The sequence below is a fragment of the Heloderma suspectum genome, chromosome 2, assembly GCF_057233095.1.
Source record: "Heloderma suspectum isolate Gila_16-S chromosome 2, 16-S_ref, whole genome shotgun sequence".
Lineage (NCBI taxonomy): Eukaryota > Metazoa > Chordata > Lepidosauria > Squamata > Helodermatidae > Heloderma > Heloderma suspectum.
The window spans coordinates 220,841,231-221,079,737 of record NC_139459.1 but is presented as its reverse complement, the minus strand read 5'-3'; the positions used below and the strand labels follow the sequence as shown (position 1 = coordinate 221,079,737).

The 238,507-nt window shown below is 45.0% G+C and overlaps 7 protein-coding genes across 29 annotated transcripts; 6 read left to right on the top strand and 1 right to left on the bottom strand.

Annotated features, from left to right (window-relative positions):
- The first annotated feature begins 1,140 nt into the window (after positions 1-1,140).
- Positions 1,141-40,443, top strand: FBF1 (Fas binding factor 1). Of its 8 annotated transcripts, none has more exons than XM_084838145.1 (29): positions 1,141-1,221; positions 2,278-2,383; positions 5,911-5,938; positions 7,153-7,194; positions 8,419-8,506; positions 9,343-9,403; positions 9,796-9,846; positions 9,955-10,099; positions 13,295-13,414; positions 15,901-16,036; positions 17,273-17,406; positions 18,992-19,091; positions 19,189-19,626; positions 19,939-20,016; positions 21,781-21,878; positions 23,598-23,656; positions 25,896-26,051; positions 27,340-27,440; positions 29,747-29,953; positions 30,195-30,302; positions 31,396-31,535; positions 33,201-33,319; positions 34,919-35,041; positions 35,936-36,121; positions 36,701-36,877; positions 38,609-38,746; positions 39,254-39,392; positions 39,701-39,831; positions 40,156-40,443. In XM_084838145.1, the coding sequence occupies exons 2-29, from the start codon at positions 2,381-2,383 to the stop codon at positions 40,237-40,239; spliced, it is 3,390 nt and encodes a 1,129-aa protein (XP_084694271.1). In that variant the 5' UTR covers positions 1,141-1,221; positions 2,278-2,380; the 3' UTR covers positions 40,240-40,443. The 8 variants fall into 8 exon arrangements, with proteins under 8 accessions (XP_084694271.1, XP_084694270.1, XP_084694272.1 ...); XM_084838144.1 differs by having other exon boundaries at positions 23,598-23,671; XM_084838146.1 differs by having other exon boundaries at positions 23,598-23,671; positions 39,728-39,831; positions 40,156-40,417.
- An 11,493-nt stretch (positions 40,444-51,936) lies between these two features.
- On the top strand, positions 51,937-62,153 carry MRPL38 (mitochondrial ribosomal protein L38). Its single transcript, XM_084838140.1, has 9 exons — positions 51,937-52,040; positions 52,704-52,883; positions 53,491-53,625; positions 53,718-53,926; positions 56,507-56,579; positions 57,394-57,439; positions 58,481-58,639; positions 59,889-60,025; positions 61,531-62,153. Exons 1-9 carry the CDS (start codon positions 51,974-51,976, stop codon positions 61,665-61,667), a joined length of 1,143 nt encoding a protein of 380 aa, XP_084694266.1. The 5' UTR covers positions 51,937-51,973; the 3' UTR covers positions 61,668-62,153.
- Positions 62,154-69,589: 7,436 nt separating this feature from the next.
- Positions 69,590-87,236, top strand: TRIM65 (tripartite motif containing 65). Its single transcript, XM_084838129.1, has 6 exons — positions 69,590-70,108; positions 71,529-71,624; positions 72,294-72,527; positions 75,353-75,518; positions 76,263-76,343; positions 85,571-87,236. Exons 1-6 carry the CDS (start codon positions 69,662-69,664, stop codon positions 86,173-86,175), a joined length of 1,629 nt encoding a protein of 542 aa, XP_084694255.1. The 5' UTR covers positions 69,590-69,661; the 3' UTR covers positions 86,176-87,236.
- A 1,699-nt stretch (positions 87,237-88,935) lies between these two features.
- Positions 88,936-119,318, top strand: TRIM47 (tripartite motif containing 47). Of its 2 annotated transcripts, none has more exons than XM_084838128.1 (6): positions 88,936-90,505; positions 105,267-105,356; positions 106,497-106,727; positions 108,624-108,819; positions 110,770-110,841; positions 113,733-119,318. In XM_084838128.1, the coding sequence occupies exons 1-6, from the start codon at positions 89,798-89,800 to the stop codon at positions 114,356-114,358; spliced, it is 1,923 nt and encodes a 640-aa protein (XP_084694254.1). In that variant the 5' UTR covers positions 88,936-89,797; the 3' UTR covers positions 114,359-119,318. The 2 variants fall into 2 exon arrangements, with proteins under 2 accessions (XP_084694254.1, XP_084694253.1); XM_084838127.1 differs by having other exon boundaries at positions 105,261-105,356.
- EVPLL (envoplakin like) lies at positions 112,526-133,446 on the bottom strand. 9 transcript variants are annotated; one of them, XM_084838137.1, is made up of 5 exons: positions 132,782-132,965; positions 125,810-125,971; positions 124,913-125,020; positions 119,425-119,473; positions 112,533-114,391 (listed from the first exon to the last, which is right to left on the bottom strand). In XM_084838137.1, exons 2-5 carry the CDS (start codon positions 125,843-125,845, stop codon positions 114,360-114,362), a joined length of 225 nt encoding a protein of 74 aa, XP_084694263.1. In that variant the 5' UTR covers positions 125,846-125,971; positions 132,782-132,965; the 3' UTR covers positions 112,533-114,359. The 9 variants fall into 9 exon arrangements, 7 of the variants coding, with proteins under 7 accessions (XP_084694263.1, XP_084694259.1, XP_084694258.1 ...); XR_014788298.1 differs by lacking the exons at positions 125,810-125,971; positions 132,782-132,965 and adding an exon at positions 133,077-133,425 and having other exon boundaries at positions 112,526-114,391; XM_084838133.1 differs by lacking the exon at positions 112,533-114,391 and having other exon boundaries at positions 118,364-119,473.
- WBP2 (WW domain binding protein 2) lies at positions 133,196-152,081 on the top strand. 4 transcript variants are annotated; one of them, XR_014788296.1, is made up of 8 exons: positions 133,196-133,296; positions 137,235-137,343; positions 138,388-138,523; positions 143,086-143,178; positions 144,244-144,381; positions 144,940-145,059; positions 148,210-148,485; positions 149,499-151,778. XR_014788296.1 is itself a non-coding variant. In XM_084838131.1 (8 exons), the coding sequence occupies exons 1-8, from the start codon at positions 133,238-133,240 to the stop codon at positions 149,550-149,552; spliced, it is 786 nt and encodes a 261-aa protein (XP_084694257.1). In that variant the 5' UTR covers positions 133,196-133,237; the 3' UTR covers positions 149,553-152,081. The 4 variants fall into 4 exon arrangements, 2 of the variants coding, with proteins under 2 accessions (XP_084694257.1, XP_084694256.1); XR_014788295.1 differs by having other exon boundaries at positions 144,937-145,059; XM_084838131.1 differs by having other exon boundaries at positions 148,210-148,286; positions 149,499-152,081.
- Positions 152,082-169,088: 17,007 nt separating this feature from the next.
- On the top strand, positions 169,089-235,921 carry UNC13D (unc-13 homolog D). 4 transcript variants are annotated; one of them, XM_084838108.1, is made up of 32 exons: positions 169,089-169,194; positions 186,610-186,642; positions 191,375-191,482; positions 193,451-193,510; positions 196,047-196,113; positions 196,996-197,188; positions 198,209-198,253; positions 199,552-199,620; positions 199,797-199,866; positions 200,016-200,120; positions 201,154-201,246; positions 202,431-202,534; positions 203,612-203,729; positions 204,424-204,548; positions 207,007-207,097; positions 207,574-207,630; positions 208,912-209,009; positions 210,163-210,214; positions 211,538-211,668; positions 211,984-212,104; positions 213,468-213,611; positions 216,488-216,586; positions 217,139-217,345; positions 218,998-219,066; positions 221,466-221,545; positions 223,224-223,329; positions 223,428-223,499; positions 227,724-227,807; positions 228,102-228,222; positions 230,769-230,892; positions 231,160-231,365; positions 233,721-235,921. In XM_084838108.1, exons 2-32 carry the CDS (start codon positions 186,610-186,612, stop codon positions 233,825-233,827), a joined length of 3,159 nt encoding a protein of 1,052 aa, XP_084694234.1. In that variant the 5' UTR covers positions 169,089-169,194; the 3' UTR covers positions 233,828-235,921. The 4 variants fall into 4 exon arrangements, with proteins under 4 accessions (XP_084694234.1, XP_084694233.1, XP_084694236.1 ...); XM_084838107.1 differs by lacking the exon at positions 169,089-169,194 and adding an exon at positions 178,776-179,021; XM_084838109.1 differs by lacking the exon at positions 169,089-169,194 and adding an exon at positions 185,336-185,399.
- Positions 235,922-238,507: the final 2,586 nt, after the last annotated feature.

Sequence of the window (238,507 nt, the reverse complement as noted above, 5' to 3'; positions counted from 1 at the left end):
CTGAGTAGGGCTGCCATGATATGGATGTGGAAGATATTTACTTAACATTTGTATACTGCTCCACATCTAAACAGATTCTGGAATGTGAACAAGAGATAAAATGATAAAAATTAAAAGATTGAAACAAGATAATTTTTAAAAAACAAAGGGTGCCAAAAAAACAGTGGCTGGGCAACCAAGGAAGGCTTGGGAAAGAGCTGTTTTCAGGAGGCACTGAAAACAACCCAGTGCTGGCGCCTGCTGCCTGGCCTCCAGCGGCAGGGTGTTCCATAGGAAGGGAGCCACCACACTGAAAGCACTTCTCCAGCTGGACTCCAACTGGGTCCATGTGGAGCCACCAGGAACATGCCCCCCGATGACCTTGGTGACTGGGCAGGTTGGTAAGGGAGAAGGCGCTCTCTTGGGTATCCTGTTCCCAAGTTGTTTAGGGCTTTGTACACTAGCACTACCTTAAACCTGGCCCGGTAGCAGATAGGCAGCCAGTACAGTTCCCTCAGCAAAGGAGTTACATGCTGAAAAGGGGCAGCTCCTGACAACAACGGAGCTGCTGCATTCTGCAGTAGCTCCAGCTTCCAGAGCAGCTTTAAGGGCAGCCCCACAGAGAGTGCACTGCCGTAGATCAGCAATTCCCGGTTGTTTAACAATAGCAGCAACAAGGTTTAAGGAAGCCCCATGCAACTAGAAATTTTATGAATGGGAACAGCATAGTCGGCAGCTTTCATCCCCGGGTTCGTATCAGGCAAGGAGTAGTCCGTAGGTCCTCAGGCTTAGGGGGGAGATTTTCCCTAGGGGTCTCCCGGTGCTCTTCCCTAGTGTGTAACGCCCTCTTTTGAGAATGGACCTCAGATTTCAGAAAATATGTCGCTGTTAGTTCTATCAGTGCCATAAAGCACAATTGCAGTTTAACGAACCGCATATATTTCCGCTGCATTCTCCCGGTATAACTCAATTATTCACGAAATGCCCTTAATGACGGGTTCGCCTTGCGGACGGTCCCGCTTGAATTTATACAGCAGGGACATTCTCACAAAACACGACATCCCCTCTAGACTGGGAGCACACCACTTCCGCCTTGGTAGGCATAAAAAGCATGCTGGGAAATGTAGTTCTGGGCGCGTATTGTATTGGCAGATGCATTATAAGCACTGCATCTCCCAAGATGCTTTGCGGCTGACCTGCTGGGAGAATCTCTTTGGCTTGGATAGTACCTGATCGTCGAGGGTGAGATCTTGTTGCTTTTTTCTTCAAAGGAGGAGGAGGGGTGCAGTGCCCCGTAAGCCCCGGAGGCTCTGGGCTGCCCCTAAGCAGGCGGATGGCGCAGTTGTGCGGGAGTTTATTCAATTTGCTTATGCAGCGGACGTTGGCTGCTATGGTAACTGAGGGCGCAATCCTGTGCACGTTTAGAGAGAGAAAAGGGTTGGCTGGGGAGTGCTAGGAGCTGTAGGGCTTTTTTCATCCTAAACATGCATAGCATTATGCCCTAAGTGATATTCCCGTGGAGTTGATAGAAAAAAGTCACGCATGCGGTACTAGCTACACTCACAACAGAAAGCGCCACAGATTGGGCATGTTCACACGTACAAGAGTTGCCTGCATCATTTTGAGTTTGGCTGCGGCGGGATACGAGGCACATTTAACTGGCATGACTGGATTGCCTGCCCACACAGCTAGCAGCAGTGTTGTTGTTCAGTCGGTCAGTCGCGTCCGACTCTTCGTGACCCCGTGGACCATAGCATGCCAGGCCTTCCCGTCCTCCACTCTCTCCCGGAGTGTGCTCAAGACCATATTCACTGCAGCATTGCCTAACTGCAGAAATTTTCAGGGACTTCTGTTTTATATCTACTTCTTTGCAGGAGCTAGAAGAGATACCCAGTTGAGAGTTGGGTGTGGCAGATTGCTGCTGTGCCCCAACCTCCTGCCCAGTTGGTGATAGGTTTAGTTTTACATTCGATTATATAAGGTGACTGTACCCTTTGTAATTAGCTGCTCCCCCTCCCGCCAAAAACAGCATAGTAGTAAGGGAAAAGAGAATATTTAAGCTGACAATCCTATTGGATTTGGATATAAGAAACTTGGGTTCAAATCCATACCAGCAGGGTGGCATTGGGTAACTCACAAAGCCCCAGCTTAAAATCTTCATGTAGCCTTATTGTGAGACTGAAATGCAAATCCAAGCTGCTTGATTCCCTATATTAGCCAATAAAATGAATTTATTATTTTCAAACCCTCAATAAAATATTTATAAAACTAAGTTAGGAATTTTTACTGTTTCTTTAGTGTCCACTATACTAGCATCCTTGGTATAGATGTAAAGATGAAGAACATATGAGAGGATCACAAGAGAAAGAAAGAGACAGAGTATGCAGTTGGAAGCTACGATATGGTAAGGAAGGCCCCATTAGGCAATTTATTCAACAGAATCATGGTCACAATGGAAATGGCCCTATCCCACATTCCAGCCAACCTAATGACCCAGAAGAGAGGGTTTCTAAGTATGGCCCTTTAAGGGAGAGGTGAGCAGGAAGGTTCTCCTAGGTATACAGTTCTCTCTCTAGAACTCCAAGACTGCATCTACAGTTCCTGCTGTCCCCTCTCCCCACATGAAATTCCTTATGAGTGAAACCCCAAGTTGGTAAAGTCCATAGTGAAATTGCCCATCCATGCCACCTATTTTAATTAATGCAATTAGTAAACAGTACACTCTACTCAGAGCATAGTTGGCCATGCCATACGTTTATGGTGATGCCTATGGAGAATTCATGCAAAGGAGGAACAAATTCCCTTGGTTGCTTCTGCACCCACTATTGTTGACATCATACTGGTGCATCTTGTTTGCACAACTGTCTTGGCTTCCAGCTGTCATTGTCCTCTCGCTTGCTAATTCACAACAGGTTTCAGTGAATTTCAGTGCAGGGCTGAAATTCATGTAGCACTGAGGTCTTCAGCATGGTGCCCATGGATACCAATATGCCTACAGACACCTCTCTTGACACCTGCCTGTCTCCCTGCCCCTCCTGATTTTTATTTTATTTATTCAGATCTTTAAAAATTAAAACATGTTTAACATGCTGGAAAGTGAAAGCCTGCCCCCCAGCACCATCTTTATTTGGGTTCAAAAGTGTGGTGTTGTGTTCTGGAGCTCAGACCCCACCTTTGACTTGTACTTAGATTCTTGGGCAAGTTACCATTTTTTTAGTCCCACCAGTTTTCCTTCTGATGAATTGGTGTTTTATGACCAGCCGTGGCAGCCGTTATATGAATGGGGAGCTCCCCACCTATGGCAGCCATTTTGGAGAGCACTCACAACACTCTTATCAACATTCCAAATGTGCCCACTGACCCAAAAAGATTGGAGACCCTTGGTGTAGCATATAATCACAAATTGAAACTAAATAACCATTTACTTTGACAGCTGCCTGCTTTTCTGCCACGGAGAACTTGGAAATCTGAAGTTGACTTAATTCAAATGCTAGGGTCCTCTTCAATATTTTCCTCAGCATTTGAATACAGATTGTTTTTTATCTGATGAGATCCCACACATTGATTGTTGGAACTGAAGATAAACAAGAACAGAGCTGAAAAGCATTTTTTCAGATCAAGGGGATTAATATCTCACTACTTCCGCACTATGTTATATCAGTATGAATAAAATATAATTTATACTAGTAAAGCCGGTGTCGCCACAGGCGCTAGTAGGCTGAGAATTATTGATGAAAATACGTTTGGCCGTTCTGCTTCTGTCTGGAACAACTTGCAAGGGCATTTCCTTCTTTCCCTCCCTCTCCCTCTCTCAACTGTCCAATTATGCCCCACATCAGCTTCCCTTCAATGAGCACCCCAATCTCTTACTACATTAAAGCAAGCCTCCCCCTGCCATAGCAAAGGGGCTCTTTCAACCCACCTCCCTCCCTCACATTCACCCACACAGTTAGCCTCCCTTCTTCCAATAAGGACTCCCTCCCATTACATGAAAGCACAGACAGACCCACCCCTCCTCTGTTGCAGGGAAAGGGGGTGTTCCAAGCCCCCAGCCCAGAAGCCCCACCCCCACCTGGGCGTGAAAAACAAAAGGTGAGATGGGGGAGGGGGGAGAAGAAAAAAGGCCCCCTTTCTCTCACCTGCTGTGAGCCAGAGCCATCCAATATGGCACTGGTCTTGCACTCCGCCCACTCCTGTTGCACCGCCTCGCCCACTACCCCCATCTCTCTCACACACACATACACAAACCCCACCAGTGCACAGGGTATCACAGGAGGAGGAGCACCAGCTCCTCCTTCCTCAGTCTCTGATTCGTCCAGTTTGAAACAATACAATCAGGGGCTAGGAGCATGGCTGTTGCCACTAGCAACCAAGCCTAGCAGGGCCCCATGAAGCCTGCCCGTGAAGCAAAATGAATAAAAAGAATCCCAAACAGAAATAGAAGAATGGAAAGCAGGAGGATGCAAGTAATGGACGTTGAAAACACATGATGTCAGATCAGGCACTGTTTGGTGTGGAGGAGCAAATAAAATTGCACTGAACCGTAGATCCATAGGAGACTGTTTGGCTCAGAGTAAATAAACATACTATTTGGCTATTAAAGCTTGAGATTTGAACTTTTTCAAAGTTTCAAAATTTTGTGCACATCTACACTACTCAAGCTTCAGTTAAAAAAAAAAAGAGAGCAAAATCAGTCAGGTAGATCTCCAGTAATAAGTGTTGTTGTTGTTCAGTCGTTCAATCATGTCCGACTCTTCGTGACCCCATGGACCATAGCACGCCAGGCCTTCCTGTCCTGCGCTCTCTCCCGGAGTGTGCTCAAGTTCATATTCATTGCATCGGTGATACTATCGAGCCATCTCATCCTCTGCCGTCCCCTTCTCCTTTTGCCTTCAGTCTTTCCCAGCATCAGGGTCTTTTCCAGAGAGTTTTCTCTTCGCATTAGGTGGCCAAAATATTTCAGCTTCAGCTTCAGGATCTGTCCTTCCAATGAGCACTCAGGGTTGATTTCCTTTAGGATTGACTGATTTGACCTCCTTACAGTCCAGGGGACTCGTAACAGTCTTCTTCAGCACCACAGTTCGAAAGCATCAGTTCTTCGGCGCTCAGCCTTCCTTATCGTCCAGCTCTCACAGCCATACATTACTACTGGGAAAACCATAGCTTTGATTAGACGGACCTTTGTCGGCAAGGTGATGTCTCTGCTTCTTACTATGCTGTCTAGATTTGCCATAGCTTTCCTCCCAAGGAGCAAGCGTCTTTTAATTTCATGGCTACAGTCACCGTCTGCGGTGATCTTGGAGCCCAAGAAAGTAAAATCTGTCACTGCTTCCATTTCTTCCCCTTCTATATGCCAGGAAGTGATGGGGCCAGATGCCATGATCTTCGTTTTTTTAATGTTGAGTTTCAAACCAGCTTTTGCACTCTCCACTTTCACCCTCAACAAGAGACTCTTTAGATCCTCTTCGCTTTCTGCCATTAGGGTGGTATTGTCTGCATATCAGAGGTTGTTGATAATTCTCCCGGCAATCTTAATTCCGACCTGCGATTCATCCAACCCGGCATTTCTCATGATGTACTCTGCATATAAGTTAAATAAGCATTCTGCTGAAGCCTAGCTTGTAGGAAGTAATAAGCGTTACACTAATGTATTCTTATATAGAGTTGGATAAATTGACCTGAACATATTCCAAGTTTTCTACAGCTCCTTTAAGCTATCTTGATTTTACAATAGCTTTTAATGTATTAAGAGTTAATTTTAAATTAGCAACTAATCAGCACAAGTCTTATAAATAATAACCTATGGCTACCAGCTCCTGGTTCCTGGAGTTCGTTATGCATCAGACTACATCCAGAAAGTTAGTCCAGAATAGGTGAGTTTTTGTCTTTGCTTTCATTTTTGTAATGAAGTATCTGTCCTTTTCCCTTTAGGCAGTGAAACCTAAGAAAGGACTAAAAAGTATGTATGTTTGTGTTTCCTTTTTCTTATGACCCTTTGGATATTGGCTTGGGATGGGGAGATCAAGTGGATACAGTAGTCCAATGGGAGCCAACCTAAGGAGTGTATATGTTAAGATCAGCTTTGGAGGTTCTGCTCATATGCCCACCAATAAGCTCAGGTAAGCTGGTGGGCACAAGAGATAGGGCATTCTCAGTGGTCACCCCATAATTATGAAACTCCCTTCCAAATTAATTTCGCTTGGCCACTGCAGGGCAGCCTCACACCTGGGCCTTCAAAATATATCTGTTCCAGGATGCCTTTCCCTGTCAATGTTTTTGTGCTGCTGGCTTTTTGTGATTCTGAGCAGTTTTAATGTATTTAATTAAAATCCTTTTAGTATGATCTATAATACCAAAGTGCTGTGTCATGCTAATGCAGGCTTCCCCAACCTGGTGCCCTCCAGACATATTGCATTACAACTTCCATCATCCCTGACTGGCATGCTCCATTGGCATGCTGGCTGGGGTGATGGGAGTTGTAGTCCAATACATCTGGAGGGCTTCAGGTCAGGGAAGGCTGTACTAATGTATACCGATTTGATATGTCTAATTTATCTATATGTCTTTTTCTTTCGTATATGCCACTTTGTGAGGGCTCTGACCTTAAATAAATAAAAGTGCAATCCTATGCATATTTAGACAGAAAAAAAAGGCTGGGGCATGTTGGGAGTTTTAGGCCTTTTTTCTGTCTGAAGATGCATAGGATTGCACCCTAAGCAGCTTAAGGCAGACAGCAGCAGAACAAAGGAAGCGATGGCCCCAGGTAGACATAACTCTGGCTCACTGCAAATCATGCTTTGCCAACTGGGAGGGCAACCCCCACCTCCCTTCTCCAGTTTGAGTTGCTCCTCCCTTCCCTTGTCAGCCTTCGCCCTAGTTCAGCATTATGTCTGCATCAGTGTTACTCATACTTGGTGCTAACCAGATTCCATCTTAACTGGGGGTTGCTGACCCATTTCAGACCCTTGTTAAGAGGGACAAGCTTGGTTAACAGGAAACCAAGATTACATTACACAGGACCCATGAAGTATGTTAATTGGTCGATATATTTCTCATCTCTGGAGTCCTTGTCATATTATGGCAGCTATAGACCTCTCCTGTTATGGTAACCTCTCTGCCAAATTTATGTTGGGCAGTCTTCTGAGGCTGTAAATTCATTCTGTCTTATTCCAGGCTCCATTGATGATGTCCTCAATGATCTCCTTGGTGATGATGGTAAATAATAATTGAAATGGAATAAGAACTTATAAAGCCTAGCAGAAAGTGCCATCAAGTAATATCTTTAAATGAGGCCCTGCTCCATATGCCACCCCCCGCCCCACTTCAGAGATTAGATAGGAGGTTACTGAAGAGAGGGCCTTTTCTGTCATGGTGCCCTAGTTATGGAATTCCCTCACCTGATAAAATCACTTGGTGCGATCCTGACCATTCTTCTAGGTGCCAGGTAAAATCATGCCATTCTTCTGTGCTGCCAACAGTATATGCTTTTATTCCTGCTGTCACTGTTTCATTTTGTTTTTTGGTGGTGTTTTTTAGTATGTTCTTATCTTGTGTTGTTGGCTTTAATTTTGTAAGCTGCATTGGGTGCTCTTTGAGGGGAAATATGGGGTATACATTTTCCTAAATAAGTTTTTAATTTCACCTACTTTATGGCTGGTGAGCAGTGGGGGGGGATATTGAGGACTTGCTTCATTTCAGAGGGGCAAGGGCAGTGATTATTTTCACCATGCTGTTCTGCTCACATTCTTCACCCTCCTGTATTGGCCCCAGGAGTGTAACCAAGTCACCCGTAGTGTGAGAGGGGCCTAGAGATCCATAATGCTTACTTAAGTTCATTATTGGTGCACTTCCCTTGCTAGTAGGCCTCTGAGCATGTGAGATGAGTCAAAGGCTGATACATTCCACACTAACAAGCTAGAAGATCTTACCAAGACAGGCCTGGGAAATGAAGTTTGTTTGTCTTAAAGCTGCAGGTGGCTGTGGTGCTGTGCTGGGAATGAACGCTAGGGGGCGCCTGCTGCTGTCATGCTGCCTCACTGCTAACATGTATGGTATAAAACCCATTGTACCTCATAGCTCTGGGTTCAGAGAAGGTGTGTGATCCAACCATTGGGTATGCCTGTGTGCTGTAAGTTACTCAATAAAGTATTCCTTATAAGTAAACCTGGGTCTGATTTATCACTATCTTGGCACCTCTAACTTAAAGAGGTCGAAGCCCACGGCCGGGGCAATACCCCCCCCCCCCGATCTGTCAGGGGCTCAAACATGTTACGTTTACGCACAATATGCTCAACCCTGGCTTGCTTGCTTGAGACTACTAACATGAGGAGACTGCTAAGATCTTAAGAGTTGAAATGCAATGGTTAGAGCAAAGGCCCTACACGTGTAGAGCAAAGGTCCTACACGTCAATCTCCTAAGTCTCCATCTCTCATTCCTAGATGACATTCCCCTTAAATCTAACAAACCTGCTTCATTTGGTAGCAGTAGAGGGAGAGCCAGAGGAATCACCTCACAGACCAACAAAAAGTAAGTAGTGGCATTACGACTTCTTTCTGTAGCACTTTCAGTGTACAAAATGATGGCGGTAATGTGGGAGCTTCTTGAGCAGGGATGGGGAACACATAGCTTTCCAGGTGTTGTTGGACTGCAACTCCCATCATTCCTTACAATTGGCTATGCTGACTAGGGCTAATGGGAGTTGCAATCCAGCAACATCTGGAGGCCCACATGTTCATAGAATCATAGAATAGTAGGGTTGGAAGGGGCCTATAAGACCATCAAGTCCAACCCCCTGCTCAGTGCAGGAATCCAAGTCAAAGTATCCCTGACATGTGGCTGTTCAGCTTCATCTTGAATGCCTGCAGTGTTGGAGAGCCCACCACCTACCTAGGGAATTGGTTCCATTGTCGTATTGCTCTAACTGTCAGGAAGTTTTTCCTGATGTTCAGCCAGAATCTGGCTTCCTGTAACTTGAGCCCATGATTCCGTGTCCTGCACTCTAGGATGATGGAGAAGAGATTCTGGCCTCCCTCTCTGTGACAACCTTTCAAGTACTTAAAGAGTGCTGTTGTATCTCCCCTCAGTCTTCTCAAGGCTAACATCTCTGTTCTTGAGCATCACCCAATTATTATTTCCCCCGCCCCTGACCTTATCTCTCTCAATTTGGCCTTCCTGTTTCAGGGATCTTTCCTAAGTAGCATGGCTACTGAAATTTCTTCTACGCTGAAGTGAATTTGGAGATTCCTCCTCAGTCAAAGCACCTGAGCAATTTTGAAAGAGTTTTTATAACAGGGTTTTTAAAATGTGGGTTTTTAAAAAAAACGTTTTGCACATTCTAAGCTTGTTGCTTGTTTGTTTTTCAGGAGCCTTCTGGATGATGACTTCTTCAGCAAAATAGCTCTTGAGGAAGGGGCAAATGCAGAGGTGAGAATAAATAAGATTTCACATCTTCGGTGCATGGTAAATGAAGGCAGCTTCCAGTGGTACAGCTGAACAAACCACAGGAATTTTCTGGCAGTTTACTCCTGTGTCTGAAAATGGGACGTGGAAAGGAGTACGTACATACAGTTCAGGAAAAGAATGGGTTCTCCTGTATTGTCAGATTATCATATCATAAGGTCCTGCTGCAGAAGGTTCTAACATTTTTGCACTGGGGCCCAGTATTTGTATGCCTGGATTAATGGATGTGCATGTTGGTATTACTGGGCGTAACTGCCTTGGTTTTACTTACTTATTTTTTACTAAAGGGTGATATACAAACAGTATAAGAAAGTAAGTAAAGATGTCTTTGTTTTTGTAATTCATTCACTCTTAAGGATCCTGATATCTCAGATGTAGACCCAGATGCTCTTCTAGAGACCTTGAAGGTAAATGGAGAACACTTCTTCCAATGTGAAAATAAACTGAGCTTGCTGTTCTCTTCTGAGGGTGGAAATGTTGCTCTTCTCAAAATATATGCATTTTCCCATGCCCAGGATATGAATGACATGGAAGACGATCTTCTGGGCATAAAGAAAGCAAGCTCTGGGCCTGTTCAGAAACACATGAAGAATGTGGCAAAAACTCAACCTTTAATGGAGCCAGCAAGATCTGCCAAGAAAGCAACTGTCGCTGAGAAAGGTGAGGCTCCTTTATTTCCTCTGCGCAGCTTTTCAAAGGGATTTGGGGAAACTACGTCTCAGGACCCGACTATTCACATGCAGTGGCTCCTATTCCTGTAAAAAACTATTATAATGGCAATGATATTCCAGTGGCGTCCACTCTGTCATCTCTGTGTACCTGTTATGGAGCCTTTACCCTTATTGGCTCAGGGCTAATTCACAACAACCAAAGTGGCATGGTGAGAATGTGATGGGAAAGTCTGGAGGCACACTGCTTCGAGATCACTGGAGGAAGGGCAGGAAGATTTGTTGTTGTTGTTTTTAAAGCGAATTCAGTGTACTTGAGTGGAGTTATGCTTGTGGTTTGTTTTGGGAGTTTTTTAATTTTTCAGAATTTTATCATCATATTAAACAAGAACCATAGCCGTGGCTACGTGGTTGTGTGTCGGCTTCATCACAACCACTGACTTCTGTGACACTACTCAGGCTAAATTTAGCATGGCTAAATGTGGCCTGGCTTACAAGTGTTTGTGATGAAGGGATTGGACTCAGCCCAGATACACTCAGCTGACACTCTTGCCAGGCCAGTTTGGGGAAATGTCCCTGACTTTTCTGCTTCACTCTTCTCTTTTGGAAAAGGATAAATTTTCAAATTAAAATCAGTGGAGAGTATCCAATGTTAGTCCTACATAGAGCAAACCTATTGGAATGAATGAAACTGAAGTTAGTCATCACTAATGGAAGTCCCATTCATTTCAATGGGTCTATTCCACATAGGACTAACATTGGATACTACCTAGTGGGCCCAGGCCAGCACCTGGCTTTCACTCATGGAAGGTGGGGGTGTGGAGGCCTCTGCATGAGCAAAGAGGCCTCAGAGAGCCTTAAGGCTTTGGTATGCATTCTTTCTGTACCCACAACCAGCCCTTGGTGCCTGCATATTTTCAAAAAGCTTGCTGTGCTGCTGTCACCTCCCAGCCCAATAACTAACGTGTTTGAGAATGTGGAGCAGTAACGAGAGATCTTATATATCTTATACCAAGACATCCAGCCCTACAAATCCCAAGTGGTACAGGCACGTCGCTCGCTCGTTGTCAGATTGTGCAAGTGCTCCAGAAGGAACAAGGTGCTGGCACCTAGGTGGGGAGTGGAGAGGTCTCTACATCTTTCTCCCAGGCAGAGGAAGATTAAGAAGGAAGCAGAAGGTTCCCTCTAGATTGGAATGACCGGTCCCCCAGGTCCTGCAATGGCTGGGTGACAAGGCCAGCTCCTTCCCCCTGGCCTAGCAAAGGGGTCTCTTGTGATGTCCTCTCCTTTCATGCTCAAGTCTGAAATGGGGGCTAGTACACTCCCTGGCTGTCAGAAAAGGGCAGGTTGTGTTCTTGAACTGCTGTTGGAAGAGAAGTTACTCCTACAGAATCATCTCTGAACCATGAATTCTTTAGAGAGTTGCATCCCATCTTCATGATCTTGGTGCTCACTACACTTGAGCCAGTTTTTTTTTTTTAACCAGAAGCATTCAGCATTACACTGACTTGGGACAGAAGTTTCCTTGTTACATAAGAACTGGATATTAGTGAACATATCTACCATGTCTTTAAAATCATCTATCTGTACAGGAGATTCTGTAGGTGGAATAAATAAGGCTCCTAGCTCTACCCCCACCACCTCCAGACATCTGAAACAGAAGTTCTGATTGCTGGCATGGGACATAGTGCTGTGTGTGTGTGTGTGTGTGTGAGAGAGAGAGAGAGAGAGAGAGAGAGAGAGAGACATGAAAAGAAAATCTAAGTTTGAACACAAAGTAGATCTGGAGTGTGTATGTAATACGTTACAAAAAGTCTAGGTTTCAGCGCAAAGTAAATCTGGTGTGAGTGTTTGTGTATGTAATTTAAAACATTTAAAGTGTGTATGTACTACATTTAAAAAATCTGGGTTTTGACTGAAATCTGCAGGGGAAGGGTTAGGATGTGACCATAGTTATACTCAACCATCAAACAAGAACATGTTTTTAAAAATGCAAATAAAATAGAGGAAAAAATCCAATAAAACAGCATAGCAGCAGGATAAAACAGGAGCAGGTTAAAAACATTTAACTGAGGTTTTAAAAGGCCTGAGGAAATGAAAAGGTCTTTGCTTGACACTGATGACATGTTGGGATAGACCCATGGTGGCCATGAAATCCTGAGCTGTACCAGACAAGGTAGCCTTGACATGAATGTTGAGGTCTCCTAGGATGGGTTGGTAGTCCTCAGCACCAGGTCTGAGACCATCTCTGTCAGGTCAGGTAGGAAGACCATGGAGCAGTGTGGTGGTTGGTGCATTATCATAATTGCCAGGCCATCCCAAGTGGCCACATCCAGGTACAAACACTCACAATTGGTACTTAGCTGGTCAGGTACTCTGGCAAGGGAGATAGAAACCAGTGGTGGGCAACCTTTTTTCCATTAAGGACCATATTCCCTCACATTTCTCTGGAACCACATGCTGGTGGTGGCCAGAGTCACCTCACATTTAACAACATCACCACCCCACACTTCTTCTCTTTCAATGATTTCAGTGTGGGGCAGCAATGATCTTAAGAGAGAGGGAATTAGTGTGTGGGCAGGGTGATGATTTTAAGAAGATCCTCACTGTCATCTTTCTTTCTCTCCCTGTCTCTCATACCATCCATCCATTTCCTCTGTTGTCCTTAGACCAAGGAGATCTGGATTCAGAACCCTGCTCATCCACAAAACTTACTAGCTGACCTTAGGCCATTCTAACCTTGAGTTCAGCCTTGCCAATCTCACTGTCAGTTGGGAAGATAAATGGTGTGGGACGGACATGTACACACTAAGCTCTTTGGCAGAAAGGCAGGATAAACATGTAATAAAATGTTTAAAACTCTGGATCTCTGATAAAGTAGGGAAACAATTGCCTATTTATTGTGCCCAAAAAGGGGCCTTGGAAACTTGGTTAGTCTTGACCCAACTGAGGCCAACTTGGGTTATGTAAAAGTATCCTAAGAATACTGGGCCGTCTTGGGACATCATTATGGTAGTGGGTTTGAACCTGGGCCCTACTAGGTTGATGTCCTAACTATTAAGTCTTCTTTTGTCCTAGTTCTTGACATGATCAGCAGATCTTTGTTATACTCTTTGTTTTGAAACAATTGTCCACTCTCCTAATGACCATTCATTTTCTAGAGGTATCTTTTCTTTTCTTCTTTGAGATATGGATGACCCTTTGGCTGGTCTTTTGTCTGATGAAGAAGAGAGCATGGTGAAGAAAGTACATTCCTCTGCCACCAAAAATACTCCAGAAACAAATGCTGGAACCTCTAAAGAGAAAGGTCAGTGAAGTTACCAAAATTGCATCACTTCTGGCTTGTTTGGCTTCTTTGGAATTTGTTGTTAAGACTAATTAAAATGTATTGCTTTCATTTGTGCAAATGAAATGGTTATGGATGCCCATAGTAACGTTTTTGGTAGCCTATGCGAGCATAAGAAAAACTGTGCTGGATCAGATGAAAGGCCTGTGTAGTCCAGCATTTTGTTTGCACAGTGGCCAAGCAGCTGCCTCTGGGAATCCCACAAGCAGGACATGAGTGCAGTGGCACTCTCCCACTCATGTTTCCTAGCAACTGGTATTGAGAGGCCTGCTGTCTCTGATCCTGGAGATAGCATATAGCCACCATGACAATTGGTAGTCATCGCTAGCCTTATCCTCCATACATTTGTCTAATACCCTTTTAAAGTTGTCCAAGTTGGTGGCCATCACTATATCTTGTGGTAGTAAATCACATAATTTAACTATGTGCTGTCTGAAGAAGTACTTATTTTTGTCTGTCCTGAATCTCCCACCAGTCAGCTTTATTGGATGACCCTGGGATCTAGTGATACATGGGAGGGAGAAAAACAACTCTCTATCAATTTACTTCAGCCCTTCCTCCCCCTTCCCTCAGCTCCTGTTGCTAATCCAGCTGTTTCCCACCCCCAGGACTGTGCTCAAAGTCCTAGCACAGATTATAGTTACTCCATTTTATAAGCAGTCTTTGGAGAAAAATGGATAAGGGTGTCACTAGATATGAGATCTAGATATGCCAAAAAGCAGTGTGCCATGGCAAGATCATATCTCCCCACCTGACCTAATTCACAGGTTTGTGGTGAGGATAAATGGGATAAGAATTGTAAAGCATTAATATATTTGGCATAAGATGAGTCAATATAATCAACAGTGGGATTCAACCAATAGAACTCTTATGTAGCAGGGGTTTTATCAGGCCAGCATTAGGATGTGTTAGCAGAGCCAAGAGTGGATTTGTATTTGGAAGAGCATTCTGAATAAGACAGGATTAAATACTCTGTGTTCTGTCCAGGTCTTTCAAGTACCAAATGGTTGTTGCTCTTCTAATTGTCACACCCTCGCAACCTAGCCCAGGGATGTAGGAACTGGAATAGTTGTGATCATAGTTGTGATTGCATGTGAATCCTTGGCTGTTTCCTTTTCCTCCTGTGCTGTAAAAATGGTTCCTATGTAGGTTTTAATTTTTGTTATTACATTTGTTGTAAGCCACCATGAGGGTCTGGAGGGCTGAAGCACAAGGCAGGAAATTGGAAATATACAAGTCATGCCACGTAGTTTAAGATATAATTCTTCAGCACAGTCTGTAGTGGCTTGGGTGTCTTTTGCCATCTCAGCAATCCGCCATTAGCTTCAAATCTAATCCAAAGTCATGCTTCTGCAGTCAGCCTCCTGGTTAGATTATCACAATGATAGAGTCATTATTTACTAGGCATATATTCTGCTACGGAATGGTAGTCTGGTTTGTCTGCCTGAAAGGATGTTTGGTTAGAATGGGTAATATCCAAGGTTAGTCCTATGTAGAGTAGACACACTGATAGGAATCCCATTCAATTCAGTGGGTCTACTCTACATAGGACTGGCAGTGGATACCATCCAATGATACCCTGGGCAGATCTTCTTATATCTGAAAACAAGTCACAAGCTTGCAAAAGATCCTTCCACTTTAGAACCGCTTAGCACTGCATGGGTAGCGCTCTTCCACAATTAGCTGAAAGCAGAACTAAAATAATACAGCACTTAATATAGTGTATATAACCCAGTCACTGCTCATTTCTGTGGCTAAGATCCTGTTCAGCAAAGCCCCCTTGGAATGTTTAGTGCTGTTTTGATATAGAAAAATATAAGGAAACAAATAATGAAAGGAAACCAGTAATTAAAGCTTCTGCAGGGAACAGAAACTGAGTCTTAAAGCAGCAATTCATCAGGAATCTCCCAGTTGTGCTGAACAGGAAGTAATAAATCTGGCAGGACCTTCAAACAGCAAGCTATAGATTAAAGGCACAATAGCCCACAAAAAAATCTTCAGCAGTGTTTTGCCAATCCACATTGGATAGCCCACACTGGTGCTATAACTGCATTTTTGTTTAAATAAAAAAATAAATAAAACAACACTTCAAATTGAATCTGAGAAAATACAGGAGGACAAGACATAAAACACTCAGATGCAACAGTTTGGCAATGATATCATTAACAAGTGTTGGCAATAAAGTGATGAATAAAGGACAACAATTCCTAAGAAAAGAGCCAATGTAGAAGTGAGAAAAGAGCAAGCCATGCCACAAAACTTTTAGCATAAAAATGATAGCTAACTGTAATAAAATATTTTAATGGAGAAGACTCATTAGTCTGCTTACTTGAAGCATTTTCTGAAGGGGGCAGGAGACCCATAACACTTTGACTAATGCTGTAAATTTAGAACTCACTGTCACAAAGCCTTTCAGTTGGATTTATCAGGAACTTTTCTGTCTGCAGCTCCTGGCCATGCTGTTGCCTCTAATCGAAAAAAGGAGGAGTTAACATTTGAGGATGATGGGGATGATCTCATGGATGCCCTGGGGTTTGGCAAGAACTTGAAGGCAGAACTACCATCTGACAAAACGGGTGAAGTGTAAGCAGTCTCTGTTCACTCACATGCAGTGAGTTATGTGACTCTTTCTGCTGGAGGGTGAATAAATGGCATTACTGGATATGCAAAACAGAAGAATAATTTCACATTTGGGATAAACTAAGGTGAACCAATGCATGTTAAAATTTGCATTATACGCATTGGTTTAGTTGCAGTATATTATAGCAGGGGTGGGCAACTTGTATTCCTCCAGATGTTTTGGCCTACAATTCCCATCAGCCCTAGCCAGCATAGCCAACAATGAGGGATCATAGACCGAAACATCTACAGTACCACAAGTTTCCTACCCCTGATACATAGGATAGGGCAGGAATGACCAACATCCTAAGTCTGAGAAGTTGGACCTCCTTGAACAACCTGCTCAAGAGTCCATCATCCCCAGCAATGATGGCATTGCTAGCCTCAGAGTTGAGCAGGGGTGGGGAACCTGTGGCCCTCCAGATGTTGAGGGATTACAACGCCCAATATCCCTGACTATTGGCCAGGCTGGTTTAGGATGATAGGAGTTGAAGTCCACTAACATCTGTAGGGCCACAGGTTATCCACGAACAGTTTAGAGAGGACAGCGCGTGGACCAAAACGCATGGTCCTCTGCTTCTGACCAGCTTCAGCAAGAATAAAATTGCCTCCTTGCCACTTTCACTTTTCTTCTATCCTGCATACATTCAGTTAGCGGTAGAAGAGTTATGTTCACCTTTGCTGAAGCTGGTTGGTGTAGAAAGCCAAGGCATTCTGCCTTCATGTCAACCTCCCCTATATTCTGAGCACCCAAGAACCAGTACAGTAATGGTTTCCAAGGGCCATACAGAAATCTGATTGCAGGCTGATGCTGCCTGCAGATTCCATCTAAACTATCCCGGGCATAGAGTTAAGATGTACTTCTGCTAATTTCTGGAAACAGTAACCAAACATCCTAGATTCCAAGCATTTTGCAGAAACAGCCTGTGTCTATTTTCTTGCCAGCCATGAAGGATGGAGCTGAAGTAAGGATGCTGAAGAAGCCACAAGATTCTCCCCGTGATCTCCAGATTCTCTGATTTAAAATATGGGCTGGTTGATGGTGTAGCTTCTCTGTAGATCAACCTCAGGAACGGCAATTTCACTGGAGGGGGTTGGGGAAAGGGGTAGCCTGTGGTGGATTCTGGAGGTGGGAAATTGGCCCCTGGACCCTCTGAAGTTGCCCATCTGTGGAGTTGAATTTGTATTTCTTTCTGGCAGAGGGGAGCCTCGTCCTGCCCGATCCATGCTTGATGAATTGCTGGGACGAGGAACAGCAAAAAAACTCCTAGAGCGACCAAACACAGGAGAACACAAGGAGTTCAAACTGGATAAGAAATATCAAAAGCAGGCAGGCAAGTGCGGTAGGGATGATTGATCCTGTCATCATTTCCTCCATACATACAGTAATTTGCGGAGTTTCCTTGGCCTTCTTTTGAAGCATCAGAGATGGCCACAGCTGGAGTTAGAACCGTGAGAGAATGTTTGGTGCTTGAAAGGATATAGAGGATATTATCTGATATGCTTGATCGTTGTCTCTTGCTTATAGATTAGTGACTATTCACAAGACATGTAACTCTGGTTGCTCTGACAGGGATATTCCCCCCAAACCAGATTGTCAAGGGATCCTGGTTTTCTCCCCCCACACACATCTTCATATAGTTTTGTTAAGGAAGCCTCCCCCAACCTGATGCCCCCCAGATGTTTTGGACTCCCATCAGCCCCAGTCACCATGGCCAATGGTCAGGAATCCTAAGAGTTGTCGTCCAAAACATCTGGAGGGCACCAGGTTGGAGGAGGCTACCTTTCTTTCAAGGTGATCTCTCCTTCATGTGTGAAATAAATGTGCAGCTCTTACTCATGTCTAGCGCATCTGTTACAGTAATATTTTCCTAGTCCTCAATATTTTGTAATTAGGGAAACGCGATTCCTTCCTCAACTAGCTCTTGCAATTGCCAAGTGGAACATGGTTTGAATGACTTTCATAGGTGCCTGTTGCATAGTGCCTACGATGTCACTGAAGTGAAAAGTGACTCATGTCCAATGCACTTTTAAGAGTGTTTTAAACTCATTTAGGGTGCAATCCTATGCATGTTTAGACAGAAAAAGGCCTACAACTCCCAGCATGACCCAGCCAGCCATGCTGGGAGTTGTAGGCCTTTTTCTGTCTCAACATGCATAGGATTGCACCTTTAAATTCTGAACATTCCTCTGCTATACCACTCAAGGCAGCCCTTTGAAAAGGAATAAAAATGGCAATCGCTAGCCAGGCTACCCATTTTATCCACACAGTTTCTTGTCATGAATCGGCCCTTTGAAATCACTAGAAACCCTACGGTTAAAGCAGCCTTTCCCAACCTGGTATGCTCTACGTGTGTTGAACTACACCTCCCATCATCCCCACCCAACATGGCCAACAGGTGCCAGGTTGGGGAGGGCAGGTTTAAAGTGTAGTAAATGTAAGTGAGTTTTATTTCCCTTGTGCCTTCTGAGCCTTCAAGACTCATGCCTATCACATTTATGGGCAGTTTTCCACAGCTACTAGTTCAAAGAAAAGGTTCATATGAATCTTCCTTATACTGAATCAGACCATTGGCCCATCTAGCTGAAAACAGTCTACACTGACTGGCAGTGACTTCCCAGGGTTTCAGACAGGAGTCTTTCCCAGCCCTACCGCGTGATGCCAGGGATTGAACCTGCGGCCTTTTGCATGCGACACTTGTGCTCTTCCACTGAGCTACAGCTTCATCTCCTCGTTTCTTTAAGAAATGAAGACTAATATCCCCTGGAAGCTGCTTACAGTTTGCATGCTACATTCTGCCTACCTTTTAGACCTGCTAGTCTCCTCTGACTTCACTTTGGAGGCTCTAAAGTCTATCATGAAAGCAAGAGTTCACTTGATGGTTCAGCTTGACTCTCATGGCTGTTAACCATATACAGATAAGGAAGATACTCTGGGAGACGAGTTCACTTTTGGGGCCTACCAACCAACCATGGCCTCAACTCCAGAGGGACGGCAGTCAAGACGACAGTCTGTCAGGTAATGACAACTGTACTAGCTACAAAATGTGGTGTGTGTTTTTTCTCCCACAAGGCAACCTGTGAAATCTTACACATCTCATTCTTTCCTGTCACAGGTTTTCCTCCGAGAACCTCAGTGAACTGAAAACAGACCAGAGGTCGAAGCCGCCCACCCCAGCATCTGGCAGCCCCATAGGCAGCAAGACTGGAGCTGATTGGCTGGGGCTGAAAGATGAAGACTTTGACGTGCCGCCTGCATCTCCGCTAAAGGAATCCAGCAGGAGCAGCCTAAGAGGCGCTGCACTGGATATGCTACCCAGCCCTTCTGATGCTGAGCACCCTACACCTACTAGCCAGCTCCCTTCTACATCCAAGCTATCTACTGAAGCAGTGGCACTGAAGCCTGAACCAAGTGAGGATGATGGTGACAGCTGGCTGAGTAATGTCTTATCTCAGAAGAAATCTCGAGCTCAGGAGAAAGGGAAGGAGAAGAGGCCTGGGCCCTCAGACTCTCGGATACAGGGAGAGGAGGTGGCTCCCATCACTCTCACCACGTAAGACCAGAGGGTTCTCCATTTGTGCACGTAACGTTTTTCCGATTCTGCAAACAACAAACTGGATATGGTTTACCAGTCCCTTATGTATTCCAAATATATGCCATATATGGATATGTAAATTCTCTGTAGGAACCCAAGTCACAACACACAAGAACCCAAGTCACAACACACATGAAAAGCCACCATCTTTGCTGCAGATGTTGTTCTCCCCTACAGTAAATCTTGTAGGCTGATGAGGGGAGGGTATTCTTTAATGAACTATTTCCATACAATAGTTTTACTTAACATTTTTTGTTTTTGTTTTATCAGCCAACGTGCTACCTCCGCACAAAGACATCAGCGGCCTGTGGTCCCAATAGATAGATCTGCCAGACTGGAAGAACCTGAGTAAGAAACTGCTTATGGGCATCCGATCAGCATCTGGTTGGCCACTGTGGGAAACAGCATGCTGGACTAGTTAGGCCTTTGGTCCGATCCAGCAGGGCTCTTCTTATTCAGACAAGCTGGAGAGGGTTCAGAGGAGGGCAACGAAGATGATCAGGGGACTGGAAACAAATCCCTATGAGGAGGGACTGAAAGAACTGGGCATGTTTAGCCTTGAGAAGAGAAGACTGAGGGGAGATAGATAGCACTCTTCAAGTACTTGAAAGGCTGTCCCAGAGAGGAAGGCCAGGATCCCTTCTCGATCATCCCAGAGTGCAGGACACGAAATAATGGGCTCAAGTGACAGGAAGCCAGATTCCGGCTGAACATCAGGAAAAACTTCCTGACTGTTAGAGCAATACAACAGTGGAACCAATTCCCTAGGGAGGTTGTGGGCTCTCCCACACTGGAGGCATTCAGGCTGGACAGCCATCTGTCAGGGATGCTTTGACTTGGATTCCTGCATTGAGAGGGGGTTGGACTCCATGGTCTTATAGGCCCCTTCCAACCCTACTATTCTATGATTCTATGATAAGTCCTCCTGGTTATTGATGGGTTGCTCTTCTTGTTGTATAGCAGAGATGGGCAACTTTGGGAGGTCCAGGGACCATTCCCCCACCTCAGACATGGTCCATACTCTGCAGGGCACCACTCCATAGTGCTAAAAGGATTAAGCACTATTAAGCACTAACAAATTTAGCTTTGTTCTCAAGCTAAATTTGATCCTTATAGTGCTGTGTAGAGCTAATACCACCAATGGGGGGGGGGGCATAAAAATACCCTTTTTTCTGCCACCGCCAGATTTGGGGGTGGTGTGGTGTTGGTGGCAGGGGTTCCATGCAGGCCATGGGCCACATGTTCTGCGGTATAGGTATATGTGAGCATATGAAAGCAGAAGGGGAGGGAGAGGACTCTTTCCATGCTTCCGAAGTGCATCTGAAGGGGCAGGAAATGTGAGTGATTCTAAGCCACATGGTGAATGAGGGTGCAATCCTAAACAAGAGAAAGTGGATCCCATAGAAAACACTGGGATTTACTTCTGAGTAAACATGGTTAGAAGTGTGCTGTGTAACCAAAGATTGCTTAATGCAGAATAAAATACAGGCATTAGCACAGAGTTGTGAGGATATTCCCATATACTCAGTGTTCAAAAACAAGGGGGAAATTGGCTCATTAGCTCTTTTTTAAACACTCTGATTAGATTAACGAAAGATAGGCTAAAGGGTCCCTGATCTACGTGGGCCAAGTAATCCTACCAGAGGAGGGGGAAGTCAGGGATGAGGGGATGGCAAGAAGGACAATATGTACAGCAGCTCTAGGGCTGATGTACTTTCTCCACTGTTCTGGGGCCATGTCAGGGGAACAGGAGGACTTGGATCCAAATATTTCCCCAGCATTCCCTCTTTTCGCTCTTACTGTCATCAGAGCACTCTTGGTGGAGCAGCAAGGGCAGTGGAGGTTTCTGTGCCCACCGCCAGGAGGCTTGCAAAGGGCAGATCTCCCTCTCCACACACAGACCTTCTTCTCCACAGACAGGAGGGGAGATCAGCGCTCTCCTATGGCCCCTGGGCTGCCCTCCAAGGGTCCATAGGACTGTGGCCTAAATGATTTTCATTACATGCAATGAAATGTAGAGTAATGCAATGGGTTGCACTTATTCCAGAATAAAAGACTATTATTTGGATGCCCATCTATCTCTGAATTTCTCTCTTTCTCTGCTTACTACAGGTCTTCCATACCTTGGTTAAAATCTCAGGAACAAGCCACTCCTGCTTTTCCATTGGATCCCAGGAAAGGGACTCCCTTTGGAGACACAAGTACGACAGGTAAGAGTCACATTCCAGCTGAACTGCCAAAGGAATGAACATTCCCCAAGGACCTCCATCACTGATTACTTTCATGCCTTCTAATTCAGGGGTTTCCAATATGGTGCCTAGGAGGCCAGCTTGAGGTGCCTGCTTTTTCTTCCTTCTGCAGGTGAATGGAATGATTCCTTCATTCACTTCCACGGGGGGGCGGGGTGTGTGCCAAAAAATGGCTGTAGTGGGGGTGAAGCCCCCCCCGACCAAGGACTGTTGGGGCAACAGGGTCCTTGGTGGAGGGTGGCTGCCACCCCCTCAGCAGTTTTCCATGGGGGAGGGCTTTTCCTCTCTCTTCTAAAACCAATGGACTAATTGCTCCGTTGGCTTTAATAGGGAGGGAAAAGAGAGAGGAGGGGGGAAGGAAGGAAGGAAGGAAGGAAGGAAGGAAGGAAGGAAGGAAGGAGAGCCAGAGTGAAGGAAGGAAGGAGAGCCAGAGAGAGGGGGGAGGGGGGAGGGGAGGGGAGGGGAGGGGGGAGAGGAAGGAAGGAAGGAACGGGGGGGGGGGGAGAAGAGCCAGAGAGGAGCCAGAATGAGTCAGTCACACACATGCACACACACACAGATAAGGGGTCATTTCCAACATTTTTGTGATTGGCTTCCCACCCCCCTAGAGCAGCCAATTTGTGATGGTGCCCAGGACACTTTTTCAAAATGCCAGATGTGCCCATGGGCCCAAAAAGGTTGGAGACCCTTGCTCTAATTAATTGTATGAATTAACATGTCATACAAAATTGTTTTCAAAGGAAGTTGCTTAATAATTGCTGCCCTTACAGCTAAAGTAACCTATGGTAGCAACACTTCAAGGGCTCCCAGGTGCATCACACTAAAATGCACTGACTCTGATAAGAACATAAGAGCCATCCTGGATCAGACCAGAGGCCCATCTAATCCAGCGTCTGTTCACACAGTGGACAACCAGCTATCTGTGGGAAACCCACAAGCAGGGCATGAGTGCAATAGCACCCTACCACTCATGTTCCCCTCAATTGGTGCACATGTAAGCATACTACCTCTGATACCGGAGGAATAAAATACCATCAGGACTAGTAGCCATTGATAGCCTTTTCCTCCATGAATTTGCCCAGTCCCTTTTTAAAGCTATCCAAAGTGATGGCCCTCACTACATCTTGTGGAAGTGATGTCTGAGAAGACTGTTGGATGCTGTTGCAAAGGGCAGCATAGCTCGTTTCATGCAGCTTGTTTTGTCTTCTAGCCAGTGTCCCTTAGCCTGCCTCAGCCTCCTTCCTGGCTATACTTGTTGAGCTGGAGCAGAATCCCCTATGCAAATCTGATGCGTCCTTTTGCTCAGTGCTGAAGTATCCGTCTGCCAGTGTTTGTTTCTTTCTGCTGTTGAGATTGTTGTGGAAGAAATATGGTTGAAGCTACACTTGTCCCAATACAAGTATAAGGGACTAACAGTCCTCAGTCACCTCTCTCCATCCTTCCTCCTGTGCACTCTCTTCCCACTTGCATGCATCTACAAGGCTCGTTGCAAGATAAATTCCTCTAGCCCCTTCCCTCTTGTGTCTGATGAGCAGCTTAGGGTAGAGTGTTCTTCATGGCTATTCTGCCTCCTTTTTACCATGGAAGTTAAACCATGGGGGGCCTTACCCATGTTTCTCGGTGTAGGAAAGTGCCTAAACTAATGGTTATATCTGATTTCTACATATATTGGATCCCCAGCACCTGCAGCTTTTTTGCAAGGACATCAAGAAGCCCTCAGGATTCCTGTGCACTCCCAAGTAGGTGCATCCCAGGTAGAACACTGTTTTTTTTAATTGGAGAAGGGAAGTGGGAGGATTAAATATATTTCGTTAGCAAACACTTCTGTCATGTAGTTTATAATGTTTTCAGAACACCGCTTTCATTTTCTATTCTCATTGTGCAGAGATTTAAAGAGAAACTGCAGTTAGTCTGGAAAGGCTGCGCAGTCCAACAGTCAGAGTTGTTTTGGCTTCTGGAGTGGCCACATACTCTCTAAAGATGGCCTTGGAGCACTTTCTGTGTCTGATCTCCCCTTTCCAGCAATGGGCTCAATCGGAGCCTCCCAGACTTGCATATACTCATAGCATTGGGATCTCAAGTATTATCTAGCCCAATGCCCAGTACTCACAGAATTTTCTGATTTGAAGCATCCCCAACAGGTACTAAGCAATTCTCCTTATGTAAACATCCCGGATGTTTATATAAGGATGTATATCCAGGAAAGGAGATTCCAGTTCTCTTGGGTAACCCATGACATCTGCAACCCTCAACCAGTTTTCCATAAACACATGCTTTTTCCTTCTGTGCTTGTAGGCTTCTACAACAGGAGCTTCTCTCCACCAAGTTGTTCTATTTTACTTACTTACTGAATTTATACAGCTATGAATACAAGTTAGCTGTGTGGCTCACAGAACAAATACAGCATTAAAATCAGATAACCTCTCTTGTCAACTGTGGGAATGCTGTGGACATAATACATCTCCATTTCAGCAAAGCTTTCAACAAAGTGGCCTATGATATCCTGATTAGCAAACTAGCTAAAAGTGGGCTAGATGAAACAACTATCAGGTAGATCCACAGTTGGCTACATGATCGGATTCAAAGAGTGCTTATCAATGGGATCTTCTCAAACTGGGAAGAGGTAATGAGCGGGGTACCGCAGGGCTCGGTTCTGGGCCCAGTGCTCTTCAATGTTTTTATGAATGATTTGGAGGAGGAGGTGCAGGGAATGCTGATCAGATTTGCAGATGACACAAAATTGGGCGGGTTAGCTAATACCCTGGAAGACAGAAACAAAATTCAAAGTGATCTCGATAGACTGGAGCGCTGGGCAGAAAACAACAGAATGACATTTAACAGGCATAAATGCCAAGTTCTGCACCTAGGAAAAAGAAACAAAATGCATGGTTACAAGAAGAGCAATACTTGGCTCAACAACACTACAAGCAGGAAGGATCTTGGAATTGTTGTAGATCACAAGCTGAATATGAGCCAACAATGTGATGTGGCTGCAAAAAAGGCAAATGCTCTTTTGGGCTGCATTAATAGAAGTATAGCTTCCTAATCCCAGGAAGTACTAGTTTCCTTCTACTCAGCACTGGTTAGGCCTCGTCTGGAGTACTGTGTCCAGTTCTGGGCACCACACTTTAAGAAGGATGCAGACAAGCTGGAGAGGGTTCAGAGGAGGGCAGCGACGATGATCAGGGGACTGGAAATAAAGCCCTATGAAGAGAGACTGAAAGAACTGGGCATGTTTAGCCTTGAGAAGAGAAGACTGAGGGGAGATATGATAGCGCTCTTCAAATACTTGAAAGGCTGTCACAGAGAGGAAGGCCAGGATCTCTTCTCGATCATCCCAGAGTGCAGGACACGGAATAATGGACTCAAGTTACAGGAAGCCAGATTCCGGCTGGACATCAGGAAAAACTTCCTGACTGTTAGAGCAATACGACAATGGAACTAGGGAGGTGGTGGGCTCTCCCACACTGGAGGCATTCAAGACGCGGCTGGACAGCCACCTGTCAGGGATGCTCTGACTTGGATTCCTTCACTGAGCAGGGGGTTGGACTCGATGGTCTTGTAGGCCCCTTCCAACCCTATTATTCAATGATTCTATGAAATACAAGACAAGACAATGAAAACTAAAACAAAATTAAAACACAGGCAAGCTGTGTAAACTATAGTAGATAAGGCTAATGCATAGAAGCAGGACCTGTGTGTTTTCACAGTCAATGCTAAGAACCATATTTGAATGCCTCCATGTTTGCAGATTTAAATAATAGAGCTATGTTGGTCAGAATGTACATTCCATATTGCAGCAGCCCTCCCCTGCTCTCTTGACCACACTCACCGTACTCCGTAGAGATGTGTTGAGGGCTACTAAACATTCGGCACCTTACCTGGGAAAATGGCCTCCGTCCTTCTCAGCCCGTGTTTTCCGTACTAACAGTGCTTTTCGTTTGCATCTCTCCGCCTATCTCCTCCCCCCTTTGTCAGCTCCTGCCCTCGGAGCCCCACGCGCTGAGCTCACCAAATATCAGTGGATATGAAAAAAGGCTGGCAGGCGTGCAAGCGCAGCTGCAGGAGAGCCTGGCAAGCTACCAGGCCGAGCTGCTGAGTGCCCAGACTCACCTCTCTGAGCGGGAAGGTCAGGTGAGTTCACCATGCCAAGGGCTGAGGTAGAAGTAGGTCTGCCTAATTTTCTTTTTATCCCAGATACTAATAGCAAACGCATTCTCCAAGTGTGGATCCCTATGTAGCTAAAATGGCACCATCCACGCCCAAGTGCGAGGCGTATCAGCAGGCTTGGGGAAACTCAAGGTTTGCAGAAGTACAAACACACTTTAGAAATTAAGAACAATCCACAATGGTTTGTTTTTGTGGCGGAACCCCAAAACAACCCACTGTGGAGGGAGCAGGCTCAGTGGGCACGGAATGCGGACTGACTGTTGCGGGGAGGAAACGGAGAACCAGGCAGGGCCATGGACTGGAGTATCCTGGAAGAGGGCTTGGCTGACCGGCGAGCTGGGTGGTGCCCCGAACCAGAGCACTCCACACTGCAGTGCTGTGTTGAAGGCCCTGCTTGTACTATCATAAATGGGTGTGGATAATGAGTGTTTGTGGCCTAGCTCCTCCGTAGAGACTAAGCATGTGGATATGGCCAAGGGCACATGAGCCACAGAGATGTGATCACTGCTTAACCACATTTGTCAGAAACAGACTTCCTCACGCTTGTCAAGTCCCTGGGTCGTTGCTCAAATTGTATTGTTATAGCCAATGGCCATTACAATATAAACACAAGAAAACATATTTATAAAACATTGAACAATCAATCCAATAAAACACAAATAGGGCCTTGGAAATAGAAATAAAAAGTTTTAAGCATATGGTTGGAAAATGAAGCTCCCATTAGCTTTTGTCACTGATGTGATTCAGAAAGGCCGCTCTTAGCTTTGTTGCAGCTAGCACAAACAGAACTACTTTGTAACTAGCAAATTTGTCTGTGTCCGTCAGCAGGGTCTCTTGTCCAGCCCCCCTCCCCCAGGTTTCCCTGCACCAAAGCCAGTTGGAGAGATGAGTCCTGTTCTCAAGTCAGAGCTGTATGTGCGAAGGCTTCCTCACTGCAAACATCTGTGCTGTACGTGTGGATGTTGGGGGCAGGACCAGCTGACGTGGGCCATGGTGAGGCTAGTCAGCGAGACCCGCTCGTGTGTCGAATTGGTGCATGAGCGTTACTTCAGAAGAGGGCTAACGTCTGTGCGTAGCGGCTCTTCCATGGAGGCCAAGTAGAGCATTACAAGGTCATTTCCGTTCCCCTAGCATCATCTGGTGATTTTTGTGACTCTCCACATTCATGCTATGTTCCACCTGATTTTTTACATTTTTTAAAGTGAAGATTAAACATCAAAACCAAATATAATTTGTTTTAAAATACATTCAGGTGAGGCGGCTGGAGCTGGAGAAGAATCAGCAGAAACTGTTGCTGGAAAGTCTGCAACAGCGTCATCAGGAGGACTTGGAACTTATTGAGAACGCGCACAGGTATTGGTGGCTCCCAATGCGCACACTCATCACGGGGTCCCCACCATGAGGATCCATATAAACAGGAACTGTGGGAAGCTTTTCCATAGGCACCATCTGCCCACCAGAACTTGCATGCATACTTATTTCTGCAGAGAGCAGGAGCACTTGCTCTTGCTTATCTCTGGGGCTTACAGTGAAGTGTGCCGCCATTGCTGGGCACGCATGCCGTGGGGGGAATGCTATGTTCCTTCCCAATCACAGCCTATTTGAGTAAGAGGGCTGGAAGATTTTGCTAAAAATGCAGTTCCGCCATCAGAAAAATCCACATGAAATTATGATGAACACAAATACTACAAATTTAAATGTCTCTAACATCCGTGTTTTGCTCCAAGCTATAAAGTGTGTGTTTTGCAGAATTTTGAAGGTTTTTCATTTGTTTTTTAAATGTATCAGGGACATAAGGACCATTAGGGATTATGAAAGGATGACTTAAGAGGGGACATGATAAAATACATTTCTAGAATTATGTGTACAAGGAGGGAGATTATGGATTTGAAGTCACATGAAGAATTGGAAGCAGTGCTGACAAATGTCTGACCAGTGCAAGCCCCACAAGTTAGAAGTCTTGTGGTTCCTATACTTTCAGAGTCTTGTGGGCTTGTTGTGAAGGTGATTTTTCTGGAATCTTTTAATTGTTTTAATTGACAGGTGAGATTCATAGGATTGTGTTAGAAGAGGCCATATTCTGCAATTAGTTTTAGATCCCTGGTATATGATGAGCAGGCATTCTGGAAAGGTTATATGTTCAGCAAGATGTCCTCAGCTACAGTTTTGTCCAACTCCTGGCCAAGGTTATTTTAGCAATTTGGAGTTCTGCTTCCAGTTTCCCAGAGGTGTGTTAAGAAAGTTTGCCTGATCCAGTCTCCTGGGCCCAGTTTCCAATACATTATATATAAGAAATATTAATATCTTGTCCTTCCATCATAATACCAACACACAAGGCAGCTTAAAGTGTTTCAAAGCCACTGGACAACCTGTCGTGAAAGATTTAAAAAAACATACAGCATAAGAGGCAAAGAACAGCAGAGAAAAGCTACCTTAAAAGGAGGACGTATTGCTGCTTCAGCCTACAAGAGCCTTCCTCAACCTGGTGCCTGCCAGATGCGTTGGACTATAACTCCCATTATCCCAAGCCAGTATGACCAATGCTGGGTGGGGATGATGGAAATTACAGTTTAACACATCTGGAGGGCACCAGGTCAAGGCAGGCTGATATACAAGTTTGTGATGACCATGGAAAACAGAAGAGACAGACAGAATGAAAACTGAATGCCTCAGTCTAAGTCAACAGCGTACGGAACTGGAATAGGGAACTGGATTGTCCCATTTTGCCTAATCAATAGATCACTGCCTTGGCATCTGTATTTGAATGGTCTGTTTTATTTATTTATTTATTTGTTTGTTTATTACATTTCTGTACTGCCCAATAGCTGAAGCTCTCTATGGATCTCAGGTTTATTTTATTTTATTTTATTTATTTACAATATTTATTTGTAATAGGTTGCATCTTATTCAGCAAAAACATTGGTTGCGTGTCTGTTGGATGCTGCAATATCTCTTTAATAAGAGTCAGCTACTTGTTGGAGGTGTAATGCAGCTGATGCTTCTTTTAAGCATATGTTTTGGCAATAGTTGCCCAGTAGTTGCCCCTCTTGGGGAGGAGGTCTTTACACAGATAAACTTTGTATTGGAATGCTCCTTAATATTTACTGACCTACATGCTCTTTTAAATTATCTACCTGCTTCCTGGAACTAACGCACAGTCAGTGCAAATGGATTCTCCATGCCCTTCACAGTTACAAGACTGATATTATAACACTAGAAGAATAAACACTCACCTCCTATAATGCAATGGATTGAAGACCTTACAATGCTTTCGACATTTGAACAGATGGTGTATAGGCACCACCTTCAAAATTATCTGGATATTTGGTCCGCTTTTGTTGAAGTGTATGTATAGTTCTTAGAAACCTCTATTTTTACATACACACACACACACATTTCATATGTATGCATTGAAACATGTATTCAAATCTATATAGCCACATTTTTTCTTTTCTTTTTTCTTTTGTTGAAGTTTTACAATAAAAAATAAATTTGAAAAAGGCTAGGCATTGTGGAAAAAAAGTCTATGCCAATGGCTAAACATGTTTGTTAATTACAAGTATATAATAATAATAGTTCTAATTGGATAAGAGAGTTTTGCATCCTTTTTTCAACCCAAACATACTTGGCAACTCCTGTGGGGTTTGCGGGGGAGCTAGGAACCGTGTGAAGGTGATTGAGGACTCGTACCGCCAGCGTGAGGAGCGTCTCCGGCAAGAGAACCAAGAGCTCGCAGAACAATACCTGTCTCGCTGCCAGACTGCAGAACAGGCAAAATCGGAGATGCTAGCCCAGCACCAGCACCGACTCACCGAGCTGGAGGAGGAGAAGGCTAAGGAGATTGATCGGCTACAGGAACTTCAGCGGTAAGCGAGGGGCAGGGAAGAGAATCCATTGGACTTTGGTGCTCTTCAGAAGCACAAATCAGACACACTAGTCTGTTTCCTTTGACCAGTGTTTGAATTTTAATTCTTCAAAACCTGGCCAAGCTTTCTGTGTGGCCTCAGAGTGTGCATTACGTACTTATACATACTGAAGAACCTGCTCTTTTTATTCCAGTTCCTGAGTAGGGATGTGCTGTTGTTATTTTTCCTTTGGGGCCCCCAGGATGTCCATCCTCCAAATGCGCAAAGACCATGAAGAGCAACTTCAGCGGCTGAAACGACTAAAGACTCAGGAGATCGACGCAGTGACCAGTGCCACCTCTTACACCAGGTAATAGCTGCTGCTCACCTGTGATCCCAAGGGATTGGAAAGCCAGAGCTAAGAAATAAGGAAGTACGGATGGGGGAAATGAAAAATTGTATCCAGTGCTCCACTGGCAAGCTAGGCCAGATTAAGTTTGTCTACTGGAAATCTTTGGAACTGTTTTCAGCTGCAGTAACCAGTAGGGAATTAGCTGGATGCAGCTAGTCAGAGGCAGAGTTTTGAGGTGTGCAAGAATTCTTGGATATGTATGAAAATTGAGAGCCTCTCTCTGTGCAAGGAGTGAGATCTTCTGCTGCCTGGAGCACAAAGCTAAACATTCGGGGTTAGCAGGAGAACGTGACAAATGGCTGGAGAGAGGGAGCGGCTCTTCTCTGCTGCCGGCCCATTTGGGAGTGGCATACAGCGTGGAGGAGGATTACGTCAGGATCAGCAGCAGAGTGTGTAGTGGAGGCCTCCTTCCCTTTGTGTTGGTCAGCCTCCCCCAACCTGGTGCCCTCCAGATGTTTTGGACTACAACACCCAGCATTCTTGACCATTGGCCATGCTGGCTGGGGCTGATGGGATTTGAAATCCACAACGTCTGGAGTGCACCAGGTTCAGAAGGCTGTTGTAGGTAAACTGCAGGCTGCTTTGCTCTGTCAATGCCACTGGGGAGGTGAAGTGAGAAAGTTTGAGGAGTTTCGCAAAATAGAACAGAGCAGGGGAGAATCTTCCACTGTCTTACACTAGGTTAGATATGTATGGGACAGTGGGTCTGTCTGTATAAGAGTCCTAAGCAAAACCAGGGGATGTTGAGCCTTTGGCATGACGATTTCAAATTGGTGATTTTGTAACACTGGCTAAAAATGCCACATTAGCAACCTGGTCCAATAGGGAGTAAAAGTAAAAAAAAGTAAAAGAATACTTTTATCTCTAAAATGGAGCCCTGTATTTGTCCAAGGAGCCAGCAAGGTTCCAGCTCACATCTAGCGGAGCTAACGTTTAAATCTCACTACCGCCTAGGAAGCTTTCTGGCTCATGCTCTTTTTGTAAAGAAGCCAATGGGAAACAAATGGATGCATCTTTCTAGGCAATGAGGTGCTCTTCTGGCTTTTTGCAGGTCTTTGAATGGCATCATAGACCAGATGGAGAAGTTCTCCAGCAACCTGAATGATATTGCCAACAAAGTGGAGGCCACTCACCACACCACACACCAAGGACTTGAAATTGGGGCTCGCCAGAGGGATGAACAGCTCAGGGGTACATGTCTTTTTGACACTTGGAACCAAGTACTACTTCTTCCAGGTCTTTCTTATTATCTGGGGCACTTCCAGCTTAGCTTATGTCTGAGAAACATTGATGTGGTCTACATTTTCCTGCCATACTGTCCCAAATTTCTCTCAGTAGGTCAGTAAAATACTAAATGAATACAAGCTTGACCAGGCCTGGACATGAGTAAGAAACAAAGCCAAGTGGATGCCACACCTTGTTGCAGTCTGGACTAGCCTAAACTTAGCCTTTCCACTGCCAGTGGGGGGGCAGGGAGAACAACTAAACCAGACACCTTCTAGAAAGCCAAGCCTTCCAGATGATGCCTGACATGCACACTGTCTGCAGGTTTCCTGGGGTGGTTGCTCCATGAAGCACAACGTGCCTGCTTGATGCCATCTTGGAATTGCTTCTCTGTCACCCCACCACAGGAGACCAATCAGAGACAGAGAAGCAGCTCCAAGATGGCACCAAGCAGGCACGTTGTGCTTCATGGAGCAACCACCCCAGGAAACCTGTGTCTAGTTCCTGTGTCAGGCATCATTTAGAAAGCACACATACTCCTCTCTTGCTGTAAGATCTAGAAAGCCTGGTCAAACTTTGTCCAAACTGTTGCTGCTTCTATAATGCACCTCAGATTTGCCACTGGGGATAGATCCTTCAGACTGTCTTCAGACAGGCAGGCCTTAAGCAGAAGATAATACACTTCAGTTCTGTCTGAGAGATTCTGTTTTTTCTAGCTGAAAGTGAAACTAAAGGTATAAAGCAAGAGCTGTGGGAAATATAAAGCAACAACAAACTCTTTGAGGCCAAACCAATACTCCAGTCATGGTCAAATGCGTCCCTCAAGAAGGTTATGCGGGAAGTTCTCCTTGGCTAAGAACTGGATGTGGGGTCCAGAACCTTTTGAAAGGGGAGGGCCTACTGGTGTGTGTACCTTGCAATGTTCCCCTCACTGTGTCGATGATTTTCAGCGGTTCGCCAAACTGTAATCAGCCCTATGTGGGCCTGGTTTTGTTTCTTGGCGATTAATTAATATGCTTTCTTCATATTGTTTTTAAAAAAAGAATTATCTGACTGACTGCTCCTTAGGACCGTGAGCACAATTAGGCCTTGGTTTGGATAATTCATGAACTGAATGGAAACTTAGCCCGTAACATAATCTCATGTATGGTGCAATAATGTCATGTATGGTGCAATATGGCCAAGATACCGCTGCATCGTAAACATTCTCACCCTATCTACCTGCCTTTTTTGAGCTGAGACTGAGGGCACAAATCAAGGTGGTGCTAATTTCAGAGATTAGAGATCCTGAATCAGTTTTAACTGATTCTCTTGCTGAGCCAAAGAGCTGGCAAAGACTAGCACAAGAGCGGTGCATGGTGGTTCCCAGATCTTTTCTGCACCTCTGGTTGTAAACCAAGGGTAAACCAGGTGTGCACGAGGCTGCTGTCTGGGAATGCCTCATCTTCCACTTCACCTACATTAGATATAATAACAAATTTATTGGAAATCAGTGGAAAGATGCACTTGGTAGTAGCACTCTGTCAGCACCTGTGCAATGGAGGGGTTTGACTTGGACAAAAAATTGGCCTGTATGCCCTTAGAGACTGCAAAGAGGTGGTAATTCTCTCTTTCTCCCCGCCCCGCCCAAAGTTCTGCAAGATCGTCTGACTCGGCAGCAGAGAGACATGGAAGATGAGCGAGGCCGGCTGCAGGAAGTCATCTCTAAAATGGAGGCCAGGCTAAACGAGCAGACCCGCCTTCTGGAGCAGGTGAGCCGATGCTAGACTGGAAGCACTTCATGGCAGATATCTGCCAGCAGGAATGTGAGAACTGGGATTCAGGACCTAAATAAAGGTGGCCTATTCTCCCTGTCCCACTCTGCTCCGCCCAAATAACATTAATACTGAAGGCAACTGCTGGCTTTAGGACTGCTTAAGCTGTTGAAGATGGAAAGCAAATGCGTTTCTGAGTCCTTTTCAAGTTTTGACTGTATTTACTAGCTTTGCAGAAATGAGAGCTTAATGGTCAATCAGATGCTGCCTCATAGCCTAACTTAGGTCACTTCCAGGTAAGACCCTGAGTGAAGTGATGTGAAGTTAAATTTATCTCGGGGGGGGGGGGCAGTTTTTCTTTAGCATGGAGTCTGAATATTCCAAGGAAGAATCTATACAGCACAGGCGCAGAACCTTTCAGCCCAAGGGCCAAATTCCATTTTGGAGAAGATTTTGGGGCCGCGTTCCAGTGGCGGGTGAGGCCAAAGGCAAAAGGGGCAGGGCCAAAATACCAAAAATGCCAGCCTATTTTAGTTTAAAGCTCTTACTGCTAGTAACTCAGCCTTAAGAAAGGCTTTTCGGACTTTTAGAATGGAGAAAAAGCTGTACAAAAGCCAGGAAAACACCAAACAATCGGTGGCTGGGGAGAAGAGGATGGGGCCAGGGGAAGTGCTCATGGCCCTCTAGGAAACCCTGCAGGTTTGGATTTGACTACTGGGCCTGAGGTTCTGCACCCCTGCTATATAGGGACGGGGCATATAAATACTGGGGTGGGAGTGACATCTAGGGAGGTGACATCTAGGGAGGCAGTATGTGAAGCCAGCAGAGGGCTGAGAAGCTGCATGGGGGGGCGGGGAGTGAATATCAGACTTGACAAGTAGAACTTTTGCGGGAGGGGGCATTCATGGGTTCACAACACAGATGACTTAAGTTTGTAACCATATATAAAGTGGTAAGGGGTGGACATTTTTCTTGAAGTGAAAGGGTATTTAAAGATCAGAGTAATGGTTCTGTATCATGATAGTGGTTGCAAAAAAGCTCCTGGTAAACTAATTCAGAATACAATACTCGTATTAACAGAATTGGGAGGAAATCTCACAAATATGCATTTTTTTACTCACTCACCCACCCTAATTATTTTAGCAGAAGGAAATGGAAATCTTTATAATGGTTCTTTAAAGAACATGTCTAAAGTATCTAGCATGTTTTTAAATTATGCTTGTTTTTCTGGAAGAGATTGGGGTGAGAGGGGACTAGAGTGTTTCTAGTTTAATTAATAATAAAGTAAGAACAAGCAAATAGAACACTGATCTGTTTTGGTTTTGTTTGCATGCATTTTTTCCCTACCTGTATAGTATGGAATTGCACTGTCCATGTCCCAGCTATGATGAGATGGCCTTCAGCTGGGCAGCACCTTCTAACGAATGTGTTTGCCCTTCTGGCTTGCCTCACCCAACTAAGGGTGCATGCTGGCTGGGGCATGCTGGGAGTTGTACGACGTTGTTTCTGTCTAAACATGCATAGGATTGCACTCTAAATTGCTTTCTTATCTACCAGCATGATAAATCTGAGCTGACTTGTGTCTCTCTACCATAGGAACGCTGGAGGGTGACAACAGAACAATCCAAAGTGGACTCCTTACAGCATTCACTAGAGGAACAGAGAAGGGTCATGACCCAGCAGCTGACCATGGAAAGGGAAGAGTTAGACAGGGCAAAGGTTAGAGGTGTCCATGTTGTTTGAGTGGTGCTAGCCACTGTAAAGCAGGGATGTTGAACCTCTTTCAGACTGAGGGCCAAATTCAATTTCAGAGAAACTCTCAGGGGCCGCATTCCAGTGGTGGGGGGGGCAAGGGCAGAAGGGGCAGGGCCAAAATACCAAAAATATCAGCATATTTTAGCTTAAAATTCTTACTGCCAGTAATTAAGCTTTGGGAGAAGCATTTCAATCTTTTAGAATGGGGAAAAAACTGTGCAATAGCCAGAAAACCACCAAATGGTTGGGGGAAAGGGGGTGGGGCCAGGGGAGGAGACATGGCCATATGAGGAACCCTGGAGGGCTGGAGTGGGACCCCAGGTGAGCTAGATTTGGCCCATAGGCTTGAAGTTCAAAACCCCTGCTGTAAGTTGTAAACATGTCATGGTCTGTACAGAACTGAAAGTTGGGAGGAAAAAATCAGTACAACTCTTGTATTTCCTTGTACTTCCATTTATATTGCCTGCTTCTCTTGCTTTATGCAGCTATTCTTTCATGCAAGCAACAAGAGATTTAAAGCAGACACAAATCCTGTTCCCAAGAAAAAATACAAAGTGTTGGAGTTTTATTTTTCCAGTGCAGCTGACTATAAGGGGAAGTTCATGACAAAACATCAAGCAGAACAAAACTGTCTTAGGGCGCAATCCTATGCATGTTTAGACAAAAGAAAGTCCTACAACTCCCAGCATTGCCCAGCCAGCATGTAGGACTTTGGTCTGTCTAAACATGCATAGGATTGCACCCTTAACCTTTAAAAATAGCATTAGGTTATGCAGTTTGTGTAACTACATAACCTTCATTTTGGTGCTTCAAGAACCACACTAGCTTCTCTGTCCTCTTTATGTTCATTGCTCCCAGAATTCTCTGCTTGACGAACAGAAGTCAGTAATGCAGAAATGTGCTGAGGAGCGCCGAAAACTTGCTGCAGAGTGGTCAGAGCTCCACACCCAACAGAGGCTGAGCAAAGAGCGCACAGAGCGGGAGGTTGACCGGGCTCTGCAGATCGACTGTCAGAGAGAAGGGGCAATCATGAGCCTTGCAAAGGTAAAAGGGGCTTAACCTGAGCTCGCTTAGTATGGCAACTTCCTTTCAGTTCCACAGCTCAACCCTGGAACGCATGGAGTAAAACGCTGCGGGAGAGTCTAAGAGGATATTTGGGTAATGGAGCATTGGCTTATAGAGACTTGTCTTTTAGAAGCTAATAGAAACAACACCGCATGAATGGCTTAAGGCAGGTGTGGAACATCTGGCCCTCCAGCTATTGTTGGACTTTAAGTCCCATCAGCCCCAGCCAGGATAGCCAGTGGTAAGGGATGATGGGAGTTGCAGTCCAACAACATCGGGAGGGCTGCATGTTTCCCATCCCTTGCTTAAGGGTATAACTGATGATGATGATAATTATAAGAATTTGTTATTTCTACTTCACCAATGTGTCTAGAGCAGCTTACAACGTGAAAAAATGCAGTATAGACATAAAACACAATAATCAAGTTAACTAAATTTAATTTTGTCTGAGCATGTGGTAGGTACCTGGCTAGATGGAGCTGATTCAGCGTAAGGAGCTTCCTTCTATCCTATTCACAGAAATACAAAATAGAAAATTTCTGGGGCTCTTTTTATTAGGAACAAGCAGACCTGAAAATCAAAGCCAATGAGCTGAGATCCAAGGAGGAACAATTGGCTAGAGACCGGGAGATTCTGGAGCAAGAGAAACAGGAGCTGAGACTGGAAAAGGAAAGAGTGAATGCAGCAGCTTTGCACATTAAGCAGAGGGTGGGCGAAATCAACAGTATGAGCAAGGTAGGAAAACCACCTTTCTCCCTTTATGCATCTGTTGTATTCTTGCTAGGAAAGGCAGGAGAGGAAGTTGAGTCAGTATAGCACAGGAGCCAAAGAATAGATTTTGTTCTGAAGGTCTAGTTTCTAGTTTAGTCTAGTTTCTAAATCATAGAAATATTGAGGCCCACTTCACTTGCTTTTGGAAGGAGAAAAGTTATATGGAAAACATTTGTGGTGTGATCTTAATTCGGCTTTCCAAAAAGTAGGTGACATCTTTTGTTGTTCAAAAGTATTGTTATTGTGGTAAAGAACAAGGCCATGGAATGTACTTTGCCTAACACATGACACTCATTGAATATCCTTTTTGTTGTAGTATAGAGGTTCTTGGGAGAGAGGCAGCTAACAAAGACACAAATAAAAAAAATCTTTAACATGCACTTTTAAAAGCTAGAGAATGAAAGCGTTGTAAGCTATGGGGCGGGGAGGTTAAAACAGTAAGCTGGGGAAAAGGGGACAAGGTGTTTGAAAAATAAATCAGAGGGAAGGAGCAAGTGGAGAACAATATAATGGGAAAAGGGGGGAGTAATAGCAGTAGTGAAATTAGGAAAACTGTTGATGTTTGGGTTACAAGGCCAGACACTAGGTAGGTGCTATAAAACCTCTGACTTCAGATAAGTGTCGCTAAGGCATTGCTCTACCATGGTCAGCAGTAAGCAGAATTAAAATGGTGGTTCCACACAGCACTTTATATAGCATTATATTCCCTGTTTAAAAAATAATAATCCAGCAATGCCCTCCTATAACCTCGTTTTATAGTCTGGTTTGGAGAGGACCCTTAAACCACAGTTTCCAAATTCATACGTCAAAGGAAACTGTGGCTTAAGAAACCAGAGTATCTTTATTGAAGTTGGACATGTGAGGGATGAAATGCTGGGTTAATGGGCACAATATTCATTCCTGGTCTGATAAACCATGGCTTATTAGACCAAGATTGTGATGTCTGAATCAGGCCATGGTGCAAACCAAAAATTTAAAACCAGCAAGGAAATTTCTCCGCAATATGTGCAGGATGAAATACGTTTTACCACACTCAGCAGTGAGGGAGAGGCACTCTGCTGGTGCTTAAAAGCACTTGCTTCTTGACTTACTGGGTGCGTTCGGATGATCACAGGGGCCAATGGCGGTGTGGAGCTACACTGCAGGGAGGGGGAGTGGAACCATGGGCCACCCTCCCTGCACACAACTGCCTAACCATGCCAGGCAGCATGGTTTACTTACCCCCAGTAGCCATCCCCCCTCTGATGTCCTCCCCCCAATGGCCACTATGACGGAAATGCGCTTGTGCCAGCTGGGCCTGTATGGCAGATCTTGGCCATAGAGATCTCCCAAGCAGGGCAGAGCATTGGTGGGGATTCCATCCACTCTAGGCAGCCATCTCTCTGGCCGCTTGTGTTAGTCCATGGGAGCTCCCCACATGACACGGTAAGCCACCGCGGGGCCCTTTACCCCTACTGCATAGCATGGGTTCCGAGGGTGGTAACTAACCCTTTGTGGGTGGGGAGAATGCCCCCCACATGACATGCTAACTCCTCGTGGGTTGCTCTCAGTATTTACCTACTGTGGCTTAGCGTGTTGTGTGAACCCAGCCATTATGTCAAGTTGAACCTTGGTGCGGAATATGGGTTCTAGGGCAGTGCCCTGGTGGGCTCTAGCTCAGCTTACATCCTCGTTCTTTCTCCTTGTGCTGCACAGCTATCCTCCCAGAAGTATGAAGAAGGGGAGAGAGCCCTCCTGGAGGCAAGGAAGGTGGAGTCTGAGCATCAGGCAAGGCTGCATGCTGTGCAGCAGCAGATGGAACGGCTCAAGCAGCAGGAGGAGCATCTGCACCAGGTAATCTCTCTGGAGTTTCGAAACAACATTGTTCCTTGGGTGCCACCATCTTTGTCAGCCTCAGAATCTGGCTGGGCTGATTATAATGTTATAACCTGCCACATGCTGTGGGCTCAAGATGGGCAACATTCCCAAAGATAAGATAGATAAGAAGTAGAAATAATAGAAAGGATGGGCAGATGGATAGTTAGAAAGGATATATGGATAGATAGGAAAGACACACACACACATACACACACACAGCTAGTGTATCAGAAGCTTCGGCTTAAACAAAAAATGCCCCTGGACACAGCTACCACTTGCTTTTTTGAAGCAGCAGAACTGGATTCAGGACCGCTTCCTGTTGGTAAATGACAGACTACCTGGTAATCTGGAGGCATATAGCAAGTTTAAAAATGGAGTCCATACACAGCATGTTTGTTGAGCATGAGGGCGTTGCAAGGTAAAGGTGCCACAGAGCCTCCTACTAGAATGTTTCTCTTTCTTTTTCCCCTCGGACTGGGTCAGGAGCGTCTCAGTTTGTCTCATCAGAGGAGGCAGCTTGAACAGCTGCGGGTGCGACTTCCAAGCAATCTACCGCTATTCCAGACCATGCCCCAAGTGCCATTGTCAGGTGCTCAAGCCAATGTAATCTCCAGCGCACACTGTAAGTAGCTACACAGACGCCAATAATCCCCTCAGGGAGTGTTTTTGATGAAAAGAATAAGGGTAAAAGTGCAAGATGCTAATTCCATGTATCTGCGAGGGCCTTGGTGTGTAAATGTTTGTAACGTTTATGAGAACAGTGGCCTCATAACATTTGGGGAAGGCAGATTGATTGGCTCTCACGTGATAGTTCTGATGTCCTCAGTGAAATGACTAACCTCGTTCTCTTTCCAGAAGAAACCCCATGTGAAGTATCTGTATATGTAACACATATGTCTCATTACTGTACTTAAGTTTATTTTTCCCCAGATTTGCCTCTTCCTGTTCCTGATCTAGCTAAAGTCAACCCTGGCAACACTGGAACCTCCCAGGGCCTCCCAAGATCAGGACCAGCAGACCTCTATGCCAAACTTGTGCTGCATAAACTAACAGCAGAAAGAGTAAGCCTACCTTCTCCAGCATTTGATCTACTGTGGACTGGGAACATTACATCTGCACTGGGCTTGTATATCTGTCCGCATAGTTTCATTCAACTTTTATTTAACCTGTTTGCATTTACCTCAGTTTCAGCTCTTAATTGTTGCATACTTGTTTGAATAAGAGCTCTGTTTAGCTCACAAAGTGGTAAATGGAAACAGAAAGGTAGCACCATGACTAATGGAGACCCAAGCATACAGCCTCTGCATGCTTCCACCAAGAAACTCGTGGTTCACTGATGTTGTCTTCCTCCTTTTTTCTTCCTGAGCATGTGTGTGTTTTAACAGGATCATGATTTCTTGGAAGAAGAGCAGTTCTTCTTAGAAACCTTGAAGAAAGCTTCCTACAAGACTTCGTTCCAGTCAGTATGAGAGAAGATGAATCCTGGAAACAGCCCTGCCTGGATTTGCGCTCTGTCCTAATAAAATTGGATCTTATCACTTTGAATGGTTAAAAATGCTTTCGTGGGGAATTAAGTATGTAAATATCAGTCAAACCCTACTTTGGACGAAATTACATAATGTAAAATAAATGTTTCTTTTAAATTTCCTGTAAACCCTTCCTTTTGCCAAACTTATAGGTTGTTTTTGTTTTGTTGTTTTGCTGAAGCTCTTTGCTATTAGCTGGCTTTGGAACTTGGTCCTTTTGGGGCAGTAGTGTACCCCTGGTCATATCACATCCCCTGACCCCATAACCATCTTGCATTCCTTTAATGGGACCTTTCCCACCATCTGTGGGCTGAAACAGGTCACTGTGTGATCCTATACATGTCTACTCGGAAGTAAGCTCCATTGAGTTCAATGTGACTTCCTTCCAGGTAAATGGGTATATAGTCCTGAGTCTACAATCTTAAGAGTACTAACTTCTGACTCCTGTGTTCCTTGTACATGATCCTACCCCTCTGATTTGGTTTCTACTATCTTATGTTACTGGAGCAATATGGTACGCAGCAACAAGGAAGCATCAGCCACATTATTTTATAATGTAAGAACTGGGCTTTACTCTGTTTTAACACTCTATCAGAAACTAGTGTGTCAGTATAGCAGAACATTATCCAATAGGCCCAATGGCTCCATCAGCTCTAGTTTAATATCTACCACGTCTGTGCAAATGCTGTACATTTAAAAACATTATTATTTGAATCTGTAATTTGTTTCCAGTACAAAACTTTAGGCTTAACATGTTACCTTTCCCATCTGCTAAATATTCCAGTGTATTACTGGGGATGGTAGAGAGCTCTCTAGTTTCTAAATGGTTAGTTTTTCTGTTTTGGTGGCAGAAACTACTGCTGTGGTCAGAGTGAATGATTGTGAAAAGATGACTTAAACAGGTAGCCAAGCTGTCACCTGTCAGATTAGCCTCCATGCTATTAGGCTGTGAAATGGAGTGACTGACTAATCAACAGAAAGCTTATATAATATTAATGGATAGGAAGGGCAGAATGAACTTTACTATATATTTTTTGATAATGTTCTGTCACTTCTATTTTCATTATTTCTTTGTAGGAGCCTCATGTTCTCAGCAATTGCACTGATCTATACTTGCATTGTGCCTGCAGTTTGTTGTTTATCCTATTAACCTGGCACATCCCATTAAGGCCTTAAAGCTTAATAAAATCTATAGGCACAGAAAAACAATCTCCTTAGGGAATCAGTGTGGTGGCTCCACCTCACCCCCTTCGACTGCCTTAGATAATATAATTTAGCAGGAGGAGCTGGGTGTTTAATCCCTACGTGTCACTCTCTGCTCTTTTTCATTAGAGCTTTCATCAAGGAGACAAATGCTGTTTATTTGGGCTGCTGCCTGCATAGTAAGAAACTAATAAAAGCAGAGGAGACCATTGATTTCATCAGGCAGTATAGAAAATCACAGGACTTAGTTACGCATATAAACCTCGAACAGATGAGGTGGACAGCAGGAGAATAATTCTCCAATTATCCCAGTGTGTGACAGTTAAGGAAGTAGTCCTTGAATTCTCCTAATGAAGCACAGTAGTACTGGGAAGCGGGACGCAACTGAGCATGTACAACTGTATTGAGTCTGATCTTACCTCTGCAGCAATCAGCCAGTGTTTTTCTGGTCAGTTGGCAACCCTACTCTCAGTTTGCTTCTGCTTTGTGTATTTTGGTGTCACTGTGCTGACAGAATGCAGGCAACTTTGGTGGAGCCTTTTAAAAAGGCAGGTGTATCTATCCCTATCATGGAGCTGTAAAAGAAACAAGAAGGGTTGCCATCTAAAAAGGGCCCACTTTAAATAGCACAAGCGCACATGACTGAATGCTGGTCCTTATGTAGCCAAGACGGCACCATCCATGTACAATAGGGAGATATTAGCAGACTTGGGAAACTCTGAAGTTTGCAGAAGTACAAAAAAACTTTAGGGGAAAAAACCTTGGATGGGGGAAATGCCCCCAAACAGCCCAATGAGGACTGAACATGATCAGTAGCCATGGAATGTCACTGTTTGGGAGAAGCGGACAGAAAGAACCTGTCTATCGAGGCATTTATTGTGCACTTGTGATTCGTCATTCATGATAGTTTGTGGGTGCTTTAAACAATATTGTCATCCTCCAGGGCCTCTCCCATACTTTGCAACCATCTTAGCGCATGTGTTTCTTCTAATCAGGAAAGTCTGGTATATCAGTGAATGGTAGCATGAAACCCTAGTGTATTTGCACAATTCCACTGTACCACAGCATCATTTAGTGGTTGTGTAATGGAACATATAGAAAGGCAGAGAAAGAAAAACACAGGAAAATGGAGCCGATGTTAATCCCACAACGTACCTAGAAGCAGCAGTCTTGGTAAAGTAGCAGGTTAAAAGCCTCATGTAGGAAAGCCAAACACAGGGGGAGTGAATGGAGTGGCTGGAATCCTGAACAGCAGCGCTCCACGCTGCAACCCTTTGTTGCAGGTCACACTCATTAGTTTTGATTATGCCTGCAGATTTTTTTTTCTTGTGGTGCTCATGCAGGGCCCATTATATTTAAAGCAACCCTAACTCAATCTGACGGACAATCCATTGGTGGTAGATTTAATAAGCAGCATTTTTTGTGATTCAAAGTATTTCTTGTACATTATCACAGTAATCTTTATAACAACCATCCTCCATTGCAAGTGCCAGACTGAGGGCCCAAGTAAACATGTGAGCAATCTATGATTGGCTCTCCTGCCATTTTTTCTGGGTTAAAAGAACTTGAATTGGAAGAGATTAACCCCTTTCCTCAACCCTTTTTCACTACTTAAATCACCTCCCTGCCCAGCTGCTATTTATGAGGGGGGAATGACAGGTACAATATGAGTGACATGAACCCTCACCAATTACAGTGGTCCTGATCCAGATTCACACACGCCCCCTGCTCCCCCTGCCCTTTTGAAAGAAAAATACAGGCCTCGTTTAGCCCTTAGACTGCCATCTTTAATACAGATTATTGTAAACTCTTCTGAGAATAATGTACATGAATTACTTTGAACACAACAAACATGCCATTAATTGTTCTGTGATACTGGCTTGACCTGGCTTCTTAGTGAATTCATGGCTAAGTCTTGATTTGAAGCAAGGCTGCCTCAGCTCAGTCTCAGACACACTATGCCATATTTACTTACATTTTGTTCCCCTTGTTTGAAGTTGAAAAAATTGAGTTACATTTTATGTAACAAACCAAGTCACAAGCAACCTGCTTTACAGACTCTAGTTTCACACTAACCAAACTGGATCCATTCTCGCTGTACTACTGGCCTCTGGTGGTAAACAGCAGCCAGAACCTAATGTATTTGAATGAAAAACACCTGCCCCTTTGTAAATAAAATCTCCTCCTACCTGTCCTAAGCCACTTTCCCAGCCGCATCTTCCCCCCACCTCCACTTGCTAGCATTATTGAAATAGTAGACTTCTACTACAGTTATAGAGTTATTGCAAACCACTCTTAGCCTCAGCACCCAGACCTGCAGTATGGAGATAATAACACAATATTGCAGATTGTCATAATCCAAAGTCTCTTGGTGTCAGTCCCTTCTCCCACCTGCAGTATGAAGGTAACACTAGACAGCAACGCAAGTTGTAAACCACTCGCACCATTAGCCTTCCAACCTGCAGTGTGGTAATAATAACGCTGGACTATATTGTAAGGTAAGCAACTCTCAGCCTCAGCCCCCTTGCCCAGTGTGGACTTATTTCTGAGCTTCCTGCCTTCTCAGTGATAGTGCCCCGTTTGTGGAATTTCCTTCTCAATGGTAGTCATAGAATTATAGAATAGTAGGGTTCGAAGGGGCTTATAAGTCTGTCAAGTCCAACCCTCTGCTCAACCCCCAGAGTTTCCAGCAACAGTTTCTGCTGATTTTTCTCCAGCTCCAGCCGCCTCACCTGAATGTATTTTAAAACAAATTATATTTGGTTTTGATGTTTAATCTTCACTTTAAAAAATGTAAAAAATCAGGTGGAACATAGCATGAATGTGGAGAGTCACAAAAATCACCAGATGATGCTAGGGGAACGGAAATGACCTTGTAATGCTCTACTTGGCCTCCATGGAAGAGCCGCTACGCACAGACGTTAGCCCTCTTCTGAAGTAACGCTCATGCACCGATTCGACACACGAGCGGGTCTCGCTGACTAGCCTCACCATGGCCCACGTCAGCTGGTCCTGCCCCCAACATCCACATGTACAGCACAGATGTTTGCAGTGAGGAAGCCTTCGCACATACAGCTCTGACTTGAGAACAGGACTCATCTCTTCAACTGGCTTTGGTGCAGGGAAACCTGGGGGAGGGAGGCTGGACAAGAGACCCTGCTGGCAGACACAGACAAATTTGCTAGTTACAAAGTAGTTCTGTTTGTGCTAGCTGCAACAAAGCTAAGAGCGGCCTTTCTGAATCACATCAGTGACAAAAGCTAATGGGAGCTTCATTTTCCAACCGTATGCTTAAAACTTTTTATTTGTATTTCCAAGGCCCTATTTGTGTTTTATTGGATTGATTGTTCAATGTTTTATAAATATGTTTTCTTGTGTTTATATTGTAATGGCCATTGGCTGTAACAATACAATTTGAGCGACGACCCAGGGACTTGACAAGCGTGAGGAAGTCTGTTTCTGACAAATGTGGTTAAGCAGTGATCACATCTCTGTGGCTCATGTGCCCTTGGCCATATCCACATGCTTAGTCTCTACGGAGGAGCTAGGCCACAAACACTCATTATCCACACCCATTTATGATAGTACAAGCAGGGCCTTCAACACAGCACTGCAGTGTGGAGTGCTCTGGTTCGGGGCACCACCCAGCTCGCCGGTCAGCCAAGCCCTCTTCCAGGATACTCCAGTCCATGGCCCTGCCTGGTTCTCCGTTTCCTCCCCGCAACAGTCAGTCCGCATTCCGTGCCCACTGAGCCTGCTCCCTCCACAGTGTGTTGTTTTGGGGTTCCGCCACAAAAACAAACCATTGTGGATTGTTCTTAATTTCTAAAGTGTGTTTGTACTTCTGCAAACCTTGAGTTTCCCCAAGCCTGCTGATACGCCTCGCACTTGGGCGTGGATGGTGCCATTTTAGCTACATAGGGATCCACACTTGGAGAATGCGTTTGCTATTAGTATCTGGGATAAAAAGAAAATTAGGCAGACCTACTTCTACCTCGGCCCTTGGCATGGTGAACTCACCTGACCTTCCCGCTCAGTGAGGTGAGTCTGGGCACTCAGCAGCTCGGCCTGGTAGCTTGCCAGGCTCTCCTGCAGTCGCGCTTGCACGCCTGCCAGCCTTTTTTCATATCCACTGATATTTGGTGAGCTCAGCGCGTGGGGTTCCGAGGGCAGGAGCTGACAAAGGGGGGAGGAGATAGGCGGAGAGATGCAAACGAAAAGCACTGTTAGTACGGAAAACACGGGCTGAGAAGGACGGAGGCCATTTTCCCAGGTAAGTTGCCGAATGTTTAGTAGCCCTCAACACATCTCTACGGAGTACGGTGAGTGTGGTCAAGAGAGCAGGGGGGACCGCAGTGGCTTAGTGGTTAAGACACTGAACTGCAGACCGGAAGGTCGGCAGGACAGCAGTTCGAGACCCGAGTGCCACATGACAGAGTGAGCTCCCGTCTTTAGTCCCAGCTCCTGCCAACCTAGCAGTTCAAAAGCAAGAAATTGCAAGTGCTGCATTCAATATGCCAACAAATCTGGAACACTCAACAGTGGCCACAAGACTGGAAAAGGTCAGTTTACATTCCAATTCCAAAGAAGGGCAACGCCAAAGAGTGTTCAAACTACCGCACAATTACGCTCATTTCACATGCCAGCAAGGTGATGCTCAAAATCCTACAAGCTAGGCTTCAGCAGTATGCGAACCGAGAACTACCGGAAGTACAAGCTGGGTTTCGAAGAGGCAGAGGAACTAGAGATCAAATCGCCAACATTCGCTGCATCATGGAGAAAGCAAGAGAATTCCAGAAAAACGTCTATTTCTGCTTCATTGACTACGCTAAAGCCTTTGATTGTGTGGATCACAACAAACTGTGGCAAATTCTTAAAGTGATGGGAGTACCAGACCACCTTACCCGTCTCCTGAGAAACCTGTACGAGGGTCAAGAAGCAACAGTAAGAACCAGACATGGAACAACCGATTGGTTCAAAATTGGGAAAGGAGTACGACAAGGCTGCATATTGTCACCCTGCTTATTTAACTTATATGCAGAGTACATCATGAGAAATGCCGGGTTGGATGAATCACAGGTCGGAATTAAGATTGCCGGGAGAATTATCAACAACCTCCGATATGCAGACGATACCACCCTAATGGCAGAAAGCGAAGAGGATCTCAAGAGCCTCTTGTTGAGGGTGAAAGAGGAGAGTGCAAAAGCTGGTTTGAAACTCAACATTAAAAAAACTAAGATCATGTCATCTGGCCCTATCACTTCCTGGCATATAGAAGGGGAAGAAATGGAAGCAGTGACAGATTTTACTTTCTTGGGCTCCAAGATCACCGCAGACGGTGACTGTAGCCATGAAATTAAAAGACGCTTGCTCCTTGGGAGGAAAGCTATGGCAAACCTAGACAGCATAGTAAGAAGCAGAGACATCACCTTGCCGACAAAGGTCCGTCTAATCAAAGCTATGGTTTTCCCAGTAGTAATGTATGGCTGTGAGAGCTGGACTATAAGGAAGGCTGAGCGCCGAAGAATTGATGCTTTCGAACTGTGGTGCTGGAGAAGACTCTTACGAGTCCCCTGGACTGCAAGGAGGTCAAATCAGTCCATCCTAAAGGAAATCAACCCTGAGTGCTCATTGGAAGGACAGATACTGAAGCTGAAGCTCAAATATTTTGGCCACCTAATGCGAAGAGAAAACTCCCTGGAAAAGACCCTGATGCTGGGAAAGACTGAAGGCAAAAGGAGAAGGGGACGGCAGAGGATGAGATGGCTAGATAGCATCACGGATGCAATGAATATGAACTTGAGCACGCTCCGGAAGAGAGTGCAGGACAGGAAGGCCTGGCGTGCTATGGTCCATGGGGTCACGAAGAGTCGGACACGACTGAACGACTGAACAACAACAACAACAAATAGGTATCGCTTTGGCGGGAAAGGTAACAGCATTCCATGCACCTCGGTGTTTAGTTATGCCGGCCACATGACCACGGAAGCATCTTCAGACAGCGCTGGCTCTTCGGCTTAGAAATGGGGATGAGCACCACACCCTGGAGTCAGACACGACTGGCTGGGGACACCTTTACCTTTACTATAGTTTACGCAGCTTGCCTGTGTTTTAATTTTGTTTTAGTTTTCATTGTCTTGTCTTGTATTTCATAGAATCATTGAATAATAGGGTTGGAAGGGGCCTACAAGACCATCGAGTCCAACCCCCTGCTCAGTGCAGGAATCCAAGTCAGAGCATCCCTGACAGGTGGCTGTCCAGCCACGTCTCAAATGCCTCCAGTGTGGGAGAGCCCACCACCTCCCTGGGTAATTGGTTCCATTGTCGTATTGCTCTAACAGTCAGGAAGTTTTTCCTGATGTCCAGCCGGAATCTGGCTTCCTGTAACTTGAGCCCATTATTCCATGTCCTGCACTCTGGGATGATCGAGAAGAGATCCTGGCCTTCCTCTCTGTGACAGCCTTTCAAGTACTTGAAGAGCGCTATCATATCTCCCCTCAGTCTTCTCTTCTCAAGGCTAAACATGCTCAGTTCTTTCAGTCTCTCTTCATAGGGCTTTATTTCCAGTCCCCGGATCATCGTCGTTGCCCTCCTCTGAACCCTCTCCAGCTTGTCTGCATCCTTCCTAAAGTGTGGTGCCCAGAACTGAACACAGTACTCCAGATGAGGCCTAACTAGTGCTGAGTAGAGGTGAACTAGTACTTCCCGGGATTAGGAAGCTATATTTCTATTAATGCAGCCCAAAAGAACATTTGCCTTTTTTGTAGCCACATCACATTGTTGGCTCATATTCAGCTTGTGATCAACAACAATTCCAAGATCCTTCTTGCTTGTAGTGTTGTTGAGCCACGTATCCCCCATCTTGTAACTGTGCATTTTGTTTCTTTTTCCTAGGTGCAGAACTTGGCATTTATCCCTATTAAATGCCATTGTGTTGTTTTCTGCCCAGCGCTCCAGCCTGTCAAGATAACTTTGAATTTTGTTTCTGTCTTCCAAGATATTAGCTATCACACCCAGTTTTGTGTCATCTGCAAATTTGATCAGCATTCCCTGCACCTCCTCCTCCAAGTCATTAATACAAATGTTGAAGAGCACTGGGCCCAGGAATGAGGCCGGCGGTACCCCATTTGTTACCTCTTCCCAGTTTGAGAAGATCCCATTCATAAGCAGTCTTTGAGTCCGTTCCTGTAGCCAACTGTGGATCTACCTGATAGTTGTTTCATCTAGCGCACTTTTAGCTAGTTTGCTCATCAGGATATCATGGGGCACTTTGTCGAAAGTTTTGCTGAAGACGAGGTATACTGTGTCCACAGCATTCCCACAGTCCATTAGGGAAGATACCTGATCAAAAAATGAGATCAGATTAGTCTGGCAGGATTTGTTCTTGACAAATCCATATTGGCTTTCAGTAATCACTGCATTGTTTTCAAGGTGCTTACAGATGGATTGCTTTATAATCTGCTCCAGAATTTTCCCAGGGATTGATGTCAGACTGTCTGGTCTGTAGTTCCCATGTTCCTCCTTTTTACCCTTTTTAAAGATAGGGACAACATTAGCCCTCCTCCAGTCATCTGGCACTTCCCCCGTCCTCCATGATTGCTCAAAGATAATAGTAGTGGTTCAGAGAGTTCTTCTGCCAGTTCCTTTATTACTCTAGGGTGCAGTTCATCTGGCCCTGGAGATTTGAACTCATTCAAAGTAATTAGGTGTTCTTTGACCATATGTCTATCGATCCCAGGCTGCAATCCTGCCCCTACAGCCTGTACTTCGCCTTTGCCAGGGGGCTCATAGACCCTCTTTTGGGAGAAGACTGAGCCAAAGTAGGAATTGAGCATTTCTGCCTTTTCCTTGTCATCTGTTATCATTTTGCCATCCTTATTTAATAGCTGAACAACCATTTCTTTCTTCTGTCTTTTACTATGCATGTATCTGAAGAAAGCCTTTTTGTTACTTTTAGCATCCCTCGCTAACCTCAGCTCGTTCTCAGCCAGATGCCATCCCTACAATTCTGTGCTACCTGCCTGTACTCTTCCTTTGTTGCTTGGCCTTCCTTCCACTTCCTGTATGTGTCCTTCTTTGTTTTCAGGTCATCTCTAAGCTTTTTGTGAAGCCACATTGGCTTCTTCTGTTGTCTTCCATCCTTTTTCTTGTTGGAATTGTTTGTAATTGTGCCTTTAGAATTTCCTTTTTTAAAAACTCCCACCCATCTTGGATTCCTTTTCTCGTTAGAGTCGCTTGCCATGGGACCTTACTGACCATTGTTCTGAGTTTATTAAAATCAGCTTTCCTAAAACCCAGGGTACGCGTTTGGCTACACTTGGCTTTTGCTTCCTTTAGAACCAAGAACTGAAGTTCAACATGGTCACTTTCCCCCAGAGTTCCTGTAACTGCTACTTTATCCACTAAGTCATCTCTGTTGGTTAGGATCAAGTCAAGGATAGCCGATCCTCTAGTTCCTTCCTCTACTTTATGTAGGAGGAAGTTATCAGCAACACAAGTCAGGAATCTCTTGGAGGGGCCATGTTTTGCAGAATTTGTCTCCCAACAAATATTGGGGAAATTGAAGCCCCCCATTACTACTACATCATGCTTCCTTGAAACCTTGGCAATTTGCTTTTCAAAAGTTTCATCCTCACCTTCTCCTTGATTGAGTGGCCGGTAGTAGACTCCGACCACCATGTTCCTTTTATTATTTGCTCCATTTATTTCAACCCAGATGCTCTCGATGAGGCTACCAAGCTCATCCTGCTGTATTTCTGTGCAGAGATATGTATTTTTAACATATAATACAACTCCACCTCCCTTTCTGTTCCTCCTGTTCTTTTTGAACAAGTTATATCCTTCAATTGCTGTATTCCAGTCATGGGAGTCATCCCACTGTTACAAAAATTGTGTTCTTTTCCCTGGTAGACTTTCCAATTTGTTTACCAAGAACGAGGGGAGGCAGAGATCTGGTCCAACACGATTTTATTCTGCAGAATAAGGCAACCCTTGGGGCTAACACTCCAACAAAGGTCACAATCAAGTGATGTGATCCAAAAGTTTATATAGGCAAGACCTTTGGGGGCTGTCTTATGCTTGCGCTGTACTAATCTCTTTGTTTAGCTTAGAGGGAAACAGAAGACAGGCAGCGCCTTTTACATATCTAGGCATGCGCAGAGAGGTAGCCTTGTACTCTAACGTAAATACATTCCTGGCATTCCTGAGTCTCTGATAAGGCACTGTGTCTTTGTTTGGCATGACAATTTCACACATAGACATAGCCTAGCTTATAAAATTATGGGATAACAGACATATTACAACTGAAATTTCTATAACACCACCAAGCTTCAGTTACACCTATCAAGTCATAATTTCCCTCCTGTATTAAGAGTTCGTTCTTTTGTTTCCCATACTCTAGGCATTAGTGTATAGACATTGTAGACCATGTGCTTCATAGTCTGGCTTTCTTCCTACATGTTTCTGAAGACTATTATTGGGCGCTATTAGAGCTGTTCTCTCCGTTGCAGTGCATGCGCCTGCGTCCGTTGTTACCCCCAACTTTACATCTCCCTCCCCTGTAGGATTCAGTTTAAAGCCCTCCTGATGAAGTTCTTCATGCTGTGGCCACATTCTTCCCATCCTTTGTGAGGTGCAACCCGTCCCTTGCCAACAGTCCATCTTCCAGGAAGTATAGCCTGGTGTTTAAATTCCTTTTGGTGCTGGGCAAAGGAATTTTTATTCTTCCAGGAAGTTTTATGTACTTTAACAATGTTTAAAATGTCAACATGCTGATATTTATTATAATTTAGTTATGCATTTTATCTTGTTTGCAAACTGCTCCAGAAGCTCTGATGAATGTAACTAGAGATAGGCACTCTCCCAGCCTCCAGATGTTTTGTATCACAAGTCCCATAATCCCTTATCATTAGCCAAGCTGGCTTGGGTTTATGTGAGTTGTAGTCTAAAACATGGTTATCAAATCTTCCTTGCGAAATAAAACAAGCATAAATACGAGTTGTCAGTTGGGTACAGATGTATCCCCCCCCCCTTTCAATTTCTCTGCTATCCTTATGAAGAAGACTTTTTTTTAAAATGCCAGGGAATTATTAGTGTATTTTGCAGCAAAACGAACAAAGAGTCTTGTGGTACTTTAAAGAGGAAGGCTGCCATTCTAACTCATCTGGGGCTAGGCGTAATCCCCATTGAACTCAATGGGGCTCACTTCTGAGTAAGCATGCACAGGATTGCGCTGTAAACTTTCTGATGAAGTGGACTCCAGTCCAGGAAAGCTTATATCATCATAAATGTGTTCGTCTTTAAGGCGCCACAACGCTCTTCATCGTTTTAAACGGCCAGCGTTATTAACACGGATTTTTTTGGCGGCGAGGTACTAAGCAGGCGCTCGGGTGGACAGTCCCGCCCGGGCAACGTCATCCAACGTGAGCCAAGTGCAGAGGGGCTTTCTAGGAGGAGCGACGCAGGAGCCGGCGAAATGGCGGCGCTTACGTTAAGCGCTCTGCTGCATGGAGTACGAAGGGGCAGAAGTTTTAGCACTACCGGTGAGTGGTCTCTAGAGAAGGGGTGGAACAAGAAGAAACTCCGATGGAATTTAGCTTCTGCTGGTGCATGGCTAAAGTTGCCTTAGTAAGCATGCATAGGGACTGCCCGTTGTACCTGTACCTGAATGTCCACTGGAACAATCCACTGCTGTGCAAACTTATCTGAGAGGATGTTTAGAGGCAATCAGCTTTTTAAAAAACAACAACAGCATACTAATCTTTTTGGAAATAGCTCTTCCACCTTTGGAAATATATGAATGCATCAAAGAAATGATGGTATACGGTTCAGTAACGTGATAACGTTTTAATTTTACACAATTCAGAAGTGGAGCTACAAATATAGCAGTGAGTGTATTGGCCCAAGTCTGATTCATTCACTTTTCTTCCTGTATTATTAAGCCGCTGCTAGAACAGTAACTTTGAGGTTTTAGAATACAACTGTTCTAAAAATTGTAAGTGTAAAACATGTCTCAGTTTTAATATCATGATTGCTTCTGCATCTGCTGTGTGTTTGCCAGTGCCTCTTTTCCCCCTTCTTGCTTCCGTTTCTACCTGGCATGATTTCATTTCAAGGGGAGAGGCCAAAGCGTAGACCAAGCCTACTGTGTTTCTGATTACGCAGTTGAATTTGTAAAACAAAGCAAAAACATTATTTGTGTTTAGCTGTTCTCTGCAAGTTGGGGGTACCTCTGGGACCAATGCCTAATGAAGATATTGATGTCAGTAACTTGGAGGCATTGGAAAAGTACCGCGTCTTCACTCGCTACTTCAAAGTAGCAGAAAAAGAGAATAAGAAGCCTCATTGGTGGTCAACCTACAAGAAACGCATCACTCCTCCAGAAGGTACTCAGGCACAAAAGCCTGGTCCAGTTTCCTTTCCCCCACTCCCTTTGTACCAATAGCCAGTTTTCTTCATGTGGAGAGTGCAATCCTATATGTATGTAATTGGGAGTTAGTCCTATTCTGTGGAGTGGAACTTAGTAAACATGCATAGGATTGGGCTGTGAAGATTGAATTTTTTACTTGAACTTGGTTGAGGGGTTTTGCAGGAAAAATAAAAGGAAATAAACACTGATAGGGTACCTTTTGCAGATAGCCTTTAAAGAGAAACAGAACTGCCATTGCTGTTTAAAATGCAAAGCAACCAGCAGCTTTGTATTGAGACTTTGCATTTTTTCCCATCCATTTTAAAGAGTTGTGCATGTATGCACACGCATATGTACTAGGGCCCTTGCTGCAAATCAGAGACTCTGGGTAAATGCCAGGTCTATTGGGAATACTTTCTACTTACTCCAGGATAGCAGGTGAAAGGTTTGCAGGCCTGAGGTATACCATAAAATAAGACATTAGGCTTGTTCAACTTCTCAGGGATTTATGGTTTGTCCATAGCAATGCTGAAGGTAGAAAGAGTATTGTGAGATTTATTTTGTGTCTTCTTTTTTAACCCTAGATGAAGAGGCAAAGATAGACATTGGTCTACCTTATCATATGCCATCATGGAGAAAAAAACGTAAGGAGAGAAAAGCTATATTGAAACAAAATTTCAACAGCGTGGAACTGGAAAGAACATCCCGCCTCAGGACTCGTATGTTGGTCACAGCTCCCTCCACACTTAATTCTTTTGCATTTGCAAGTGCTTATCCACTCAGTATTTCTCAGTGCTGTTTCTGCTTGCAGTGCTGGTTCCACTTGATGACATCAAAGCTGAATGGGAGAAAACCAGTGGCCCATATCACAAGCAGCGAGTAGCACAACACTATGGACTATACCGGGACTTGTTTGATGATGCTACGTTTGTTCCCCGAGTTCTTCTAAGAGTGGAATACAACCAAGATGAAGACTATGTTATGCCAGTTTATCATGGGAATGTGGTTACACCAACAGAGGTATTGTACCAATTTTACAAATTTGAAGAAAGGGTATATCCTTGGTTTATATTTCTGTGCTTCTTTTGGCCATGGCCAATCCAGTAATTGTTCTGAGAAAAATAGATTATCTTGAGCACCTCTCAAACTGATTTATTTTCCCCCAACCCAATGGTATGTAATGCATATCATACTTAGAGTAATGAAGTGTTCATCTATAAATATCATATGCAGTACCTGCCTTTAATGCGGGTAGATACTCTAGGTGACAGTTTATGTCAAATAATATTTACCTTATTAACTCTAAAATGTAATATATTGTTAATAGGAGTAATGAAAACTAACATTCCTTGTGATGAGGGTCTTCTACCATTAGGTCTATTGAATGTAATTTTACCTTTTATTATTTCTTGATGAGTTCAATAGCACTTATAAAAATATTTATATAACAATTTTCTATTAAAATAGCCAAAGTGTTTTGCAACCACTTTGAACATGAAAAACCCAAATCAGTCTGAAATTATATAAAAAACAGTGTCACAACCAATCCTATACATGTGTACTCAGAAGGAAGTCACATTGAGTTCAATAGAGCTTACTCCCAAGTAAGTGTGTATAGGATTGCAGAATGTTAATAAAAGCAGCAGCCACCATTGCCCATTGTAGTGAGTTGGTTAGTCAGCAAAAATGTGGACTTCACAGAGCTCTTATATACTGTTGGCAGCCACATAGAAGCCTGTGTTAATCTAGAATAGAGAACAGCTTTTAGATAATTAAGTAGGCTGCCTCACACAGGGAAGTTGGTACCAGGCAAGGCCAGTTCTGAAGGCATGAAGCTGTTCGAGTCTTACCCGGTCCCTCTCAGATAAGAGCATAGTGTTATGTCTCCATGAAAAGCTGGGAAGCTTCCGAGCCCAGACTGGAATGTTGGGGCCTCTTTCTCTTGAAAAGGGTAATTTATTGCCTTGACTGTGATGCTTTATGCATCCACTAGAGCATGGAAGAAAAGGTATATAAGCATTGTTTAAAGCATGTTAAGTTGGTCTCACTCCAGGGGCAATGTGCACTGCCAGCCTGGAGAAACTTGTGGCTCAAGGGACGGCTTCTATTTATCTTGGGAACTCCAATAGACACCCAGCTATTACAACTTGATTAGCTGGAAAGAGGTGTGAGCTTTCTTTGCATATTTATTCTGCATCCATTTTCTATCGGTAGTAATCTTTGTGCACAGGTGGCTCTGTTTCATCTTGGTAATCCAAGGATCTACTTTGCCTGAGACCTGACAGAATCAGACCTGCAGATCAGTACACCCATTAAAAACCTTGAAGGATGAAAAGGTTTTAACCTGTCATCTGAATGATGGAGTTGGTGCCAGCCAAGCCTGTTGCATACCATTCATGGTATAACAGAGGTAGAGGCTTCAGCCCCTTACCTCTCAGCTATGCCTGTCATTGTTGCACTGGCAGGCATAATCTTATCTATTTATTTAAATATGTTTGTCCTCCCTTCAGCCAAAAAGGTTCCTGGAGCAGTTTACATATAATCAGTAAAGCAAGAGAGTCCCTGCCTGCAGGCTTACAATCTCAAAAGACACAACATACAAGGAAAAAGGAATGTGGAGGGAAGAGGGAAAAAAATTAAGGGTGCAATCCTATTGGGATAGTCGGCTGCCTCCAAACTTGGAGGCAGCCGACTACCCCATGCAGGGCGGGCAGAGCATGGAGGGGATCCTCTCCTTCATGCTCTGGCTGCCCTGCATTTGCAGCTAGGTTGCTGATTTTGGCTGTCAAGCTGGGGACATCAGAGCGGGAGTGCGGGAGGCCGGACGGCACATGGGAAGCATTGTAACAGCACTTCTGCAGTCTCCCCCCTCCCCTGAGAACGCCCCCTTTTCTCCCGCTCTGTGCTGTGCTTATGAGCACGGATATGGGGAAGAACCCTGCCACCTATGAGGCAGCAGGGGAGGGGGCAGGGACCGCGGTTCCCAGAAACCGAACAATCTTATGGCCATCTATACATTGTCTAGCAGCCACAGGACTGCTCTCTAAGTAGTATTTCAGCAGGGCTGCTGGAATAACCCTACTTCCCACTGTCATCTCCCTCAGTACAGCCTGCTGAAATGGCTGTTGGTGGTGCCATTTGAGGGAAGAGGAACCCTCATGAAGGTGGTCTTCCGCAGGGCTGATGGGAGGGCACAATGTCTCCTCTTACACTATTCCTCCCCCTCCCTTCCCTTCTGGAACTGGACATGGTTTTCCATATACCTTATTGGTGAGACATCTGTTGAAGTTGCTTCTGTCTATAACTATGTGTCTATTAACGAATCCTGCTCTTTGGTCTACTTTTTAAACTTTTTAATTTTTAAAGAAGTCAGAGGTCCCTCCTTGGCCGCTTTATAGTATATGTCACTTTATTGTTAAGGCACAACAATTTCTATTATTTTTACTGCAAGGAAGGAGTAAACTGAATTGTCTGATGCTGGCTGGACTGAAAGTAGTTGGCAAGCAAGAGAGTAGGTGAAACTTAAAGTCATAACGTTGCCTTAGGCAAATGTCTTAACCATTTGACTACCCTACAATCACTGTTGTATTTTCTCCTTAGGCTTTTAACCCTCCCAGTATCTCATTTGAAGCAGATGAAGGATCTTTATGGACCCTGCTTCTCACTAACCTGGGTGAGTGCAAAAATATTTAAGGATACTTTCTGAGCAGGTTGCCCTGTCTTACAAATAGAGCAGGATTTATTTAATTTTTTCTGGGGGACTTCTAGTTAAAGTACAGGTTCTACAGGGACAGAAGAAACCCAGACTGCAAAACGCTATAGAGAAGTTGGGTTTTCTCTTGACGAATAACAATATCTTTCAGTTCTGAAGAGCAGTTAAACTGAAGTCAAATAGACTTTGACAGAGGCTGAAGTTAGCAGGTCTTGGTCAACTTGGCTTTGGTCATTCCTGCTTTTGTAGTGCAAACTGAGTCATTTTGAGAAGGATTCTGCAAGCCCCAACAAATGCATTGTGGTTTTAATATTACTATGGCATGATTTAATCATGGCCTTAAAATCTCTGTCAGTAGAACCACCATTGCCACAAGTAGGTGAAGAGAGGTAAAAATGTTGCTTGTTGAATCAGTGTTGGGGCAGGGATTACTGCATGGGATTTTTCCTTCCACTCTTTAATACAGTCCTTGCTGAGGGCAGGGGCATGTTCCAAAGAAGAATAGTTACTTGTCAGTAGAAGCACTACTGCCACAAAAGGTTTTTTTAAAACTGTGGTGAAATCATGCCATAGTGATATGGCAAAATTAAGTGACGCAGGAAAAAACAAAGGTGCTGAGAGACCTAGAGCTTTTAAAGCCTGATCATGCTAGGGCAGGCAAAAGGAATCATTTATGCAAACTGAGAGAACAGCAAAGAAGCACTACATAATTATACAGGAGTAATGGTTACTTAATTGATTAATTACTTCATTTCTGTACATGTTGTACACACAGATGGGCACCTGCGTGATACCAATTTGGAGTATGTCCACTGGTTGGTGTGAGTATTGACTGCTAATCCATCTTTGCATTGGTATCAATTTCAAAGCTGCTGGTCAGCTTGGAGCTGAATCACAATATTCAGCTACCACCATGCTATCGTGCAGACTTTCTTGGTCCATGCAGCAAATGTCAGCCTCGTAATGCGATGCTCACAAAAAGAGGCAATAAGCCCTGGCTTGGCTTGGCTGTTACTTCTCTTGATTAGCTATGTACTTGTTAAACGAGGAAACGAATCTGAAAGCAACCAGGCTGTTATGTTCAAAATAACCTACATTTATGCATGGCCTCTAGAGTAATATTTCAAGGAAGGTCCAAATAGAAAGGTGACACTGAACACTGCTTCTTGGATACAAAATAGATCCTATTTTTGGTTATTGTTTTAAAGAAAAGGCCAGCCCTCCCATCTGAGGTCTAAATAACTTCTTTAACAAAAAAGTCATGCATGTTTCTCAGTCCTTGATCAGTCAAGAATTGTTTAGGTGAAGGGCCATAGCGTAGTGGTACAGTTCATATTCTACATGCAAAGGTCCCAGATTCTATCCCCAGCATCTCCAGTTTAGAGGACCACTGACAGCAGGAATTGGAGGGTTGCTGCCAGCCAGAGTAGACCATACTGGGCTACATTGATCAAGGATCTAATTTAGTAAAACACAGCTTCATATGTTTAAATGTACATGAAAGTAACACCAAGGAGATCAATCAATCAAAGAAGATTATGTTACACAGAAGTGCCTATTTTTTTCCTCATCAAGCTGGGGAAAGTAATGGGACAAGAGTATATGGAACAAGAAAGAAAAGCTAAGAGGATGGTTTATGCAGCACAGATAAGGTAGGAAGAACAGTAAAGAATATAGGGCAGTGGGCTCCAAGTTTGAAAAGCACTGATTTAGAGCCTTGGCTTCAATGTATCGAGCCACTTTCATTGCCATTTTTACTGTGGTGGCATTGCGGTGTTCCATTTAGAAGAGGGTAATTCTGTGCCTCTTCAGATGAGTAATGCCAGGCAAAGTTGCTTTTGAATCATATGTGACATCAACAGGACAAACATTCCAGGCAACCAAATAGAGGCAGGCAAGGAGATTTGCCACTACTTCCCGGCATTCCCTGCCAAAGGAACTGGATACCATCGCTACGTTTTCCTTCTCTTCAAACAACTCCAGCCAATTGATTTCACTGAAGATGCACGGCCAACACCATGGTAACTCTTTGCACTTTGCATAGTTATGGTAGAATCATCGGGAGTGTTTCTCTTCTTTTGGCAAAGCAGCCTATGGCTGATTTCTTAAGGAAGGATTGTGAATGGTCCAGTATTCTCTGGATCTTAAAAGTTAGATTAAACAGCAGTACAGCAAGAATGTTAGGCATAGCACAACCTGAAAAAGGAAAAACTAAGCAAAATGTGTCCCAAACTATTAAATGTTGAAACCCCTCTATCAGGGAGTACTCTGTAAAATCTCATCTGTTGAGAACAATTGACCCTGTGCTTGTTCCTTCAGAAATCAGAATACTAGCTGCTGTTGTGTGTGTCGGTTTGATTAGCTGCCTTCAAAGCCTTTATTACCTGCCATCAAAGTAACCTTCACACAAAGGATTCTGCTGCTGCTAAAATAAATAAATACATTACTGCTTTTTTGCCTTAGTTTAAGGAGCCATGTAAATTGCTGTTCCCCCTCATCCCTAGAATCTTAGTGCTAACATGCTGACAATTAGTACTGGTTGTTTGCTAGAACAGGCAGTGCGTTAATTTATATAGAATAATGTATTACAGATAACTGTCATGCAAGGTGGGAAATCCCTAAGCATCCATTGTTTGCCTCCCCATTCCTTCCCATGCTTACTCAAAGCTGAGCAACACGTTACATTACTCATGTATATAGCTCTCCTTTGTATAGTACACTAAAGGCTGCTACCTACATGCTGTCCCTAAGGGGGACAGCATGGGGGTTGGACTCGATGGCCTTGTAGGCCCTTCCAACCCTACTATTCTATGAAGGGCAGGAATATCTGGAGGAGTATGAAATTCTGGCTTTCCCTTTGCAGTTCCTGTGTTTCTGGGAAGCAGGGAGCTATATCAGACTCTCCCCAGGTGAGCAGCCAACCAGCATCACGTTCCCCTATCAATAAGCTGCTCAGCCAAGGGCAAGTCTCATACAGCTTCCTCCTTCCCAGGAATTTTTGCTACATTGATACTTCAAGTTTAAACTGCTTTCTCCCCAAAGACAGCAGGACAAAAAACCCTTAGCTCCTTCAGACTTGTAATTTGAGGGAGCATTTATTACTTAACTGATGGGGCATGTCCATGTCGCAAACCTATGAATGTAATCTTGTTTACATGCCCTGTTGTGGGTCTCTTTTCTGTACTGAATAAAACTGGTGATGGCTTGACGAGAATGGCCATGGTAACAACAGCAGAGATCCATTGCATCTGTGTTCTCTCATCTTTTCAGCCACAGCCTCAAGATGAGAACCTTCAAAACGTTTGACTTCTACAAGAAGCATCAGAATGACATGACACCAGCAGGGCTGGCATTTTTCCAATGCCAGTGGGATGATTCTGTTACACAGGTTTTTCACCAGCTTCTCAGTAAGTAATTTATTTATTTATTTATTTATTTATTGCATTTATACCCCGCCTTTCTCCCTCTCGCAAGGAACTCAAGGCGGCTTACATTATCCTCCTCCTCACCGTTGTATCCTCACAACAACAACCCTGTGAGGTAGGTTGGGCTGAGAATATCTATGATTCTGCATTAAAACTCAGTGGTCAGAACTCAACAATTGGGTGACTGGACAAGCGTGAAATATTGTTGGTATGCTAAATGTAAAACTTGAGAGAGTTTACAGAATCCCCCAACCAGGGACAGGAAGAGGACTAGAATCCATAAAACTAACAATGGAGCTTTGTAAACAATTTGCTATGTCACTCTGCTTCAGAGCCCAGTTCATAAAACCAGTGGTGAAATAGCATGGAGGAGAAGCATTACAAACTCCTCTAATCCAGCTCACAGATAACCACAAGCAGAACTGAAACTGCAAGTGGGAACAGTTCCATGAAAATTTCCAAAGTCAAGTGGACTTTCTGTGGGGGCAGGTTGCTGAGAGAGTCAGATTGCTAGAATCACCATGTGACTAGTACAGGAAGCATTGCCCTCACTCTCAATTGGCTTCACTTGCACTTGCTTTCAGAAACACATAACTAAACCTGGCTACATAATGTTATAATGTCATCATATCTGGTGCATAATCCCTGATTGGCTGGAATTACTAGAGAAGGGATAGAAGAAGAAGAAATGTCACCAATACAGCAGCATAAAGGGGAAACAGTGGTTCTGAATAGCCACAGAATGGTAAAATTAAAGGGGTTCTGGAATGGGGGACACTCCTTAACTTGCTACTTCTGACATGAACAGAAAGTTTGGCTGTGCCCTACAAATAGCCTCCCATGTGAAAAATCCCCTCCACACAATCAGACATTTGCTTGAGTTCCCCTAGCCAAACCTGAAAGACTCTCTGGCTGTTGGCTAGGAGGAAGTGTTTGTGCATTTTCAGGTTTTCAGCTCTGATCATATCATTTTGGAACTTGGTTGTTTTGAAACACCAAAGCTAATCTCATGGTTCTAGCAGAACTACTGGATCTTATATTTGGGCTGTATTCTGTGACTGGTGCTGCTATTTTAGACACCACTTGGCTTTATCTAGTGAATGTTCTTGTGTAGATATGATATTAGAATGATTTAGTCCAGTTAGTCCAGAACGTTTCTAGAGTTCATTTCAAGCTGTCTGACCCAGAACAGATGGAAACGTACAAAATGTGGGTGTGGACCAACATCAGCCTATGGACAACTGGTTTGGAACTACTGGATGGACCTATTTGCAATTTATTAGGCAGGGTATTTGCATTCTGTACTGGCATCTGCACCAGAAAAACTAGAAATCCCTAAAGACAGAAGACAGGGAAATTATGTGCAGTTAATGGGTCATGTTTTCCATTACAAATAAGTGGTGTGAGAAATGGAGGATGCTTAAGGTTAGTTGTTTGCTGTGTTTGTAAATTTTGAGATGTGCTAACATGCTATCTGCTTCATGTAGACATGAAGGAGCCAGTGTTTGACTTCATGCGGCCTCCCAAATATCACCCCCCACAGAAGAAGTTTCCATACCGTCAGCCTGTGAGGTATCTGGACAGGTACAGGGACAGTAATGAGCCCACTTATGGCATTTACTGAGGTACCTGACATTTGCCCTGGACAGAGAAGACACTGTGCAGCAAAGAGTCCTTCTGAAGAACAGCTCATGTGTTGGAACAGGAAATGGAAGTGTAAGAGCCATATGGGATTTGATTAAAATCATCACTCTTATTCACCTCTTGGAAGAAAGATGCAGCTTAAACTATCTTGTGAATGTCAGGAGACCTGTGAAAGTGTTATGCATATATCCATCCTTGCAGTGAAGCAACAGCATAGCTGTGCAAAGAGGTCTAGGACTATTCGGAAGTTGAGCTTCTCCCCTGTTTTCTCAGGAGCCAGTTGTTCCAAGCAAGGCAGTTTGCTTTTTTGCTCAATCATTGCACCATCTTGGCAAACTACTCTCACCTGAATTGGATTGGATAATATATAAAATGGTGCCAGGCATTCAGTTGCTACTGAATGCTGGATTATGTATTGTCTTTAATCTTTAAAGTAAGAATAAACATGCTTTTAAAACCATCCTGGAAAGTAGAGTTGTGTTTGAGGGCTTGGGAAGAAGCACGTGGGATATCTGTCTGCTGATACTATCTAGTATATTCTTATAACTTTAGGGGTTAAGCAGGATGATACTTTTTCTGCTGTTGGGGGGTGTTAGTGATGAACTGGTTTGATAGGCCATAGTTAACAAATGGTGTCATGAACCAATCATGAGATGCATGAAATAGGCTGCAGAGCTGGCAGGTGTATCTTTACATTGTTTGAAGGACACCGGAGGATAATCATAGAATCATAGAATAGTAGGGTTGGAAGGGGCCTACAAGGCCATCGAGTCCAACCCCCTGCCCAATGCAGGAATCCAAGTCAGAGCATCCCCGACAGATGGCTGTCCAGCCTCGCCTTGAACGCCTCCAGTGTGGGAGAGCCCACCACCTCCCTAGGTAATTGGTTCCATTGTCGTATTGCTCTAACAGTCAGGAAGTTTTTCCTGATGTTCAGCCGGAATCTGGCTTCCTGCAACTTGAGCCCATTATTCCGTGTCCTGCACTCTGGGATGATCAAGAAGAGATCCTGGCCTTCTCTGTGACAACCTTTCAAGTACTTGAAGAGTGCTATCATATCTCCCCTCAGTCTTCTCTTCTCAAAGCGAAACATGCCCAGTTCTTTCAGTCTCTCTTCATAGGGCTTTGTTTCCAGTCCTCTGATCATCTTTGTTGCCCTCCTCTGAACCCTCTCCAGTTTGTCTGCATCCTTCTTAAAGTGTGGTGCCCAGAACTGGACACAGGACTCCAGATGAGGCCTAACCAGTGCTGAGTAGAGGGGAACTAGTACTTCCCGGGATTTGGAAGCTATGCTTCTATTAATGGAGCCCAAAATAGCATTTGCCTTTTTTGCAGCCACATCACATTGTTGGCTCATATTCAGCTTGTGATCTGCAACAATTCCAAGATCCTTCTCGCTTGTAGTGTTGTTGAGCCACGTATCCCCCATCTTGTAACTGTGCATTTGGTTTCTTTTTCCTAGGTGCAGAACTTGGCATTTATCCTTATTAAATGTCATTCTGTTGTTTTCTGCCCAGCGCTCCAGTCTATCAAGATCACTTTGTATTTTGTTTCTGTCTTCCAAAGTATTAGCTATCCCGCCCAATTTGGTGTCATCTGCAAATTTGATCAGCATTCCCTGCACCTCCTCCTCCAAGTCATTAATACAAATGTTGAAGAGCACTGGGCCCAGGACTGAGCCCTGCGGTACCCCACTCGTTACTTCTCCACAGTTGGAGAAGGTCCCATTGATAAGCACTCTTTGAGTCCAATTCTGTAGCCAACTGTGGATCCACCGGATCGTTGTTTCATCTAGCCCACTTTGAGCTAGTTTGCTCATCAGGATATCATGGGGCACTTCGTCAAAAGCTTTGCTGAAGTCGAGGTATATGATGTCTACAGCATTCCCACGGTCTACAAGGGAGGTTACTTGATCAAAAACTGAGATCAGATTTGTCTGGCAGGACTTGTTCTTGACAAATCCATGTTGGCTTCAAGTAATCACGGCATTGTTTTCAAGGTGCTTCCAGATGGATCGCTTTATCATCTGCTCCAGAATTTTCCCAGGGATTGATGTCTGTAGTTCCCAGGTTCCTCCTTTATACCCTTTCTGAAGATAGGGACAACATTAGCCCTCCTCCAGTCATCTGGCACTTCCCCCGTCCTCCATGATTTCTCAAAGAGAATAGACAGCGGTTCTGAGAGTCCTTCTGCCAGTTCCTTTATTACTCTAGGATGCAGTTCATCTGGCCCTGGAGATTTGAACTCATTCAAAGTCATTAGGTGTTCCTTGACCGTGTGCCTATCAATCTCAAGCAGCAATCCTGCCCCTTCAGCCTGCACTTCGACTTTGCCAGGTGGGTCATAGACCCTCTTTTGGGAGAAGACTGAGCCAAAGTAGGAATTGAGCACCTCTGCCTTTTCTTTGTCATCTGTTATCGTTTTGCCATCCTTATTTAATAGCTGAACAACCATTTCTTTCCTCTGCCTTTTACTATGCACGTAGCTGAAGAAAGCCTTTTTGTTGTTTTTAGCATCCCTCGCTAACCTCAGCTCGTTCTCAGCTTTAGCTCGTTCCTGACACCATCCCTGCAATTCTGTGCTACCTGCCTGTACTCTTCCTTTGTTACTTGGCCTTCTTTCCACTTCCTATATGTGTGCTTTTTTGTTTTCAGGTCATCCCTAAGCTTTTTGTGAAGCCACATTGGCTTCTTCTGTTGTCTTCCACCTTTTCTTCTTGTTGGAATTGTTTGTGATTGTGCCTTGAGAATTTCCTTTTTTAAAAGCTCCCACCCATCTTGGACTTCTTTTCTCGTTAGCGTCGCTTGCCATGGGACCTTACTGATCATTGTTCTGAGTTTATTAAAATCAGCTTTCCTAAAATCCAGGGTACGCGTTTGACAACACTCGGCTTTTGCTTCCCTTAGAACCAAGAACTCAAGTGCAACACGGTCGCTTTCCCCCAAAGTTCCTGTAACTGCTCCTTTATCCACTAAGTCATCTCTGTTGGTTAGGATCAAGTCAAGGATAGCCAATCCTCTAGTTCCTTCCTCTACCTTCTGTAGGAGGAAGTTATCCACCACACAAGTCAGGAATTTCCTGGAGGGGCCATGTTTTGCAGAATTTGTCTCCCAACAAATATCGGGGAAATTGAAGCCCCCCATTACTACTACATCATGCTTCCTTGAAACATTGGCTATTTGCTTTTCAAACGTTTCATCCTCGTCTTCTCCTTGATTGGGTGGCCAGTAGTAGACTCCAACCACCAGGTTCCTTTTATTCTTTGCTCCATTTATTTTGATCCAGATGCTCTCGATGGGGCTACCAAGCTCCTCCTCCTGTATTTCTGTGCAGAGATATGTATTTTTCATATACAGTGCAACCCCACCTCCCTTTCTGTTCCTCCTGTTCTTTTTGAACAAGTTATATCCTTCAATTGCTGTATTCCAGTCATGAGAGTCATCCCACCAAGTCTCACAGTCATACCTATCAAGTCATAATTTCCCGCCTGTATTAAGAGTTTAAGTTGGTTCTGTTTGTTTTCCATACTCTGGCCATTAGTATATAGACATCGAAGACTATGTGCTTCATAGTCTGGCTTTCTTCCTACATGTGTCTGAAGACTATTATTGGGCGCTATCAGAGCTGTTCTCTCTGTTGCAGTGCATGCGCCTACGTCCATTGTTACCCCCAACAATACATCTCCCTTCCCCGTAGGATTCAGTTTAAAGCCCTCATGAAGTTCTTCATGCTGTGGCCAAACACATTCTTCCCATCTTTTGTGAGGTGCAACCCGTCCCTTGCCAACAGCCCATCTTCCAGGAAGTATAGCCTGTGGTCCCAGAATCCAAATTTCTCTCATCGGCACCACCTTCGTAGCCAGTCATTCACCCGGAGTATTTTTTGTTCCCTTTCTATCCCTCTTCTAACTACTGGAAGGATGGATGAGAAAACTATCTGGGCCCCAAAGTTCTTGAGTTTCCTTCCCAGAGCTTCAAAGTCTGACGTGATTTCTTCGTAGCTTCGCTTGGAGGTATCATTTGTTCCCACATGGATGAGAAGAAAGGGATACCTGTCAGTGGGCTTTATGAGTGCAGGCAACATTTCAGTCACATCTCTAATTCGTCCTCCCGGGCAGACAACATACCTGGCGAGTCCACGGGTCTTCGCAACATACTTGGGTCTCGATCCCACGCAGCAAGGAGTCTCCCACTACTACCACTCTTCTCTTCTTCTTGTTGTAGGTCTGGGTTTCATTGCCTCTGTTTGACTGACCTTCAGCCTCTTGCTCACTCTCATGTAGGTTCCCCTGTAATTCTTCCTCTGCAGGCTGTCCTCCAGTCTCATCCGCAAGTACCTGGAATCGGTTCCACAGCTCCACTGCTTCCACTGGTGCAGAGTGGCGTCTAGTTCTTCTTCTCCTAACTGTCACCCTTTTCCAAGGAGTATCCTCTACTCCATTTTTCTTCACCTCAGCATTTCCCACTGCCACATCTTGCTGTTGCTCTTCAAGCTTCTGGTCTTCCCTTTGCTGCTGAAGTTCCTCCATTCTGTCCAAGAACTCTTCGTGTTCTCTTATTCCCCGGAGGGTCAACAGTCACCACTCCAGTCCACTTACTTTTTCTTCCAGCAGCGTAATCAACTTGCACTTGTTGCAGGTGTAGGCCATGTTTTTCTCAGGCAAAAAAACAAACATTGCACACACCTTGCAGGTCACCACCACTGGAGAGTCTTGTCCTTCCATAGCCTCTTTTCCCTTTTTGTGTCTAGCTTTGTGATTGTTCTAGACTAGACTAGCCTGTGCCTGTTCCTGTACTTAGTAGAGGTTAAAAGCAGAGTACCACTTGTGTGAAAGTGTGTGTTACAAGACAAATAAATGGAAAAAAGTTAGTTAAAAATAAAATGGAAAAAAAACGGGGAAAAAAAACAAACGTTAGGGGCCTCCCCCTTGACCTCCCCTGCCGAACTCCCCTGGCCAACTCCTTTTTGCTCCCCCTGTTTGCTCGCTCTGGTCGCTCGCTCTCTGGGAGCTTGCTTGCTTCTGTAGTCCCTGGAGCAGCTTGCTGTGCTGTGCTCTGCTCTGCTCAGCTGGGAGGCAGGAATAAAACCAAATGAAACTTACAGTAAAGCTCTGGATGTATGTCTTGCATTGCCATTAATTTAGTTCTCATGTTTGTTTCTCAGAGAGCTTCGGCTATTGGGCGGTATAGAAATGGAATGGAATGAATGAATGAATGAATGAATAAATAAATAAATAAATCAGTGTGAAGAGCCCATTTTCCATAATGTAACTTCAACAGTTGGGTATTTCTTTACCTTTTGGGAGCATAAGATCATCTGTGAGGGAGTAAAAAGGTTCTTGCTGGATATGGAAAGCAAGATAAGGGAATGAACTGTTCACCTGCTTTTGTGTATATGATACTCTGATTACAATGCTTAGATTAACCAGTGTGCTTGTTTCTTATTCCAAAACACTGACCTACCACATAACATAATAGGTGTTCCATAGCTCTTCTTTGTAATGAACTCTGCAACTCAAATGCCTCATAGCTTAAAAATATTTATTAGGCAAAGTATTCCTCCAGACGTCATGAATGTCAAATACTGGTACTTCATGTTTGTTTTTAAGGGAAAGGACTGTGAAATCTCCAGGAAAGCAGAGTATAGAAATAAGTTTGTTTTCATAATGGAGGGAAGTAAACAGTGGGGCCCATGGATCTAGTGCTATTTAACATTTGTAAACTTCTTGAGTCAGGATAGGTAGTGAGGTAGACAAATTTGCAAATGACAGAATGGTTAAGGATGATAAAATCCCAAGCAGACTGTGAAGAACTTGAAGAGATTCCTTTAGACTACATGGCTTGGATGACAGGCTGGCTGGAAAATTCTGTGTAAGTATGAGCAAAAACATACGCATTGGCACACAAAAAAAATCCCTAACCTTGCACAAAGACTTGATAAGGTCTAAATTATCCCAGAGTCACCCAAGAATAAAGAGCTGACGATCATAATGGAAAACTCACTGAAAGTTTTGGCAAAACGGGCTCTACAGTGAGAGGCAATTTCAAATGAGGAATTAGGAAAGGAATGGAAAAAGAACAAGTAGCATAAGATTACAGTACTCTTACATTTGGTCTAATGTCTAGGTGTAAGCATTCTATCACAAAAGTAATGCTATAAATTTGGAAAAACCGTAGGAAAAGGGAAACTAATTGGGAATGGGATCTGATTTACCAGAGGACAACTGTTGCAATCATGCCTTGTGAGCTCTTCAGGAATGGCTGGCTGGTTGGCCATTGCAGAACAGATCTTATCTAGCAAGACAATTATGTTGTGGAAGAGTGTGTGCTGGGGCTTTCATAGCAAATCTGAGTATCTTCTGATTTGTTGGAGTTTATGGTTAGTCTGCTTCTTGGCTGGAATGATGTGGAATAACAAGTGCACCCAGAAGAGCGCATCATAGAGCAAAAAGTTCAATAAGTATGGAGAGAAGAGTTAAGAACATCTAATGAGTCTGCAAAAGACTTTATGCCCTTGGAGAAAACAAGTCTGTTTTGGTTTATTGTGTTGGTTTATTGTTTTGTTTCGGCATATCAATTTGTTCTATTTATGTGCTGCTCAATAATTTGTCCTCTGGGCAGCTTACAATAAAAGTTTAAAACAGTGAAATGCAAGAATAAGGGCATATAACAAACAGTTAAAAAGTCACAAAACCAGTATCAGCAGATGGCAAACAGACAACATATTGTCAAAGGCTCTATCTAAAAATACCCCCTGGAATAAAACATTTAAAAGCGGGCAAGGATGGGACCAGACAAACATTTGATAACTTTCCATTATTCCTTAGTTTAGGCACAATTGAAAAGTGTCCCCTGCCCTGCCCCAAATCTCTGCTCACAGTTTGAGGCCCTTCAGCAACCATCTTGAGTAGGTTCATCTGGGAGGAGGCAGTTGCTGAGATATGCTTAACCCAGGCCATTTGAAAGGACCCGTGTCCTCTTCCAAAATAGGCAGCAATGCTTTATAAGGTTGCCTTTTAATGTATGGGGTGAGATGCGCAAAGAAGTTCCTTCCCCATTTCCTTGTATAATCTCAACAGTTAGGGTTCAGAGGCTTGACCATATAAGGTTAGAACTGTTGTTATTAGCTTGACCAAAGTGACTCCATCTTTGTTCGTTATGTAACCTTAGCTAAGGCTGATGGGATTGTTATGCTGTTTATATACTTTTAGCTGTCACAGTAGCAAGAAATGTTCCAAGAAATGAACTGTTTGAGTGAGAACATGTAACCACAACGCCCCCCCCCCCCCAGTGTGCATCAGATAAGAACATGTCTTGACTGTATGGCCAAGTTGAGAAAAGTCTGCCTAACAGTTTGTAATGCCTGCTAAGTGCTAAAGTAACAGTTTTGTCTACTGCCCAGTACATCAACTATAGTCTGTGCAGCAATGTGGAAAATTACTGACGCTTGCGTTCTTTCGCCTATGTAACTCCAGCTAGCTATAAAAGACCAGCCTGAGGTTTCCTCGGGGCTGGAGTATATTTTCTTGTACTCAGCCTTGCTGCAGCAATAAAATGCATTGGACCTTTACCCGGTGTCTATGGCTTCATTGGACCAGCACTAGACATGACCTGGGGGGGCCATTCTGCCCTCTTACCACAGGGGGTAGGGGAGAAATTTCAGTCAGAACCCCACAGCTCTTTCTCCCCTCCCCCCATTAATTAATTACATTTGTAATCTACCCAGAAAGCAGTTACTGGGCAGATTATAGGCAGTTAAAAAACTAAAATGCCACATAACAGTTAAACATATAAAATACAAAACTGTATGGAAAGGAGATGTTCTTCATGCCACCAAAGCTGTTGTGGTTGTCTCTTTAAAAGCCTGCTTGGCTGTATGCCATTCTTTCTTTGCCCAGCCCTCCCTCATGTGAGCTCTTCTTTTTGGCTGTCTGGCTTTCGTTTTCCCCTCGGCTGTAGTTGCTCAGCAGACAGAATGGCTTCTCGAGGCTCACAGAAACTGGAGGAGAAACTGGCCTGCTGTATTTGTTTGGAGACGTTTACCACCCCAGTGACTGTGCCCTGTGGGCACAGTTTCTGTGAGAAGTGCATCAACAGCTATTGGGACGGTGAGAAAGGGCCTGCGGGCCAGCAGAAGCTGTACACTTGCCCCGAATGCCGGAAAAGCTTTGCAGAGAAGCCTGAGCTCAGCAAGACAGTGAAACTGGACAGTCTGATAGAGTTTCTTAAATTAGAAGACGTGCAGGGGGCAGCGGTGGCTGAGGGGACCCCGGCTGCTCAAGGAAGGAAGTGCCCGAGCCACGGTTGGCCATTGGAGCTCTACTGTAAGACAGAGAAGCGGGGCATCTGCTGCGTGTGCACCATGAAGCAGTGCCAGAACCACCAGAAGGTCCTCTTTGAAGACGAGAGGAAGACAAAAGAGGTATGGAGAGTGGGAGGAGGGATGAACACCTCCTTCACAAGGGCTTTTTGCACACAAAACGTTGCCAGAACTGGCCATGAAGCAACATAACCCATAACATACAACCCAGCCCTATGCAGGTTTAGGCACTTCTAACACTGTATCGCCAGGACGCAGAACCTCAGGCCCTGGGTCCTAATCTGGCTCTCTTTCCCCTGGCCACGCCCCCTCCCCTACCACCACCGCTGAGCATTTGGTTGTTTCTCCATCTTTGTGCAGGCTTCCCCCTCCCCCACATTTTAAAAGGTTGAAATGCCTCTCCTAAGTCTTAGTTACTAGCAAGAAGAAATAAAAGCTGAAATATGCTGGTGTTTTTGGCTATACCTCATTTGACTTGGGCTCCAGCCACCACTGGGATGCAGGCCCCAGGAGCTTCTCTGACATGGAATTTGGCCCTCAGGCTGAGAGAGGTTCTGCATCCCTGCTGTATAGGATTAGGCCAGTCTTCCCTCACCTGGAGCCCTTCAGATGTGTTGGACCACAACTGCAAGCATCCCCAGTCAGTGCAGATTATGGGAATTGCAGTCTTGCACATCAGGACAGCTCTAGGTTGGGGAAGACTGCATTAGGCTTTTGGTTTCCCAGCACGTGCTTGTTTCTCTTGCCTAGGACATGCTGACAAACTGATCTTCAGGGCTCCCATTTTAAAATTAAGTATTCACCCTGCACACTGTTCATTACTCCAGTTCCTTGCGACTGTTCAGTACTCCCATGCCTTAGCACATCTAGGCCTAAAACTGGGGCATGTCCACAAATATCCAATTACCATAAGATGCATGCACCCTGCTCTTAGTAGGTTCCCTTCTTTTTTGTCCAGCCAAAGAGGCTGTGTGATTCACCTTCCCCCATCATGGAGAAATGGCTTCTGCTGAATGATGCAATTACACCAAATGCAAAATGGCAAATGTATCTACAGTGCAACAAGTAGACGGCAAAAATAGGCCTTGACAGAAATGGCAACATGTTTGGCCAATTTACATTAAGTGTATATCTACACTGCAGCTTTAGATTTAACCATCATTCCTTGCTCTGCCAGGGGTGCCAGGGCATTCTAGCAAAACTCTCAGCCAGTGCCTTGCCAAACTACACCTCCTGGGATTTGCAGGAGAAGCCTTGGAAATTATAAAATAGATATAGGTTTGCAGTATAGATGTGTCCTAACAGGTGTTTAAGGGCGCAATCCTAACTAGATAGGTGGCCACTTCCGACCTATAGCAGGGTGAGATTGACAGAACTGGATCCTTCCAAAGGAATAAATGCAAAACACATTTGGACAAATTTGCCAGCTTCCTTGTGAAGGTGAAACAGAGGGGCTGGAGGAGGTGTACCTGAGTCAGAATGAAGTGCTTGTGTATTTAAACCTTTTTGAATCCTTTGGCAGGAGTCTATAAAAGAAACACTGGAGAAAACTCAAAAGGAGGCAGAAAGGATTGCTGAAGAAATCCAGAAACTGGAGCAGCAGATAGCCAGCATTAAGGTAGAGTCCACAGACCGCACCACAATGAGGCCAGGCAGTGCCTCTGGTAGAAAAAACTTGCTTTTTGTCTGCGCCCCGTCTGGCAGCAGTCGCAGTTAAAATTGCGGCTCCTGCATGAGCAAGTGGGCTTTCTGCATTTCCCTTCCTTTAACACAGGGGTGCAGAATCTCAGGTCCACAGGCCAATTCTGGCCCTCCAAGGTTCCCCAGAAGGCCACGCCTCTTCCCCCAGCCATTGATTGTTTGCTGATTTCCTGGCTTTTGTGCAGTTTGTTCCCTGTTCTAGACAGTTGGGATGCCTCTCCTAAGGGTTAGTTACTAGCAGTAAGAGCTTTAAGCTACAATATGCTGGTGGTTTTGGCCCCACCGCTTTTGCTTTCAGACCCCACCCACCACTGTAACACACACACACACACACCCTGAGTTTATCTGAAATGGAATTTGGCCCTCAGGCTCCAAGAGGTTCTGTACCCCAGTTTTAACAGCTTAAGGTAAAGATCACCCCTTTTTCCTTTGCCTCCCCCTGCCCCATTTTCCTTTTCTTCTTGTCACTGAGAGGGACTTATGGAGCCCTAAGGAATGCAGAATGGTGAGGGAAATGGCTGCAGCTGCTGCTTCAGTGGAAATATCCCCCTGCTTTGAATTTGCTGTTTCCTTCCTTTTCATCCAGGATTCCTCAGAGAAGTTCAAATCAGGGGTTTTGCAAAAGTTTGGCCATCTCATGGAAGCCCTGAAGGAATGTCAGCGGAAGGCCGTGGAGAGGATCGAAAGTGAGCAGGCTGCTGCCCTAGGCCAAATGGAAGAGAACTGGAATCGGCTGCGGAACCAGCTGGATGCTGTTAGTCAACACAACAAGAAGGCAGAAGGGCTGCTGACCTATGCTGATGATATGCAGTTTCTGGAGGTACGTAATATATATATACCTGGTGCCTATGTAGTGAGAGCTGTTGCCGTTGGTTAGCATGCACATGGAAAGCAGCTCCTTCACTGGGCTAGGCTTCAGGGATGAGGATATCTAAAACAAGCTACCCAGTCCTCAGGGATGTTCCAAGACATTTGCTGCCCATAGCAGCATGAAGCATGATCTTCATCTGAGGCCCTCCTCCAAGTGCCTCCTGTGAAGGAGGTTTGAAGAATGGCAACAAGGGCCCTCTCAGTGGTAGACCCCCTCCATTATGGAACACTCTCTCCAGTGAGGCTCGCCTGGCACCAACATGGTCATCTTTCCGGTGCCAGGTTAAGACATTCTTCTACTCCCAGGCATTTGACAGCATATTATAAGATTTTTAACGGGTCCTGGGATTTTAATTGTGCAAAATTGTTTTATATTTTTGTATGCAAATGGTTTTATATTATGTTAATATATTGTATTTTTAAGGTTTTAATCAGAGAACTTAGGCTATTGGGCAGTATAGAAATGCCATAAATGAAATTAAATGAAACTGTAAATGGCACCCCCACTCCCAGGGTCACGATGCATAGCAGCCAGGGCTGGTCATATTATTTTGGCACCTGAGGCAGAAAATCTTGTGAGCACCTCTTTCCCTTCCCTAGCAATAAAAATCCCATAATCTAAATCGCTACTAGTTTGCTGTGCTTTCAAGACAGCCAAAATCAGCTGCCTGAGACAGCTTCCTCACTCTGCCTAATGGCAGGGCTGGCCCTGCCAATCCCCCTTCCTAGTCATATTTGCTCAACCCAAGTCAACTGGAGAAGGGCTGTATAGGAATAATGCTTGGATCAACATACCACCTACTTACAGAAGGGCATGGCCATCACCCAAACACCCTCCGTCTGAGAGAGAAGACAGAATCCTTTCCATTCTTCTCCATGTATAGGCACATTTTTAAAACTGGTCTGACTGGGTAGCCTGGAAGATTCTGTGGTGAGGACTAACAGGTGACAACCAGATTGCCATCATGTTCTGCTTGTGAACTTCCAGGGGCATTTGGCTGGCTACCATTGGATGCTGATCCCTGATCCTGCCAGGCAGTGCTTACATTCTTGGATTTTCCACTTGGCCAGTGTTGGCAAGCTTAGCCTCAATGCTTGGTAATAGGAAACTTTTTACACTAGTGCATATTTTGGCCATTGTTGTGCAAACGAACAATGGAACGTGCTCCTAAACAAGAGTTTTATTTTATTTTAAATGTTTTTATCCTGCCTTTCAGCCAAAAATGTTGCCAGAGCAGCTTACATGCAATTAGTAAAACAAGACTGTCCCTGCCTGCAGCCTTACAGTCCAAAAGGACATGACAAACAAAGAAAGGGAAGAAGAAAAAATTAAGTCTTTCAGCAGGGCTGGTGGAATTGGCCTGCTTCCCTCTCATCTCCCTCTATTACAGCCTGCTGGAATGGACCACATGTTCTGGATTTGAGTTGCTGGCTGCCCATTCTGTTCCTCACTTCCTGAAGCACAGTCACCTTTTTCTGACACATAACAGAACAATATTTGAAATAATGTAACTCGCGGTCTGAACCTTGGTGACTATTAGCAGGCTGGACTATGTGTTTATTTAATATGTAACAATGATGCAACTGGAATATTGTGAAGAGACGACCTTGGATCCTCAGAGCTTTCTGCTGAGTGCCAAGCTCCAGAGACTCTTTCATATAAGGGTGGGACGGGGAACTTTTCTTCCATCAAGGGCCACATTACTTCAGCAGTCATCTGTCAGGGTCCATAGGCTGGCCGGGCGCATGGCTGAAGCCAGCAGTGGCTAGGGCCAGAGCCAAAAGTGGCCAGGGCCACCCCTTTATTCTTTCTGCCACCCCGTTGTCCGCCCCTCTGGAGGCGGGCGGGGGGGGGGGACAGTGGCAGTTGTTAAGGTAATGGTCATTGTTTTGCTTTATGTGAAATTTCAACAACAACAAATTATAAAAAGAGAGGGAAATTGTCCGTACTTTCTGCACTTCACGTGCATCTCCCTTTGACCTCACTGTTTACAATTCACCGCCACCACTGCCCCAGCGTGTGTATATAAATCTGCAAATTTGAGGTTAACAGTTCATGCATCGGACGAAGTGGACACAAGAGTTTATGCCATAATGAATATGTTCATCTTTAAGGTGAACCAGCTGCAGTCCTTCCTGAACCATTCAACAGTCTGAGTGCTTGATCAATTCTGGTTCTCTTGATATGAATGTTACCAGTGCAGGGTCCTCCACATACCTTTCCAGGGTGCTTCTGTCCACCGCTGAGACAAGGCCAACTCTCTGTAGAAGGCAGAGCAGAGGAACATGCAGATGTTCTTATTGGGAAATCAGGGAGGAATTGTCTAATGTTGTGCTAGATACTGCACAAGTTAGAAATAGCAAGGAACCAAAAAAACAAGTCCCTGCCAACCCCTTGCAGTCTGACAATGAAGATCGCACCCTTAAAGTGGAGGTATATGGGTATGGGGATAAAAGAGGAAGCGTTAAATACGGCAGCCCTCCTGAACGACTGCTAAACATACCCCTGCTTAGTTGTTTTTTTCACACTTGGGAAGGCACAGTTTGTGAGGCATAGAGGAGGAGAAGCTACCAGGTGAGTGGTGACTGACTGGAGAGCGGGTGGGGGGATGGGTGAAGGAGAACCCAGCAAAGCTGGGCAGGAGGAGGAGAATGTGGAGACGCCTAGCTTGAGACTTTCAGGATCCATTACATATTAACAGGCCAGAAATCAGCTCTGCTCTCATAGGGTAATCAAGCTTTGTGATTCCTATGTATATTTCCAATTCCTTGTAGGAACTGTATCTCCTTCCTCCTCCTGGCACCTTGGAAGCGCCTCCAGCTGTTGTATTCAACTTGGCCAGCAGTGTGGATGCCATCACGCAGTTCTTCAATGAAGCCTCCAGCTTTTTGCAAAAGTGTCTGTCAAATTCCATGAATACACAAGTGCCTGACGCACCAAGTAATGATGAACCTGTTTTATGAGCTGTGGGAAATTCAGGGTTGCCTCTGGGGGATCAGTTAATTCAGTTTCCTTTGTAGTAAAGGCCACTGGAGGTTTAGGCATTACTATAAAAGAAAATTATTTTGTTGATAAATTATCCCCTACAACAAATAGTTAGCAAACCTACAAATGGGGTATCCTGTTGCATAATATAGGACTGGGTGGGCAACATTGTCTTCCAGATGTTTTGGCCTACAATTCCCATCGGCCCTAGCCACCATAGCCAATGGTGAGAGTTCATGGAGTTGTAGGCCAAAACATGTGGAGTGCCACAAGTTGTCCCTCCTGGTATACGATGTGAATTGCAAAGCATGTTGGTATAGAAACTATAATTATATGACATTTCACCAGAGACAGTGGCGGGAGCTTTGTTTCAGACCACAATTGATTATTCCATGAGATCACTTGTATATCTGGTTATTATGAAGTAAAAAATAACTGTGTGGAATTGTCTTTTAAGTTCACTGCTTTTTTAAAGCAAAAATTGATCTTGCTGTTTTTGAACCTTGTTGTGGATTTTGTCTCTCCCTCCAAGAAATTGCTTTCCTCTCCCTACTAAAACCTATAATGATGCATCTGTAACAGGCTTCCACAACCCATTGCTGGGTCTTGACTTGTCTCCTATTTGGAAATCACTGCTTTAAGAGAACTTTTCCTTTCTTCCTGCTATTGAGGTTTCCTTTTTTCTTTCTCACTTTGCAGTCTCACCAGAGTCGAAGGTAATTGTGAGGAGGGCTGGATTGCGTCTTCCAGAGAACGAGTTAAGAACACACCTTCTAAAGGGTATGAAACTTCCTGGCTCTTACACACAGCTACTAAAGCAGGGAAGTAGAGTCAGAAGTGCACTAGTATATGCAAAGGTGTTTCCCTCTGGTCCTAACATTTGGATGATGAATTCTGTCTCTCAGCTCTCAGTTGGCTACCACAATATGTCTGGTGGCTGATTTGAGAGGGAAGAAATGCTTGCAGGGCAGTCTGTTCATATCAGCAGCACGACACGGAAGCTGCAAAGTCACACAAGATGCAGCTCCTCTTCCATTAAAAGAAGGAAACACAACTTGTGATTGTTTTACTCGTCATGGAAGGGGAGCCATCACGTTGCATGAATGTGCAGCTCCCACATCACACTGCTCATGAAAGTAGACTACTCTGTGACTCATGCCCACCCACACACCATTGGAGGAGGCAGCAGCCAGGTGGCTAGTCCAAGTCAAGGTGAACTGAAGGTACGGTGGGGCTGAGAGCCAAACTACATATTAATCTACTTGTGCTTTTAAAAACAAACAAAAAACCTGTGCTTAAACTGGCCACGCTTTAAAGAAAAAGAGCCATAGGTGTGGGCCCCACACTGGTTTCTTGCCCAAAATATCCCCCCCCCGCCTTCTCAAGCTGCTGTTTGTCCCCAAAGGTACTGAGACAACAAGCTAAGCTAAGGGAAAACTGAAGTGAAGGCAAAGGGAATAAGAGAAGGCAACAATCAGGTCCTACAAATCCCAACACTCATGAGAAGGGTAGGAGAATCCAATACCAAGTTCCAGCCCCCAATCTTTTTTATGCCAATGGCTTATAGGCACCTGGGGATTTTTTTTTTATGTGTGTGTGTCGTTCCCCCCCCCCCCCAAAAGCTGGAATATACTCTCCCTGCTTCTGCATGTATTTGCATGACGGGGTGAAGTGAATTCTGTAGAGTGTCTGTAAAACCTATACTTCTAAAAAAAAAGAAAAAAAGCATTGAATTATCTTTGCCATCTTCATTAACAACATTCCCATGTGACATAAACAGCACTTCAGAGGTACTTAAGAGTGACCTATGAAAACTCCCAAGGATGGCATTTTTACCCTCTGCAGCTCCTTCTGCCCTCCTTCCTCTCCAGAGAAGGGCCCGAAACCAGGGTCTGGAAGAGATTCACCCCCCCCCAATATATCCTTAATTATATTGTCCCTTTGTAGGTTTTAATTGTTGGTTGCTTCGAGAGTCCATCTTGGCTGAAAAGCCCCAGAAAAAAAATATTTATACATGGGATACTCCTTCCCATATGAATACGACAATTGCCAATTTTGTAATTAGTGAAAGAGTGAAAGCACTTCAGATACTGACAGCTTGATCCTATGCATGTATGCTTGGAAGTAAGTCAAACTGTTTTAAGTGGAACTTCCAAGAAAGTGAGCATTTGGTTGTAAGCTCAAAAGTGCAATAGAAATGTCTTTTTGTTAGAAATATATTCTGAAAGGGTTGGATGGATGTTGTTTCAGCAAACTGTTCTGTTACTGGCTTTCTGACACACCCTTCCTTTATCTAAAAAGAAACACATTCTACCTTTTTTGCCATTTCAGTTGACTGGAATGTAGTAAAGGACAAACCAGAGCAGTCCCTAAAATGTCCAAATTCTGCATCAAAAAAACCCAGTTCCACCATCTACAATAAAATGATACAAAGAAATGTGTGTCAACCGGCATAATCTTTATGACCACTTTTGAATTCAGTATTTTGGAATATACAGAGTTCAGGAATTTGGGGGGAGTGTGAGGATATTTTAGAAGGGAAGAGAGGATGTGACTCTGGACAGAGGCTGCAAAAAGCACCTTGAGGACTGAGAGGGAGGGAAAGAGCTGCAGAAGAGCAGCAGGGCAACTAGACAAGCTAGAGAATTCCCTAGGCTTGTTTTCAAAGATCTTCTTGCAGAAGTAGAAGGCAATTCGGGGTGGGCTGCTGGTTTTTCTTGCTCTCTCCTGCACCCTCTGATAAACTGCTCTGGAGTATTCCTTGCCACTCTGAAGCTACTTTTCAGGTGTGTTATGGGGCTAGAGGTTGTGGGGAGAAAAAGCAGCCTCCTGCATGTTCTTTCCGCTGATCTACCAGCATTTTAAAATTCAAGCCTTAGTCCTGAAACACTGGAATCCTCTGTGTCTTTTTAACTTCTGACTCTTTAAAGATGATAATCTAATTCAGGGATGCAGAAACTTGGGCCTGTGGGCCAAATCCAGCTCTTCTGTGGTCCCAAACTGGCCCTCTGAGGTTTCCCAGAGGGCTACACCCCCATCCCATGGCCACACCCCTTCCCCAAATCGCCTGCTGTTTGGTGGTTTTGCCAGCAACTGTGAAGTTTCTTCCCCATTCTAAAATGTTGAAATGCTTCTCCTAATGCTTAGTTTGTTGTTGTTGTTGTTGTTGTTCAGTCGTGTCCGACTCTTCGTGACCCCATGGACCATAGCACGCCAGGCCTTCCTGTCCTGTGCTCTCTCCCGGAGTGTACTCAAGTTCATATTCATTGCATCGGTGATGCTATCTAGCCATCTCATCCTCTGTCGTCCCCTTCTCCTTTTGCCTTCAGTCTTTCCCAGCATCAGGGTCTTTTCCAGAGAGTTTTCTCTTCGCATTAGGTGGCCAAAATATTTGAGTTTCAGCTTCAGTATCTGTCCTTCCAATGAGCACTCAGGGTTGATTTCCTTTAGGATTGACTGATTTGACCTCCTTGCAGTCCAGGGGACTCATAAGAGTCTTCTCCAGCACCACAGTTCGAAAGCATCAATTCTTTGGCGCTCAGCCTTCCTTATAGTCCAGCTCTCACAGCCATACATTACTACTGGGAAAACCATAGTTTTGATTAGATGGACCTTTGTCGGCAAGGTGATGTCTCTGCTTCTTACTATGCTGTCTAGGTTTGCCATAGCTTTCCTCCCAAGGAGTCTTTTAATTTCATGGCTACAGTCACCATCTGCGGTGATCTTGGAGCCCAAGAAAGTAAAATCTGTCACTGCTTCCATTTCTTCCCCTTCTATATGCCAGGAAGTGATGGGGCCAGATGCCATGATCTTCGTTTTTTTAATGTTGAGTTTCAAACCAGCTTTTGCACTCTCCTCTTTCACCCTCAACAAGAGGCTCTTGAGATCCTCTTCACTTTCTACCATTAGGGTGGTATCATCTGTATATCGGAGGTTGTTGATAATTCTCCCGGCAATCTTAATTCCGACCCGTGATTCATCCAACCCGGCGTTTCCCAATATGTACTCTTCATATGAGTTAAATAAGCAGGGTGACAATATGCAGCCTTGTCGTACTCCTTTCCCAATTTTGAACCACTCGGTTGTTCCATGTCTGGTTCTTACTGTTGCTTCTTGACCCTCGTACAGGTTTCTCAGGAGACAGGTAAGGTGGTCTGGTACTCCCATCACTTTAAGAATTTGCCACAGTTTGTTGTGATCCACACAATCAAAGGCTTTAGCATAGTCAATGAAGCAGAAATAGAAGTTTTTCTGGAATTCTCTTGCTTTCTCCATGATCCAGCGAACGTTGGCGATTTGATCTCTAGTTCCTCTGCCTCTTCGAAACCCCGCTTGTACTTCCGGTAGTTCTCGGATCGCATACTGCTGAAGCCTAGCTTGTAGGATTTTGAGCATCACCTTGCTGGCATGTGAAATGAGCGCAATTGTGCAGTAGTTTGAACACTCTTTGGCGTTGCCCTTCTTTGGAATTGGAATGTAAACTGACTTTTTCAAGTCTTGCGGCCATTGTTGAGTGTTCCAAATTTGTTGGCATATTGAGTGCAGCACTTTAACATCATCATCTTTTAGGATTTTAAATAGCTCAGCTGGAATACTGTCATCTCCGCCAGCTTTGTTGTTAGTAATGCTTCCTAAGGCCCACTTGACTTCTCTCTCGAGGATGTCCGGCTCAAGTTCAGTGGCCGCACTATCATGGCTATGAGGGACATTCAGATCTTTCCTGTATAGTTCTTCTGTGTATTCTTGCCACCTCTTCTTAATTTCATCTGCTTCTGTTAGGTCCCTGCCTTCTTTGTCCTTTATCATGCCCGTCTTTGCACAGAACGTTCCCTTGAGATTTCCGATGTTCTTGAAGAGATCTCTAGTCTTTCCCATTCTGTTGTTTTCCTCGATTTCTCTGCATTGTTCATTTAAGAAGGCCTTCTTGTCTCTCCTTGCTATTCTCTGGAACTCTGCATTCAGTTGGATCTATCTTCCCCTTTCTCCCTTGCTTTTCGCTTCCCTTCTTTCTTCAGCTACTTGTAAAGCCTCATCAGACAGCCACTTGGCTTTCTTGCATTTCTTTTTCTTTGGGATGGATTGAGTTGCTGCCTCCTGAACAATGTTACGAACCTCCGTCCATAGTTCCTCAGGCACTCTGTCTATCAGGTCTAATCCCTGAAATCGATTCCTCACCTCCACTGTTTATTCATCAGGGATATGATTTAGGTCATACCTGAATGGTTTAGTGGTTTTCCCTACGTTCTTCAATTTAAGCTGAAATTTTGCAACAAGAAGCTCATGATCTGAGCCACAGTCAGCTCCAGGTCTTGCTTTTACTGACTGTATAGAGCTTCTCCATGTTTGACTGCAAAGGACATAATCAATCTGATTTCGATATTGACCATCTGGTGATGTCCATGTGTAGAGTCGCCTCTTGTGCTGTTGGAAAAGAGTGTTTGCTATGATCAGCGTGTTCTCTTGGCAAAACTCTATTAGCTTTTGTCCTGCTTCATTTTGTGCACCAAGGCCATGCCTGCCTGTTATCCTAGTGATTTCTTCACTTCCTACTTTAGCATTCCAATCCCCTATGATGAAGAGGACATCTTTTTTTGGTGTTAGTTCTAGAAGGTGTTGTAGGTCTTTATAGAACCGATCAACCTCAGCTTCTTCAGCCTCAGTGGTTGGGGCATAGACTTGAATTACTGTGATGTTGAATGGTTTGCCTTGGATTTGTACTGAGATCATTCTGTCGTTTTTAAGATTGTACCCCAGTACTGCTTTTCCCACCCTTTTGTTGACTATGAGTGCTACTCCATTTCTTCTAAGGGATTCTTGCCCACAATAGTAGATATGATGGTCACCTGAATTAGATTCGCTCATGCCTGTCCATTTTAGTTCGCTGATTCGCAAGATGTCGATGTTCAATCTTGCCATCTCATGTTTGACCACCTCTAGCTTACCTTGATTCATTGATCTGACATTCCAGGTTCCTAAACAATATTGTTCTTTACAGCATCGGATTTTCTTTTCACCACCAGACACATCCACAGGTGAGTGTCCTTTCGGCTTTGGCCCAGCCGCTTCACTCTTTCTGGCGCTGCTTGGAAATACCCTCTACTTTTCCCCAGTAGTATATTGGACACCTTCTGACCTGAGGGGCTCATCTTCCGGCATCATCTCTTTTAGCCCTGTGATACGTTCCATGGGGTTTTCTTGGCAAGAATACTGGAGTGGGTTGCCATTTCCTTCTCCAGTGGACCACATTTTGTCTGAACTCTCTGCCATGACCTGTCCGACTTGGGTGGCCCTGCACGGCATAGCTTATGGCTTCACTGAGTTACGCAAGCCCCTTCGCCACAACAAGGCAGTGATCCATGAAGGGGATGCTTAGTAACTAATGCTTAGTAACTAATGCTTAGTTACTTACTGGCAATAAGAGAGTTAAGCTACAATAGGCTGATTTTTGGCCCCGCCCTTTTGCCTTGGGTCTTGCCCCTTTTGGGTTCAACTCCACCCACCACTGGAATCTAGCACCCCCCGCCCCCCGCAATCTCCTCTGAAATGGAATTCAACCTTTGGGTTAAAAGAGGTTCTGCTCCCCTGATCTAATTGTTGTTTTCATGTGTGGAAAACCTCTGATGCTCACGAGAGCTTCAGCATTCACATCAGAGGAGGGGGGTAGTCATGAATGCATCCTTCTGGATGCAGGAGGCTTTCTTTCCTTTCAAAATGAATGGGAAGTCCACTTGTGGAAGATCTCAGTGGGCTCATAGGAATACGCTGGGCCTGGAGGTATTGTTGCACGCTTTCCAGATTTTCTTTGAACACATGTAGATTAGTCATTCAGTTTATTCTCTTGGTTTTTAAAATCAAGACTCCAAATTGTTTGCCAGATTCCAGCTCATGGAATGCAAAGATAATGAATGTCACAGTTTTACCTCTGTTTGTGGTTTTGTATTCATTACATGCCTCAGTAGAATTTGAGTATATTGCATGCCTTGTAGATGAAGAACAGGCTTTTATGATACATCTTTTTATTTCACATTCTTTGAGATTGCAGCCAGTGTTTGGGGAGGGGGCTTTACCTCTTCCCCCTTTGTTTTCCTAATAGCAGCTTTTTTGCAAGGGAACTATTTAGATACGGAAAACAGCAAGGGGGAGGGGGAAAACACTCCCTGCTCCAATGCTCCTACTGTGATACAATTTTGAATCCCTTGTGCCTGTTTTAAAGTTTGTTAAGCTGGGAGAATTGATGACAGATCTTTTGCATTCTGTGTGGCTTGGACTTTGCATATTGATCATATGCCTCACAGAGGGAGGGAGGGAAGAAACCATAAACTTAGGAGAAAGAGTAGTACAGGGGCTGAGGAATTCCTGATCTGAGGTGTTGAAAAAGAAGGGAGAGAAGGCATGTGCATTCTTTGCAGACATTCGCTCCCTTGATTGCCTAGTGTCTCACTGCATGAAGGGCAAACTCCTATGCATGTTTAGACATTAAAAAGTCCTACAACTCCCAGCATTCCCCAGCCACTATGGACGTTTTTCTGTCTAAACATGTATAGGATTGCACCCTAAGGGGCTTACTATCACTAGTCCCACGTTACTATCACTATCACTGATCGTGATAATTGTGGCATCAGTGTAGGCCAAGTAGCCTCCAGAAGTCTGTTTTTGGGGTTGATGGGCAGGTTTAACCTGGGTTTTTTTTAAGGTTCCTGAGCTTTCCAAGGCGGCTTCTTGGTCTTAGATTAGCACAAAATCAGGAAGTTGTTAAGTAGATGTTCACTCCTTTTTTTCCTTTAAAGTAAATGGAGCAGCTCCTGTTTGCCTCTGGCAAGGGTGGAACAAGATCAAAAGGGGAAATACTTAGTTCTGGTTACTCCTGGCAACTGTAGAAACTGTTTTCAGTAACTGTGGAGCAGCCGTGCACTTGTCTGTATATACTTGCCTATATGCCTGTACCCTTTCCCTGCTTGGGTTTCTGGTATGTATCCCTGAGGGAAATAATGACCTCATTAAGGCAGAAAGCTGAGCAAAGGAATGCTGAATTGCTGGCAAAGAGAGACACACTTTATAGTCTCCATGGCAAAGGAGTGGGGATTTCCCACAGGCAATTGTGAGCTATGCAGCTACAAGTGATGTTATACAAGGCAAGACCTGCAGCTCTCATGGGCTCGCTCCAAAGGAAATGGAGGGCACCCACTTTCCCCAGCTTTTATTTGATGACTCTGAAGCCAATTTCCAGTCTTCCACAAGTGTGCTGTGAACCTTTCTCACTTATTCTTTGATTGAATATCCTGCAATTCTAACATGTTAATCTTTCAGAATGCCGCCTCACAGGATTGGCAGAATAATTGATACTCACGGAAGGCAATAGTAGAAGAAATGCTAGAATGCAACTTCAGTAAATCCACAGCATGCCCAGTATGCTGGAAATGGTGTTCTGGCAAGTCCTGGTTCCTTCCTGCCCCCCTAATACCAGTTCTGGTAACCGCCAACCCACAGGGGATTCCCCATCCACCCAGCCAACTTCTTTTCCAGACCCTGCCCCCCCCCTCCCCAGGAAGAAGGTCTTGTATCTGATTGGCAGCTGATTGGACATAAGACCTTTTCCCTACCCCAGTGCTGAGAGAGGGGCGAGGGCCTATCTCTAATCTGCTGCAGGGGTATTTCCCACCTCCGCCTTACACACACACACAATCTGTAGGATGCGGAAGGACTTGAGATTCTAGAAACAAATGTGGTGCAACACTGAAACAAGTAAGCAAAAGCACCTTACAGAATTATGTGCTGTGGAAAGAACAATGACGACTAGGGACCTGTTGTAGCAGCCCTACAATGGGAGAAATGCCTTCCATATGCAGGGTGTGGTGTGGCCTTCTGAGCCGGCTACACTCTGTATGTGGATGGCAATGCCAATATCTAGTGTCATTAGGACTATTGATATAGTGTCTCGCATAGGCTGGTACTCGTAGATCCATCACTGTTGCTGGAGACCCAATTGGCCACTGTGGCTCAGAGTGCGTTTTACCTGATTCGGCTGGTTCGCCAGCTTCGGCCTCTCCTGGACAGGGATAGCTTGGCCATGATGGTACAAGCATTAATAACCTCAAGAGTGGATTACTGCAATGTGCTCTATGTGGGGCTGCCCTTAAGGCTGGTCTGGAAGCTGGAGGTAGTGCAGAATGCAGGAGCTCAGCTGTTATTGGGAGCTACCCCTTTTCAACATGCAAGTCTTTTGCTGAGGGAACTGCACTGGCTACCTATTTGCTACCAGGCCAGGTTTAAGGTATTAGTACTAGTGTACAAAGCCCTAAACTTGGTACCAGGATAACTGAGAGAGCTCCTTCTCCCTTACCAGCCTGCCTAGTCACTGAGGTGATCGGAGGGCATGCTCCTGGTGGCTCCACATGGACCCATGGCCAGACTGGAGTCCACCAGGAAAAAGAGACTTCAGTGTGGTGGCCCCTTTCCTATAGAATTCCCTGGCTTTGGAGGTCAGGCAGGCACCAGCATTGTGCTGCTTCCAGTGCCTCCTGAAGACATTGTTATTTTGGGAGGCTTTCCTTGAGTGACCAGCTGCAGTTTATCAAAACTCGGGTTTATCAGAACTCTGTTTCCTTTACAAATATTATTTACTTTAACGTGGTGTTTTTTATTATTCTACCCTGTCTGCTGTTCACTGCTCTGAAATCTTTGGATGTGGAGAGGTATACAAATATTGCAAATAAATAATAAATTAATTGAGGATTGAAACAAAAATACATTTTTTCTTATCAAAGTAATGGGTCCTCCAATTGCAGTTTGTAAGATAAGGTACAGTGAAGCAGAGGCTGCCCAATAATATGCTAACCTCCTGTTTTGGGGATCACTAAATACTGAATCTCAGTATCACAGTTCTGTCCTGCCACTCCTCTTCAGTGGACTTGCTGCATGGAATGTATCCCAGGGAGAATTGGTGAAGAGATAGCAAAAGGCTATTCTCTCTCTTTTGACCTAACCTGGTATTCTTGTCTCTTCCACAGATCATCAGAATTTGACTTTTGATACAACTACAGCTAATAAATATCTGCAATTTTCTGCTCACAACCGGAAGGCTACCCATTCTCAAGGTTTTCACAGCACGAGAACAAATGATCCACAGAGGTTTGAGCCATGGCAGGTCATGTGCCTCCAGAACTTCAGCCAAGGCAGTAGCTACTGGGAAGTCAAGATATCTGGCCACTCGGCCATAGTTGGTGTAGCTTATAAAAGGAGCACGAGGAAGAAACAGGATGGTCATATGTTCACTATTGGGCTGGATAAGCTTTCCTGGGGCCTGCATATCCAAGAAGACTGCTACGTGGCTTGGTACGACAGGAAGTCCACAAAGATCAAAGAACCCTTGTGTAAATTCATTGGTGTGCTGTTGGACTATGACCAAGGACGCCTGTCCTTTTATGGCATAGATGACAATATGAAGCCCCTCCACGCTTTCAACACAATCTTCACAGAGCCCTTGATACCAATTTTCTGGCTTTGTGAAGGTGTATCTGTGACTCTTTGCCAAAAGCCACAAGCCCAAGCCATTATAATGGATGGGATGTCTCCCGACCTGCAAACAGCTGCTGCCACAGTAGAAAAATCATGAGAGGTGCAGATCGCTCTGAAACAATGAAGATCAATCTGTTGAGTTCTCAAGAGACTTGTCTGTGGAGGACTGAGAGTGTATTCCTGTCCTTCATTCCAAGGGTGCCAAACCTCAGGCCTGGGGACCAAATCCAGCTCTCTGGGGTTCCCCAGACAGCAATGCCCCCTTTCCCCCAAGCACAGATCATTTGGTGATTTCCCACCTTTTGTGAATGTTTTACCCCATTCTAAACGGTTGAAACGCCTCTGCTAAAGATTAGTTGCTGGCAATTAGAGCATGAAGCTAAAATATGTTAGTATTCTGGCCTTGTCCCTTTGGCCTCAACTGCCACTGAGATGTGCCCCCCCCCCCCGAGCTTCTGCGAAATGGAATTCTGCCCTCGGGCTGAAAGAGGTTCAACATTCCTGCCTCATACCCACCTTCCTCAGTGGGTTCCATGCCCCCATCTCTCCCTGCCTCTCCCAACAAGAGGTACAGCTCATGTCCAAGAGGATTAATTCTTAGAAGATGCTAATTATATAAATTACCTAGCCAGGCACTGAACTTTGCCTATCCTATTAACCCACTTCTTGGTGCAGAAAATGGCTTTCTGAGAATCTCAGCTCCCGTTAAGAAACTAAGCAAGAAATGAAGAGGGAGCAGGGAAGCGGAGTGAACGTGTTTTTATTTTTTTCCAGCCTACTTAAGCATCTACTGTAGCAAAGACTTGAGGTGCTTGACAGAGAACCAGAGTGGTAGCAGTTGGCACAGTAGTGGCCGAGAGCTGACCACAAGACAGTGGTTCAGGTAGGTAATGGGATGGCTCTATCCTGAAATCCAAATTTTATACTGCATGTGTACTGAATGTCTGTAGTTTTCCATACCGAAAACTCTTTTGAGTTGCAGATTCCAGAGAGGAACTATTTTCCTGTGTATGTGTGTGTAAATTTGCTGGGAAATAATGTGATTTTTAACTTTTCTCTATAGATGACATGTCTAAGGCAGGCACTGTAAACTCTATTCTTGTTTGTTTCCGTTTTCTCATCAAAGGATTTGAGGTGGAAATTAAACTTGCCAAGTGGATTCCTGTTTTGTTTTCCAATTTTATTTTATTTTTAGTTTGCTAACTAAAGTTCTTCCTTTTACTGTACTTCCCTGTTCTGCCTGTGACCTGGGCAGGACCTAGTCCCACAAGACCTCTCTGAGCAACAGATTCAGCCTGGTTCTCAGAAGGGTGGCCTTAAGATCATGGTAGAAATATGTAGGGCGGGGGGGACCTATTATGAAGGCCTATGTATGGAAAGCAGAGTGATGATTTTGTAATGAAAATCAAAACTAATTCTTGAAAATTAGGGGTGGGGAGATTTTCAAGGGCACCAGGTTGGGGAAGGCTGATCTGGAGCAATGTGCTATGGTTTCACTAGGTGATGGGAGGGCAATTGTGCTTTTCAGTTCCCTGAAAACTGCCTGACTGCCCTGACGTGTTAGAAAGGAGAGGTTATCCCATGCTTTAGCCCAGGTTCCTCATATAGGCTGTTGTTTGATATTTCCTAAAATAGAGCATCTACACCCTGCTCTTCCTTACACACAGCTCATAGTACAGTGCTGAGGGAGGACCAGGTATGAAAATAGGATGTGGGTACAGAGAAGTGCAGCTGCTGGGACCTCTGGTCATGCTTGGATGAATGTCAGTGCCAGTCCATTACATATACAACAACAGCTGGAAGGCAGGGGCTGGATGCACAGGTGGTTGTGGGTCTAAGGGAGTAATCCTATGGCCGCTAGTCAGTGGCGAGACAGCCATAGGATATGTTGGTTTCTGGGAACCGACCTCACAGCCCACGCTTTGAGGTCGGTTCCCTGAGGACCGACCTTCCCCCGTCCTGTGCTGCCTCGCAGGCAGCTTGGAACAGCCCCATGCTCGGAAGAGGAGCACAGAGCGGCGAAAACAGGGCATTCTGGGGCAGGGAAGGCAGAAATGCCCGTACAACACATCCAGTGTGTCATCCGGCAGCCGCTTCCCCTGCTCCACCTTCCTGCAGCTAGACAGCTGAAATCAGCTGTCTAGCCACAAATGCAGGACAGCTGAAGCGCGGAGGGGAGGATCCCCTCTGTGCTTCTCCTGCCCTGCACTGGATAGGCGGTCATCTCCGAGTTCAGAGGCGGCCGCCTATCCCGGTAGGATTGATCCCTCCATGAGCTAAATTACGAAGAAATCAAGTTTTCTTCTAGTTGTGTTTCCAGAGATGAACACTAGAGGGTGTTGGCTCGGTGAGATCTGCAGTTAGTGATTCCCCCACAACTGCATTTAGGGCTGCAAGCCTAAATAGATTTCCTGGTGAGTAAGTCCTGTTAAACTCATTGGGATTTTATTCAGAGAAAATGTGCCTACAATTGAACAGCGCATGTGTGACACAATAAATGGTGTGGCAAAAGTGAAAATGAATTGTGCTGGAATGGCTGCAGCATTCAAAAACAACGAGACTGGCCAGCCTTCCCCAACTTGGTGCCCTCCAGATGTTTTGGACAATTCCCTTCAGCTCCACCCTGCACAGCCAATGGTTGGAGTGATGGGAATATAGTTTAAAACTTCTGGAGGGCACCAGGTTGAGAAAGGCTGAGCGACACCTTCTGTTCTGAAAAATGGATTTCCATAAGACACAGGCTGATTGAAATCCCTATTCTCAGAGCAAAGTAGGGGACATGCTATCAGTAAGGTGCCCAGTTACACCCTGCAAAAAAAAAAAAAAGAAAAAGGACAAAAGGCACAGGGTTGGATAAAAACCGCATATGCAAATGTATATGTGTAGATGCAAATTTAGAAGTAATTACTAGAATTAAAATAGAAATACAATACATCTTGCTGTAGTAGGGAAGAGTGACCAGGTGACCTGTGCTTACTCAGTCTGCGGATGGGCAGCTTCAAGCCTCACTAGCATCGCCCTTCTTAAGGGTCTTCAAATAGAGGGCTCCCTTCTGCAAAGTAGAACACCTGGCCACCCTGGCATCAATAGCAACTTTTTTTTTTACTGCCCCACACGCACCAAGCAGAGGGTTGTATTCAGTGCTAGTCTAACTTGTCCCATTCACTTCAAAGGGCCTTATTCGAAGTAAAAACTAACGCCCAGAGCTACTCTAAGCCAGCCCAGGGTCCACGCGATCATCCCCTACGATGATCGCGTGGATCCCCTACGGCAATCCACGCGAGGAGGAAAGGGTGCAACCATATTGCCGTCTCTATTTGGGGAGCGGGCGGGGGGCTTGTCTCTCGTTCGTGGGAACGAGCCGCTTCTGCGTTCCTTTTCAGTTCGTCGCTTTCCCTGGAATGTGAAAGGTAGGAAAGGCCAGAAGGACGTAGTTCCCTGCCGGGGGCCCGCGCCTCCGCCACTTCCCTTGTGGAATGTGGTTTTCCTTCTTCCTCATGCCTTAGGCTGCGGGGGGGGGGGGGGGCGCCTTCTTTCGGAGGAGGAACGCCGCTCCCTGAAGCGGAAGGCCGCTCGCCTCTCCGGCTGGCCGGAGCTGCCTGTTGCTGCTGACACGAGTCCCTGATGGGCGGAGTTGCCCCCCCGCGCCCAGCCCAGGAGCTGGGAAAGGGACCAGCCCCGGCCGCGCGCTCTTCGCCTCTCCGGTCGACCTCAGCAGCATGGATACGGGCTCCGGCCCCCTCAGCCCCGTGTCCAGTCTGCTCCAGGAAGGCCCCTTCAGCTGCCCCATCTGCCTCGACGTCCTGAAGGACCCGGCCACCATCCCGTGCGGCCACAACTTTTGCTTGCGCTGCATCGGAGCGCACAGGCAGCACCCGGCGGGCGTCGCCGGAGCCGGGGGGCAGCAAGGGACCTCCCGGTGCCCCCTCTGTCAGGAGCCGTTCCCGGCCGATCTCCAGCTCCGGAAGAACCACACCCTGGCCGAGCTGTTGCAGCTTCGGCAGCCCGCCCCGAGCAGCCCGGTGGCGGGCTTGGCCATGACCCCCGAGGAGCCGTGCGCTCCCGCCGGAGACGCCTGCCGGCCCGGCGACGCCGACGGCCGCCCCCAGCGCGAGCAGGAGGAGGCGGCGGTGCTTTGCGACTTCTGCACCGACGGGGAGAGGGCCGAGGCGGCGCAGTCGTGCCTGGTGTGCCTGGCCTCCTTCTGCGCCCCCCACCTGCAGCCCCATCTCAAAAGCCCCGCTTTCCAAGGGCACCGGCTGGTGCCGCCCTTGCGGCACATCGAGGAGAGCCTCTGCAAGCTGCACCTCAAGCCCCTGGAGAGCTTTTGCCGCACCGACCGGAGCTGCATCTGCCAGCTGTGCCGGGCCCAGGAGCACCGGAGCCACGAGGTGGTGGCGGTGGAGGTGGAGCGGGAGCACGTGGAGGTGGGTAGCGGCGGCCGCAGTCGGGAGGCCGTCGAGGCACAAAGGCGGCCCCTGGTGTAGCCTCACTCCAGGGCGCGGCGGGCTCGCGTTCCGCTCGCTGGACTGCGCGAAGATTCCTGGGAGCTTCGCGCTCCAGCTGCAGAACAACCGAGAGAGTCTCGGCGGGGGCGGCGGCGGCGGCGGCGGCGGCTGGTGCTGGATGTGCTAAATTTAGGAGCGTCACAGGCTGGAACTCCGATAGCGTCGGAAAGTGGCTGGCTGGAAATGAGGGGCCGAGCGATGTGGGCGCGGGAAACCCCGGCCGGAAGGGACGGCAGACAGAGGGGTTGTATCCAGTGCCAATCCGTCTTAGAGTAGACCCATTGAAATGCATGGGACTAAAGATACTCTCATTGGATACAACCCAGAATGTAATTTGTCAAATGGTTGGAAGCTACCTCAAAACCTGCTTACCTAACACCCTGCTTCCTACTGTGGTGGTATAGGCACAGTTAGCCAGTGAGGTGGGAAAGACATTCTGCACATGCTCAGTGGCACATTTTTGGAGCTTAAGTTTTAAAAGAAGAGGCATTTAGGGGCAGGCTTATCTTCAGAGACTTGGAGGCAGGCTACAGTTACTCAGTTTAGGGATGGAAAGACATTGTATCTCAGAGGAACGTATGTAGTACTTAATTTTCTAAAAAGAGAGGTGCTAGGGCTCAGATTTACCTGGCAATCATACGTGTTGGCTTGGAAGCCTTTCCTTTACATTTTAGTTATAGTTAAGAGGTGTGGGCAAAGCACTCTGCTCTTGTTCAGAAGCACATTCTTCCTTTGCCATTGCTTCAAAAGTTCTTTGGCTGAGCATTAGGACCTAAAATAGCCCAGGCTAAGGTTGAGTTGTGCACTTTGCTCTCTAGTTAGCCTAGATATTCTGGGGTGAGTGGAAGGAGGGAGGGAGAGAGAGAGAGAGAGAAAGGTATTATCTCATGTACGATATGGTTGAGAAACCCTGATGCTGAAAACAGGTTTGGTAGCAGAACCCTGGTGAGTTTTGGCACTAAAGCATGGTCAGGGAGATTGCCAGACCCTGGGTGGTGGCATTATAGGTTTGAGGCAAGGGAAAAGGTAAGGAAAAAGGAGAAGCAAAGGGCACATTATATTTTGACGGAATCCCAGATTCCAGATAAACAGCTGGAAAGGGCACAGCATCCCGGTTGCCAAGACTGAGGGAGTCGTATGCCTCCAACTGGGAATGGGAATGAATGAGAGCAATCTGGCAGAGCTATGGGCCAAACCACATGCAAGATGCATGGTTAGCTCTCCTAATGTTATTTTAACATTCAAAGAGATGGAGGGGGCTCCAGACTTGATTGCAGCAACAGTCAGTGCACTCCTGTACCTGTCCACTCAGAAGTAAGTTCCACTGACTTCAGTGGGGCTTACTCCCAGGTAAGTGTGTATGAGATTGCAGCCAGTGTTTGGGGAGGTGGCTTTACCTCTTTCCCTTTTGTTTTCCTAATAGCAGCTGGGGGGGGGGACTGTTTGGATCTGGAAAACAGCAAGGGGAGGGGGGAACACTCCCTGCCCCGATGCTGCTACTGAGATGCAATTTTGAGTCCCTTGTGCCTGTTTTAAAGTTCGTTAAGCTGGGAGAACTGATGACGGATCTTTTTCATCCTGTGTGGTTTGGACCTTGCATATTGATCATATGCCTCACAGAGGGAGGGAGGGAGGGAGGAAACCATGAACTTAGGAGAAAAAGCAATACAGAGGCTGAGGAATTCCTGATCTGAGGTGTTGAAAAAGAAGAGAGGGATGGCTTGTAAGTCAAAATCCCAGGAAGGAGCCATAGCTTTAGGGCAGAGTGCAAGCCTTGATGACAGAAGGTGCTAGGTTTAACCCCTGGCATCTCTGGTAAAACGGATCTCAGGTAGGATGGCTGAGGAAGTACTGCTGCCTGACACCTTCAGAGAGCCAGGGGTGGGCAGAAAGTAGATCAGGATCTACTGGTAGATCTCTGGGTGATTTCCAGTAGATCAACAAGGATTTTTTATTATTATTACATGCATATCCTGGTTTTTTCCTCTTGCAAGGAACCCAAGGCGGCCTACATGGTTCTCCTCCTCTCCATTTTATCTTCACAATGACCCTGTGAGGCAGGTTAGGCTGAGAGTCAGTTAATTAACCCATGATTTGCTGGCAGTTGCTACCATGATGTGCAAACAGCCCCAGTGACTGGCCCAAAGTCATCCAGTGAGGTTCACGGCTGAGGAGGGACTAGAACCAGGATTTCCCAAGCCCCAGTCCAAAGCTCTAACCACTACACCACAATTGGCTCTCAATTTCAAACCCCCAATTATTTAACGGTAGCAACAATAAATCCTTAGGCTTGGAATGTGCTCAGAGGCACCCTGTTAGTTAATTCTCAGCATATGTCTTTTTCACCTGGCTCTTGTTGGTGGATCTTGGGGTTTTAGTAAAAAAAAACAAAATGGATTCAACAAGCCTGAAGTGTGCCCACCCCTGCCTTATGCAGTAGACAGCACTGGGCTAGGTGGACCAGTTATCTGGCTCCATATGAGTAGAATGACAGAGTGGAATATGAGCGGGTTGACAAAGGCTGCAAGACAAAGTTGAGGGGTGTCATAGAATAGTAGGGATGGAAGGGGCCTATAAGATTGTTGAGTCCAACCCCCTGCTCAATGCAGGAATCTAAGTCAAAGCATCCCTGACAGATGGCTGTCCAGCCACATCTTGAATGCCTCCAGTGTGGGAAAGCCCACGACCTCCCTAGGGAATTGGTTCCATTGTCATATTGCTCTGTCAGGACGTTTCTCCTGATGTTCAGCTGGAATCTGGCTTCCTGTAACTTGAGCCCTTTATTCCATGTCCTGCACTCTGGGATGAATGAGAGGGATCCTGGCCTTCCTCTCTGTGACAACCTTTCAAGTATTTGAAGAGCGCTATCCTATCTCCCGTCAGTCTTCTCTTCTCAAGGCTAAACATGCTCAGTTCTTTCAGTCTGTCTTCATAGGGCTTTGTTTCCAGTCCCCTGATCACCTTTGTTGGCCTCCTCTGAAACCTCTCCAGCTTGTCCGCATCCTTCTTAAAGTGCAGTGCCCAGAACTGGAACATTACTCCAGATGAGGCCTAACCATTATTAAAATGGTTAATAAATAAAAATGTTGACGAGCACTGGGCCCACGACTGAGCCCTGTGGTACCCGCTTGTTACTTCTCTCCAGTTTGAGAAGATCCCAGTGATAAGCACCCTTTGAGTCCGATGCTGTAGCCAACTGTGGATCCACCTGATAGTTGTTTCATCTAGCCCGCTTTGAGCTAGTTTGCTCATCAGGATATCATGGGGCACTTTGTTGAAAGCTTTGCTGAAGGGAGGTTACTTGATCAAAAAATGTGATCAGATTAGTCTGGCAGGATTTGTTCTTGACAAATCCATGTTGGCTTTGAGTAATCACTGCATTCTTTTCAAGGTGCTTTATCATCTGCTCCAGAATTTTCCCAGGGATTGATATCAGACTGACTGGTTTGTAGTTCCTAGGTTCCTCCTTTTTACCCTTTTTGAAGATAGGAACAACATTAGCCCTCCTCCAGTCATCTGGCACTTCACCCATCCTCCATGATTTCTCAAAGAGAATATTCAGTGGTTCTGAGAGTTCTTCTGCCAGTTCCTTTATTACTCTAGGATGCAGTTCATCTGGCGCTGGAGATTTGAACTCATTCAGAGTAATTACGTAGGTGTTCCTTGACCATATGCCTATCGATCTCAAGCTGCAATCCTGCCCCTTCATATATATATTTATTTATTATTAAATTTATTAATCGCCCATCTGGCTGGTCACCCAGCCACTCTGGGAGATGTACAGCGTATAATGAAACAGTTTAAGACAATAACATTCTACAATAAAAACGTTTTCTAAAATACCCTAACCTACCCCAAATGCCTGCCTGAACAACCACGTTTTTAATGCATGGTGGAAGCTCATTAAAGAGGGGGCATGGCGGAGTTCCCTAGGGAGGGAGTTCCACAGAGTAGGGGCCACCACAGAAAAGGCCCTCTCCCTCATCCCCACCAGTCTAGCTGTCCTGGCTGATGGGACAGAGAGAAGGCCATCCGAGGCTGATCTTGTTAAGCGGCCTGTCTGGTGTTGCTGGAGGCGCTCCTTAACATAGGCTGGGCCGGAACCATATAGGGTTTTAAAGGTCAAAACCAACACCTTGAATTTGGCCTGGAAAACAACTGGTAACCAGTGCAACTCCTTCAGCACTGGAGTGATGTGATCTCGCCGGCGGCTGCCTTTAATCAGGCGAGCCGCCACGTTCTGTACCAGCTGCAGCTTCCAAACCGTCTTCAAGGGTAACCCCACGTAGAGCGCATTACAGTAGTCTAAATGAGAGGAGACCAGGGCATGTACTACCGATGGGAGCAGATGGTCGGGAAGGAAGGGGCGCAGCCGCCATATCAGATGGAGTTGATACAGCACTATCCAGCTCACAGCTGATAAGCCTCCATGGACAGCTGGGAGTCCAAAATGATCCCCAGGCTGTGGACCTGGTCTTTCAAGGGTAGCCGTACCCCATTCAACACCAGGTCAACATCTCCCACCAAAAGTACCTCGGTCTTGTCAGGGTTCAGCTTCAGCTTATTCCTCCCCATCCAGCCACTCACCGTCTCCAGACATTTGGACAGGGATTCTACGGCCAACCTTGGTGAAGATTTAAACAAGAGGTAGAGCTGTGTGTCATCCGCATATTGATGACACCGCACCCTAAACCTCCTGATGATAGCCCCCAGCGGCTTCAAATAGATGTTAAATAGCATCGGGGAGAGGACGGAACCCTGTGGCACCCCACAAGTGTGTGGCCACGGGTCTGAAACCTCCTCTCCCAGTGCTACCCTCTGGTAGGGATGTCAGAGAATTCCGCAACGGATCTCGGTGAGGCTGAATGCAAGTGCATTTGGCCCCCCGAAATCCATCGCGGAACGAAGCCCCCACCTCCCCCAACCCACGAAAGTCAGGCGGGATGAAGCCCCTGCCCCCCCAACCCACGAAACTTGCGCAAAATGGAGCACTTACCTGCGCCCATCGGCGCCGACTTGCAAATGGCGGCCGCCCTGTGGCCACCATTCACTTCTTCTTCACGGCCGTAAAGCATGCCTTTTCACACATGCCTTTTGTGTCCCTGCGGAGGCCGTGATAGGCTACATAAGTATTTACGTAGCCTATCACAGCAGGCTTAAAAAAAAAAACACGTATGCAAATGGCGGTGGCTACAGCGGCCGCCATTTGCGTTCTGTATTTTTCGCCGTTTTAGCCTACGTAAATATTTACATAGGCTATTACGGCCAAAAAAGGGGGAACGCAAATGGCGCCCACTACGTCATTTGCGTTCCCCTTTATTTCGCCGTAATAGCCTACGTAAATATTTACGTAGGCTATAACGGTGAAAAATACAGAATGCAAATGGCGGCTGTTGTAACCACCGCCATTTGCATACGCGTTTTGTTTTTTTTTTTAAGCCTGCCGTGATAGGCTACGTAAATACTTACGTAGCCTATCACGGCTCACTACAGGGACGCAAGTGGCGGCGGCTATGGCCGCCACCATTTGCATCCCTGCTGCCCAGTGGCCGGATGTCCGGCCGCGGGCAGAGCCAGCCGGCGTCTCTGTGGAATCACTGCGGAGCCGGCCAGGCAGGATTCCGGGGCAGGGGGACGGAGCGCCTCCCCCCCCCCGCCACGAATGAATCCGCAAATCGGTAAGTGACTTTTCATACATCCCTACCCTCTGGTACCTGCCGGAGAGGAAGGACCGGAACCACCGCAATACAATGTCTCCAATGCCCAACTCCTCCAGGCAGTCCAGGAGGGTACCGTGGTCAACGGTATCAAAAGCGGCTGCGAGGTCGAGGAGAACAAGGAAGGAGCATTCACCCCTATCCAGAGCCCTCCTCATATCATCCTCCAAGGCGACCAAGGCCATTTCTGTCCCATGCCCAAGCCTGAAGCCCGACTGAAATGGGTCTAGATAATCAGTTTCTTCCAAGTGTGCCTTCAACTGCATCGCCACCACCTGCTCAATCACCTTGCCCCAAAATGACAGATTTGAGACTGGGCGAAAGTTGTTCAGAACTTGAGGATCCTAAGAGCGGTCTTATCACTGCCTCCTTGAGGGCTGATGGCATCACTCTCTCCTCAAGGGAGGCGTTCACCACTGCCCTGATCCCCTCACCCAGTCTCTCTGCAGCCCATAATGAGCCAAGATGGGCAAGGATCAAGTAAGCAGGTGGTTGGCCTTACAGATGAAAGCACCTTGTCCACTTCATCAGGAGGAAGAAGCTGGAACCGATCCCACAAAACCGGTTTGCCACAGGCCGCCTCTTGCTCACTAACTGTATCCACAGCGTGCGGAGTAACACTCCTAGTCTGATCAATTTTATCTGCAAAGTGCCTTGCCAAGGCCTCACAGGAGGCCTTAGAATGCTCCAGTGGTTTAGGAGCCACAGGACTGACCAGGCTCCAGACCACTTGGAACAGCCTCCTGGGACAGCACTCTGCAGACGCGATAGAGGCAGCATAATATTCCTTTTTTGCTGCCTTCACCGCCACGTGATAGGCTGAAGATACAGCTCTAGCCCATGTCTGATCCTCTTTGGATTTCAGCCTTCAGCCTGTACTTCACCTTTGCCGGGGGCTCATAGACCCTCTTTTGGGAGAAGACTGAGCCAAAGTAGGAAATGAGCACTTCTGCCTTTTCTTTGTCATCTGTTATCATTTTCCATCCTTATTTAATAGCTGAACCACCATTTCTTTCCTCTGTCTTTTACTATGCACCTAGCTGAAGAAAGTCTTTTTGTGCTTTTAGCATCCCTCGCTAACCTCAGCTCATTCTCAGCTTTAGCCTTCCTGACGCCATCCCTGCAATTCTGTGCTACCTGCCTGTACACTTCCTTTGTTGCTTGGCCTTCCTTCCACTTCCTGTATGTGTCCTTCTTTGTTTTCAGGTCATCTCTAAGCTTTTTGTGAAGCCACATTGGCTTCTTCTGTTGTCTTCCACCTTTTCATCTTGTTGGAATTGTTTGTGATTGTGCCTTGAGAATTTCCTTTTTTAAAAGCTCCCACCCATCTTGGACTCCTTTTCTCATTAGAGCCGCTTGCCATGGGACCTTACTGATCATTGTTCTGAGTTTATTAAAATCAGCTTTCCTAAAATCCAGGGTACGGGCTTGGCTACACTCGGCTTTTGCTTCCTTTAGAACCAAGAACTCAAGTATAACGTGGTCGCTTTCCTCCAGAGTTCCTGTAACTGCTACTTTACCCACTAAGTCATCTCTGTTGGTTAGGATCAAGTCAAGGATAGCCGATCCTCTAGTTCCTTCCTCTACTTTCCCAAGAATCCCAAGAATGGCATTGCGAAGGGAGCTGTGAGGCTGGGATGGAGGTTTGGAGCAGGGTGTGGGTGATGGGATTGTTTGTACTATAGACAGGGTAGCATTTTCAGGTTTAGTACAGATGAGAGGCCCTCTTTAGTTCGAGTGTCTGACCAGGCATATGACCCCCCCCCTAGAGTTGTAGTCCAACACATCCTGAGGTAAGCAGGTTTGGGGAGGGTGCCCGAGAGGAGCAGCAGAACAACAGCAGGAGGGGCAAGGAGTGTTGGAAGAAACCCTTGCCTGGCTGTCCCACAATGACTGCAACTTGGACTGGCAGCATTTGAGTTGTAGCAGGCTGTCAATGCATGGAGATGGAAGACTTGAATAGTTGCTGGCTGTGTGGACAGAATGCAGAGAGTGCAACGGAGGTAGGGAAGCTATGGTTGCCAAGTAAGGGAGCAGGGAGGGTGCTAACAGTCTTTGTTGGAGGCCTAAATGCCATGGGGCAAGCTCAGAATGTAAATGGCACAGGGTTGGGCAAAGCACAGGACAGAATGGAGAGTTGATAAAAAGAAACTGGAAAAAATCAGAAAGAAAATTGTAGTGCAGATATTTTACCGGTTCCAAAGGAAAAGGAGTTGAAGGAAGGCCTTTCCCAAAGGATTGTGGTACGGCAGGCATTTGTCAAGGGGGACCAGATACCAGGATTACGGGAATGGCAGTTCACAAAGTAAAGGTGGAAACAAATCCACCCTGCCTCTACAAAAACAATAGGCAGGTTGTTTTTGTTCCCAGGCAGGCAAAGGCTGATGGGGGACTGAAGGTCAGCAAGCATTTAGGTCCCCTTGAGCCCCACACAAGAACAACATAAGAGCCCTGCTGGATTAGTCTGCTTGGTCTGGCATTCTATTCCCACAGTGGCCACCTAGATGCCCCAGTGGGAAGCCCACAAGCAGGATCTGAGTGCAGCAGCACCCTCCCGCCCGTGTTCCCCAGCAACTGGTATTCAGAGGCAGACTGCCTCTGATACTGGAGTCAGTATAGAGCCATCCTGACTAGTAGCCACTGATGGCTATAAATTGCCTCTGGTATCAGAGGCAGCATGTCTATCTGCAGTCTTCCATCATGCTTTCATCTGCCTGGGAACAAAAACAATCTGCTAATTGTTTTTGTAGAAGCAGGATGGAGTGGAGCAACTCAAAGAAAAATTGGGTTCTCCAGTGAACCCTTCTAACAGAGCTAAACACAGAGGTGACTAGCTTAGAAAAAGGCAGGCGATTAACAGCCTGGTTCCCTGTTGGGCCCCTGTTTTTAAAACCTTGGGCTGAATTTCAAAGAAACACAAGGGGTTCCAGGTTGATTGTGAACTTTGGTGTGGTATGCAAAATTGACTTGAATTTAACTAAGTTGAATTGAACTAAGTTGAGTTGACCCTTTTCCAATGGTGAATGTGGAGTTCCATGGGCACAGTAGTGTATAGGGGTCGTACATTGCAGAGGATGCCGTGCGTAAACATTGGATGGAGATTCCTATCCTTTTTTGCCCTGGCTGATGCCAAGCCCTTGTTTAGCCAGACTTCTGGGACAAGACAGGGATTCCAGAGTAAAGAAGATGTGAGAGGTGCACCTCAAAAGCAATGGTGCAGCTGAGCTCCTTGGTAAGAGTAGCACTAGAATTACAGCTTTAGTTGCCCTTTGGTATCTTCTCAGAAGCTATCACTTTCAGTGGAGATGGTTCTCACATTCAGCTACAAGTCACAGAATGCTGAGCTATCAAACTATGAATGTGGCTCTGGAAATCTATATAGGATATATATTCCTTTGGAATATTCTCTGGGAATATATAAACAAAGACTAATCCTTCAACTAGTCTTTCTGGCTTGTGGGGATGTGGAGTTGGGTTTTGCACAGAGATAGCAAGAGAAACAAGTGTAAGGCAGGGGGCCTGTGGGGAGGATATTTGGAAGGGATTTGAGTTGCTGGCTGGTGCTTGGGCTGAAAGTTTAGATTCTGGAGATCTAGAAGAGGCTGGGAGCTAGGTAATGGGGTGTGGAGAATTTCTCGGTGAAGAATACTTCCTATTGAAACTGCAACCTTCTGTTATTTCTGAAGTATTGAGAACTGAGGTTTGACTGAATTAGAACTATGCAGAGGGCTGAAAGAAGGCATCTGTATGGGTGTGTGCGCATGAATGTGCACATGGTTCTGTTCAATATTTAACCAACCCCTAGAATGCTATCCAGCCAAAGGGGTGGTAATGTAAAGACAAACATTTAGCTGAACTTCACTTTGGTGGATTGTCTGGGCTGCCAAATTACACACATGTAAACAATCTGTTGAAGTTGGATTTGGGAAGAAGGCAGACACAAAAGTCGGGGTGGGAGGGGAGAAAGAGTGCGATTAATTCCATCTGGTGTTAACTGGGCCCAGCCAGTTCCTGTTCCGACAGTTTTGCCTTCAGTGTAATTGCACTAGGGGCTCCCTTGTAGCTCTTTCCCACAGTGGCTCAAACCGGCTCCTTTATTTCATTTGGCTCCTTTCCCAGGTTCTGCTCCTTGCCCTGTTCGCCATTTGTGTTCCATTGACAACGGGGCTTTTTTCCATCACTCCCCTTCCCAGATGGTGCTGACTCACCTCCCACATTTTCATCCACTCGTTTTTAATAGAGCTGTCCGTTTCAGTTTAGCTCATCCTAAAGAACAGAGTGAGTTGGGAAACCACATAGGAACATAGGAAGCTGTGTGATACTAAGTCAGGCCATTGGTCCACCTAGCCCAGTATTGTCAGTCCCGACTGGCAGCAGCTCTCCAGGGGTTCAGGCAGAAATGTTTCCTAACCCTACCTGGAAAAGCCAGGGATCGAACAGGGGATGTTCTGTGTGCAAATCAGGTGCTCTACCATGAGCTACGGCCCCACCCCAACTCCAAAAGGTGCATTGACTCTGTGCTGTCTTGGGTGGGTGGGATTGTTAAACTTGGAAAGGCTTGTAAGATGTACTTTACAATTCCTTAAAGCAACTTACATCTAAAAATTTTTTACATGGGGCATTTAAGGATGTTTAATTCTTCCTTAACCTGTTATATCAAGTATTTGGGAAGTGGAAGGCATTTAAAAGAAAGAGGGTGAACCAACTGGTGTTAACATACTGTAATAAGCCATTGAAAGTGCCTTACCTCTTGTAGTATGATCAAGCCCCAAAAGGCCAGCTTGCAGAGTGTTATGTTCATTAGAACTGGAGGGACTCCAATTTGGAGTTCTCTTCTAGCACCCCTGGCATGCAACATAAGCTGTGTGCATGGATGAAAGCCACTCTGGTTTTCATAATGCGAACAGATCTCCCTAAAATAACATGGGTAGTCGCTGTAGAGATGGGTGGACAACTTCCAGGGGGCTGTGGGGAGCTGCATTGACACATCCCCCCCCCCCGAACTCACCGGGGACTGCACCTCACCACCACTGCATTTGCTGCCACCACAAGAAAATAAGTGTGATTGTATTTATTTATTTGTTTGTTTGTTTGTTTCATTTCTATACCACCCAATAGCTGAAGCTCTTTGGGTGGTTCACAAAAATTAAAACCAAAAAGTACACAGTAAAACAATACAAAAATATGAAAGCATTAAAACCACAATATAACAATACAACCAGAATAAAACCTAGCAGCAATGCAGAGATTTAAAATACAGATTTAAAACAGCAAAGCTAAAAGACTAGAAAGCTAAAATACTAAAATGCCTGGGAGAATAAAAAGGTCTTCACCTGGCACCAGAAGGAATACAACGTACATGCCAAGCGATCCTCACTAGGGAGCTAATGCCACAGCCAGGGTGCCACAGCAGAAAAGGCCCTCTTCCTAGTAGCCACCCACCTCACTTCTTTTGGCAGGGGCTCGCGGAGGAGGGCCGCTGAGGATGATCTTAAGGTCCAGGCAGGCACATATAGGAGGAGGCAATCCTTCAGATAACCTGGCCCCAAGCCGTTTAGGGCTTTGAATGTTAATACCAGCACTTTGAATCGGGCCTGGAAATGGACTGGCAGCCAGTGCAGCTGGAAAAGTACTGGCATAATATGAGCTCAATGGCCAGTCCCTGTTAACAATCTTGCTGCCCTGTTTTGGACCAGCTGAAGTTTCTGGACCGTTTTCAAAGGCAGCCCCACATATAACGCACTGCAGTAATCCAGACAAGAAGTTACCAGAGCATGGATAACTGTAGCTAGGCTATCTCTGTCCAGATAAGGGCGTAGTTGGTATACCACCCTAAGTTGATAAGTGCTCCATGCAACTGAGTTCACCTTTGCCTCAAGTGACAGTTCTGGGTCCAAGAGCACCCCCAAACTATTAACCTGATCCTTTAGGGGGAGTGCAACCCCCTCCAGAACAGGTTGAATGTCACCTAGCCGGGCAGACGAACCACCCACTAACAGCACTTCCATCTTGTCTGGATTGAGTTTCAGTTTGCTGGTCCTCATCCAGTCCATTACCTTGCCCAGGCCTTGGTTCAGAACAGCTGCTGCCTCACCTGGTTTTGATGAGGAAGAGAGGTAGAGCTGGGTGTCATCTGCATATTGATGGCACCTCAGGCCACACCTCCGGATAACCTCCCCCAGCAGTTTCATGTAGATGTTAAACAGCATGGGGGATAGAAGAGAGCCTTCTAGCATAGTTGCCAAGGCACAGAGGAATAATCCCCCAGCACCACCTTCTGGAATTGGCCAACCAAGTAGGAGCGGAACCACTGCAGTGCCTCCATCTCCCAACCCAGACAACCTATCCAGAAGGATACCATGCCGCTGACAGGTCCAGGAGAATCAACAGGGTCACACTCCCCCTGTCCCTTGCTTGTGTGATTGCTATGATTTTCCCTGCGGCAGCAGCATGGTACACAGTCAGGGCCGTGAAAACGGCAGGGGGGCCCACATTTGGCCTATGGGCCACATGTTGCCTACCCCTGCTATAGAGGCACAAAGGAGGGGGCCATAGGGACCATCTGTAAGGTGTATCTCACATCGTAGTGGGAAGAGCGTAGCAAAGTTGTAGCAAGGGAGGGATTGAATATTGGTTAAAATGAGGCAGAGTCTGGCAAAGGTTGGAAGGGGGTTGAAAAGGGAACCAGTCTAAACATTGCCTATAAAATCTTTAGAGCGAAATACTTTGTAGACCGTCCTGTGGCTCAGTGGTGGAGCATATCCTTTGCATCTAGAAAGTCTTGGGTTCAGTACCCCAGGACCTCTGGTTATAGGTATGTGGGTAGCAGGGCATGGAAAGACCTTGGCATGAGACTTTGAAGAGCCACTGCGAATCATGGCCAACACTACTGGGCTAGATGGACCAATTGACTGAGTGGGTATAAGGCAACCCTTTGTATCCTAGGTGCCAAGTCCTTTCCTCCTGCCAAGCAGCCATAAATTGTCTCCAATTCTTTTATGGAGCCAAAGCAATCTGTAGCTGATGAATGGAAGGGAACACATCTATTAACTACTTTCCCCCAGGAATAAAATGTTATCAGTCCTGGTGGAAGGGAAGACGCTGATGCCTTCCTGTGTGGCAAAAATAGATTGCTCTTGGCTCTGGATCAGAGAGTGCTACACTTGGCAAGGCTTAGAAGGGCCTTCCCCAACTTGGTGCCCTCCAGAAGTGTTGGACTGTGACTTCCACCATCCCCAGCCAGCATAGGGGATGGTGGGAGTTGCAGTGCAACATGACTGGAGGGTTCCAGGTGGGGAAGGCTGGCTTAGAACAAGTTTTTTTTTCAGGGCAAGTCTGAAAAAGCATTCTTTGGTGTGTGTATGTGAGTGAGTGAAAAAGTCAGAATGCACGGTATGGTGGTGTCGCATAAGAAGAATACCTTGGCATATGCCTGTAAAGCAGGGGTGGACAGACTTGAGACTTGCAGGATCTACTTTGGTTTTATTATTAGAACTCAGAGATCCACCGCAGGGAGCCAGGTGCAAAATAATGGCTCAGGCAGATGAATGCTAAGAATGAAGGAACACGATGCCTCTGAGCACATGCTCAGCCTGGGAATTTATGCTCAGTACCAGAACCAGGCTCATGCAAACTTTGTCAGAGTCCTAATTTGAGGCAGCGTGTGTGTGTGTGTGTGTGTGTTGTTACTACTGTTAGATAACTGAGAGCCGGAAGCCCTTGTCAATCTTATTATCAGTAGATCACAATCTATTTTCTCTGAAGCAGGGCTAGGCAATCTAATGCTCTACAGATGTTTTGGACTACGGCTCCCATAATCCCTTGCCAGGCTGATGGGAGTTGAAGTCCAAAACATCTGGAGGGCACCACGTTGCCTAGCTCTGCCCTAAAGAGATAGGATTGCCACCTGCCTAGCCCATATCAAACTCACAGTACCATTTTTTTTTTTTAAACAGCCACCGGTTTTGTTTTAGTTCCACACAATGCTAGGAAGAATTTTTTATGTTTTTAATATGTTTTATATAAATTAGCACATGCAACTAAGTATCAGCTATTCCCCACTCTCGAGGAAAGGAGCAGCTCTGTTACCAGAATCTGGCATTTTGTTAAACAGCATGGACCACTTTACAATTTAATCTATTTCCTTCCCACTCTCTGGGTCTGTTTTTAAGAGATCAATGGGTTACTATGGTTTCCCCAGATAAGCTCTGTGCATCGCACACTTAATTTCCTTGCTTTCTGGTCTAGCCGAGGGTGTTGATATGATTTGGGCTGGGGTTGTTTCTTTCTCCAATAGTGCAATGATTGTTCCTTTCAGTGCAGCCCTCTCAGTCTGGTCTTTATCTCCCTCTGGCACATTGTTTAAACAGAGCTTGGAGCTGCATGATAGTAGCACTTTGCTCTTTTTAGAAAGTTTCCAGTCAAAATTCAGATGTTGGACAATTGGGAAATAGGAAATAATGGCTTCCCTTACAGGTCCTTTAGGCAGCAGACTGTTGCTTTTGCAAAAACAGACACACACAATAGATGATGATGGTGATGATAACGATTCCAAATGACTCCCATGTGTTCAGGGTCGACTGCCAGAGAAAGGGTTTGTTTCCATTTTCGAAAATTTTGTTGGGGGAAAATAAACAAGTGAAGAGAAAGGAGAGATCATAAGGGCAATGAGTTATGTAGCATGAGTGGACACTATATAGGGGTTTGGGGGAGCAAAGGAGATTAGACAGAGTGCAAAGTGAAGTCCCACTGCAGTGATCATAAAAGTCTGTATTCAGATATCCCCGGGATTTGCTGCTTCAGAAAAAGTGATTAATTTTAGTTTTTACAGAAACAGATTAATTGTAAACCATTATCTGCAGCTATGACAATTAGAATATAAATGTGACCTTCTTTGTAAATGCAAGTGGAGATTCTGATTCCTCTTCCTCCCCACCACTTTGTTTTTTAATTGGAAGGCCCAGAGACCCAAAATCCTGAACAATGTTGAGAATCAGCTGGATGAACTTGGAGTCACTATTGCACAGACGAGGAGGACGGTGGACCTTATCAAAGTAAGATGACATTACTTGTATTTCATCCCAAGAGTAAAAACTGAAGACTGAATCACTTCCCCACGTCATTTCATGTTTTGTCATTTCCACAGAAATCCCTACTGTATCTCCAGATGCTAGGGGAATTAAGTCTGTAGGCTAGCCTTCCCTAACCTAGTGCTCTCCAGATGGTTTGGACCTCAACTCCCATCAGCTCCTGCCAGCATGGCCAGTGGCCAGGTATGCTGGGAGCTTTAGTCCAAAACATCTGGAGGGCAACAGGTTGGGGAAGACTGGTGTAAGACCTGGCTACCCAGAGATGGCTCATCCACTGATTCTGTCCCTATCCTACTAAATTTTTTTGAGGTTTCATTAAAAAGATCATATAAACAAAAGAACAGCAGTACTCTTGCATGTACACACTGTTATGCAAATATAAAAATTTCCTGAGAGCTAATCTACACAGGCAGCAGAACTGCATGGTGTTTTTCCCAAACTGTACCACTTCAGACTGTTGGATCATATCTTTGAATGTTCCATCATTGGAGGGTGTGTGTATGACTCCATGCCTCTAGAAAAGTAGAATGTCAAGTGTAACTTTTTCTATGACATGCTATTTTTCTATTTGTGCAGAGACACTTCCTCATTTCTGGAAATCTGATGAGGACGGGAAGGTATTCTTTTAATAGCTATCTTGGTTTGGTGCATTTCCCAGTTTCTAAGCCATGGTTCAGAATTCAGGAACACTCCTTTGCCCTCCCTTTACTTTTCAGTGCTCACTGGTTTCAGACTTCAGTTTAAAGCTAACCATGGTTAGTATTCAGCTTTGTACTGCTGGAACACTAACCATGGTTGGCACTGCAGAGGGCAGACAGCTGCAAATGTGAGCAGGAGAAAGAATTATAGAGAGGGAAGGAAAAGGAGTGACTGCTGTTAATTAAAAAAAAAAAACACAATGCTTTCTACTGTTGTGTTTAGCATGGTGTATAATGTCTAGTTTGGCCTAAAGTGGTGGCTACTTAAATTCAGATCTTGAATAATTTTTGATTGATCCTTTTCCCCCACCTCTTTAAAGGGAGGATCTTGGTTTCTTCATGTTTTTGGGAACCACAGAATATTAAATGGACTTTAATTGATTTAAAGCTACCTCTTTGTGTTTAGGGCACTGCCCAGAAAGAGAAGGAGAAGATCAGCAAACTCTTTGCTGAGACAGCCAGGGTCCTTGCAGCCTTTCAGAAGGAAGTCCTTGGCTTCATCGAGGATGGGGAAAGAGCCATGCTGAGCGGGTCAGAGGAGGAGCTGCGGCAGAAGGAAGAGAGGCGTGCCCTGCTGACCAAATACAGGCAAAACCTGGAGAAGGTCCCCAGTACGGATACCATCTCTTTCCTGCAGGTGTGCTCCGAGTATTCATCCTGGGGACAACTGACCTGCCAGCAAAGACTCGACCACAAGGGCAGCCACTGAATGGCTCCACTCCTTGCCTCTTCCTGCCTTCCCTCATCTGGGCAACAGTATCAAAACGAGCATCCACGCTGCAATATCTCTCCCTGGAGAAGGGCAGCAGCAGTTTGGGACTTGCAAATGGAGGGCTTGTTCATAGACAGGGGCTTCTTTTCCTGCCCACACCGAGCTTTGTTTATGGATTAATCAGGACATAGAATATCATAGAATCGTAGTGTTGGAAGGGACCTACAAGACCATTGAGCCCAACCCCCTGCTCAATGCAGGAAGCCTGATTCCCAGGCGGTCTGCCATCCAAGTACTAACCAGGGCTGACCCTGCTTAGCTTATGAGATCAGATGAGATCAGGCGCATCCAGCCCTTTGCTTGTCATGTGTCTCAAACCAGATTTAGATTTGCAGCTTGTGCTTACGGTGACTGCCTGAGGGCTGTTCCACACATTCTGCAGCAGCAAAGCTGGCTTTGCCACCAAGCATGCCCTCAACAGGAGGTTAAACCAATCCCAACTCTCTGAGGTAGATGTTTGTAAACAGAACTCTGTTGTTGTCATGGGCTCCTTGGAGGTCTCTCTCTGTCTAAACCAGTAGCCAAGTCCAGACACAGACAAAGGAATTCCTTTCAAAGCTTTATTCTTCTTTTATAACTTAACAACTATACCGATTGCAACTAGATCTGAGCAGCACAGTACCTATGCCCTAAGTTGGAACAGTTGGTCCCCGTTTGAAAGGGAATTACTGGCAGACCCCTGAACTTAAGGACTAGGGAGAGTCCCTCCCCTTTTCTCTTGGAGCCTCTGGGCGCAGCCGTTGTTTGCGCGCCAACCTGGCACTTCGCCTCCTTTCCACGCCCTCCATCTGGCGCCGCTCTCTGCGTCTGTGTCGCGCATCTACCAAGTCTGCTATCTGTGCTTGGTCACTCCCTGGACTGCTAACTAAACTAGGAATGCTGGTGGGAGGAATCTCCGTCAGCTGTTGGTCCTGGGAAAGAGGAGCGCGCTCCTCTCCCAGGAGTGACTGCTCTTCCTCAGAATCAGAACTACTCTGGGATTCTATGGGCTCAGTGTCCACCCTGACAGTTGTGTTCACGCATTACATTTTTAGGTATGCACTTCAAACATTTTGGGTGTGCACCTCAAAAAAACAAAATGTGTGAAATGACCCTTAGATGTCCCATTCATCATGGGCATGATGCAATCCAGGCAGGAACAAAAGAGCCTAGCCATGAGCGGCAATGGTTGTGTGAATTGGTCTTTAATATAATTAGCTACTGGAGCAACTGCATGGGGCTAGGAACCATACTGCAGTAGACACGTTGTGTGAACACGTGCTTGATAGCTAGTGTGTGATAGTGGGTGATTTTGTATGGGTAGATAACTCTACCCTTAAAGGCAGCCTAAAAATCATTTAAAATAAAAATCAAATAAAATAGGTGTGCTCCTGCATTGCGGGGGAGGTAGGACTTAATAGGCTGTTCTTTCTTGCACTGTACCCGACATCTTGTAGAGCTTCCATTAATATTACAGTACTCAGACCTGTCAGGATCTCTACTGGGAAATGTGTCCTCATCTGTTTCATTTGTAGAGGCTGGGTACAGCGATTTTATAGGGAGGAGGCTCTGTTGGCCTCTACTTTGTTCCAAATGTAGATCCAGGAGTGCAGTATGCCAGCAGCTACAGCCAGTATTGCTGCTGTTTCTCTCCCTCCCTCTGGTATGTCTGTTTCCATACCATGAGCTGCAGCCATAGGCTCTCTGGTGTTCTGGGAAAAGGTGGGTCTCAGAATCAGTCCTACGGTCAATCAATTGCTGTATCTTTTTTTTTTGGCTCAGGAGTTCCAGGCACTGAAAATAGCAGCTGAAGAGAAAAACATCCCGTGTACAAGCTTCCCCACAGAGTTGAGCTTTATCAAATCCAGCCAGGCTGTGATCGCCGTGAAGGAGCTGCTAGTGAACATTTGCAAGAACCAGTGGGATCAGCTCTCAGGGAAGGGAGATGACAGACCTGTTCTGTATGGGATGCCAGAAGGTTTGTAGAGGAGGAAATGCTGTCCTTATGCCTTCTCTGCAGTGTTTTGACTACAGAATTCTTTGCTGGCTCTGATAGTTACCATGCAGTTTCTGCAAAACAGAGTGCAGAACCTCTTTCAGCCCAGGGGCCAAATTCCATTTTGGAGAAGCTCTCGGGGGCCACATTCCAGTGGTGGGCAGAGACGAAAGGGCTTGGCTGAAAATTCCAGCATATTTGAGCCTAAAGCTTTACTGCCAGTAACTAAGCCTTAAGAGAGATGCATTTTAACCTTTTAGAATGGGAGAAAACACTACACTAAATCCAGGAAACTCCCAACCCTCAACTATCAGGGGAAAGAGGGTGAGGCCAAGGGAAGAGAGGTGCCCATGTGGAGAACCCCAGGGGGCTAGTTTAGGACCAGGGCCTGAAGTTCTGCATCCCTACTTTAGAAAGTATTTGTGGCTACAGAATATCAGATTATTATTCACATGATAGGCAGTCATCCTTTTCATCTCCAATTCCCTCCAGTATTTTATAAAAGAGCAACTAAGTATTTTCAAGCTGGCATTTGTGACTAGTAGATGAATATGAAATGCCAGCATCCTCAAAGGGAAAAGATGTTGCAAGCTACAGCCACCGTTCCAAAGTACTGTGAAGGCTGCAGCTGCTCTAAAATTGCATAACAACAAGACTCAAATTTGGTCTCAGGTTTCTGGGCCCATTGCCTTACTCTTGAGGTTTTATAAGGTTTCCATAATGACTCAAATAAATCTGAAAGCAACAAACAGACATCACTGGGTGTGGCTAACAGTGGTTTGAGGAGTATGTCCAAAGTGGTTGTCCTTGAAATAGGGCCTTGTCTCTCAGAACACAGGGAAAGCTTCATTTATTGACAACCTTTCGTTTCCAGACTCCTTATCCTGCCAGGATTAGAGCTGATGTTGCTGGCTGAGTTGCAAAGGGAGTTTGCTGGCTCTCTTCTAGCTTCTAGTTGCATTGTTTAAAACTCCCAGTTTGTTTGTATTTTCCCTGTGCAGCTGCACAAAACAGTACTCCATCCATTTTTCCCCACATCCATTTGTCCTCATAACTAAGACCATCTTTCCCCAGTTATGACCTTCAACTGCTGTACAAAAAAGTCATTGCAGTGTGAGTGCTACCCGAGCTTTGGCTCCTGTCTGCTCAGGACCTGCATCCTCAAGGTGGCTAGGCTTTGTCATCGATCCCCATTGCCTTCATGGCCATGGTTCGACCCATGTGGGGGCAAGAAGACATACTTCTTAGGTGCTCAGCAAGCTCCATATAATTGCCCCAACTGCTTCCAGGTCATAGTTTCCTCCCATTGCTGGCCATACCTGCAAAATTCAGCTAGAGGAAAAGCCTAACATCCATGAAACTGAATACCTCACACCCTTGTAAGGGGGAAAAGAAAGGCTGAAGGAAGGGGAGTAGACAGGGTCTAGTGGTTTGGAGACTCAAGGAAAAAGTTGCCCAGCCCAACAACTTAGTAATGTGGATGGATTACTACAGCAGGGGTGGGAAGAAGGTAGCTCTTGAGATTCTTGTGGACTTCACTCCCAGAAGCCCCTGCCAGCATGGTCAATGGACAGAATATCTACTTTTGGCCACCCCTAGACTAGAGGAGCACTGTACAGTTATGAGTAGTCCTCTTTGCTGGTTAGCTCTAGAGTAGTGTAACCACATTGTTAGATCTTGGATCCTGTGACAGCATCCTGTGGGATTTTCCTCTTCTGATTTATAGGTTAAAAATCTAAGCACAGCAGCCCTACTGATGATACTAGCTGTCTGAATCACAGGTAAAAGAGGGAGATTTGCCCCCAAGTGGCTGTTCGGAATTGTGCACCTGCCTCTTGTTCTTTCACCACATAGAGTCCTCTTAATGTGATCTGTTTATTTTTGCTGTCTGGGTGCTAGTGTAGAAATCATAACAAATTCCTGTCTTCACAGTGACCATCGGACCCCAGATTCCTGAAAAAAGCAACCCTGCCTGTTTGGAGTCGCGAGACTATTTTCTCAAATGTAAGACCGTTTTATCTTATATATTTTGTTTTCCTTGCTGACTGAGCAACTTTTAGCAGAAGGCAGGGACTTCCTTGTGTAGCATATTACATCATTGTAAGCCCACTTGAAGCTTATGCCAAAATTAATCAAGGATAAAAATTATGGGCACAGTCCAGCCGAAATGAAATACCTTATGCTCAGTTCTTTTCCCACTGGAATCAATGGAACAGAAAAAGTGCTAAACTTTGGCTGTATGGGCTTAGTGTCCATTATATTTCCTGACAGGAAAATTACATAGGGAGATGTCTAGCTGTGGTCAATAATATGTCAGCTCCTATGATTTCCAGTATTTATAAACCACTTTTCAATTAAGCAACAGAGTGGTGTGCAACATTGTTCAAAGTATTTTAAAAATACATTAAAATATGCTCAATGCCTCAGTAGTTGTCTTCGCCGGCCTAGATGCTTCTAGCTGGAGATGCAGGGGTTAGGGAGACAGGACATGCATATGGGGTTGGGTGCGGGGACAGGACATGCTTACGAGCAGAATATGCCCCTGTTCTCATAAGAGGGGCATATTAGAAGAGATGGAGAACATGTGTTCACTCTTTCATTGCATGAAGCGATGGCTGAAAGAGCTATTTAAGTTAACTATATAGTACACTGTCATAAGGGCTAGAAACTTGCTTTTTAAAAAAATAGCCTGAGATTCTTGATGTGCTATATATGTTTTTTAAACTGTGTATTCTGCTTTCCTACTTTAAAAAGTCTTCAAGGTGACTTAAGTAAGAGTAAATAATAAAAATATCCAAATTCCTAAAATGGCAATTGGCAGACTAAATTAAGCAACAGCACAAAATTGGTAAAACGGTAAAGTTACTAAAAGTAGGCTTCGCCTAGAAGAGTGGACCTCCGTGGGGAGGGAATTCCAGACCTGGGATCCAACCTTGCAGTCCCTCTCTTTAGTACCTTCCCATCTAGCTTCCCAAAATGGGGCACCAGGATAAGTCTTCAGGAAAAGATCTTAACTGACGCACAGGTTCAGTCATATGGGAGCCACCAAACTGCAAGGAGAGCAGCTGGATTTGCTGGCTCAGGAATACAGCAGTTGGATTTGCTGTATTCTCTGTATTCGAGAATTGGATTTCCTGGCTCGAGAATACATTTTCTATTGTAGACTCCTGAGACTCTGAACTCTCATGGTTTAAAATGCAGGTGTATCAAGTCCCCATGTTTGCAGGGGAAAACCTGAAACCTTGAAGGCACTTTTTACTAAAATGCAGAGAAAGCAGAAGGGGTCTTAATAATCAGTGTGCCACTAATTCCTTCAGTACAGTTCCTGCTTTCCACAGCATTGTTGTTCTCTGCCTCTAAATAAGCATTAATGGTTCAACAGATTGTGCCAGCTATTCTTTTCTACTAGCTAGTTGAAAGAGTCCAATCCTACTGAAATACTACAGTAACCATAAGCTAATTCCTAGAATAATGGGACCTTATACTCAGAACTGTGTTAATAAAGGGAAAGCAACTTTTAAAAATGTTTTCCTGACTTCCAAAGCACACAGGCAGCACAGAGTGCCTGGGGATGGAGCCCGTTTGTGAAGGGATAGGTGGGCACAGACGTGTGCTACAACACTATGCAGTTTTAAAGTCCCTGTTTTGTCTCTTCCTCCTACTGGTGGTGGTAAGCAGCCCAACTTCAGATGTTTGGAGTATATTTTATTTGTATTTTGTTACATTTACATCCTGCCTCTTTTTCCTCTTGCAAGGAACCCAAGGTGGTACACCTCCTCTCCATTTTATCCTCACAACCACCCTGTGAGGTAGGTTAGGCTGAGAGTCGGTGACTAGCCCAAAATCACCCAGTGAGCTTCATGGCTGAGTGAGCATTAGAACCCAGGTCTTCTCAGTCCAACACTGTAACCACATTGTCTCTTTGCTTTAGGTTTCCTCCATCCCTACCAATCTGTGCCGCTTTTTACTGTTCTTCAGGTTCTCATTCCTGCCAGTGCTGTGTTAAGTGGCATAACCTCTCCCTAGGCCATACCATTAAACACTTCTGTATTTCCCACTCTTGTCTCCACTTCCACACTCCTGATGCTACCATTGCAGCACCCAGACCCAAGGCAAACACATATGAAGGCTGCAAACAGCCTAGTTTTTCCTGATGCTGCTCTGTTAAGCAGCACCAAACACACACACTCAGTCCTCCTTCTGACCTGATGTAAATCAATGCAAACACACAACTGGAGCCTTCCCTTTCCACCCAGCCTCCCAATGCTGCTATTCCTCCCCAATGCAAATGTACATATGCAACATAAAACACATATTTTGCTTTGCTCCTCTGTTAAGCCACTCTCTAATGCAGGCACAGGCTGCCAAAAGTGCTCATGGCCAGGATTTTACACATTCCTGAGCCCATTGTCATTTGTTCTCAGGGATTCTAACCCACCAGACAAAAAATATGTATTATTTCTTGGCAAGCTGACAAGCACCTTCCTGGAAGGCCGGCTCTTCGTCTCCCTCTTGCATGTCCCCATCTTCACTTTGGCCCCACCCATCACTGGAGTGCATCCCCTGAGAGCTTCTGTGAAATCAAATTCAGCAAAAAGGTGTGTACGCACAACACATACACCCCCAATGAGCAAAAAATAAGTATGGCTAGAAAAATGTACTAGTTTTTGCACAATAGTTTGGCTGCAGCCTTGGAGTTCTCCGGTCACAGAACTGAAAATGAGTTTAAAATCCCAAACCTCCCTACACCTCCCAGGAGACTGGTTGACTACAAAAAAAATATCAGCCCCAGCAATTCTATGTTTTGGTTTTGTTGTCCAGGGAAAAGAAGAAATAATGCCTTGTGATCTCCTTTGCTTATCTTTCCGCTGCTCTTTATCTCCCCTTCTGCACAGTTGCTTTCATCATCGATTTGGACAGCGATACTGCTGACAAGTTCCTCCAGCTCTTTGGAACCAAGGGAGCCAAGCGTGTTCTGAATCCCATTGCCTATCCTGAGAGCAAAACCAGATTCATCAACTGTGAGCAGGTGTTGGGCGAGAATGTAATGAACCGTGGCAACTATTACTGGGAAGTGGAAATAATTGATGGCTGGGTGAGCATTGGGGTCATCACGGAAGATTACAACCCACAGGAATCATATGACAGGGGCCGCATCGGCAGGAATGAGAAGTCCTGCTGCCTGCAATGGAACGGGCAGAACTATGTTGCCTGGTTTGGAGGCTTTGACTGTGTGGTACAGCAGCCTTTCTTCCATACCATAGGGGTGTATTTGGAGTATTCGGAGAAGGTGCTGACATTCTATGGAGTTAAGGATTCCAAGATGACATGCCTGCAGCAGTTCAAAGTTGCCCGCTTCAAAAAGGGCCATTTCGATCCCTTCCAGAATAAGATCAACCACCAGTTTCCAACACTCTTAACACACAACCTCAAACCAGCCTTTTTCCTTGAAAGTGTAGATGCCCACATGCAGCTTGGGCCTTTAAAAAGAGACTGTGTTTCAGTGCTGAAGCGACGGTAACTCACTCAATGTATGGCAAGAGAATACTGGATTCTGCAAAGAAAGTTAAAATGAAATCTCTTCGGGAACAATATGTCACCTCCATGATCTAGGGTTGTGAGACTCATCACTTATATTTCTGTCACTGCCAGCTTTGAATTGTTTTATTTTATTGGCTAGGTATCTTTAAAAATAATGGACATTTTCTTTGATGACCTTTTCTTCCCTTGGTTTTTAGTGAAGGACATATAATCACACTGAGCGTAACCCAGAACACCTGATGTTTTGAGTCACTGTGCTTCTCTTTCTGTAGCAGGGGTGGGCAACGTGTGGCCCTCCAGATGTTTTGGCCTACAACTTCCATCAGCCCTAGCCAGCAGAGTCAATGGTGAGGGAAGATGGATGCAGTAAGCCAAAACATCTGGAGGCTCACAAGTTGCCCACCCCTGTTCTATACAAACACACTGGTATCCCTAGAAGCAGTGCACACCTTTACAGGAAATACAAGCCAAAGTAATCGCCTTTCTAGTTCTACTCTGTGATCTACAACTAGAGTGCAAATGTCTGAATTCCTGTAAAATTCAGTAAAAGAGATAGTGAGGATAATTTAGGGTAGATAATTCAGTAATTCACCCCACACTGTAGAAATATTTTGGATCAAATTATTCTGCCCAGGAGTAAAAACAAGGTGAGGGGATGTCTTGTCAGTTTACTAAATTAAAAACAGATTGGGCAAAGCGCTAGGTAATAATTTATGTGAAATGATCCAGGAGATCATTATTGGTAGTAAATACTGGAGATTTTCCCACTCTCTTTGTTTCTAGAAGGTCATTTATTTCTTGTGAAGCTGGCATTTCTTCATTGAGATCTGATCTGGTGATAAAGCGTCCTTGGGGTGCTTCAGTAATGAATGTCACTAACGTAGATGTGGTAGGTATTCCACTGATATCCCATCAGTTGCAAATTAACAGACTACTTGCCTTCAAGTCGTGTTTCTATATGGTTACAGACTACCACAACCAATTTCAAACGATTGCTAGATGCTCTTGGAAGCAATCTTTCAGCGACAATAGTGTGAAAGCCCATCCACATATACTAGACAGTGAGGTGTAAGGATACCTCCTTTGATCAAAGTTCATCTATGCTGCAGAATGTCACTTGTTTTAAAATCTCCCTAGATGAGTATTCTTACACATGAAATGTTCTGTCAGGAGTGTACAATTCTCCCCCCGCCAAATATTTTAAACGTGCACAAAATGGCTCTGCATGGAACAGTTGTGTCACTGGTCAGTAATCACTGTACCTGTCAAGTAGGTGCCCGTGATACTTGAACACAGTCTGCATTGCAACCACAATAGCAAAAATATCTTGAGCAAAAACCTGGGCTGGATTTCTTAGTCTCACTCTGTAGAGCTCAGCCTACAAACTACAGATACAGCCTTGGAGTGAAACTGACCACCCCAGAGTTGCAGTATCCAGTGTTTTGTAATGCTATACTTGTGTGTTTCCTATTGGTTCAAAAGTGCTGTGGGATAAAATGCCTGGGCTGGAATTCTAATATAGCCTTCCCCAACCTGGTGCCCTCTCAATTGGCTGGACTACAACTCCCAACATCCCCCAGCCAGCCAGGGGAGTTGTAGTCCAGCACATTTGGAAGGTACCAGGTCGGGCAGGGCTGTTCTAATATGTTAGGTGCAGCAGATGGGGAACAGAGGCAAGAGAATGGACTGTTTTAGCATCTGGTTGTGAGTTGTCTTTCTCTCATCCTGTCTTGCTGGTCTATAGTTGTTGGCTAAAGCAATAAGTGTTATTTTTTTCAAGCAGTAGGTGGAAGCCCTAGAGTTGGTAGAACCAAAGAAATGGGGTGAGATATACTAGTTAAGGCAGAGAATGGAGGTTTGAGCTTCTATATGCGGCAAAGACCTTTAGTAACTATTACTCAGCCTTCCCCAACCTTGTGTCCTCCCGATGTGTTGGACTACAACTCACATCATTTCCCAGACAGCATACCAATGGAATTGTCTAGGGATGATGGGAGTTGTAGTTCAACACATCTGGAGGGCTGCAGGTTGGGGAAGACTGAAATATGGAATCAACCCTTTCCAACCCCGAACCAACGTGACCCTGTAAACAATTTTTTATTTAACATCTAGTCCTGCTGAGAGCATTGAGGGAGTGGGGGAGGATCCCAATGTCTCCCCCCCCCCAGCTGCTGTTGCAAAAGATTTATAGTTGAATGGTTTGAGCTAACCTATGAGGCATTATAAGCATTTCTGTGGGCATTAAGGAGCCAAACCTAAGCTTCTGATTGAAATGGTTCTGTTTCAGAATGGGAGATGGTGGTTGAGTTGAAAAAGACAACCCATTGGATTCCTTCCATCTCTGGGATATCAGGAACTACCAGATCATTACGGGTCTTAATATAAATTTATGATGATGGAACGGAAAATAAAACTTGGCTAGTTTGGAAACAGATTTAATTTTCACAGTCCCAAGATTTATCTTCATGCGTTCCTTGAAGAAAACAACTGAATTACTCTGATGCTGGTGTACTTCATTATCCATGGTCTTAGTATTACAGATATGTCTGCAAGAGTTGTCTCAGTGTTAATCTCTATATTGCCTACCCCACACGGCTTGCTTTTTTGTACAAAATAAATTCTATTACGTACTGTATATGGAGTGAAAAAAATTATGAATTGGATTAATCATGAGGTTAATTGCATGAGTTCACTTGTCTTTGTTGTCTGGGCCTCACTCAGTTGTTCCTGTCTATCAGCAAGAAACAGTGAGGTCACCATAGCTATTTTCTACTTCCGCTAATGGAAATAAATACAGCACTGTGGCTCGCAATCTTTGCCCAGCATTGTTATATTTAAGCCTGTTAAACTTTCAGCCAGATACTAAGTGGGTTTAATCAGATGTTAGTCTGACTTGTACAATTGAGAGAGACTTACTTCCTGGTAAACATGCCTATGTTTGCAGCTGTATACCTTTTCTACTGCAGTTGGCACTGGTTATTGATAGAATGCTATACTAGTAGTGTTGTGATTTCTGTGTTCTCAACAAGCCTTCGGGGATCAACTGGAATGATCAAAAAGTTTGCACTGAAGCAAATCTGGCTGTATCCATTGTTCCTTTTAAGCAAAAGGGTAAAGCCAGTATGTTCGTTTCCTTACAGAACACTGCTATTGATATTCTTCCTAAGCTGTGTTTCACTTTTTGAGTGGTGGTAACTTTTTTGCTTTGTTCCCCGCCGCCCAAAAAACCCCCTACACACAGTTGTTATATAATAAAGTGTGGGGAAATAAGGGGGAAAACTAACTTCCATTAAACAATATGCAAACACAATCTTAATTTCTCTCTCTTTTGTAAACCAGGAATTGGATTCCCATCTGCTTTCTGCAATGTTTTCCATTCATACCAATTTACTACGGGCCACAATTCTGTCTCTACTATAGAATCTATAGAGAGCAACAGGACCACTGCTTGCACCATCCATACCGTATACTGAACAAATATGCTTGCACACGAGTGTGTCTATTTTTTTGTCCTGTATTTCTTTTGTTTCATGGAGTATTTAATTTCATTTAATATATTTCTATACCTCCCCATAGCCGAAGCTGTCTCAAGGAAGTATGTACATCTTCCTTGGATAAAATCTAGGGCTTTTTTTCCAATTATGTCACAAAGTGTCATGGGGAGACACTCATGACTGTAACACTTGGTGCTAAAAATGTCCACTAATGTCAAACTCAGCACACACCTGAACAATCTCCAGTACCCACATTAATTCTCTAGATCCTGACCTCCATAGTTCATGGAAATTGATATAGCCTCTGCAGTATTATTCTATTGTATGACAAGCTCTCAAGTCCTGTTTCTCACTTGTTTTGCCTGCTGCTTCTGATACTGGGGCAGTGTCAACACAACAGTAGTGTAACACCACATACCTCTGGTGCTGAGATGGCTTAGCAGTTGGGTTGCCCCCAAATAAGCACATATTTGCTGGTATAGCAACTTTTGACATCAAGCTGTAAAATGTTTAATATGCACTATAATGATGACCCCCAGTGACTTCCCTAGAAATCTGACATGGGCTTGTGTGGATTATCTAAGCTTTACAAGGTGTTTATTTCATACTATTTATATCCTGCTTTTTGGCATTAAAAATACACTCAAGGTAAAACATAATAACAAGCTCAATTAAAGTAAATCAATTCTTTAAATCCCAGTAAAAAAAGCAGTAGCTGCAGAGACAGAATAAACACAAAGCAGTAGAAAATTGTACACACTAATTCTGAATAAAATTGTCCTAACCGCTCATTTAAAAGTGGGAGGAGATCCTGTCAAAAGGGAGGGAATTCCAAAACTGAGGCACCGCTATTGCAAAGGCCCTGCCCCTAGTACTTGCCAACCAAATTGCCAACCTATCAGCAGTGATAGGGTGTGTGTGTGTGTGTGTGTGTGTGTGTACACACCAGGAACTGGAACTTTTCTGTAGTGGCGATACTGTTGTGTACTGCCCTCCCTGTTGGGAAATACCATATTGGGTGTTATGTTTGGGTTTGAGATCTTAAACATACAGTTCCAGACTGGCTAGACATTAATAGATTATGGGTTACTAATGGAGGTACATGTATGCCTACTCACAAATATTGGGGTTGAGGAGTTTGAGGAGTGACCTTCCTTTGAAGAGGGGAGTGGACTTGGGTATGGGACCTGATTTAAAAAATGTGTTGGGAGAGGTTGGGATCCAGATGGGCACGGATGGATTGGACTGGGGACATCTCAGTGCATAATGTTGTGAACTGAAGCAGGAATGTGTGGACTGATATTTATTTGCTACATTGTATATATTACCTTTCTGCCTAAAACACTGGCTTACAATCAAAAGACAAGAGGATACAAAAGGAAGGGGGGGGGGTAAGAAGCAAAATTTGGATATCAACACTTTCATATCGTTTCATAATAAAGGTAGTTAATGAACCAAGTGGAATGGTCATTTCAGAAGACAGTTCTGGGAGGGGAGACCAAAAGGACAGCTGATCCCAGCTGGGCTTCGGTAAGGGGCCTCACTGTCTCACCTTTCCTTCTGTTGCAATCAGGTGGAATAGTCACTGATGGGGAGCAGCTCTGTAAGTACAGAAACCAAATGGCAATATTTATTTTATTTATATCCCACCCTTACAAAGAGCCTAGAGTGGCTAACAACCATATAAAACACAACATACTACACAAACTTTAAAATTATGACTCTACAACCACAAATATATACTAAAATATAAGAAAACCATCAACACAATTGATCAAAAAACAGAGCATTTGCCTATCACCCCAGAACCTGCACAAATAAGTAAGTGTTTAACTGGCATTTAAACGACAGCAGCATATTGGACAGTCAAATCTCTACTGGAAGAGAGTTCCACAGCCAGGGTGCCACAGCCAAATAGGCCCTGCTGGATGTGGTAACGCCACAGGCCACATTCCTCAAGGCTACCACAAGCAAAGCCCCTACTCAACCACCACTGATCTTAAATCCCAGGATGGTCAGTATTGAGGAAGGCAGCCCTAACCAGACTGTTGGTGGAAATCTTGCCTCACATCTCCCTGTGATGCAGCCAGGTGCAGAAGGACTGGACAAGGGTTAAGACAGTAGCAGCAGATGATTAAGGTTAATTGTTCAATACAGGTCAGGAGAAGCACGGAGGGGATTGTTCCCTCCGCACTCCTCCTGCCCTTCATTTTTGGCTAGACAGCTGATTGTGGCTGTCTAGCCATGGGAGCACGGAGCAGGGAAGGAGGCTGCTGTATGACACATAGGATGTGCAACATGCTCTCCCTGCCCTGGAACGCCCCCAGCCACACCCCTTTCTGGTCACTCCGCACTCCTCTTGCAAGCACGGAGGACAGGACTGTTGCATGCTGCCTCCGAGGCAGTGTGGAACTAGGGGGAGGTCGATTCTCCAGGAACTGACCTTGGAGCACAGGCTCTGAGGTCGGTTCCCAGAAAATGACATATCCTATGGCCGTCTAGCCGCTGTCTAGCGGCCATAGGATTCCTCCCTTAGTATTCCTGGTTCTTTGGCTCAATCTTAAATGGCAAGTTTAATGGCATGCACCTAATGGAATCATGTATAAATACAGTATTGAAACCATTCTGAGACTATGAAATTAGGCAGCCTGCACAAACTGCAGCTGTTGCTGTTATTTTTGTTGTTCAGTCATGTCCAACTCTTTGTGATCCCATGGACCATAGAACGCCAGGCCTTCCTGTCCTGCACTCTCTCCCGGAGCATGCTCAAGTCCATATTCATTGCATCAGTGATGCTATCTAGCCATCTCATCCTCTGCCGTCCCCTTCTCCTTTTGCCCTCAGTCTTTCCCAGCATCAGGGTCTTTTCCAGAGAGTTTTTTCTTCGCATTAGGTGGCCAAAATATTTGAGCTTCAGTTTCAGTATCTGTCCTTCCAATGAGCACTCAGGGTTGATTTCCTTTAGGATGGACAGATTTGATCTCCTTGCAGTCCAGGGGACTCGTAAGAGTCTTCTCCAGCACCACAGTTTGAAAGCATCAATTCTTCAGCGCTCAGCCTTCTTACAAACAAATACTATTTTCATTTTGTTGCAGCTCTTGTCTTCTCCCTAACAGGGCTTGCAAACTCTACCACAATTGCTAGTGGGAGTTCATTTGTAGATGTACATACAGTTCTCACTTACAGCATCTTAACTTGGATGAAAGCCCTGGAAAAATGAGTGTTTTCTCCGCTATTGAGCCAGCCAGGAAATTTCTTCATAAAAAAGCAATGGCACAAAACCACAAAAAAACTAGACTTGTAGTAAAAATAGCTCATAAAACCACAGAACTGCCAAGATTTCTTTTTTTAAAAGCTAAATACCTGCCTCTGAATTGCAGCTGTTCTGTATGGCAAAAACATCAAAAATCAAGTTACTCTGTAGATAGCCTTCCCCAACCTGGTATTCTCCAAATATTTTGGACTACAGCTCCCATCATTCCTGACCACTGGCCATGCTGGCTGGGGCTGAAGTCCAAAACATTGGTATGTCTGCTGTTTCCTGTTTAACTGGTGTTTCAGATCATTTAATATTGTTTTTATATAGAGTAAGAAGCAGATAAATCAGAAGGCAAATATATTAACAAATAAGAATACTGCTTAAAGAGGATCAAATTAACATATGGACTAGCTTTACACTAGTGTAGAAAGCATAAATCTAAAGCTAGTCATACTCCTTGGAAAAGGGTGACAGTTAGGAGAAGAAGAACTAGACGCCACTCTGCACCAGTGGAAACAGTTGAGCTGTGGAACCGATTCCAGGTACTTGCGGATGAGACTGGAGGACAGCCTGCAGAGGAAGAATCACAGGGGAACCTGCATGAGAGTGAGCAAGAGGCTGAAGGTCAGTCAAACAGAGGCGATGAAACCCAGGCCTACAACAAGAAGAAAAGAGTGGTAGTAGTGGGAGACTCCTTGCTGCACGGGATCAAGACCCAAGTATGTCGCGAAGACCTGTGGACTCGCCAGGTATGTTGTCTCCTGGGAGAACGAATTAGAGACATGACTGAAAGGTTGCCTGCACTCATAAAGCCCACTGACAGGTATCCCTTTCTTCTCATCCATGTGGGAACAAATGATACTGCCAAGCGGAGCTATGAAGAAATCACATCAGACTTTGAAGCTTTGGGAAGGAAACTCAAGAACTTTGGGGCCCAGATAGTTTTCTCATCCATCCTTCCAGTAGTTAGAAGAGGGATAGAAAGGGAACGAAAAATACTCCGGGTGAATGACTGGCTACGAAGGTGGTGCCGACGAGAGAGATTTGGATTCTGGGACCACGGGCTATACTTCCTGGAAGATGGACTGTTGGCAAGGGACAGGTTGCACCTCACAAAGGATGGGAAGAATGTGTTTGGCCACAGCATGAAGAACTTCATCAGGAGGGCTTTAAACTGAATCCTACGGGGAAGGGAGATGTAATGCTGGGGGTAACAATGGACATAGGCGCATGCACTACAACGGAGAGAACAGCTCTGATAGCACCCAATAATAGTCTTCAGACACATATAGGAAGAAAGCCAGACTATGAAGCACATGGTCTTCGATGTCTATATACTAATGCCCAGAGTATGGGAAACAAACAGAACGAACTTGAACTAACCAACAGAGATGACTTAGTGGATAAAGTAGCAGTTACAGGAACTCTGGGGGAAAGCGACCATGTTGCACTTGAGTTCTTGGTTCTAAGGGACGCAAAAGCCGAGTGTAGTCAAACACATACCCTGGATTTTAGGAAAGCTGATTTTAATAAACTCAGAACAATTATCAGTAAGGTCCCATGGCAAGCGATGCTAATGAGAAAAGGAGTCCAAGATGGGTGGGAGCTTTTAAAAAAGGAAATTCTCAAGGCACAATCACAAACAATTCCAACAAGAAGAAAAGGTGGAAGACAACAGAAGAAGCCAATGTGGCTTCACAAAAAGCTTAGAGATGACCTGAAAACAAAAAAGCACACATACAGGAAGTGGAAAGAAGGCCAAGTAACAAAGGAAGAGTACAGGCAGGTAGCACAGAATTGCAGGGATGGCGTCAGGAAGGCTAAAGCTGAAAACGAGCTGAGGTTAGCGAGGGATGCTAAAAACAACAAAAAGGCTTTCTTCAGCTACATGCATAGTAAAAGGCAGAGGAAAGAAATGGTTGTTCAGCTATTAAATAAGGATGGAAAATGATAACAGATGACAAAGAAAAGGCAGAGGTGCTCAATTCCTACTTTGGCTCAGTCTTCTCCCAAAAGAGGGTCTATGACCCCCTTGGCAAAGGCGAAGTACAGGCTGAAGGGGCAGGATTGCAGCTTGAGATCGATAGGCATACGGTCAAGGAACACCTAATGACTTTGAATGAGTTCAAATCTCCAGGGCCAGATGAACTTCATCATAGAGTAATAAAGGAACTGGCAGAAGAACTCTCAGAACCGCTGTCTATTCTCTTTGAGAAATCATGGAGGACAGGGGAAGTGCCAGATGACTGGAGGAGGGCTAATGTTGTCCCTATCTTCAAAAAGGGTAAAAAGGAGGAGCCTGGGAACTACAGACCAGTCAGTCTGACATCAATCCCTGGGAAAATTCTGGAGCAGATGATAAAGCAATCCATGGGATAAAGCACTCCCGTGGGAATGCTGTAGACATCATATACCTCGACTTCAGCAAAGCTTTTGACAAAGTGCCCCATGATATCCTCATGAGCAAACTAGCTCAAAGAGGGCTAGATGAAACAACGATCCAGTGGATCCACAGTTGGCTACAGAAACGGACTCAAAGAGTGCTTATCAATGGGACCTTCTCAAACTGGGGAGAGGTAACGAGTGGGGTACCGCAGGGCTCAGTCCTGGGCCCAGTGCTCTTCAACATTTGTATTAATGACTTGGAGGAGGAGGTGCAGGGAATGCTGATCAAATTTGCAGATGACACCAAATTGGGCAGGATAGCTAATACTTTGGAAGACAGAAACAACATTCAAAGTGATCTGGATAGACTGGAGCGCTGGGCAGAAAACAACAGAATGACATTTAATAGGGACAAATGCCAAGTTCTGCACCTAGGAAAAAGAAACCAAATGCACAGTTACAAGATGGGGGATACGTGGCTCAACAACACTACAAGCGAGAAAGATCTTGGAATTGTTGTCGATCACAAGCTGAATATGAGCCAACAATGTGATGTGGCTGCAAAAAAGGCAAATGCTATTTTGGGCTGCATTCATAGAAGCATAGCTTCCAAATCCCGGGAACTACTAGTTCCCCTCTACTCAGCACTGGTTAGGTCTCATCTGGAGTACTGTGTCCAGTTCTGGGTACCACACTTTAAGAAGGATGCAGACAAACTGGAGAGGGTTCAGAGGAGGGCAACAAAGATGATCAGAGGACTGGAAACAAAGCCCTATGAAGAGAGACTGAAAGAACTGGGCATGTTTCGCCTTGAGAAGAGAAGACTGAAGGGAGATATGATAGCACTCTTCAAGTACTTGAAAGGTTGTCACAGAGAAGAAGGCCAGGATCTCTTCTTGATCATCCCAGAGTGCAGGACACGGAATAATGGGCTCAAGTTACAGGAAGCCAGATTCCAGCTGAACATCAGGAAAAACGTCCTGACTGTTAGAGCAATACGACAATGGAGCCAATTACCTAGGGAGGTGGTGGGCTCTCCCACACTGGAGGCATTCAAGATGAGGCTGGACAGCCATCTGTCAGGGATGCTCTGACTTGGATTCCTGCATTGAGCAGGGGGTTGGACTCAATGGCCTTGTAGGCCCCTTCCAACCCTACTATTCTATGATTCTGTTTCAGCTTGACCCCTGAGTTTGCTTTCTTTTCTTTTTTTCCCCTTCTCCCTCCCAATCACTTTTCCTTTTGTGACAGGTCTTCCAGATTGTAAACCTGAGGGCAGGGATTGTCTTACTACTGATGTTTGTAAGCCACTCTGGGAGCCTTTTTCAGCTGAAGAGCAGAATAAAACTGCTTCAAATACAGTAGATTAGATTGAGTTCCAAAATTCTGCACTTACCTGGATTGGGCTCACTGCTGGATGCTTCAATTCAATCATCCTCTCTCCATCATCCTGGAGTGTATTCACATACTCTTCCTGGTTAAGGAGTTCATTATTCTTGAAATCCTGCAGGGGAAAGGAAAGAGCCTAATATATAAACAATTCAAATGCTGAGAGACCCTTCATGGTGGGAGAAAAAAACATCCCACTTTCTATCACACCTTTTTTCCTCTGGCAAGGTGCCCAAAACAGTATACATGATCCTCCTCATTCTCTGTGTTATCCTCACAACAACCCTGTGAGGTAGGTTAGGGTGAGAGTCAGTGATTGGCCCCGAATCACTCCGTAAGCTTCATGCCCAAGTAAGGACTAGAACCCAGACCTCCCAAGTCCCAGTCCAACATTCTAACCACTGCACGACACTGGCTCTCTTATGACACTGTGTGCTTTCTAGAGCATTAGCTTTGAGGGTTTGGACAGAACTAAAGGCACCCTGTCCATCCAAATGATAGTGATTTGGTTCATCGTGCTTCTTAGGAGCTCTGGTGATTAAGAGTCAACTTCTTAAGAGTACCCCAGGTCCCATTTTCTAAGGAAACTAGAGCAGAAGTCAGTGGTAGCTCATGCCAACTGAAACTAGTTCTCGGATCTGAATGAAATACCTGAGGACATGACTGAGGTTAAGGACAGAAGCAGCAGTAAGAGGTCCGACTGTTGGTTTAGCACGGGGCCCTCAATACTGATCCTTAAGGGACTCCTGCCAATGCAAGTACATTGTGGATAGCTGCTGTTTGTAACTTTGTGGGCCAAAGACATGTTTGGAGAAGGAAGGCACCCATGTTCCACAGTTGAATTCTTATCCAAAGGGGAAATGCATCTCCCATTCATCCCCACGAGGTTTATGGCATCACCTACCTCATATTCACGCCGTACTGACTGGGGATCAGTCATCTGGTCACTCCAGTCCTGGTTCAAGATCTTGTTCTGCTGCTCTGTGAGGTAACCCAGCTCCTTTGTACAACCTTGTACGTGTGTATAGAGGCTGCCTAAGCTCTGGCCTCACCAGATTGAGGCTTTCTGTCAGATCGGAGAAAGAATACTGAAATGCTCTGACCACAATTTCTATTAAGTCTTTTTCAGGTCACAGAGTGCTTTATAATTCCCCACCCCCATCGTGTTTAACATCATAATAAGCCCATGAGGTAGTTTATTTTTATAATTAAAAAAATTAAATTAAATGCTTTATCATTTATATCAATCCAAGACAGAGGCTACCACTGAATTTTTTGTTATAGTGTGAGGAGGCTGAGTGAATCTGGGTTTCCTCCTGTATCCAATTCCAGAACTCTGTCGACTGTATCATACAGTACTCCACATCAAGGACCTCTACACAGAAAATGGCTGGCTGGTATATTGGGGTGGGGTGGGGAGATGTGTGACAGAGGCTGCAGTTGTGCTCATATGGCCTGTTATGAAATGCTCCCCCTTCCCTGGAACTGCAGAAACCAATGCATGAGCATTTCTACACAAGGCTTTGATTGCACACTTGTGATTGGTCAGTCATGGAAGTTTGCGGGTCTGTTACATAACATCATCAACTTCCAGGGCATCTCCCGTGCCAGAAAAAAAGCCTATGTAAGCAGCTGATCTTAATCCCAACAAAGCTTAGTTTTAGAAAATAAAAACTTTAAGCTACAATATGCTGGAATGTTTTGTATTTTTGGCCCCGCCCTCTTGGCCTTCAGTCCTGCCCCCTTTGCCATTATTTTTGTTGTTGTTTATTATATTTCTATACCACCCCATATCCTAAGCTCTCTGGGTGGTTTACAAAAGTTAAAACATTAAAATACAATATACAAGGTTCAAAAACCATTTACATAAAAACATATGGACAATATATACAAACAACATATAACTAAAAACAACTTTGAACTAAAAACAATTTTTAAAAAATCCAACTATAAAACGCAGCTTAAAACAACACTGCTTAAAAATAGTATACAAAAGTCAGCAAAAGGAACAAGAGTTCCAAAAAGGGGAGGCCTGCCAGAATAATAGCGTCTTTAATGCCTGCTTAAAAACCTTCAGTGAGGTTAGCAGGCACATTTCAACCAGCAGGTCGTTCCACAACTGAGGGGCGGCAAAGGAAAAGGTCCTCTTGCGTGTGGCTGCCAGTCTCACATTAGGCAGCCGCAGCAGAGAGCCCTCAGAAGACTTCAGGTGGCAGTCTGGGAATAGGGGAGAAGGCCCTCCCTGAGGTACCTTGGGCCTAGACCATGTAAGGCTTTAAACGAAGAACCAGCACTTAATATTTTGCTCAGAAAAAAATAGCAGCCAGTGTAAAGATTTTAAAACCGGTTTCTGCTCCATTGACTACGCTAAAGCCTTTGATTGTGTGGATCACAACAAACTGTGGCAAATTCTTAAAGAGATGGGAGTACCAGACCACCTTACCTGTCTCCTGAGAAACCTGTACGAGGGTCAAGAAGCAACAGTAAGAACCAGACATGGAACAACCAAGTGGTTCAAAATTGGGAAAGGAGTACGACAAGGCTGCATATTGTCACCCTTCTTATTTAACTCATATGCAGAGTACATCATGAGAAAAGCCGGGTTGGATGAATCACGGGTCGGAATTAAGATTGCTGGGAGAATTATCAACAACCTCCGATATGCAGATGATACCACCCTAATGGCAGAAAGCGAAGAGGATCTAAAGAGCCTCTTGTTGAGGGTGAAAGAGGAGAGTGCAAAAGCTGGTTTGAAACTCAACATTAAAAAAATGAAGATCATGGCATCTGGCCCTATCCTGGCATATAGAAGGGGAAGAAATGGAAGCAATGACAGATTTTACTTTCTTGGGCTCCAAGATCACCGCAGACGGTGACTGTAGCCATGAAATTAAAAGACGCTTGCTCCTTGGGAGGAAAGCTATGGCAAACCTAGACAGCATAGTAAGAAGCAGAGACATCACCTTGCCGACAAAGGTCCGTCTAATCAAAGCTATGGTTTTCCCAGTAGTAATGTATGGCTGTGAGAGCTGGACTATAAGGAAGGCTGAGCGCTGAAGAATTGATGCTTTCGAACTGTGGTGCTGGAGAAGACTCTTACGAGTCCCCTGGACTGCAAGGAGGTCAAATCAGTCAATCCTACAGGAAATCAACCCTGAGTGCTCATTGGAAGGACAGATACTGAAGCTGAAATATTTTGGCCACCTAATGCGAAGAGAAAACTCTCTGGAAAAGACCCTGATGCTGGGAAAGACTGAAGGCAAAAGGAGAAGGGGGCGGCAGAGGATGAGATGGCTAGATAGCATCACCGATGCAATGAATATGAACTTGAGCACGCTCCGGGAGAGAGCGCAGGACAGGAAGGCCTGGCGTGCTACGGCCCATGGGGTCACGAAGAGTCGGACACGACTGAACGACTGAACAACAACAATAATATGGTCTCCATGGGATGTCCCAGAGACCAACCTGGCTGCCGTATTTTGTACCAGTTGAAGTTTCTGAACTAAATATAAAGGCAGCCCCAAGTACAGCGCATTGCAGAAATCAGGCCTAGAGGTTACCAGCACATGCACCACTGTTACCAGGTCCACATGTTCCAGGAATGGGTGTAGCCGGCATATTGGCCAAAGTTGATAACAGGCACTTCTCACCATTGCCTCCACCTGAGGTGCCAGGAGAAGGGTTGGGTCAAGAAGCACCCTCAAGCTACGAACTTGCTCCTTCGGGGGAGTGCAACCCCATCCTGAACTGGTTGATATACACCAATACCTGAATTAGGCCCCTTCATGATGAGCATGTCAGTCTTGCCTGGATTCAACTTCAGCTTGTTCTCCCTCATCCAGCCCATTACCGACTTCAGGCAGTCATTCAGAGGAGTCATACCTTCCTTGGATAAAGATGTTAAGGAGAAATAGATTTGGGTGTCATCAGCATACTGATAACACTCAACCCCAAACCTCCTGATGATCTCTCCCAGCGGTTTCATGTAGATACTGAATAGCACTGAGGATAGAATGGAGCCCTGAGGGATTCAACATAATAGTTCCTTTTTTTGAGGAACAACTACCCCCAAGCAACCCCATCTGGAGCTGTCCTGAGAGAAAGGAGCAGAACCACTGCAGAGCAGTGCCCCCGAAACCCCACCTCTCTGAGGCGATCCAGAAGGATACCATGGTCAATGGTATCAAATGCTGCTGACAGATCCAAAAGAATCAACAGGGATGCACTCCCCCCATCAATTCCCAGGCAAAGATCATCCACCAAGGCAACCATGGCAGTCTCAACTCCATATCCTGCTCTGAAGTCGGTTTGAAATGGGTCCAGATAATCATTTTCATCCAAGACTGCTTGGAGTTGAATGGACATTGCCTTCTTGATTACCTTGCCCAAAAATGGTAGGTTACTTACTGGCCTATAATTATTGAAGTCTAGGGGGTCAAGGGAAGACTTCTTCAGAAGCAGTCTAACAATTGCTTCTTTTAGACATGATGGAAAATTACCTTCCCTTAGGGAGACATTAATAATATTCAGCAAAAGTTGCTTTACCATCTCCCCTCCCTGGACTACAAGCCAAGAGAGGCAGGGATCAAGAGGGCAAGTTGTCTTTTTGACCAAACCAAGCAGCTTGTCCACATCATCAGGAGTCACAAGCTGAAAATGAGCCAGTTTAATCGTGCAAGCAGAGTTGTTGGACACCCCATTGTTGATTTCTGTCCCCACGACAGCGTCCAAGTCAGCTCATATCCAAGAGGTTTTATCCACAAAAAAAGTATTAAAGGCCTCACAGCGAGCTACCAAAGGCTCTAAGATCGGATTCATGGGGGTGGGGTGCTGACTCAGCTCCCTAACCACACTGAACAGCTCAGCTGGGTGCGAGTTTGTGGATGCAATATGTGCAGAGTAGAAAGGTCTCTTCGCTGCATGTATCACCACCTCATAGGTCTTTAAATGATCCCTGTGACATGTCTTGTTGGATTCAAGTTGAGTTTTCCATCATTGGTGCTCTAAGTCATTGTCCCTGCCGCTTCAGCTCCCTCAGTTCTTCTGTAAACCATGCAGCTTGTTTGGAAGTGGGTAGGAAAGGACGTCTAGGAGTGACCATATCAATAACCCTGGTCAGATCTTCATTCCACACAGAGACCAGGGACTCGACAGGGTCGGTGGTGGCACCAGCCAAGAAACCCCCCAAGGCATTTTGGAATCGCAGTGGATCCATCAGCCTTCAGGGGTGGGCCATCTTAATTGGTCCTCCACCCCTGTGGAGGTGGGTAGTAGCCGTGATACCAGCTCTAACCAGACAGTAATCCAACATGGAGACAGATAGAACCTCCACCCACGGATCATTCTCCTGATTGGGGCAGAAGATCAAATCGAGCATGTAACCAGCTTCATGTGTTGGCCCCTTGAACCACCTGGGACAGGCCCATGGTTGTCATGGTCACCATGAACTCCTGAGCTACACTTGGCAAGCTGGACCCCACGATGTTGAAGTCGCCCAGGACTAAAAGCCTGGGCGACTCTAATACCAGCTCCGAGACCAGCTCTGTGAGACTCTGTTAGGCAGCAGGGTGGCCAGTACACTAACAGAATCCCCAATCTGTCCCTAGTCCCGAGGCTCAGGTATGTACACTGGATGTGTCAGTTCCTTCACAGTGAGTTTGGTCAGGGGGATGTTATCTTTGTGGACCACTGCTATGCCGCCTCCCCGTCCGCTTCTCCTTACGTGCTCTACCACGGAGTACTCGACCGGGAGAAGCTGCATCCATACAGGCCTGCTTATCTCCCCCAGCCAAGTCTCTGTAATGCATACCAGGCCAGCCTTTTCACCCAAGATTAAATCATGGGTGGTTGCAATCTTCTTCCAGACTGACTTGGCATTGCAAAGGAACAGGCAAAGATTCTGCGGGTGGCTTGGCCAGCTCCCGAAGATACCTGGGCTGACAGGGCAACCAGAAGGCTGGATAGGTGTAAAGTTCCTGCCCTCCCTTCTCCTATGAATTTTTGCTCTGCCAGCACCATATCTCCCCTTGCCCCCCACTACTGTTATTGCCTCCCCTACACACATAATGCTGACTTTGTCTCAAAAAAGACATCAAATCCAGCAGCATTCAGCAGAATAAAACAGTCAAGCCGGACATCCCATCTCTCACCTGGAATGTACACCTAATACTCCCTTCCCATCTCTCACCCGGAGGGGGGGGGGGCACAATGCAATACCAGCAGGCTCTCACCCTGTGGTATAAAATCACTTCCCTCTCATCCATAAAATAATAAAGAGCCTAACTGGAAAACAAACAAACAAACACATTCAAAGGCCACACACCCCCAGCCTCCAGACAACCCCAGAAATCCCCCCTCATCCCCACAAGGGGAAGAGAAAGAATGGAAACACAGAGAGAGAAGAGAAAACCAAGGGATATGGCCCTTGCCCTCGCTGCCCCCCAAGGCGGCTCCCCCAAAGGGGCAACTCCCCTTTGGTCATCTTCCTTCAGTCCAGCTCCCTGGAGGGACAGCCAATGACTGGATGCCAAACACTCCCCAAGGAACCCAGTCCTCCGCTGTTTCAGGAGCCGAAAATAATGTGCCCTTTCCAAGACCAGATAGGCTGCTATTCTAAATAGCTGAAATGCCTCTCCTAAAGCTTCGTTTTCAACAATAAAAACTTTAAGCCACAATATGCTGGATTTTTTGTATTTTTGGCCCCGCCCCCTTTGCCTTTGGTCCACACACCACTGGAATGCAGCCCCCCCCCCTGCCCCCGCTTCTCCAAATCTGATTTTGGCCCTTGGGCTGAAACAATATAATGTAAAATCCACCAAATGTTTGACAACATTCTTATTAATATTAATTGTATTATTAATCTTCACAAGCTGTTCTGGGAGCCTGTTTTGGCTGAGAAGCAGGGTAAAAATGCTGTAACCAAATAAATAAATAGCATTCTGGTGTAAAGCACTGGGGACTGCACCAACTAAAACCAAAGGTCCAAAATAGTGAGCCATTCCACCTGATTCCATTCAAGCTAGTCCAGCCTTCCCTGACCTGTGCCCTTCAGATGTTTTGTACTTCAACTCCCATCAACCCCAGACAGCATAGCCAAGTCAGGGACATTGGAACTCGTGGTCCAAAACATTGGGAGGGCACAAGGTTGGGGAAGGCAGAACTAGTGGAAATGAGACAGTAGGGGCACGAGGCCGTGCAGGTTAGCTCGGCCCTCACTGCCAAGGTGTCCCGTGGTCGGTCTCACACACACACATCCAGAGAACCTCAGAAGGGGCTCTATGCACTGATGTGCATGCATAGAGCTTCTCCATGTGAGTGGGTGTCTTGATTTGGCCAGGATCCACCCTCACATGGAGGGGTTTTACAGGCTTACAGCATGTGCACAGACAGCACCTTCAAACCACGTGGGGGAGTGGTGGCCACTATGTGTGGGGCCAGGCTAGCCCACACACAGCTTCACAAGTTCTTTCCAGGTGTGTATGTGAGGGGGTTTCTGAACCCCCCTATTATACAAACTACGTAACTTTAAGAATTGGTGCCTGGGCTTACTTCTTTTCCTGTTCCCATCCCTTTCCGCTTTTGTGTGGTATGTTTTAGCTTGTAAGCCTGTGGGCTAGCAGTCTCTTTTTGTTTTTAATCCGTGTACACCGCTTGGTAAATTTTAGTTGCTTTATAATCGTTTAGTAGTAATTGTGAGTGACGGGTTGGAAATAGTGAGATTGCATTTCAATAACATCTTAATTTGATCTTGATTTTTTAAATGAGCAGTTTGGGAGGACGACAACCTCCCCCGCCTCCACCAACTGAGATTCAGACACAGTTGTTGTGAGTAGTCTCACTAAACACCACAGGTCTCCTGTGAGGAACAATTACTAACGGTCTAAAGGACGGGCGGTGAGCAAACTTCCTCTCTAAATGGCACGGCCGCCGCCTGGCCCTTCATTCGGTTTGGGGTACAAGCGAGAGTAGCAATTTTTAAGCCTCTTTTAAACAAATCCCAAATCCGCGCTCCTCCACACATCGACGAAGGCCCTTCGCGCACCTCCCAACTCTTAGAGAACGCCCACCTGTCCCTCCCCCGCCCCCTTTACACTTCCCAAGATGCACCACGCGAACGTTTTATTATGGTGATAGATCGAAAATGGGCGCCTCGCTTTCCAGCAGCAAACTACCTTTCCCGTCAGGCTTCACGCCGTCCCTTTCGTTCCCTTCCGGTCTCTGCGTTGCTTGGAGCACAAGTACGCCGGAAGCCATCGCAGAGCTTGCGTAGTACCGCTTGGCGGCGTCGCTTCTTCTCGGTCCGGCGAGTGCGAGGGAAGGGTCCGCCGCGGCCATGGCGCTGAACAGGAACCATTCGGAGGGGGGTGGCGTCATCGTCAATAACAGCGAAAGGTATTGGGGTGCGCGCGCATGCAACGGTGCTGGGCCTTCGAATTCTTCTTGTGGGGCCCCGGTCTGCACATACTGCGTCAGCCGTGCATCATCCCTGCCCCCGGCCCGCCACTCTCAGCGCCCCTCTCCGTTCGCGGGTGCCCCGCCCACAGAGGGGCGGGGAGAGAATGTTCACTTTCCCGGTCTGGTCACCCCGCCCCGTCCTTTCTTTCTCCCTCCCACCAAAGTACGCTGGGCAGCTGGTGGTCTAGCTTGGAAGCCCTCGCCCTGGCAGGCTCCGTCCTTGGTCCGTGGGCGTCCGTCGTTGCATGGATGGCGGTAGCTTAACTCAATGGCACTTTTACTGCCACACTCTTCAGTAAAGACAGGACTTTGCGCTGGCAACTCTGGGCCCTGATTGAAATGTCACAGATTGTACGTCTTGCATTTCATCGCTGTTTAACTCCAACTTTTACATGCCCCCCCCATGTATATACCTGCCAACCGAGGGTTGCATTTCATGCATCTGTGTTGTTTTTGCTGTAGCAGACTAACGGGGCGACCCCTCTGGAAATTGGAGTAATATTCTCACTGAATGGAGGTTACGTTCTTGGTTTGTCGGGCTAATAGAGACTGATAGACTTTTTCTCCATTAATTTGTCTTAACATGGGTGGGTTTTTTTGAAGCGGCTTTTTACCAACAGTCTGTGGCAATGAATTCCATAAATTAATGACGCATTGCATGAAATAGTGTTTCCTTTTGTCCATCCCGAACACATTACATTAATTTGAATGTCCATGGATTGCACGGTTTCGAGCATGAGAATAACTTTTCTCTGCTTCTCAAATGCCTTAAAGTTTCCAGGTTGAGGGGTTTGGGGGTGTTTTAAAAATAAATGGTAAGTTTCTCTTATTTTAACTCCTTTGCAGTTTCTTTTCTTCTTTGTCAGGATAATAGCACTAAACTTCAATATGAGCCACTCTCAGTGGATGTCTCTTCCCACTGTGTAGGCAGCTGGCAAGTTGATAGATGCAAACCTTCTGCAGGGTCAGGCCCAAGGTGGATTGGAGAAGTATCATGGTTATCACACACAGTCTTCCCCTGGAAGATGTTGCAAGGGATAACCTCAGGAGAAAGCCAAGTATGTAGTCCAGTGCGGACTGCTGATCAGAGCAAAAGCTGGACCATGGCCAGTGAGCAGCTGGTGCCAACAGCCAGATAGTAAATACACAGTGAGGTGAAACAGGAACTAGGGACTTTGAAATGGCATCATACTTGGGGGCATTTGGAAAGTTGACATGTCATTACGTGAACATCTGGCAGAGGGATCTCAGTCACCTCCCAGTCCCCTGTTATGCCCCAACCTTTTTTTGGCTATGTTTCTTGGTTACTTCTAATACAGGATTTCACAACTTTGTCAGGCCTATATAGCTTTTAGATTACTTTCCATATAAGATTTCACAGCCTTTGCAGATCTCCTTAAGGAGGTCAAACGTGGAAGTAATTAATGTTGGGCTCTAATCTTCTACAGTGGGAAATTTAAGTCTCAAGATTGCTTTTGTAGAATGGGAATACTGAGGAGGGTGCCATGAAAATCAGTTGCACACACACTTGTGTAGGAGAGCGTATGCTAGAAAAAGCCGATGGATTAAATTATTAAGGCACAGTAAAATGAGTTTGCCACTACAGTCGGAATGCTTACAGGTGCCATCTTAGTACAGTGCAATATTGCAGATTTTCAGGAGGCACTCCTCTCCCCCCACCCCCGCTCCTGATTGGTTGTAGCATAGTGCTGTGTGACAGCAGCTGCCTGGTACAGCACAGCTGGAGCTGGAGAGAGGCGCTGCACCTGGAAATCACAGCACATGTACACAGATAGATATTACAGATTTCCTGTGTATATGTGTGTGCTTAGACAAAGGAGAGATGGAACAGGAACGTGTTTACAAGAGCAGATGACAAGAAATCATTTGCACAAGGTTTTGTTATTAGATGAATTATGTGAAGATTGTGGAGCAGTGCAAACAAAGCTACATCAGTTTCCCACAATTTTCCACAGAGCACAAAGAGACAGAGCATCCCTGGAAAAAGCTGATGGGGCCTTTTCCCTTCAGAGTATATAGCCACAATGACTCCTGTCAGCTATATGAATGAGCAGAGGATCAATGAGAACTGAAATGTTCTGTGCATTCATGCTGCAGGACTTGGGCTTCATTGGTCCTCTGCTCGTGGCACATTCCATATTGGGGATCATTAGGAAAGGAACCAAAAATAAAACTGCCAATATCATAATGCCCTTCTACAAATGTATGGTGCGACCAAACTTGGAATGCTGTGTACAGTTAATTCATTCATTCATTTCATTTCTATATTGCCCAATAGCTGAAGCACTCTAGGTGGTTCACAAAAATTAAAACCACAAAGTACAACATAAAACAATATAAAATATGAAAGCTTAAAACTACAATATAAAAGTACAACCAGAATAAAACCTAGCAGCAATACGGAGATTTAAAATACAGATTTAAAACAGAACAGCTAAAAGACGAGTGCTAAAATGCTGGGAAAATAAAGGTCTTTACCTGGCATCAAAAAGAGTTCAACATAGGTGCCAGCGAATCTCTCTAGGGAGTTCATTCCACAGCTGGAGTGCCACAGCAGGAAAGGCCCTCTTTCTGGTAGCCACCCACCTCACTTTGGCAGGGGCTCCCACCCCTGAGGATGATCTTGGGGTCTGGGTAGGTACATATGGGAGGAAGCAATCCATCAAATAATGTGGCCCCAAGCTGTTTAGGGCTTGCATGTTAATATCAGCACTCTGAATGTTCCGGAACATGGACTGGCAGCCAGTGCAGCTGGAAAAGTACTGGCGTAATGTGATCTCATTGGTCACTGTATTTCAAAAAGGATATAGTAGAGCTGGAAAAGGTAGAGGAAAGGGCAGTGTAGATGATCAAGGGACCGGAGCAAGTCCCTCATAAGGAAAGTTTAAACATTTGGGGCTTTTTAGCTTAGTAAAAAGGAAGAGTAATGGAGAGAGATGATAAGTGTGTACAAAATTATGGGTGGTGTCAAGAAAGTGGATAGGGAGACATTTTTCTCCTCTCATAATACTAGAACCCAGGGTCATCCAGTGAATCTGAATGGTGGGAGATTCAGACAGACAAACGGAAGTACTTCTTCATACAGTGCATAGTTAAACTATGGAATTTGCTACCACAAGATGTAATGATGGTCATCAACAACTTTAAAAGGAATTTAGACAAAGCTCTCAGTGACTAGTAGTCATAATGACTATATATTACCTCTAATATCAGAGGTGGTATGCTTCTGTATACCAGTTGATGGGGAACACAACTGGGAAGGGTGCTGTTGCACTCATGTCCTTCAGTGGGCTTTCCATATGCATCTGGTTGGCCACTGTGTGAACAGAATGCTGCACTAGATGGACCTTTGGTCTGATGGCTCTTATATTCTTAAATTGGATTCATTGAAATACCATGGGCAGTCCCCCAAAAACTGCCATGTGAAATTCCTTTACAGTGCTGTAACAGGGATAAGAGGGCACTGGAGGCCCTTGTTCATATATTTACTGGGGGCCCATGTGTAATAAGGCATGAACAACATGTTCAGTTCACCAAGCGTTGCTGCTGCAGGCTGAGTAGTTCTGGCTGCATCAAGAAGGCTGGCTTTGGCATTGCTATGCTTCTTGTGCTGATTAAATTTTATGTCAGTTTTGTGATGACTCTCCTGTTCAGCTTCTCTCAACTCAGGGGGTTTCTGACAACCTAACAGGCAGTTGCCATGTTTGTAAATGTGTTTAGCAATATGGGCTGCACCTGGTGACCTACTGTGTAATAATGAGAGATGTTCCAAACCACATGTTATCCATCCTTCATATAAATCATTACTAAGGAATGAATCCCAAGTATCACACCTCTCTTTTGTTTGTGTATAGTATCTTGATGACTTATGATCACATCGAAGTGACATTCCATGATATGGAACACATGCCAGATGCATTCAAAGGGACCAAGAAAGGCAGTGTCTTCATGACCCCATATCGAGTAAGTAGGCAAGCTTATATTTAATTCCAATATGAAGAGAGAAGACTCTCCCAGAACCCGCTATAATTCTTCCTAGACACTCCCAAGGGGTTCTGCCTTGACTTAACTGGGAAGGACATGAAAAAATTGTACTCTCTGCTGTTAGGAGCAGTCAGTGTAGCAGCATTTTTTCTCTGATATAAATGCAACTGACATTTACGATTTGCTGTATAGTCTGGGGGTGTAGTAAGCTGAAAATTAGAAGAAACATGGCACAAGTTCAGCTGCAAAATCTTGAGGAGCAACAAGATGCACTTGAAACTTTGGCCTGGTGTTCTCTTTTTGTCTCTCCCACCTGATTTGCCATCGTTTGAAGTCAGGTGGTTTATATCTTCAAAGCAAAATGAAGTGTGAGGACTTAGATGTGTTAAACTACAACTACCATCATCCCCAGCCAACATAACCAATTGTCATGGTAACTGGGGCTGGGGATGGAGTTGTAGTCCAACTCACCTGGAGGGCGCCAAGTTGGTGAAGGCTGGCTTAGAAGAAACATGTGGCTGAATAACAGGCCCCGTGATTTTCCAACATCTCTTTCCCCTTAAGCTTCATGATGAAGTGGGGCTTTGAGTCCCAGCTGGCTAACTGGAGAATCCTTAATAGTGAAGCTATTGAGGAATTATTTTGGTGGGGAGAAAGTGAGGGGCTGGATGGAGAGATGGAATAGGTGAATGACTTCTGCTACTTTCAAGTATAGTGGGAGGTGGATTTCTCAAGGGCTGTGCATATCTTCTTAATGTATCCATTAAGCTTCCTGGGAACTATGAAGCTGTCCAGAAATTGGCAGACAACAATGCCAGCTAATGTGTGTTTCTAGAATGTATCGCTGTTCATAGTATCAGTTGAATGAAAGGTTTGTTACCACTATTCTAGTGAATACATGACTTGTGGAAGCATTAGCTTTGGAAGGCCATTTTTGTGTTTCAGACTCTAGCAGTAAGCTGTAGCTTTTTCTTCTGGTTCAAAGTGTGCCTTGTTAAAGATTTCTATTCTTCTTGCCTGCAGGTTATCTTTGTGTCTAAAGGAAAAGATCCAATGCAGTCTTTCATGATGCCCTTTTATTTGATGAAAGAATGTGAGATTAAGCAGCCAGTTTTCGGAGCAAATTACATCAAGGGTGCAGTGAAAGCAGAGGCAGGAGGTGCGTACAATGCCCAAACCATTGTGCTTAGGCCACTGAGTTTTATGAGTTCGTAGCAGAGAGAAGAATATGGAAATTGGGGAAGAATCTGGATTCTTGTGAATACCGGGCAGCCTTCTGTTACTAACAATTGCAAACCATTCCTTTAAGAGCTGAAGAATTGCAATGCTGAATCAGATCAAAGGTCCATTTAGTACAGCATCTGTCTCTACCAGTGGTGAGTCATATGCCCTGGTAACTGATCATTCTGCTTCTGAACAAGGAGGTTTAATTTTTAGCTCTGCATTGATCTAAACTTGTCTTTAAAAAACCAAACCATTTGTACTTGGGTGGCTATTCCAACATCTAGGGCTAGCAAAATTCTTAAAGTAATTGTGCATTGTGGCAACAAATAGGCATATTTGTCCAACTGGAATGTACTGCAAGTCCTGTAAATTTTATTGGATGGCCCCAAGTTGCAGCATGCAAAGAGAGGAGTCTGTAAGTAGTTCTTAGTTACTACTTGCATCAATTACTAACAATCGAAGGCAAGCTGGGAAATAAGCATGTTTGCCCTTGCTCAAACTGATTGTGTGGAATTATCCTCATTATTTAAGTGAAAAAGAACTATGCTGCTCTACCTTGCAGTTGCAAAGAGAACTGAACAACAAACATAAGGGCAATGTCTGCTAAAGAATTAAACCAAAGAGAGTCTGTAGCTTGCATTAGTAGAGAACTGCTGTACTCACCTTTCACAGCTCCAATTCCTTCACTGTTACCCCAGGTTCCAAGCTTGTCACATTTTGGCTACGTCTTTGGTGGGAGTGCTACTCCCATCCCAAAGGATTGCCAATAGCTGAGTCACTGTGCCTACCAACTTTTCCCTGTCCTGTCTCATTTTTCTTTCTCCCATCCTTGCAAACAGTTCTAGTTCTGTAAAACCCTCAATACTGTATTTCTAGTAGTACGCACTGGCCTTAACGATTGCTTTAATTTGGATGGTTAGTTCTTTGTAGACAATTGGGGGTTTCTTTGCATAAATGTCTCCCAGCCTTCCTTGCAAACAGTTGAGCTCAGACAGGAAGGTTCATAATGCATAAACAGTTACCTTTTTAATAGAAAAACCCTAAGGAAAATTTTGCCTCACTCATTCTCTCTGCAGTTATAATGAAGCAAAATGTCACAAACTGACCTCTCATCCTCTCCATTCCAGATACTAAAACTAAAATCAGCCAAATGATTTCATCCATTTAGCTTCCTTAAATGGCTCATGACAAACTGCAGTCCAGGCCCCACAGTATCTAAGAGAGGTCATTGAGCTATAGCTAGAGCCTTATCTGTGCAGCTCTACATCTTCATTGCAGGCTTCAGACTTAATTGACTAGATAGCATTTGAACAGTGTTTGCTTCTGTACTGCATGAAAGCAAGGCTTTTGCCAGATTCTGTTCTAGCAATCTTTTATCCCACCCCCACTTATGTCATTTTTGCAGTGTATTAAAAATCACAGAGAAATGTGATTCTTCTCAGTAAGGATGGATTGAGTTGGGCTGTAAATGGGTGTTAAATATTCTATTTCAAGCTTCTGTTCCGGTGATGCTGATATTACAGAACCATTTGGGAGATGTCAGGTGCCTTTGGAGGTGTGTGATCATCCTCGCTCATGTGCCAGACCTCCTTATCCTGGATTTGTTCTCACTGAATCCCCCTACCTTTTTTCTCCTTATTCAGTCTTATACCTTCCTTGCCAGTCTTCACCATTGGTTTCCCTCTAGTTAAAAAGAAGATGGCCTGAGAGCTAAGTGTCTGTTAAGAAGTAGGTTGTATGTTTCCTTTTGGCTAGTTAAGAGGAAACTACACTTTTGAAGTAGAGAGGCACTTCATTCACTGAAATATTCTGCCATGATAAACTAGTTGGACTTTAAGATGCCACAGGACACTTTGTTTCAGTAACTGTGTATCTCAAGTCCAAACTGGTTGTATGTACCTTTTACATGTGCTTATAGAACCTCTAAACAATGCACAAAGTAACTTTTACTCATTATGTATTTGGGTTTGTTTTTTTAAATAATAAAACTTAGTAGAATATGAATTACAGAAGAAGTACCTAAATGTACATGTACAGTAAGTCTTTGCAAATGAGTAAATCTACCTAATACGTTTTGTTCTTTCTTACTTGATCTGTGACTTTACAAACTATATCTCATAAACAGCTGTTTTTTTCTGCTTACTGCTGCACAGTTTATTCTTTCCTTAAAATACATCTCTGAAGTTGGCTTTCTAGGATCTATATAAGATTGTGACAGATGACTTACATTTGTAAGTGTCCTGGACTTGTGGTCAGCCAGATAATCCAGACACTCTTGGAAATACAAGTAACTATCATGTTCCGTGGTGGAAAACTATGTACATATATTTACCAGGATAGCAGTAGGAGCAGGAAATAAGTATTGCCAAGCAGAAAGCTCCTGTTTGCTACTGATATTCTGCCTTCCTCTCCTCCTGCAGAACAGGAGGTCCTCTTTTACAGGGCTTAGCCTTTCCCCCCACCTGCATCTTCCTGGAAGGCAGGCCATTCCCATCTCTGGCCACCGATCTCTGGCAAGCATGACAAACAACCAGTCTTCCTCCCAAGCTTGGAGCTGCAGAGGTGTGTAGGGATGATTTTGATAGTGGTGCAGCAGTCTCTACCCCCTCACCAACTCCAAGTTTGGGAGGAAGGTGAGGGAGTGTTTGGCAACTGCATGGCCAAAGCACTTGGAGTACTTTTGCCACAAAAAGCCCCACTCTGTCCCCCTTTCCTGTTTCAGAGTAGGAAAGGGCAGCAGGGCCTGCCACTGCTCAGCCAAGGTGTGCCAAGTTCCTCCACCAAGTATTGACCAAGAAGAAAAGAGAGGCAGGGAGAGTGCCAGCAGGGTAGGGGTAGGGACAGGAACCTGGCAGTCACCATTTTTTACTTGGCTACCAAAGCCAACTAAAAATTGTGGACCTTTGGCCATACCTTCTTCCTAAAGCATATATATCCTGGACTCGGTCTGACTGGCCAGCCCCTGATCAGCACGTCTAGCTCTGCTATGTCACAAGGATCAAACAGAGGAGGCTCAACAATGAGAACCTTGTGTATCTTTGAAAGCAGTGTTAAATAATTGACTTGAATTTTCCCCAGAATAGTTCCCTTTCATGGTATATTGTCCCTACATATACTCAAGTTTACATACTGTGTGTGTAGCCGCACACAGTATTTCTTCAGCAGTGTTGCTGGTGGCATCCTGGGTGCATATTTCTAAACCTGCAAGCTCTGTTGTCGCTAATTATTCTGTTTCTCTCAGTTATGTCATGGTCCTTGCACCATAATATAGTCATACTTCCCATTTAAGTTCATGTTACTAGACTGTCATTCTAGGCTGATCTATGGCTCACTCGCAAGGATAGTTGTGCAGACTTATTAGCAAATCAAATTTGCCTTTGCTAAGTCAAAACAAATCTAATCTTCTTGATGTTTTAGTGTGCCAGAGGTTGGTAGGCAGAATTTTGCTGTCTTTCTGGCCTTTAAACACACTCTGAAGCAGGGCTAGGCAACCTTTGGGGCCTGTGGGCACATTTGGAAATTTGAGAAACTGTCCTGGGCACAACCATAAAATAGCTGCCATTGGTGAGCATGGCTAATTACTAAGGACAAATAACCTGCCCAGGTGCGTTCATGGGAAATTAAAATGGCAGCAGCTAAAAGCTCCTACTTTGCTTTGAAGGATTCCCAGCTATAGGTAATTTTTTTTAATTGTTAAAATTTGGGAGGAATAGGATGTTTTGGTGGACACCAAAGAAGGTGTCTGGGGCACATTGGTACCCACAGCCCCCCCCCCCCCCCCGTTGACTACCCCTGCTCTAAAGGATGGCATTCAAATTCAGGTGGTTAGAGTCAAGAATCAAGTCTTTGTTTTCCCGAAGTGCTTCATACATGATGCTTACAGCCTTGGAATACAGCTCATGGAAATGTGAGAGGGTTCTCTGGATCTCACCAATATCCTTTTAGCTACCCTGTGTATTGGCCCCAGGAGCGTAACCAAGTCACCTATAGTGTTAGAGGGGCCTAGAGATCCATAATGCCTTGCTTAAGTTCATTATTGGTGCAATTCCCTTGCTAGTAAGCCTTTGAGCATGTGAAGATGAGTCAAAGGGCCGATAGCACGGCCCAGCACATTCCATACTAGTGAGTAGAGATGTGCCTGGGAAGCGAGTGGTTGTTTGTCTTAAAGCTGCAGGTGGCTGTGCTGGGAATCAAGCATGGCTAGTTTATGCTGGGAATTAATGCTAGGGTGCACTTGCTGCTGCTATGCTGCCTCATTCTTAACATGTATGGTATAAAACTCATTGTACCTGTGGCCCTGGGTTCAGAGAAGCTGTCTGATCCAACCATTGGGTATGCCTGTGTGCTGTAAAGTTCTCCTTGTAAGTAAACCCGGGTCTGATTCATCACTATCTTGGCACCTCTAAATTAAGAGGTCGACGCCCACGGCCGGGGCAATATACCCTGTTAACAGACAAGCTCATTCCACTTTTTCAGTCAATATTATCTTCTTTCTAGGTGGTTGGGAAGGATCTGTAACATTTAAAATGACATTCTCAGCTGGAGGTGCCATAGAATTTGGACAGCGTATGCTGCAAGTAGCATCTCAAGGTACTGACAATTTATGATAGGGAAGCCAGTTCAGCTAAAAGGCAGGTGTGGGGTCTGGATGTACTTTGCTGAAGAGAAGGATGTGTTTCAAATTCAGATATACATTTAGATGACTTAAGATACTTGAGAATTCTAAGTATCCATGGAAAACATTAATTTTCACCACGTTTGGGTGGATTGCATAACTTCCTTATAAATTAATGCCATTTTCCCATACCGAGAGAGAATAGCATCTCTCGTAGCTCTTGTGAGAGCTTCGGCAATTGGACGCTACAGAAATGTAAATAAATAAGGATCAGGGAAGTGACAGTCACAGCAAAATTACCCAGCTGTGCTACAGGTTTTAAGTGCAAAGTAAGTGTTTGTGTTGATATTCCATGTCTGAAGGCCACTCTGTTATTTGTGGCCCTTTGAATGGCACAGTAGGTGCATTTACATCTGGCCCAGTACTTCCTGTGTTTGCTAATGATGACCCATTGTTCTGTAAGCCAGCTGATTGCCCTTCTATATCCCTATTATGTATGGCAGCCTTCCTTCTTGCCATCCATACCAACTGGTCACATCACTTCAGCCAGTCCCTCCTGCTTCCTCCCATATTTCCCAGGTAACCAAGTCGCTGATAGCCATGGGATGCAGCAACTTCGCAGTCCCGGTAGTTTCCCATGTCTCCTTTCCCAGCTTATTTATTGAGTGTTGGGCATCGAGCAGTTCTACTTACTGTCTCTCTCTCTCTTCATTCCCACTCCGTTCCTAGCTGCTAAGTTGAGGGGCCAGTAGGCATCCTTCCAGACACATTACACTACTGAAGGCCTCCTTCTTTCCTACTGCACGAGGCCCCACAAATCCTAATGCCAACTCTGAGCATCATCCAGGAAGTGCTCTGAACTAATTAATGTTGCATGACGGTGTTATAAGATATAGCAGGCCCTGTAGTTATTTATCTTGCCAGCTGGAGATTTGCTTGGCATAGAGTTTGAGGTTTGTCAAAGTTGCTGCCTTATAGCTGTTTTGTTCTTGAAACAGACTTTGCAGGCTTGATATAATTTGCTTACTTTTGTTTTGCAGCCTCAAGAGGGGAGGTCCCCAATGGAGCCTATGGTTATTCATACATGCCAAATGGGGGCTATACCTTTCCACCACTTGCTGCAAATGGGATGTACCCTACTCCTCCTTCGGGCTACCCATACCCACCACCACCTCCTGGTGAGTTAGGGAAATGGAAGAGGGAATCTGTAGTTATTAATTTAAAAACCAGACAAAGAAATGAGCGCGTTTGCTTTGTCTTGATTTTTGGCCATTTCCAGATGTCACTAAATTGGCCCTTGTTCAGTCTGGGCCAGTTTTTATTTGCCTGAAACTTGAAACTGCATGCTTTTAATAATAGAGTTCCTACAGAATAAGCTGGAAGTGACAGCTCAACCTCTTCAATATAAGTCTTCCCATGTTGATCAGTGTTTTCAGCTGCTGTGAATTCAGCTGGGAACTAATCTGGATTGACATGAGGTAGTTAGCTTGGTCTGAAGTAGCTTTGAATGTGTTATCTATCATAACTTGCCAGGCCCTGTAAACATAGAATAATGCTGTTCCTGATAGCAGGGTTTGGTTTGATACATTTGTTCTCTCAAAACTTTCGTGTTTTGAATAAAATACACATTTTTAAAAATCTACTGTGTCGGTTTGAGAGCAGAAATTTTAGTAACACACTGGGGAGGCCTGACTCAATCAGCTGTTTTGGCAATATTTTGTTCTTCGTTGTAGCAGAATTGTATCCTGGTCCCCCAATGGATGGAGATATGGGATACATGCAGCTTCCTCCACCTCCCTATCCTGGGCCCATGGAACCACCTGCTGCTGGCCCAGACCTTCCCTCCACTCCAGCAGGTAAATGATGTGCCAGGAGGGCCAGATTGCAAATCCTCTGAAATTTGATAGAACTGTGCAAGTTCATCAAGACGTTTTGTATTCAGTAGGATTCACTAGACTAGGGGTGGGTGGACTTCAAGCTTGTGGTAAATACTTCTTTCCCCTAGAATCCCCAAGATCCATCAGCTGGAGCCAAGGGCAGAATAGTGGCTAAGAAAAAGGGGCAGACATACATGAAGAATTAAGGAACAGGGCATGCCTCAGTGTAACTCAGCCCAGGAACTTGTTTTTAGTTCCAGAACTGAGCTTTCACACAAACATTCAGTCCTGGTTCCCCTCCCCGCAAGCTGTTTGTTTGTTTCAGCAGCCGAATTTATTGTGGGGTGAGTCTTACTATTGTTAAAGAAGTCAGAAATCCTTGGTGATCTACTACAAATCACTCAGATCTGCCAGTAGATTCTGATCTACTTTCTGCCCACTCTTGCACTGGACTTTAAGCAGACCTTACTAGTGTTTGGATAGCTTTTCCTTAAAACCCTTTTGTGAAGAGGGCTTGTGTTTTGAAAGCCATAACATAGAGATGCAATTTTAACCCAGAAGGCAAGTTTCTAAAAATGGTACAATTGAGATTTAATGTTAATCATCTCTTTCTGGCTCCAGAACTAACCTAATCCATTTATAACGGAATTGTTTCCTTGCTGCCAGTTTTGCAAGTGCAATTAATACATAAAGCAGATTAGGGGTTTTTCCATACTGCGTATCTTCAGAATAATAATAATAGTAGTAGTAGTAGTAGTAGTACAGCAGTTCCTCCAATACATGAAAAAAAATGAGTTTTCTGTAACTATGACAGTTTGTTTGGTGTAATATGGATAGATTAGGAGAACAAGCTTTATTTAGGGTGTAGTCAGGATGCCAGTCAGCCTCTGAACTTGGGGGCTGATGGGCTTCCTAAGCAGAGTAGCAGGAACTCACTCCTCCGGCTCTGCATTTTTGCTAGACTGGCTTTTTCACCTGTCTAGGTGAGGCTCTGTGAAGGGGGAGGCTGGGGAAGCTGGAGGATTCTTCATAAGCCAGCCTCCCCGGTCCCCTCCCTGCCCACAGAACTGCCCCTTTTCCCTCCTCTCTGAGGTGGCTTTTGTGACCTCAGAGAGGCAGCCGGAGCAGTTCTCCATACCAGCTGCGAGGGGAGGGGCACTTGGACTCCTGGGCCCAAGGTCTGAGCACTGTCTCTGATCTCAGATCCAGGAATCCAAAAAATCCTATGGCCCCCCCAGATGCTGTCTAGGGGCCATAGGATTGCTCCCTCTGTTGTCATCACTAAATAATAGTAGAGAAGAATTTCAAAAAGAGGCAGTTTTAAAGGCACTTTTGAGGGCTGAACTAGATGCTTGGCAGCAAACCTTGGTTGCCACTGAACAGTTGCAAAATGGCAGAGGGCACAATTTGTAATGGACAAGCGATAGGTGGGAAGAAGGTGGTAAACCTTTCTCCTACCCCCCCCTTTTTTTTTTGCAATCCCCCCCCCCCCGATCGCTTCCACCCCCTGATGTGCTACAAACACTTCGAGAACCACAGCTGGGGAAAGGGTTGTCAAGGAAGACTGATTCATTCTCCCAGTGGCCTGCTGCTTCTGCCTTTCAGATTACACCCTCCTGCTGTTTTGCATTGGCTTGGTGACCCAGGTATCCAAACCTGGATCTGCTGTAAATGTCTAGTTTAGCCCTTATAGTAGAAGTGTTCTTATGATCACAAATCCTTCAGATCCCTACAGTGGGTCTGAGTTTGATACAGAGCAATCTGTGGTTAAAAAAACACGACAGGATAATGCTCTGTTTACTACTGGAAATGGGAGGGAACAGAGCACCTTTTAACTAGCCAGAGTCAGCTGTCACTATGAGGTGGAAGCCACAGTGTATCTCTGAAAGAACTGGGCATGTTTAGTCTTGAGAAGAGAAGACTGAGGGGAGATAGGATAGCGCTCTTCACGTATTTGAAAGGTGGTCCCAAGGAGGAAGGCCAGGATCTCTTTTCTATCATCCCAGAGAGCAGGACACAGAATAATGGGCTCAAGTTACAGGAAGCCAGATTCCGGCTGAACCTCAGGAAAAACTTCCTGACTCTTAGAGCAATACGACAGTGGAACCAGTTACGCAGAGAGGTGGTGGGCTCTCCCACACTGGAGGCATTCAGGACGAGGCTGGACAGCCATCTGTCAGGGATGCTCTGACTTGGATTCCTGCATAGAGCAGGGGGTTGGACTCAATGGTCTTATATGCCCCTTCCAACCCTACTATTCTATGATTCTTTGCATATATCCTTGGTGCTGAGTGCATTTGGGAAGGACTTGGAATCTCGTCATGAACACTGCATGTAAGATGATGACTGGTTGCTAGAGTAAGAGTTTGAGGCCTATTATTAGATTTTCAGGGGTGACCATTGTGGGGGAGCCGTTACTGCCTTTGTACTATCTCCTCTTCCAACAAGAAATTTGGGAGAACTCCATGGAATTTGAGAAGCCAGTGGAGGAGGGATAACTTTGGGAAGAAAGCTGGGCAGCTCTAGGGGGGAATTGAGGGACAGTTTCATATGCTTATGTTCACATGTGGTGGAATTTATGGAGACGGTCCAACCAACAGTGGGGACACCCTTAGAAAGTGTTAGAGAAAATTGTTTTATTTGAAGAAAATTTCAAATTATTGTTATGCCTAACACATTTCAAGTACAGCATAGTGTTTGCCAGAGGCAACTAGAAAACACAATTCAAAACGTTTTATTCAATGTTATAACATTACTGTGGATTAATGCTGGTTTACTAACCAGGATCTTAAACCAGGATCAATCTTGGCTTGAGATCTTGATTAGTAAACCAACGTTAAACTACCATTCTCCATTTCAGACATAATGGGAAACTGGTTTACAGAGATCACTACCAAAGTGCAGATGCTGGTGTGTGAGGGGAGGATGAGTGGGGAGCATTCTGGCCCAATGTTTGTTCCCAGCTTAATAAACTATGGGTTATTAAGCCAGGAATATTGCATCCAAACCAGCCCATTGTTTTAGTCTGAAGATTGATGCTGCCCTCCTTTTTTCTTCGAACCTATCCTGCCAAATATGCTGTAGTTCCAAAAAGCAGCACCTACCTAATCCATAATGTTTTTCCTATAGCTGAAGCCAAGGCTGCAGAAGCTGCTGCGAGTGCTTATTACAACCCAGGCAATCCTCATAATGTCTACATGCCGATGGTAGGCTTTGCACGTTTACTTATTTAGTATTCCACCTTTCTTCTACCATGGAACTGAAAGTGGCTTACATGGGGTGGTCTCCCATCCAGGCAGTGACCAGACCGAGTCCTGCTTAGCTTCAGCAAGGCAGCTGCATCATGCGCTCTCAGACTGTGCCCCTGGTTCTTTTGCTCTGTATACCACTGTTTTAGAAATGAAGGTAATACACATTCTTCATCTTGCTTTCAACCACCCCTAACATCTATACATTACAAATTAGCCCTCATATTAGAAGAATATTGTTGGCAAATTTACTGTGGGTGCAGCAGTCAGAGAGCAGGAGAGGGCAAGGGATAAATGGTGCCTACAGTATGAGGATTATGTACAATAGCTCCTAAAGACAAAACAAAGATTCTTTAAAGTATTTTATTGAATTTACATTTATAACAAAAGGATGTAATATCCAATCACATCAAACATAACACAGTGATCAAACACAGGGCACACTTGATAGATTTGTTTTCATAATGTAGAGCAATACAAGAAGCCTCACTGTACGTCCAAGAATGTGCTTTATAGGTAGGTAATCCCCATTTTACAGGTTGTGACTTAACTAAGGATCACCTGGTGGATTCATGGCAGAACAAAGCTTTGACATCCACATCCAGGTTTAATAACCAGTTGGAAGGACTGGGCTCAGTAGGGAAGGAGCAGTTCTTAGGCAAGTTTGCACATATATTTTATTTATTTTTATATATATGCACGCATATGCATATATATGCGTGTGTGTGCGCGCGCGCATATATATATTTAATTACACTTATATCACAAGGTTGCGCAGTGAGCTTCATGGCTGAGTGGGGGATTTGAACTTGGGTCTTCCCCGTCCTAATTCGACATTCTAACCACTACACCATGCTGGCACCACTGCTATTTAAATGTTTTTATTTCTGTTCTAAGATAAGTAACAATTTTAACATAAGTATAACAACAATACACAAATAAATACAGTTTGTCTTACATTGTGAGATATGCGATACTTTGAGATGAGGTATATAATTGTATGATAAGTTTTAAACAAGATAATTTTGGAGTTCATGATCTGAATAACGTTCATTTACATATTGGTGCATCTCTGAATTAGCAAATGTGGTTGCTCCTACAGTTGAATCTGTTTGTGTAGTAATGAACTGAAATTGCTTACTTGATCTCTCTCTTTCTCCCTCATATTAGGACCAGCCTCCTCCTCCTCCATACTTCCCTCCAGAGGACAAGAAAACCCAATAAACAGCCACCACACACAGTGCTTCCTCGTTTCCATTTGGCTAAATGTTGATTAGGGATATGACATTGATAAGGACCGTCTAGACTCCCTCCAGCGCACACAACTCCCATGAACAGCTGTGGTAGATATGTGCGCCATTAGGAAAGAGGTTCTAACATTTTCCTGGGTTCACACACACACGCGCACACACACACACACACACACACACTCTCTCTCTCTCTCTCTCTCTCTCTCTCTCTCTATTGTTCTCTTCTTTCTCCATGTCGATATTAATGAAAAGAAAGGTTTTGTTCTTCCTCTCCCATCCCATATTTCAACTGTCCTGGAGAACATTCCTTCATGAACAAAGACTACTTAAACTGAAACCTACCAACAGCTATTGAATTTGGAAGAAGTTGACATTTTGATGTGTTGACCAGCTCGCATGAAGCTTCAGAAGAAAATCAACTCTGCGTTCTATCCGTTGGTTCTTTGTTGCATGAACCCTGCCATGTTGTGACCAAGGAAATGCACTGATCTTCTGACAAGATAACCTAATGGCACGTACTTGGTCATTTGGTTCTAGTTAGACACTGGAATTTTATGCCATCTCTTCCACAAGATGCATGTATGGTTGCATGTATGCATCATCAATTAATTTTGAACATTCTTATCTATTCACTTCGGCATCTTGGTTATTTTCTTTCTTACAACAACAAAATAATGGATGCATGATTCTGGCAAGTAAAGCATTTTACCACTGTAGCCAACGTGGAAGATGACTTGACCAAATGTTTGATCAGTTGTCTAAGCCCCATCCTAGCAGCTGAAAGTGTTTCTAAGAAAGAAGGCAGCTCACCGTTTGATCTATTTATTTTGTTTTAATTTATTTGGATTTTATCCCTAGCATTTTGGGCACATCTGAAGTAAAGCTTTTCCCCTTTAGCTGCGTGTGTTCAAACAGCCATCACCCTCTCCATTGGATAAGCATTAAGATTACCTTCCAGAGTGCTGACCTTTCAGATGATGTCTAAACTGACAAACAGGGAGAGTGTGTAAAAAGCAAATACCTCTTGGGGTTTTCTGCATCTTTTGTTCCCCCTAGCTGAATCCTTAATATCACTGAAATGCCACCTACAACAAAACCACAATAAGCTATGGTCTTTGTTTTTCCTGAACCAAAATATGGGAAGGAAAAATAAGGGAGTTGGTTTTGTATGACGGTAGTGCTTTGGGCATATACAGTTCCCAAAGTTCTCAGGAACGTATGTACCTAAACATCTGAAATTCAGTTTATATAGACAGAGCTGAGTCTCCCAACATGCTTGGATAACTGAAAATCCACTATGATTTCATTAGCATTGTTTCTGACTTACACAGGAATAAAATGAAACCCTGACTTGTACAAAATCTCCCAACGTTTCCTGTAATTTCCGGTAATACAAGCACTTGACATTGCAGCTCCCTGGAATGCTAGCTTACTGAGCCAGTGCTGAAAGCTTCAGCCTCCTTTCACAGTTGCTTTGATCTTGGGTATCAGGTGGCGTTTGAGGCAATAATAGTTAATTCCAGCATTGTGCTCATTGCAACTCTGTTTCACAGTGGATCCCAACTGTTTCCTGTTGTCGCTGCAGAACAACAGGAAAGATGCAGATAGCATCTGTTGCCAAGAATACGGCGAAGTAGGATGGTTTAACTGCATGCCTCTGCAATGCTTGATTTTTGCTTCCCGGACTTAGCTGTGTTTCATTTTGACCTTGCAAAATATTGACCTTGTGACTTTCCAGGGAATGGAAGTGCAAACTTCTTTGTTTTTTAAGATGTCCCCATTTGCCTTGATCTCAGTAGCAGTCACTGCTAATTTGCTGCTGGATCGAGTGACAGCCGAGTGGGTGAGGACCTTGAGTTTCTACAGGGTGCATATTCAGCGCATGTGCTTTTTTTCAGAGCCCTTTCCAGCAGAAGCTTATAAAACATCCTGGCAAAGCTCTAAAGTCCTTAATTTGATTTCCCAAATGCTTTCTAGCTGACTAGAATGTTGATTCTTGTGCACATCCTCTCTACCTTGTGCACAGACTTTTTTCTAGATTTGCTATTTAAACTGCAGTGATGTAAAGAAATTGTTATTTTAAGAATAGGTATGTATTTTGGACAACTTCTATTAATATATTATGGATGTGAAACAGTTATTTTGAATGCAAGGCTGTCTTTTGATTTGCTAAGACTGTGAAGTAAAGATAACATACATCAAATATCTCTGGTTCAGTGTGTTTGCATATTTGGGTGGGCATATGTTCAGTTGTGGTAATACATCCTTCATAGACCTTAAGGATGGGTTTGCAGTTAAAGCACGGGGGGTAGGGGAGATACTGTTTCTTGGTCTTCCACTGATTTCTGCTGTGACCAAAGCTGAATTAATTCCAGCAGACCTTGTATAAAGAAACTGCTTGTGTTCACATGTTCTTGTGGGGGGGGGGGTGTAGAAACTACATACACGTCTTCACAGTTCATGTGGATTATAATAAAAGTATGATTTTATGGCTTTATTTGACATAAGTGCTTCACTGGGTGCCTTAATGTTACCTGTTGAGGCCCTTCAGCTATAAAGATATGGAGTGCTTGAAGTTCTCGTGTCAAGATATCTCGGCACAAAGCTCTTCTCCCTGAACTCCATCTTGTGTACGTCAGTGGTTCTTACGTCTATACCTCCTCCACTAGAAAATCATGATGCATACCACAATGGAGTCCCAAAGGGGCAGATGAGGCAGGGAGGGGTGGATGAATATGGGCCCCGGAGTTGCCACCTGCCTGAGCATCCAAGCACTTCTGTTCACTGTTTCTGGGATACACTTATTTTATGACAGTTATAACTTGCCATTCTGTCAAGATATTTGGTGGGAACAGGGAACTGCATGTTACAATAAATACAGTGCTGCTGCTTTCAGCAGCAACCCTATGTAGACTAATCGCCCTCCCCCATAACTTGTAATAAAACTGACTGATGTCCTGTATAATGTGCTATGTGTTTTTCCTACCCCTGCTTTTCATTGCTGACTAGCAGGAGTAGGAAAATTATTTCATTTCTATACGGTCCAATAGCCGAAGCTCTCTGGGGGGGTTCACAAAAATTAAGGTAAATCCTCATGTGACGTCAGGAGTAAATTCTACTACGTACTGTTGAAAACTTTACCCAGAGCTGTCATTGGTGACAATAGTCCATTCTTTATCATAAGGTGTAGTTGCACCCTCTGCAACATTTTAGCCTCACAACAACCCTGTGAGCTAATCCAGCTTGAGAGAGACTGAATTAGAAGAGGGCAACAAAGATGATCAGGGGACTGGAAACAAAGCCCTATGAGGAGAGACTGAAAGAACTGGGCATGTTTAGCCTTGAGAAGAGAAGACTGAGGGGAGAGATGATACCACTCTTCAAGTACTTGAAAGGTTGTCACAGCCCGGAAGGCCAGGATCTCTTCTCCATCATCCCAGAGTGCAGGACATGGAATAATGGGCTCAAGTTACAGGAAGCCAGATTCCGGCTGAACATCAGGAGAAACTTCCTGACTGTTCGAGCAATACGACAATGGAGCCAATTACCTAGGGAGGTGGTGGGCTCTCCCACACTGGAGGCATTCAAGATGAGGCTGGACAGCCATCTGTCAGGGATGCTCTGACTTGGATTCCTGCATTGAGCAGGGGGTTGGACTCAATGGCCTTGTAGGCCCCTTCCAACCCTACTATTCTATGATTCTGTGAATTGCACGTGGCTAACCAGTTAGCTGAGTAGTTGGTCAGAGATCTGAACCTGGCTTTACTGTATCTAAACAAGACACCTACCTACTGTACTATGCTGGCCACTCTCGGATAAAAAGTTGTCAAGATTTTGAAGTATATCTGAGGGATCCTGCTTTGAGTGGCTATTAGCTCTCTTGTGATAAGAAGAAAGGCTTCCAGCCTGAACCCAGGGCCTTCTCTCAAGGACTTGGGCTGCAAATCTGTATCCTGAGACTTCTGAGTAGACTTGTATGTAATTGCACAGTTAGTGCTTTTATTTGTGGGCAGAGAATACAGCCAACTTCAATCCTTACCCCTTCTCCCAACTGTCTACACAGCAATCATTCCCGCTCTCCTGACTCCTTCAAAAGTTATGACAGCTGCTAGTAATGCTTCCACATGACAGCTGCACATGGGAGCCATAACTTATGGGAGCCATTTGCCAAATCACATGGAAGGTTTCCACATCAGTGGCCTGAGTCTGCAGCAGCTTTCAAATGATCATGAAATTACCTTCAAATTTGCTTCAAAGGCAGGCAAGAGCACCTACTGGCTATTCTTGGCCATGGGGGAGAGAGAGCAGGCACGCGTGATATCCATAAGGTTCTTGCAGGAAGTGTAACCCAGTAGAACTTTCCTCTGTTCTAATTCCCCAACACAGAAACTTCTATAGCACACCTATTGGACATTGCTTCCTGGTATGAGTCACCTTGTGACATTTACTCCAGTACCCAGAAGTGCAGGTGGCCTGCCACTTCCCATACTGGCAGTGGTGGATCCAGACAGTTCCTGCTTGAACCCAGTTGCTGTCAGCACAAAGAAGCTTCTCTTACCACCATTGCACTCATGCAGATGGAGTAAGCAGTCTGAAGAGACTATTTCTGGATTCTGGCATCTTCCTGACATTGCTTGTGACAATGACATAGTGGGGGCAGGCTGTGTATGCATTTCTGGGATCTAGCGCTAAATCTATAGCAAACCACCACTACCCAGTATAGACCGTCATGTTCTCAGTGTAACAAATAAATCTTAAAAAGAAGGTGCATAATATTTTGCATAATTCCAAAGATCCTATTTACATACACAACATACACATGCTATCTCCGCCTCACCAGTTCGTCATTGGTGTACTGCCTGTGTTCCTTCCCAGTAGTGTTTGCCCTTTAGAATGAAATGAGTCAGTACAGATCTCTAGCTGTTAAACTGTCTCCTGCCTGGGAGGCAAAAGGCACAGTTAGCAGAAGTTCTGGGACTGCTGACCAAGATGAATTATGGCCTCCTCCTTCCCCCTATTGCTATCACAAACCCACCCACTTGGTTTTGATACGTTTGAGTATTTGGGTGGACAGTTCTCCCCAAAATAATGGATGCAGTGAAAAGTCTGAAAGTGAGCACATGGCAGAAATGCTGCTTGTGGAAAGGAATTCAAAACAGCTAGAGAAGGGTGGGACAAGTTTCAGCTTGACAAGTGCATGTAGGATTGCTCAACCGAAACTGGCACAATAAATCAGTGGGTGTCAGAGAGTTCTGCTTGCAAAGACAGCCCAAACAATTTTGTTGCCTGAGGCAGGAAATCCAAAGGGTGCCCATCCCCTATGGTGGAGAGAGAGAGAAATATAAATATAAATAAATACATGGAATAACATACAATTTACTGGCCTTCTGTGATGCACCCAAGTTTGCTGTCTGAGGTGGGCTGCCTTGTCCTGCCCAGGTCCAGCATTGTCAGCTTTCAACAGATTATTGAGCTGGTCGAGTAGTCGTCACCACCACCAATCAACCACGGGATGCAGCCTATGATGCTGCAGACAGGCACACTACAAAATATGTTTTGCCGTCAAATAACTGTCCAATAAGTTATCTCCTTAAGCCTCTGTCCCATGCACCAGGTCCAAGATCTTTTAATTTTAGGAGTAGGAGCTGGTGATTGTGACATGAGTAGAAAAGCACGAGTCGAAATATTTCTGGAGTTAGCGGATCAAAAGCCCTAGCCAAGGTGATTGTCTACTGTTGTTAAGACTGAGGAGAAGCCAAAGAGATGTTGACAAGACCAAAGACAAAAAATGGTGCATTGAATGTTGTCATTGGCAGCAGGATTCTCACTTTACCGGGGGACTGCATGCCTTGGCTCTGAACTCTTCTCAGAGAGCTTGGGAGGAGAGCATGCAAAAATGAGTACATTGCAATACCGTAGCCTTGCCTGGATCAAGGTTGATCTGATTCTGATTGGCCAGATTCACAGCCTTCTTGCTTGTTTTTGACTTGGCAGTGATCAGCCAATGATTCCAGGCTATGTTCAAGTCTTCTTTGTGGCCCATATTACATATACTTTGCTTCTGTTCTCCCTGTTCTCTGGAACTCTAACTCCATTATAGATGCTTCCAGATGAAGCTTTTATCCCACCATCACCATGCCTCATGTACAGAATTTCACAGGGGGACTGGACCAGGGGTAGGCAGAAAGTAGATCTCCAGATTTTTTGGACTTCAACTCCCAGCATTCCTGACCATTGGCCATGCTGGCAGGGGCTTCTGGGAGTTGAAGTCCAAAATTTCTGGAGATCTACCTTCTGTCCATCCCTGGTCTAGACAACGATGTCTTCCACTCATAACCCTCCCATGTTTTCCTACTACTGCTTCTTCTTTTTTTACCGCTGAAAATCCATTAAGGAAAAAAAAAGATAGGATAGCTGCACAATGCCTTCTAACTGGTAGTGCCAGGAGCCCTCTGTATTGATCTGGAGGCCTGTTTCTGTCAAGTCCCAACCAAAATATACCCTTTTGATTGCCAAGATTAAATGAAGCCACTTCTGCAAAAAGATGACAGTTTATTGATAGAAAATAGAGAATATATATGCAAAGAAAGCTCACACCTCTTTCTAGCTAATCAAGCTGTCATAGCTGGGTAGCTATTGGAGCCCCACGATAGGCAGAAGCCATTCCTGGGGGCCACAAAGGTTTCTCCAGGCCAGGAGTGATATTGCCCCCTGAAGCATGACCAACGTAGCATGCTTGACTAGCTGGAAATAGGCATGAGCTTTCTTTAAATAGATATTCTGCATCCATTTTCTATCAATAAACTGTCATCTTTTGGCACAAGTGATTCTGTTTCATCTTAGTAATCAAAAGGATCTAATTTGACTGAGACCTGACAGAATCAGAATCCCAGAGCAATACACCTTCTATTTGGAAGCAGCTTATGTCCACAGTTGAGCCTGCTGTGAGTGCTCTTGGGTGTGGACACCTACCAGGTACCAGCCGTGGTTCCTGTTCTCAGATGTAGGCTTGCTTGGGTACCATCCACGATTCAGCTGGTGGCCCTGTTAATTTTCCAGGATGAGTATCCCTCCTGTTTTATGTACTCCTTCTGGCACATCTGCTAGGTCCATCTCTTTGGGAATCAGACGGCCAGTTTATGGGTGGTTTACCTTGTTACTGCTTTTTAATCTTAACTAAAAATCATCTTCTAGTTCCGTATTTTGTTTTTTGCTCTAGTCAGTTTCCTCTGACTAGCCACAAGTTTCCTCTGACTAAACACAAATCTCTTTGTGTTAGGGTTCATTATCTGATTACTTTTTTCTTTTTAATTTTTTAGTTTGCAAATACAACAACCAAAAAACCAAAACAAAAAAGGGGGGAATGACAAAAGGGGAGGGGAAGAATAAAAAAGAAAGAACATATATCATATCATAAAACACATCCATGCACAATAGTCATTTACATCACCCTTAATATAAAAACAGAGGAAGAAAGGACATCATACTTCCATTTCAAATATATACATTAATATAAATAGTCCATATATCTAAATAGCATTATTTTATGACTTATTAAATGTAGAATAAATCAGGCCAAACCCAACCCATACTGAATGCAGAATGTTCCAATAAAGTTAAATTAGTCTGTTCTCTCTAGAAGAGCAGCAAAGAAGAGCAACCAAGTACACTTGGAGGTGGCTGAGCGAGGCAGGGAGAACAAAGGTAAGTTCTTTAATACAAATATGATGCAAGATACTAGCTTGTTTGTCATGCCCATGCTGAAAATGGAAATTATTGTGTAAGAGAAAGGACATGGCTGGCTGGGGAATGCTGAGAGTTGTAGGACCCTTTTCTGTCTAAACATGCATAGGATTGCACCATTAGTGACCATTAGGCATTAGTGAGCTGTTTCCCAGTTCCATCTTTAATAAGGACACTGAACTGTTGTTATACTGATTGTAATATGCCCTTTGATGTCCTACTCATTTTGCTCCACAGACATAATTTGCAGGCAGAAAGGTGGAAGTCTGTGTTGTGCTGGAGTTGAAACTGGAGCCATTTTCACTGGGTCTTAAATTCTTAAGACCTCTCCAGGCCCAGAGGCTCACTCTAAACATGTGAAAATATCTATTTTGGACAGAAAAGCTACTACAGGGACATGTCTATTTAGTAATTATGCTGTTGCAGAAATTAGAAGAAAATATGGCAATTTTCCTATAATTTACTTTAAATCTCATCAGCCATAAAATATCCATGATTAGGATTTGGCAGCTGCCCAAAGCCTACCTGGGGTTACCCTTGAAGACGGTTGGGAAGCTGCAGCTGGTGCAGAACACGGCAGCTCACCTGATTAAACGCAGCTGCCGGCATGATCACATCACTCTGGTGCTGAAGGAGTTGCACTGGTTACCAGTTGTTTTCCAGGCCAAATTCAAGGTGTTGGTTTTGACCTTTAAAACACTATATGGTTCAGGCCCAGCTTATCTCAAGGAGCACCTCCAGCAGCACCAGACAGGCCGCTTAACAAGATCAGCCTCGGATGGCCTTCTCTCTGTTCTGTCAGCCAGGACGGCTAGGCTGGTGAGGACGAGGGAGAGGGCCTTCTTTGTGGTGGCCCCCACTCTGTAGAACTCCCTCCCTAGGGAACTCCGCCATGCCCCCCTTTTAATGAGCTTCCGCCATGCATTAAAAACATGGTTGTTCAGGCAGGCTTTGGGGGTGGGTTAGGGTATTTTTAGAAAGATGATGTTTTAATGTAAAATTTTATTGTTTTAAAACTGTTTGTATTGATGTACATCGCCCAGAGTGGCCAGATGGGTGATTAAGAAAATAAATGAATGAATGACTCCCAGTATCACCAGACTCCCCCACCGCATCAAGTCTTTGAACACAGTGCTCACCGAACACTAGTTGTTGCCTACATTTTGAAATACCCTGATACAGCAGGGCACGCTAAATTGCGTTATCTTCAGCTGTGGGTAGATTAACCAAATGTGTGACTTGCTTGGAATTCTTCTTTTGACATTACATTCACAGGGAGTGCCCTTATTTCTCAAGGTCTACTAATCCCCCCTTGACCATATACCCCAATTTTAATTAACAGGCAAAGAAGCATTAGTGCATGGTGGATTTAACAGATCCAAACCTGTAAAGAAAGGGTGGGCAGGAGGTAGATCTCTAGGTGTTTTGGACGTCAACTCCCAGAAGCCCCTGCCAACATGGCCAAGGGTCTAGAATGCTGGGAGTTGAAGTCCAAAACATCTGGAAATCTACCTTCTGCCTATCCCTGCTGTAAAGGATTCCAAAGCACACACTTTTGTATGAACAAATCTTCCACTAGTATTCACTGACCCCAGCCTAGTGGTTACTAAAACAGTCCAGTCTCTGGCATTCCTGTTAATGTCTCATCTTGGAGCTCATAGTTGTGTCTGTGTCACATACATACTTTATTTACAAGAAGTATTTTTTTTCTGAGTTTATTGCACATATTTTGTTGACTAGTGTTCTTTCCATGGCATATAGAGCGAGGGTATTCCTAGACCTATGGTAACTTTGGTTGCCATTTTGATTTCCTGCCAGAGCCTCTATGCCTTTAGCAGCTTCATGAAAGGTAGAAATTAAACAGGAGCAGTTTTCCTCATGTTGTGAAAAGCTTCAAGTGTTTACTCCCCTTCTGCCATGTAGCTGTTAAAGGAACACAAACACTGGGAAACAAAGACTGATATCTATAGGGCCGTTCTGGCTCACTCCACTTAGCACAGTCCCACTGCCCCATGAGTGGGAGGGGGCATAGCTCAGTGTGATAGAGCACCTGCTTTGCAGGGAGAAGGTCCCAGGTTCAATCCCTGGCATCTCCAGGTAGGGTGAGGAAAGAATCCTGCCTGAAACCCTGGAGAGCTGCTGCCAGCCAGTGTCGACAATACTGGGCTAGATGGGCCAATGGTCTGACTCAGTATAAGGCAGCTTCCTGTGCTCCTATGCATGGCTGATTTCCCAATGCCAATCACAAACTACTTCTGAAACTTCCTTCAGTTTCAAAAGCAGCTTGCCATGTGACATTGGGCAGCAGGAGGGAGTGCTGTTTGAGAATAACTAATCTAAAGTCTCTTTGGGCTCACACAGCTGCTACTTTGGATCCTGAGCAAAAATAGCAGCCCTAATCTCGGCACTAGGTTTGCCAACAGAGCAGAAAAAAGATTGCTCTGCTGCTGTGCCTTTGACAGATGCTTGATCTTCAGAAATCAGTAGCAGGCCAAGCTTTTCACAGCATGGAGATAAGCAGTATCACCTGTAACTGTCTACAGGCCAAGCTCATGGCAAAGGAGCAGAGGTGGTACATAGGAAGCTGCCTTATAAAAGATCAGGCTATTTGTTCACCTAGCCTGGTACTGTCTGTTCTGACTAGCAGGGGCTCTGCAGGGGTTGCAGCGACCGGTCTTTTCCCATCCTCAGCTAGAAGAACATGAGCTATGATGGTAGGGTGGCCATTTACGAATCGCCAGAAAAGATGACACAAATTTGCAAAAAACTTGTATATGTACAGATGCACATTTAGAAATTGTTACAATTTAAATAGAAATACCATACACCTCACCTTAGTATGGTAGTCTGTGACCTGTGTGCTGCCTGTTCAGATGCTAACTGTTGACAGGTGACAGTTCTTATGGTTCTTTAAACTGGAATTGGACAGGGCAGCCCTTCAAACAGAAGACAGTCCTCTGGAAGCCCCTCAAAAAAGCGGGGGGGGGGGACACCTGGTCAGCCTATGTCCTGGATCAGACCAAAAGCCTGTTTAGTCCAGCATTCTGTTCCTACATGCTCATGCCTACGGGAAGACCACAAGCAGGACCTAAGTGCAATAGCATCCTCCCGACTTGTGTTCCCCAGCAACTGGTATACCTCTGATACTGGAGGTAAGATACAGCCATCAATAGCCTTATCCACCAGGGGTTGAATCTGAGACCTCCCACATGTATGCAACACAGATGCCAGACCACTGAGCTATCTATCTAAAATTATTTTTAGGGTGCCTTTAAGGGCGGAAACCCCTCAAGGCAGTGCACAGGATAAAACCACACACAATGGGGTAAAAAAATCCATAAAAAGATAATTCAATAAAATCCATAAAAACAGGGATTGCCAATTAAAATCAATAAAACCAGGACTTACCAATACAAATCCAACAGCCCAGACTTCTGGGAAGGCCAGCGAAAATAGGTGGATCTTCAGAGCTTTCCTGAAGATCTGACAAACCCCTGATGGAAGTTGCTTCCAGAGCTATGGTCCCTCCCCTTCATTTTTAGCAGGGATCAGAAAAGGGATTTGGTAAAAATGTTGAAACCCTAGCATATGCACACTGCTATTCACTGGAATATCCTTACTGAACTTCAGCGATGTCTCTGGGTGAGAGAGGAGAGGGGAAGGTTATGCACTTGGATCTGAAACTGTTTGTGTGAACGTGTCTAGGGGTTGCCAAATTTTCATTTCAAACATACTGCTCCTCCCAACAGGCCTGGACGTGGGGTCAAAGCAACCCTGGAGGGGGAGCTGTTGAGCCAGGGCTACACCTAGGGGTGGGGATTTAATGGGTCAGTGCGGGTGGAGTCAGGAACGCTGCTGGGAGGTAGGGGTGTGGAGCCTGACACAAATAGGGTTTTCCTAGCTATCCCAACACTGATTATCTGACAATACGGTTTTGCTGGTCGGCAGCCTTAAAGGTGACCAACACTGAATTCACTTCCTCTCTCAAAAGCAGAACACGGGAGAACGCTGGGATATTTTGATATGCTTCAGTACAAATAAGCCTCCCTGCGGGAAGTACACTCCTAGATGTTAAGAGTGTGTGCTCAGTGAAATTAAGCACCGCTCCTGGATATCTAGATCTGTTTTACATATGGAAATAGATATGGAGCGGTATACAAGTATTGCAAACAAATAAATAAAGTATCCATGGCACATAATGTACCTGTTTGGGTTTGGTCAGGTATGCAGCCAAAGTTCCTGCTCTTAATTTGGAAGGGTGACTTGCCATTTTCTCCATCTCCCCCCAAAAACTGAACCACTTGACCATACAGGAAGCAAGCCAGACCAGCTTTGAATTGTACGAACACTCACGCTGTGCTCGCAGCCCAGGCTTTTCTACCCTTCTGGTTATTAGGACTCAAACGAAGACCAAAAACAAATCTAGTGAGTTGTATTAATTCATTTTTGGGGCCAGAGCAGCCAATTAAAGCAGAGCAAGACTGTAAACACAAGCATTAATAACAGGCAGCTGGTAAGGCCAAAGTGTATGCTTCCTGTCAGCAATGACGGGGTTACTGTCTGCTTTAGTATAATGAACAGATAATTAAATAAAAAATTGATTTTCGTTTCCGCTCTATGTGGAATGGGATTATACAATCCATAGAGAGCTATCGATGGAGCAGAGTCCCTCAGGGGATATAACATCTGGGGACAAAGTTTACTTTGGCATATCAGACTGGCAATTCCTGGATGGAGTGTCGCTGTGATAGTCTGCTTTCACCTTCCTAGGTAAGTGTTTCATATAAATATAGATAGACTGGGAGAGAGAGAGGAGAGGGTTACTTTTGTGGGTGCATCTCAGAACACCTTCTAAGCTTGGAAGTTTCTGCGGAGTTTGCTATGTCTCTGCTATCTGTGAGCCAAGGAAGAAAGGCATTATCTTACATAGGCTGCTTTTTATGCCACATTGATAAGATATTGCACATTGGTGTGATACGTTAAGTAATCCAAACGGGCTGGTATGTGCAGGTTACTTATTCAGAGTTGCTATTATAGACTGGAATATCTTATTAATTTCTTCATTAAAATGCTTTGAAATGTCCCCCCCTGCCCCCCACACACACATACACCTTTTGCCACTGTTTAATCACTTTATGATTAATGTGGGTGGGTGGCTTACGAAGCAATGCTAATGCATATTTATTCATATGTTTATTCCCAGGTAAGTATGTATAGGGTTACAGCCTTGATCTATAGATATAGATTTATACAGTAACAAATTTCATAATTCTGATGGAATAGCTAAAAATGTTTAGAATATATCACTAACAGAGATATTGTGCAATCAAAAGAATTCAAGGTGAAGACAGATACTAAGTATAATGATGATAGCTTGAAGACACAGTTGCTGCGTTCTGAGGCATTTGCTTGTATGGCAGAGAATATGTGTTTGTTTTTTAATATATTTTTTATTTATTTTATCTTTATAAATGAAATATACAGTACCAAACATACCAACAACCTGATCAATACTAAAATTTCCCAACAATACAATATTCTGATGAGGACACCATAATAACAAAAAGAGAAGTAAAAAAAAAGAAAGAAAAAAAAAGGAAAAGAAGGCAAAGGGAGGAGGGAAGGAGGTGAAGAAAAAGGAAGAAGATTCTTTCCCCTCCCTCCCCCTTAAAGAATTAAATTTAAACTCCAATACCCCCCAGCCTCCAATGCCATTCTATTTTACAAACTATATCTATAACCTTAACAATCTTTCAGTTTAATAAACAACCTTACATTTCAATATCATATCATCAATCTTATATCCAAGTCCAAGTAGCCTAGATTATTACTAATTTTTAAAAGGAATATAGTGTTATATAATAATATAACTTAAAATAAACCTTCAACAGTCAGTAATATATTTTATATTTTATACTAGATATATAAGTACACATTGTACCCTCAAACATTTAATTTAAATACAGCATACCATATCTATTTTGAAATAAAAAATATTTTAAAAAGCAAGAAAAAACAAAAGATGAAAGAGAATAAATGAATATATATATATAATAATTTATCTTCTGACCTACCCTGGATCATGTAGACTAAACACAAACAGTTAACAAAGCTTGTTTAAAGATTCCAGTTTGGGGTTGTAACAGGAATCTCACGCATTTTTACATTCAGCCATGCCTCTGCCATTTAATGATTTATAAACTTCTTCATCTGACCTTCAGACACAATACAAAGTGTAGCAAGGTATTTTAAGTAATATTGTAAGTTCATTTGTTTTGCCATATTTTTTGCTTTGATAAATTGCCTTCTATTATTCACCACCTCTTTGATGTAATCTGGAAATAACATAATTTTATCTTGTTTCCAGGAAAGGCTTCCATGCTCTCTTGCCAAACGCAGGATATAATTCTTTGTGGAGACTTTTGCAAATTGGACGATGATGGTATAGTCAGTCCCTTTTGCATTTGGCACATGAAATGCCTGCTCAATATCAAGTAAATAATCAGATGGGATAGGGAGTATCTCATGCAAAAGTTTATCCACAAAAATAGGCAATTTTACATCATTAGACAGATTTTTAATCCCAATAATATGTACATTGGATCTTCTCGTGAAGGCCTCCAGTTGAGAAATTATGTCAGAGGTATTTTTAAAACATATTTGTGTCAAAGTTTCATTCGCTGCTACTTGGTCTTCTAGCTCGTTAATTCTCGTCTCCATTTTTTGCCATGATGCATTAATTAAATCGACGGCTCCTTGCAAAGTGGTGATGGAATTTTGGATTAAATCCAACCTTCTGGCTTGCTCTGTATATTGTGAAGATAAAGTTTTTATCAGAGTAACTAATTCCCCTATATGTTCTGTTTTCGAAACTTTTGACACAGGAGGCACGGAGGGAGTTGGCGGTGAAGCCATCCCCTTTCTCCTCCTCGGTGCATTCATGTTTCTCTCAAACAGATCTTACAGGTCCTCAGATGTTCTCAAATGATTTAATATTTCTTAAATCATCCCACAGGAGTTGTTGATATTTCTTGAAGCATATATTATTATGGAACATGTCAGCCCTGTTTTCTCCTATGAAATAGGAGTCTCATCACAGCTTTTTGCATTGGTAAAGCTCTGGGGAGATAATCCTGGAATCCAGCCCCCCCACTATCTTGAGGGGGGTACTTTTCTCCAAGATGTTGTCCAGTGCCGCCTTGCCCCCCCTTTAATTCCAGGGGGGAGATGAAAAGGTTTTTCAACCTTTTAAAAAGCTGTTTGAGAAAGCTCCCACTGAAGAACCCATGGGAAGCTGCCAGAGCAACATCAGTTTCAACCGGAAGTCCGGCAGAGAATATGTGTTGAAGCTACTTCCGTTGCACTTAAAATGTCTGACCTTCTACGCTACATCCTAGGAGTGTGCAACCTGGCTACATTATACAAGGGTAGTAATATAAATGACTCAATTCACATACATTATTCTGTTTGGAAATAGTTCCTTTTCCCCTGGATTTTTGTTTTGTTTTTTGGGGTAAAGGGGATTGAGGAACTGGAAGAGAAAAAGAGATGTGGAACATGAGCACATGGTGATGGGTGGGTGGAGGGAATGAGTATGTTAGGGATCCCAAAGAGAAATCCTCTTCATCTAGTTCTCTTTGGTTTTCATTCTGAATCTTCAGCAAAAGCTGTCCAGTCATACTGCAGTTTTATTCTGCATCCAGGCAAATGTCACGAACATCCCCCATGCTATTTAACATCTACATGAAAGTGTTGAGTGCGGTCATCTGGAGCTTTGGGGCACATTGTCATCAGTACACTGATGACATGCAGCTCTATTTCTCCTATTCTTCAGGTGAGGCTGTGAATGTGCTAAATTGGTGCCTGGGTGTGACAATGGACTGGATGAAGGCTAATAAAGTGAAATGTAATCCAGACAAGACTGAGATGCTGTTGGTGGTTTTTCTGACCTGATGGAGGGTGCTCAACCTGTTCTGGATGGGGTTGCACTCCCCCTGAAATAGCAGGTTCGTAGCTTGGAAGTTCTCCTGGAGCCGTCTTTGTCACTTGAGGCTCAGGTGGCCTCAGTGGCACGGAGTGCCTTCTACCGACTTTGGTTGGTGGCCCAGCTACGCCCCTATCTGGACAGGGATAACCTGGCTTCAGTTGTCTGTGCTCTGGTAATCTCCAAGTTAGATTACTGCAATGCTGTCAGGGTTGTATCTGAGCCCATAGAGTCCAAAAGCAGCTCTGATTCTGAGGAAGAGAGACAACTCGTGGGGGAGGAACTTTCCCAGACTTCAGAGGCGCAGCTGGAGGCCCCCCCCCCCCATCCCTGGGAATGACAACGAACAAGGCGTGGAAAGGGAAGGACAACCTGAACTTTTAGACATGAGGTGCAAACGCAGGCACAAGCGAGAGATCGCCAGGGCTGAGCTTCGTCGCTCAGCCCAATTGTCTCGATGTCAACAGCTACACCCAGAAGCATCACGGGAGAGGCGGAGATCTTCCCCTCCCACCCCTTAAGTTCAGAGAATTGCCGCCCTTTTCCCAAACGGAGATCAGTTGACTTAGTTTCCCTTTGAACCCCTAGATGGCTGTTCCTTTATAGTTCTCTGAGTCTCTAGCAATTAGCATCTGTATGCCTCATTAGGGTAAATGGAATTAAAGCCTTGGAAAGCAGCCCCTTTGTCTGAGTGTTGATTTGGCTATTGGAGTATTCAGTAGGCAAAAGGGGAATCCTGACAGCTGCACTCTATGTGGGGCTGCTTTTAAAGATAGTTCAGAAGCTGCAGCTTGTGCAAAATGTGGCAGCCGGATTGATAACAGGGACCAGAAGGTCCGAACATATAAGACTGACTCTGGCCTGCTTGCACTGGCTGCCTGTATGTTTCTGAGCCAGATTCTAGGTGCGGGTTTTAACCTATAAATCTTTACATGGCTTGGGACCACAATATCTGATAGAGTGCCTCTCCTGACACAAACCTACCCATACACTATGCTCAACATCTAAGGTCCTCCTCTAGCTGCCTCCTCCGAGAGAAGCTTGGAAGACAGCAACAAGGGAGAGGGCCTTCTCGGTGGTGGCCCCCCAATTGTGGAATGATCTCCCTGATGAGGCCCACCTGGTGCCAACATTGCTATCTTTTTGGTGCCAGGTTAAGACCTTTCTCATCTCCCAGGCATTTGGCAGCATGTGATAAGTTTAATCGGTCCTGGATTGTCTTATGGTTATGGTTGTTTGCTTGAGATTGCTTGTTTTAAGTCATTTTAGATACTTGTTCTCTTGTGTATATTGTCTGTTCGTGTGTTTTTTATGCAAATGGATTTTAATCTCTGTATACTGCATTTTTAATGTTTTTAATCTTTGTAAACCACCCAGAGAGCTTTGGCTATTGGGCAGTATAGGAATGTAATAACAACAACAACAACAACAGCTGAAATTGTCACCATTCTAAAATACCTGACTATGCACCAGGATTCTGCAATCTTCTGCTTGAGGTACAGAATTGGTTATGCAGACGCTCTGCCAATAATAGTCAGTGACCATCATGTTCTGTTGGTCATGGCAATATTCACCCTGCTGTCAGAAACTTGATCTGGAATTTGGGGTGAGAACTCTTTCATTCTGTGTTAACTTACAGACATTTTCCCCATCTTCCCTCTTGGGCTTTGAAGCAAATAAATACTCTGGCTTGGATTCAGGATCTCGAAGGATGCCACTGCAGAAACAGGACTTCCTCTCCCCTGTGTCCTCTCTTCTCCCCTGTAGACCCTCCACACACCCTCCAATTTTTCTCCGGTGGTTGGGGATGACAATGGGATCCAACCCGGGGTGGTCTTAGGTACCTAAAAGATCTGGGGTTCAGGCCCATGGGACAAAAGAATGGAGGAAATTTGCATATGCTAATTTATGTATGCAAATATATTTACATAATGAAAAATAATTACTATAATTTAAATTTTGTAGATGTCAAGGTAATTAACCTCTTGCTTACTTTCAGGACAGAACTGTGCAATGTCCCAAATTGTGATTGCTTAAAACCTACCCTCCATACATCCACACTTGGGGAGGGTGGAGTGCCTGGGACCAGAAAAGAGCCACATGGCATCTTAAACATTTGCTGATTAACTGCAAACTGAACATGCCCCACTGGCAAGGGACGTGGGAATGTACTGCAGACTATAATAACACATGCTCTTAGGCTGCAAACTTACACAATTACTAGGGAATAACCCCCATTAAACATAGTGGGATTTACTTCTAGTGGCTGTATAATGAAACATATTGAAGACTCAGATAAGGGGGAAAAGGTGTGGGGGGGAAGCAGGTATAAAGGGAGTCTGTCATGACCCTGCATTTAAAATGGAAGCAGGAAGCCCCATTTTAAATGCAAGATTTTAGGCTGGTGTAGCGTTGCTCTTCAGGACTGGAGGATGTTGCTGTGCTGCTTGTGGTCCACCGACCAGATGAGGAGGCAGAGAGAGCAGCCACCAAAGGTGGCTCATTTTATTTCAAATACTTTATTTTGGTAGTGTGGGGGATTCTAGAACACATTTATAGGCAGGAATTCCGTTGATGCAGTGAAGGGGAGAAAGCTGCCCCTGTGGCCTTTGCTTGGCAGGCGGCTGTTAAAGGCACAAACCTTCTGTCAGGAGAATGGTGGCCATCTACCTGAGTGCTGTAGAGGACTGCAGAAACTTCACTCAACCACATGTGTTGTGCAGATGTGGGAATGTTATTAATGTGGAATAGAAAATGGGAGAGTGGTTTCATATTTGCCCTTCAGATACGGAAAATACAAAATCTGATTTAAGACTACTCCACACCCTCAATGCATGTGGGTCCAGGATGTAAATGGATCACCTGCGGGGAAGGAGGGACTAGGGAGGCATTCAGCCCCTAGCCATAGCAACTGATCATGGGCAAAAGGTTATAACTGCACTGGCTGCTTTAACAAGTTAAACCAGTCGACTGATCTGGCCTGGGAAAGCTCACATTCCTCACAGCTCAGCTTGAGCATTGAAGCCTTCAAGTCTCAGAGCCCAACCAGAAGAAAAACAACTAGGGAGAGGGAGTTTTCAGGGAGAACCATGGGCAGGGGAGCTGGGCAATCCCTTTCCCATGGGCTTTAAATTGCCCCCCTGCTTTGCAAGCATTTGGCAGTGACCCAAGTCTGACATGCAGGTTTGCTGCTGTCATACATCCCCAAGGAATATCAGGCAAACATTGAGCTACGTTGTCTTGTTTCACCCATGTATCGGATGAGTATCTGCTGGTCTTTGCTTTCTTCTTCTTTTTTGCGCACCATATGGACACAATCCAACAAAAGCTAAATGTTTGTAAGTCTTATTAATTCCAACGGAAGGAATTTTAAGCATGTTTCAGTTCTGGTACTGAAACCAGTGGGATTTAAACAGGCTTAACATGGGCTGAATTGTGCTCTATGTGTTTCCAGGTGGACTTGGTCCAGAAAGCAGACTTGTACATTCTTTAATTAATGAAACAAACAAAACTTTATTTTCAAAATGAAACTGTATTTACAATCCTGACATTTGATACATGCTAGCAAAATTATGGCATCTGATGCCACCAAACAATAGCTGATGTTGGGTTAGCATTGTGAAATTGAGTGATTTTAGTTTGACATTGAAACCTCGGTTCCTTCCAGAGTCAAGTGTCATTGAAACACCACAGTTTTACATAATAATAACTTTACCTAACCTCCCCCAGACCAGCCTACCAACTTTAGGCTTAAAAGAAGAAGTGATTCATTTTGAAACACACTCTTGTACGTGTATCTGTAAAACCATATTCATGTATTTCTAGGTCACTACTCAAGATAAAATCAAAGGAAGAGCACAATTGCAACCCAATCAACCCAACACAAGAGGTAAGCAAAAGCCTTTATAGTTGTTGTTGTTGTTGTTGTTATCTCCAGAGGTTTCTTTTAACATTGGATGATCTGTAGAAGAGAGGCTTTCCGGCTTTGTAAGTTCTTTTTAAATAACTGTACCTACAAAGGAATGTGCATTTAAAAATGGGTTTGTAAAGTAGCATCTTAACAATTATTTGAAGCACCTGAAAAGTGTGTTCGCACAACAGTGTGGGATGGACATGAGGCTTTTTTTTACAGCTGATTGAAGAAAGAGATATAGAGGGCAGCCCATTTTCACATGAGAACCTTGCCACTAATTCCAATGGAACTTACACCTGTCTAAATATCCTTTATGATCCCAGCTTTATAGCTCAATCCCAAATGAACTGAGCAAAACCTAAAGGAATTAAGTGCTCTTGAAACCTTTGAGATTTAAGACCTTAAGGTGGCAATCCTATACAGACTTATTGGTGAATCAGTCCTATTGAGCATAGGGAGACTTACTTCTGAGTAAACATGCAGATGATTGGGCTTTAAGCCCTGTTGATTTTAGTAGGTTTTAAGTACCATTTGCTTCCTCTGTATTCCATCTTTTGCATTAGGATCCGAGTGTTATTGTAAAGGCAGCTCGGGAACCCCCTAAATTAACTGAACTTTAGTTTTTGTAGTTTTAGGTTCTCATTTGTGAGAGAAATGCCTTGCTTGATTTATGCTGTTCTCTTGGCTTGTTTATTAGCTAAAATGTTAAATGTTGGAATACGTTACATTGATTTAAAACTTGGGCAGTGTAAAATCTTAATGCCTTCCCAGGGAACCCCATTAATTGAATTCCATATCTCAGAACATTTGCTCCTGCTTGTCCAAAAATCCTTACAAGTTTCTCAAACATGGTCTTAAAAGTTGTTTTCCCTTTCTGAAATCAAGAGCAGGTTACTTTCTTAAGGGACTCAGTTGATCAGATTCTTGTCTTCGTGTTCTCTGGGGACTTGCACCGTTCTCATACTGGATCTTTTTAGGACTGTTACAGCTGGTACTTGGTTAAGTTGCTTAGTTGCTTCCTAAGAGTCAGGGATGCTCAGTTGATGTTTCTCAGAGGAAGTACCCCAGTGCCCTGCAGACATGTGTGTGCACATATGGTGTATCCACATGTGTGCGCAGGGCCCAAACATGAGGGCAGGGAAGGGGGTATTTTAACTGAGCCCGGAGATCTAGAGGGGCCCAGCCTCCACTTCAAGCCCATTACAATCACCCATTTGCTCTCCATTTGCCTTGAGTCCCAGTCCTCAAAGCTGCCCAGAGAGAAAGGGCAAAAGGCCCTGGCAGCGGCTGTTCCTTCTGTTCACTCCCCCGATGCTTGCTGGTGCACATCCTCTGATCCTAGAAGGGCAGAGCAGGGTGAGCAAGTGGAAATGGTGAGCGGAACAGCAATAGGGCCGGGGGGCTCTTGTCAGCAGTGGAGACCCTGGGGAGGCCTCCACTGCTGCTCCATGATGATTTTTTAAATCACTCTTTTATCATGAATGTTAACCAAATGACAAAACAAACAAACAAATTGAAAAACCCAAACCAAAAACTAACAACATATTTGGAGCACAGCTGGTCTGTGAGAATGATGCTGACTTCTGACGCTGGCTGTGCATAGAATAACTAGCATAAGATTCCAGGGACAGGGAGTGGTGTCTAAGGGGCCTTTGTCACATTTGCATAATCAATATGCACACATGTCAAACTGCTGTGTCTGGCTATCCATGCAAACCAGTCAGCCAGACATGCAAGGAGCTGAAACAAAGGGACCAAAGGATACCAGTCAATCCTCCCATTTTTCAAAACAGAGAAGGCCTTTCACGGAGGACAGGATGTGTCACAAGTTTGTACCACCCCAGAGAAATGATGCCTGAGCATTCTGTGTGCATGCGTGTGTGTGAAACAGGAAGCAGTTGGCAGCTTTTGGATATGCAGACAGACAGCGTACTGCGAATTTGTCTGGATTGGTGGCTATCTGGAGTGAGTCTACACTATCATTCTCTGGGAAGCTGATGGTTTGCTGCCTATTTTTAGAGGTCTGCTTGTTTCCCATAGGCTCTGCTTCTACATTTGTAAATAAGCCAAGTATATAAAAAAGACAACATTATTCTCCACTGCTTTCTCATCCAAAGGAAACCAAAGCCTCTAGCATTGTCCCTTGATTTCTTCACGCACAGAGAAATGGGGAGTGCATAACCGGACAAAGGTTGAGAAGGACACAGATGGAGAATTTGCGTTGGAAGAGATGTTTGCATAGTGGTGACATTAGTGTTGGCAATTTAATTAATTTTTTTTTTCCCAGCAGGGCTCCTGTGTCTTGAATTGGTGCCTGTTATACAACTGATTAAATTAGTACACCTTTCCCTACCACTACTATGTCAAGGCAGGGAAAACTTTCCCCATTAAAGTAAAGCTTTTCCCCATTGACAGCCAGCATTGTATAGTGGTTAGCATGTCAGACTAAGGCCAGAAGACCTGGGCTCAAATTCCCACTCAGACATAAAGCTCACTGGATGATCCTGGGCCAGTCACTGGCTGGGTTTGGATGTAATGTACCCGTAATCATTGTTTGCAATCCTGGGTGAAGGGATTTTCTGGACACCATGGGGAAATGGTGGTTTAGCAAGCCAGGAAAGTCCTCTCTGGAGCTGAGCATGCAATGGAGCAGTCAGGTTCATCACTTGCTCCTGCTCCATATTTTGTTGAACTGGGAATGTTATGTCTGAATTGGGCTGCTGTCTGTCAGCCTAATCTACCTCACAAGGTTGTTGAGAGGCTAAAATGGGGGCGGGGAGAAACTTGTACAGTACATCACTCTTATCTCCTTGAAGGAAGGACTGGATAAAAATGTAATAAAATAACATTTTCTGTCAATAAATTTTAGATGCAGGAAGTGACAATCCTAGAATTAATGTATGACTGTTAGGGTGTGTGTGTGTGTGTGTGTGTGTGTGTGTCAGTTACTTTAAAATATTTTGATGTATTATATGAATGGCATGGGTAGCGGTCTATGCAGTTTTATTTATTAAATGTGTGCCAGTGGTATGTGTTTGTGACTGGATATAGGACAAGAGGGTCTCCTTAGATTAGCAGTTTGGGTAGTATGGGAGGAGACTGTCTTCATACATGAATTCGATAGCAAGCCTTTTTCCTTGTGAGACAGAAGAAGAGATGAATCTTTCAACATCAGTATTTCCTGATGTAGTTCCTCCAACATTGTTACTGTAGCAGGAAGGAACTCCCACCTTAAACAAACTACCATTAGATGTGTATAATTTGGGCAACTCTGTAACAAACAGGGACCAAAAGGCAAGGCACCAGGGTTTGAAAGAAAACTAAAGAGAACCAGCCGAGATAGTTATTTATTATTAATATTTATATTCTGCTTTATCTGCTAAAAAGCCATCAAGGTGGCATATAACAATTTAAAACAATAAAACCTTAAAAATAAAAACAAGAACATTAAAAGCAGTAAAAACAAAACAAAAATATTTGTCAGTGACCCCACAGCATGACATGCCTGCATAGCTGTGACAAGAATTTCTGGATGCTTCCACTCACCCTGGGAGACAAAAGAGCCCATAGCAGAGGAATTACACAAGGCTTTTAATTTTACTTTAACTTTTAATTTAAAACAAACTTTTATTTTGGCTGTTGCACATTGTCTAGATAAGTTTCTCTTGTAGGTTTTTTGGTTGGAGGAAGTATCTAAATTAGAATGATATATCTGAAGGTTTAGTGTAAAGGTCTCTTTAAATTTGCTAATGTTGCACCAGGAGTGCATAAAGGTGGCTTGTCAGAGTTTGTGAATGACTAATTTTCTCTTTGGGATTTGTGGTCGGCTGACAGCAAGTAACTTCAGCAACAGCAGTGGAAAACATGTTGGCATTTAGTCAGAGTTGCTACAGCAAATCAAAGAAAATAGAAGCTGTTGGAAAAACAAATTATTTAAAGCCACCCTTTAAAGGGTGCAGACTTCAATCTTACTTTTATTAAAGAAATAAGGAATGGTCAACTCTGATCTCCAAAGAACTATTAGGTTACATAGAGAATGCCCTGAAGGCATATAATGTAGTTCTACTGCAGACAAAATCTATGCTACAAATTTAAAGCACATTGAAACCAGTTTAACTATCATGGATTACCCTAAGCAGCCTTGGGATGTGTGGTTTTGTGAGAGAATTAATTATTAAATATTGAATAATTTATTAGAATAATTTATTCCCTTTGCTTTATAATAAGTCACAGTCAGGAACTCTTGATATCCACAAGCAAGTCTGGAAATGTATCAGGTCCGAATTAACTTCAGTCTCCTCCCTTCCCTCTCTCCTCTCTATTTTACATTACACAAAGAGGCATTGAGGTTTTCAACCTCTATAGTAAAGTCTTAGGATGGCAGTAGATGCTGGCAAGTGATAACATGCAGTTGCATAATAGACTACAGTCTGATCAAAGGGATGTTTATGTTAATGTATCTTCCTTTTCCCCACCAGAGAAAAGAGAGCCATCTTCTCTCTCCACGGGTGATTCCATATTAGGCTTTTATCCTGCCATTGCCCTGCCTCATTTGCAGAGTTTTTCAGGGGTCCAGACGATGTCATGTCCCACTAGGAACCCTCCTGTGCTTCCCCACCATGACGTCTGTCTTTTCTCCAGTTAAGGAGGAAAAGGTGGAACAGCTGCACAATGTATTTCATTTGGTAGCATTAAGAGCAGTCTGTCTGGAAGCGCCCTAACATCGAGGGTATCTCAATCAGAAACCTGAGAAAAGACTACTGGTCTTTTAGTGCTTCCAGACGGAGGGCTCCTAGCGCTGCCAATGAGAAGGCATTGTGCAGCTTTTTCTTCTTAATAGATGTTCTGTGGTAAAAGAAAAGACAGAAGAAGTAGTGGAGAAAGCACTGGAAAATCACAAGTGGAAAGCAATTATGTCTGGACCCCCTGAAAAATTCCCTGAATAAGGCAGGGCAACGGCATATTAAAAGCCTCATCTGGAAGCACCCTTAGTCTACCAGAGTTCAAAATATCTTCTCCTCTATCCTTGTCAGCAAACTGAAACAATTACAACTAGATCAGTTTTGTTGTTGATGATGATGTACTGTGCAGCTGAGCTTTCCAGGAAAAAAAAAAAAGTTCAGCAGAAGTTTTGGGTTGATTGATACAGATAATGCACATTCCCCCCCCCCCCCGCCTCCTTTAGTAAAACAGCTTTGGCTTTGAAACCAACTGCATTTCTCCGCTGGGGTTTGAGTAAGAACTGTGTCGGGGGGGGGGGACCCAACAAAGTAGATTCTTTATGCAAAATGAAACAGAGTGTACATCTCTGCAGCTCTAGCTTGGTTCTACAGCATAAATTCTCAGGGGCCATGGCACAGTGACTGAAAGCCAATGCACAGCCACTGAAGGGGAAAAAAGAGCCTGTACAACTTGGGGTGTTCCCAGATAGAGGCCTCCTAGTGCTACGAATTAAAAGGCATTGTGCAGCAATTCAGTCTTTTTTGGAATGATGGGAGTTGTAGTCCACTGGAACTCATCAGGATGGTAAGTGGCCAGTGTGCAGGCCTGCTTGTAAGTATGTGGTTCAAGTTCCTCTACACACTGCCTTCCTAGATTTGCAGGACCATCTTTCCTCTGCTTGCAGTCCTAGGGCATCTCTTGTTGTTGTTCAGTCGTTCAGTTGTGTCCAACTCTTCATGACCCCATGGACCATAGCATGCCAGGCCTTCCTGTCCTGTGCTCTCTTCCGGAGCGTGCTCAAGTCCGTATTCATTGCATCAGTGATGCTATTTAGCCATCTCATCCTCTGCCGTCCCCTTCTCCTTTTGCCTTCAATCTTTCCCAGCATCAGGGTCTTTTCCAGAGAGTTTTCTCTTTGCATTAGATGGCCAAAATATTTGCGCTTCAGCTTCAGTATCTGTCCTTCCAATGAGCAGTCAGGGTTGATTTCCTTTAGGATTGACTGATTTGACCTCCTTGCAGTCCAGGGGACTCGTAAGAGTCTTCTCCAGCACCACAGTTCGAAAGCATCAATTCTTCGGCGCTCAGCCTTCCTTATAGTCCAGCTCTCACAGCCATACGTTACTACTGGGAAAACCATAGCTTTGATTATACAGACCTTTGTCGGCAAGGTGATGTCTCTGCTTCTTACTATGCTGTCTAGGTTTGCCATAGCTTTCCTCCCAAGGAGCAAGCGTCTTTTAATTTCATGGCTACAGTCACCGTCTGCGGTGATCTTGGAGCCGAAGAAAGTAAAATCTGTCACTGCTTCCATTTCTTCCCCTTCTATATGCCAGGAAGTGATGGGGCCAGATGCCATGATCTTCGTTTTTTTAATGTTGAGTTTCAAACCAGCTTTTGCATTCTCCTCTTTCATCCTCAACAAGAGGCTCTTTAGATCCTCTTCGCTTTCTGCCATTAGGGTGGTATCATCTGCATATCTGAGGTTGTTGATAATTCTCCCGGCAATCTTAATTCCAACCTGTGATTCATCCAACCCGGCGTTTCTTGTGATGTACTCTGCATATGAGTTAAATAAGCAGGGCGACAATATGCAGCCTTGTTGTACTCCTTTCCCAATTTTGAACCAGTTGGTTGTTCCATGTCTGGTTCTTACTGTTGCTTCTTGACCCTCGTACAGGTTTCTCAGGAGACAGGTAAGGTGGTCTGGTACTCCCGTTTCTTTCAGAATTTGCCACAGTTTGTTGTGATCCACATAATCAAAGGCATAATCGCAGTCAATGAAGCAGAAATAGACGTTTTTCTGGAATTCTCTTTCTTTCTCCATGATCCAGCGAATGTTGGCCATTTGATCTCTAGTTCCTCTGCCTTTTTGAAACCCCGCTTGTACTTCCGGTAGTTCTTGGTTCGCATACTGCTGAAGCCTAGCTTGTAGGATTTTGAGCATAACCTTGCTGGCATGTGAAATGAGCGCAATTGTAGGTAGTTTGAACACTCTTTGGCGTTGCCCTTCTTTGGAATTGGAATGTAAACTGACCTTTTCCAGTCTTGTGGCCACTGTTGAGTGTTCCAAATTTGTTGGCATATTGAGTGCAGCACTTTAACAGCATCATCTTTTAGGATTTTAAATAGCTCAGCTGGAATACTGTCATCTCGGCCAGCTTCGTTGTTAGTAATGCTTCCTAAGGCCCACTTGACTTCACTCTCAAGGATGTCCGGCTCAAGTTCAGTGACTGCACTATCATGGCTATCAGGGACATTCAGATCTTTCCTGTATAGTTCTTCTGTGTATTCTTTCCACCTCTTCTTAATCTCATCTGCTTCTGTTAGGTCCCTGCCTTCTTTGTCCTTTATCATGCCTGTCTTTGCACAAAATGTTCCCTTGAGATCTCCGATTTTCTTGACAAGATCTCTAGTCTTTCCCATTCTATTGTTTCCCTTGATTTCTTTGCATTGTTCATTTAAGAAGGCCTTCTTGTCTCTCCTTGCTATTCTCTGGAACTCTGCATTCAGTTGGATATATCTTCCCCTTTCTCCCTTGCTTTTCACTTCCCTTTGTTCCTCAGCTACTTGTAAAGCCTCATCAGACAGCCACTTTGTTTTCTTGCATTTCCTTTTCTTTGGGATGGATTTAGTTGCTGCCTCCTGAACAATGTTTCGGACCTCCGTCCATAGTTCCTCGGGCGCTCTGTCTATCAGGTCTAATCCCTTAAATCTATTCCTCACCTCCACTGTATATTCCAGCCTAAAATTCTGCATTTAGAATGGGGCTTTCTGCTTCCATTTTAAATGCAGGATCACAACGACTCCCTTTTTTGCCTGCTTCCTTTCCCCCACCCCCTTCCCCCTCCTTCTCTCCATATCTGAGTCTTCCATTATCTTTCATTGATCTCGCTCCTCTTCTTGCTGCTTTTACTCTTTTCACAGCTGAAACTGAAGTGGACAGAACACAGCGGGGTAATTTGATAGCTCACTATCTGTGATCTATTTAAAAATGGAACAAAGGGCATTTAGTGCAGCAGATGCCTTGGATGATCACGGTGTCCTGTAAAGAGCCCGCAAACTTCCATGAGGGAGCGATCTCAATCGCAGGATAAAAGCTCTGTGTGAAGGGGCCCCTACTTCCTTGTGCCCAGTTCTTCCTCACAGCTGCTCTTTCTCTTTGGTTTTCAAAACTGTTGTAATTTGCTAGTGAATTAGCAAAAAAAAAAAAAAATCACCAAGGCTGAATCTGCACATCGCTGTTGTACCATTATCATACTGCAATGATAACTATTGGTGCACATGACATCAATGCGCACCAATAGTTATCACTGCAGTATGATAATGGTAAAACTGCGATGTGCAGATTCACCCCACGTAATTGTGTCTGTCTACTTGGTTCATTATTCATTCAAGTTGTAGCATGCCCTGTTTCAGTGGGGAGTTTAATAGTATGCTTTAAAAAAAATCTACACCAGCATCAGTTAAAGTGGAATAACCAACGTTTAGGAACATTAAAATGCACCACAGCATTGTGACTGGTTTGAGCAACTAGATTGGCAGGAAGATGATAGCAGCACTCGGAATAATCAGAGAGGAATAAGGTGATAAATGAGAAACCATGCAAAAAATGTCTGAGGAAAGGTGAACAGAAACCTGTATGTTTAACTTGGGGTGGGGGAAGGCTTAGGAGAAGATATCCACATTTTTGTTTGAAAGGTTTGAGATTGAATGATGGCTTTTCTTTCTCAGTGAAGTAGGCAGGCCAAGAACCCTTGGCCTGATCCATTTTAATCAATGAGAGAGTTTGCCACTGACATCAGTGGGAGCTGCCCCTCTTCAAGGGTGTTCTTGGAGGTTTTAAAGTCTTAGAATGGTAGGCCTTCCTGCCTTGGGGCCTCCTTCTCCATACCTGAAAACACCACGCCTATCCTTATCCTCATCCAAAATTCTTTCATTCCACGATCAAGTTGCATCATGCCAGAGGTGCCTGGAAAATAATAACATAAATTTTGCAATACCCAGCCTGTACGTTTGTAAGCAAGTAACCTGAGCCATACCCACCACCTCAGAAGACAACAAGAAGCTCAGAGGGGTCACCAGATATTTAACCTGGTTGAAGGAAAATTCTTCCCCAGAAATGGCCATCAGTTAGACATGAACATGAAAGCAGGCACCGTTTATTGAGCTTGCTCATGGGGAAATATCCTTAACCTTGTAGCACAGATGTGGGAGAAAGTTAAGGAGGGTGCATAGCTTGCAATAACACCAAGGTGAGTAGAAGAGGGAAACCTGATGATGAATGCTTCTGCCTGGCTTTGCCACTTCACTTTAGCATGTTTGCCATGTTTGGGACCTGGGTGTCTCTCTTAGAAGTCTACAGCTGTCCTTAGCACATGACAAGTGTCGTACTAGTTTACCACCTGAACATGCATTCATTTCACTTATTCAGAGAATTTATACTGTGCCCTCTCAGGTTAGCTCTCAGGACTGCTGAATGTGATGATGGAGAAGCCAAATCAAATGACTGATAATCCCTTTGAGATTAGCCAATGGTGTAATAGCAGACTCCACATGCTCTAGAGATATGACAGCTCTTTTACTGCAAAAGAGAGCCCTGCACATTTCCGTTTGCTGTTACAATGGTTGGCGTGTGATAAAACAGTGTGGTTTCCTCTTAAGCATGTGAAAGTGGATGGGAACGCTATGCTGGTACGGACAGGTTTCTGACTTCAGGGTTCAGCTTCTCTCTGAAGCATATATACACTCTGGTGGTGATCTCTTCCTCCACTCTGCCCAGGCTTTTCCCAGTTCATTCCAGCATGGAGACTGACAATAAGACCCCAGTGGGGGAAGTCCCAGGGGAAGACAGCAGAAAAGTAGGTAGCCTTTCTACTGTTGGATGCTGTGTAATTGCAACTAATAACTACCATTTCTCTTTTTCCTCCCCTGTCATGCTGTGCTTCAACCCGCTAAGATACTGAAGCCTTTTGGAGTGTGTTAGATAACATCCAGCTATTGAATTGCTTCATGCTTTTCCTCTGTACAGTTTAGAACAGCATTTTAGCTGCACAACCACCCTGAGGAGTAGGTTACTTGGAGAGGCCGTGACTGGCAATGGGCTGCTCACTGAGGTTCATTGTTTAGTGAGGATTTGAACCTGTATTTCCCTCATTAAGCCCAGTACTTTAGCCACTATACTACATTGGTCCTGATCCTGACCTTGAGAGCCTACCCTTGACATCTTTTGTGGGGAATGAGGATGAGTTTGAAGGTCTGGTCCCAGCCCTGGAAAAGAATGGAGTAACATGCAAATCTGTAAAATCACCAGTATGTTCACCCTAGGCAAATTATGGAGGAATATCTAGTGGCTTTTATGCTGCTTGATTTTAGCTATTTTCAAGGCCTGGCTTAACATTCAGTGTCACTTGAGAGACTTTTGCACATATAACATTAGCTAATGTTAAACACTTTCTAGGGCTGGAGTTCCTTTGAGTGGATTACTTGTTGGAAAGGTCTTCATAAATGTATAGTGACAACCCCAAACAACCACTCTACATTTTCTGGGAGTAACTGCCGAAGGCTCAACAAGTAGCCGCTCTGTGTTTTATTGATCAGTTTTATGACTAGTCCATCTGATCTATTATATTTCTCCTTTTCTGAGTATTACTGATGCCTTAAGATGGGGAGGATTGGAAGAATACTTTTGATACAAAACTGTCCTTTTAATTTCTAATCAGAAAATAGAGACTCATCAGATTAAGGCATTGTTCATATTATGTTTGAAGTGCCATAGCGTTCCTTTTGGCCTCCCACACACTCCTTTACACTAACTCATTATGGTATGGCATGGTTCTCCTCTTTCCAAAGAAACCAACAACTTGCAAGTCAGTAGATTCCAAGCAGCAACTCATGATCCTTGTTATAGTATAGCAAGACTGCCAAAAACAACACTTCTAACTCTGCATCTAAGACCGGAAATGAAAGTCGAAGTATCCTCATCGTTATAGTTTATTAATTATTTAGCATTAAGTGTCAACAAATAAAAAGTAATGGTGAGTGGAGAGAGCAGGAAAGAGTTAGCACATGCCTCTCTTTTCTTTTAGGGGCTGTGCTTATGATGGGCTGATGCAGCCACAAACCCACAAAGAGTGCAAACGGGCTTGGGGAAGAGAGTGCATGGGAAGCCAGTCCTTCTCTCTCCCCCAGGTATACCTGATCCCTACCCTTTCCTACAAACCAGTCTCTGCACGCTTGCCAGACTACCAGGACAATGCTAGTGGTCTTAGGCTAACATGCATATTGTTATGGGGTTGGGGTTGGTCTGAATTACCTTTCAGCTCATTGCCACGGTCTATGATTGCAAAGAGATTCAGGATCCCTTCCAGCTATGTAATCCTTGATTCTAGGATTTCTGGAAATTGAGCTATCAGTGTGAGTGCCTTGAAGCACTAGTCTTGAGAAATGACAAAGGGCAGTTGATAGCCGACAACATTCTGGTAATGTGTTTCAATGGGAGCTCGGATAGCCCAAGAAGGCATAGGTGATGGACGGAAATGACTCATCTTCCTTTCCCCACTAGACAAGGGGAGGGAGGGAGCTCTCTGCGTTTAGCAGGAAGTTAGTCTGTGCTCAAACTGGATCTGTCAAGGAGGCAGAGAGTGACTTTGCTGTCTGCTGGAAATCCTATGGCACTATGGGCTCCCCATAACACCTGATGGGGAGCAGGAATCTGTTGGAGTGCTAATGCTGTGAACCATCAACTCATGCTCAGTTATATAAATCTTATATCACAGGAATGCAATAATTCTTTGGTGACCTTCTAAGGAAACTGAATCCTGGGTAAATATTGAAACCCCTGAAACCTTTCACCACTCAGAAGTGGAGTGCAAATGTGTAAGAAAATGTCCACTACTGCTGGTTGTGGGAGCCAGGGATGTGGTGGGAGTTGGTTAGCTTCTGCCGGTTGTTTTCTCCTGCTATCCTTTTCAAAACTTTGCCTATTCATCCATACGTGAACACACCAAGCAGTGTTATCTGCGCACTAGGAAGAGCCATGCAGTGTTATCTGCACCCTGAGTAGGCATTAGACCTAATTAGTAGTGATGGATTGTCGAAGCAGCCACACCTTTTCCTTCCTGGAACATACGTTGGATGCATCCCACCTTATTAATTTTTCAAGAGCAGCTACACAGACTTACGAGTGTATCTTTTTATTGGTGGTCATAAGTCTGTCCAGCCTTATTCCATGTACATGGCAGCACTTAATGCTAGTTTTCTGTAGCTGGCAACTCTTCAGGCTAAGGGCATCTTCCTGAGTCTTATTTTCTTACCGATTTTTGCCCAGTTAAGTTTGCTTTGCAGAGAGTGGGAACAGCGTTGCCCAAAATGAAATGAGCTGTACTCGTAAGCTTTCCACCTCTTGTGCAATGTACAGCACAGTAGTCCTATCAACGGAAACCATGCCCACTTTCAAGCTACTGTTCCCCGTCTCCTGATATCAGTTGCCTTGGATGTTTCAAAGTTGGTGGAGTGCACTCCACAGATTCAAACAGACGAGCTTGTTTACAAACAAGCTTCCATTTTTATCATCAACCAAGGACTTCTATGCAGAGGTCTCTCAGGCTGTGGCCGCTCTTTCCTCAAGACAGAAGCAAAGTGTGTTGCCCTTAATTACTTCCTGGTTCCTCCCATTCAGGCTGAATCCAGCAGTTCTTTCATATCGTTACAATGGATTTCCTTGCAATGTGCCCAAAGCCATAAGGTGGCCTGCAATAAATATTATTAATGCCTGCAATCCATTGTGTTTAAATAATGAAAGGTCTGGTATGGAGGGGGAGGTGTTGGTTGGTTATTTTTTTAACAATATACCTTGAAAGCATGTAAAGATGGATGGAGATAAGAACTGCTTCTTTTGAAAAAAATGACACCCTTAACTCATAAGCCCTATACAGAGCCAAGTTGTTTCCGGCTGATTTGGGTGTGTTTGTTTTTTTAAAAGATGCAGGGATATAGGTTTGCCTGAGTCATAATAGCTGACATAGATCCCTTGTCTGCTCACCTCAGATATGTGGGGGTGGTCTGTGTACTTGGTAGTGAGGGAAAGAGACTCTGCTTGTACTCAGAGGAACGCTTAGGGCCAAGATGGATCTACATGAAAAAGAGGTTCACAGCACCGTAATATGCTTTGAGCTCTCTAATGTACATGTTTGTGTGCATGCGCATGTGTGCCATAGCACTGAATCAAATCTGGGTATACGCTGGAGCCACTCCATAGTGACCGCCTGCCCATCCTCTGCCTACTGTTGGGATGGGGGGGAGTGCCCCACCACTGGTTCCCTGACATTTTTATTTATTTGAATTTCTTAGTTGCCTTTCTCTTAAACACACACACACACACACACACACACAACCTCAAGGTGACTTACAAAAAATTGTTAAAACACATACAATATGAAATAGCTAAAAACAATTTCCATTACAAAAGCTAAAATGTAATAAAACAACTAAAACATCAGTATAGACCATAACCAAAACAACTGAGGCATAAAGCCCATCATATGCCTTCAAATGTCTGATAGTAGAAGAAAGTCTTCACCTGGCATCAAAAAGACAACAATGTTGGTGCCAGGTCCAGGTGGGCCTCACTGGGGAGAGTGTTCCATTTAGGGGGCGTCCACTGAAAAGACTTTCTCCCTTGTTGCTGTCCTCCGAGCCGCCCTTGGAGGAGGCACTCTGAGGACCATGGATGTTGAGCTCAGTGTATGAGTAGGTTCATACCAGGAGAAGTACTCTATCAGGTATTGTGATGCAGAGCCATATAAGGCTTTATAGGTCAAAACCAGCACCTTGAATTGGGCTCAGGAATGTATAGGAAGCCAGTGCATGCAGGCCAGAATTGGAGTTATATGCTAGGACCTTTTGGCCCCAGTTACAGTTTGACTGCCACATTTTGCACTAGCTGCAGTTTCCAAACTGTCTTCAAAGGCAATCCTGTGTACAGGGTGTTGCAGTAATTTAACTTGGAGGTTATCAGACCATAGACCACGGAAGCCAGGTTATCCCTGTCTAGACAAGGGCATAGCTGGGCCACCTGCTGGTGGAAGGCACCCCATGCGGCTGAAGCTATCTGAGCCTCAGGTGACAGTGATGGTTCCAGGAGAACTGTCAAGCTATAAGCCTGCTCCTTGAGAAGGAGTGTGACCCCACCTAGAACAGGTTGAACACCCTCCATCCAGTCAGAAGAACAGCTCACTAATAGCATCGTGGTCTTGACTGGATTGAACCTACCTGCACACTACATTCATCACCTAAGGCACTCCTCCAGGTGCCTCCTCCAAGGGACAACAAGAGAGAGTACCTTCTGAGTGGTGGCTCCCCAATTATGGAATGATCTTGACAAGGCTCACCTGGTGCCAACATTGTTACGTGTTTGGCGCCAGGTTAAGACCTCCTTCTTCTCTCAGACATTTGGTAGCATATGATGAAAGTTTAATCAGGTCCTGGATTTTTCTTATTATTGATGGCTTTAAAATATTTTAGATATATGTGTGTACTGTCTGTGTATATGTTTGTACACTTAAATGATTTTTATAATGTATAAGGTTTTAATAGGGATGGGTGGATTCCCTACCTGCTGCTCCGGGGGGAATATGCCCGTGGGGGGGAGGCGATCCGTTCCTCGCCCCGGAATTCTGGCCAGCCAGCTCCGCTCCACGGTGATTCCATGGAGCCGCCAGCCAGCCAGCTTAAACTAAGACCTTTACGGCCACAAATGGCATAGTGGATGCCATTTGCGTCCCTGGTTTTTCATGTAATATTTGCGTAGCCTATCACGTGAAAAAGCAGGGACACAAATGGCGTCTACTACGCCATTTGCGTCCGTGAAGGTCTTAGTTTAAGTTAAATGCAGCCATTTACAGCTGCATTTACCTTAATCTAAGACCTTTACAGCCGCAAATGGCGTACTGGATGCCGTTTGCGTCCACAGTCAATCCCCCTCAGCCAGCGATACGGCAATGGCGGCCATGTTGCTGGCGCTCTGGAGCTGGCCGGCAGCTCTGCAGGATCATTACAAGGAGGATCCGGCTGAAGACGATTCCGGAGGGAGGCGGAGGTGGAATTCTCCGCCATCCCTAGGTTTTAATCTTTGTAAACTGTCCAGAGAGCTTTGGCTGTTGGGCAGCATAGAAATGAAAGAAATGAATGGAGTTTCAGTTCACTGTTGCAGCCAGGCACCAGTCTAGCACATCCATTGCCTCACCTGATGAAAATGAAAACGAGAAATAGAGCTGTGTCATCAGCATACCAATGACAATACGCTCTCAAACTCCTGATGACCCCACTCAACGGTTTCATGTAGATGTTAAATAGCATGGGGGACAAAAGTGACCCCTGCAGAACACCATACTAGAGAATCCTTGGGGCTGAGCAATATCCCCCAGGCACCATCTTCTGAAGCCAACCATCCAAGTAGGAGTGAAATCATTGCAGTGCATCCCACTCCTAACTCAAGACAACCGCCCCAAAAGGATATCATAGTTGATTGTGTCAAAAGCCGCCAATTGATCAAGGAGAATCAACAAGGTCATTCACTCCTGATCTCCCCTGACATGGGTCATTGTGCAGGGCAATCAAAGCTGTTTCTGTATCCAGCTGCTGCAGCATCCCTGAGATGGAAGCGGCTTGTCTTGGGGAACCAGGTGCAGGGCTCTTCCTTCCTAGCAGGCAGCAGAAGAGGTGGAGCTGGCAGCGATGGAGTGTCTGTCGCTTGTATCAAGATTTGATTCACTGTTATGCTATAAACTGGCCTTCCCCAACCTTGTGTCCTCCAGATGTGTTGGACTACTATGCTGGCTGGGGGGTTATGGGAGTTGTAGTTGTAGACAACACATCCAGAAGGCACCAAGTTGCGGACAGCTGCTGTAGACACGTACACACAGTAAAAAGAGCACAACACCCATTCAGAGTACCGTGATACCTTTTTTTAAAATGTAATTACATTACATTAATGTAATATCTTGGTCCTTAGTTCACTTGTTCTAGGGCTGATCCAGGGCTGATATGGAGAAAGGTTCTGAGACTGAGGTCTGCCAATCCCTGCATGTCATAAATCTTGATAATATAATCTGCATAGTGATTATAGAACTTGGATGTTCAAAGCCTGGCGAAGAGAGTGCAGAAGGCATTTTATTGTATCTTCAGCTCTTTGGCTTTACCGTGCGTTTGGAAGAGCAGCTTTCAACCAGAATTGATAAGTGAGTCTTGGTGGAATTGGGAGTTTGTATTTTACATCAATCCCTGTGAGGCACTGAGCAAGTCAAAATAACTGGCTTCTCTATTTTTAAGGAGAAGGAAATAGAGTTAAAACCAATAGGCTTGCTAGGACAGATATATTGACCACCTTTTTTGGGTAATAAAAACATTATGGGGTGGGGTGGGGGGTTAGTGGGAAAGGGATTGAGAAATTTTAATGGAGAGGATGTGGGTGGGTGAGTGGGATCTTTAGTGACTTGAAAACTGCAAATTTAAAGGAAAATTTACAGAGATTACATTATCTATGATATCTGACACCACACACATTGAAAATGATATATGATATGGTGTTTTCTATGAAGATTTAGTTAAAGGAAATGTAATATGTACTACATATATAGATGGAATGTAAGCATATTTGTGTGTGTGTGTGAATATATATATATACACACACACACACACATTCATATATGAATGAATATATATATATATATATATATAAATTTAAAAGACGAAAAGAAGAAAATTATATATGCATTAGACAGTGATGCATGTTGGAGATGCAGGGATTTATGTGTTGATTTAAGGCATGTGTTTGGTAATGTGGAAAAATTAAATTCTGGATAAATCATGTTATATTATATCAAACATCCCTGAGTACAAAATCCCAGAAGACCTCATTGTTACCATCTTTAATTATTTCCATGGAGTTGTTGAAATGGACATGAGAGAAATGGTGGATTATCTGCTAGCCCGGGCTAAAATGTCTATTGAAGTTTTTTGGGAGGACACCCATTGCTTCATCTATGTTGGATTGGTTAAAATCTGAGACACTGTGATTATCTCAAAATTAATATATCACATTCAAATTTAGGAAGGCAGGACTATGTGGAATTTTTTTTTTTTTTACTAAGATAGATAGTATTTGCAACATTTTGAAGCTACATATTCCAGGACAATATCTGACATCATGCATTTTTCTCTAATTTAATTAATCTACATGTTTATAATGTGAAACATTTCTCATTTTGGTATGTAACTATTACGGTTTTTCTAAATATAAGTTTAAGAAAAACTCAACAAAACCTGAACATTATTTATTAAAATTTCTGGAGGACCACAGTAGACCCCACACTCTAAAACTGTTACAGAGATAGTATACATTGAATTATAGCAGAGCAGTGACAAATCTGTTTTTCTTATTTATTGTAGATGGACCTGCCTCATAAATTTTCTAGGAAAGAGGTAAGAATATAACATTCATTCCCTAATAATGAACATAGGAAGAGCCCTGCTGGGTAAGACCAAAACTCCATCTAGTCCCACATCCTGTTTCTAACAGTGTACAGCCAGATGCCTCAGAAAGCCCACAAGGGGGAAGGAAGGCAACCCAACATCTACGATTTAGAAGTATATTTCCTTTGAACCTGGAAGCTTCCTTTAGCCATCATGGCTTATAGCAGCCTTCCCCAATTTGCAACCCCCATGATTACTGGAGTAGTAGTCCAACACATCTAGAGGGCACCAGGCTGGGGAAGTCTGGTTTACAACATTTCCTCTATGAATTTACATTTTGTCCATGGCTTTGTGTGATCCCCATTTAAAGCCATGTAAATCAGTGGCCATCATTGCCAAAGACTTCCATTAGCTAATTATGCATTGTGTGAAATGGTACTGAACTTTTTCTGTCTGGGGCATACTGCCAATCATTTTTACTGGGTGAGGTCTAGTATTAGGTGCTGAAAAAGAAAGAAAGAAAGAAAGAAAGAAAGAAAGAAAGAAAGAAAGGGATTGGATTGTAATCTCTGGAAATTCTGTTTGTCTCACCCTTGTTATTGTGAAATTCAGCGTAAAACACACCTGTGCCTATTATAGAATTCGCCATTGATAGGTTCACCAAGAAGCCTCCCGGGAACACTTTGGCAGGTTATAGTCAGTAATTGCGGAGCCACCAGGAATTATGGATGTCCCGGACAGGAGCTGGGCCTTCCCCGCACAACCTCCTGATCAGCTTATAGTCCCTCCCCTCTGCTTCCCCCATCTCTGACTAAACCACACCACTTTCCTCTCTCCTCACAGTGGTTACGTTCGAGTTCGTTAGAAAGCATAGCCTGAGGTTGCCAAGTAACTGCACCTCTGCTTCCTCTTTCTTGAGGCATGTCAAAAGAGCTGGCTGGGCTGGGCTGGACCATGGCTTGAGCTGGAAATTGTATCAGCAACAATATCAGGGCCTCCTGATCAGGGCCGGCCCAAGACATTTTGCTGCCTGAGGCGAAGGACAAGATGGCCGCCTCCCCCATTCCATGTATAGAAGCCAACTGGACTGGCAGTTAAATTTTACTTCAACATTGGTGATGGGATAGCATCCTCTGTTGCACCTGAGGTAGTAGGCTAGTTTAGGGGGCCCAGGACAGGCTGTTTGGCATACACAGCTCTGTCTTCCAAGAAAGAGGTATAGCTGGGGGCTCAGGAGGAACCCTGAAAGGGCTGCTGCTGGTGTCCCCCAGTGTCTGCTGCCTGAGGTGGTTGGCTCACTCTGCCCTAACGGTAGGGCTGGCCCTGCTCTTGGCAGTTAGTTGTTTGTTGCCTCTGTAGGGGAGTGGTCCGGTTTCATGTGCCACGCTGGATGACCTGACCCTGGAACAAGATGTCAGTCAAGTGTTGAGCATTGCCCTCTGATTTTTTTTAGACAGATTGGGCTTCTGTCCTGCATTTTAATGGCTATATAGAATCATAGAATAGTAGGATTGGAAGGGGCCTACAAGGCCATCGAGTCCAACCCCCTGCTCAATGCAGGAATCCAAGTCAGAGCATCCCTGACAAATGGCTGTCCAGCCTCATCTTGAAGGCCTCCAGTGTGGGAGAGCCCACCACCTCCCCAGGTAATTGGTTCCATTGTCGTATTGCTCTTACAGTCAGGACGTTTTTCCTGATGTTCAGCCGGAATCTGGCTTCCTGTAACTTGAGCCCATTATTCCGTGTCCTGCACTCTGGGATGATCAAGAAGAGATCCTGGCCTTCTTCTCTGTGACAACCTTTCAAGTACTTGAAGAGTGCTATCATGTCTCCCCTCAGTCTTCTCTTCTCAAGGCTAAACATGCCCAGTTCTTTCCGTCTCTCTTCATAGGGCTTTGTTTCCAGTCCCCTGATCATCTTTGTTGCCCTCCTCTGAACCCTCTCCAGTTTGTCGGCATCCTTCTTAAAGTGTGGTGCCCAGAACTGGACAACAGTACTCCAGATGAGGCCTCACCAGTGCTGAGTAGAGGGGAACTAGTACTTCCCGGGATTTGGAAGCGATGCTTCTATGAATGCAGCCCAAAATAGCATTTGCCTTTTTTGCAGCCACATCACATTGTTGGCTCATATTCTGCTTGTGATCGACAACAATTCCAAGATCCTTCTCGCTTGTAGTGTGGTTGAGCCACGTATCCCCCATCTTGTAACTGTGCATTTGGTTTCTTTTTCCTAGGTGCAGAACTTGGCATTTGTCCCTATTAAATGTCATTCTGTTGTTTTCTGCCCAGCACTCCAGTCTATCCAGATCACTTTGAATGTTGTTTCTGTCTTCCAAAGTATTAGCTATCCCTCCCAATTTTGTGTCATCTGCAAATTTGATCAGCATTCCCTGCACCTCCTCCTCCAAGTCATTAATACAAATGTTGAAGAGCACTGGGCCCAGGACTGAGCCCTGCGGTACCCCACTCGTTACCTCTCCCCAGTTTGAGAAGGTCCCATTGATAAGCACTCTTTGAGTCCGTTTCTGTAGCCAACTGTGGATCCACCGGATCGTTGTTTCATCTAGCCCACTTTGAGCTAGTTTGCTCATCAGGATATCATGGGGCACTTTGTCGAAAGCTTTGCTGAAGTCGAGGTATATGATGTCTACAGCATTCCCATGGTCTACAAGGGAGGTTACTTGATCAAAAAATGAGATCAGATTTGTCTGGCAGGACTTGTTTTTGACAAATCCATGTTGGCTTCGAGTAATCACGGCATTGTTGTCAAGGTGCTTCCAGATGGATTGCTTTATGATCTGCTCCAGAATTTTCCCAGGGATTGATGTCAGACTGACTGGTCTATAGTTCCCAGGTTCCTCTTTTTTACCCTTTTTGAGGGTAAAAATTTATATATTTATCTGGAGAAAAATGCAGGCAGCTATACTAGTGCCTTTGAGATGTACTGGCTCTCTGTTTGCTGTGGCACCCTGTGAACTAAACTGAGTAGTTGATTGGTGGGATTGTGTCCCATTCCAGTCACCACAACTGCGTGGCTCAACTTCCCATCTTACTGGCTAGTCTGTGGCTCAGGAAACAAGGTTTCCAACTAGGGATGTACATATTGTGCAAAATCCGTTCCATGTGTGTTTTGTGGATTTTCAGGCACCTTTCATTCTGTCGTCCGCCCATCGATGGAATCAGATTTTTTATTTCCAAATTTGCACAAATTCACATTTGTGCCAATGCACAGTTATACAAATTTGCACGTATGAAAATGCACAAATTCCCCCCAAATGTGCATTTCATGCTTTAGCCTATGGGGCAAATGTGCATTTTTGGCTGTTTTTTTTTTTATTTTGCATATTTTTCTGTGCTGAAATTTGCACAAAATTCGGGAAATTTAGAAAACCAGTCCACACGTCTGTGGAATCCGCCCAACAAGGGAGAAGCTAGTCCACTGTGGAATCCATGGATCAGATTCATGAAAATCCAAACTCATTTGGTTGTGTTGCAGGTTTCTCTGACATCCCTATTTCCAGCATAGCAGGGGAGGTGTCCAGCTACAGCAAGGGTAGGCAACCTGGTGCCCTCAAGATGTTTTGGACTACAACTCCCATAATCCCTTCTGGGAATTGTAGTCCAAAATATCTGGAGGACACCAGATTGCTTACCCCTGAGCTACAGAGTCACATGGAACTGGAGTTTCAGCCATAAGAGGTGTTGCATCCGCAACTGGTAGGCACCAACTGAATGGTTTTATAGCTGGCCCTGCTTCTCCATCCCTTTCTCGAGCATCAGCAAGGCATCCTTTCCTCCTCCCAAGTAGCATGTGGAGAAGGGATGTGTTGTGTGCTCAGATGGGCAGTGCAACTTCTGGTCTGGGGTTTTGCTCAGACCCTCTGCTGTGTCTGCTCCTGGGGCCCTGGAAGTGACTTTGAAGGTTCTGGAGTTGGAAACTGGTACCAGTCATAGTGTATTAGGTCCTCCCCAAGTGGGCACCTGCCTGGTTGGTGATCTCGGGAGGTTTGTCGACCTCCACTGACTTCCCTTTCTCCCCATGGGTCCGGGATGGGGAACCTCCAGCTTGTGGGCCCATTCAGCTTGTTGGACCTTGGATGAGACCTCTCACCCTCCCAGAAGCCCCACTCCTTGAGAGGGGAGGGGGGGCACGAGAGCATTTGCTCCTGTGTTGCCGTCCCCATGGGGGGAACACAACAGCGCAGCAAAGCCGGTGCCTTGGTGGGCTTTGCTCTGCCTCGGCTTCCCTCCGCCCGAGCAGAGTGAAGCCGGCTCCCTGACTGAGGCACCAGCGGGAGGAGCTCCAGCTGCCCTTTGGCTGGGGACTCGAGGATGTCAGGGGGCGGGGCCAATGCCACGGACGAGCCCCCATCCCCAGATGCCAGCCAGCCTGCGGGGGAGTCCAGGGGTGGCAATCAGGAACAAAAGTGGGCTGGCCGTGGGGTCTTCCCCCTCCACAGTCTCATCCAGTTCTGCTCCCAAGAGGTAGGCCAAGCCATGTGCTGTTGTTCCGAATTAGACGGCTCCGTCTAGCTCTCTCACTCTACCTGCATGAAATCTAGCCCTGAGCTGTTTGGAAAGAGCCACACCTAGATGATGTAATATGAAACACACACACACACACACACCACCATACATTATCTAAGGCCCCATTGATTAACACTTCCTCAGTACACTGTGCAAGGATACTAGTTCACAAGATGTTGACTTTGTGCTGATTTGCTCCTAACATGCTGTTGCAGCTCACCCTGCTGTATGAAGAAGTCCTCTACACCATTCTACATCGCTTGGGCAAACCAGAACCCAACCATGTTGCTGATCCAGATGAGCTGTACGATTATGTGCAGAAGGTCAGACTAAAGGGCCAAACCCATCTGTCTTTATCCAGTCCAAAGTCTTTCTTCCCCCTCTATTTGGGGTCATGTTCTTTTCCTACCCAATTATTTCATTCCCAGTATGACGACTACCTCAGTTTCCCTAATCTCTCCCCAAATGATCGCTTCGGACAAGTGATTTTCTCTGCAGTATAGTTATGATGAATGTCCCCAGGTCGCTCAGTCAGAGAGCAATTGCAAGCAAGTAATGACAGGACCAGAAGCCAGCAGAATGAGCTGAAGCTTTAGCCATTCCTGGTTTCATTTGCTAAGACAGCTTTCCCTATCTTGCTGCTCTCCAGATGTTTTGGACTATAACTTCCATCACCTCAAACAATAGGACATGCTGGCTGGGCCTGATGGGAATTGTTCAAAACATCTGGAGGGCACCAAGTTGGAGAAGGCTGCCCTAAGAGGATCTAGGATTTGAAAGGAGGAATGCAACGTCTAGTGCCACCTTACTGGCAGAAATATTGTCTACGGGGCTAAAGAAGGAGATTTAGCTGAAACGGAGTTCCATCAGGAAGTGAGTGGCTAGGCTTAGGCTGTTCTGCAGCAGTAAATTTCTGCACAACGTTGCCACAAAATTAACCAGGAGTAATATGTTCTGTTCCCACCTTATCCTGTGCCCTGCCTTAGTCCCAGTTAATAACACTTCTCAAGTCAGCACCACACAAAAGAGGTGCTAGCCTTTCCTCAGTGCTCCCTTTGTTTGTATGGTTGCCTCCGCTCTTCCATTCCCCCCTTCCATTCTGTAATTTGATGTTGTGCATATCCATCGATTTTCTAAATCCATCTTGCACAACACCTGCCTACTTTGCAATCTTGCAAAGGCCTTCTTGATCTCCACTATTCTTTGCAGTAAAAATGACAACTAGGCAATGTTGTTGGGGTCCACTGGAATTGACATGGGCACAGAATGAATGCTCTTTGAAAAGGTCGCCTCATGACCCCAATAACAGCCCTCTACTCCAAAGAGCAAGAAAGACATATATATTGGAAATGTGCAAGCAGCTACCCCGAGCTATCAAGGGGCAATGCAAACTGAAACCGTAAGAATTGCAACAAAAGATATTCCCTTAGATATTCTACTTTTAAGGCATTTATCTTCAGAAACCCAGAATATTTATGAGTCGAGGCCAGGGGTGAGGAATCTTTTCAGCATTCAGGGCTGTATTCCTTTGGGAATAATTTATTCAGGGCCATGTGGCATCAGTAGGCAGGGCCAGAACCAAAAGTGGGCAGAGGCACCCCTTCCCTCCGACCTGGGTTGCATGATATGACAGCCCACTGTGGCTTAATTTACTCACAGGGGGCTGTTGCATTGTGCTGTGCACCTGCAGGCACCATTTTTACACAGTGCCCACAGGTGCCCAATTTGCTGCAGCTTGTCATTTTGTGTGAACCCAGGTGGCAGCAGTTGTTGAGGGTTATTTGACAACCCTCAAATAACCCTCGGCTTGTTTTAGGATTATTTGAGAGTTGTTTAGCCCTCAAACAACCCCTGCTGCCTGAGTTTGCATGACACGACAAGCCACGGTAAGCTCGGTGCCTGTGGGCAGCATGCAGAAATGGTGCCTGTGGGTGCCCGGCATGACGCAACAGTCAATGTGGGTAAATTATGCCATGGTAGACTGTCGTGACATGTGAACAGACTCTCTGTCTCTGCCATCCCACTTCTCGCTCTCTCCCTCCTCACCCAGTGAACTGTCAGGGGAGGGACAGATTACTCTTGCCAGAGATCTGAACAGATCGCTTGCAGAGGACTCTGGAAATGAGGCCAAGGGTGTGGTCTTAGGGCTGCAGTTTGCCCACTCCTAATCTTAAATGGTATGCTTGTTACTGCCTCCTTTTCACAGAGTTTGAGATGCCAGGACTTCTCTCACTCTGTGCAGTATTGAAACCAAGTTCTGTTCTAATTTTTTTTCCTAATATCTAAACCAGGCCTTCAATATGGAACCAGAAGAGCATAATATTATACTACAGCGGGTCAAAGAGCTAGAGGTAAAGTAAAAAGTACATATACTCTGAGTGCCTACACCCAGTGGTTGGGGATATTTACTTATTTATTACTCATTTTATTTTAAAGATGTATACACTGCCTTTTTATTAGGGACATTTCTACATGGCTTTTATTCTGCACCTTTACCAGGGCTTCTGCTTCCAGATTCTTTATGGGTTTAAGATTGGCTCCTTTACACATGCTTTTTTCTGGGGGTTTTCTTTCCCCTTTCTATATGTTTCATTATACAGTCACTAAATGGTTCTGTGGTATAGCGGAACTATAAATGTAATGCCATTAAGAAAAATACTGCACCTTCCTCGATCTAAAAAAATCTGTGATAATAGTTGCAAAGCACTGGAGAGGACCTGGAGGATGACAGTATCGTGTAAAGGACCCACAAACTACCATGAGTGAGTAAACAATAGAAAGGCCTCCCAAGTGGCTTATGATACATGGCAATCACACACACACACACACACACACAGCGCCCTTTGTTCTTCTGGCTGATGGCAGAAGCCAAAACTTCCTTCTCTTTGCTTCTGTGGTCTCAGGAGGGCAAGTTCATTGGGCGCAGAGTTCTTTCTGGTAGGAAAGGCCAGGCTGGTCTTTGCCTTGCAGATATGGGGTATATGCTTATTATTTTGCATGTGGCCTGCACTGTTTTCAGGGGTTGGGACCTGAGCTATGGGTGTGTTCAGGGTAGATTCTGACTGTAAACCTACTGGCACCCGCAGAGCTAATAGCAGCTGGGTGTGATATAGATCAGGGGAAATAGCACCAAAGGAAAAGGATTAACCCCCCACCTTCCATGGCATCACTTCCCCAATCTTCAAAACTGCCATGTGTGACTGCTTCTGTTTCTGCTTCTTCTTGTTGTGAATAACAATAGCAACAACACAAGAGGTCCTGATTACAGATCTTTTGCATCATGCCTAGTTTGGCCCAGGCGTTTCATAACAAATTCATTACTGCTAGGTGTTACCCATTTCCTTATGGAGCACAGGTTGGGGTTGTTAAGTAAGATAAACTTACTGCCCCTATGTCATTGTCTGAAGAATTAAATGGCTCCCAAGAATAACAAAGCAGGCCATGCCTGGGGTAGATTACAGAATATCTGGGGAATTGTCTGGACACAAACGGGAGAAACTGTGGATTCCCACCTTCTCTTTCCATGGCCTGGTGCACTGTGTAATATATTTCCACAGGGACCAGTCTAGGTGAGGAAATATGCCTTAACAACTTCCTCTTTAATCCCTAAGATACTTAGGGCACAAACTTTTGCATGTTTAGACCAAAAAAAATAAAAAAATCCTACCCCTCCCAGCTTGGATTGCACCCTCAATGACTCATTATTTATTTAAGAGATTTCTTATCTGCTTTTCTTTAAAAAATAAAAATAAACCTAAAGCGGGGTACAAGCAATACAGTAATACATTGACAAAAATATAATCAACAGATAAATAACAGTTTACACAATGCATCAAAAGAAAAGAGGGAAAGGTAATAAAAACCCCATAGGTCTTTAGCTGGCACCAAAGGCATGTAAGACTTGGTGCAGCCCATATATGAATGGGGACAGGGAGGGTTCCTCTCTGTGCAGAGGTGGCATATGATCAAGGGCCAGAAATGCCTGGCTGTATTGGCATAGTTTTTTAATTTAATCAAATTAATTCATTAATTAAAAATCTGCTCTGCCTCCGGAGATGAGAATAAAAGTTAAGCTGCAATCTCCTTTCACCTAGGATCAAGCACTGACATATTGGGATCTACCCCTTTGCCACATGTAAACATTGTGAGAAGGACACAGTGATAGTGGTGAAGGCGGTTTACGTTGAAAGAGTACACTTAAGGATTCCCATAGGGGTAGCCGTCTCCGTCTGTTGCAGCTAAAACAACACATGTATTATGGCATAAGCTTTTGCGGACTGCAGTCCACTTCACCAGATGCATGTTCGTGTTGTCCTGAGTTACTCACACACATATACAGCCACATAGTTGGGGGTGGGGATCACAGTGAGGTCAAAGGGATTAAGTTTCCTCTATCTGCAGATCTTCTCAAGATGATACCCTTTGCCAAATCTGTGAACACTTTCTTGGGAGTTAGCCCCTCACTGAATACTCAGAAGACACACGAGAGATCTGTAATTGGACCTCGTGATGATTTTATTTTTAGTTAAAAGCAACCATATTGGGGAGGGGTGGATTGGATCTGGGCAGCAGTGCTGGTGGAGGAGAAGTTAGTTAACCCTTTCCCCATGTGTTATTTCCTGCTGCACCAATTCAGCTATGGTCCATGGTGACTGCTTTTACTTAAAAATAGAAAAGCCAGAAGATCAGATTGCAGATCTCCCATGCAGTGTTACATTTTGGCTTTCAGTGTGACTTAATTTTGAGTAAACATGACCATATGGCTCTTTAAATGAGCAGTCAACATTCTGGAAATTCTGTACTTTGTGACCATAGAAGATTTTGTTTAAAAAATTCTGAAACTGATACTGGCTCATTGCTGGTTTAATGATTTTTTTTTTCTTTCAGCGACCAATTTTTTGTCTTAAAGCAACTGTGAAGCAAGCCAGGGGTATTCTGGGTAAAGATGTCAGTGGTGAGTAGAAGGGTATTTGGAACTCAAATGCAGAAACTTCAGGACGTGATGATAGATGAGATGGGCTCTGCTTGTAAAAACCTGTTGAATTTGTCAGATTATGCAAACTGTTGCTGTTTGGGACACATTGATGCCTAAGGTTGTAGCCATGTTAGGTAAATGTAATAAATAAATAAAATTTAGAAATGTAACAAATAAATGTAACAAATAAATAAAATGTGGTGCCCTCCAGATGCATTGGAGTACAATGCTGTTTCCCCCATGTTTTTTCATGCACTTTAAGCACCAACTATATATGGGCAGAGCCTGATGAAACCAAAACACAGGGCCACCCAGCTTCCCCTCTACCCATCCTGCCTTCACTCTTAGGGTAAGCCAAATAGGGGAGGGGGTTATATTGAAAGAGATCTGTACAAAGCATTGCAGTGGAGACCTTACTCATTACTATGGCCTGGGATTCTACAGGTAACTTCCAATTCTCTGAGCCTATTGCCATGGCTGACACCTGACCTGTCTGTTGCTGTTTTTTATTCATAGCATGTTTAAGCATGTCTGCAGGATAGGATGAGGTCAGACATCCCCCCGCTTAATGTTGGAGAACTGGAATGCGAGAGCAGCTGAATGCTAACCCTGCTGGAGACTTGGGAGGGCCTCCAGATATGGTGGCCCACAACTCCCATCAGCCCTAGCCAGAATAGCTAATGGTGAGGGATGCTGGGAATTGTGGCCCTCCAGATGTTTTGGCCTACAAGTTGCCCACCCGTGCTTTAGAGTATTCCCACATATAGCAGTTACAAACTCCCGTCCTGCTGGCAGTGATGGGGCTTTAACATGTGAAGGAAATACTGTACATTTCAATAGCTGCTACTTCTGGGCTTGCAGGATTCAGCGACCCATACTGCCTCCTAGGGATAGAAGCTAAAAGGCAGGACTCTTCCACCAATAGCACTTCCCATCAAGAGAACAAGAAACGATCAAAGGCCGTGGTGAAGAATCTGATCCCTGAAGACCAGACTCACCGGACTCAAGTCATCAGTCAGACGCTAAATCCCGTCTGGGATGAAACCTTTATCCTGTACGTCCCATCTCCTTAGAATATTCATTTTGCTTCTCCCTTGACAGATTGTACCTTATTGGAGAAGCTGTTCTCTATACTGTAGCTTTTTACAGCGTGGTTTTTGATGACTGCTGTGTGAACCAGACTGATCCGCAGCTAGGTGGCAGACCCAGGAATGGGAGGATCTGATGTTCTTTGGGTGAGGGTGACTGAGAGAGATGAACATATCGCTGTCTGCAATATTAGGACAACTCCAGAAGTGAGGACTAAACAAAGTCAGATGGCTCTCATAATGAGGGAGGCTTGGGAGGGTATGTTGGTTGGGCTGCAGCAGAGATATTGGGATGGGCCAAGCACAATCTCAGTTCAGCATACTGTCTGCTTGTGAGAACAGATACTGAAGGGGAGTTCGCAACTCAAAGCAATTAAGAGCACAATCCTATTCATGTTTAAACAGAAAAAAGTCCTACAACTCTCAGCGTTCCACATGCTGGGAGTTGTAGGACTTTTTCTGTCTAAACGTTCATAGGATTACACCCTAAGGCTTCTCTTTACAAGACAGGGAAACAAGATGTTGGCCAGTCCTGCTCTATATACGTTTACCTCAATCTGGTGGTGGTGATTGCCTACCTTTATCAGCTGCTCTATCTCTTCTTTGCTTTTATGGCTAATATTATGGAGAAGTGACACTGCTGACCTCACCTGTACACATGAGGAGGGAGTGGGATCACGCCCACTGGCCATGCCCCCTGCAAGCCAATGCACATCCTAACCACACACACACACACACACACACCCCATGGCTGCCAGTGTGAAGGATTTCCCTGATGTACATCTATATGGACATATGGCCCTTTCACACTGGCTTGGAGAACCTGGTTGGTGTACATGTTGGCATAAAGGGTGCATAGCCAGTAGGCGCTATCCTGCTTCCCCTCACATTCACTTCAATTTACACGGGGGATTGTATGTACCCGACCCCTCACTGTCAGCTGCGTACAAGTTGCACCGGTATTTTTTTTCAATTGTGTCTTCCAGGGAGTTTAACGATATAGAGAATGCCAGATTCCATTTGGACATGTGGTGAGTAGGATTGGGTGTTAGTTCACGTAGAAATTGTACCCCATGACACCTTAGGATTAAGCATTCAGAATTAAGTCAAACCGGAGGCTGATTCCTATTGCAAGCATAGTATAAATCAGTGATGGGGAGCCAGCACACCACAGGTTGGATGCAGTCCATCTAGCCTGTGGAAGGTCCCAGGTTCAACCCCCAGTATCTCCAGGTAGGGCTGGGAAAGAATCCTGCCTGAAACCCTGGAGAGCCATTGCTGCCAGTCAGTGCCAACAATACTGGGCTTGATGGACCAACAGTCTGACCCCGTATAAGGCAGCTTCCTGTGACCGGCCTGCCATGTGTTCCTATGACCAACCTGTGGCCTCCCATTCTTGCACCTCCCCCACACCCGCTCCCAGCAGGTAAGATTTTTTTTTAAAAGCCTGATTGCAGTGCAAAGGGGGGGGTGTTGGGGGGGCATTGCAACTTGGGAGGGAAGGCTGGGCCTCTCCATGTGCTGCAGCCCTTCCTCCACAGCAGTGATGCTTGGGGAAAAGGCTCTCATGGTTTCCAAGAGACCTTTGCCAGCCCTAATTGCTACATGAGGTGGGGACATTTCTGTGTGTGTGTGTGTGTGTGTGTGTGTGTGTGTGTAAAAGAGAGAGTGTGGAGTGTGTGTGTGTGGGTGTCTCGGGTGAGTGTGGGGTGTGTATGAGAGTGTGTGGGGTGTAGGTGGGGTGTATATATGAGAGAGAGTGGTGTGTGTGAGCTGGGTGGGTAGGTGAGTATGTGGGCAGTGGGTGAGTGGTGTGTGTGTGTGGGGGTGAGTATGTGGGGGTCTGTGGGGTGTGCATGGGGCATGTGTATGAGAGAGTGTGGGGTGGCCTTGCCCACTTCTTGTTTTGGCTCTACCTGCTGCTGCCATGCAGCCACTGGAAGGTCAGCAACGAAGGACTAAAAATGGTATATATCCTGCCAGGCCCATTTTTACTGAACCTAGGTTGTCCCAATAAATGTGTTTGAACAGATCTTGTTGCATGGGATGGAAATCTCTCTCACACTAGTCACATGCCTACCACCAGAAATATTTTTGCAAGGGAGTCTCCATTTTGTATCCCTTCAAAGATCTCTGAGGGCTTGGGCTGACTTGTATCCTCACACAGCCAAGCCAGTTTGGGACTATCTCTCTAGCGCTTGGCTAAAATGCTAAATTCTATTTCGGTGCCAAAGGTACTGCTCCTCTAGCTGTGGTTCTGTTCCTCTCTGTTTCACTGGAGCTCTTGAAAAGGGACATCAATGCACATTTTAGTATCCCTTTCTTGCAGGGATTCTGACGATGTTGAAACGGTACGCCACAAACTGGGAGAACTCACAGACCTCCACGGGCTGAAGAGGTTTGTGCTAATAATGGTCCTTTTCACATTTTGTACAGTTAGTTCTCCTTAATTTAGGAGAGAGTATTACACAAAATAAATGTTTAAAGAATAAAATGCAATATATCCTTTGCTCCTCTGTACATGAGAAATCTTTCTGTCATTTCACCATCCCTGGCTTGCTTTTTCTTGCCCAGGATTTTTAAGGATGCTCGGAAGGACAAAGGGCAGGATGACTTTCTGGGAAATGTGGTACTTCGCCTGCAGGTGAGGAATGGTAGAGTGAGTTGCAATCCTATTGAACATTTACATTCCGCAATCAGAAGATACTGACGCAAGTTATCACCTGCCGGAACTCTCTTAACCTCCTCCACCCTTTCTCATGCAACTGTTGTTTTCTCTCCTTGTTTGCATAGGACCTGCATTGCAGGGATGACCGCTGGTACAAGCTGGAACCTCGCACAGAAACCTACCCCAACAGAGGCCACTGCCATCTGCAGTTCCTTTTCGTCCACAAGAAGGTAGTGGAGGAGCCCATTCACATTTTGATAGAGATGCGAGACCATCCACAAGGGAACCAAGGGAGGCCCCGATCTATGTGCTACAGTCTCTGACTAGCATGGCTACAAGGGGTGGGGGCCTTTTCTGCTTTGGTGTCACACCTGTGGCGCTCTCTCCCTCAGGAGGTTTGTTTGCCCCCCCTTTAGTTGCCTTCCAAAAGATAGTGAAGACTTTCCTATTTAAGAAGGCATTCAGAAGTTGTGAAACTGTGATGTGCTACTATATTTTATGGCAGTTCTATTGAGAATGAGCACTTCACTGGCATGGGCTTTGTCTTATGGATTTGTATCCTGCCTTGGATCTCTGTGTGCTTCCGGACGGAGGGCTCCTAGACCTACCAGTCAAAAGACATTGTGCAGCCATTCCATCTTTTTCTCCTTAACCATTTTTTTCTGTTAAGAAAAAAGGCAAAAGAAGTGGTGGGAAAGCACAGGAGGGTTAAAAAATTGAAAATGGTGATGTCTGGACCCCCCATAAAATTATCCAAATGAAGCAAGTGACCGCACACTTCAAAGCCTCTTCTGGAAGCATCCTGCTGGTGCTTCCAGAGGAGGCTTTTATCACACCATCACCCCACCTCATTCACATTATTTTAGGAGGGGCCCAGAAAACATCATCTTCCACTCATGACTCTCTGCTTTTCCCACAACGTCTCCCACCGCCTTTCTTACCATGGAAAATCTATTAAGAAAAGGCGGAATAGCTGCACAATGCTTTCTGATTGCTAGCGCTAGGACCCTGCCAACTGGAAATACCCCAAGTCTTGGACAAAGGCAAATAATAAACATAATAAATAACAAAATACCATTTTGCTTGCCAGTGTGCTAATACATCAAAGGCTCAGACCTCTTACTACACTTGAATATTTAGAGACAGACCCAAGCTTCTCTGATATCATGAAAGAGGGTGTCTCTGTAGAGAGGAGGCTTGCTGGTCATCCAGAGGCCTCCATCGTATCTAAAAGCTGGATCCTTGGTCTTGTTTCCTTTTCAGAGGGCCACCGCAGCCAGCAAGATGCAACCAAGCTACACGGTCCATCGGCACCTTCTTCAGCAGATGGTTTCCTATGAGATTCTTCAGCATCAGGTAAATGAGAAAGAACAGAACCAGTTCAGGAAACTGCTGCGGCGTGGAACGTAGCAGGGGGAAGGGTTTGAGCTGTAGGCTGATTAAGCAGTCTGGCTGGTTGGCAGCTCCACCTACAAAAGTAGGTGAAAAGTAGGCTACCTGAATCCACAGGTAGATTCAGGCAGCATGTAAGCAAGAAGTCAAAAACTAATTATGCAGGAGGCGGGAATGACCTTTGCCTCTCCTTTAAAAACCAGGAGGAGCAGTCATGTGATGGATTCCCGTTTTTGTCTCCCCCCGTTTTTGTTCTACAGTAAAATATAATGGAGAGAGAGTTCCCCTCCTCTTCAAACTGGTGCCATTTTCAGTTTAATAGGATACTTTCCATGCCAACGATGTCGTCCAGATGTACAACGTTACATGTGCTTCGAAACAATGACATATTAGTGACAAACAAAAGTAGGCAAGGTGCTGTCTTGTGCAGTGTCTACTCACTACTGCTTTGGATGCTATGAAGTTCACTTTATTGAACTATTGAACTCCACTTCCTTGCTCTACAGCAGAATTGCTCAGTTGCATTGCAGGGAAGGCTAGCTCCTCTGCTGCCCATGGGGATATCATCTCTCCCATGTACCCGCTGCCCATGGTGACTGCTAGCGTTCTCATGCCAGGCTTCCGTTTTCTTATAAGACAGCATATGTGCACACATGCGCCGTGTCATAAGGGAACATAGTAGTCATGGCAAATCACAGAGAAAAGCAAGGGCAATGCTGAGCAGATGGGAAGAGTCAGAAACTGGATAGGACATTTTCAGTGGTGGGCAGGCTGGATGTGGCCCAACGGTCACTTAGTGCAAAAGAACATCCTATGGCATGGAGTGACATGATGCACCATGATCACTCCTTGTGGCACACTGATCAATACAGGCTACATCCTTGGGAGTGCTTCAGTAGCTTGTCTCCACGCAGAAGGCTCAGTTTGGTTACTCTCCAATTCCCTCCATACAATTCAATAATCTGTCCTAGATAAATGAGGCAAAGGGAAACTGAATGTCAGTGGAAACAAGCACCAAGCAAGTATCTCACTAGGCATAAGGTAGCTGGTCTTTAGAGCGTCTCAGAGCAGCCATGTAACAGGACTGCTGCAGTCTCTTTCTTCTACCTGATCAGGAGGAACCATTTTGCTGTTCCTCTTCCCTGCAGGCTGGCAGCACATCCTGGGATGGGGAGTTGAGCAAACATGCCAGTACAATCCTGTATCTACATGCTACTGAGAAAGACCTTTCAGATTTCCACCAGGTTATGGCGTAAGTATCTCCTGCACCCTCCCACCTGAGGTGGCAGCATCTGGGAAACAAAGACCTGGTTCTCATGTAACAATAACCCAGGATATGGGTTGAGTATGAGTTGTCATAGAATCATGGGCTGTTGTTGAATTGTGGGTTGTTGTTATCTGCGAATCCTGCCCTATGTTAACTACGAACAACCCAGATTTCACAACTCAATAACAAACCATGGGTTCTCTTCCCAGGTTGTTTGTGGTTACTAATCCATAGTTAAACCATAGTGCAGGGTTTGCATGTAACAACAACCCATGATTCCACGACCACCCATGATTCAATGACAATCCATATTCACGGTTGTCATCACGTGTGAACCAGGCCAAAGACTGACTTAAAAGCTTGGTGCTGGGAAGGGACTGGGTTTCTGTTCCCAGTTCTGCTACTCTACGTTCTTTAAATGTTTAAAATGCCTATAATGGTTATTTCCTATTATATAAGGAAGCTGCAAAGTTTAATTAAAGCCTTCAGGTATGCCATGTGATCAATGGAAGTTACTGCAAAACTTAGGAGTTAGCCACAGATGTACTCATCTGATTCTTCCACTAGACCTAGAATCCCATACACGGATTTGATTATTTTGGCTTTTCTTTTTTAAGTGGGATCCCTTCTTCTTGACTGATTTCTGCATGCTGCACACTGAATGTGATCCCGTCAATGGGCCTTCCCAAGGCTATTTAGTGTTCCAGAAGGATACGTATAATCCTTTTTTCTTCCACCATCACTCTTCAGTCCCTTCTATAACAACCACTTTCAACTTCTGCAAAACAAACAAACAAACAAACAAACAAAACAAAAAATGATTTTACAACAGAAAGAAGGAATATCAAGCTAATTTTTGTAAAGATACCTAATCTGCACAATTTATTCCAGTCAATTAATGTGAGTTTGTTTTTGTTTTGTTTTTATAATATTGCAGAATTTGGACTTCTTTGATTAATTTGGATATCTCCACCCTTTGAGTGAATACTGCCACAACCCCACTAGTTTTGTGGGAGGTTTTATCTTCACTATTTCAGTCCTCTTCTTCCCTCCTTGACACAGGCACTGGCTGGCTTACAGCAAGCTATACCAGATCTTGGAGTTCGACAGTAACTGCCTGCTCCACCAGATCACCAGCATAGAGTACCAGTGGGTGCAAGGACGGTTAAGATCTGAACAGGTAAGAAATAAAGTGGCTTGGAATTATAGGCCTGGTAGAATGTTCCTGTCCAGCTAGAGAGAGCTTTAGAAACTATAAGGCTTGATCTAAAAGGGATTCCTACTGAGTCCTCAGTGTGTATTTATGCAGCAACACCGACATACACTATTATTGTTACTGTTACTGTTATTATCATTTCTATACTGCCCCATACCTGAAGCTCTCTGGGCAGTTTGCAAAGGTTAAAAACATTAAAAATACAATCTGCAAAATTTAAAAACATAAAACACACACAAACAGACAGTATACACAGAGACACACAGTATATCTAAAAACAATGTTGAGCAATCCGCCAAACTACTTACACATGCACAAAAATCTAGCCCTTTGGTGGCTCCTAGCGGTTGCTGTTCTTGCCCCAGCACCCACCAGGTTTTGCCTCTTTTTACTGCAACCTTATTTCCTTTCATTCTACTCCTCTGCCAGTGTGGGAGATCTCTATAGCTGTCCTTACCAGCAGTGGGGAAGCCATATTCTGGATGCCTTCTGTCCTCAGTGTAGCTTTGGCTCCTGCCTGGGCAGCAGAGGGGTCTTTTTACAGAGGCCCTAGGGAAGGGGTGGGGAGTGGGGTTGCTGCTCTGCTGTTCTCAAGTGGAACTGAGCACAGTGATGTCTGTCTCATCAGTTCTAATGTATTCTTCACTGCTTCCTTCAGAAAACAGAACTGGCTGACTCTTTCCAGTCCTTGCTGTCCTATGGGATTTCTCTCATCCAGAGGTTCCGGATTGTCTTCCCGCTCTCTGCTCCCAAGTCTACACAGAGGCTTCATTCGCTGCTCAGGTTAGCTGTCAGAAATGTCCGCTATGAAGAGGGACCACAATCAGCCCTCACATACCAAGCCTCAGGAGGAAAGGCTTCCAACAACCATCAAGTAGAAACACTCACTCCCATTACTGCCTGATTAAGCAGCAATACATGACCTTGTGTGAACATTATTTTCTGATATTATTTGTATCTGTGTTTAGTGGCACTTCAAAGGGTAGCAAATGTATTATGGCATCAGCTTTCATGGACTAGAGCAGCGGTCCCCAACCTTTTTAGGACCAGGGACCGGTCCGTGGAAGACAATTTTTCCACGGACCAGGGGAGGGATGGGACCGGGCTGTAGTAGGGGTGTGGGAACCCCCCTTACCTTGGGTCCTCGGGGGGGGGCAATCCGTTCCGTCCCCCCCGAATCCTCACTGGCCCTGGCCGGCTCCGCTGCATGGCGAGTCCGTGGAGCTGCTGGCCGGCTCTGGCTGGGGGAGGACTTCCGGCCGCCAGGACGCAAATTGCGTCAGCATAGCGGATGCCATTTACGTCCCAGTTCTTTGTCGTAATAGGCTATTACTGCAAAGAACAGGGCCGGAGCTGGCCGGGAGCTCTGTGGACTTGCCGCGGAGCGGAGCCAGCCAGGGCCAGCAAGGATTCCAGGGCAGGGGGGAGGGACGGATCGCCTCCCCCCCATGGAGCCAAGGTAAGGGGGGGTTCCCACACCCCTACTGCGGCCCGGTCCCTAACAGGCCACGGACCAGTACCCCTGGACTAGAGTGTATAGGTTATGCCATAATAAATGGTGTCACCAAATGGTTTGTTGGTTTTGCTGCAACAGACTAACACGACTAAACCTCTGGAAGTCTTTCATTTAACAGTGCAGTGCTATGCATGTCTACTCAGAGTAAGTCCCACTGAGATGAACTGGTATGTGTAGGAATGCAGCCTAAGCCACCTCCACATCTGAGATGCTGAATGAATTTACATGTGCAGCACAATGAGGTGACACAGCAAACTGTAGCCTCAGACTGAAGGTGGGGGATACCATCTGTGAATGGTCCCCCCGACCCATGTTGAAAAAGAAACCTAATACAGCAGAGGAGGGCGGGGCTATTTATTTGTATAATGTATTTATATCCTGACCTTTAGGATAAAACCCTCACAAAACAGCTAACTGCAACTAATACATGCAATATATTGAACAATAAAATATTAAAAAGGAAAACCAGTAAATTAACCATTTAAACAGCAGCAACTAAAAAATGAAGCCAAATAAAGTCATCCATAAAAAGCTGAGCAGAATAAAAACGTTTAAAAAATCCGCTTAGACCCAGCAGTGAGGGGGCCATAAGCAACCCACAGGGGAGGGGGTTCCAAAGATGTGGGTCACCACTAAAAAGGCTCTGTCCCTGTTACATGTCAAAGTGATGGATCTTAATGGTGGGCCAGAGAGTAAGGCCTCTGGGGCCAGTCTAAAGGCCTTGGGAGGTTGGATGCTGATGGTCCTTCAAGTAACCTGGTCCCAAATCATTAAAGGTCAAAACCAGCACTTTAAATTGAGCCTGGAAAATGAATTGGCAAGCAATGCAACTGATGCAGAATTGGTGTGATGTGATTTGAGCATCTGGCCTCCACAAGCATCCTGGCAGCTGCATTCTGTACCAGCTGAAGATTCTGAACTGTCTTTATGGGCAGCCCCATGTAGGGAGCCTTAGAGTAATCTAGACTGGATATAATCAGGCCATGTGTATCTGAAGCCAGTCCGCTTTCTCCAGATAGTGTTGTAGCTGGCAAACCAGCCTGAACTGGTAAAAGGCACTCCTAGGCACCAAAGCCACCTGCAGCTCCATAGATGGCTCTGGGTCCAATAGAACCACCAATTGCATATCGGGCTCTTTAGGGGAAATGCAACCCCATCCAGGACCAGTTGCAAACCTCCATCCAGATCAGCAGCCTTCCTGACCTCCAGTACCTCTGTCTTGTCTGGATTAAGTGTCAGTTTGTTCACCCTCATCCCTCCAAGAACCGCCTCCAAACAGCAATTTTTACCGCTTTGCTGAGATTAGTAGATGGAAAAGAGACAGAGAGCTGTGTGCCATCAGGATACTGATGACACCTCAGCCCACCCCTCCAAATGACCTTTCCTAGTGGCTTCATGTAGGTGGTAAAAAATATGGGGGACAAGATAGAAGCCTGATGTACCCCAAAGGTCAATGACTGTGAGATGGAACAGAAGTTATCCAACATTACCTTCTGGAAATGCCCTCGCCCCACCAGAAAGGACCAGAGCCATGGTAGCATCATGCTCCCAAGCCCCACTCTGAGAGGTGGTCTAGAAGAGCACCATGGCTGATGGTATTGAAAGCTGCTGAGAGCCTTGCTAGAATAGAGGTGGTAACCTTACTATGTGGGATGTGAAAAAAGAAATCTCAAAGCTTTATACAAATTTCACTAGATTTCAGCCATTTTTTTTTTGCCCTCACAGAGTCTTGGTCCAGATGTTTAAAATGAAAGCCTTCAGAGAATTTTGTACTCTGACCCCTGACCTTCAACAAATGGTGATGGAGGCACTCAAGGTACAGGGCCACATCAATGTCCTTATGCTTTCCTTTCACAAGCCCACAAAAGTAGCTCTCAGTACTTTTGAGGCCTTGAGGGTTCCCTTTCAGAGCAAAGGTGGAGCTAGAAAGAGATAATTCCGATCCTATTTGTTTCCTGAACTGGCCACTAGTGCTGGACCTTGGGTTGCCCATTCCTGCCACCATGGAGAAATGTGTGATCTAGCTTCACCTTCAGAGACTGTTGAGCATCTAGCATTTCACAGATGGCTCAAAAGGTCTAGTTTTGGTTCTAGACCTTTCCTCCTGTCCCATGTCATCCTTAGACATCTGGCATGATGTGCCTTCCCTTCCAACCTTGGGTTCAGATAACACATTGTTTGGATGTAATGACCAGTGTCTGATTTCATCCCCTGCATATGGGTTTTTAAGTGTGTTTGGGAGCGTGTGGAGAGCTGCTGTTGTACTCTTCATTCTGTGTCCTGTTTTCTTAGACCGGAACAGCAGAGTGGTTTCAGATGAAGAAGCAACACCTGAAGCCAATGGTAAAGGTAAATGTCTTTCCCAGACTGATGGGGTTTATGGTAATGGAATCTGGTCAGTTCTTGAATTGTATGCATCCCATAGATTTTTCGATGGCTGGTCCGATTCATTGGCTTTTGCCAAACTTCCACTACTCTCCCACCAAGACAGAGGGAAAGTAAGGGATTGTCCATGAGAGCAGACCTAGCCTTCCAAAATGAGCACTCATATATAGTCTGGGCAACCATAGATATGGCCAACAGCAACTTCATTCGGGGAAAATAGATCATTAGGTCACTTTTCCCCCGTGCCACAGAAATCACAGACATTGCTGCCAGCCATGTCTGTGACGGCTTAGGACGCGTCTACATGGAAACAGAATGAGAAGCGCTTCCGTTATTATCCGGATTTTCATGAAATTGCATTTGGTCTGTGACTGTAAAATACCGAGGCTGGCTGCCCTCTCTCCTTCCCTTCTGGGTATTCCTTAGTTGTACGTGTATCGCACCACTGCGAAGTTGTAGGTGTATTGCAGTAACGCGACTGCGAAATCCCATGGCAGCAGGCTCCTGCTACTGGCTGCCCTTTCTCCTTAGCTCTGTGTATTCTTTATGGTGTACTATGTGTAAACAGGCTACTCCACTACTGTGAATGAAACAGCACTACTGCTATTATGAATGGGAAAAGCAGGCTACTTATTGTGAAAGCAGCCCTACTGCAAATTGGGGAAAAGAGGGAATGGGGGGTGGGGAAGGGATGGCCCCACCCCTTGACCACATCACTTGTGGATCACAGCCAGGTCACAGAGGCATGCCCAGGATTTAAGGTGGGGGACGGAGCACATGGCCATGGAATGGCTCCATTATTTAAGGAAAATAATGGAATAAAAGAACTTTCTGAAAATGTGCATTTTGGGGACGAATACTGCAGGATGGTGTCAGATTGGTGCATTAAATTGGCCATGTAGATTGGCCCCTAGATAATGCGTTATGTTCGTTCAAGTGAGCATGTATCTGGGGAAGGCTGTTTGGCTGGACAAAAAATGTATTGTGCAAGACACCACTAAGTTGCTTAAGCTATTAGTGATATTCCAGCACTAAGAACCACACATTAACAACAAAACCACATCAGTGGGTGAGGTGGGGGACTAAAGAAGGGGAATCGTGTCATTTCAAGTGTCCTGAGAGTTCCACAGAGATGACTCTGTGGCGGTGGAGGGAGAAAACCATCCTTTTGAAAAAGGCTTGGTTACTGGGAACAGCAAAACTCATGCCGGGACTCCCCCACCCTCCTTTTCCCCTCCTCTGCAGACTATGGAGGAGTGTGGCAAGGCCCTGGTTGGCCTTCTTCTGGAGGTGAATGCAGATCTCCAGCAGTGCCACAAGACCTGGAACAAGTGTTTCATCAAGTAAGTCTCTGGCAGATGTTTTTCTCTTCCCAACTTCTGTTGGCTGCTCATAAATTACACCCCCAAACCTTCCTCCAGCAGCAAAAGAAGGTCCCAGCTATCAAAGCAAGTTGTTGAAAACAAAGCAGAGATTGGACCAACAAGCTGAGCAACAGCAGAATCCCACCCCAGTGATCTGGTTCCTAGTTCTTCCCGGGAGAATAAGCCACTGTTTGTTTTATACATCAGTCCACTTAAATGAATGTCCATTTTAATATATATACCTGTTAGCTATCATTAAGTTAGAAGGGGGGGAAATCCAGATTAAAATCAGCTCTTTTGTACCACTCAACTCACTAGAAATTTCTTCTTCTTGTTTGTGGGCTCCTTCACACGGAGCTTTTATCCTGCGATTGAGATTGCTCCTTCACAGAAGTTTGCAGGCTCTTTACATGATGCCGTCATCCTGCCATGACCCTCCTGCACTAAGTGCCCTTTGTTCCGTTTTTAAAAAAATCTCAGATAATGAGCTATCAAATTACCCCGTTGTGTTCCGCTTCAGTTTCCTCCGTGAAAAGAGTCAAAGCAGCAAGAAGAGGCGCGAGATCAATGGCAGATAATGGAAGATCAGATAAGGGGGGAGGGCGAGGGGGGAAGGGGAAGGGGAAAAGGAAGCACATGTAAAGGGAGTCAGTTGTGATCCTGCATTTAAAATGGAAGCAGAAAGCCCTGTTTTAAATGCAGCATTTTAGGCTGGTGTAGAGATGCCCTGTATCTCTGATATCTGGAAGTCCTCAGATTTTTTTTTTGACACTGAACATCCCTTATCAGTCGTTGGTTTTTATGAGACGCCTACTTTGAAGATGGGATGTAAGCTGGAGGGTTGAGGCCCCTCCCTATCCTTCCCTAAAGTGGGCTGTTGGCAAATCCCTGTGTCACAGCCATCAATTCCTCTACACGGCCCTCTTGCCTTTCAGTTGGCAGCTCTGGAGGGCCCAGCTTGATGGTACTGAGAGTGTTGGATTTGGTGCTGGGGCTCTGGTTGCAGATCTGTACTGTATGCACATCCTGGTGATGGGTCTGGAAAGGGTGAATAAACTGTGATAAACCAAGTGGGTAAAGCAAGCTTTTGATGATCACTGACCACCTGTTTCCTCCTCTCCTTCCTGTGCAGCACCATGAGAGTGGATCTGTTCTCAACTGCATACGTTGAAATGCAGGAGCAGGTGAGTAGCTGTTTTGTTGCTCTGTGGCAAGGAGGACTCCACTTTTATATCCCACAGCAGGGCAGAAGAGGGTGGGGGAAGGGCCCAGTGGAGGAATGTGGGAGCAACTGCGTCCTCTTCATCTGCCTCCGAGCTCCTAGAAGTATAAGGAAGAACTCTGTGTCAGCTCCAGCAACCTCAGTGGGTGGTGAGGGTTGACCTGAGTCTCATTCATGATGGAACATGTCCCTGAGCCAGTTAGGTTCATGTTTCAACTCAGAACCAGTTCACAGGACGTTTTCAGCCCGGTTGAAATGCACCAGCCAGTCATGTGAATACAGTCCAGGAGCTAGCTGGAGCACCGGGCTTGTGCCAGTTTCTGTACGTGGCTGCTCTTGAGTGTTCTGCTGTTTAGGGTGCTCAGGGAACAAATTCCTACAACTGGCCATTACGCACCAATTCAAACTGGGATGCTGTGGGCGGGGGGTGGGGGAGAACACCCCCCCAACTCATTTTGAAATGAGCCTTGCAACAGGTTGTGTGGCCCATCCACATAGGGGGAATGTGCCACAAATGTGTGCACTCCTTACAGTTCTTCCCTAGGAGGAAATGCAGTGTAGGGTCCCTTTTGTTCATGGGCCTGTTGTGGGTTTGTGGCCTTAGATGGAGCATCCTGGTTAGCCTGTGAAAGGGTCCTTTTCTATGGGTGGTGCAATGGCACCAGACAAGTAGAAGATGATAGACAGACAGATCCCCATAAAAATATATCCCCTAGGTAGGCTGAGAACCTTAGCCCAGTCTTTCCCATCCTGGTGTCCACCAGATATGCTGGACTGCAACTCTCATCACCCCTTCCAGCACGACCAGAGGGCAGGAATTCTGGGAGTTGTCACTGAAAACATCTGGAGGGCACCAGCTTGGAGAAGGCTGCTCTCGCCATTATGGGCTTGGTTTCCTGCTTGGTAGAGGTGGGAGAAAGGGAAGGGAAACATCGTCCCCAGTTATGGCTCCTTCCTTGCCACCCTCACCTACCCTTGCAGTGACTGACCTTAATCCCTGGGCAGATGACTACTGGAGAGGGAAGCGTTCCCTATATGCAGAGCTTACAGTTGAGGCTAATGCAAATTATGACACTCTTGACTGTACTTAGGGCCAGTATTTTTAGACATTTCAGCAATTCTATTGTGCACCAGCTGAAGGTTTCAAACCATTTCCAAAGGCAACCCAAAGCACAGCTTAATAGAAGAGCTTGTTCACTGAGTCACTAGGGATGGCAGTCTACCCGCTGGAGCGCAGGCCTCTGGTTCTCATAAGCCCATTGTAGTTTGTGATGCCCTTTTGCAGGTTTCCTGTTACGTCAAGGAGCAGCTGAGCAAGATTGACAGCGGCATGTCCCAGCTCACAGCAGAGAGCCTGTTCCAGCTCTATCTCAGCCTGCAGGAACTATATCGCATGAAGGACTTTGTGTGCAACAGGTGCTGACCTCTGCGTAGCCTCCAGTCTCAAGGCCACCACATGGGGCCCGCTTTTACATCTCACCATTGCCTGCCTGCCAGGCCCTACCAGTTATAAGGGACTTCGGGGGGCTGTGGGAGGAGTGTGTGTCTGCTGCAGTGTGTGTGTATTGTTGAGACAGGCTTCCTGTTGTTATGCCTAACCTGGATAATCAGTCAATTCCTGGAGCAAAACCAAGCAGGAATGATGGAGGTGGCACAGGTAGCAGGATTAGTGTTGACCCACGATTCTTGTATGTGAAACAGGAGCTAGTTCTGTGTCTTTTTTATTTCCAGGGAAGGTCCTCTTGCACTTACAAACTTCCACCAGTGGTTTAAGGAAGCCATCCCCAAGTGGCTTCAAAAGACGTACACAATAGCCCTGGAAAGGACCCAGAGAGCTATCCAAGTAGACCAGGTAATGGATTCACAGGAAGGAAAGAAAGAACATTAACAATTCTTGCCTCTCGCCTTTTCCCGTCTGAGACTTTTTCCAAATCTCTTCACACTCTTAATGACTGATGTATATCCTTCATCTCCATCATGTCAAGTTGCTTGTTATTGTATCTGTATGTTACATAGAGAGGAAGCTCTGGATTGTCTTTGCAGTTGAGCAGGAATGCTGAGCAAGAATTGGTAGCTAAAACACTGTCCACGAACAAATTGATTGCACTAATTGCTTAGATCTCATAAAATAGTTCTAGGAGATCCTCATTCCAAAATGCTATCAAAATGCCTTTCAGCTTTATATCAGACTGTGATTCTTGCATGATGAAAGTATTACTTTTGGCAATAGAAATGTCACTCAATCTGATAAAGTATACATTTTTTAAAATTGCTCAATGAAGAGTTAATATCTCCTGTGTTTTTTAAACCAAGGGTGGGCAGAAGGTAGTCCTCCAGATGTTTTGGACTTCAGCTCCCAGAAGCCCCTGCCAGCATGGCCAATGGTCATGAATGCTGGGAGGTGAGGTCCAAAACATCTGGAGATCTACATTCTGTCTACCCCTGCTTTAAATGATCTTGCAATTTAAGGAAGCTCGAAATGTTTCTGGTGGTCTACATGGGGAATAAAATTCCAAAGAAACAGTATGCAAAATATATATTATCAAGTGGAAGGCACCTGAAAGAAGCTGATGGGCAGAGCAGTTCTAAGTACTTGGGGGTGGGGGAGATTTGTGGCATGACATCCAGAGCCCTACCGGCTTACAGTGGCCAGGCCCAGGGCAGGAGATGGGGGGGAGGGGTGGTTCTTTGGTCTTTTTCTTTAACTTTCCCCTCCCATTGAAACCAAGGCTGGTGTAGTGAAGGAGCTTGATCCAGGGGCTCTCTGGGGGTGGGAATCAAACGCTGTTTCCGACATGTTCCCAGAACGCCCCATTAAGGCCCCTACCCCTGGTGAGAACACCATCCATGATACTCCTATGCCTGCAGAGCTTTCCATGGGCATAACTTGGGCCTTCCATAATGGGTGAGGTGCCTTGCCAGTGGAACAGCACTTTTGCCCCATCCTAACCCCCCTCAGCCAGCTTTCAGCATGGGTTAGGATGGCTAAGTGACTTATTTTTTAAAACCATCCCAAATCCCCTGATAGCTACTTGCACTGGGCTAACATCACTGAAGTAGGTGGGACATTCTGGATTAAGTGGTTGGAGGATCAGAAAATCCCATTGTCTTTCTTGGAGATTCAGGCTCCAAAGTGCCTGAAGAACTTAAAAATAAATTCTGCTTTTGCTCAACTGCTGTTGCTGTCTCCCCCATCCGCTTTCATTTCTGTTCAGCTGGTGCCATTTGGGGAGCTAAACAAGCACAGTACATCCACCGTGGACTTATCCACTTGCTATGCTCAGATGGTAAAAACCTGGCAGCAGCTGGACTGGCCAGATCCCGAAGAGGCCTTCATGATCATGGTGAAATTTGTTGAGGTCTGTATAGAGATGGGCAAGTCCATCTATTTCTGGTCTGCATCATGTTCACCCGGGTTTATCCATAGGTCCATTCTGTCTTGTAAATTACATGAAAAGTGATATTTAAATACCCCTCAGGTTGAACAAGCAAACCAAGTTGTGCAATTTTAGGGTAATTTATTCAGATGGATTCTCATAGTAACATTTGGAATTCAGAGTTTGACATGCCTTGCCTTTTACGGTAAAGTAGGATGGATTTCCCATTTCTCCATGGATTAGAGTTGGAAATGGGAAGGATTTAACTGTAAAGAGCTAAGAAACATTTCCCTTTTGAGGAGGCTTACCAAATGAGTTTTGCTTTCATAGTCAGGATTTGATTCCTCCGCCATAATTTGTGTCAGGAAAGAATTCATTTCCAGTTATGATTGGTTAGTAACCACTGTGGGTTTCCCCTTCCTCTCACAGGCCTAGGCAACCTGGTGCCCTTCAGTGGTTTTGCATTACAGCTTCCACAAGCCCCAGCCAGCATGGCTGACGGTTTGGCATTATGGCCAGCAGGATGCCTACTTGTTTTTATTTATTGGATTTGTACCCTGCCTTTCTACCAACAAAATAGCACTCAAGGAAGTTTACTATCATACGTAAAGAAAATTGATTACAACAATAAAATAAATATACAGAACACACAAAAACACAAGAACAGAATAAAAATACCACCCAGCCCCACAGCTTGCTTACACTCCAAAGCCCTGCTTGAATAGAAACATCTTTGCCTGGTGGTGGAAGGGCAGCAGAGAGGGAGCCAACCTAGCCTCCCTCAGCAGAGAGTTCCACAGCTTGGGAGTAGCCACTGAGAAGGCCGTCTGTCATGTCACCACCAAACGTGCCTCTGAAGATGGCAGTACTGAAAGAAGGGCCTCTCCAGAAGATCTTAAGACCTGGGCAGGCTTGTATGGCCAAAGGTGGTCTTTCAATTAGCCTGGTCCCAAACCATATAGGACTTTATAGATCAGCAGCAGCACTTTGAATTGTGCCCAGAAACAGACTGGTAGCCAGTGAAGCTGTTGTAACAGGGAAGTCACATGGTCCCTGTAACTGGCCCCAGTCAACAGTCTGGCTGCAGCATTCTGGAGCAGCTGAAGTTTCCAAACAATTTTCAAAAGCACCCTTTTGTAGAGCACATTCCAGTGGTCCAAACAGGATGTTACTGAGGTATGCGTGACCCTGGCCAGATCAGATGTCCCTAGGAAGGGGCTGTAGGGACACTTGCCCTATAGCAGCCTCTGCCAACCTGATGTCTTGCCAGATGTGTTGGACCACAACTTGCATCATTCCCAGTCCTCTGCATGTGTCAGACTGCAATACCCACTATTCCCAGCCAGCATGGCCGTGCCAGCTGGGAACAATGGGAGTTTCAGCTCAACACATCTGGAGGGCATCAGGTTAGGGGAGGCTGCTTGGGAGCAGGCAACCTAGTTTACTTGAGAATTTGTTTTCTAAAACTACAGACTGGTGCACATGAAATGGCAGCAATGTGGAGGCCAATTTAAATGTTTCCTCATGAAGCTCATCTTCACGTGACATGGAAGAAATGCCCTGATGCCTGTAGTGAGCTACTTGCACAAATGGCTCACCAAACAGAGACAGCCACCATGGGGAGTAATTTAAAACCACTTTTGCTAGGCAGCTATTTTGTGTGCATTCAGTTTTCTCCTGTGCACTTGTGATTCCTCACTCATGGTAGTTTGCAGGTGCTTTACACAATGTTGTCTCTCCCATGCTTTGCAACTATTTTAGCATGTGTGTTTTTTTCCTAACGAGGAAAGTCTGGTATATCTTGAATGGTGGCGTGAAACCCTTGTGTATTTCTGCAATTTCATTATACCACAGTGCCACCTAGTGGTTGTCTAATGGAACATATAGAAAGGCAGAGAAAGAAAGCCCCTGGGGAAAAAAACACGTGTAAACAACCTGGAAGCAGAAGCCTCAGTAAAGGTGCAGGTTAAAAGCCTCATGTAGAAAAGCCCTTACAGAACTTCTGGGTGTGATGCATCTTGATCCCTCCTGCTCTTGGCTTGTGGCCCACTGTATTCTGGACTATAGAGGTTTTGGAAGACCCTGCTTTAGTGCAAGGAAGAACCTATAGTTCACAAAGAGGCATCAATAGGCAATAGCTTACACCAGCCTTCCGCAACCTGGTGCCCTCCAGATGTTTTGGACCACCACTCCCAGCATTCCTTACCCTCGGACATGTGGGCTGGGGTGGATGGGAGTTAAAATCCAAAACATCTGCAAAGCAGGTTGGGGAAGGCTGCTTAAACAGAAGGCCCAATTTTTTTTAAGGGAATCTGCTATACACAAAACAACAAAACGTCCTGGGGTTTGCACATCACACAATCTTTCTCATGGTTTTTTAGCTCTTGCAGTGTCCTCTCAGGTGTGCTACTTCATTCATTCATTTCATTTATTACATTTTTATACTGGCCAATAGCTGAAGCTCTCTGGGTGGTTTACAAAGTTTAAAAACCTTCAAAATGCACAGTGTAATTACAAAATAATACACAGTGTAAAAAGCATTTACAAACTACTTCAGAAACAAGAGTTAATACTCCTTCCTATGGAAAGAAGATACTGCCTTAAGTTGGAGCAGAGGATTGAACTAATTACTTTTAAGTATCCTCAGAACCAGGTACATTCCACTCTTGAGCTTTTCTAATTGCTTGTGTGGAAGAGCTGCCTCTGCCTGCCCACATCCTTCGCAGGAGGAGAAAAGTGACCATGAAGTCTCCTTCCAGGATGCTGTAAATCCTGCGCATGCCAGGGTTTGATATGATGAAAGCCTTTGCTTCCACAGAGCACAGTATCCTTACGTTTTCTCCTTTTTGACTACTTAGGACATGTGTAAAATTGCTCTGATGTACTGCCGGCTGATCAAGACAAGGGCAGACGAACTGTCCTCAAACCAACGTGAGGAGGGAGAAGCAGCAAACAGGGTGAGTGATGGAGCCAGATTCTGACAAGGGTTTCAAGGAATCTTGAAAACCCATTGCATGAGCAAGGTTGGGATGTAGGGCTGGCTTCCACAGCAGCAAGAAAGAAAGAAAGAAAGAAAGAAAGAAAAAGAAAGAAAGAAAGAAAGAAAGAAAGAAAGAAAGAAAGAAAGAAAAAGGAGGGAAGGAAGGAAGGAAGGAAGGAAGGAAGGAAGGAAGGAAGGAAGGAAGATCTGACAATCCTACGTTTTTGGGATATGGAACTCTGCCATTTGCTAACAGAGGCTCTTAATGTGTAGACTTGCTTTATTTATTGCTTTTTAAAATGAAATATATTACCTGCTTTTCATGATAAAATAATCCCAAAGCAGGGTACAGCCAATAAAACAGAATAAAATCATACAACATTGACCAAAACCCTCACAACCCAACAGTGAGGATACAGTATCACAGATAAATAACTGTTTACATGGTGCAGCAAAACAAGTTCAATCAAAAGCGTTTAGTTGGTGCTGAAAGCTCATAGGACTTGACTTTCCTTCTCCTGCCCTGCAGCTCTGCGTTGTGGTGAACAACATTGAGCAGCTCCGCATGATGATCCTGAAGTTGCCATTGCAGCTGGACTGGGCACGTTTGGAGCAGAAGACCAGAGGTGTCGTTGCACCGGAACAGATCCAGCACACCCTGCACCACCAGCTCCAGGCTACCGTCACCTGCCTCAACAGCGAGATCCGAAGCGTGGTTCAGACCCTGGCAACTGAAGTAACCAAGCAGCCTCCTCAGCATTCTCCTTCCATTCTGTCTAGCAGAGAAAGGTGTTTGGGGGGGGGGGCATGGCTGGAAAGGGCAGAATGGAGCCAACGCCAGGACCTCCGTGTTGGTGGCCCATGATTTTGGCTCCCCGTGATAAGGGCTGTCTGTATTCCACATTTCTGTGCAAGTGCTGTGTGAGTGTACAGAATTTGGTATGAATACATAATGCGGCATCCTAATAACTTCAAGCTTAGAAAGAACCAGCTAGCTCTTATGGCTCTGAATTTAGGTTTGAAAGCATACAGGCAACGCAGTTGAAATTACAGATGCTGGGGCAGAAGTTAGGAAAAGCTTCAGTGCTTCACATATGTCCTTGTCCAAAGCCAAAGACATTTTTAGAAATAGCAAATGTATACACCACTGCAGGACAGGCTCCAAGTTTGGGGGAATTTTCAGTGGTTGCAGCTGCTCTTTGTCACCATTCCCCACTTGCTGAGTGTTCAGGGTACCAGCCAGTCATACACTCTTCTAGAATGCTCCGTTCCATTTCCCCACCATTTTCTCTCCCCCCGCCCTCAACTGGCACTAAGTATTCTGTGCCCCACTGAACATGCTCAGTCCTCATTTGGCTTTTACTGTGTTGCTTTATGCAAGTCCCCCAAGCCTGCTGATACCTCCCTCTTGTGCATGGATGGGGCTGTTTTGTCTACATAAGGATCAGCACTGGGAGAATGAGTGCCCAATTAGTCTAGATGATGACAACGGTGGTGCTGATGATGGAACCAGGACGGGGGCAGGCTCTTTGGGGATGTAACCCCATTTTCCATATCTCTTAAGGAGTTAAAAGATATTGGCAGTGCGAATCATAAATTCCCTGGCTCAGTGGTGGAGCACCTGTTTAGCATGCAGAAGGTCCCAGGTTCAATCCCCAGCATCTTCAGTTAGGGCTAGGAAAGACTCCTGCCTGAGACCCTGGATAGCCGCAGCTGCCAATCCGTGTCGACAATACTGGGCTAGATGAACCCATGGTCTGATTCAGTATAAAGCAGCTTCCTATGTTCCTAAATCTTGACTTGGATTTTACTGGGTTGCTTTATGCAAGGTGCTGATTTCCCCCACATAATTTTTAATAAAGGGATGTAATGGTTGCCTTTACCATACCTGACTGGTCTAAGGATTACTAAGGGCGAAATCCTATGGCCGCTAGACTGTGGGTAGATGGCCATAGGATTGTTTGGTTTTCAGGAACCAACCTTGGAGCCCATGCTCCAAGGGTAGTTCCCAGAAAACCACCTCCCTGCCCCTTCCCCCGCTGCCTCGTAGGCAGTGCGGATCGTCCCTGGGCTCTGCACTTGGAAGAGCAGTGTGGCGGGGGGCAAAAGGGGGCATTCCTGGGGACAGGGAGCATGGAAGTGCCAGTACGCTTCCTATTCATCATCTGGCCTCCCTACCCCCCGCTCTGAAGTCCTGCAGCTAGACAGCCAAAATTGGCCATCTAGCTGTGAATGCAGCATGGCTGGAGCTCAGAGGAGAAGATCCCCTCTGCACTCCACCTGCCCTGCATTGGATAGGTGGTCTCCTCTGAGTTCATAGACTGCCACGATTGCTCCCTAAGAGAATTTTTCCTTAGTAATGTTAAGCACATGTGTTTTGTTTGGCAGCTGGAAGCTGGAATTGCAAGACACATCCAGGAATTGTCAGCCTCGAGTGACTCCAAGGACCTGGAGGATGTGAGTTTTGGAATGCCAGAACAAATCTGGTTTTAGGCTCCAGGATGGTATGTTAGATGCCTGCTGAAGGGATCTAAGATCAATGCAGGGAGGCATTGTACAACACCAGTGGCCACAAAGCAAATTGGTGATTGAATGGCTGGAACATTCAAACAGTTTTCTGGTGCCCTGTTGATGTTTTGGACTTCAAATCCCATCAGCCCCAGCCAGCATGGCCAATCGTCAGGAATGCTTGGAGTTGTAGTCCAAAACATCTGGAGGGCAGCAGGCTGGGGAAGGCTAAGAGTCTTTTCTGAGCTTACTGGGATAAATATAGGTATCTCATTTCATGTCAGAAAAAGTAAACAATGACACTGATAACCCACCTTGTCCCAAAGTTGTTGTTGTTGTTGTTGTTGTTCAGTCGTGTCCGACTCTTCGTGACCCCATGGATCATAGCATGCCAGGCCTTCCTGTCCTGCGCTCTCTCCTGGAGTGTGCTCAACTCCATATTCATTGCATCGGTGATGCTATCTAGCCATCTCATCCTCTGCCATGCCCTTCTCCTTTTGCCTTCAATCTTTCCCAGCATCAGGATCTTTTCCAGGGAGTTTTCTCTCTGCATTAGGTGGCCAAAATATTTGAGCTTCAGCTTCAGTATCTGTCCTTCCAATGAGCACTCAGGGTTGATTTCCTTTAGGATTGACTGATTTGACCTCCTTGCAGTCCAGGGGACTCGTAAGTGTCTTCTCCAGCACCACAGTTCGAAGGTATCGATTCTTCGGCGCTCAGCCTTCCTTATAGTCCAGCTCTCACAGCCATACGTTGCTACTGGGAAAACCATAGCTTTGATTAGACGGACCTTTGTCGGCAAGGTGATGTCTCTGCTTCTTACTATGCTGTCTAGGTTTGCCATAGCTTTCCTCCCAAGGAGAAAGCGTCTTTTAATTCCATGGCTACAGTCACCGTCTGCGGTGATCTTGGAGCCCAAGAAAGTAAAATCTGTCACTGCTTCCATTTCTTCCCCTTCTATATGCCAGGAAGTGATGGGGCCAGCTAGCACTATATTATTATTTTGATTTATTTATTTGATTTATTAGCTGCCCATCTGGCTGGCTACTCTAGGCAGCGTACAGTACTATTAGCATGAAATACAATGAATTTACATAATCAACTGAATGAAACAACATAACAAAACAACACTGCTCTAAAAAACCCTAACCCACCCCAAATGCCCGCCTGAACAGCCAGGTTTTTAAAGCCTGGCGGAAGCTCATCAAAGAGGGGCACTAGGGAAGGAATTCCACAGAGTGGCGGCCACCACAGAAAAGCCCTCTCCCTAGTCCTCACCAGCCTAGCTGTCCTGGCTGGTTGTTGTTGTTGTTGTTATAGAATTGGCATTGAGAAATCCCCTATAGGGCTGATTTGTACCACGTGAAAGCCTCTGATATTCTTACCTTTTATGAGTTGTTGGTTCCGAATTTTTTTAAAAAATCCCATTACAAATAGTTTGAGGGGCTATATTATAATTAATTCTACAGAAGGCAAGATTTGTCATATCTGTTCCTCTGCATAGTTTACATGGTGGACCCCTCTGCAGCGCCGTTTTTTAAAATAATTTTTTTATTGTGAGTTTTAACAAAACAAAACAAACATAACAAAACCAAACAAATTACAAATATAACAACATATTCTAAAATCCTCAGTTTCAAATATTACAAGTTCTAGGGAGAAAAAAAGAGAGAGAAAGAATAGGTCACACATAAACTTCAGTAAAAGCAGACCAGATATCCAAATATAAGTCCATTTGCAAGTTACATCTCTATAATACCAGTCTTTCAAATGCTGCTAAAGTTGTTAAGTCTTCAATCCATTGCATTATAGGCGGTGAGCTTTTATCCCTCTGCGGTGTCATAACAGGAAGCAGGGTTGTTAGCATGACACATCCCACATTTTCTCTTTCACCTTCCCTGCTTTGGGCCAAGCTAAGCTGGAGAGGGAAGCTGGCCATCCTTTGCTGCAGAGTCCAGATTTTGTGAACTTTTCAGGCTGAGTTAAATGTTATACCACTGCATGGTGGCTGTCAAAAGTGCTTACCCCTGTCAGTGCTCTGCATGGTGGGCTCTAATTTTTAAAAGGTTCTTACCCCCATGGGTCTGCTGATATGCATGCAGTGTATGGATGCTAGTAGCACTGTATATTCCAGGTGCTGGTATGATGCAGGCACCATATGCATATGCGGCCAGCACACCGGGTAAAACCATTTAAATATTTTGTTGGTCTTGTGGAGCAACCCCAGTGGCAGGCACTTTGCAGACCCTGTATGGTGGTCACTGGAACATTCAATCAGACTCCATGGGTTGTGAATGCTCCTCCCTCCTCCCTTGTTTTCCCTGATCTTTTTCTCCCTGTCCCTCCAGTGCATCACCCCTTTAATGAGATTCCTGGAGTGTGAGCTCCAGTACCTAAATGGGAACCTTGTCCAGGAGAACTTTAAAAGGTGAGTCACACTGGCCTTGTGAGGGTCAGGGTTGGCGTCAGAGGTAGGCATGGTTGGGCACCTGCCAAGGGCCCACACCCCAGCAGGAGCCCACCGACAAGAGCCGCCTGGAGTTGCCGCTCCTTTTCACCATTGCAACTTGCTTGTTCACCTGCCTCTCACTCACTCTTGCCGAGACAACAGTAGTGGTGAGGAGAAGGAGCAGTAGATGCCACTGCCACTGCAGACTGCTCACTGGCTCTCTGCAATGATGAGAAAGAAAATGAGGCGCAATAGCAGCTGGTGACACTGTCACTGAGACTCACTGAGGGAGGGGAGCCACTGAGGGGGTCAGCATGGGTGAGGATCACTTCTTGACTGGATAAAGTCTAAAAGGAAGCCATGCGGGGAGGCTGGGATTTGCAGAAATGTCTTGCCAGTTCTGGTAGCAGTTATAGGCAGCTGCCTGGGGCACCACATTGTAGAAGTGCTTCTCCCTCCCGGCACCAGCTTGGTTTAGATTCTTATGCAGTTCAAACAACAGCAAAGGTGGAAAGAAGGAGGAAGAGCCTGATGCGACTGGGAGATGAGTGAGGGCCCTCCAACAGGTAGAGGACTCAGGCAGCAGAAGCACAGAAGAGGTGAAGGATCTCATTGCCACGGTAGTCAGTGCAAGGTATAGGTGGGTGAACAGCAGCAGCTTGTCAAGATCCAACGATAAGAGGGGAAGAGGGGGATGTGCTGTTTGGTTTCTCAAGTGAGAGACGAGACAGAAAGCCATTTGTTGGATCTAGAAGCCTTCCTAGATGTGGATTTGCTAGCTGACAGCGATTCTGTACATGCTCAGAGGCATTCCCTCCTTTATTTTACATCCTGGGCCCAAGGCTGAATCTCTTACTGAAAATGGGTGAGGATGCGGAACTCAAGATGCCACAAAAATAGGCAAGATGCTTGGGAAGAAGCCATCAGGTACAGGAGAGACTCCCATGAAACTGGTTTTATTGTGGTTCTGAACCACTTTTGAGAACCATAGGCTGAAAAGAGGTATACAAATATTATAAGCAAATAAAATAAAGTGCCAGAGCTCTATTTTGTTCTTTGAATACCTTAAATAAGTGTGATTAGCTCAGGGCTTGTTAATTTTGTTTTGTTTTGTTAGTTTGCTTTAGGCAGGGATGGGCAGCTTTGGTCCAGGGGCCAATTTCTAGCCCCCAAACAGCCCCCTCTCCCATGGAGGATTTTTTTTTGCTACCAGCGGGGGCTACAGAAGAGGACAGGGGGCTGCGTGTTGCCCACCTCCGCTTTAGGGGCCTTGTCTTTGGCTATACCCCCCCCCCATTGGAATGCCGCCACCACCACCTCAAGAGTTTCTTGGAAATGGAATTCAGCCCTCAGGCTGAAAGAAGTTCATCATCCCTGGTCTAGGACATCCTATGGCATGAGTCAATCACCTTTTGTAGTTGCTTGAAAGGCTGCATCTTTTAATTCCCTTTTCAACTGTAGTTTTTACCCTCCACTGTAATCCTACGTAAAACCAAGGAATGAAATCTCTGGGAAAGAGGGAGTTGATAACCTGTGCTGGCCTTTCCTCCTTGTCCACCCTAGGGCCTAAGAGAATCTGCTGTCATCCACTGAGCCTTATTAGAATAGGCTTTACATGGCAATCTAGTTTCCATCTCTGCTTTCCCCCCTCAAACAGCCTCCTGGAGCTGCTGTGGAATCACACCCTGGACGTGCTGAAAGGAGCTGCAAAACAGCAAGTTAGTAACTTGGAGTACTTCCGGAAATTGCAATTTGCCCTCCAGGTACTTACAAGTGCGGAATGGAATGGAAGAGGAACTTCTGCTGTGCCTCAACAGTGGGTCACTTACTTTTCACTTTCTTTCTTTTTCCCCTTTCATAGAGCTTGAAGCGCAGTTTTCATGCAGAAGGCTGTGGACTGCCAAAGGACATCCTTCACACTGCAGCATTTACAGTAAGATGCTGTAACACTTATTGCCCCCTCAGAAACAAAAATCCCTCAGCAATGGGCAAGGCAATCTAGGCATGCACAAAACTGCTGAAGATTATGGTCTCTCCGATGAGTAATGATGGTGTCCTTGAAGCAAGTGGGTCTCTACTCTTACTTGCTGCTCAGACTGCCTGTTCTGGATTCATTTTGTCTAGTACAATTGTTTCTGTGCAATTTCCAAATGGATATGTAGCAACTCTTTGAAACCAGTCTTTTGTACTAACAAAATGATGGCTAAAATATACTGTACTGGGTTATGCAGCCGTGATTGTTGTTGTTCAGTCTTTCAGTCGTGTCTGACTCTTCGTGACCCCATGGACCATAGCACGCCAGGCCTTCCTGTCCTGCGCTCTCTCCCGGAGCGTGCTCAAGTTCATATTCATTGCATCGCTGATGCTATCTAGCCAACTCATCCTCTGCCGTCCCCTTCTCCTTTTGCCTTCAGTCTTTCCCAGCATCAGGGTCTTTTCCAGAGAGTTTTCTCTTCGCATTAGGTGGCCAAAATATTTGAGCTTCAGCTTCAGTATCTGTCCTTCCAATGAGCACTCAGGGTTGATTTCCTTTAGAATTGACTGATTTGACCTCCTTGCAGTCCAGGGGACTCGTAAGAGTCTTCTCCAGCACCACAGTTCGAAAGCATCAATTCTTCAGCACTCAGCCTTCCTTATAGTCCAGCTCTCACAGCCATACATTACTACTGGAAAAACCATAGCTTTAATTAGACGGACCTTTGTCAGCAAGGTGATGTCTCTGCTTGTTACTATGCTGTCTAGGTTTGCCATAGCTTTCCTCCCAAGGAGCAAGCGTCTTTTAATTTCATGGCTACAGTCACCGTCTGCGGTGATCTTGGAGCCCAAGAAAATAAAATCTGTCACTGCTTCCATTTCTTCCCCTTCTATACGCCAGGAAGTGATGGGGCCAGATGCCATGATCTTAGTTTTTTTAGTGTTGAGTTTCAAACCAGCTTTTGCACTCTCCTCTTTCACCCTCAACAAGAGGCTCTTTAGATCCTCTTCGCTTTCTGCCATTAGGGTGGTATCATCTGCATATCGGAGGTTGTTGATAATTCTCCCGGCAATCTTAATTCCAACCTGTGATTCATCCAACCCTGCGTTTCTCATGATGTACTCTGCATATGAGTTAAATAAGCAGGGTGACAATATGCAGCCTTGTCGTACTCCTTTCCCAATTTTGAACCAATCGGTTGTTCCATGTCTGGTTCTTACTGTTGCTTCTTGACCCTCGTACAGGTTTCTGAGGAGACAGGTAAGTGGTCTGGTATTCCCATCTCTTTCAGAATTTGCCAGTTTGTTGTGATCCACACAATCAAAGGCTTTAGCGTAGTCAATGAAGCAGAAATAGACGTTTTTCTGGAATTCTCTTGCTTTCTCCATGATGCAGCGAACGTTGGCGATTTGATCTCTAGTTCCTCTGCCTCTTCGAAACCCAGCTTGTACTTCCGGTAGTTCTCGGTTCGCATACTGCTGAAGCCTAGCTTGTAGGATTTTGAGCATAACCTTGCTGGCATGTGAAGTGATCGCAATTGTGCGGTAGTTTGAACACTCTTTGGCGTTGCCCTTCTTTGGAATTGGAATGTAAACTGACCTTTTCCAGTCTTGTGGCCACTGTTGAGTGTTCCAAATTTGTTGGCATATTGAGTGCAGGACTTTAACAGCATCATCTTTTAGGATTTTAAATAGCTCAGCTGGAATACTGTCATCTCCGCCAGCTTTGTTGTTACTAATGCTTCCTAAGGCCCACTTGACTTCACTCTCGAGGATGTCCGGCTCAAGTTCAGCCATATACAGGTTGGATATGTGCGGTATGGACTAGTCTGCAGTAGCACAGTACAAGTGCAGAATTCAGTATCTGAAGGATGTTCATTTTCATGTATTTAAAAAAACACACACAAAGTCACTAGTCCTTATGATTGTTGAGAAGACATTGAAAATGTATAAGCAGTGCCTTGTGAAATATCAGAAGTTGGAGTGGGAGGGTATGGAGCATTTATAGGGGATGGGAAGGTCAGAGGGCCTTACGTACTCCCAAAAGATCTTTATCTCTCCCCATAGAAGCAGGGACATTGACCTATACAATAAATTAAAGAAGCAGAGGTATGTGTGTTTGCATACTTTGCATTCAAGTTTATAGAATTTTATTTTTTTCTGAAGATGGAAATGATAGTACTGGGATGGTGGTGTGGCCCTGGCTATTGTTGGTTACTGCTACTCCACAATTACAATAGTGAGGGATTGGCCTTTCATTTTTTTGGTAGGTTGTTTTATTCCTCATCTAAATTCTATCAAACATAACACTTTAGCTGTTACATTTTATAACTAGATCTGAAATTATATTCTTTAAGTAGGTCAAAGTCCATCCCTGGCCATACAGTTGACTGGGATTGGTTTAGTTAAAGCACCTGAGACCATATACAGACATACATAATTCCAGCGGTCAGTGTGCTATGGAAGTCTACTCACGGCATATCTAACACATGTATCCCCTTCTTCCTTAGATCATGCTGGGGGTGGGAAAACCTGGCTGCTCTGCAAGTGAGAATGAAAACAGTGGAGTGTTTTTGTTTTTATCAAGGAGCTTGATAATCTTTTACATCTCACTGAGGATGGTTAAGTCCTGCAGATATGGGGAGGCCCAAGGGAAGTACAGAATGCCCACCCCCATTCTCCCAACAATTATATAAGAATATGCTCAGTTTCCATTGCTGACCATATGGTTGGATCTTGCAAATCTAAATTCTGGTGTGCTTCCACACTAAGTGTTTACTCTGGAATTGCTGCTGTTTGTTCACTCACTTTGTATGGGGCATCTACACAACGCCACCAAAATGTTGCTCTGCTGCCTCTTGTGGGCCTCCAGTGGGGGCAGTTATCTTTCCCCCCAGCCCCCAGAACACTCTGTGAATGACGTGATGTCACAATGTAGCATTGCTCCCATTGGGCCTATCTGCAGCAAATGGGCACGTCATTGTGCAGCTCCACCTCTGCTTGCAGTGAAAGCCAAGCTTTTGTGCTTGTTTGAAAGGAAAAGAAGTAGGAATCCTGCTACCACCTTGGGAAGGAGGGGGTGGGGAAGTCTTCTACTAGCACAGTTGATCCAATCTAAATCCAAACACTGACCTTAAATAACAGTAAGCCACCCCCTGATGGAACATTTATAGCATTCAGCCAGCGCCTTAAGATTATTATAACCTTCAGAGGCTGTTTTTGCCCTCACCCGAACAGGATGAAAAGGTTTAGGTCAAAATACTCAGCCACACTAATTTCAACCCAAATAAAAAAATAAACAATGTTATTTATTTATTTATTATTAGTATTTATTTATTGCATTTATATCCCGCCTTTTTTCCTCTTGCAAGGAACCCCAGGCGGCTTACATTAACCTCCTCCTCTCCATTTTAGCCTCACAACAACCCTGTGAGGTAGGTTGGGCTGAGAGTCTGAGACTGGCCCAAAGCCACCCAGTGAGCTTCCATGACTGAGTGGGGACTAGAACCCGGATCTCCCGGCTCCGAGTCCAACACTCTTGCCACTACACCATGCTGGCTCTCTTGTCAAGTTGCTAAAATGGCAAGCTTGGGTGAATTGTTGGTACATCACAACCATTAGTGTGGATGGAACATAGCAAGACGTGCACACACAAAAGGCACTATATCTCCCGAAGTGTAGAAAATCAACTGCAATTCCGCCTGTAGTTTACGGTGGAAGAACAATGACTGCACAGAGCTGAAAGCCTCTGGTCTGGGAGCTCCCCTACTTGGAAAGCTTGTGTTCCTTTTCTTTTTTTCAAATAGTCTTAATATCTCATTATGCTCCTGGTGGTTCCACATGGACCTATGGCCTGATAGGAGAAGGGCCTTCAGTGTGGTGGCCTCCTTTCTTTGGAACTCCCTGCTCCTGGAGGTCAGGCAGGTGCCAACACTGTATTGCTTCCGATGCCTCCTGAAAACAGTTCTGTTCCAGGAACCATTCCTTAAATGACCAACCACGGTTTTTATTGGCATTCTGTTTTTAATAATGTTAATATGGTGTTGAAATCTTTTATCTTTTTTACTATTGTACCTCTTACGTTCACTGCTCTGGAATCTGGTTTAGATGGGGAGCAGTATACAAATGTTGTAAATAAATAATAAATTAGTAGCATTTCTGTTCACACCCAGTTCTTTCCTAGGCTCTGGAGAAAGAGCTGGACCTCTGCTCTTCCACCAGCAGAAAACTTATCCAGAAGTACTTCAGTGCCCGCATCCAGCAGCAGGTATGACTTCAGTGGGCCTAGCTGTTACTTATGAATAAGACTGGTGCTCCTTGTTCATTCTTTCTTTTGCTGAAAAATATTGTTCATTTTATTTTCTTGCATGATCTGCTGATAAGACCATAATTGTTGAATTGCAGGATGAGGCTTGAGGTAAGGTTTATTACTGCTTGCTTACTACAAAGCGTGTAGGGCAACTGGAACCATCAACGGCTGGCGGGCTGGGGCATGTAAAATGCATTTAAGATTCTCCCCCCTCCACCACTGACTGCTCCTCTGATTGTTCTTATGTCTTAGATAGAGGCTAGCCCTGAAAAATACGGGGCTGTGACCATTAAAGCGCTTTACCGCCACTTGGAGCAAAAGCTGCGCATTGAAGTACTCAACGCTGTTAACCTCCTTCCTCTGGACTCCAATGGTGAGAGAGCTGTTCTGCCAAAGAAATGTCCAGTTTGGGGTGCTTCCAGATGAGGCTTTTGTTGTTCAATCGCCCAGCTTCATTCATGGATGGGGAGTCCAGGCAACAGTGTCTTCCGTTTGTAACCCTCCTGTGTTTTCGTACCGCTTCATTCATCTTTCTTCTCACTAGAAAAAAATCTGTTAAGGAAGACAGAATAGGTGCACAATGTTTCTTTATTGGTAGTGTTAGGAAGCATCCTTCTGGAAACATCCTTGGTGACAGATCTTGTTTCCCTTAGTGCTGGGCATGGCTTGGTCCTTCCTGTCAATGACCACTTTTCCTACAGTCCTAGCACTGCTGCATTCAGGTGCTTAAAGGTTGCATTCTGAGTTATGCTTGTCCAGCACACTGGACATTTGTTTATGGGCGTGGGTCTAGCCACATCCTGTCAGGATGAGCAGTCAGTAACATATAGAGGCCATTCCGGCGGGACTAAGCTGACCATAGAAACTGACGGATTAGCCGAGAATGGAAGAGAAGATGGAAACGGGAACCTGGCTTTTTCTACCTAGAGTAGCTGCTGACTTTGGAGGACCTCCTTTGTCTGTTCTGCAGGGAATATCCATGCAAAACCTCATCCGCTCATCTCATGGAGGGACCTGGATACTGTAGCCTCCCAGACAGTCAGATTCTATCACATGGTCAATAGATTAGGAAACACCTAGCAAAAATGACTGTCGTTTAGTGGTGGTGGTACATTATTGCCAGAACCCTTGCTGATGTAGTGTATTGTTCTGTGCACAGACGCGGGTTGTACCCCCTTTCCCTGCCAGATCCCTATCAGTGAGGAGTCAGTCTGGGCTCCCTAATGTTTGGGCTGGGGGGTAGGTTTAGCCTTCACACATCAGCATGCCCAAGTGGTGTTTACTTCTCCCAACAGGAGCAAATGACAATACATGGGAGAAAGGCAAGGAGTGCTCTCAGAATGAAGGTTCAACCTCTTTCTTGCTCCTGGTGACCCCAGCCACTGAGAACCGAGACTGCTCATGGCCCCAGCCTAGATTCTGTTTTCTGTTCATGCTAAAGTGCAAAGAAACGTTGGGAACTGGCTATATGGTATACAGTAGATTAGCATGCATCTAGACCGGTTTCATGCGCAATCCATTACTGATAGCACCACAAGTTATCTGCAATGGTTTGTGCTCCAATTTCCAGTTGTGTGTGTACACAGGCACACACAGAATCACGCACCTCATTAAAGAGAGCTTTTGCATGATTAGCCTGAACAAAGGTCTTCTGCCTATGGCATCCTTGTAACATTCAGCATGGATGAAATGTGCATGTAATATAGATTATATTAATATAATACCAAGATTGCAATTGCACATATTTATGGGGACCATGCAGACATGGCAAAACTGAAATTCAAGTGTGGTGAGAGTGCTGGTGCGGATACACCCCTTAACTGAGCAGCCTGTAGGTCATACCGCTCTCCAGAAGAGGGTGCCCTTCCTTCACTTGAGTGCTGTTGAATCTCCTGCAAAAGTTGTGGCCGTGGCCATGAGCTTTTATACACTTGGCTTCTGGACACTGCGTGTTCATGAACTGGGATAGGTAAATATTTTTTAAAATAAAATTGAGTCAAGGGAAAGAGGATGTCCCGCTCCAATGAAAATACAGTGCTGGATCACAAGATGGCCACAGCTCAATGACAGAGCTACACCCGTAGAAGTTCACTTTGCATGTAGAAGTTCCAAGACTGAATCCTTAGTATCTCCAGTTTAAAAAGATCTCAATTAGCAGGCCTGGGAAAGACCCCCCGCCTCAGATGTGGGAGGGGTGCTGCCCATCAGAGGAGACAGCACTGGGCTAAATGGATCAATGTGCTTACTCTGTCAAAGGCACCTTTGTATGTTTTAACCTAGAAATGTGAAGTTAACTCTCAGCATCCTGAGGGATTTGCTTGCAGGAAGGGTTTGGGCATGTCAGTGACTCTTGACTTCAGTTCACAATCTATAAAAAGGAAATAATGGCAAACATTCCACAGTGGGAATATCTTAGTCACTAAGGGAGCATTCCTATGGCCACTAGTCAGCAGCTAGACAGCCACAGGATATCTTGTTTTCTGGGGACCGACCTTCCATCTTGTTTTCTGGGGACCGACCTTCCATCAGAGAAGCCCCTTGCTCTGTGCTCGCAAGAGGAGCGCAGAGCAGCTGAAACGGGGCGTTCCGGGGTGGGCGGAAATGCTGGTACGACACATCCAATCTGAAAGTGGCTGTCTAGCTGGCAATGCAGGGCAGGAGGAGCATGGAGGGAACGATCCCCTCCGTGCTTCTGCCCTGCATTGAATAGGCGGCTGCCAATCTGCATAGGATTGCGCCCTAAGTTAAGGGCTCTAAATGCTGTAGCAATCTTGGATATTTCAGGATACCATCAGGTACTAAGTGAATGTGGCAGCCTGGCGGTTTGTTAGAGGAGCAAGTGTTCCAAGGCAGTCTAGCCACTTCTATACGATCGCTCTCTTGCTTCCTCCTTCCAATCCCCCACGTCCTCACTCTCAGGCTCAAGCGACCCCTTCATCCAACTGACCCTAGAGCCACGACACGAGTTCCCCGAGGTGGTGGCACGGACAACCCAGTGCATAAAGAACAATCTTCACCCACTGTTTGATGAAGTCTTTGAGTTGTACGTATGAGCAGTTGCCTGTCTTTCCCACCGGGAGCCCCTCTTGTGGGGATGATACAGCTAGATAGATGGCATAAATCTTACCAGTTAGATCCGCTCATATTTTTCCATTGATATAGTTTGGAAATGACTGTAGGGATTGCCCAGCAGCCTGGGCTGTCCTTAATTTGGCACTTTTTGCATGAGCTTAGCAGAGGCTGTTTCTATCAGAAGTTCCTGAGAAATGGTGTCATGAGTCAGACATACTCCTCTTTGTTTCTTCTACAGTTTGGTCCCTCCAGATAAATGTCAACAGGATGGGGCATGCCTGTTGCTCACAGTTTTTGACTACGACACCGTAGGAGCCAATGATCTGGAGGGAGAAGCCTTCCTCCCCCTCTGCAGGGTGTTGGGACTGAATGAGAATGAGGAAACCATCAGTCTGTCCAGAGTGCCACAGACCCGTTTACCTTTGACTCATCCTGGAACTACTGGTAACTTCCTTGCTTATACATTCCCAACCTCACTCATCCTCATAAGGATGAGTGCTTTCTTCTGGCTGTTGGTCAGGGGTTCACAGTAGACAGGGTCACGGGGCTCCCCAAGGGTTATGTTTTGGAAAATACAAGTGGGAAGCATGTTATTCATTCCATATCAAGTACCAGGCTGTTAGTATATCAGAATATGCTACGTATCAGTCCTGTGATTTTGTTACGAGGGAAACATAGGAAGCTGCCTTATATGGAGTCAGACTGTTGGTCCATCTAGCCCAGTATTGTCGACACTGACCGGCAGCAATGGCTGTACAGGGTTTTGGGCCAGAAACTTTCCTAGTCCTACCTGGAGGTGCCAAGGGTTGAACCTGCAACAAGGAGCTGCTCTGCCACCGAGCCACACCATGCCCCTCTACTGACAGAAGGAGCAATAAATTAAAGCCATGTGAATACACATGTTCTGTATTGCTAGACTAATGAAGCTAATTTATTAAGATAGCTTACAAAGGTTGGAACCAATGTAGTTGCATAAGTCTTCTATACATCATCTCCATTGGTCAGGCAAAAGCAACATTCTGGAGGTATTGATCTTCATGATGTCTTCAAAGAAGGTGGAATTACAAAATTCTACTAACTTCTATTATTTCCCCCACCGGGGAGGGAATAGACACTACTCCTTGAGCCATTTCTCTTCCCTTAGCAAAAGCAATTAATCATTATGCTCCTTTTATAAGATGGCTGAAACTTAGTAAGTGCCTTGTTGCAAGTGGGCCGATGATGGGTAACAGTTTGAGGGATACAAGTCAGCAAAGGAAGGAGAAAGACCTAATCAGGAATAAAGGCCTGACTTTACTTAAAGCACTCAGTCCCAAGCATGTCCATAGTAAACGTTTCCAAAAGCAGGTGAGATGATGATGAAATGGTTTCAAATTGGAGGCTGCTGTGCTTTTTTTTTAATCATCTAACTCTATTCTGTCCCTGGTCTAGGTCTGTACCGATTGGGTGTTCCTGGAGTTACTTGAGGCTGATAGGAGTGGCCTAACCATTTACTCTCCTTAGAGATCCCCTGCTCTCACTCATCATTGTAACTCCCAGCTGCTCAAATTACAAGATGGGCAACAACATTGCCCACTATCCATTACTTTGAATGAAATTTCTTCCTTTTTGTTGCTTGAAAATCTGCTTCCATAGCAACCTTCAGCTGGGAAGAGCATTAGAATCACTGAAGAGAGTTGCAAGAGGTGCTTAGGGCTAGAAGAGCTGGGAACCGCTGGCTTTATAAATCTACCTTGTTGTCTGTAGTACACACATCTTTCACATAGTATCGATTAGTTGTGAACGTTTCACACAACTTGTTTCTCCTTGATGTCCTGGGGTTTTTCATTAGATACCTCTGGATTTCTGCTTAAGATAGAAGCATTTCCCCAAAAGGATTGTGCTCTATATCTTTTTCTCCTGCCTGCTTTTGTGATGTCTGTAGAACTGTTGGTGCTTCCAGCTGAGGCTTTTATCATGCCATCACCCTGCTGCCTTCACAGAACCTTACAGAAATCCAGATGGTGCTTTCTTCCACTCGTAATCCTCCTTTGTTTTTTCTCCACCTTTTCTGCCTTTTTTCTTACCACAGAAAATCAGCTAAGGGAAAAAAAGACAGGATTGCTGCATGTAGTGGTGGAGAGCCAGCGTGGTGTAGTGGCAAGAGTGTTGGACTAGGAGCCGGGAGATCCGGGTTCTAGTCCCCACTCGGCCATGGAAGCTCACTGGGTGGCTTTGGGCCAGTCACACACTCTCAGCCCAACCCACCTCACAGGGTTGTTGCTGTGAGGATAAAATGGAGAGGAGGAGGAGGATTATGTAAGCTGCCTTGGGTTCCTTGCAAGAGGAAAAAAGGCGGGGTATAAATGCAATAAATAAATAGTGTCCCAGTTCTGACTGGCAGCACTAGAAGTCCTCCATCTGGAAGTATCCTGATGTTAATGTACTATGAATGCTTCCAGATGGAAGGCTCCTAGTGCTGCCAATCAAAAGCCGCTGTGCATCTATTCCATCCTTCCTTCCTTATCAGATTTTCTGTGGTGAGAAAAAGATGGAAGAAATGGTGGGGAAACATGGGAGGGTTACAAATGGAAGACAACATCATCTGGCCCTCCTGTAAAATTCCATGAAGGAAACAGGGCAGTTGCACATTAAAAGCCTTGTCTCAAAGCACCCTAGACCTCCTTCACTGACAATAGGGCAATAAGTGATGGGGTTTTAAATGGTAGGAAGGCAAATGTGTATTAAAAAATTATGATAAAACTATGAACTATAGTTCTGCACCCTGATGAATGCACCCTCTCCTCCATTCTATCCCAGGCAATGAAATCCTGAAGCTGCTGGAGATCCGAAAAGGAGATAAGGAAGCCCAGGCATTTGTGAAGCTACGCAGACAACGGGCAAAACAGTCCAAGGAATCGGAGTGACAGCAGCCAAGCAAGAGGAGTTAAAGCAGGGGCTGAGCTGAGGTGCAGCGGGACCTGTGCTGCCATGGCAACAGCAAATCACACCATGGAGAGCAGGAAGCCATTAGGCTGTAGCTATTTCTACTGGTGGCTTTGATGCAACAGAAATGTGGAGTTTTGGCCTGGCCCAGCAGACAGACACTGAGGCTCTTTGTCAGTGCAAGCTGAAGAGCTGTGGCAAGCGAAAGCTCCCAGTTGTGTGAATGTTTGATCTATTTCCATTCAAGAGATGACATGCAAGAGCTGTGTTTTTCTCTCTCTCATTCAGCATTCTTTATTTGCAGCAGAGATTTTAAAAAATGAAAACATTGTACTATCTGAAGCTGCTGCAGGCTAAGGAAAGTTGTGAGCCAACATATGCATACAAACATACATGCTCACACTGGAAAGAGCCTGCTTGGCTAGTGAAGCTTGTAATGAGCCCTATGTAGACTTCCTGCAGGAAATTCTTTATTCTGATCTCCAGATGGCATGAAAAGCAGGCAGGCTAGCATACCAGGATGCCAAAGGGGAAATAAAATAAGCGTTTGGTGGGGACAAAATAGATCTATCCACTACTCTCTGCTACAGGGACTGGCAATTCCTTCCAATGAAGCACCATTGACTGAAAAGGGAATTAAGTGGACCTGCTGGCAATGCTCTGTAATGGATTCTGTGCCCAGCCAGCTCCAAGGCCCACTTTTGATTATTGTAAAGAAGGCACAGATGTTGCTAGGGAGTAAGAATTCTTGTAGCATAAAGCAGTGGAGGATTTACCAACAACAACAAATCCATCTTCCATCATCAATGCTGTTCTTGTTATACCTGTAAGCTGTACTTGGTTCCAATGGGCCTCTTAAGTCTTTAAACTAGATGTAATGGGAAACCAGAATTTCAAAGGTTATTGAAATTTCACCTCTATTTATGCAGTAGGACGGATCATGTAGTGATGCTGGGAACCTGAGCCTCAGGTAAATCCAGGAGCAGCCCAGCCCTGTCACAGAAGGAAGCCCACCTTCCAACACAACATTCCAGGAAGGAGACAGAGTTCAGCTAGTAGCATTCCCTCAATTTCTGGGAGTCAGCATCATTTCTTTCCCTTACCCTGGCGTACTTCTAGTCAAGGCATTTATTGCACTATTGCTCTGTCTCATTCACTGAATTTTATGGGGGTCCAGACAATGTCATCTTCCTCCTGTGTTTGCCCACCACTGCATCTATCTTTTTTCTTACTGTAGAAAATCCATTGAGGAGATAAAGGACAGAATAGCTACACAATGCCTTCTCACTGGTAGTGCCAAGAACCCTCCATCTAGAAACATCCCTGTTGCTGCTTCCAGTGATGGCAAAGGTTATAGAAAGGCAAACAGCATTTCTTGGCCAGTTCTACAGATAGGGAGGCTACTGCTTATTACGGGTCGCATATGCTGTTGCTCTGACTCAAATACCAGTGGTACAGCTATGGCACTCAACTAGTTTCCTCCCACATCAAGAGAAACCGCTGTCCTGTAAGTAAGTGAATAGGACAACTAAAGGATTGAGACCCAAGGCATGCTGTTTCTGTCACCATAGCAGCAAAAGCAGAAGGTTAGAACCTGAGAAAGAAACCAGCCTAGCTCCTAGTATGGGGGAGGGCTTAGTTCGAATAAAAGCATTTCCTATTTTACAAGTGTGTGCGTGCCTGCGTGCATGCAACAGAGAGACTGGCTGAATGGTGGGGACTTTCAAGCATCTTAAAGGTGCTTTTACTGTAGTATAGTAGTGAAGCCTTTTGTAGTATAATTTTCACAAAGGAGGGCAGAAAATAAAGAGCACCATTTTACATCAGGGATGGGGAAGGTGTGGTCCTCTAGACATTGGACTGCAACTCCCATTAGCTCTAGGCAGTACAGCCAATGATAAGGGATGATGGGAGTTGCAATCTAACACCAGGAGGGTCACATGTTCCCCACTCTTGATTTAGAGGCACCAAATTCAGTATAGGATTGCAGCCGTTGCGTATGCACTGCTGTTTGTAAATGCAACACAATAGCGGACTGCGGGGATTTTAATAAAAAGACCACAGAAGATGGACATTAGCCCACACTGTTCTAAGGGTTTGTTTCAAGCCCAACCTAATAAGCTCATACACCAGAGCAGTGAGAGACATTAGGAGTTGACAAGGAGAATGAAACAGAGATTATAGATTATATCATATATGGAAATGAACTAGCATACACCACCACAGACTGAACTTTCATATCCCCTCTCATCACAGTGCTTTCCAATTTTCACCTGTTCAGCTTTGTGGAATCAAGTGATGGACAGGTTGCTTATCTGCAACTGTGGTTTTTCGAGTGGCCATCTTTGAGCTCACACATATGGGGGTGGGAGGGAGGCTATGTGCCTGTGCAGAACACAGAACATTCTAGAGCCAAGTTGTGCAGCGTTTTAGGCAGGAGTCCCACCCACCCTCTCTGTGCACACTCCAGGCATGGCTCCTGCCTCTTACTCAGTTCTGTGCCTGCCGCAGCGGCATAATAAATTTAGAGTGAGGCACTGAAGTGGGGAGGAGGGTGGGTTGTGTGAGTTCACCACTGACCACTCAAAAGAACCACACTTAAGAGGTAAGCAACCTATCCTCCTCCTTTGTGGTCTCTGTGACTCATACATATGGGTGACTAATAAGCAAGAAACTTACCAGAGGAGGGAGACGTTACACCAAGATTAGAGAGAGAACTGCCCTGCCAAAGGCTGCAAAGCTATGAGCTCTGACGGTAGTGCTTAATAAAAGTTGAGGGCTGAATTTTTGGGAGGAGGATGTTTTGGAAGTTATCAGGAAGAGGTGGACACAGTGCAAGCAGTAGGCTAGTCATGTTAGGTATTGTGGCTGTTTGGGACACCTGCATGTTGGGCAGATTCAACAATGTGTGGGTTGGGGGTGTGCAGCTGGATGGCACCTCTGACCAGTTGCTATGGTAAGGAGAGCAGGATCATCAACAGCAGGAGAAGTAACATGGGGTTAATACTCTCTTTCCCTGCAGTCATGATGCTATTGTGAAGTGATGCTATCATGATGGTGATCGGTCATTACAATAGTAGAGCCGTGAACAGGTGTAATAGGGATGCTGGTGATCATCCCACAGTATGTTGTGGTGGCAGCGGAGAAAATTCCCTGAGGAACCAGACGATGATGGTGAAACTTCTCAGTACCGAGGAGATCTGGCCCTGTGAGACTGGGGCCTAGGAAGGGACAGTATTGGAGATCGGTCCCAAGGGGTGGACTGGTGGAGCCCAGATCGTCTCCTGGATTCATCCTCTGACATCAACTCCAGGCCTAGATATCGTCGGAGGAATAAAGATCCTGAGGAAGCTGTAGTTTCTCCAAAACTAGGGATGTACGAAAGTCACTTACCTTTCCGTGGTTTATGTTGATGGTGGGGGGGAGGCGTTCCGTCCCTTCCCCCAGAATCCTCAACAGGAGAGGTGATCCGTTCCTCCCCTCCGGAATCTTCCACGGCTGTCTGTGCTTCGCGGCAGCTCCGTGGAGCAGCTGGCCAGGCCCAGGCCAGAGCCGTCCGCAGCCGGATTTCCGGCCGCGGAGGGCTCTGGGTAAAAAAAATAAATAAAAAGTGTACACAAATGGCGGCGGCTATGGCCGCCGCCATTTGCGTTCTTTATTTTTGGCTGTCTTAGTCGACGTAAATATTTATGTAGACTATGGCAGCGAAAATAAAGGGGAACGTAAATAGTGTAGCGGGCGCTATTTGCGTCCCTTTTTGATTCTCCGTTTTAGCCTACGTAAATATTTACGTAGGCTAAAACGGCGAATCAAAAAGGGATGCAAATAGCGCCCACTACACTATTTGCGTTCCCGTTATTTTGCCATCTTAGTCTATGTAAATATTTACGTAGACTAAGATGGCCAAAAATAAGGAACGCAAATGGCGGCGGCTGTAGCTGCCGCCATTTGCGTACACATTTTTTTTTTTAACCCAGCCATGATAGGCTACGTAAAGATTTACGTAGCCTATCACGTCTTGTAAACCCCCCCCCCCGACTAGACTGCAAATGGCGGCGGCAGCCAGTTGGAAGACCAACCGCCGCAGCTGCCCGGAAGATCCGCCCCAGGTAAGTCTCGTCCCGGGGGGATCCGCGGGGGGGGGGGGGCGGCAGGCCGTTCTGCCACAGATTTCGGGGGGCCAAATGCACTGGCATTCGGCTTCACCGAGATCCGTGGCAGAATTCTCTGCCATCCCTATCCAAAACTGACAATGGAAACATGAGACGAGGTGGTTGTGAGGCTGTCAGTACTGGAACTGCTTTGTCATGGGTGTAATTGTTGGTTCATCATCGGACTCAATCCTATGTGCGGTCTTCTTCTCCTTGTTCTTTGGTCCAGGTGCCCAAGGATTAGTAGGGCGTTTGTTTCAGGACTTGGTTGGTTTGATCTCTGTCTCAGCTGCCGGTATCGAAGTCTCAGGGTCAGGCTGAACTGCCATGGCTGATATTTGGCCCAAAGGCAAGGGTGAAGCCAATGATAGAGGAAGGGCTGGTACACCTGATACTGGGGATGACTGCTCTGCAGTCCCTTTCAGCAACAGGGAAGCTGTGGTGAGCAGGAGAGAGAGGGTTCGTGCCAGATTGGTGTAGATGGAGGATGAGGCAGTTTGAAGAGGCCGG

What these genes read in the sequence shown, in the direction of transcription:
- FBF1 (XM_084838141.1), top strand. An exon ending in ACCTCACAGACCAACAAAAA is followed by an intron (nt 8,507 to 9,342) that starts GTAAGTAGTGGC and finishes TTTGTTTTTCAG; the next exon opens with GAGCCTTCTGGATGATGACT. An exon ending in TGGAGACACAAGTACGACAG is followed by an intron (nt 21,879 to 23,597) that starts GTAAGAGTCACA and finishes TTGGATCCCCAG; the next exon opens with CACCTGCAGCTTTTTTGCAA.
- MRPL38 (XM_084838140.1), top strand. Translation starts at nt 51,974, where the DNA reads ATGGCGGCGCTTACGTTAAGCGCTCTGCTGCATGGAGTACGAAGGGGC. An exon ending in CCTGCTTCTCACTAACCTGG is followed by an intron (nt 56,580 to 57,393) that starts GTGAGTGCAAAA and finishes TTGTACACACAG; the next exon opens with ATGGGCACCTGCGTGATACC. An exon ending in GGTTTTTCACCAGCTTCTCA is followed by an intron (nt 60,026 to 61,530) that starts GTAAGTAATTTA and finishes TGCTTCATGTAG; the next exon opens with ACATGAAGGAGCCAGTGTTT.
- TRIM65 (XM_084838129.1), top strand. Translation starts at nt 69,662, where the DNA reads ATGGCTTCTCGAGGCTCACAGAAACTGGAGGAGAAACTGGCCTGCTGT. An exon ending in AGCAGATAGCCAGCATTAAG is followed by an intron (nt 71,625 to 72,293) that starts GTAGAGTCCACA and finishes CTTTTCATCCAG; the next exon opens with GATTCCTCAGAGAAGTTCAA. An exon ending in ACAAGTGCCTGACGCACCAA is followed by an intron (nt 75,519 to 76,262) that starts GTAATGATGAAC and finishes CTCACTTTGCAG; the next exon opens with TCTCACCAGAGTCGAAGGTA.
- TRIM47 (XM_084838127.1), top strand. Translation starts at nt 89,798, where the DNA reads ATGGATACGGGCTCCGGCCCCCTCAGCCCCGTGTCCAGTCTGCTCCAG. An exon ending in ATACCATCTCTTTCCTGCAG is followed by an intron (nt 106,728 to 108,623) that starts GTGTGCTCCGAG and finishes TTTTTGGCTCAG; the next exon opens with GAGTTCCAGGCACTGAAAAT. An exon ending in TCTGTATGGGATGCCAGAAG is followed by an intron (nt 108,820 to 110,769) that starts GTTTGTAGAGGA and finishes CTGTCTTCACAG; the next exon opens with TGACCATCGGACCCCAGATT.
- EVPLL (XM_084838132.1), bottom strand. Translation starts at nt 125,845, where the DNA reads ATGACTGATCCCCAGTCAGTACGGCGTGAATATGAG. An exon ending in CAGTACGGCGTGAATATGAG is followed by an intron (nt 125,021 to 125,809) that starts GTAGGTGATGCC and finishes TTTCCCCTGCAG; the next exon opens with GATTTCAAGAATAATGAACT. An exon ending in CAGCAGTGAGCCCAATCCAG is followed by an intron (nt 119,474 to 124,912) that starts GTAAGTGCAGAA and finishes CTGTACTTACAG; the next exon opens with AGCTGCTCCCCATCAGTGAC.
- WBP2 (XM_084838130.1), top strand. Translation starts at nt 133,238, where the DNA reads ATGGCGCTGAACAGGAACCATTCGGAGGGGGGTGGCGTCATCGTCAAT. An exon ending in ATCGTCAATAACAGCGAAAG is followed by an intron (nt 133,297 to 137,234) that starts GTATTGGGGTGC and finishes GTTTGTGTATAG; the next exon opens with TATCTTGATGACTTATGATC. An exon ending in AGTGAAAGCAGAGGCAGGAG is followed by an intron (nt 138,524 to 143,085) that starts GTGCGTACAATG and finishes TCTTCTTTCTAG; the next exon opens with GTGGTTGGGAAGGATCTGTA.
- UNC13D (XM_084838107.1), top strand. Translation starts at nt 178,965, where the DNA reads ATGGAGACTGACAATAAGACCCCAGTGGGGGAAGTCCCAGGGGAAGAC. An exon ending in AGGCTTCATTCGCTGCTCAG is followed by an intron (nt 204,549 to 207,006) that starts GTTAGCTGTCAG and finishes TTGCCCTCACAG; the next exon opens with AGTCTTGGTCCAGATGTTTA. An exon ending in ACTCCAAGGACCTGGAGGAT is followed by an intron (nt 219,067 to 221,465) that starts GTGAGTTTTGGA and finishes CTGTCCCTCCAG; the next exon opens with TGCATCACCCCTTTAATGAG.